At 39.8% G+C, this 222,807-nt stretch overlaps 1 protein-coding gene across 1 annotated transcript; it reads right to left on the bottom strand.

Annotated features, from left to right (window-relative positions):
- Positions 1–18,918: 18,918 nt before the first annotated feature.
- On the bottom strand, positions 18,919–169,986 carry COL5A2 (collagen type V alpha 2 chain; the record flags this gene model as incomplete). Its single annotated transcript, XM_082261749.1, has 54 exons — positions 18,919–20,097; positions 24,157–24,396; positions 27,581–27,771; positions 28,803–29,091; positions 29,198–29,305; positions 31,236–31,289; positions 33,951–34,058; positions 34,142–34,195; positions 34,843–34,950; positions 35,983–36,036; positions 37,517–37,624; positions 40,152–40,259; positions 41,470–41,631; positions 42,153–42,206; positions 43,591–43,644; positions 44,073–44,180; positions 45,194–45,247; positions 46,621–46,674; positions 46,757–46,810; positions 48,616–48,669; positions 48,759–48,866; positions 49,302–49,400; positions 49,496–49,540; positions 51,858–51,911; positions 52,067–52,120; positions 52,208–52,261; positions 53,371–53,424; positions 53,517–53,615; positions 54,206–54,259; positions 56,891–56,989; positions 58,794–58,847; positions 59,962–60,069; positions 60,210–60,263; positions 66,046–66,144; positions 66,238–66,282; positions 66,496–66,594; positions 71,261–71,314; positions 71,858–71,902; positions 72,227–72,280; positions 75,227–75,271; positions 77,834–77,887; positions 78,761–78,814; positions 80,738–80,791; positions 84,569–84,622; positions 85,892–85,945; positions 87,262–87,306; positions 89,181–89,261; positions 90,815–90,913; positions 114,677–114,730; positions 115,535–115,567; positions 119,804–119,836; positions 120,687–120,700; positions 124,613–124,828; positions 169,860–169,986. The coding sequence occupies 54 exons, from the start codon at positions 169,984–169,986 to the stop codon at positions 19,951–19,953; spliced, it is 4,512 nt and encodes a 1,503-aa protein (XP_082117875.1). The 3' UTR covers positions 18,919–19,950.
- Positions 169,987–222,807: the final 52,821 nt, after the last annotated feature.

Below are 222,807 nucleotides of genomic sequence, written 5' to 3'. Positions count from 1 at the left end.
AGTCTATTACATCTCTGCTGTACTAGAATCAAGATTAATGCAAATAAACAGCTGTTATGTATTCAGCTCAGCACTCTATAATATATTTGTTGCTTTCCACAACATGGCAAGCTTACATTTCTAATATATAAAATATAAAAAGTGAAGCTGCGCTATAAGTGACCAAATGTATATGAATAATTATATAAAAAATATATAATCAACTGATATATAAATGTGCACATATGAATGTGAAAAATATAAACACACAGTAACAAAGGGTAATAAAGTCCCAAAAGCAATTAGTGCAGCAGGTGTGTATATGAAATATAAAGTCCTCCACCACAGCAATAAAAAAAAATTTTTTTCTCCTCCACAGTACGTCTGTGAATAAGGCATGCCTGTAAGCTTGCCAGATAGTGGTAATCAATAAGCCAACCAAATCAGTCCCTGATGGATCCAGATGGAGGTGAATATGAACAACAAGGGATCATCAATATGATGGATGCCCACCGTATAACAGACTCATAGCACATAAGCCATAAGCAGCATCCGTCTAGAGGTCACCATATAAAAAATATAGAAGACGCCATAGTGTAGTATGTTAAAACTCAAAAATGTATTAATAAGAAAAGGAACTCACATTTAGTAGACCAGTAAGCACTAAAATCAATACAGCTGGCCGGCTACACTGTCGCCCGTCCTTCCGGGTTTGCATGGTGACTTTAGCACGGCAGTCCCTATGCTTTTCCTCACTGCTGACGTCTTCCTGGGGGTACGGGGTACATTTCTGCCTTTGCACAGTTATCCAAGCACTGGATGCTCTAACAAAGCTTTGTATTATTTTAGTAACATCAATAAGTGCTGAACTAGTAACATCAGCACAGCTATGTAAACAGATACAGTAGATGGATCCCCACCCATTTGCCAAGTTGAGTATGATGGTCTAGAGAGATTTGCTTCCTAAGATCGCCAAGCAGCTTAGGTGCTTAGATGGGCTAAAAAAATAAAAATCCCACCCACTAAAAACTTACAGAACCTTCAGAAATGTTAATTGTGCCTAAACAGTTCCTTAAAAAATGTACCTTTCGTCTTCTGATCCCCCTCAAAAAACACTGCAATTTCTTGTATGTGAGTGTGCCTATGCACTCTTTTGCCTCCAGTCTCAAAGCTGTGCATCTGCAGTGTGAGACTGAAGGCACTGTTGTCCTTGACTGATTTTCTCAGGATATTTGAAGTGAGAATGGATGATGTCACTATTGTGCAGCTCATTGCTCTCCTTGGTGGAGGCTTTGGCATAAGGAAGCAAAGCCCTGCCTCTATCAAGCCCTACTTCTTTGGCCTCTTCCACACACAGACACAGTGCAGACCATGACAGGTTAGTAATGGGGGAAGGATCAGCTGCATGGAAAACACAAGCAGTGTCCTTTGCCCTCTGCCTGCGTCTACATGTTTCAGTTCAATCAAAAACATATGGGATATATATCAATATTTTTTTTTTATTTTGTGATTGAAGACACATCAATTTGAAATAAATAAATCTAAAATAGTTGGATTCATATCTGGCTTAGTGGTATAAAGGAAGAATGTGTATGAATGTGTATGAATATACCCACTATCCTTAAATGAGAAATATTTTGGATGGTGAAACATGTACCCTTCTATGTAAAAGAGCTGACACATCTAGGTTTCGTACACCACAAAAAGGTATTAAAAAGGTATTAGAAAGAGCTTTTCTTGGGTTTGCCGACATTGATTTGACCATTTACAAACAGTAGATTTGCTGTATATAGTTTTGAAACAGTAAATAACATTTTTTTTATATAATATTCGTTAACATACAATTTACATGATATACACAGTACTAGACTGTAACATTGCACTTAAAAATGTCACATGTCACATATGTGTACCATGACAATAACTAGCCTTACAAAATTAAAAACATCTCAATGAGACAAATACTGTGGAAATAAAAAAAAATAATAATAATAATGATATAGCCCATAAAGATTTAAAATATAAATAAAATAGTCACTGCAGACAAACCTAGGGTTAAAGGGTTTAACTAGGGCTGCTAATGCTAACCAGGAAATATGAGATTTATATAACCAGTAAAATGTTATCTTTGCATACGCATTCTGGGACAGTAGGACTCTTTGCAAAAGTGGTGGTTTAGTCATAAACATATATTTAGTAAGAAAGCACTGAAAGTAATGCTATAGTAAAATAATCATTAAAATATGGTTAAAATAATACTGTAAAAGTTTACAAAATACCACTACGATTGAAATTGTAGCCCTCTTTTTTGGAGGGGTTATGAAAAGTGATCCTCCCCAAGCAGGATATCTTGCTATACCTTGAGGTAAATAATAGAACCAGAACCTTTGGTTAGTGAAAGAGTGGGTCTGATAATAAAGTTGGCAGTGCCTCCACCCAGGACAGGAGGATTCCCTTCCTGTGAATTCAACTAGTTTTTTAATCAAAGTATGTGGCAGCGGAGGAACTACTGCAACCTGCAAAATGCAATACCCATAAGTATATAGATACACCAGTATGGAAAGCATACATGCTTTTTATGAGAAGATAATTAATAATACAACACAGACTGGGAAAAGAACCAGTATGTCTCCTTTTGTTTAATTATCAGTTTTAAATCTGATTGCATAACATAATTATAATTGAGTATATTCAAAAAGAATAACGCATGTATATACCCTTGTTGATTATAAAAACATATAAAGAAGTTTACCATCATTTAAAATAAATCATTACCCATGGACATGCATTCCAACATGTATGTATCAGAAGGCGCACTGCCCAAAGCCCCCCACCAGGAGGATTTCCCAGGACCCCTTATCTCTGGCCTTAAAACAGCGTCTAGAAGGGTCAGAAGAGGCTGTAGAGGAGGCCGAAAAAAAGGTAATATACGAGAGTCGCCCTTCTCCGGATCCACCATAAGAATCTTCAACCTCTCATCCACCTCCCTTACCCCATCAGAAATAATTTTATTGCAGAAAGGCCTGAACTTCACCCCCTCCACGCCACCCAATATTTTTTAATTGTTTAAGGATCTGAACAGGTTTATCCGTTCGCTCTCTCAATTATCACATACCACCATAAAAAGAACAACAACGCAGGAAAATCTGTTCTCCGGTTAGCCAACATCATTGATACTTCCTCTGCTCCTTCCGAACCCTTAGATCATGGGTCTTTAAACTATGGCCCTCCAGTTGTTCTTTTCAATAAGTTTTTATTAAAGATTTTCAACATACAATAACATATTTCGTTAGCATTACAAAGAACAAAATAATACAACATGAGAAAATATAGCTCATATCACAACTTGTACATACATTACACAGAGCACCTCAGAGTTCTAGCTAATTCCTTAGGGAACCCCAAGTGCATGCCAAGCGATACAGCCGGGGTGCCCCTGAGGGCCCAGGTGAGATACCCAAGGAGCTCGGCACCCCTTCGGGAGCATACTGTGCCCAAGCCCCCCGGGCTCCCACCCCCCCCCCCCCAGCCAAATCTACATTAAGCGTCTGTGGGTCCCTAGTGCCCCAATCTCATACCTTATATCTCTTCCTCCCGGCTAACCATAAGCATGGGATAGAACGGGCCCCTGAAGACTCTGCTGTGATAGGATACATAACAAGAATGGAGTAGATAACACTCAAAAGTTGAAAACCAGTAGACTATCAACTGGACAGTCCAAACAAACAAAACCTCCTGTATGCAGTAAACAATCAGCAATACCAATTTACAAGCAAGTGAACAGTAATCGTGCTCAATCAGGGTATTTATCTAGCCACCCTCTCCATTGCTGCTGGAATGTTTGGAAATTATTTCCCGAGCTAAAAAAAAAATTTTCATACGAGTGAATTGTTTTCACTCGGGTGATGACTTCATAGACCGTGGGGATTTTGGTAGACCTCCATGCCGCCGCTACATTAATTCTAGCCGCCGTTAGAATATGTGAGAGAATGCACCTATGTTCTTTCGGGACAGACTGTATGCCTAAATTCAGTAGGGCCAATGACGGCGTCATAGGCAGTTTTAGCCCAGTAACCGCTGCCACCAAGGAGTAGATGGCCACCCAGTAGCTCCGTAGTTTCCTACATCCCCAAAATATATGGAGTACAGTGCCCCTCGCTCCACATTCCCTCCAGCAAGCATCTGAAGAGTCCTCATACATATGGACCAGTCTGGGTGGAGTAAGGTAGCTCCTATACAATAGTTTAAGAGCCCCCTCCCAGTGGTTAGTGCAGTGCGTATATTTAAAATAGGATTGTACAGCTGCCTGCCAATCCCCAATAGAATATTCTGCATCAAGGTCCCTTTCCCATGTTACCATACACTTCAGTTTGGACTGGGCCTTAGGTTGCATCAATACTCTATAGAACCAAGATAACCCGCCTGCTCTAGGTTTCCCCGAAGTGAGGTACTCCCACACCTCCTGAGGCACCTGTACTCGCAATTCCGGGAACTTCAGGTGATAATGTCGTAGTTGTGCCAGAAAAAAAAACCATAGGGGGTGGAGGAGGACAGGACCTGGGTATAGGTAAGGGAGCGTTGGGCACCAGGGTTGGGACACCTCAGCGAGGGAATGAGAAATTCGTAGGAGGCCAGTGTGAGGTCTTTAGGCAAAGTAGGGATTCCAGACACCTGTCGCAGAGCCCCCCAACCATGAACTGTAGCCTGAATGGCCGGAACTCCAGGAAGATGTAGACTCCGCCCAGTTTGAGCCGCTATTAGTAGGGAGGGAAGGTCTCTATTGGCTACCAGGGCCCTCTCAATGATAACCCACAACTTATCGGAGTGGGGGTTGCACCACTCCTTAGCCTGATCCAGGAGAGCCGCTGCCTGGTAACTTCTAAGATCCGGCAGTCCCACACTCCCCCAGCTCCTAGGCCCACGAAGGGTAGAGTAGGAGATCTTGGGTACTTTCCCGTTCGGCCCTCCAGTTGTTCAAGAACCACAATTCCCATCATGCCTAGTCATGTCTGCTAATGTTAGAGTTTTACAATGCCTCATGGGATGTGTAGTTCCACAACAACTGGAGGGCCGTAGTTTGAGGATCCCTGCCCTAGATCCTTACATTCTGGAAACCCTGCAGAAATTGTGAACAGAGAGCGCTTCTGATGACCTCCCGGATCTCACTTATCTGGATATTGCTGAATCTAGGCCTATGGTCAACACAAATCTAAAATCTCCTTCTAGATTCAACCATTATCATGACAAAGGTCCATATGTAGAGACATTCTACTCAGTTATAAATGATGAACTCAAAGCAATCTGTGTACAGGACTTCTCCCACCACAACTTATCTGCACTAGGATGAACGGCCTTATCTCAACTCCAGTCCAACTCCAACATTCAAAGAACTAATAGAGTTGGGATTCCGTTAAGGGATACTTACCCCTTATGAGAAATCTTTCTTATATCGGGAATTTTTCTCTACACCCTATTTTTACTTCTTGCCCAAAATCCACAAGGATCCAACTATTGGAATCGATCTGTTTTTTACTCAATAAAGTGTACAACACTATTGGTTGACTGGCACCTCTCTCCCCTCCCCTTCTTATGTATTCTAATACATGTCTTTGGTGAGAAAAAATCCCAATAGGTGTGCATTAATTTGTTTGTGTGAAAATCATAGCATCTACAAACTATGGTATAAATACCAGAATTTTTATTAATTTATTTTTTTAATACTTCTAATTAGAGATCGACCAGTTATTGGCAATGCCGATGCATCGAGGGTCGATATGGACTTTCCGATATATCGGAATCGGATTTTTATTTACCGATATTGCTGATATTTCAGGGAAAGAGGCATCACCCCGGTACCGGTGTCCATAGCCAACGGTCAGCTGTCTTGTAATGACAACTGATGCTGTCATTCCAAGGAGCGGGAGGGGACGCCCCCCCCCCTCCCGCCGCCTTCCGTGGCTCGCCCGGGTCTCCCATCCCACCGGGAGACCTGGGAATCCTACCTTCACCGCCCCCGTCTGACCCGGGTCTCCATTTCTTTGAATTTGGCGCCTCCGCGTACCCAGAAGTGATGTCATACATGACATGAAAGAAAAAACTTACAGCATTCAAAACAGCCAAACTTGGCGTTTTGAATGCTTAAGTGCAGAGGAGGGGTTTGGGGTCTTTTAGACCCCCATATCCCTCCACCACAGTACCTGTAGATATTAAAAAAAAAAAAAAATTTAATGTCCGAAAATATCGGCAGATATCGGCCGATACCGATACCCGATTACCAAAATATCAGTATCGGTATCGGTGGTAAAAAAACGATATCGGTCGATCACTACTCCTAATAGCAGTGATCAGCAACTTATAATGGGACTTTGATATTGCGGTGGGCAGTCTTGCACTTACTGACACATAGTGGGGACTGACTAACTGCCACTGACATTACCAGTCAATAATACAGTGAACAGTGTTAACACTATACAGTGTCACTGTACTAATGACACTGGCTGGGAAGGGGTTAACATCTCGGACAATCAAGGGGTTAAATGGGTGCCTAATAATGTGTAATGCGTGCTGATTTTTACTAAAGATATCTGTTTCTGCTCCCTGCTTTGCAAAGAGAAGAAACAGAGAGATCATTGCCTCTGTACATAGCCGTGTGTTTATTGTCAACACAGGGCTCTGTACTGTGATTAGATACAGCCAATCAGCAAGTCAAGGCCTGCTGACAAACTGCTGATGTGTACATTTACTGCAGGTGTCAGCGGGATGGGGGGGGGGGGTGCATACGTGCATCCTAAACCTAAACCACCCCCGCAGCAAAAATATTGTCAATAAAGTGATAGAAGCAAAAGCAATGAAAATTAAAGAAATAATTACAAAATATGAAAGATGTTTTATATTCTTAAAAAAATAAATAAATACATTTCACGCATGTTGGGGTTACATGTGCATCCTTAGATGCTTTTCTCAGTTGTAAAAAAGTATCTTTCAATAAAATGTAGCACCCTCCTAGGTAGGTGCTAGGAAAAGTATATATGTGGCCCTGTCTGCTTATAGGGGGGGGGGGCTGATCATTTAGTTAGGCTGTCATGTGCTTCAGGTGTGGTCTGTTTAATCTGGGGAGTCTCCCCACTGTATCCAATGAGGGCTCTTGTTGGACAGTGGAGGAAAGCTGGCCAATAGCACACCAGGGCCTATAGCTGTCTCAGTGGGCGGAGGTTGCTGCAAAGCACCCTGGGATCAGATATAAGTCTCAGGGGAGCATTTGACAGCTGGTCTTTGGCGGGAAGCAGAGTCGCAGGAGTAGGCTGACGGCTGTCTCTCCTCCTGTCAGAGCAAGCGGGCGGTTGGACTATAGGACAGGAGGCTGAGCTGGGCTACAGGAAGGATCCAGAGTGCTGTGGACCGAGTGGAGCTGCTGGGCAGAAGTTTCTTGGAAAAACAGTGTCGTGAGTACTCAAAACTGCCCAGGGATCTGCCTGAGAGAGGGGACCACTCCAGAACGTCAAAGGGATCCGGGAGCCAGCTAGCCAGTAGTGGTGGCTTAGAAAGTGGGTGACAGTATCTAAGCCCTGAAGATTAGAGAGAGAAAGGGGGTGCCGGTGCGGGCCCTGAAGTGTTCAGCAGTGCAGCAGTGTATTCAAGTGGCTACCTCAGCAGGAGTGCTTAGGGGAGCTAGAAGAGGACTTCTTTAGTCAGAAAGCAGTCCCAAGTCAATTCAGCGTTAACAGGCATCTGGCCAGCGTTAACCAGCATCAAGTCAACGTTGATAGGCATTCAGCCAGCGTCAAATCAGCGCCAAACAGCGATATTCAAGTGTCTCCACCAAATGTGCCTAGTTTAGTTCCAGGAGTATCCCACTCATCCCTTCTTCCATCCAAGTTACCAAATAAATACAAAAATCCCAAAGAGACTGGACTGGTCATTGTCTCAGTGCTCACACTTGGAGAACATGCTTAAATGTGCTGTTGTTGCTAGCGGTAATCCAGGGGGACCCATATCCAGCAAAACGGCTGTGAATTGTGCTACATTTGGGGGCTCATCCTTGATTTCACCCTGGGTTACTGGGTCAGCTGCTAATGACAACGGCCAAAAGAATCTCCATTTTTGTGTCTGGGACTTTATTCCAAAACTCAAGCCAAGTGTGAGGTCAGCTCTGCAGGAGACAGGGAGAGTGGGATGAAGATTGATGTGCACACGGAAGGTTGCCCGTGGCAATGGAAATGTTCCAGTCAATACTGCAAAATGGTGGGAACCTTGCACTTCAGTTATGAGATGTACCCAGGAAGTGATGTCATAGCCCTCCGACCCAGGGACCCACGCTGCTACACCGCCGCTGAAGGATCTACAAGTCCCCTGCCTCGCAACAGGAGATCGCCGCTCATCCCCCACAGCGCCAGCTCCACAAGGGATCCCGAATGACACCCTGGACGAACAGTGCCCAGATGCCCCATACTTATTGAGATGCCTGTTTTTTACGCTCGCTTGTGAGTAATATTCTTTTAAATTGCTATTAAATTGACTTTATTGCTACACTTAGATCGGCGCTTGGTCTTCTCTCTCTCTTTTGTCTTGGATCCATACAGGGTTACTTCACCCTACAAAGCCTGCAGCCATCAAAGTGTTAGCAATTCCTCTGGACTCTGCCATCTGCTTTTTGCCCATATCCAGATTATCGCAGCAGCTCTTGCCGTCCGATTGCGCCAATCTCCCCCCTTTTTCCAGTTATGAGATGTACTCTGCTATCAAGTATTGGAGAGCAGGGAAGAGATCTATGTCAGTGAATAAAAGTGAATTAACATAAAAAGGTTCAGGTGGGGACGAAGAAAATAGCGGCCAGGGGCACACAGAGCAGGGTGCCAGGGGCCAAGTGTGTGTGCAGGCTATATGGACTGATGTCGGGGCATATGACAGTGGGACATTTGTTCTATACAGTATTTGCAGTGATACTGTGAAGATTGCAGTCGGCCATGCCCGGAGGGGCAGTGGGACTATCTTCGGAGACACTATGGTGGGCCTTATTTGTACATGTGTTGGGGAGAGGACTGTTGACCGTGCATGTGACAGCGGGACAATTCTCTTGCCTGGCAAAGAGGGAAAGCTGGCTCTGGGGGAGGGAGGCGCAGGTGGGACCCTGCTACAAGTAAGAAGAGTGGATGCATGTCTGGTGAGGGAAATGATCCGCTTTGCAGTAACTTCCTTGCAGGCTAGAGAGAGAGAGCACGGCATGGGAAAGGTTACTGCACCGCGCGGGAAAGCGCGATCCAGAAAGCTCTGCCCAGCAGGAGGAGCCACCGGCAAACAAGGAGTATGGGTGGAGACATTAGTCGCGCCCAGCCAATCAGGAGTGACTAGGGGAGTCCATACAACACCCCCCCCCCCCTTCGGGTGTGGCTGAGAGGAAGACACGTGCGAGGAGAAGCACCATGGAGTTGTTTGGAGAGGAGAAGTGTGCAACATGTGCGCAACCATGATTGCTTCACCCGCTGGCGGAGAACCTGCTGGGCAGATCCAGGAGCAGACCGGGAAGCCGAGCCAAACCTTCATATTAAACACAAGCATACGGATGGTGCCCAAGGGAGGACTGGCACTGTGCATGGGAGGAGGCCTGGAGGACCTTGGCATGGTATGTCCTCAGTGTGCGAGAATCACGATTAAAGTGCAAGCGTGGAGTCAGTGCGGGCATTGCGGCTATCTGCTGCTGCGGGTGGAGAAGAGGGAAGGCAGATGTGTGTGGCTTGGGAATCGAGGCTCACATCCATGAAAAACACAAGGTCCTTTTTCTTGCCAGCCCCCCACCACCCAAACAAAACTAGCAGTAAAAAAATCTTCAAAAATAAAAGATTTAACAAAAACAAAGATAAAAGTACTCACCTTACTCCCAGGCCTCCAGGAAGCACAGGTGACATCATCTGCCTTAGGGCTGCCTCCTGAAATAGCTGACCACTGGAAATCATGTGAGCATGCATCCATGTCCATTGCACCAGAGCATTTTTGCAGGATTTTGAGTGGCATGAGGCCACAATGAAGAGTGGGTATGCCACTCGCACCTACAGAAAGCATTGACTGGGATAAGTTGTTTTTATAGTATTTCTTTGTAAATCTTCATTAAAAAGGTTTTATTTACTGCTTACTTGTTTGGGTGGTGGGGGCTGACAGGGAAGCAGATCTTCCATTTGCTTGATAGGTTTGCTTTCATCCTTAACAAGTAAGATGTTTCTAAACAATCTGTTCCTTTTTGTAAATCATTCATCCATACATTGTTTACCTTTAACCACTTGAGCTCCAGAAAATGTACCCCCCTTCATGAGCAGGCCACTTTTTGCGATACAACACTGTGATAATTTAAATGATAACTGTGCGATCATGCAACGCTGTACCTAAATAAAATTTGTAATTGTTTTCCCACAAATAGAGCTTTCTTTTGGTGATATTTGATCATTTTTTATTTTTTGCGCTATAAACATGAAAAGACCGACAATTTTGAAAAAAAAAACCTATATTTTTTACTTTCTAAATATCTATAAAACACATCCAATAAAAGAAAAAATTAATTTGCAGGAACACAGAATCCATCCTTTCACTCCCTGTCAGAACAGCTATCTGTCTTGTTTACTCTGTTTTGTGTTCTCTGTCAAGGAGCAGCAGGTGCCGGAGGACATCAAGTGTTCGGATGCCACATTGTTTGATGGAAATGAAAATGATCAAGCTACAGAGGGTGGAATTCAAAGACACCCCAAAAATCAAAGTGAAAAAATGCAGCAGGCTAATCAATTTTGCTGAAATTTATTGCAGCAACTCAAAATGGTACTCTCCTAATGAGACGACGGATGGTGTCCTGGGGTATTTCCTCCCAGATCTGGACCAGGGCATAACTGAGCTTCTGAACAGTCTGAGGTGCAACCTGGCAGCGTGGGATGGACCGAAACATAATGTCCCAGAGGTGTTCTATTGGATTTAGGACAGGCGAGCGTGGGGGCCATTCAATGGTATCAATTCCTTCATCCTCTAGGAACTGGCTGCATATTCTCGCCACACAAGGCCAGTCATTGTTGTGTACCAGGAGGAACCCAGAACCCACTGCACCAGTGTAGGGTCTGACAATGGGTCCAAGAAGTTCATCCCGAGGTCTGCCTGTATAGGTCTGTGTGTCCCTCCATGGGTATGCCTCCCCAGACCATCACTGACCCACCACCAGATCGGTTATGCTGAACGATGTTACAGGCAGCATAACGTTTTCCATGCCTTCTCCAGACCCTTTCACGTTGGTCACATGTGCTCAGGGTGAACCTGCTCTTATCTATGAAAAGCACAGGACACCACTGGTGGAACTGACAATTCTGATGTTCAATGGCAAATGCCAATCGAGCTCCATTGTGCTGAGCAGTGAGCACAGGGCCCACTGGAGGACGTCAAGCCCTCAGGCCACCCTCATGAAGTCTGTTTCTGCAACAGTGGCCTGTGGAGGTCATTTTGTAGGGCTCTGGCAGTGCTCATCCTGTTACACAAAGGAGCAGATACCGGTCCTGCTGATGGGTTAAGGACCTTCTACAGTCCTGTCCTTCTAACTTCCTGTCTCCTGGATTCTCCTCTATGCTCTTGACCCTAACCAAATGCAAAACTAATAAAAAAATATTTAGAAAAGATGAGTAGGGAAAATAATCCCAGTGGCCTCCACCTGTAAAAACATTTCTGTTTTAAAGGTCGTCTCCTTGTTGCCCATCTAATGCATCTGTTCTTTATTTCATTAATACCGAAGTAGCTGAAACGGATTAACAGCCCCCTCTGCTACCTAACTGACCAGATCAATATCCCAGGAGTTTAATTGACTTGATGCTATACTATGATTAAAAAGTGTTCCTTTAATTTTTTTGAGCAGTGTATATACTGTATATATATATATATATATATATATATATATATATATATATATATATATGTGTGATTAGTCACACATCTTCCACCCTGTAGAAGTAAAAATGCTATAGGGTGGTCAACAAGTGATTAAACTTTAGGTCTGCTTTAAAATAATTTAAAAGAAAAGTGTGGGATCCAAAAATAAAACAAACATACATACTCACCTAGATGGCTGCATTGATCCGAGCTGCAGCTTTCCCCAGCTAGCTCTACACTGAAAACAGAGCAATCACAGACTGCTGGTCACTCAGTTCTCAGGTCCGGTCTCTGGAGCACGGGGCTGTGGAGGGGATAGGTGTGGTTGGCACAGTCTTTTAGTGTACTGAGAGGCTGAGCCAGTTGTGCTGTCAATAATCTAGACAGATCCTAACGTTATTTTTGTGATCCCTGCAGAGCCTGGACGGGTTCTGTACTTTAGCCACTGTCAGCTGAATCTGGGTTGCAGAAATGCAAAACTAGGTGCACTCCTGTGACCCAAAGGAGAAGTATGGCCAGAAAGATCTCTGGCCATATCTATTCCTTAATGTATTGCTGAGAACCAATCCAGGGTTTGGGGATGACCCCTTCCTGTTCCAACATGACTGAGCAACAGTGCACAAAGCAAGGTCCATAAAGACATGGATGAGCGAGTTTGGGGTGAAGGAACTTGACTGATCTCAACCTGATAGAACACCTTTGGGATGAATTAGAGTGGAGACTGTGAGCCAGGCCTTCTCATCCAACATGCCTGACCTCACAAATGCGCCTCTGGAAGAATGGTCAACCACTCCCATAGACACACTCTTAAACCTTGTGGACAGCCTTCTCAGAAGAGTTGAGGCTGTTATAGCTGCAAAGGGTGGGCCAACTCAATATTGAACCCTACCGACTAAGACTGGGATGTCATTAACGTTTATGTGCGTGTAAAGGCAGGTGTCCCAATACTTAATAATATAGTGATATAGTGTATGTGTATATATATATATATATATATATATTGTAGGTATCTCAGAGTCTGCAGCTAACACTAGGCTAGATTCAGTAAATATCATTAAAGCTGAATTCTGGGCAACACAGAAAATTTTTTTATTTATGGCAGGGATACCAGTAAAAAGCACTTTTTACTTTTATACCTAACTCTAATTATAACCTAACCTTTTCTCCTCTTCGGCCGGTGCTCAACTCTTCTCCCTGACACTCTTGGTTGTGGGTGGTCCCGTTATAATGGAGGGCTACTTGCTCTCCATTGTGCTTGATGCCTTCACATGCCTGAAACTTGGAGTCCGCATGACATTTAAAAACGAGGGCCTTTGCCAATTAAATTCTAAAGTCTTAAAGCAAACATGTGCAGAGTAAAGCAGCAGGTTAATTGTGTTAGCCTATTTCCCATCTGGACATACTTTCTATTTCTTTTGCTTATCTGCCACTCTGTTCAATTGTCAGAAGCAAAGAAAAAAAGTCCTGTGTAAGCTCTGAGTTACTCCCTTTGGATCCCCTTAGAGAAGTAGCAGTGGGTGCCAGTCTTTTAGTGTGAAGGGAGCCAGTGGGAGTAAAGTATTAAGTAATTAAAAGTAATTTTCACCGGTATCCTAGGCAAAATGAGCATTTAGACCTTGCAGTGTGGGGGAAGGGAGGTTTTTATTTTTGATTTTTTTTTTTTACTAGAAAACAGCTTTAAAGGAAAATTATCAAGGCGAGGCTGATAGGCACTGATAGGCGGTAATAATAGGCAGCACTAATGGACACTGATAGGCCCCACTGATAGACGGCACAGATGAGGAGACAGTGATTGGGTACACTGATGGTCACTGATATACAGTACTGATGGACAGCACTTATGAGCACTGATAGGCAGCTCTAATGGGCACTAATTGGCAATTATGGGGCTGCACTGATATCGGTTTACATGTCCCCTATCAGGATTGCTGGTTACCAACTCTCCAACACTGCAACAGCGTGTGAGGAAAGGAGAGTCGATACCCGGCAACTCTGTTTTAGGACACGTGATGAGGAGACAGTGATTGGGGACACTGATGGTCACTGATATACAGTACTGATGGACAGCACTTATGAGCACTGATAGGCAGCTCTGATGGGCACTAATTGGCACTGATGGGGCTGCACTGATATCAGTTTACATGTCCCCTATCAGGATTGCTGGTTACCAACTCTCCAACGCTGCAACAGCGTGTGAGGAAAGGAGAGTCGATACCCGGCAACTCTGTTTTTGGACACGTGATAAAGGGCTGCTGTGATAGGTCCTTTACCCCGATCTGTGATCGGCTGAGTCAGTATCGGACAAGAATCAGAGTGTGCCGGATGGGCACCCCATGGACGCCTTCCCATAACAATAGAGCTGTGCTGTAGCTATCTTTCAGCTATAGCGCGGTAAGGAGGGAGTTATGGCTGTTTTCCGGTAAAACATAAAAAAATACCCTTGCAGTGAGGCTTCTCCAGCACTGCAAAGTCTAAATGTTCATTTATGCCTAGGGTACCAGTGAAAATTATTTTTATTTACCTAATCCTTCACTCCCTCAGGCTCCTTACACACTATAAGATCACCTTCCACAGCCTCTTCTTTAAGGCACTCCAATGGGAACAACTCAGAGCTTACACTGGGCTTTTTTTTTCTTTGCTCCTGACAATTGAACAGAATTTCCTAACCCTACTTATGGTGTGACCTGCTCCCCTCCCCTCTGTCCTCTCCTGTGGCAAACCCAACCACCGCTAGGAAGGGGGTGACTGCTTTATAACTGCAGCTTGGCTCATCTCTGAGCACTCTCCCTAGACAAGCAATGTCAAGAAGAATGCAGGGTCTAAAACATCCTCCCTTCCTTTGCATTCTCCTTGCTGATGCTTGTCTCAGGAAAGTGCCCAGAGCCAAGGCAAGTTGGCTAGGGTTAGGAAGCACCTAGCAATATGGGGCAGAGTACTACATGAACTTTGTCCCATTAGAACAGTAGTTCTTTACAGTTCAATTCCGAGTTAGTCTTTTGTTTTTACTAATGCCCTTCTGAATGTTTGAACACATGTGTAGCTGCATTGACTGTGTTTTTTTTAAAGAGTAAAATCCCTGGATCAACCTTTTGTCCAGATTATCCCTACACGATAAATCTAAACTCACATGAGGGGGAGCTCTTGTTTAACACCCAAAATACTTTGGCTGTCAATGCTCAATAGATTGTTTTATGACAATATGACAAATACAATTTTTTTTGTCTGTTTTTGGACTGATTCCCACAGCTTGCCACTCTCTTCCTTTGACTCTTTATATATCCTATTGTCACCTTAAAGAGTAACTCCACTTTTGTTGAGAAAAAAAAAAACCCTATAGGTGATCAATCTGCATTGTAGGGATTTTACCAAACTTTGTTGCAGATTCCACCTGTTCTTATTCTGAAGAAAAAGCTGTTTGTTTGTTTGTCTGTGTCCATGTGCACAGTGAATGTGAATGAGAGTGATTTAATAATTATCAGTCAGCTGCTGCAATTGAATGGCTCCAATAAGGAAAGTGGCAGGGTCTCAATCCCTTAAGATGTGATTTTCCTTTGGGTTTATCTCACCAAAAAAGAACATTTTTGTTTCATGACATGCCTAAAATTGTACTTGTATCTTAGTGCAGACTTCTGGGAAAATCAGTGAGCCAATCACACAAGCAGGAAATTACATTTCTGGGAGGCGTTCTGTACACCACCTGTATACAGACCGCCTCCGGGCCAGATGATTAAAATGGTCAGTTTTTATTTATTAATGCAAAACCTTTATCCCAAAAGGAAAAAAAACTGTTTGCTGTAACTGCTTATAAAGTATGTGATGGAGTTTGGCTACAATTTGTTAGTGTATTTACATCTGCTAATACATTTAACACCACCATCCCCCAAATTGACAATGCTGCTGTCTGCTGCGCCTCAGTCCTCATTCCTCCAGAGTTGTGTCCCACTAATACAGAAGGTCAGATCACCGGTTGCAAAGTATATTCCCATGGGAAAAAGCCAAAGAAAAGAAAACGGATGCAGCCACCATATCTAATGATTGGTAAGCTGCAACATTATACAGTGTTGGTTTTGGGTTTAATACCGCTTCAATGTATTAGGAATGATAATTATAATGAGTTATTATTTAGGAAAATAATAACACACACAGCTTTTCCTTCTTTTTCTTTTACAGAGATTGTCCAGATCATACTAAAAACTTTAAAATGTATACAGTGAGTCCAGAAAGTATTCACAGTGCTTCACTTTTTCCACATTTTGTTATGTTACAGCTTTATTACAAAATGGATTCAATTCATTATTTTCCTCAAAATTCTAAAAACAATACCCCATAATGTAAAGTGTGATAGTGCTGCGCTACCTTTTTAAAGTGCAAGAAAAATATTGAGTGCGATAAGTAGATAAGATACATTGGCCTCTGTCTCGGTGTGTGTGTATCTTTTCCTGGTTCCGTCACTTCCGGGTACACTCCAACCTTCCCTGGGCCCTCTTATGTGTAAGTCACCTTGTGTCTATTAGGGGCACAGGGTGACTGAGAACCCCAATCGGGTCTGTCCTAACCAGATTCCCAGTATAACCAAACCAGACTCACCAGACCAGCATTTTGTTTTACCCCTGTTATCCTGGGTTCTATATTTGTGGTTTGTGTTGAAGAATTTGTAGGAGTGTCTCATAGACCATTGCTAGATAGCTTGAGGTGGGGTGGGGGTTGTTAAGTGTTTATTCTTAAGTGGTTGCATCCAATTGTTCTATTGCTTCTGTCTGCCTTGGAAGCAAACTAATATAGGATGTATATGCTTATGTGGATTAGCTTAAGGGTTAATGAAATCACTGTCAGCTATTTGTTGCTAGAGGGGAGGGGGGAGGGGGGTCTGAGTGCCCAGTTACTGAATGAATTATTTGTTGATAAGTTTGAATGTACCTGTGTGTCATGTTACTAAATTGTCCCCTGAGTGTATATCTCTTTGTACCTTTGTTTCAAAAAACCATTGCTGTTTTTGCGCCACCCTTGACTATGTCTTGACAAGTGAATGTGTGAGCTAAGGAATCCTGGATCGTGCTAGTACCAGGCAAGGAAAACTTATACAGCGGACATACTCCTCTTAAGTACGGGGTCCATCACATATACATTATATCCTCCTACCTTAAAGCTAATGATACTAATGAGCTGCATGCTGATGTCATCACATCCTTGAGTTCCCAAAAGTGCAGTTGCTGTGTTTGTTTTTGGCCAGCAAGGATTTTACTATATAGCACTATGATGACTTATTTGATGTAAGTGTGATTTTAACTATTAATGAATCTAATAGAAAGGTTTTACAGCATGGGAGCATTTCTTTTTATGTCCTTGTGGTAATCCTTATGGGATCATGATGGGATGATGCTGGGTTGAGAGTTACCATCTAACCATCTGCTGTATGGGGAGAACCCCTGGAACAGTTCTTTGATGACCTGAAGCTGGGTTTCCCAGTTTCTAAGCCTTACTTACCTTTCTTCAACTACTAGAGGGTCATATATAGTTGATAAGCTCATATTTTTTCCATAAGGTGGTGGTTTCATGACTAGACACTTTCCTATATTGGTGATAGATGTTTACCACTCAGACGCTTGAAGAGGATTTTTCCTTGCACATGGACTACTTACTGTACATTTAACTGTTTATTCACTGGACAGTATTACATTTTTGCACTATATGTCACTTTGTATATGCTAATTCATGTAGCTTGACTCCCTGTGCTGTAATATCCTTCTACCTGTTGCAATCCTTAAGAAGAAGAGTTCATTAGAAGCATCTAAGCTGATGTTTACACCTAATACAATTATAACATTACCACATTGCTTATTTGGTCCCAGAAAATATCACAGAATCAGCACTCTTTGCATGTCTAAGCCAATAAATGTGACACTTCGTTATCACTGTAGTTTAATAACTGTGGAATTTGTATAAAAATCCTTTTAGCGATTCCACACCCACCAAAGATAGGAGCAAGTTTTTAATGAATAGATTTTAAATGATACATGGTTAGCTTTTAGTTGTTTTGACTGCAAAGTTTTTTTTTTTTAACCTGTAATTCAACTAAAAGTATTGCTGTCTCTGTCCTGTGAAAACTATACAGAAGCATAAAGTACATTTAAGTGAAAAAAAAAAAAAAAACAATGCTTAACACAGTTAGAGCAAAGCTAATATTTATATATATGTACACAGCATGTACTTAATAAAGAGTATGAAAAGCACACTAAACTTTATAAAATAATGTCCTTTACGGGCAGCTGTCATTTTTTATTTATTCAGGATTGTACAAAAGGAATTTTTAGCACCATCAGACATATTTGTGGACTTTTCCCATTCTCTTTACAACAACAGCATAGCACCTTTTCATATGTAACAAGAAACAAATGTATTTTAAATGCATCCCAGCATCACGAGATGAGGTAGCTTATGCTATGAAACGTTTGATCCTATTGTACCTGACATCTTGCTGTGGGTAAAAATAGAAAATATGATTCATTAACTGTACATAACAGTTTGTTTGCATTATGAAAATATCCCCTCGGTATTTAAATTTATGTTTTTGAGTGATATGGTATGTGTACTTAAAAAAAAGACATGAAAATAAAAAAATCTTGCCTTTAAAACTTGTAAATAAATATTTCTATTTTTTTTTTCATTCTGCACCACATTGAATATCATATGCTTATATATAATTATGTAAAGTGAAAGTCATGGCATTATTTTTTCATCAATGCTTTGCCCCTAATAATACCTTACCTTTTATGTTATTGTTCTACAGTCAGCACTTATGCTATATTAGGCACTAAATCTGGGGAATAGTTCCTATGAGCTGAAGTGGAGACAAGCAAGTAAATTGCAACAATTTTGTCACTAACAGTGCCACCAAGGCTCAGAGGCAGATACACTGGGCAATGGAACACGTCAGTGACATCAACATCTTTCCCTCCACCAATAATGGGTTATTGATGGCATAGTTTCCCCCAGTTCCATGCCTATTATCAGGTTGAATCTCTGCAGTGATCCCTATAGGGCTGCATCTTTTAAAAAAAAGGGAGAAGACCAGCAGAAATATGTGACCTGATTTTAGAGGAACATTTATTGGTACTTCTACAATTTCATTTTAAAAGGGAAGATTTATTAATGGACATAGCAATGGGTTTCTCTATTGAATTTTATTCTGGTGCCTTGACTTTCACTTCAATGTCCTTGCATTACAGATAAACTATAATACAAAAAGAGATATCAAAAATCCATCAAGCTTTGTAACTAATTTTTACAGTATTTTGTACAACAATTTGGATTGAATGGTACATTTAATACTAATCTGTCCATACTTAAAATGTGTAAAGTGATCAATTGCTGAAAATAGATATAACCTTGTAGGTTTATGAAATCTTTCACAACCAGAAATGACAATAATAAATATTGACATCTAGTTTAAGTGCACATACTACCACTATCCAGAAGCGTGCGCAAAACCAACCGTTTCATCAAAATATGAACACTGTGAATAGTACAGATAAGAAGGATGCCTTGGGGAAGAAGATACACAGACAATGTAAATTTGGCAAATTGGGAAAGGACCCCAATACTGACATATGGCTTTTACCAAATATGTCAGCGTGTTAGCTTATTTATCACTAATTGCACAAAAATAAAAATATAAAGCTTGATGAACTGGATCAAATGTAAAACAATGGTGCCTTAAAACACATTTATAGACATGGACAAGTAAAATCTGGAAATGTACCTTCACATGTCAAGATATTGGGCATGCATTGATGTAAACATTAGAACATTGGCTATACATTTCCCAATTAGATGCTGGATAACTCCTAAATAAGAAAGATTTAACCGCAAATGAAAACTATAAAGAAACATTGGTCCTTTTACAGTATTTCTGCTCTTGAATTAAAAAAAATGTAAAATAAATACTTGGTGGTAGGCCAGGCAATTAACAAAATGGCAATTCATGGAAACCTGTATGTACAGTGCTGGTGTGTTGCCAGCTATTATTTTCAAGAGTCTCAGGATAACATTAGTCACGTAAAGTTTTTAGATTGTTCTGTTGGTGATTTACAAAAAGCAAACTGGCCCAATGTCTACTCCAAATTCTTGATCTGCGCTGCCAATGTCCACAGGGGCAATATCGATAATGGGTAGGCGTTTCACATTTTGTGTTCTGTATTCGAAGACAGTCTTGCCTACATTTCCATTGCGTTTCTACAATGTAAAAAAAAAGAACAAAATGAAATTTTATTGTTTAATAGATAATCCAAAACAAGTTTTATGAATGCTAAAAATTACATGTATTTTCTTGTCACTGTATTGTGAAATCTAATCTCCCACTTCAAGGTAGTCATAAATAAAAAGATTTTAACATTAAGACCGAACTTGAGACCCCTAAACATACAATGAAAATACATGTAACTTAACATGTTTAGCCAACTGTTTAGCAGACTCCACTGCAGATAAACAATAAAGATGAATCAGGATCCACTCCACCCCATCTGTGATTGGACAGCAGCAGACTTATGAATTAATGAAGTCATTGCTGGTTTCCCAACCAGTAAGCATGTTCCCTATAAGCAACAAAGGGATACATTTAGTAAAACTGTTGCACTCAGAATCTGGTGCAGCTGTGCATGTTAGCTAATCAGCTTCTAACTTCAGCTTTATTCCAATTAAGTTTTTGGCAATAAAACCTGGAAGCTGTTTGGTTTGAGATACACCAGATTTTTTACTTCCCAGTTTTATTAACCGCTTGCCGACCACCGCAAGTAAACTTACTGCGGCGGTCAGCCCCTGCCAGGCAGAGTGACGTTAATTAACGTCACTAGCCTGGGAGGGTCTGGGGAGCGAGCGCGCGGTCACGGACCCCCCCGCGCGTGTGACCGGCGGACCCGATGTCCGCCGCTCACTCGGCGATCGTCGGGGGAGAGGGAGAAAGTCAGGCAGCTAGTGTAAACAAGCTGCCTGTCATTCTCCTCGGTGTTAAAACACTGATCAGACAGATCTACTATGTAGATCTGTTGATCAGTGTCCTTTCACCTCAAGCCACAGCCAATCACAGTAGAAAGCACGCCCCTAGGGACACACACAGCCCCTCCCTCCCAAATAAAGTTAACCCCTTCACTACCAGTGTATTTTTACAGTAACAGTGCATATATATAGCACTGATTACTGTAGAAATGTCACTGGTAACCCCAAAAGTGTCAAAAATTTCAGTCAAGGGTCCGATCTGTCAGCCGCAATGTCACAGTACCGCAAAAAAAATCGCAGATCGCCGCCATTATGCGTTAAAAAAAAAAAACAACAAAAATGACAAAAATCTTTCCCTTTGTTACTAAACGCGATAACTTTTGCGCAAACCAATAAAAATACGCTTTTTGCGATTTTTTTTACCAAACATAGGTAGGATAAAACAAATTGGCCGAAAATGTTAAAAAATTTTGATTTTTACATTTTTTTTGGGGGAATTTCATATAAAAAAATGTGAAAAATATTGTTATTTTTGCAAAATTTACTCTCTTTTTTTGTTTATAGCGCAAAAAGTAAAAATCGCACAGGTGATCAAATACCACCAAAAGAAAGCTCTGTTTGTGGGGAAAAAAAGGACGTCAAATTCGTTTAGGTACAGCATTGCACGACCGCGCAATTGTCCGTTAAAGTCACGCAGTGCCGAATCGCAAAATACCCCCTGGTCGTTTAGCAGGAAAATCCTCCGGGGCTTAAGTGGTTAAATAAACCCCACAGTCTTAATTGTTTGACCTTCCTTCTTCCAGTCAGAGTTTAGTTTAGGAAATTATAGGATCCTGAGACCAAAACAGCTTTGGCAGATTATGCTAATCCAATGTAAAAAATATATTTAATAATTTTAAATATTATATAACTGGATTAAACCATTTTTCTTTTTTTTTTTTTTTGTATAAGCCTGGAGTTCAGTTTTTTTTTTAAGAGTGGAGTAGTGTTCTACCAGGTGTTTGTTGGCAAATGTGTCCCTACTAAGAGATTCACCCTCTCTGTTTGTTCTGGTGACCATTTCCAGTCAGGGAAAATCTAAAATGTTTACGTCAAGGGCAAAGCTTCCCCTAGAAACACTGTCTAAATAGAAATAACTGCCTAAAAGAGGTACTGTATTACCATATTTTGAGGAACTATCCTCTAACTTCCTCTTGTGTCCTAAGAGAGGAAATTAAGGAAACCTCTTCCAGTGGAACAAAGAGAGCAAAAATAAGTCAAAGACACTGCAAAGAATTTGATTAACTAAATTATACATTTTTGTTGTACTGATCTACCAAGGTAATAGTTTATATCTTATTTGGTCTTCACATATCCAGTAGGATTCAGAAGAACTTAAAACAACAGAAATGTCCCCAGAACCTATTGAGTATTTATAAAGAACACAGGCTAAAATGAGAATGCTGTCTATGTGAATTATCTGCTCATGACAGGAGAAAAGCAGCATTAAAAAAGTTCCTAAAGCAATTGTTTAGGTGCGTTTAGATGTGTTCATTTGCATCAATCATTTGGGGGTTTATTCATTTCATAGGCCAGAATACACTAAACGTGCCTAGCGTGTAGGTATGTTTAGATGGGATAGACACGTTGGATGTTTTTTCTGCCAAAATGTTCCTCTCATATACTTGATTTTGGTGCATTCAGATTCTGCACCTAAACATCCCTGCCTCTAAACTCCTCTAAAACCCTATGTGTTTATGGGCAAGGGCAGAAAAAAAAAGTCAAACGTCTCTAAAATGGGTGTTTCAGAGGTTTCAGAGGTCAGTGTGCATGGGGCCATGGGGCCTATTGTTAAAAGTCATGAAGTTCCAAATGTCAACCCCATCATTTATTCAAGAAATATTTAATGTAACAGCATTGTCACCACAGAAAAGCATGCCACATGCTGGCAAACACATGGACTGCCTGTGGAAGGGTGAACTTACACTAACAATAATTCATTTATCTGAATGTATTATAGAATCACAAGGGAACTAAGTTGATTGGTCCTAGTATTCTAGATCACATGGATGGCATTTTAAAAGCAAGGTAATACAGATGGCCAGGTTTATTAGGATGCCACCACTTAGTCTTTTATGCATTTAATACAACAAAATGCTCAGTAAAAATTTGTTAGCAACCATGCATAAATCATATTTTATTGTATTAACTCCTCTAAACTGCTGAAAGCTAATTTGAATTTGCATTTTCAATGTACATGATTCTTATTTTTTCCATCCTAATAATGTTGCCTCTTACTTGTAAAGATTTTACTTGTAAAAATATAGGAAGTCCATAAATCTATATATCTTACTACATATAAAATCATCAAGGGTCAACTCACCCAAAACTGATATTTGGTAGAAAATGTGAAATGACAGCATTGCAATTTTTAGTTATATTTCCATTGTTCAGACTGCTGTACTTAAGATTCCCAAGGTAGCACAACCACTGCAGCCAGCGAATGGGCTCTATTCTTGCTTTCTCTTTAATATATTTTATAACATAGGGAACAGGGAGAGGATTTGTAAGTACTCCAGGGTGGGCTGACACACCCAAATCATCTACTGCAGTCCTTCAGAAGTGTAAAAAGTCATACACTGATGTATCACTTTTGGATAGGCAGTCACAATACTGACAATCAAAGGGTACATCAGCAATTTACCCCACTAATGCAACACTGAATTTGTTTTTAAACTGAAGTTTGGGATAAAATGTAGTGATTGCATATTTCATGCAGGTTCATCTACTGTGAAAGGATGCAAGGAATATAAAACTGATAGCAGACAAAAATAAAAAGGTTGTTTAAGATCTCATGCACACTGGACGTCAAAAACGCCAGTTTTAATGGTGTTTGACTTTTTTTTTTTTTTTTTTTTACCTCTAAACGCCCCTCTATGTTAGTCTGTGTGTCCTTGCACACATAGGCGTTTAAAGGCATTTAGAAGCTTTTAGAGGCAGAAGAAAAAACAGAGCCAATGTGTTCAGGAGTGGCATGTTTTTCAGTTAAAAAATGCATAATTCGCCTAAACATATGTAAACGCATCTAAATGCGCTTAAGTGCTAGGCATGTTTAGCATTTGGGAGTTCATTCATTCCAATGTCCAGAATAAATTAATATTCTGGCCAAAGGAATGAACTCCCAAGCGCTTGATGTGCCTAAATGCACCTAAACGCATTTTCTAAATTTGTCTCTAAGCACATTTTTAATGCTGCGTTTTCTTCCCCTGGAACATAGGTATCCAGGTGAGGAAATTGTTTTAATTAAAATGTTGTACTTACCGAACAAGTGTCTTCCAAAACTGTGTATCTGAAACGGCTGTTCCCCTCTGCTCTAATATCAAGATCATTTGCGCCTTTAAGAATAACAGCTTTCTTTAAATTCTGATTTTTCTCATCTAAATATCCAATTGTATTTTTACAATAATAGGTAATATTTTGTGAAGCCTCTTTTGACAGAAGACGCAAAAAGGTCATTTGCGTGACAGCAGTATTTGGTGAATCGCTTTCTCCATAGACGAACTGCAACGAAAAAAAAAAAATAAATGACCCTTAAATTTGAAGAAAACACACCTTTTTTTGGGAAGAAAATGGTAAGTAGTAAGACATTGTATTTTTTAATTGAGGGTATTTTGTAAAGGTAATAGTAAGTCCCTCTTTCTATGCCAACTAAACCCAAACCTCCTGCTCCACTATATTAGCGGACAATGCCAGGCAAAAATCTATTCTCAGAATCTCAATGATATTTTCCATAGTACTTTAGATTTAAAGCTTTCAAAAAACAAAAGTAATAGTACTCACTCATCTAATATGTTACTATTGACTGAACTCCAATTAAATTGCTAAATGCATAAGTGAAATACAGATAAGTATGTTGCTGTACCTACCAAAGGATTTCGAACTCTAACTATTCATTTCTGAGATTTACATAGTTATGCCATACAGCACAGCCCTGTCTGACTGAGCAGATGACCTGATTTTTTACTACTGCAGCTCAGTAATGCTTAGGTCTTATCAGGACTCTGACCCTTTTGTGGCCAGGACAAGAATATGGTACCCAGTTGAGGAAGCAGCACAGGCAGAGTCCAGAAAAGGTTTTAACAGTTGTTGCATAATAAGATTGTAGGGTTTAAAGGGTAACAAGAATGATGGCAGTTTACAGTCACTAACACTAGTTTTGAAAAAGATGTGATAAAGTTTTGGTTACAGGTATATGAACACTTGCGGTAACATGTGCAGTCACACTTCAGCAATTAGCCCAGTAACTCTTGCTATAACAAGCTCAGTATCCCTCTTAGATTGTAAGATCTAACTAGCAGGGCCCTCTGATTCCTACTGTATTAAAGTGCATCGTATTTGTACTGTCCACCCTCAAGTTGTAAAGCATGGTGTAAACTTTCGGCGCTATATAAATCCGATATAATAATAATAATAACCCTTGCTGTAACAGGCTCAGTAACCTTTGCTGTAACAGGCTCAGAAACCCTTGCTGTAACAGGCTCAGTAACCCTTGCTGTAACAAGCTCAGTAACCCTTGCTGTAACAGGCTCAGTAACCCTTGCTGTAACAGGCTCGGTAACCCTTGCTGTAAAGGCTCAGTAACCCTTGCTGTAACAGGCTCAGAAACCCTTGCTGTAACAGGCTCAGTAATCCTTGCTGTAACAGGCTCAGTAACCCTTGCTGTAGCAGCCTCAGTAACCCTTGCTGTAACAGGCTCAGTAACCCTTGCTGTAACAGGCTCAGTAACCCTTGCTGTATAAGGCTCAGAAACCCTTGCTGTAACAGGCTCAGTAATCCTTGCTGTAACAGGCTCGGTAACCCTTGCTGTAGCAGCCTCAGTAATCCTTGCTGTAACAGGCTCAGAAACCCTTGCGGTAACAGGCTCAGTAACCCTTGCTGTAACAAGCTCAGTAACCCTTGCTGTAACAGCCTCAGTAACCCTTGCTGTAACAGCCTCAGTAACCCTTGCTGTAACAGGCTCAGTAACCCTTGCCGTAACAGGCTCAGTAACCCTTGCTGTAAAAGGCTCAGTAACCTTTGCTGTAACCGGCTCAGAAACCCTTGCTGTAACAGGCTCATTAACCCTTGCTGTAACAGGCTTAGTAACCCTTGCTGTAACAGCCTCAGTAACCCTTGCTACTGTAACAGGCTCAGAAACCCTTGCTGTAACAGGTTCAGTAACCCTTGCTGTAACAAGCTCAGTAACCCTTGCTGTAATAGCCTCAGTAACCTTTGCTGTAAAAGGCTCAGTAACCCTTGCTGTAACAGGCTCAGAAACCCTTGCTGTATCAGGCTGAGTAACCCTTGCTGTAACAGGCTTAGTAACCCTTGCTATAACAGCCTCAGTAACCCTTGCTGTAACAGGCTCAGAAACCCTTGCTGTAACAGGCTCAGTAACCCTTGCTGTAACAGGCTTAGAAACCCTTGCTGTAACAGGCTCAGTAAGCCTTGCTGTAACAAGCTCAGTAACCCTTGCTGAAAAAGGCTCAGTAACCCTTGCTTTAACAGGCTCAGAAACCCTTGCTGTAACAGGCTCAATAACCCTTGCTGTAACAGGCTCAGTAACCCTTGCTGTAACAAGCTCAGTAACCCTTGCTGTAACAGGCTTAGTGTAACCCTTGTTGTAATCAGTATGATTGCCACTCCACACAGGCACAGTGCAGTTTCCAGCTGGGAATGCACAGACATGGGGAGGCAATGTTACTAGGCCGGGTGGTACTGGGATGTCGCAGGCCTACAACACAGATATGCATCGGTATCTCTTTAGCACAGTAAGCACAACACAGGCAAGGCCTACATAACCACAGTGGCATCCGTTGGAGGGGCAGAGTGCAGACACAGGTAGTAGCACTGACAAGTTGTGAAGATGCTGTTAGAGACAAGATGTAATATGAAGCAAGCCACAGTATCCCCTGCTCTGATCCTCCCCACAAAGGAACCTCTCCCTAGGCTAAATCAGTGTCTCTGACCAGCAGGGTTCCTCTCCCTACTCTATCGACTTGCAAATGCTCACCAAAGGCAGAGGGGGACTGCTATTTATGAGCACTTTTCCAATCAGATTGGCTGCAGAAGGTCACTGAAGGTGGCAGCATGCAATCTTGCAGCTGTTTCCCCTACGATACCTATGGAGGCTGCAGGGGTACATCATTCCCCCTAGGACTCCACTCCATCCCCAAAGTGCCAAGGCACCACCTGCTTGGTGGAGTAGGTACTATACCTGCCAACATTACAACTGTACAGTGAAAGGGGAAGCAGCAAACTGGTGAGCCTATCTCTCTGGCACTCTGCTTTTTTTCTTGTATCAGCATGCTCCTTCTAGTGCAGAGAAGCTAATTAACCTTTTGTGCTGGTTATCCTTCCCCAATCAGAGATCTGTTGCACAGGGACTGCCAGGGGCTAAAACAAAGTCAAAATCAGGCACTTAAATTGCTTGATTTAAAAAATATATATATTTAAGGGCATATTATTAAATGCAGACCTGCAATAAGTGGTATCTTTTATATCTGCGTGGCCACAGTGCAGCAATTTTAACAATTGTATACACATTAAAACTAAACATAATGCAGTATTTTCAAATATTTTAGAGGTCATAGATATAGGTAATACAGATTATGTTAGGATTACTTCAGGTTTCTAATTTTTAAAAGCTATGTATTACTAGAATTATTATTATTGTAACATAATAAAATATCGCTTTACAACTTACCTGTGCTCCCCTATTCATGTCCACCCCATACCATATGGGTTTGAAATTATCTCCACCTTTACCAGTCCACCAGGTCTTAATAGGTATTTTGGCAGGATTTGCTGATATACAAGTTTCCCCTGTTTCCATATTACAATAAACTTTGATGGCATCTTCAGAGCAGCCTTGGTTTGGATCTATCCAGTACTCTCCTGGGAGCAAACACATTTAAATATTTAAATATAACAAATACAGTTAATAAAATTGTGAAATTTCAAGATAGATACATATTTATAGATACATATTTATAGATACATATTTATATTGATAAATAATAAAGAATACCTCAATATACCATTTCACGCTATAAACAAATAATAATAATAAATAAAATAATCAATAAAACCCCCCAAAATGTGTGAAAGTGACACAAGTGCTGTATGTATTTAACAAAAGTGAACATCAAATACACAAAATACAGTGCTAAAAACAAATAGTTAATAAATAAATCAGTGCTGACATAATCCACTATTCAAATGAAAGTGCATATCAAAATGACAAAATAATTCATTGTGAAAAAATGAATTAAAAAATTCAACATACCGTATTTTCCGGCGTATAAGACGACTGGGCGTATAAGACGATCCCCCTAATTTTCATCTACCGGTAATACTTATAATTAGGTTACCTTGGAGATATTATGCTCGGCGTATAAGACGACCCCCCATTTTTGGGGGATTTTTTTGAGGTTCAAAAGTAGTCTTATACGCCAGAAAATACAGTATGTCCAAAGCAATAAAAAGTCCAATGGAGTGTTGTCCAAACGTTTTTACTAAAACTGGAGAGTGCAAAATTTGGTGCAGTTGTGCATGGTAGCGTCTAACTTCAGCTTGTTCAATTAAGTTTTAACAAAAAAAAAAAACCTGGAAGCTGATTGGTTTCTATGCAGAGCAGCACCAGATATTGCACTCTCTAGTTTTAGTAAATAAACCCCACAGATCTGTGAAACTTTTAGTCAACACTCCATTGGACTTTGTATTAATTGGGATTTTTGTTGAATGTTTTAATTCATTTCTTTCACAGTGGATTCTTTTGTCATTGTGATGTGAACATTCATTTGAATAGTTATGCACTGACAAATGTTAGCACTAATATATTTAATACCTATTTGCTTTTAGCACTGTATTTTGTGTATTTGATATTCAATATGTAAAGAATTATGTACAATTCATCTTTTACTCACCGCTTTTCTTTGAAGCATGACATTGTTTCAGATCATCACATGTGCGTGCTGGATTCTTCTTAGAGCCATCAGGTCTACGCATTGTCTCTATTTGGCTGCTTAGTGATTTTAGAGTTGCTTGAACACCTGGATCATTCTTTTTACCATCCCCTGCTGCTTCATCCTCTGTGAATTCTGGAAGAGGATCTGGTACAGTATCATCATAGCCTCCTAATAGATCATCTATGGCAGCTGTTAGAAGGCCTGGGGGCCCAGGGGGACCTGGTGGACCAGCATCTCCAGGGGGGCCCTAGATAAAAAAGGATTTACTTGTGAAAATTTCATCACAACCAACAGCTGTGTTACTGTTATGTACAGTTAAAGCACATGCATAATAATTATGTAATGACAATTACCTCTGGCCCAGCTTCACCAACAGTCCCTCTTGGTCCTGGTGGTCCAATCGGTCCACTTGATCCTTGATTACCTTCTTTGCCTGGAGGCCCAGTTGGACCCGGTGGACCCTATATAAGTTAAAAAGCACAAAAAATGATAATGACTGACAAAATGTCCAAAGCTCCTCTGAAGTCTTCCTCATAGATGGACAATACGGGTGTTGACTTCTATAGCCTGTCTCCATTCTCCATAAAAGACCGAACAAATATTAGCTGCACTCCAAATTGAGTTCCTCTTGCTCACCAGGATAGGGGAATTCTATGCTTGTGGACAAGCCAGGAGTGGTGAAACTGTCAAGGAAGGTTGGTTTTCGGGTGAAAGCATGTTGTATGCAGTCATTTTTCTGATAATCAAGAGGAACTAAATTTGGAGAGTGGCTGGCATTTTTTAATATTTTTGACTCTCAAAACATATTATCACATTTATACTGAGCATATATTGGGTAACTCTAATATTATGTTACAGTTTGGTAAAACAAAACAATCCTTAAACTCTTTTGTATTTGTATAGGGCAATTGAAGTATAGTCCAACTGCTTTCAGATTCAGGTGCACATGGGAGGTTATTTAAAAGCAAGGTGTTTGAATGTAATATGCTGAGCAGCCCAGTTTTAACCATTTGCCTACTGGCCCTTTACCTTTACCCCCCTTCCTGACCAGGCCAATTTTCAGCTTTCAGTGCTGTCGCACTTTAAATGACAATTGCGCAGTCATGTAACACTGTACCCATATGAAATGTGTATAGTTTTTTCACACAAATAGAGCTTTCTTTTAGTGGTATTTAATCACCACTAGATTGCTAAACAAACTAAAAAAGACTGAAAATTTTAAAGAAAAAAGTTTTCTTAGTTTCTGTTATAAAATTTTGCAAATAAGTAATTTTTCTTCTTCACTGATGTGCACTGATGAGGCTGCACTGATAAGCTGCACTGATGGACACTGATATGCTACACTGATGGTATTGATGAGGCTACACTGACTGGCGGCACTGATGGGCACTGATGTGCACTGATAGGTAGCACTAATAGGCAGGACTGATGGGTACTGCTAGGTGGCACTGATTGACACTGATAGGTGGCACTGATAGGTAAGACTAATAGGCACTGATAGGTTGTACTGATGGGCACTGATGGGCGGCACTCATGGGTACTGTTAGGTGGTACTGATGGTCACTGATAGGCTGCTCTGATTGACACTGACAGACTACACTGTTTGGCACTGATAGGCTGCACTGATGGGGCTGTACTGATTTTCAGGATTTTGATGATCAGTGCCCTAATTATCAGTGTGAATGATGTCCTGACAGCCTTTCTGGTTAACGGCTCTTCTTTCCTCCAACAGACACAGTGTGGGAGGAAAGGAATGCTGCTAACTGGCAAGTCTGTTTACATGTGATTAGCTGTGATTGGACACATGATAAAAAGCCACTGTGACTGGACCTTTACCCCGATCATCTGTAAACAGCTGTGTCCGAAGGAGGGAGGACATCTATTGAGGACCTCCCAGAACTGGACAACCGCACTGTAGCCATCATTCGACTATAGCGTGGTTAAAAATATTACACACACATTAAAAGCCTGTTGTCTATTGTCATGGAACCAGAAAACAACAGTGGTATGCATAGAGCACCTAAGACACTCTAAAAAAATATGCTGTACTAACAAATTTCGATATTTGGCCTATTCAGTTTTTCTTCTTGCAATAGGAAAAAATATTGCCTCTCCAAGCACGTGACATTGGAGGTGTTGGAAAATAAATGGGCCCTAGCAGCATTCACATTGTAAAGCAACATAAGTCAGTCTACTGCTGACATAAGATGCTGTATATCTTCAAGGGTCAAAAAATTGGCTTGTAATATTTGCCTTATTTTTCTAGCACACACATTATAACCTGGGTATGTTCTTTTCCCCATTGTTTTATTATACAAAATATGAACCATGTGAATTTGAAGTGGATAATACTTACTAATGAGGCAACAGTGTAAACATTTTAAGACTTACTCTGGGGCCAAAAGGTCCAGGAAGACCAGTAGCACCTTGTTCTCCAATTGGACCCTAAAACAGTAAATACATAAGGTGAAACAGTAAAGGATGTGCCACACTGAAAAAAACAATTGCATACATTAAAATATTTTAAGATTGATTAATGCAGATTGATTAATGTACATCATAAATAGTTACATATATATAGGCTAATTTACAAAAATACAGAACCATGTACAATGTGCATTTGTTTTAATATGAATAATATTAAGATAAATAGAAAATTCAGATTAAACATATTTATACATTAAATTGAATATATACTAAAATGTCCATCTCAATCTACTTTGCAGCCCTGCCAGGATGGATTGATAAAGAGTAATAGGAATAAATTATGCAATTTAGGGAGGCAGTGCTCCTGCGCTCCTTATGGACCGGCCACCACTGAGTCTGAATTTAGTTTTTTTGAGGCAAAGGCGTGAATTTTAGCATTTCTGTCTTATGTTGGCATCGAAGACTAGGTTTATTTTAATAAATATATATAATATTGTATATGTTTAAATAGGAAAAAAATATAACAGCAATTCTGTGAGGCATTTGCGACACATTTGTGTGTTTGTGAGTGTGTAGTTGGAAGCCTTCCACCAAATTCATGAAACCTGTGCAACATCTTCATTGTTTACCGACTTGTGCGACAAATTTATGTTGTGCTCATTTGCTAATTTTTTACTGGCTCTTGCTATTGTTGCAACAAATTCATAAGGAAATACTGCATTATCAGTGAAAAGGAAAATGGAGGTTAAAATTACCTCTTCTATTTTGCAACTAATTGTCTTACATTCAAGTATTGTGTAAAAGGCAAAATTTGGAGGCAAACATCTTCTAAGATGCTTCTGCAACAAATTTATTTTCACCTTACCGACACAAACATGAATCTGTCACAAACTGTACCATTTGTCCCTCTATTACAAGATATTTTTCTAATAAGTCTTTATGAATTTCTCACACACTTTTTTTAAATAAAGTCAAGTCAACGTTTATATACTGAATAATAATTGCCTTTTTTTTATCTACCAAGACTGTGTACACCCTCTTTTCTGTGCACCAGTGTTGTGCTGCTGAAGATCCAAGGTAGAACTTGCTCTGCATACAAGGTACAATAAACTACTGTATATGGGAAGCATGAGCCATGTACACTGAGATCTGTAAAAGGCAACCTCTATGGCGGCCGGCGGTCTGCGTCTTGCCCGAGTCACTGTTCCATTCAGACCGGCTGCGGTCCTGCCATTTAGGAGCATGCTCACTATCTTCACTGCTGTCATCCTCATCAAGTTCCGCATGGACAGTGGGAGGCATGAGACTGATATTGGAGGCAGTACAGCTCTGTATGGAGGAATGGACTTCAAGTTAACTAGCAGGGGATTGGATGCTAGCAACCAATCACAAGCTGGCTACCAGGAAAAGTTGTGCAGATCCCGCCCTCCTTCCAGAGCTCTCCTGCTTCCGATGTCAGCCTCATGCCTCTGGCCATCCATGCGGAGTTGTTCTGCTGCCAATGTCCACTCTAGACTAATGTGCCTTCTGCCTTGTGTAGGTAGGACATTAAATAGAACTGTTACTGCTGTGATTGATGTGGAGTAAGCCAAGGGTGCTGTGAAGGGGGTCGAGGACAGGAATCTAAAGATGGGGGGAAGCTGAGGACAGGAATGTAAAGGGGGAGGGGGTGAGGACATGTATGTAAAGGGGTAGTGGGGGTGAGGACAGGAATGTAAAGTCGGGCTGAGGACAGGAATGTAAAGGGGTAAGGGGGGCTGAGGACAGGAATGTAAAGGGGTAGTGGGGGCAAGGACAGGAATTTAAAGGTGTAGTGGGGGCAAGGACAGGAATGTAAAGGGGTAGTGGGGGTAAGGGCAGGAACATAAAGGGGTAGTGGGGGTGAGGACAGGAATAAAATGGGGGGCAAGGAGGACAGGAATGTAAAGGGGGGCTGAAGACAGGAATGTAAAGAGGTGGGGGGAGGTGAGGACAGGAATGTAAAGGGGTAGTGGGGGCGAGGACAGGAATGTAAAGGGGTTGGGGTGTGATGACAGGAATGTGATGGGTGGCTGAAGACAGGAATGTGAATGGGCTGAGGACAGGAATGTGAAGAAGGCCTAGGACAGGGATGTGAAGGAGGAAGGGAGGTGATAAAAAGGGGGCTAAGGACAGGAATGGGAAGGGGGGCGGAGGTCAGTAATGTGAAGGGGGGTTGTAATGTGCAAGGGGGACTGAGAACACTGTGGCAATGACAGGATTGTGATGTGAAGGATTGGAGGCTAGGTTTATACCATTGCTACCTGTGTTCTGCATGCAGGCAGCCCATTCATTTGTCTGACATGCAGAAACATGCAAAAAGTAGTCCCTGACCCTTTTAAATTGTGCTGCACCAAGCTGGTTTGGCGCTTATGAAAAGGTGCAGCGTTTGCCAATGCTTCAAGTTGCCATTAAGAATCAAACATCCAATTCAGACCCCTGCTGAAAGAAAAATTTAGTGACTGGACCTCCAAGTGTGCGCAAACACTTTCCCACCCATTGCGACTGCAGATTAAGCTGATGTTTGGCTGGTATGGTAATTTGCATTGGAAAACGATTTAACAAAGTATATGTATAGTTGCAATAAACACAAGATACAATATGAGTGAAAGTAATACCAAGTTGCGGTTATGGATTAGAATCTTACAGGACAAAACTTACAGGTGGACCTGGAAGACCTTGCAAACCAGTAAAACCTCTGTGTCCCTTTTGCCCTCTTTCTCCACGTTCACCATTGTCTCCTTTGTCTCCGCGTGGTCCTTGGGGCCCCTATATGGAGAAAAAGAAACTAGTATTGAAAGGCACATATTAATATAACTTTCACTTAATATTACATTAAAAAATAAACATACCTGAAAGCCTCGTTTTCCAGCTCTACCTGGAGGACCCATGGGACCACGGGATCCCTAGCAAAGAGAAAGAAAAGAAATAAATATTTTGAATATACAGTAAACAGAATCATTTTAACCATCCTAAGTTATGTAAAATGTAATTATGTAAAATGTAAATGGCATTTTAGCTAGATATTTCAAATATTTAATGAAAATCTAATATTAAAAAGAATAATGAACAAAGAAAAGAAAGAACAAACAGTTTTTAACAGCTTTATTTGTTGTTTCTTTTATTTTTCTCCCTATATTTGATAGTGCACATAATTTGATTAAAATTACTTACTATAGCCCCCATATGTATTGCTCACACAGTTTATAATGTTAGTTTTGTTTAGGCCTTTATAATGCAGTTTGTCAATGTTACCAGTCCAAACAGACCTACATGTATCCTTACCACAAATATAGGGGATAAGTTACTGCTACCTCAACTGCCCTTAAGATTACATTATTAATGTTGGTTTTCTGTTGCTGTTTTCCTCTTTATATTTGACTTCTCAAAATGCACTTAGTCCATGTTTATACATGTGACGATACTTCCTAATGATTGTATGCAGAGTAACTTTATCTCTATGTCTTATGTATATGTCTATATGTCTCTTATGTCATTGTAAAACCTGTTTCTTGAAAACTCAATAAACATTTTGAACAAGAAAATGACTTACTGTTTCACCTCTTGGTCCAGCTTCTCCTGGTGAACCTACTGGTCCTGGTGTTCCTGGGGAACCTTGAGATCCAGCTAGGCCCTCAGGTCCAGGATCGCCACGATCGCCCTGCAAGAATACAAACATATTTAATCAGCTCAACCTGCAGTGAGATTCTTATTACATATTTGATTGCAAATGACAAAATTAAAAAAAAAAAATCAATAATAAGCCTTGAATTGCTAATGCCAAACTATAGTCCATTTTTTAAAGTTATGTCTAGAGCAGGGTAAAGTTAATGTTTCTTTTAGGTTTTTTTTTCTGTTTGTTTCTTACTGGGAAGATTTTTCCTCATTCCCTGTCTCTTTGACACCCTTACAAGAAATCGGTAAGAAGGTCATAACTGGGATAGGAAGATGCAGATAGCAATAAACTACACTGGGGCTTATTTACTAAGGTAATAGAGCATGTTCAATTTGTAAAATTGATGTTAATGTAGCTTATTAAATAGAACAAAGCTGTATTCGCTGTAATCATCCAATCATGCAAAAATCCTGTTTTTATTATCCCCATATACACTTAGCTAAGTAAAGATATGTTTTTAAAAGTGAACAACAGCTCTTATTCTTTTAGTTCTCATTGTCAGAAGTTCTAATCCTTCTTCATTCTACTAATAATGAGTTGTTGTTTTTGTTTATGTCCCCATTGGGGAGATTTCCCATCATTTATTTTCAAGTCCCTAACCTGCTTCATCCAAAATAAAATAGAACGTTGGTACTGAAGTTGGGCTTTAATACAATCAATATTATACATGGATTGTTAGCAAATCTTACAAAAATGTTGACACCGAACATGCCGAAGATTACACACATCTGCTGGACATTCATTCCATCAAGTCAAATAGTGTTCTTTTCTGTCCATAGAGCAGACAAAACTTCTAGGGACATCGTCTTCTGGGGTAATAAACATGTTTAGCTGTTTGTTCATACAAACTACAAAATATATTCTAATCTTCTATCTATTTCTGTTCATAAAGCCCTGAAACTATATGCATTAAAAATGTAATTTTGGACTTGTGTTTATGTGACAGATGACATTTGGTAAAATATAATTTCCATTTGCAACAATTTTCACATGAAAACAGATATAATTCCTACATACACGTTTTCCAAGAGCTCCATCACGTCCAGGGGCACCATCGTTACCAGGAGGACCCTGAAAAATACATATGTTTTTAGCATACTGACAACAAGCTGCCGTGTTTACTAAATTACCTTTAGTAATATAGGTTTGTAAAACATAATCATTTCTATTTAGTATATGCGTTCAGAAATAGATGCCTATAAAACTCAAGAGGGAAGAGGCTTGATAGGGTAAGTCTTTTAAAGGTATTAATAACACACTGATGATAATGAGAGGGGATTGCATGTAAAGTAAAATGTTGTTTTTCTCAGCTACTCACATTTAAAAGGAACATTTTTAATTCAGGACAGATAAACATTTAGACTAACAAAAAAGTATTAGACATTGATAAAATCTGAGTGTTTTAGTAGTTATTTCAATAATATAAGTCTTTAATTTATTAAAATGACATTTAACCACTTTAAGACCGGAAGGATTTTCCCCCTTAATGACCAGGCCATATTTTGCGATTCAGCACTGTCTTATTTATTTTAACGGACAATTGCGCGGTCGTACGACGCTGTACCCAAATAAAATTGATGCTCTTTTTTTCCCACAAATAGAGCTTTCTTTTGGTGGTATTTGATCACCTGTGCGATTTTTATTTTTTGCGCTATAAACAAAAAAATAGCGACAATTCTGAAAAAAACTATATTTTTCACATTCTGCTATATGACATACTCAAAAAAATGTTTTTTTTTAACATTTTTGGCCAATTTGTTTTCTGCTACATATTTTTGGTAAACAAAATCGCAATAAGCATATTTTGTTTGGTTTGCGCAAAAGTTATTGTGTCTACTAATTACTGGAAATATGTATGTAATTTTTATTGTTTTGGTTTTTTTTAATTGTAATGGCAGCTATCTGCGATTTTTTTGCGGGACAATGACATTGCGGTGGACAGATCGGACCTCTAACTGACATTTTTTACACTTTTGGGGGGTACCAGTGACATTACTACAGTAATCAGTGCTAAACATATGCACTGTTACTGTAATAATGCCATTGGCAGGGAAGGGGTTAACCCTGTGGGTGATCAAGGGGTTAAATGTGAGCCTAGGGGAGTGATTCCAACTGTGGGGGGGCGTGGTTTCTGAACTGACCATAGAGACATGTGATCCTATATAGAATGATCACATGGGCTCTATGATCATTTCAAGAAGAAGAACGATCAGCTGTGTTTACAACAGCCGACCTTCTCTCTCAGGGAGCGATCGCGGGTGTCAGGTGGCAATCGGAGCCACCTGACACATGAATCGGCTTCTCCGCTGCCGAGTGGGGGCAGGAGCGCGCCGCCGGTGGTGCGTGCTCGCACCTAGCTTCCTGTGCATGACCGACATAGGTCTACGTCAGTTTGCGCAGGAGAGCCACCCTGAAAGTAAAAAGGCGGCGGGTGGTCGGGAAGTGGTTAATATATATGGTAAATGGATGCATAGTAATAGGGGCTCTGAGATAACATTTTTAAAAATAAACGCTTCTAATACAAAAAAAATAAATAAACACAATACAATACCTCTGCACCTGGCTCTCCAACGGGACCATTAGCACCTGGAAGACCAATGGGACCAGATGGGCCTTTCTCTCCAGAAGAACCAGTGGGACCAAGTTTTCCAGGGGATCCCTATAAAGGCAAACATTAAAAATAGTACTATTATGTATTAAACATGAATCTGGATATAGAAACATGAACATCTAATTTTATCTTACAGTTTTAGAATTCTAGCCTAAAGTTCTTTCACAAAGTTATTCTGAATACAGTAAAACCTTTGATTGCAAGCATAATTCGTTCCGGAAACATGCTTGTAATCCAAAGCACTCTTATATCAAAGCTAATTTCACCATAACAAATAATGGAAACTGAGATGATACGCTCTGCAACCATTTTTTCATAAGTCCTTCCGTTTATAGTCCATATAAAAAGATTATAGCAATGTGATAGGCTGTGTAACCATAAAATGAGATTTTACAATAACTTTAAGATGGGTTTAAGGGTGCTTCTGACTACATGACCTTAGAATAATGGTCCATGTCAGTTTATGTCATACAAAAAGCATGTTTTATTAAGTACATACCTGTCAACACAAAACACAGAAGGACTCCTTTAAATATGCATATACACTATATTAACAAAAGTATTGGAATGCCTGCCTTTACACGCACATGAACTTTAATGGCATCCCAGTCTTAGTCCGTAGGGTTCAATATTGAGTTGGCCCACCCTTTGCAGCTATAACATCTTCAACTCTTCTGGGAAAGCTGTCCACAAGGTTTAGGAGTGTGTCTATGGGAATGTTTGACCATTGAAGCACATTTGTGAGGTCAGGCACTGGTGTTGGAGAGAAGGCCTGGCTTGCAGTCTGCACTCTAATTCATACCTAAGGTGTTCTATCAAGTTAAGGTCAGGACTCTGTGCAGGCCAGTTAAGTTCCTCCACCCTAAACTCGCTCATCCATGTATTTATGGACCTTGTTTTGTGCACTGGTCAAAATAATTTGGTGGAGGGAGGATTATGGTGTGGGGTTGTTTTTCATGGGTTGGCCTTGGCCCCTTAGTTCCAGTGAAGAGAACTCTTAGGCTTCAACCTACCAAGACATTTTGAACAATTTCATGCTCCCAAACTTGTGGGAAGTTTGGGGATGGTCCCTTTCTGTTCCAACATGACTGCGCACCAGTGCACATAGCAGGGTCCAGAAAGACATGGATAAGCGAGTTTGGGGTGGTGGAACTTGACTGGCCTGCACAGAGTCCTGACCTCAACACGATAGAATACCGTTGGGAAAAATTAGAGCAAAGACTGCAAGCCAGGCCTTTTCTCCAATATCAGTGCCAGAGCTCACAAAGATACTTCTGGAAGAATGGTCAAACATTCCAATTGACACACTCCCAAACCTTGTGGACAGCCTTCTCAGAAGAGTTGAAGCTGTTCTAGCTGCAAAGGGTGGGCCAACTCAATTTTGAACCCTAAGTACTAAGACTGGAATGACAATAAATTTTGTGTTCGTGTAAAGGCAGGCGTCTCAATACTTTTGGTAACATAGTGTACATTTATTAGGTATTGGTAATAGTTATAGAGTGTTAGAGTTTGGTGGGTACCTTAAATAATTTAGAATGGGTACAAATTTCAAAGACACTGAAAAACAATGCCCAATTGTTTCTCAAGACAATAGAGCTCCTTGTTCAGAAAAAGTCTCATTCTACTAACAACAATCTGCACAATACCAGCATACATGAATAACCACACAAGCAAGTGGGCAGAACTCGAGTGCAGATATTAGTGTCCTATTAGATAGAAAGTGATTACATTTAATTTTCCTTACTAAAAGGTAAAATACCACTTTAATATTTGATAAAGTTAAATTCAAGAATGTTTAAAAATATATAATATAAAGCATTAACCCCCCCCTCCCGAATAAATAAATAAATAAATAAATAAATAAATAAAATAAATTACTGCTTACCAAGCATTAGATGAGAAGGTCATATTAGTTTTCTTTCTTTCAAGTTTTTGTCCCTTATTTTTATCTGACAACCCTGTGAATAGCACACTTCCTATCCTAACAGCACTCATTCACTGTACTGTGTCTATGGGAGAAGCCATGTTTGTCACCCATGTTGGACTTCAAACATGTCTTCCTCTCTTCATCTCTATTACATGGGCGATTAGTAGTTTACAGAAGAAAGATAACATTGTACCTTCAATTGTGCTCACAGGAAGTGACAAGAACAAGTGACAAGGGCAGAGAATGTACTGTATTTATTCTTAAAAATGAAAATGAATACAGCCACCACATTTAAAAACTGGTAAGCTGCAATGTATAACATTTTTTTCTTGGATTTAGATATCCAAGATATTTAGATATCTTTTAATAATTGCTCTTTTTTTAGTACAATAGTTAATGAACATACACGTTTTCAACTGATAAGGTTTAGAATTCTGAAGAACTGTATTGTAGACCTTCATTTATTTGAGGTCAGTTGTGTTTAATATTGTGTTTAATATAATAAACTCATTTGCTTATTCTGATCAGTTAATATATGGTGTTTTCAGAAAAATCACACACCATCTCCTATAGTGGAATTAGTTATGCCCTCATATACATTGCATATCTACTTTAAAGGGCAGTAACAACTACTACTAAAATACTTACAGCTGGACCTGGAAGTCCTGGCATTCCTCTTTCTCCTCTTTGCCCAGGCATGCCAACTATACCCCTTTGACCTGTTGTTCCAGCTGGACCTGGTGGACCATCAGGACCCTAAATTTTAAGAAAAAAATGAAAAGGTAAAATTTGTATACTTTGTTCTATGTATAGTGCAAACACTGAAAATATAGTCTTGGCAAGAATATTGATAATATACAAACATGTACAATAGGTGCTTTTATCTTTTAAACAATTGTAAAAAAGTTAAACTTTTTTTTTTAATAGCTTTTTTAATAGCCCCTGTAGAGTTGTTCAAAGGTCTAAAAAAAGATCATGATTTATCATTTTTTGCCAAGTAGTCTAAAGCTGTAATGGTCCAACTGTTATTTATTTTATTTTTATTTATTTCAGGTACTTATATAGCGTTGTCAATTTACGCAGCGCTTTACATATACATTGTACATTCACATCAGTCCCTGCCCTCGAGGAGCTTACAATCTAAGGTCCCTAACTCACATACATACACAGTAGGGCCAATTTTTTTTATACAGGATCCAATTAACCTACCAGCATGTCTTTGGAATGTGGGCGGAAACCGTGGGAGTAACCGGAGGAAACCCACGCAGGCACAGGGAGAACATGCAAACTCCAGGCAGGTAGTGTCGTGGTTGGGATTCGAACCAGCGACCCTAACTGTTCCATAATTATAACTATAGCTGTTTTATTCTGTGAAATATATTTGTTGATTGTTGCTATTTTAATAAAATTTTAGGAAAATCAAGCCTACCATATATGGCCATTTCTGATTCTATGTAACTAATATATTTGTAGGCCAAAAGGAAATAGAGAAAAAAAAAAACATTGGACAAGGCAAGCACAGTTACATTTAAATGACTGAATAAAGCATTAAAAAAACAAAAAAAAACTAAATTAATTTCTGTTCTCGGCTGGAATCCGAATACAAAAAAAAGGGAACAAATAAAAACACTTTTAAGTGAGAACAAATTAGTGAGAGTAGTGCTTCCCAAATTAATTAGAAAATAGCTAGTTTAAGATTGATGTGTGTCTTGTTAGCATCACATGAAACATACCTAGACCAGTGAACAAGACGGGTAATATGACATCACATACACAATTTTACACGATTAGGAATAATCATGAACTGATGCACCTTTTTTCATTCTCTTGATAAATAATTTACATTTTTAACATATACATAACTTCAGTACAATGTAGCTAATGGTTCTCATTCAAATCATTTGGCACATCAACATGGCATAAAAAATAGTTCAAATCATTCTTGAAAAACTATAACAAATCTTACTGGCTGTCCATCATCTCCAGGGTCTCCTTTATCACCGGGGCTTCCAGAGGGGCCAGCAGCTCCTCTGTCTCCAATTCTACCATGTGAGCCAGGCTCACCACGAATACCTGGTGGACCTTCTTTGCCTGAATCACCAATAGGACCAGGAGGTCCCACAGCTCCCTGTTAAGAAAAAACAAAAGCCCGTTTGACTAATATAAACAGAAATAAATTAAAAATGTATACCTCTATGGAGCTAAAATTTCCTAGATTTTATTTACACTATCTTAGAAATATGGTTGTCTACACTATGCTAGGACACATGATATCACATTATCTTTTGGTCACTAAGTCTTGTTCTATATAAGCAGGGATGCCATGGGTTTGTTTAAGCCCACATTGTGTGTTGTATTTATGGCAACATTAGTGGCGTACCATATGTGGAGGGCATGTACATATGGCATCCTCTTAACTATTTTGTCTCCTCTCTGCTTTACTATACCTTCCTTGCACAAAACTATTCTTGAAAGCAGACATCCTACTGGTTGTCATAAAAAATGCTTATATCAATTAAAAAAAAAATTATATATATATATATAAACATATGCTTGGGTGCCACTGAGTTAAAAACAAACCAAAACTATTTAAGAACATTATGTCTCATTACAGCTGAGAAGTGCAGTATATGTTCTTGATTTACTTACAGCAGACCCAGGAGGTCCAACTCTGCCAGCTGAACCAGGAAATCCTGTTGCTCCCTTAAAACAAAAAGGAAATACTCAGTAAATATGCAGTTGAGTTTGAAGAACACAAGTTATGAATATTATTTTGTAAAAAAAGCATGGAAAAAAAGAAACCGCAAATTATTTTTAAAAAAAGACAGTAAAATCCAATACTTGAGGCTTTCCCAATTAAGGCATCATATTCTGTTGCATAAGGCTCCATGTACACGGGACGTTGTAAATGGCCGTTTAGGAGCAGTTTTTTAGAAGCCCCTGAACCCATCTACATTTTATCTTATCTGTCCATGTACACAGGGTCGTTTACAGTCATTTGAGGGCAGTTGAGTTCAGGGACGTTTTTTGGAACGCAATTATTTGCGTTCGAACGTGTGTTTCCCAGCGTTTGAAACGCGGCTGAACATAACCAAACGTGACCGAACGTGATGAACATACGTTCAGCCACATTATACGTTTTTTCTGCCTCCATTCAAAATCAATGGTTCCCTATGGGAGCCTATTGATTTGAATGGAAGTCGCACCGCAAGTCGGATCAGGATGATCCGACTTGCGGCGCGACTTGCGCTGTGAGAATCTTAAGGGGGAACTCCATGCCAAAAATGGAAAAAAACGGCGTGGGGGTCCCCCTAAGTTTCCAAACCAGGCACTTCGGGTCCGGCATGGAATTTGAGGGTAGCCCCATGCCGAAAAAACGGCGTGGGGTCCCCCCCAAAATCCATACCAGACCCTTATCCGAGTATAGTACATGGAGCCTAAATGTTTCATAAAATAAAAGGTATATGAATGGCCTCTGTCTTTCCCATACTTCTTTTAGTGTATCTAGTCTTTTAAATTGTTTAACCAATACCACAGCTGTTGTAGTATAACATGAGACAATGGAGATGGTTTCTTAAAAGTATAGAACATGCTCACTTTGCAAGGGAATTTTCACTTTGAAAGGAATCATCATTGAGCTTAGTGAATGTGGTAAATATTCACTTTTGAAAAGATACAAATGTTCAGGGATAATATAAAAAAAAAAAAAAAAACAGATTGCTGCTTGCGTGTTATTGGATTAGTGAGGTCAGCAAAGCTTCACCTTATTGATTGGGCATAAGAGAAAACTTCCTGGCAAAGTGAAAATTCCCTTTGCAAAGCAACATATTCTTCTCTTTTAGTAAGTCAACCCCAATTATTGATTTCTTTCATTAAAAAAGAAAAAAAAAAAAAACCTTTTCAGCTTTTAGTTTTCTTGGTAATTTACTTTTAAATGGTAATAATACTGGCAACATAAAGTTATTACAATTTTAATTTAACCTCTTTGTTTTGCTATCCACAAATCATAAATCATGTATCGTGTGCACTCTTATCATCTAAAGAAGTAAATAAGGCTGTTTCAAGCTTAAAAATAAACTCTACGTACCGGGGGTCCTTGGGTTCCTCTACCACCCTTAAGTCCAGGCACACCATGAGGTCCCTGAAGAAAAGATGCTGCATTATAATACTGTTTATTTTAAATTATAGCTTTAAAGCTGAAACAATAATATAGGCGATTCTGTTTTATGCCTGATCTGTAAGTTAAAAAAAAAAATCAATAATAATATAATGTATTATGAAAGATATTTATTTCATATTCAGGATTGTATTTTTTTTTTTTATAAAGTTTAATCTTGAGCCTGTCAGAAAACCCTATTGCATTCCAACATGATGTATACAATCCTCATACATTAAATACTTTATCACTGTTTTATCACCTATATTCAAACTTCGATTTATGCAGATACAATATGCTTTTAACTGCTCTTCTCTAAAAAAATACATTACAGGTCAGGTTGGAAAATTAAAAAAACATGGTGGCTATTAGGTTGCTCTTTTATTGCACTTCTTGACATTCTTGTTACTTACAGGTGGACCAGGAGATCCAGAAAGACCTTGAGGACCAGGAGATCCAGCATCCCCTTTTTGACCAGACTCTCCAGGTTCTCCTTTCACTCCAGGTTGTCCATCAGGTCCCTAAGACAAAGATGCGCAGATTGTGTATCACAATATTGGTTAATTGGCAGTAGCACAAAAATATAAAGAACTTACTCTATAAATATCTAATGAGTATTCTCAAAATATAACAGCATAAAGAATACCAGTGCATATGGTAAACTAAACTTATCCCATTAAAGCGGTAGTATACCGATTTTTGTGACTTTTACCTACAGGTAAGCCTATAATAAGGCTTACCTGTAGGTACAATTATTATCTCCCAAACCTCCACAGTTTATGAGATATTTGCACTGCATGCAGCCACTGACGCTAGCGGCGCATGCGCTCTGAAGGTCCGGTGGATCTTCAGAGTTCCTTGCCGGGAAGTTGCCGGAAAGTTAATCCCCCGCGCGCATGCGAGGGAGTGACGTCATCGCGGCTCCGGCCACTCACATTGCCGGAGCCGCCGAACCCAGAAGAGACGCCGAGGGGATCATGTCCGCTCCCACAGCAGTGTCCGGGGGTCCGTGTCGGGGCTTCGTTTTAAGGTAAGTATTTCATAAGGAGCTAGTATGCGATGCATACTAGCTCATTATGCCTTTGTCTTGCAGGGTTTTTTTTTTTTTTTGAGTATACAACTGCATTAAGAGGGTGTTTTCAGAGCTTTAGCTTACATTCTTTCTGACTAAACAACAAGGAGAGAAATTGTTCTATAATTGTCTTTCATCAAAGTATACACATGTTCCTACTGTTTGAAAGTATACTGTGAGTGGTTGTTGTTATTCAGTTAAATGAAAAATGTAAAAGGTGTGAAATGTCAACATTTATGATGTGTATTGAAAAACAAATCTCTCTTGCTCATTAAGCATTTTATAATCTCATAAGTATATTAGGCTTTACAAGCAAATGCTTGTTACCTATTATTACAAAGAATATACATAACTTTAGGTTGCAGTCTTCACTTTTTTATTATACAATGGTGTCGAGGTAATGCTTTTTTGTACTGAACGTGAGAACAATTATATGATGCACTTCAGTTCTATGACACATACCGGTGGGCCAGCAAAACCAACAGGACCAGTGGGACCATTTTCTCCTCGAGAGCCCTGACACATAGAAAAACAAAAACACGTAAATAAAAGCACAAGAAAAAAGGATAATTTTTTTTTATCTTGAGGTGTTTGCAGCTGTGTTATTGCACTTTCTGTTTTACTTTCTTTATTTGCGCTAACATCTAAATATTAAGGACAAGCTTTCAGGATCTAGCTCCTTCTTCCAGTGTCCAAGCAATACTTTTATAAGATACAATCAATATCTTATAAAACCAACTACCCACTTAGAATGGGGTTTTTCACTGTCAGGGCAATACGGATGTGGAACTCTCTTCCACAATTGGTGGTGTCAGAGGGGAGCATTGATATTTTATTTATATATATTTATTTTATTATATATATTTTATTTTATAAAAGACTTTTGGACATGCATCTTAATGAACACAACATACAGGAATATAGGAAATGATTATCGACACTGACACACGTACACCTACACAGGTTGAACTGGAGGGACTATTGTCTTTTTTCAACCTTACCTACTATGTAACTATGATAAATTAAAAAATAAAAAATCTGCTCTGTTTACTGTTTGTCTTATGCTCTCCAGTGATCTGACCTCTGGTCTTTCCACTGACACCCAACTGCACTATGGGCATGTAGACAAAGCCGTAATGCCACTCTACAATAAGGAGATTCCTAAAGAATGAGAACCTGAAAAAAGTGTTGCAATAAACAATAGCGGTATAGGAACCAGCCAATAATAATGTTTCTGAATTAAAAAACACAGTAACCACTACTTAAAATTAGCATTGCAAGCATATTCAGTCAGACTAAGAGCTTTTATTCATTAACCTTTGACCCCATGACAGAAAAAAAACATTGAAGAATAGCTAAAGATCAAAGGTCCCTGAAGATTGCCTTCAAACTTTTTAAAAATACATTTTTGATTTGGGAAGTTTGTTGATGTATCTCTAATTTATGCATTTTAAACTCAGTGTTTACTTTGATTTTTACTTTTACATATTTACATTCTTTCCTACACCACTTCCTTGTGCATGTAGAAAAACCCTGTGCAAGTCAGCACCAGCCTGGTGTTTTAAGATGGGAGCCCCATTTTTTGAAACACTTATCTAGTACTGGCAGATGGGCTAACATAATAGTTCTGGTATAACAAAACTGCAAACTTTGGAGAGAACTAAATTCTGCTACAATAACATAAATAAAATGAAGTGATAAAAAAAAAAAAAACACTGTCATTAAATACCCACAGATCAAGCAAGAGATATGACTCTCTATTTCATATAAGTTAACTTTATTTAGGTAAATAGTCCAAACTTGTGGATCCATTTTCTAGCCTCTAGACCTAGAATATTCTTATAACTACAAAAACTAGGTTGAGCTGCATTTATAAAAAATGTACTCACAGGAGTTCCGCGTGACCCAACTGGACCCATCACACCTCTTGGACCAGGCTCACCCTAGGAAAAAAATTCCTTTTAGTCATAGTGTTTTATACATTAGAGTTTCCTTAAGTTACCCCATTACATACTATTAAGTTACCTTTTCACCTGATGGGCCTGCAGAACCAGATGGTCCAAGTGGACCAGGAAGACCCTAAGAGAAAAAGAAAAAATAAATTAAATTTTTTACATATTTTAAATAGAGAGATACCCTCCTATGCATAAAAAGCTGATAATGAATATTTGCTAAAAATGTTTTTGATACTACCTCTTAAAACGAAAGAGCAGCCAGATATATTTTAGCTGAAAGGTCAGCAGTATTTAAATTGAATTATGCCTAGATTATCAATTGTATTGCAAAAAAATAAAAAATAAAGTATGAACAATATGAAGAATAATTATATTTTTATATGCCTTCAATTTTTAAATAACAGAAGTTGCATTTAAATGGATGTCTCTGACTCCCTGAGCTATGATATACCCTACCCAAATTACCATGCTTCCTGGTGTTATCTCAAAACTCTGCACTTCTGGATGAATCAATCTGCTCAAAACGTGAACTTGTGAACAAGTGCTTTACACCAGCAGATTTCCACTTTGAGAGAGCTCATTTTGCAAGGGAACCAGCCCACTTTTTTCATTTGGGAACCAATCGCAATGTTTTTTTATTATGTCTGACATAGGCCATGACATCATGGGTGTATCATATTATTTTTGCATGTTTGCTTTTATATGGACTTCTGTTAATTTCCTAAAAGAACTTATGATAACTTCAAATAAGGGCAATTATGTAATAATGATGTCCTAATGGCATGTGCCATGTCAGTCACATATACTGTATACACAACATTCTTGTTCTCTTACCAAAATTTAGTCAGGGACAAAGGGGGGCCTTGCTCCAAGATTTAAAACAAAAATATGTAGTTATTTAGTAAGGAATAGAAGGACTCTACCAGTTAACTTATATCTGGCAGACTGGTGAATCATTTACCCCGTAACACGTTATAGGGCCTTTAAAGTTATTTTCTTTTAACAGATAATACGCAGGAAAACTATGAACCAGTTTTAAGTATACAGTAATCCCCCGCTCCATCGCGGTTCAGTTTTTGCGGTCCCGGTAATTCGCGTTTTTTTTTTGTAATGTTATTTTACTATATAAATCATTAAAAATTAAATATTTTTGTGTTTTCCATAGCTCTTGCTATGTCTCTTAGTATCTTTTATGTGTTTAAATGAGTTTCTATTGTTTTAAAAGTGTGTTTAAAGACCTTAAAATGCTTCTACACGTACAGTGACAGTAAAATAAACATGCCTACAATGCATTTTAATAGGGTTTCTCTATTTCGCGGAATTTCACTTTTCGCGGCTGGGTCCGGAACGTAACCCCCGCAATGGAGGGGGGTTTACTGTATCATCTATCATGCTTCCCAACCATGGTTTCAGGGGAGTGTGGAAATAAAGGAGCTGACAGTTCTCATGTATTAATAAATGTGCAAGCTCTGGGGCTCTCAATCTAATCTATGCTTCACTTCACAAGTCACTCACCTGTAACAAGTATGTAGCCATTGGAAGTTGTAAATCCTAACTTTTGGGTCTATTGCATTTATTTTTAGTGGGTCATATGCTAATACAGTGTATAGCTTGATCAATGATATGGAAACCATGTATTTAGAATTTTAAAATATTAATATATTAATATTGGCTCATTTGTCACAGTGGGATACAACTATCTATGTTACCTCACAACCACTGAAGAAAGTTCCTCAAAATAAATGTTTTAATCTGAATGGTTTCCAGGGACAATATAGACAGATATTATTTCAAATGTCTTCACTTTGCAGGTACTATTCACATGATTATTATAATCCCATAGTCTGATTTATAAGGTTACATCTCCTAGTACAAATAGTTTTAATGATCAAGATTTGTCCAGTGAGATGCCCAAGAAAGTATACTTACTCTTGCTCCATCATTGCCAGCCGTACCTTCAGAACCTTTTTCTCCAATACCTCCCTGAAAGAAATATATATATAAATATAATATAATTATTGGCTCTATCCTAAGAAAAAAAATAGAAAATGATGACACAAAAGAATACTTACTCTGTCACCTTTTGGGCCTGGTGTTCCAGCTATCCCTCTTTCTCCAGGCATACCTTGCAGACCAGGTGGTCCAACATCTCCGAGTGTTCCAGTTGGACCTGGACTTCCCTAGAATCACACATTTAATATTTGTTAATAGTAATTATGCTTTAGTACAATACCATTTAAATTAGCAAACAAAATCTGATAAATATTAATGTAAAGTAAAAAAGCATTAGTAAAAAAAAATATATGTTGAGCATTTAGGAAGTAGTGATAGTTCTATGAAATAGTGCATACAAATCTAAATTTGAATACATAAAAATGTTTAATTATATTGACTGTTTCTGAAACAACACAATATTGCCAGTAAATGAATGTTTAACACTGTTGTTGAAATGAGCCCAATTAAGGTTTATACACAAGATATTTAACAACAGGGACAAACATATAAAATGTGGTCATTTAAATAATATTTTGAACAGGTACAAGGTTTCATATATTCAGTTTTATCCTTTCCTTCATGTTCTCAAATACAGTATGTCCCTAAAAAATAAAACTTACTTTTGGTCCATCAGGTCCATGACCTCCAGCCATACCCTTTTCACCTGGAAGTCCTGAAGCGCCTGGTTCTCCTCTTTCACCAGGATTACCACGCTCTCCCTACATGAAATAATTTAATACATTTGTCACTGAATAATAAACCTATTATGCAAATGTTATAATATGTATAATAGCAATTTATAGGCAGCACTTACTCTTGGACCAAGGGGTCCTGCAGCTCCAGAATCTCCAGGAACTCCCTAAATCAAGAACAAAATTTACAATTAAAATATCAATGGCATCTCCATTTTCTACTATCTAACTTTGAATCTTAAGCTAACGTATGGACATTTTATTTTTTATTCAATTTCTCTGTGGTAATATAGACATTTTATCAACCTACGTGTTTCCGAATTAATAAAGTTTATAAATAAAAAATAAAGTTTTTAGGGTTCTGCGTACTGCTACTTAACTAATTCTTTTATTACACAAATTTCTATTTACGGTTCCTTTTAACCTACATAATCATTTTAACTTCATAAAACGTTTTTGTGAAACAGATCTAGTTAAATGTTACAAGAATACCCATGTAAGCCCCTCATGAGCATTTTGTATAACGCTTATCTCATAATTTTCTTGTTTTCTTTCTGACATTTTTTTATGTTTAGCTGATATTATAAAAGTTGCGTTGCAGTAGACTGCCCATCCTCAAGATGGCTCCCAATAAGGCTCATAATCCTTAAACATTTGACAGTCTCCAGTAGAGACTAATGAATAAAGAAAGAAAATAGGTGCCATGGGGTGACTTAGACCTTACTTAATGTAGGCAGTCTCTGGTTCAACCGAAGGTCTATAAGAATTCATATAAGTCCAAAAAAAATGGCACTATGTTCCATAATTCTATGAAGGGTCTCATGGAGGGATCCAATCACCAGAGCAAGCTTCTCGTGGGAGAAGAAGCAAGTTCTATGTAAACAGGCAGAATAGAAAAGAAAATGACTAGCCAGCGACAGCTCCTTGTCAGACTTCATTACCACTTTCACCCTTGTCAATTGCAGTCTGACCCGGAGTTGTCAGCTAGTCAGGAGTCAGTTTTCATCATTAAAATCTACGATTTGGAGCCCTTCTATAGGTCACTTTAGGTTTGCTTGTCCCTGGAGACTTCCGCCTGGCCTGTTCCACACAGCAGCGGACCCTGCTGATCCCCCTGAGGGACATTAAGCACTGACATCCCGGGTTTCGGTCACATGACGAGCCTGTTTTTATTTCACTCAATGTAAGTTGCCCCTTGTCTCTTAATTATTATTACATTATTTTTTATTGTCTACACTTAGAGGCAGTAGAGACTATAAACTGATACCAATGAAATATATAAGGAAAGTGCGCTGATCAAAAGTATGGTGAGCTGCTACCTTAGAGTGATAAATAATGACTCCTATCTCAGTGGATGCCCAATCGGGGGAAACGCGTCAGAGAGGAGGTGCCGCATCATCACTAACACATCGATACGACGGTCCGCACTGCAGGCGGCCGCCGTTACCTGCTTCACTTCCGAGGGAGACAAATAAGCGTGGATTATCTACCTCATTGCAAGTGCATTTCTCTTGCCTTGAATAAATGTTTTAATGATAATGCACCATGGCCGTCCCCTCTTTTCTGTTCTTATATTACTGAGGAAAAGACATCTGAGATCTTAACAGCGATCTACCTCACAGTGATTGCGTGCAGGACAGGATCACAGGATTGTTCCAGGCTTTAATCTATGTCCCTTCTGGTAAGAGTCTAGTCACTCTATTTAGGGAGTAGTGTCATCTTGATTCACTTGGAACTCTCCTGGGCTGCATGATCTCTGGAGCAGGGTTATCGTTTTATGCCCTTTCACTTTAACCCTTTGGTATGGAGTTAAGCCGGTGGTGGGACGCTGAACCTTCAATCACGGGACTTGCACCTTTTCCATATATTGTTTTTTCACCGAAGAGTTCTGGATTTGTCTGTTTCATTTGTTCACTTTTAATTGGACTGTTCGATAACACTTGCTTGGATGGACACTATTGTTTGATACACATGGGTGTTTCCTCTGTTCAATTGCATTGATTTGCATTTGTCTTGTTATTGTGTTATTCATACTTTGAGAATTTTTTGTCAGAGTCATTTCACGGATCACTTCATATATGTTTGGTTGTATTTAATTAAATTTTTTGGTTTAGCGCACCTGATTTATATCTTTTCATCATATAAACTGATACCAAGCCAACAAGATACAATTGGTAATTTGGTCTCAAATACTTCCATTTTGGAGTTTTTATATATGTATCTTGTGTACCTGAGCTGGTTTGTAATAAACTCATCTTGACAATAAATACTCCGAAAGCCACTGCTAGAAACAAAAGGCACTTTCACCATACTTCTGCAGGAACACCCATAGGCTGTCACAAGGAGTTTTTATCTATGATGTGTAATGTTCTCATGGTTGGATTTCCTTGCAAGGCCCTCAGTTAGATGCAATGCAATTTTAGGCTTTCTACTAATCATTTTATTTCACATACATAAACTACAAGCACACAATAACTGTATTACCTCATCACCTGGCTTCCCAGTCTCTCCAGGGGGACCTGGTGGACCTGGTAATCCCTACAGAAAAAAATTACATTTTAATGCTTAAACAAGTAGCTAAAGCTCATTTATTTACACATATACACTTATACATTCAGATTTTTTAAGGTTACAAAAATTCTAATTTGTATACAAATACCAACTAATAACAGTAATGCACACAACAAAAATACCTGGAATCCTGTAGGACCTGGTGGACCTTGTTCTCCTCTCTCTCCTGCAGGTCCCTTAATATAAATAAGGACAATTAGTCTAAAAAATATAGTCAGAATACATTGAGTAATAAAACAGTATTCATGTGGTTCACTACTTACAGGTGGACCAGCAGGACCAGAAGGGCCAACTTCACCATCTTTTCCAGGAGCTCCCTATGGAAAATAAAGGCATGCTGGAAATAGGAGCTTCAACTTATAAATAATTTTTGTTTTATACCAGTATTTTTATGCCACTTTGTTACTATGAGCTTACTGGGGGAGATTTACTAAAAGTGAAGCGTGCAAAATCTGGTGCAGCTCTGCATTTAAAGTGACTTAGAAAAAAAAAAAAAACAGAACCAAAACTATGACACCCCCTCAAGAAAATAAAATTTAGATACTCAGCCCCCCCGCTTGCACTAACAACATTTTCTGAATTGTGCACTTCCTCGAGTGTTAATGGGTGCTGTTGTTCTTTCCACACCTATATTACTACAGGACACAATAGTGATATGGTGGCCAGTGGATCAAACCACAAAGCACAGGAGTACCAGAAATGTCTGGAGGAGTGAATTTCCAAAGATTATTCAGCCAGTGATGACTTTCACTCAAGTATAGATAAGTGGCTGTATAAGAAATGTGTGTAAAAAAATATTTTTTGCAAGGGAAGCTTTAGTTTAGATTTTTGGGATTTTGTTAAAAGTCCCTTTAAGGCTTGTTTTACCTGTATTCAATATAAGATGTGATTCTTAGTTCTTAACATTGGAAGATTTGTCTTCATTTAGAACAGCAAGTGATGGGAATTTCCACTGGTCATAGAGAGCTTCTAAAATAGAAGCCTCTCTCTAATGTAATGCAGGTCTAAAACCCACCTTTAAGACTATGTTACATGCTACATCCATATTTAGGGTGTGACGTGTAACATAGTACCAAGCAGACCCCCATCCCCAAATTGATCCCCTGCAGCAGCGGTCAAGTTTACAACTGGCATGGCTGTGTCAGGCTCCACAGGCACATTTGCATCATTCATTCACAGAGGTCTGTGAATGGATAAAATATCTGATGGAAGAGTTTACAGGACCCTGGCATTGCACCTGTGACCCGCTGATCATGACTACTGTGCTTTGCAGGCTCATTTACAAAAAAATAATAAATGTTTATTTTTCCTGAAAACATGTGCATTTATTAAAAGGTGAACTTAGTCTTTAAGAAGACTTTAAAAATGAATAAATCAATGCTTTAAGTAACAAGCAATCATAAATCAAATAAAATGTAAACCACACCCTTTGTCCAGAAACTCCTGCACTGCCTTGTTCACCGGGCTTTCCAGGATCTCCCTTTAAAAAAACAATTTTGATTTTAATTAGTTTACCGAAAGAACGAATTTAATACTGTTTGTGTATTTCAGTAAATAGCTTTGAGTTCATACACTGTTGCCTTTTGGACCCGCAGGCCCCATGGTACCAGTTTCACCACGAATTCCAATTGGACCAGGAGGACCTGGACGGCCATCTTCTCCAGGAGCTCCCTACAAAAAGCCAACAAATATCTAAATTTAAGCAACAAAATAAAATTGCCATCCCAATCTTTACATATTTATATGTAGGACTGTATACACATTTCTACTCAACAAAGATAAAATTAAAAAGAAATAAAGGTAAATATGAACCTGGAAACCTGTACTAGAAAGAGTAGTAACTATTTTAAGCGATTCCATTACTTGAGGCTCTATGTTTTTAGGAAATCTAATGAGATAGCCAGCAGAGAGGCAGCATGAATTACGTTTTTTAAGTTTTGAGTATATTGGATTATAAAAATAAATATAATTTGTATTGCTATTACAATGCTAATGTTAAAAAATGAAAGGGTATGCTGAGACTACAGATCTTCCTTAATCAAATTTCTTAAAAACACTTAACACTCTTAATCAGTGTTCCTCATTATTCTAGCTATTCTCAACACAGTGAATTTTTACAAAATGTCAAATGTTCTTACTATCATTATTCATGCAAAGTGTGCATTATCTAAATTTGGTTTTATAAATTGCAATAGTTAATACATTGTTTGTTTTCTTTTGCAGGATTTCTTTATTTTATAACCAATTGAAGACTTACTTACCCCTGGACCTGATTTTCCCTCTGGACCTTGGACTCCTGGATTTCCAGTCAAACCCTGGAAATTATGGAAGATATAGTTATATACTAGCAATGTGGTTTTACAACCATACTTTAATTTCACATCTCTATTTGGAAATATACTGAACAAAAGGACAGCAGAACACAGAGTTTTTCATTATAAACATATTGCGAATCACTTCACTATGCAAGGTAGGGTTGAAAAAAAAAAGTAATGATCTGGTCAGATGTACTTGGTTAAACTAGTACCAGAGTAACAAAAAAAGATCACCTAGATGCAATTTGAAAAGTAACTCTCAGAACCATTTCTTAATGATATAGTCAACTTTAGAAATAAATGATGGTATATATTGGTGTGCTCAGTACAGGAACATATATATGTTCTCATAATCCCATTTTAGATGTAATCAGGTAAATCTAAAATATTGCAAATCAGTACTTCATATTTCCCTGCTGCCACCCAGCAAGCAAGCATTTTAGTTTTATTGAAAAGTCTAAAATGGTTTGAAAACTGTCATGAGTACACCCTGAAGTAAATGTTTATTTGTTAAATAAACATTTTATGCAAATAATTAAAAATATTATCAAAGATCACTTTATAAATCTTTAAGGGCTCTTTCACACGGTCCGCCTCCGTAGGCGGATCCGTGCTGCTCAGCGAGGATCGATCCGCGATCCCCGCTGTGCCGGCGGATGACAGCCGGCGGATGACAGCTTGCAGTGCGGAGAGGGAGGTGTCACAGCCCCCGTTGCTCTCTATGGGGAATCGGATGAGAGTGGACCGCCTGTCCGCTCTCATCCGATCCCATCCGATCCGATCCCCAGGACGGATGGAAGATAGGGTTTCCATCCGTCCGGATTTCACGGACAGGATCGGATGCGGATGGCAGTGGGTGTCAGCGGACATGTCACCGCTGACATCCGCTGCTCCATAGGGCTGAATGGGTCATCCGATCAGATCCGCCTAAAAAACTGACAGGCGGATCTGATCGGACCGCCCGTGTGAAAGAGCCCTAAATCTTCAAAAAACAAAAGACCATTATAGTTTTTCTTCAAACAGTGAACAATATGGTGAATGGGCATACCCTCAAACAATAAAAACTATCAAACTAGAACAATTTAAATCCTACACCAATTGACCTTACTATTAAGTTGTCAAGTTCTAGGGTTCTTAGGATGTTGTCTATGTTTATTTTGTATAAGTAAACGGTAAGGCTGTCTATAGATGTGACATTTGTCCATACTTTAATGCATCACCATCCCAGTAATGCACTCTTCTCTCAGGCTCAGCTGACAGGTGCTAGGGGTTCACATGCTGTGAAATACTTATTCTTTTTACTCCTTAGAAAAGGGAATGAATGCATTCCACACTCACAGTGTTTTCAACCAATTAAATGTTCCTCATCACAGCCAGCCCTGCAGAGCCTAATCCTCACATGGCCATCTGATATAATGATTGAATAAGGTGCATCCCTTTCAAAAATCTCACTATGTATAGTTACCCTAAGGAAAGGAATGCAGTACATTGCTATGTTTTTTCTGAATGTCTTCTATAGTGTGTATATTGAGTACAGGCAGGGCTGGGATAGGGGGGTGTCAGAAGAGGTGGCTGCCCCTGGTGCAGTGAACTCATGAGGGGAAGGGAGGCACGGCATGGTGAGGTCCTGCTGCTACAGTGACAGAGACTCACTACAGGAGTAGTGACTGGAAGAGAGGAAGAGAGCCGTGAGGAGGAGTGGACTGTGCTCTCTGCCCCCCCAGCTCCTCTCTCCTGTCACAGCAGTGCTCCTTGATACAGGACGTTATGCAGGAACACTGACAGATTGGGACTGTGCATGGTTTGATTATTGTCCCCTATCTCCTCCCTACACTGCTCCTCTCCCAGCAGCATGGGGGATTTGTGGGGGGGGGGGGGGGTTTGCTATGGGAATAGAGAGTTTATGCTAGGAGGGGGATTTAGGGTTGGAGGGATTTTACCTGGGAGATTTGTGCTAGGAGAGTAAATATTTTTTTTTTAGGGGGTGAGCATTTGTGCTAGGAGGTGGGATAGAAGACATTTATGATAGGAGAAGAAATTTGGGGGTGGGGGGATTCGTGCTAGGAAGATGGGATGGGTGGAAGATTTGTGCTATAAAGGGTAAATTGGAGGGTGGGATTTGTGCTAGGAGGGTGGATTTGGGGGAGACGCATGCTAAGAGGGGGGCATTTGGGGGGTTTGTGCAAGGGGGGGATTTGGGGAGGAATTGTGCTTGGAGGGATGACTTGTGCTGGAAGGGGAAATAAGGGGGGGGGGGGATTTGTGCTAGGAGGAGTGATTTTTTTGGGTGGGAAGGATTTGTGCTCCGAGAGGGAGATTTGAGCTGCAAAGGAGGATTGGGGGGGATAAGAATTGGTGCTTAGAAGGGGGATGTGTACTGGAATAAGGGAAAAGTTTTGCATTTTTGTTAAGGAAGAATTCTGGCTCGCAAAGGGAATTTTTGCCTAGAGTGTTGAACGTGCAGATTAGTGCTTTTTTTTTTGGGGGGGGGAAGGTAGGGATTTTTTGCTGAGACAAGATTCTCACATATTGTGGGGGAAGGGGAACAAGTTATCATCTTCACCCTGGGCACTAGTGACATTGTCCTGGCACTGAGTATAGGTGGAAAGACTTTTATTGTTTGAAACTTACTCTGGCACCAGGAAGTCCTGGCTCTCCAAGACGACCAGGATCTCCAGTAGCCCCTTTAGGTCCTGAGACTCCTGCAACTCCGCGTTCACCTTGAGCTCCCTGAATAAGGAATCAATTAAAATTAAAAACGTCATAACAAATTGCAACTGAACTAGAGTTTAATATTAAACATAGTACACATAATATCATTTATTTTCCCTATTTTAAAAACAATATTAAAAATGCATTTATGCTAATGCAAATTAGCTTTAAAATTATATTTTAAAATAAATAGCATAAATATTCTAATTCATAGGTGCAGTACCTGTATTGTATTCTGATTGCCTGCCACAGATTACAGCAGTTATGAGTCATAAGATTAATAGCTCTTTGCTGCATAAGTCCAATAGTGGCAGCGCTTAATGCTTTAAATGTTTGGATCTTTCATATACTAAAATGTATTTGATTATTAAAAAATACAATGCTGGTTATGAGCAGCAATAGAACAATCAACCCTGTTGGACCTAATGTATATGTAGAAGGCAATAGGAGAAGCAGGTACATGCAAAGATGAGTGGGAGCACAGAAGCACTCATAACTCCCAGGTGGGCAGAAACAAATTTGGTTATTTATTGCTGTTGAAGTAATAAAGTCAAATAAAAGGTTTTTAAAGGTAAGTGAGAGATCTGGGGTCTTTGTGACCAAAGATCTCTCAATAAAGAGGACCTGTCATGCCTATTTCTATTACAAGGGATGTTTACATTCCTTGTAATAGGAATAAAAGTTAATAAAATAAAGAAAGAAATAAATGAATTAAGAGACAGTGTAAATACAAAAAGTAAAATAAATAAGAAAAAAAATGTAAAAATGAAAGCGACCCTTCACTCTATGCTCGCGCACAGAAGCGAACGTATGCATAAGCCGCACCCACATATGTAAATATGTTTGCACCACACATGTGAGGTATTGCAGCGATCATTAGAGCAAGAGCAATAATTCTTTTTTTGTAAATTTGTTTATTGAAACAGAAAAGGCATATGACAAGTCACAAGAAAAATACAGTGAGCAGTATCGAGGTAAAACAGTATACAGCTCTAAGTCCACCTATCTAGCATGAAATAACAGGATAACAACGTATTGGAACGTGAAGATGGATACAACACGACAACCTAGTATAATTACATCAACTCCTGAGAACATAGCACAGAGAGATATATGGTACCAAGTGTATACCAAGGAGCTTAATGACCATGTTGGGGCAATCCCCCGTCACCACCGGCATCTAACATATGGCCGCCAACAGGTGCGTGGGGGGCCGCGCCTCGACGGCAAGAGCAATAATTCTAGCACTAGACCTCCTCTGTAACTCTAAACAGGTAATCTGTAAAGAATTTGAAATCATCGCCTATGGAGATTTTTAAGTACCGTAGTTTGTCACCATTCCTCGAGCATGCGCAATTTTAGAGCATGACATGTTAGGGTATCTATTTACTTGGCATAATGTCATCTTTCACATTATACAAAAAAAAAGGGCTGACTTTACGTTATTTTATTCAAAAAAGTGTATTTTTTCCAAATAAATTGCGTTTTAAAGACTGCTTTGCAAGTACAGTGTGACGTAAAATATTGCAATGATCACCATTTTATTCTCTAGGATCTCTGCTAAAAAAAAAAAAAAAAAAAATATATATATATATATATATATATGGATATATATCTATATATATATAATGTTTGGGGGTTCTAAGTAATTTTCCAGCTAACTTAAACAAAAAAGTTCCAGAAAAGGCCTAACGTGGTTAATGTAACATTACTGTTATCAAATGGTAAAATATAAGAAGGAAGGCCCATGGAAGCCAAATGTTTGTGTTATTTTTTCTAAGACAGGTAAATTGAAAGTATAATAAAACCAATTCTTGTTTACCTTAGGTCCAGGTAAACCATCTGATCCCGGGAAACCTCGATTACCTGGTGTACCCTGTTGGGATTATCAGAAGGGTAAATGATTTATGAAAATACAACAAAAGTAATTTAAAAAGGCAGCATTTTTTCCTTAAGGTCCTAATAAATGATACAACAAACTTGCATGGCCCCTTTCACTTCATGTAAAGTTGATAAACTCAAATAAAACTCTAGTATTGGAAACATGTTAGGCAGGTTCGACAAAAAGCAAAAAATACACCTATACCTCTTTTAGGAAGATTTCGCTTTACTTTTTATCCTGGTAAAACCTTTTTACACCCTTGACACACAAGATTTTACGGGGATTGGAAAATCAGGGAAAATTTTCAAAATATAGACCCTTTGAGAAGGATAAAAAATGGGACTCTCTCCACTTTACTAAACAAAAGTGTTTTTATTGCTGCTCATATTGGAGAGATTTACATCTACTTCTTGTTTTCATGTTGGAGTACAGATGGTTAGGAGAAATCTCTCTAATAGGGTCACAGAAATAAAAACATGACAGAGGTTGTAGCCCTTCCCTACTGTATGAAAAAAAAAAAAAGACAAAAACAATTTGCAGAAGTTTAGTTAAAAACTTTTTAGTTCAGGTACGTCCGCAGTTGATTAAAGTGATTGTGTTTTCACTTGCAAAGATACAGGTCAAAAAGGTAATAGGGCAGAGATACGGTAATTAAAGTATCTGTTTTGTCCATTGCAGCCTATAGAATTCCAGCTGCTCTGGCCATTAACAAAAACTGGATGAATCCATATGGTTAAGAAATGTATAGATCTGTCTGCCCTAGATACAGAAAAACATTTCAAAAATTTACAAACATGGCCCTTTTAAACATTACTAGATTAAAGAGCGATTTCAGTTCCAAACCAAATATTTATTTTACTGAGTAACAGAAAACACTTTCAAAAGCATACAACAAATTTCATGTATTTTTGACATGTAAAACCCTAGCTGTGTCAGGAACACTAAACTGCATACTTTCAAGTCAAGCATTTGTTTAGGTCCATAATATGGCTAAAATGGATGGATACGGATATATAATAATATGTAATAAATTCAAAATACTTAACAATTTTAATGACTTTATTATTTCAAAGAATATCGTATTTAAATGTATTATTGCTTTTCATACCCTTTCTCCAACTGGGCCTGGTGGCCCAATTGATCCTGGGTCTCCACGGGGACCTCTTTTACCTTCTTCGCCTTGTGGCCCAATTGAGCCTTGTAGACCATGGGGACCCTGAATAAGTAGACGAGAGCATTACTAAACTATAACACTGAGATTAAATTTATTTTTATTTTTTTTATAACTGTTACACAAATTCCCACATACACCCTAAAACATGAAAACAATAAAATGTAATAAATACATTTACTTACAGGTTCACCTTTGGGACCAGCTTCTCCTTTAAAACCAGGTACACCGGGATCACCCTTAAAAAAAACAAAAAAAACAAAATGTGTTTTTTTTGTGGCAATTATTTGCTGTGTGAGAAAGAGAAGCTACAATGAAAAACTCCAGAGGAAAAAAAAATGAGAACCTGGAAAAAGTCCATAGAACATCATGACCCAAAGGACCACACATAAAAGCAGATGGAAGTTAGAGCTACAGTGGTCCTTATGTAAGTTTATAAGGAAGTCTGTTTAGCCTATTCATGTAAAATAATCCCAAGACACTTGAGAACATCTAGATCTTACATTTTCTCTTTTATAACTAACATTGTGTACTTTTTAGTGCTTCTGAATCCTGCATGTCTTTGATAGCCTTATAATGCCATTGACAAAAATAAGAACATTCTGTTTGTTGCTTTAAAAGTAGGTTGAGGTGAGTAAACCTTGTCTGTGGGGGGTTTAGAATTCCTCTTCCATTTTCCCATTTTAAGCATGGTACACACACACACAGTTTTTTCCATTCAACCAGTAGGTTGAACAAAAAAAAAACTGACAGTACCCCCACATCCACATAAGCAATGTACCTTGTCAGTATACACAGATAAGCACTGCAGCCATTGCCTGCAAGCACTAATTAAATGCAGAGGTAAACACATTGACCAAAAGGAACCCTCCAACTTTTGGTCCTTGTGTACTAGTAATGGGCCTAACACCCCCCTGTTCGGTTCGCACCAGAACATCTCGCACAGGGGAAAAGTTCTAGCGAACATGTGAACTCAAAGTCCTAATTTTTAAGCCTTATATTCAAGTTATTGCCAAAAAAGTGTATAGGGGCCCAGTTACTGCCCTGGGGGACATGTATCAATGCAAAAAATAAATGATAAAACAATAGTTTTTACAGGAGCAGTGATTTTTAATGATGCCTAAAGTGAAACAATAAAAATGAAAAATTCCTTTAAATATCGTGCCTGGGGGGGTCCTCTTAATGCTCCTGTAATGTGGCACATCTATACAATGTATGGAGCCTGCTGTAGCAATACTGAAATTTCGAAAGGAAAAAATGTATTTTAAACTTGCTCACAGCTGTAATGTATTGCCGGCTTCCGGCAATACTGATAAAGAAAATGAAAAAAACAGGGACCCCCCCAGTCCAAACCAGGCCCTTCGGGTCTGGTAAAGATCTTAAGGGGTACCACATGCCAAAATTGAAAACATAATGGCGTGCGGTCCCCCCAAAATCCATACCAGACCTTTATCCAAGCATGCAGCCTGGCAGGTCAGGAAAGGGGGGGGATGAGCGAGCGCCCCCCCTCCTGAACCATACCAGGCCACATGCCCTCAACATGGGGGGGTGAGTGCTTTGGGGCAGGGGGGTTCCTGACAACCCTGGGCTGTGGTTGTGTGGGTCTGCGGGTGGGGGGCTTATCAGAATCTGGAAGCTCCCTTTAACAACGGGGCCCCCAGATCCCGGCCCCCTCCTATATGAATGGGTATCGGGTACTCTCAAAAAAAGTGTAAAAAAGTAAAAACCACAAAACACATTTTTTGATAAGTCCTTTATTAAAAAGAAAAAAAAAATAGTATCCCTCGATGTAAATCCACCGTCAGCTGCGACGTCCGCCAGACCCGAAAAATAGAAAAACATTTAAAAACCCTTCACCTCTACCCGCCGTCTTGCCCGATCTTCAGCTTTGATAGCTCTTTAATAGGCAAGGGTCAGGGCCACCCAGGTGCGTCACTCAGTGGCACCACCCCCTTCTGACACCACATGATTACACATGACATCAGAAGGGGGCGGTGCCATTGGGTGACGTAACCCGGTGGCCCCTCCCCTTATCTATAAAAGAACTGTCAAATCTTAGGATCAGGCAGACAGTGGGTAGCCTCAGTAGAGGTGAAGCATTGTTTAATTGTTTTCTATTTTTTGGGTCGTGATTGACGATGGCTTTACATAGAGGGAAACTATTTTTTTTCTTTTTAATAAAGGATTTGTCAAAAACGGTTTCCTGTGGCTTTTACATTTTTACACTTTTTTGGTGAATGAGTAGGGGTATGATGTACCGGATACCCATTCACATGGGGGGGCAGAGATCTGGGGGCTTCCAGATTCTGAAGAGGCCCTTGTCCCCATCTTCATGGGGACAAGGTGCTTAGGGGGGCCCTATGTTGAGGGCAAGTGGCCTGGTATCGTTCAGAAGGGGTGGCTCACTCGTCCCCCCTCTTTTTGCTGGCCTGCCAGGATGCATGCTTGCATAAGGGTCTGGTATTGATTTTGGGGGGGACACCACACCATTTATTCTTACATTTTGGCATGGAGTTCCCCTTAAAATCTGTATCAGATGAAAAGGGCCCGGTATGGATTTTGGGGATGACCCCACTCCTTTTTTTTTTCTTAAATTTTGGCTTGGAGTTCCTCTTAAAATCATTACCAGACCCGAAAATTCTGTCATAGGGTTCCCCTTAACCACTTAAATACAGGGCACTTTCACCCCCTTCCTGCCCAGACTAATTTTCAGCTTTCAGTGCTCATTGGCATCTATGGGAAATATTGGTCAACTTGACATGGCACTGCTCCGAAACCATAAGTGACAGGGACACTTGGGGAACACCAAGAGGGGAGTCAGGGGACCCAGGGCTACAACATATCCATACATTTTAAAAGTGGAGTATGCCTGTACACTACACTGACTGCACTAAACTTACTGAACTCACTATCCACTAACTACTTGCCTAATCTCTATTGTCACACACTATGCACGGCTGCCGTGTAAGCATCAGCATTATATAGTGTGGGGCGTGGACTTAGCCCTTGAGCCATGATTAGGTAAAGGCACCCTACCCTTGGCCAATCATGGCTCTGACAGGACATTGTGTTGTGATTGGCCAAAGCATACAGGTCAGGTGCATGCTTTGGCCAATCATTAGCAATCAATGCATTGCAATAGCGGCGGGTGAACTTCCTGCCGAGCGCCCTATTTGTTTGCGTGTTCAGTGAACACACAAACAGCTGATGTTCGAGTTGAACTTATATTACTATCCTTTTCAGACAAGGAAGCTGTGATCTTAGACTCTGTTTGACCTACAACTGCCATGGTGTTGTAAATGGGATCATTTATGACACCAACCAATTGATGGTTTGACAGTTTAGTTGAGAGCACAAACAAAAGACAGTTAGAATTCCAGGCATGCTTTACAGAGGGGCTCCAGGCTCCGTCAAAATTTTTTTTAAAGTCAGCAGCTACAAATACTGTAGCTACTGACTTTTAAAATGAGGACACTTACCTGTCCACGAATCCAGCTGTGTCGAGTCGATCGGAGCTGATTTTTTCAATTGGCTCACGGGCGCTGCTGCTGCTGCCACCATTTAGTGTAAGAGAAAACGGCAGTCGGTTCAATACTGCACATGTGAGAAGCGTGCTTCTCTTTGTGAATGACCCAACAGTAGGGGAAGGAGGAGGGGTGCTGAACCCCTGGATGACTTCACTGTGATGAAGTCACGCAGAAGTGGGAGCGAGTACCTGTCAAAACCAAATACCCGCTTCCCCCGAAAGGTGCCAAATGTGGAAGCGGAGGGAGGAGGAGGCAAATAGGTGGAGCTTCTACTTTTGGGGGGAGCTTCGCTTTAAATACAACTGTTTTTTTAAACCATTAAATTGATGGGTTTATTTCCGCTTTAAAGAGAAAATATGACAAGCACAGCATTCTCTACTCTGACTGGGCAATACCTATTTTGCCTAAGGAGCAAACAAAGTTTCCTTGATAGATGCTTTATTAAGTAATTATCCTATATATTCTTTAAGATGATACAGACAACTTTTTTTATTTTTACTTGTTTTAAATCATTTAGAATAACTTTCTATGTTCTATGATAAGTAATTTATATTTTGCTTTTATTTTCTTTTTAATGTATTGTTCAATACATAAGTGGCTAATTAAATATATTCCTGTATGTTTATGTTTAAATCAAAAATAGATTTTGGTTTAAACTACTGTTGTTAAAACATATTCCATACAATCTCTAATAAGCCTGATGAAGAAGTTTTTGCATGTTGTCATTTGGCAAAAAATACAAAAGACTGCATGTATCACCAAAGAAAAATCTTGGTTTATTTCAATACAGGTGTTGTACATCCAGACCAGGGTGGTGTGCTCTTTTCTTCCAATCAGCTTAGCTTAAACCTATGGATCTCCAATTTTATGCTGGTGTGAGAAACACTTTCTAAGCCTTGTGGATTTTGATTTGCACATGCTTATGTTTTTCCTATTGCCAGTGGCTAGTAAAGACATTCTCACTATAAATAGAAATGGTAGTTGGTAGAACTCGGGTGAAGAAAAGTCAGAGAAAGTCAAGCCAAAGTCAAGAGTCAAAGTAAATTATATAGGGGCAGCTTTTTTTAAACAATAACATAATAAGCATCTTGTGATTTTCTGCTGTTAGTCAGGACATGTACTTTTCACAGTTTAAATCCCATGTTGGGGGGTAGAAAAAATATCTTTGCAGCAGGGCCCCTCACACTGCATGAGTTAAATGCTCATTAAGGAAGAGGCTGTATTATTCACCTTACCAGGCTCTAGTAGGCTCCGTAACTCTCTTCTCTGATATTCTGGGCTATGAGCAGTCCCTCAGTTCTATCACATTCAATCAATGACTATTAGTCCTGCAATCTGTGTTGAGAAGGCAAATGTGTGACCACAGCTATGAATGTATTAGGGAGAAGGCTGCAGGGGACTTGTCACACTGATGGAGGGAGCCTGCTGGAGTGAGGTAAACGGTGTGCATTATTCCGTATTAATCTCACCAAGTGGTTCTAAATGCAGAAGGTTTTTCTTTTTACCTTAAAAAATTTTCTGCATTAAGGTATAAAAACGTTCTGTGATCAGCCCCCCCCCCCAAATACTTACCTGAGCCCAATCTCGACCCAGCACTGTGCATGAGAAAAGTAGTGCTCCTCTCTCTCTTCCCTCACTAAACATGGAGGCAGTGGCGGGATCGATTAACTCCTGCTGCTGTCAATCAAATCCTGTGAGTAGGGAGCGGGGGCGGGGTAGAGCCGCACTGTGTGTGTCAATGACTACACATAGCAGGGCTCAGGAGCGAGTGTCCCCCATTGCAATTGCATTGATTGCTATGGGGGCATTTGGAGGGGCTGGGGACCCCAGAAAAGCAGGTTCAGGGCTGCTCTGTGCAAAACCATTGCACAGAGTATGTAAGTAGGACATGTGTAGTCTGCGGGTGGGCGTACTGCAAGAGCATTTATTTTGTGTGCCCAGAGTTGGGTTTTAAATCTGGAGGACAGCACATTGGTTTAGTTGTTAGTACTTCTGCCTTCCAGCACTATGGTTCTTATTTGGAATCCTAACAAAAACACTATCTGCATTGAGTTTGCAAATTCTTCCTTGGGTGGGTTTACTCCCACACTCCCTTGTTTGGGTGGGCTTCCTCCCACACTCCAAAGACATGCTGGTAGGTTATTTAGCTCCTGCTAAAAAACATGGCCTTAGTATGTGTATATATGAATGTGATGTAGACTGCAACATCTTTGAGGGCAGGGACTGATGTGAATGTACAATATGTAAAATGTAACAATGGTGCCATATAAATACCTGTAATAAATAAATATGCATATATACCTCCTAGACTGTTAGTGGAATTGCTTGTAATAAACAGATTTTCTTGCCTGAATTAAAGTTACTTTGAAATATGTGACCTGCCAATTCATTGCCACCCTGAACCACATCACACAAACTACTTTCTGTATTGTATGCATGTTTTGCAAACTTCTATGAAAACTTCATTATATCATCATTTGTTTAATATATTTACCGCTGAGCCACGAATACCAGGTGCTCCAGTACTTCCTTGAGGTCCTGGAGATCCAGGTGGTCCTATAAGGCCAGGAGGACCTGCAACACCAGGAACACCCTAGAACCAGAAACATTCAAATTTTATAAGACAACATTCTAATCAACAATTCACTTTCAAAAATAATTTAAATATTGTAGACAAATTACTTACACTAGGTCCTTTAGCACCACCAGTGCCATCTGTTCCAGGGATACCCTGTAAACATATGCTTTAGTTAAAATTCTACCTGCAGTAAGATTTTTTGCCTGTTTAAGTAAAACAATCTTATTCAGTATTAAGTATGCAAACTTTATTCAACAAAAGGAGATTTTTTTTTAATGTTAAGATAACATTAAATGCAAGATATGGCAACTTAATATGCAAGGTTCCCTTTTAATACAAATTGTTACATACTTAAAACAGACTTACAGGAAGACCTGATGAACCAGCTGGTCCTTGTATTCCGGTCTCCCCTCTTGATCCTTGGGGTCCTTCAGGGCCTCGTGCCCCTGTTGGTCCAGCTTCACCCTTGAATCAAAATTTAAAAAAACATTAATACATGAAAATGTTGTATTTAGTCATACAAACAGAAGGATGTAGGTCATATTTAGTTATCCCGCATAACTGCTATAGCATAAAAGGGGAGATAAGACAATAAAATCAGGGGTTGTTAGTACAATATCTATCTGGCTGAATATCTGTTAAATTTCTGTGACTTCATTTAGGCTTTAATGTATAAATGCAACTTGGGATAGATTCATCTATATGGCTATTAGGTGTCTTCAGTTAAGCTTTCTATAGTGTATAATGGCAGATGTTCACATCTACAATTGGTAAAGCACATTAGGAGCCCTTCACATCTCATGTTTTTCCCCTTTAAGTTCTTGCAAAGTCTACATCCCATGCTGCTTTTTAGAAATGTGGTTTATATGTTTGACTGGTCCTACTGTTTTGTTCTTGCTCTTTTAGTTCTGTAACCCTTTTCTGGAGTTTGTATGTGCTCCCAAAACATCATGCCTTCTTGCCTCTTTTCTGAATCCATATATCCTATGTGTCTAACTTCATGTGCCTGTCCTGTCCTACAGCCACTAGAGTATATCTGCTATGTTCTGTTCCCTACCTCAGGACTATCAAGCTTTACTATGGAATTTGCTTTGTGTAAAATGCCTTTTTTAGCCTGGTGCTTTAACTTGCTCAGTAGAGGCATGGCTTCATCATTTTATGAGTCTTTTAAACACATCTGAGTAGGGTTGAGCACACACTACCTGGAAAGTGTGCTGCTATAGGACCAAGTGTACACTAAACCTGTAGATCTTGAAGTTTTTTGACTAAAGTAAGCTTGCATTTTCTTGCACGACGGGGGTGTCCCCCTCATCCACCCCATATTTGGCTTGACTCTACTTTTTTTCTTTTCCCTCTCTCTTTCCCCTACCTCACTCCTAAGACTGTTCCTTTTCCACACCTACCAATACATTAACATCCAAGAGATGTTGATATAGCAACTTACAGTTCTAAATTTCTAATGTGATGCAGGTTTAACTATAACTATTTGTTTAAACACAATTGTGTATATCACTGCAAATTACAAGACATAATATATCATTTTTGTAAGAGATGTTGATTTGACAACTTACAGTTCTTTTTTTTAATGTGATGCAGGTTTACCTATGAGTACTTGTTTAATCACAATTGTGTTTATTTCACTGCTAGTCACAAGACGCAATAAGATTGATTTACTAAAGGCAAATAGTTACATAGTTATATAGTAATAGTAGGTAAGGTTGAATAAAGGCAATAGTCCATCCACTTCAACCTGTGTAGGTGTATGTGTGTCAGTATCGATAATCTTCTTCAATATCCCTGTATGTTGTGTTCTTTAAGATGCACGTCCAAGAGACTTTTAAAAATATCGATACTCCCCGCTGACACCAAAGATTGAGGAAGAGAGTTCCACATCTTTATCGCTCTGACAGTGAAAAAGCTTAACGTTAAACAACTTCTCCTCCAATCTAATTGTGTGGCCCCATGTCCTCTCACACTCCCTGGGACTGGATTGCTTTTTTCCTACGGCGGGATCACCATTGAGGTATTTGTCAATTGCTCTCATGTCCCCTCTTAAGCATCTGTTCTCCAGCGAGATATTGACTGTGCACTTTGCAAGTGCAGTTGCACTCTGCCTGGGCAGTTGCTCCAGCGCTTAGTAAATAAGAGGAAACTCTGCTGACTTCTATCATCCAATCATGTGCAAGCAAAAATGCTGTTTTGTTTTTTCCTTGTATGTGATTGGGTATTTTTAGTAAAGTGAAGCTTTACCTCACTTACTAAGTTCTGAAGCAACTGCACTTGCAGAGTGCAACTGCACTTGCAAAGTGCACAGTCTATTTGTCTTTAGTAATTCAACCCCAATATCCATTGTTAAATGTTTAATCCTGATGCAAACCTTTATATAAAAAAATAAAATAAAATGTGTGCTAGGGAAGACCTTGTGTAACAATCATGGACCTCTGTAGGCAACTATGGTACAGATCCTTTCTGAACAGCAAATGCATCTCAGAGCACTAAAAGCATGAGAAATGACTTAACTTCATAATACCCTGTGTCTTTTGCATAATACTAACTGTTTTTATAAAAGCAGAGGCGGCCGATCCATCGAACAAGCACTAAATAAAATATTTGTTAGTTTTCTACTGCAAAGATCCTAAGTGAAATGTCCGGTCTATGAGCATTTCCAGAAACATCTTCCTTTAAAAAAATCATGAGTTATCCTTAGGGCATTTCACATTATTTCTATTCGATCTGCCAAATGTTTTCCATTCTAGACGTTTTAAAGGCTTTTGGGAATTTTCTATGGCCAAAGATGCATGGGAAACTAACAGATTACATGCTCTTTAAAGTAATGAAAACTTGTATTGTTTAAAACAGTCTGTGGTTCATTATCTTGTGGCATATAAATAACAAGACACTGCCAACTGTAACATTTTTAGATGCAGCTGTCTCAATGCTGATTAGTATGCAGCACCTGTGGACCTCAAATACGGTAATTAATGTTGTGAGGTCAGCTTTTGCCACGTTTGTGTCTCAAACCCATGGAGCATCAAATAATAAAAATGACAGGCTGTTATGTAATGTATGCTCATACACAAGAGAACTTCAAGATAATTTATATACTATTATAAGTGAAATATATTCTATAAACAAACAGGAAAATTATAAAGTGTGCAATATTACATTATATTTTTATACTCTGAAAAAGTTTTTTAATAGGCTAACTGTTTTTTATTTGTTCCGTATTTTTAATTAAAATTCAAGATCAGTTAATACTTTATGCGCATTTCAGTTATATACCAAATTATATAAAATAGAGTCACTGAAGTTGCAGGCCTCTCACTATATTATAAGCCTGAATATTGAAAAATTCCATAGGTGTTTTCCTTACCTAGCACTGCAATAAAAAACACCAAGCTAAAGCAGGCCAAAGATGGTGTGATTTTCTTTTCTGCAACCATGGGACACAGTCAGTGTTGATGGGGGAACCCCTCCCACTGAGCTATTGTGTTTTCCCAGCGGGGGGCATGGGGAGCGGTCCTTGCCGGGAGAACACACAGTGATTTTTGCTAGTGGCTATAGCCGCTGGCAATAATCGCATTAAAAATACGACATGCTGGTTGTACCCAAGTTGATTGATCAATCAACTTGGGTACAATCAGCCTGCCCATACATGATTTGAATCGCGGCCGGTCCCTGTAGAACTGGCCAAGATTTGAACTGTCTATGCCTGGCTTCAGCTTATCAGGCTACAACCATTTCTATCATATTTGTACTGCATACATAAAACAAAAACACCTTCAATGAATGTAATGCTGTCCATACACTATACCAAATATCGGCCAAAATTTGATCATTTGGACAGTTCTTTCGTTTTTCGGGCAGTTAATGGGCACAAATCGGTAATCGGCTGTGACTTTTTGAGCCGAAAAAATGAAGTACAAGTTTCTGCCAAATGAACAATGAATTGAAAGGTTAATGTGTTTCTCATCCAAACTATTTGCACTAGGTATATGGGAAAAATGAACAAAAAACTAATTAATTTAAGTCCATTGAACGATTTATCGATCATTACATGATGGCACGATCATCTGCTCTCATGGCCAGGTGTTCGTTTTTCGAAAACGAGTTTGAACGATTTTTCATATAGTGTATGACCAGCATAAGAAATCAATAACTAAACTGTTGATGCTATCCGGGAGAATTGAGCTTGTGACCAAGTCTGTATCCTTTTTTTACATAAGTCTGTGTTGCATAATTTTGATTTTTCTCTCTGTCTGAGAGACAGCAAGGTATGTTCGTGGAAAGAGTTAGAAATATCTGACATGCACATTTGGTTGACTCAGTAATTGTGGTTTCTAGAATCCCAGATCACTGATCATACAAGAATGTTAAGAGGCTAGGTGGCTTTGTACAGTACTGTCCTATGGAAGCTTTGAGCAGGTAGACCATATCCTCTTTATTCCTTTGTTTGGTTTAAAATGGACCTGTACTTTTGAAGCATTTTGTAAACTAATAGAAACTCTTTATTATTGCTACAATAATGTAGAAGAACACACACCAAGCCATTTAACTACTAGAAGTCAGTCTAAAGAATATTTTTCCTTCACTTGATTTACGAAGCATCAAGGAAAGGAAAACACACTTCCTGGAAAGGCTCTAAGGACCACAAAATAAGTGAGAAAGTGACAGTTGTCAGTGTATTCATTTTCCCTACATCTCCTTTGCCAAAATGTGCCAGCACCTAGTTTGTTGCAGCAATCTGGTTTTTATTTATTTTGCACTTGAAGCAATGATCAATGTCTAAATTTTTGGGCTTACTCTAAGCAGGTCTGATACATTTTTTTTTGTTTTTGTTTTTTTTACTAGAGAAATAAAAAAAAAGAGAAGATGAGGAAACACACAGAAATAGCTTCCAAAACACCTGTTTCTGAAGTATGGTCCTAGTTGATTGTAGTACTAAAGTAGATTAGAAATGACTAATTAAGCAGTATATCTGCAAAGAATGTATTTCCTTGGGTAACTGACTGATATGATTTGACTAGCTAGAGCAAAGGTGAAGAGGTGTAAGTATGACAATGTTTGCACTTTTTTATTTTATTATTAAGATATATTACCACTATGTAAATAAAACATAAAACATTATTACCTTCATACCGGGATTGCCAGGAAATCCTGAAGCTCCATTTAAACCTATGGGGCCCTGATGGATAAAACAGAAAAAATGCATTTGTTTTCTGAGATTTGATACCTATTGTTCACAAGGACATTTATATATACATTTCAGAAAGACTGTCAGAGTATTAAAATATTTTTTTTACCACTGAGACACATTTAGCAGCTAAAATTCAGATCAGTACACCAGTTCACGAATGTGACTTGACAGATTATGACGTACAGTATTTTCAAAAAGTACCTTGATAACATCTTATCAAAAATTATTACTTGTGAATGTGATATTCACCAAACATTTACTGCAGGTCTACCTTCCTGGTGCAAATGTTTGAAATACAGTGATTGATTCTATTACAGTGTTTGGTTAATGTAAAATTTACATTTGTATAAATATGCTCCTTGGTGTTATATACCATTCAGGTTATACGCATTTCCTTTAAAAAAAACTACAAAAGTGTCTGGTCCGGATTCAATTGCAAACAAATATGATAATTAAATAATCAAATGTAGTTTATTGAAGATGATACACATAACAAAAATATTGAAAATGCTAAATAAAATTGAAACTTACTATAGCTCCAGCTGCTCCCGGAAGCCCATTAGCACCTCTTGCACCCTGAAATGCAATACAGAGATTTAAAAAAAGCATAATTTTTCTACAGTAAAATAATGTTTAGTTTTTTTCTGACACATCTATATGTAATGAATTTACATATAGAGGTTTATATTTTTGTCTACACTGTGATCTCATTACTGCATCTTATGGATTTATTGCCACTATACAAGGATTTTAAATATTTGCCTATATTTTTCAAAAATTTAGACTTAAATTAAATATATTTTACCATGTTCAGTAATACAGTATCTACATTGTGTAACATGACTAAGGATTATTTACCAGTAAGTGGGGATTTAAAGTATGGGCAAAAATTCAACTTACAGGTACACCTTGAGATCCCATACGTCCTCTCTCACCAGGCATTCCTCTTGGTCCCTTTATGCATGAAAAGAAAATGTTTTTCTTATTTTTTGTATAATATAAAAGAAAAAAAAAAAAACAAAGCTTATGGAAAATTAAAAACATCAAGAATAGTTCAAGGGTACCTAAGAAAATATTGCTAGTCGTGGCTCCAAATTAAATCTATCAAGCTTATTATCTTTTAGACTTAAACCAGAAGGTCTTCCTAGAAGTGAATATTAAAGAGATGATGACCAGCGCTACGGATTGTAATATATGAAGAGAGTGTGAATAGAAGGTGTGAGCTGCCACCAATCAACCCTTAAAAAAACAAAAAGGAGAAGCGCTCTAAGTGTAGACAGTTTAATAATACATAAGAAGCAATGTGTGTAGTAACTCACAAGACATAAGTCTACAGACATAACTGTCTACACTTAGAGCGCTTCTCCTTTTTGTTTTTTTGCTCTAACAGAATCTCCTCTTGGTCTGTGGAAGAGCGGCTCAGTGTTTATGGACTACTCCTTTCTGACTACACGTCGATCCCATACTATACAGTAAATTTATTCCATCAGCTTTATTTAGTGTTTTGCTTTTGTCCCTTTTCCTCCCCCTCCCCCCCCCTCCCCCTTCTCCTTGCTTTTTTAATTGACTCATCATACCCATCCCCTGTGTTGGAGGTTTTTAGCGCTCTGGTTTCACATATGTTACCAATCAACCCTTGAGTGCAAGGGTGAAAGTGAAAAATTATTAAGTGTGACGATTGGTATTGGCGCTACCTTAAGGTGATATAAAAGATACAATGCCACGAACTGGCGTGAGTGGAAATAATATAAGAAATTAAATACCCACAAATGTCAAAGTGTCACCAAATATTGTGAGTGGAAACTCCTTAGGAAATTAATACATGAACAATGTGTTTATTCAAAATTATAAAAGGTTCAAATCAACAACCAATATAGTGATATGTGAAATAACAAGATGCATATATAATAATGTGACAAGCGTGAAATAAAGACTTCCTAGAAGTGCTTTGAATAAGTTATAACTATTTTTAAAATATATTTTAGTAGGAGGGTATAGGAGGGTATATGATAAGGTGACATTACATAAGCATTACTGGTAGACACTTGTCCCTGAATGGGGACCTTTGTGACTGGCTAACCAAGTATACATTTATTGAGCTGCAGATTAAAAAAAATGGAATCAACTTTTGAGATTCACATGCTAAAGATTATATTATTTTTTTTTAGATATACTTTAATAGATTGGCTATTTAGTGGGGGGGGGGGGGCAATTTAAAAATGGTGTTAATATAAAATCGACAATCTGTAGTACTTTACATACAACAACATGCAGACTATCTGATAGGATGCAGTCCCTGTTCAGCTAACAATTTTCTTTCCTCCTTTGCTTCTTCATTTGACTTTTGTTGAGTTGGGTGGTGCCAACAGGGACACCAATGGCTCAAATTTCAGCTGAGCATCTTAGTAAACCATCAGATTTTTGGTAACAGAGAGGAGCATAACTATACTTAACTCTTTGAAATTGCAAAATATATTTTATGGCAATGCAAAAGGTAAACAAAAAAGCAGGCATATGTTGGTCACATACTGTATTTACCTCCTGAGTCAATAGTTGGCTGCTATTACATGCATGGCATTGTGAGTTTTTCTGAAGGTAAATTTCTACCAACTTTGAACATCCAGATCTGCAAGTTCTGTGGGTTTGGATAGGACTGTTTCTAGACTGAAATTTTGCTTGCCAGAGACAGTTAGCAGCACTGAAATCTATGCTTTGACCATTCTAGGATATTCAGGATCTTTTTTTAGTCCACTTCAGTGTTGTTTTGCCTGTATGATTTAGGCCAATGTCATGCCAAAGGTGAGATCCTCAGGGGAAGCGAAATCTCAGTTTAGATCTCTTGCACACTGAAATCAATTTTGTTCTATAACTGGCCTGAATTTGGTTTCATCTATATTGTCCTCAATCATGAATGGCTTCCCATTTGATGCCATTAAAAAGCATCCTCACAACATGATGTTACCACTGCCAAGTTTCAACTTGCAGTGCTAGCTTTCTGACATTCATAACATTTGGTGCAAAGGCCAAAAAAACAAAAAACTGCCTTGGCCTCATTTGACAAGATTATCCTACATGTTTCCTGCTTGTGTTTTTGCAAATTCCAAATTTGACTTGATTTAGGTATTACCAGCAATGCTTTTCTTCTTTCCAGTCTTCACATTGATGATTTCTCCCTTCTCAGCTGGCGATCTCTGCAGCTTCTTCAGAATTACCATTTACCTCTTGTTTACTGCTCTATCTGATGGCCTCTTTACCTAGTAGGTATTGTTCTCTAGGAGTTCTCATTGTGCCATATTATTTTTAGCTAATGGATTTGATGGTGCACTCAGGATGTTAAAAGAGTGGGATTTTATTTCTTAATAAATTATCACTGGGTGGTGCTTCTCTAGAACTTTTGTTTGTTAGCTTTTGTCAAAATGTTAATTTCTAGATATGTTAGCTAACTTTGGGGCTTTCCAGGTACAGATGGTTTTGAAATGATCACGTGATACTTTAGTTCCTTACAGGTGGATTCCATTTAGCCAATTATGTAAATTCTGAAAGCATTTAGATAAACTATATTTTTTTGTGGGTTTTACAGCAAACAGGTAAATGGTTATTTATTTTAGACTCCTCAGTTTTAACATTTGCAAATCATTAGAAAAAGTTTTTTTTCACGTTTTGTGTAAACTACTGATATAAAATCCCAACTAAAGCCATTTTTAATACAAGCTGTGTAACTGAAAACCTGGAAAAGTCCTGGAGATGAGAATGTTTCTGCTATGTGCTGCAGAATAAAGGTCAGTCTTGAAAACTAACCATAACTATAATATTACTGCTGATTAGTACTTGGGTGCAGCTTTAATAAAAAATAAAATAAATGTTTAAGTTCATTGGAATTCATACTGGGTGCTGACTTACCTGGGGACCGTTGGTACCCATTGGACCAGTAGGACCAGATTCTCCCTACAAAGAGATTGTTTAAATAACATAAATATACTACTACTAATAATAATAATAATAATAATAATTTAGGTTCCAGCCTAAACAATAATTTACATTTTGATTAAATACTAAATAAACGAAAAAAAAATATGACATTCAGGCCTGTAATGTTTCAAAATGTTGAAACAGATAGTGTACAAAGATATGATGGTACTGAACTATGGTAAACAGTTAAAAAGAGTGCAAATAGCAAAAAAACATTCAAATGTATGTCAAGGCAAAAATAAAATTATGCAGAACATGCATATTTTCAAATAGTTTATCCATTTAAAGACTCTGTAACTACAGAAAAATACTTGTTCTTTTGTCGGAAATGCACTCAGCTCCTAAGTCCTTTGTGGACTGACATCACACAGCGTTTTTGTAGACTGAGAGGTATCAGCCCTCCCAGTGTCCTTTGCCAATTGAGTCACCCTGCCACTCTGATCTGCACAATGTAAAGGGTAATTTTTCTGATGTAGATAATAGGAATTAGGTAGGCTGAAAAGGCTCTTTTCGTTGACACAGGAAGTGTTCAGAGGACATAGGGCAGCTCTGAATTTCTGACAAGTTCAAAAATGTTTTTGCACTTATGAAACAACTTTGGAAAAATTCTCCTAACAGTATATTTAACAAACCAAAAGGAAGCAATTAAGAGTAGTTTATTGTTAGGGTTTACATACACTTTAAGTACAGTGGGAATAAAACACTAAGTGAACCCCTTATTTAAAAGCAATTACATCGTAACAGTATATTCGTTATTGCTTTCTAATTTGTGTAAAGCAAATGAAAGGTGCAGAAATATTACTGTGTTATATGTTGAGGTGAAAAAACTTGTCCTCCTATTGTATCTTGCTCTTCAAAGCTCATCAAACATCTCTAGGCTAATCTGTTAAAGCAGTCCTTCCTGATCATCTGACATGAGTAATCTGCCTCCTCCTAAGGATTGCCATACATGGATCAGTTTTTTCAATCAGCCAGCAGAAAAACTGAGTGGATTCCCTCACATCCACACAAGAGAGGTGGTTAAAGGTATCCTCCACATTGTGTTATTGCATTTTGACAGTAGGGATCTTGCCATCAAGCTGTTTTGAGAGAAGTTTTGGAATGACTTCTCAGGATCAGCCATAGATAGATTGAAATTCATCCAATCCCTACCGAACCAGCCAAATTTTGATCCAACTATGGCCACATTAACTCTAGTTATTTTGTGTCATATGAGTATGTGTCTTAGGCCTCAAGAAGGAAAGAGGAAGCTTTATAAGGCACAAAATACACTCCAGCAAAGAAAACATGGGGTATATATGCACCACTCAGTAGACCATTGTAATTAAATTTAACTAAATTAGGATATGGTTTTTAAAAGTTGCTTTCCTATGTAGCCATAATGCAAACTGTATCCATACCCATACATTTTTTTAGTTTTGGATAGAATGGTGAAAGGTTAGAACCCCTTTCAGGTTCTACTGCTGTACAGAGCTCTATTAGAGAGGTTTCCCTTCACTTCCCTTCTCGGAACAATCCTTTACTAGACAGGAAGGAAAAAAAATCTGAGCCAGTGAAACAGACAACAATACATAGCTGACAGGGTTTCTAGCATTCCCCTACCTAACTTGAAAAAGGCATTTTTACTTCTGTCTATGTTTCTGTTAGAAAGATTTCCCCTTTCTTCCTGTCAATCTTTTTAGTAGACAGGAACTGAAAGAATCTCTTCCAAAGGAGGCTTTGACTGCAGGAAAACCTGACAGGCGTTTTAGTCCTTCTCTAATCTAACCAAAAAAAAATAAGTTTTGGGTATAGATACCCTGTGATTGGAGAGCAGGAGAGAAGTACTATTTGTTCATTTGGCTATATTCACATGCACATTAAAGTTAGAAACAAAATTAATTTCTAAAAAAAACTTTAGTAAAAAGACAAAAAATCAGCACTTAAATTGGAACTTTACCCATTGCAACTCGATAAAAAAATAGTTTTCTTTAGCAAGGAACATACATTCCACAATATTAATTATTCTACCAAAATGAGTGTCTGCTGTAAATTGCCTCCAGCATTTCTGCTGTTTCTTCTTGCTGGAGGCAAGAACTAGAACTGCTTGAAATAGATAGACTTGTGTCTTTTTTCTAACTAACTATAAGGCTGCAATTTTGTTGAAGCTCAGATCCTCTGAGCTGCAGTAAATCTTTAATCTGTCAGCAGATCAGCTTCTAGGGGCTCTGATTTTAGGCACAATGCCAAAAAATAGAGAGCAACTGAGCATGTGCAGAGGAGGGTGATACAGTGTATTACTGGATTTTAAACATTATAGGCACTTATTTTTTAATGTTTTACATAGCTAGACTTGCAAAAGGGGCCAGCCTGAAGTAAACTAGCAGGACTTAATTTTCTGAAGAAAGTTCCACTTTAATGTACATTTAATTAAAATTTAATTTAATTTAACATGTTTGGTGCAATTGTAGGTTTCTGTTAAAAAAAAAAATAATAATAGTAATACTAATAATTTGGTCTATGACAATCATTGCTTGCCCTTAAAAATTACAAAATTACCTTTGATCCAGCTGCTCCAATTTCACCTTTTGGACCGTCCAGACCTTTATGACCCTTAAAGTAGAGAATACATTATAACTTATGATTGATAACTACCATTAAGACTATAAATACATAAAGTGAATATATATATATATATATACCGTATACACAGTATATTGCTACTCTATTTGATATTGCATGAGTCGTTCATAATAATACATATATGTAATAAGCATTTTTTATGCTTAGTATACAGGACCATACAAAATAGTAATAAAAAGCAAAGGTTTTCCAAAGTTGATAAAGAAAACACTTACTCATCACTTTAGGACTTACACAAATGGTCATTGTAATGCTATACCTAAAATAATTAAATGGCAATGCAGGTGTTTTCTACCATCGTTTCCATATGGCAAGCATGGAATTTGAGTAAATCCCTATACTTAAGAATTCAGGATTCCATTTATGGTAAGGTTCTGGGTTAACAGGATGACGTTCTGGGTTAACAGGATGACGTAAAAGTTAGAGATCAAGTTAGCTGTTAAGTTTTAAAATCAGTTTAAGGAAAAAGTGTTAAGTGTTATGGAGAGGTTATGTGCTATGGGTCAATTTTTAGGTATCATTTTATGCTTAAAGCTTCAGATTGGTGCAGTTATTTTAGAACCAGATTAGGATTATAGATCAGGATGATTTCAGAGCCAAATACCCCTTGCAAAATCATGCCTGTAGTCTAGAGTTCCCTCTAACCTAAAAAATGATGTACCAATAATATGAGCAAACAAATACAAATAATATATCATAGATAATACAGCATGGATTCTTATCAAAAATTCTAAATTTTAAATAAAAAGATGTAATCCTTCAAATGTACCCATAGCCCTAAAAGCACCTATTTTTTATAAGAAATATATTTTGCACATATATATATCATCAGCATTTTCTTACTCTGTGTCCTTTTAGTCCAGGATGCCCAGGAGCACCAGGAAATCCTCTTGCCCCCTTAAAAAAAATGCAAATTAATTTGGGACAGTTAACATACAGAAATTACTTGTTTGTTTTATTAGCAATTAGCATTACTAAATACACAATTATCTAAAAGCATCAAGAAATGTGTCAGATATCAAATTATATTTAAAGGTGGCATAGTGAAAGTGATACAGTATGTTCCAATATACAGTTGATTTCCTGTCTAACAATCTAAGTTCTGTAAAGTCAATTTGAAGACCTTTATATTTCAAAATATTTATTTTTTAGAATAGGTATTAATACTTACAAATTGGTAAATATTTGAAAAAATAACGAGAAACATACACTTTAGCTAAGCTAAAGACAGATGGGGGAAATTTAGACACCCTTTGGAATTTCAGTTGGGGTGCATCAGGGAGCAAGAATCTGTTTATGTCTGCACTGAAGTTGGAGTGTCAACGCAGGACACTCCTTCCTCAGTGCACTCTTATCCACTCTCCCTGCCCAGCCACTATGTCCTTTACACTGACAGGCGCATTGCCAAGAAGTTTTTTACTAGCTGTAATTTAGTCCAATAGCAGTTTTCAAATCCACCCACTGCCATGCGCTGTCTCTCAGCTCCCCATCAGGCTCCACCTACCCAGTAACAATTTATTTCCCAAATATGGGCAACGCCATACAGTAATAATGTCATCTGTATTCCTGTTTACATTTAGCTTTCGGCTTGGGAATTTCCCACTAAACAGCTAAATGGAGCTGGAGATACAGCTGAGTGCTGGAAGCTGTCACATACATGACAGCTTCCCAGCACATTTAGAGCCCACTTTGAGTACTGTCGTACCTCTGTACATCAGCTCAGAGGTGGTCTTATTTACCACCAGTTTCCTAATTTGAGAACTGGTGATAAAAATTTATGAAGTTGTCACTGCCTTAGCAGCAAGTTCTTTATTTGGCAGTAGTAAGAACTACCTGAATTAGCCTCACGTGTCGATAATGTTATTAATGCTGGCACAAATGCTTGCCTGAATTAGTTACAGGTAGTTCTTAAAAGAAATACCTTCAGAAATTTGTCATTAGGGCTTTTTTGAATTGCCTTGAGAGCATCCACTTAATTTACCTTAATTTGAGCTCTATGTAATAAGCTGAAACAAGAATTCAGAGAGCTTCTTACATGGTGGTGATTGTGCTGTGAAATTTTCCCCTCTCTCTCTCTGATTGAGGTACTACTGTTATGACTTAAAGCCACATTTGGCACTTTTTGGGGGGAGCGGGTACCTGGTTTGACAGCTGTCCTACTTTTGGTCACATGCCCCGTGGCGATCTGAGCTGAAAGTTCAGTCCCTCATCTTCCCCTACAGCCTTCTGGGACACCTCACAGGTCCCAGAAGACTATGGGATCATTCACAATGCACAGCGCGATTTGCGCATGAGCCGTAGGATACCAGCTGTGACCGTCTGTCGGTTTCCCTTACTTACTATGTTGGTGAATGCACTTGAAGCCGATTGAAGAATCGGCTCGGGTGAGGACATCACTAGATCGCTGGACAGGTAAGTGTCCTTATATTCAATGTCAGCAGTTACAGTATTTTTAGCTGCTGACTCGAAATTTTTTGGGGGGATACTGGAGCTCTGGTGGTTTTAAGATGTTTTATTTCAATACATCACGTTTTCTAAAGGTTGGTGAGAGAAAATGCCTGCAGTGTGTGTATTTAACTATCTCAATCCTGTTTTTTCAAAGAGTTTAACAAAAAGGTCTCATATTACCAACAAAAGGGTTTGGTAGAGTCAGAAGATTAAAACACTCAAACTCTATTGACATTTGCTTAGTTTATGATAAACCCCTTGGTGCATTGTACAGGAAAATAATCACAAAAAATGAAAAGAAAGACCCAATTGAACTGTTGATGCAAAATAAAAAAGTATATATTTGTTGTATTAAGTATAAAAGTTACTTACAGTAGATCCTGGGAATCCTGTTTCACCTGTCTGTCCGGCCCTACCCGCCTCTCCCTAGAAAAAAAATAAAATAATAATATATTTAACCCCAACTTTTTTTTATAATAATATATTAAAGTGTTAAAAAAAAGATTAAAATGAGTATATCCCAAGCAATATTTCTGAACTCATATTTAAAATCGTGCTAACGATGATACATGAGATAATAGAAGTCAGGCTTATGGTAGAGTAGAACATTTTTAAACATTTTACTGACCCTGGGTACGTAAAAACGTACCTCCAAATAGCGATGGGCTAGGGCGCATTCAGATGGAGCTCGCCAGGAAGCCGGCACTGCACACCGCCAATCTTAGGCAGCGTGTGTATATGCAGCTGCCAGTCGGGAAATGCCCCACTGCCTATGATTGGCGGTGTGCAGTGACGACTTTCTGGCGGGCTCGATCTGAACATGCCTGAGCCCATTGCTACCTCCAAACTTCAATCACTGGCTGTTGACTTGAGAACACAACACTGACATTGCTAAGCACTACACCCAAGATGCAAACCCCTCAAACTGTTCCATCTTCCCATGGGAAAGTTGTATTCCCCACTCTGTTGGGTTATGATACTTTATTTATTTTTATAGCCAAAACAGCATTACATATAAAAGTAACGTGAAAGTACACACATAGGAACAAACAAAATGTTATTCTGAAGCATTATAAAAGCTAGCATCAGTAACCCAAAGCATTCCATTGATTTTTTGTTCTGAAAATAAAATAGGACAAAGAAAAATAAAGTAAAGTCTCAAAGGGGCTATTCTGCATTAAGCAAACATCATCTTTGGTCAAAAACCCGCCCCTGGAACATTTTAAGCTTTACAATGATGCTAGCAGTTTGTTTCTCACCAGATAAGCTATTTTCAGATGTTTTATATGTTCCCAATCTTTTTTCACTTTAAATGATAAAGTTTTTGAAATGCTTAATCCAAGTTACAGTATTCTGTTACACATCTTAGATTGGGAGTAAATTGGTTTGAGAGCGTTTTGCAAGACAAGCTAATTTTTTTATAAACTTTGATTTGATAAACAAGCGATGTCTTGATATACAAGTAGCATCATATCACAATAAAAGTCACAGTATAAAAGAGAAGAGAGGTGCCTCTAAGTGTAGCAATATGGTTACATTTAATGAAGATACAACATTCAGCAACTCACATGGTTGATGATTAAAAGAGGCACAACTAAGTATGCAGGCATTGGGGGGAAAAGTTGTCCACATAGAGCATCCTCCGCACAGCCATCAACACCATCCCTTCCACGCTGCACTCCACGAGCGCTTCAAGCCTCACCTTTAAATTGTTCTAATGCAGGGTAGTCTTACCAAGCATGACTACAGACTGGCGGTGATGAGAGCCCACGGGGAGGAGGATAGTCTATGTGGACAGCTTTACCCTGGATGCCTGCATACTTAGATGTGCCTCTCTTCATCATCAACCATGTGAGTTCCTTAATGTTAAACATTCATTAAATGTAACCATATTGCTACACTTAGAGGCGCTTCTCTTCTCTTTTATTCTCTGTAGCTCCTGCTGAATTTTGCTTCTAATCCCCTTGTGGAGGTTGCCATTTGTGGATGGACATTTTATGGTTACACAACCTGTCACATTGCAGTAATATTTTTTTTTGGACTATATAAACTGAAGAACTTATAAATAATTAGTCGTGGAACGAATCATCTGAGTTTCCATTTTTTCCTATGGGGAAATTCGCTTTGATGTAAGAGTGCTTTGGATTACAAGCATGTTCCCGGAATGAATTATGCTCGCAATCCAAGGTTTTACTGTATATGCATAATATATTCTATTCTGTCATATGTTTATATTATGCTTAAAGAGAACCTGTCGAGTCTGAAACAATATCACAGTGCTGTACAGCAGATATTTAATTTATACTGATTTTGATTGGTACTAGTAAGTATCCATGCCTCATTTCCTTATTATGCCACTGGATAAATAGAGCTTGGTGCAATCTGAGGGGTTCAACTACTAATGCGGATAGGTGCTAGATATATAAACACAAAAATAATGCAGGTAAATAGGAACTATCCAATAGTCTTACATGGCTGAATCACTTATCTCAAGCCTTATTTGAAATTTAAGTTGCAGAACTGAAAATGGTTGAGTATATAGCCACCCTAGGTCAACTTAAAACTATACGAAAATAAGACAAATGTTTTAAATAATATATCAAAATTAGAGAAGATCAGTAACAAACCCACTAAAGGTCAGCCAAAAATGTATATTTTCCATTGATATGTTGAGATTGGGGATTACAGTTGCTTCTACAAATTCTGATACTTCAATCAGGCCAGTATTGTGATATACTGTAAAATGAATTCACTGCAATAAACATCCAGTTTTGTTTGTAGCAGTAGCGATTGTAGATTCACTATCCAGCGGATTGTAGTATCAGCTTAGGTTGTGAAGAACCAACATTTTTTTCCATTCTAATACATTTTGAGATAAGATTTCAGAGCTCGGAAAAAGTCAGAACTTTTCCTTCACCTCTTGTTTCTTTGTAGTGTTTGCATAGAAATAACTCCTAAACTGTGCATCACTGTTGCACCTGTACACATTCCTGTTGTACCTGTGCATCTAGTCTGTGTTTGTAAACTGAAGAATAAGGATGCACATGCACACTGGTAATCAGTATGCTTTTCCTGAGACTAACTACTGTACAACAATGTATTAAAGCGGAGTTCCACCCTAGAAATTTTTTTTTAGATAAAAATACTCCCGAGAGCAACGATAGCCTCTGAACTGTCCCCTGTTTCACTTACCTTTTAGAAGAAATACTTACCTTGAAAATGTCTTGTCTAGCGCTGCCATCTCAGGTGTGGGCAGCTGAACCTGGAGCATCCTCTTCGGTGTCCTCTTCAGTGACATCAGAGTCCCAGAATGCCCTGCTCATCACTTCAGGTGCAGGCACGTCATCCCTGCACAGCTTCTGGGCATGCCCAGAAGCTGTTCAGCATAGAATGACGCGCCTTCACCGGAAGTGACGAGCAGCGCCGGGGCAGGCGCATCGACTCCTGGGATCGATGACGCTCATCTCCCAGGAGTCAATGCAAGGAGGAAGTGAGGGCGTGGGCCGTGGCCGCAGAGGGAGGAAGAGGAAGGAAGGTAAGTATATTTTCATTAAAAAGAAGGTAAGTGAAACAAAAAAAAATTTAATTATCCAATTCTTTTTCAGGTAAATTAAAGCAAGCGGACGGAGAAAAAAAAAATTTTCAGGGTGGAACTCCGCTTTAACTTTGTAACACAGGTGGAGTACACAATATCACAGTTTTTTTTTTTTTTTTTTACCTAAATACTCCTAATATGATTTATCTATTCAGTTGCATGTAGAGAATGTTAGCTGCAGGAGTATGCAATGGCCACTATTACAGCAGTAATCATTGAGTAATGTGCATAATACAAATACAAATTAAGTGAATGCTGGCACAGCACCGCTTTTGTATATGTGCATACTGGCCATGTGGATATGTTCCAGAATGTGCCCCTATGCATTTGTATTTTCTTTGGATTGTGTTGAGTTTGCCCTGCATCTCTTATTGATTACTTTGGGAATAATTTATCTTTCGTTGACATAGATGCAGAAAACTGTGCTAAAATTACTGGTATGGGTACACTGTTGATCGATTGTCAACGTGAGTGCAGTACATGCTACTGCAACGAAACATCAGAACAGAACATGCATCATTATAAGAAGCTGTACTGTATAACCAATATCCTTTTAAAAACATGTTATGAAGGTACTATTAGTATAAGTATCTATTAAGGAAACTTACATCTTCACCTGGTTTTCCCGGAGGACCTTCAGGGCCACGTGGACCTGGTGAGCCCTAAATATAATAAAAAAAAATATTATTATTATTATACATTTTTTAAAGCTTCCTGTGGTCGTTTTAGAAAGAAAGGAACATACCCATATAATAGATGCTGGGAATACTGTAATTACATTTTGAAACCTTTTATATATCTAAACAATTGCTTCAACTGGTAATCTACTTAAAGTTAAGTTCAACAGACAACAATATACAGTATATATAAGCTGGATTGGCAAACAGTTAAATAAATAGTTGAGATATGGAACCACTTTTTTGACATAGATCTTATGTGCATGAGATTTACCTTAAAAGACCTGTCAGAGAGCACAATTTTGATGACCTGACTTTTCACTAGTGCAAAACAATTTGGTCACTTCCCTTCCTCCAGCCTGTCATTGAACATTGGGGGCAGCAATAGCCAACTGATTAGCCCAACCTTGCTAAATTAAGCCCTCTCCAACTTTGTCAGCACACAGCACATCTGATTGGCTCCTAGATCTGCCACTCCCTCTCTCAGCCCTGTACAGAGATTTGCAAGAGGCTGACACCAAATCAAATTCTGGTACTAGCTGCATGTAGAATACATTAAATTAATCTTGAAAGCATATTAATTGTTAAATGCGTATTTAAAATTCATATATTTATTTATCTTGCAAGGGTTCCATTTATTTTGATATGCAGTTTTCATTTTGTTTCTGTTATTTTTTCATCATATGCTCAGTCTGAATTTTACAGGCTTGATATTTATCTAAAAATGTTTGGTTGAAACAGTAATTGTTGTGCTGACAGACACAAGGATTAAGCACATATACTGTAGTTTCAATTAAAGCACACTTACAGCCAAGCAGACCACTACAAATGTCTGTTTGCTGATCTCCGTGAGATTTTAGTAGTTTATATAATATTCACCCTTCTTTCTTTTAGAAATGTATTTTAGCCATGCAAAAAAATATAGCAACTGTTTAATAGAACATATGTTTCATTAAAATGATTGTATCTTTCAGAAATTAATTGCACAACAAGTGATGTAATCAATAAGAGTTTCCCCAGCTGTCTTGAACCTCAAACTATTCCTAACTTAACCTTTTCCTAATCAGACTTCTTACATAGCCTAACCCCTAAAATATGCCCTTAACCTTCATAATAATGGTTAGCATTTAAATTAATTCTGTTATGGCAGAAATATGGGGGGAGGGGTCCATTTTTGATCTCTTGAAATTTCTAGTGGCCTGGAAAGTCAAGGAAAAGTCAGAACTTTAGAATGTGTAGAATGCAAGTACTTACCATACCACCTGGTTCACCTAATTCACCAGGAGGGCCAGGAGGACCCATTCCACCCTAGAAAATAGGTTAATGCAAATAGTGTGTTAAATCATTCATTAAGAGAGTTCAACAGTACTAAATCACTTCTTCAGTCAGACTTTGCATAATTCAAAATGCACAGGCACTTACTATCTAATACTTGAGAAACAAACCTATCATGGAAATGTGTATGGGTGCAGAGAGGTGGCAGGAGCAGGTAACTGGATGCGGCATATTTGGTTTGAAGTATATTTTGTTACCTGCTAGTTCGATTGATCCCTTAGAAAGCAGTGTGGCAACTGACTGATATACAGGCGGTCCCCTGGTTATGAACAAGATAGTGTCTGTAGACTTTTTTCTTAAGTCAAATTTGTTTGTAAGTCGAAACAGGTACATTTGTTAAGTGTAGTTCCAGCCAAAAGAATAATCTTTAAGTTTTTTTTGGATAGCATAGGGAAGGCTTAACACCCCTGTACTATTTCTTTTGCTATCTGTACCCATGTTCAGAAGATTTTACCTCACTTTTTGTCCACATGACAACCGTATTTTGAAAATTTTGGGTTGTTGTGGAAACAAGGATTGGTGATAAAGCTTTTTCCCATGAGAACTCTTACAGGAGTGGATTTCCCTTCTTAGGAGTAGATTTCTCCTCACTTCCTATTGTTTCCCTCCGTAGGACCTGTAACCTGGATGTTTGTAACCCGGGACCGCCTGTACATGTCTTGTGACTTTGTGTGCATTTGAGGTTTGAAAGTGCTTTGAATCTGTGTTAACAGAATTTAGGATAAAAGTATAAAATGAACGGTATGTCAAGCCATTTTGTCTCCATTAGAGAAATTCCCCCTCACTTCTTGCCCTGCTAACAAGGTTTTACCAGACAGTAAATTCCCAGCAACATGGACAAAAAAGTATTTGTCTCCATCTCTCACTTCCTGTATGGTAAAAACCATTGACAGCAGCACAGAAAGTGACGTAAAATCGCTCAATACTCCACAGTGTTCTAACCTTTCCTACTTTATCTAAAACTTAAAAAGTTTGGCTTGGCATACACTTTAAACAATAGACAACATTTTATATTTACAGTCATTTTTTTTTTCTTTTGCAAAACTGAGTATCTCATAATTAAGAGTTAGAACGTAGTAATGTCAAAATCAGCTACGCTAATTTACAAATACATGCACTGATATCTAGGAAGGCAAAACACGAATGTGCTATTAAATTTTGGTATTGTATACTATGGGATAGTTTGCATAGATTGATCTTTTTTTTTTCAGTGCACTATATTTCTTTATTAATGCTAAGATTTAAAAATAACAAATGCAACATTTAATTCTTATCCTCTTATTTCTTACCGGGTTGCCAGGTGCACCCTGTGGGCCTCTTGGTCCAGGTTGTCCCTGTAAAACAAGTAAAATGTTCATAAATGTTTTCTAAAAACAGAATGCCAGAGAAATGTTGCACCCCAACCTGACCCATCCCAGTTATGACATAATTTACAAGAAAACAGAATATGATACAGAATGATCTGCCTATGAAATATGCACATGCATCTCTCGCCCACTAAAAATAGTAATTATTTGACCAGATTATTACTGTGACTTCCCTTTGGTAATAGTATTATTTTGGTAACATTTTTAACATGAGATTTTTACTTTAAATGTCTTAGAAAGTTCCTATTTACTTCTCGTTGTGTTGAAAAAGAGGACAATTCTAGACACATGCATGTTCATTTTATATAGTAAGATTTTCAACCTTAGAAAAATGTTACCAAACAAATGGAAAGTGGTTTTGAGCAGATTTGGATATTTCTGTAGGCTTTAAAGGAAAATATATTGTTAAATGAAAATCTAGATAGAAACGAATATATAAATTTAAAGATTCATTTTAATTTTATTCTAAAATAAAAAATAATGACTGAAATCTGTATAAGATCAAGGCTACCAGTGGCTAGGCACTGAACTCTCCAATACAGAGCAGAAGAAAGGAAGATAAAGCAGAGAGCCATTACTTGTCTCTGGGTGGTAAAACTCCCTTCATTGAGAGTACAGGATGTGATAAAACATTTGCCTTATGCACTCCAGTCATAGCTATTTCTAGGGGCTCCTGGAGCCTGAAGAGGATCACCAGTAGTTCTACTTTGCAATCCAAATATGATAAAAAGTTATTACTAAATATATGTGTGTTTCCTTTGCCACCACTTTATAGCTATGCTATAAATTAATAAATAAATAAAATCAAATGAAATAAAAGCTGCTGCTAACACCTAATATGTGTTCCCACACCAAAATTAATAAATAATGTAAAAGATTTTGCGCTGCTAAACTACTTGACCACGATGTAATGAATAGAGCGTGTAGAGGCAGACGCGGACCAGTACTAACGTAAAAGGGAGTGAGTCGTGATACCCAGCGATTTTATCGAAGCTGTATGAAAGTTTTTTTGAAATTTATGGTCACATAAGCAGTCCGGATTCCTAAAGGGACCATATCCCAAATATATTGGTGGCATTGTGCATGAAAGCAGGATAGTCCCTAGTGGACAGGAAGCTCTAAAGCAGGGATCCTCAAATTATGGCCTTCCAGCTGTTGTGGAACTATACATCCCATGAGGCATTGTAAGACTCTAACGTTCACAGACATGACTAGGCATGATGGGAATTGTAGTTCCTGAAAAGCTGGAGGGCCACAGTTTGAAGACCCTTGCTCGAAAGTGTCCATAATTCTGAAATAACTTGTTGAATGATATTATACAGTTGCAATTTCTATTGATTAGAGGTGAGAGTTCTGAGTGCACTGTGGTGACACAAGTGGTTTTATGAGAACATTTTTATCCAATATGGTGTGGGACGTTTATCAGCTTGGAAGAAGTAACACTGTCTATTATTGGATGTTTGTGAAGATACAGTTTACTTCATGTTCTTTTATATTCAGCAATTTGTGTTCACATATTGTATATTGTTGATTTACACTGCATTTGCATAGTACACTTGCCTTAATGATACACCTCTATTTGCAGGTACTGGTAGAGCGCCACCAATTTGCACAATATATGTTTCATACATTTGGAAACACGGGTATTGGGATTCATTTTTTGGTATTTTTATTATCAGTTTAGCAGGGCAACACCTTTTACATTATTTATGATAAAATGGTATTTCCAGTACACATTGCTAAGTGCCAGCCATCCACCTCTTCTCTTTTTGGCATATAAGGGAAGACAACAAAGTCACCTGGTTAAATATGTTTGTGAATATTGATTGGGCTAATCTTACCAATGAACCCGGCATTAGTCCTATCTGGGAACCAAGTCCAGATTTTTCATCAAAGCCTCCTTGCATCTGGGACTGAAGTGGCTGTTAAAAAAGACAATATTTATTCATTATTAAAACATTTATTTAAAAAAATACATAAATAATAATGCTATGAATAATACCCAAAAACAGTATTATGTAAAAATTGGTTAACATGTTATATCAACCTCTAGTTCTTGAACCTATTCCGAATATTATAAACAGTGTGGTATATGGAAAATTAGTATAAGCAGTAGATTGAAGCTTGAATAGTAGTCAGTCCACCAATATCCACAACACAATCTATTCTAATAGCAAAGGTGAATACTAGAGGGCTACTTACTTATATAAATCACTGCTTAGTAAATAGTTCTTAAGGTAATAAAAAATAAAAGAAAATTATCTCTTTTCATGTTTTTAATCAGGTTGGAAAACATACTGATTACCAGCCATCATTGTAAAAAAAAAAAAAAAAAACAGAACTATATATATATATATTCGAATTAGAGTAAGAAGGAATCAATATCACTAAAAATACATTCTGCTAACTCTATCTATGGTGACATCACTAATTCTCTATTTTGTATCTATAGTGGAGCTGTATTGTAACTGTAGCCTGTTCTTATAATTTGCATTCAAACACTCCTCTTGCAATATCCTTTACTTAAGGCAGGGATAAATTGCAGTTCACTGAGGATTGCTGGGAATGCTGATAACATTGTTTGGATATCAGTTCAATGCACAGGAATTTGCATACACACTGTACTTGCAGAGATTGTAGTTAGCCAGAGAAAAAATGAATGTGGTCACCACATATAAAGAATGGTGAGTTGAAATATATCATAATTTGGTTCTTCAGTTTACATATTCTTTATTTATGATATTAAGCATGTTAAAGTGATTGTGAATGTAAATACTTACCTGCTCTGTGCAATGGAATTGGAGCTTCTGCTTTCCCATCCACGGAGTGCCCCCATAGGAAGCCACTTCCTATAGGGGAACTTGTGCAGGCTTGCTCCTGAGCCTCACTGTCTGCTTCTTTCGACACAGACATCAGGGTTCAGCCCCACCCTCCGCTCCCTCTCCCAAAAGCTCTTGCAAAAGCCTGAGAGACCAGGAAGTTAAAGGAGAGAAGAGCTGCAGAAGTGCACAGTGCTGGAAAGAATGAGGGCTCAGGTAAGTATAGGGGGGGGGGGTTACTACAACCTAAACTTTTTTCCCCTTAATGCAAGGAAGCCATTAGGATAAAAAATGTTTAAGCTGTATAACCACTTTAATTCATTTTTTATTACAAATGCTATAAATTATATTAGTCTCCACATCTGTATGCTGTCCAGTAAAAATGACAATGAAATGACTTGGAAATAACCCTGCAAGGAACACTGAAATTGTGCGGTGCTGCAGGATCTCCAGACCACTGGTCACTTTTTCTGGATGACTTGGTTTGCATTTAAATATGGAGAACTCAACTCCCAGCATCAGACATCAACTTCCTGAAAATGTTTTACATATTTCTTTCCTCTTGTATTACTTTATCAATTAATAGATACAGTATATTCTCTTTTTATGAACAACAAAAATGGCAAACATGGTGTCAATGTTTAATGTTCACCTACATGAGTCCCTGGAATGGAGGGGTGTCCAGGAGGTCCAGGGTCACCAGGCTGTCCAGGGATACCAGGTTCTCCATCAATTCCTGCAGGACCCCGAGCACCCTTTGGGAAACAAAATGCAACATTTTAATATACGAGTCAGATAGGATTCCATAAATATTCTATTACCTGAAATAGCTATCCCCCCATTTACAACCAGACTTTTCATATTTTGACACATTTTTACTAAATCTAGTTAGACTCCCACAATGAATACTTTTTTACTGGAGATATAATGAGTATACCAAGCATATGTATTGTATAAGAACCACTGTAGTGAAATCTCCTTAATGGGACACAAAACATATGAAACTGGGGTGTAAAAAATGGCAGACTGATGAGTCAAAAGTTGCAATATTTGGCTGTAGCAGGAGGCAGTTTGTTCACTGAAGTGCTGGAGTGGTACAATAATGAGTATCTGTAGGCAAAAATGAAGCCTGGTGGAGGTTCCTTGCAAGCTTGGGGCTGCATTTCTGCAAATGGTTTTGGAGATTTGGTCAGAATCAGTGGTGTCCTTAAAGCTGAGAAATACAGGCAGAAACGTATCCATCATGCCATGCCATCAGGGAGGCGTGTGATTGGCCCCACGTTTTATTTGCAGCAGGACAACAACCCCAAATATACAACCAATGTCATTAAGAGCTATCTTCAGTATAAAGAAGAACAAGGCGTCTTGGAAGTGATGGTTTGGCTCCCACAGAGCCCTGATCTCAACATCAAGTCTGTCTAGGTTTACATGAAGAGACAGAAGGATTTGCAGCAACCTACATCCACAGAAGATCTGTGGTTAGTTCTCCAAGATGTTTGTAACAACTAACTTACCGTCCGAGTTCCTACAAAAACTGTGTGTAAGTGTACCTAGAAGAATTGATGCTGTTTTGAAGACAAAGGGTGGTCATACTAAATTTTGATTTGATTTGCATTTCTCCTCTGTTCATTTACTTTCCAATTTGATAACTGATAAAAAAATCCCAATTCACACAGGAAGATAGTTTGCTAGCCTCTTATGTCCGCATGGACTGGATGGCTCATAAACTACCCCTGACTGTTTCCGTTCTCCAATATATTTAGGGATGTGGCTGTGGGTGGCTGTCATTTAGGCTCCATGTACACGGGACGCTGGAAATGGCTGTTTAGGAGCAGTTGGGCGTTTTTTTCAGAAGCCCCTGAACCCATCTACATTTTATCTTATCTGTCCATGTACACATGGTCGTTTACAGTCATTTGCAGGCAGTTGCGTTCAGGGACTGTTTTTAGAACGCAATTATTTGCGTTCGAACGTGTGTTTCCCGGCGTTTCAAACGCACAAACGCGTCCGAACGCGTCTGAACGCGTCTGAACGCATCCGAATGCGTCTGAACGCGATGACCTGCGTTTAGCATTCGCGTTTTTCCATTTTAAAGGGGAATAAATTTTTTGACCTCTAGGAACGGTTCTAAACACAAACGCCCGCAAACGCCGCTAAACGCCCGCTAAACGTGGGTACAAACGCGACCGAACGGACGTTTCAAACGTCCTAAAAATTCCAGCATTCAAAGGGACTTTTAACACCGTCCCGTGTACATGGAGCCTTAGAGCCAACATTTCTATTTATTATTCTACTTGATAAAAAATAAAAAATAAACAATTAGCACTTCTATTTCTGAAAACATTCTTAATTTACAGCATTTTTCAGATTCAGATTCAGAATACTTTATTTATCCCATAGATAGCAACTTAACTTATAACTTTGTACAGTAGTGTATATTTCTCCAGGTCCACACCTTTTACACTTATCGCTGCCTCTTTAAAGATCTGTTATCAATTGTTGGGGCTTTTAGTTCCACCTTTAATACTATTATCCCACAAAACCTGATAGATACACTGACACTACTTGGAATAAGCTCGATTTTGTGCAGATGAAAACTGGACTATTCCACAAATAACCATCCAGTCTGGTAGGAGTTCACAATATTTCATCCTTTTCCATACATGCTGTTGACCTTCAATTGCTCAGCTATGTAGCTGAGCCTTCATATTGTGAAGATAGTCATGCATCAATTTAGAGGCAGGACGCAGAAAATCAGGAAGTCTGATGTAAGTTCACAATCTCCCCATTAACATAAAGAAGACAATGGAAATTATTGTGGACTTTAGAAAGACCAGCACTACTCCTCGTTTTCTCTACACCAGGGGTAAAGCTATTGAGATGGTCCTTTGCTTCAAATCATTGAGCAGCATAGATTTCATCACATTTGCTTTATGGGGAAAATGATCTCATTTTATAGGTGTGTGGTGGAGAGCTTCCTTCTTGCATTACTGTTTGGTATGGTAATGGCACTGCTGTGGATAAACAGGCACTGCAGCAGAATGTAAAGTCTTCCCAGAGGATAATTTAGAGAAATCTGTCCATCATCAATAATATTTACAACAGCTGGTGTAGAAACATGACCCTTAATATTATGGGGGACTATTCCCATCCTGCTTATTTATTGCTGTCCTCATTGCTTCAGGTCGAAGGTTACACAGCATCAGGGCTAGAGCAACCAGGCTGACAAACAGATTTTTTTCTGATGCTGTGAGATTGACAAATTCTGCATCATCCTGAGTTATTGCTTCTATATATTAGTATTAATTTCTGGACATTGCAAAACTGAGATTGATAATACTGTAGTTTATGATTCTTAATAATTGGAATATTTTACGTAATTTATGTTTATGTTTCCATACCAATTTATTTTTCTTTATATGTTAACCTTGATTTTATTATTTTTTACTTACTTCATTCCTTTCATGTCATGTGGTGCCTAAAGATGGTTTTAAAGGCAGAATGTTTTATATCTTAATTCTTCATCCATGAACGTGCGCAATTTTAAAGCATGACATGTTAGGTATCTATTTACTCGGCGTAACATTATCTTTCACAATTATACAAAAAAATTGGGCTATCTTTACTGTTTGTTTTTTTTTTTTTTAATTCATTAAAGTGTATCTTTCCCTAAAAAATTGCGTTTGACTGCTGCGCAAATATAGTGTGACATAAAGTATTGTAAGGATCACCATTTTATTCTCTAGGGTCTCTGCTAAAAATATATATATAAATAATGTTTGGAGGTTCTAAGTCATTTCCTAGCAAAAAATACTAAGTTAAACTTGTAAACAAAAAGTTACAGAAAAGGCCTGGTTGGCAAGTGGTTAAATATGTCACTACCTGCTAAGAGGTCAAATGTCGTGACTCCATTAGATATCTAAATTGGGAACTACTGTAATTATTAATTTATTAACTACATTTTTTCCCTGTACTTAATGATGATGTTCCTTTCATTATGCCAGCAAAAACAAAAAATGTTTAAGGTTTTAAAGCTCCAAACAATTGTCTAATAAATATATTGTTGTATTTTTATAGTATATAATAATAAAAAAAGGGTAGACTCTGAACCAAAATAACAGGAACAGGGACTAACTTGTACAAAGCATAGAAAGTATTATACATGTAGCAACTGTAAACAGTAGCCTTTACAGTCCAGAGGTATGGACATCTATTAAGTACTAGAGTCTTTTTCCTCAATGAAGCTCATTACATTATTGACCTAAGTAGGCCCCCTCGCGTATTGACCTAACATGGCCATGTGGCTATATTAGATTAATGTGTCACAAGAATTCCCGCCATTTCTCATAGGTCAGCTGTGGAACAGGAAATTCCCTGCCCACAGCTTGTAGGTGGGGTGTAGCGTGGTGCCGAAACAATATATTACACAGTCAGGTAAACTTGTATTGAAGCAATGCAGCAAGAGTTAACAACAATCCCAGTGGATAACTACCCAACCAGGTGCACCCACGGTTACAGCAACGTGAAAAGAGCGGGCTCCAGCCAGAATGACAGTGTCTCTAGAATGGGGTAGAATGTGACCTGGCTGTCTCATGCCCAATCAGGAAGATCTCCAGGAGAGATGCGACCCAACACTTTCCCTCCTCATCAGGAACCTTTTCCTATAGCTAGTACTGTCCCTAACAGACAAGGTACTTTTCCCTGCACTACCCAAAAATGCACCAATCCCATGAGCCAGTGCCTTAAATAAGCTCTGCTTGACCCAAGATGGCTACCAAAGTCTTATGGGGCAACAGCATCCCACCTAGTACACAGGAAACCATAAAGGAATCAGGTTCCTCCTGGCTTCCTCTTTAGCTGCAAAGCCACTGTGGTTAAGAGCCACCCACAGTGGAGGAAACAAACTGCACCTGCCTAAAGGCTTATTGGCCCAGAAATGATGGGTGATTTCTGGGCTTGAACTGAAACCCATTCAGAACTAACACCAGCTCATTCCTAATAGTGACCTCTACAGGCCAAATGTATGAACACCACAATTTCCATGCATCTAATTTATTTTCAATAATTATACATTCCCATCTTATGCACATTCTATTATATTTATATGAATTCTTCACAACTGCTGTGATCCATATAGACAGACAGCAGACTGGCTCATTTTAAATTCTGTATGAAATAATTACCAAAACACTAAGAAGTTTTAAAACACCATACTGACAGTGCAAAAAAAGTTAAATAATTTCTGGTACTTGAAAATAAAACATAATTTGCTAATTGCAATAGCAGTATCATTATGTGTAACTTTGCACTTATACAAAAGGCGTATTTTGGATCTACAGTATATAAAAAAATAATCAAGAATGAAGTTCCAAATGTTGCAAGTTGTTTTGTTTAGTTTGCCTGTAATAAACTGATTGTAAAACATTACTCTGACAATGACTCTTATGATAATCCACAATAAATAAAGAGAAACAGATTTCAGTCCTAGCATCAAAGTGTCTTCAAACTATTTCTGTCAAATGTTCTTTCAAGGGCTCATAAACTTTGAGTAGTTCTGTGAAGCTGCACTGACATCCAGTGTTGACTGGAAGCAAATGCAAACAGCTAAAACCTGCTGTAGTCATTTATTCTATAGCTGTGCCTGTAGGTTATTTTCTAAAGCTTTGAGCATCATTTACCAGATTTATACACAGATCAAGCCTTTATAGCTCTCACTAGCAGGAACACCAGTATCTATCTATCTATCTATCTATCTATCTATCTATCTATCTATCTATCTATCTATCTATCTATCTATCTATCTATCTATCTATCTATCTATCTATCTATCTATCTATCTATCTATCTATCTATCTATCTATCTATCTATCTATCTATCTATCTATCTATCTATCTATCTATCTATCTATCTATCTATCTATCTATCTATCTATCTATCTATCTATCTATCTATCTATCTATCTATCTATCTATCTATTTTCTCTCAACTTATTTGTTCTGCTGGATTCATACAGGCATTACAACCCCCTCCTATAAATGGGTGGCCCCTACCCAACTCTGGCCCATATGCCACCACTTTCCATCCATGCCAATTCTGTCATTTCTCTCACACATGTAAATATCAACATCATATATTTTTTGAAAGCAGAGATCCTGGAGAATAAAATGGTGGTTGTTGCAAATTTTTATCTCCCACGATATTTGCACAACCATTTTTAACGCATTTTAGTGCACACAAACACAACATAAAAGCCAATTTTTGGTAAACTCTAAATAATCATGTTACGCCGAGTAAAAAGATATCACACTTAAAAATTGCCTACATCCGTGGAACTACAGTACTTATAAATCTTCATTGGCAATGATTTAAAAGTCTTTACAAATTAGGTTTAGAGATACACAGAAGGTCGGGTGCTATAATTATTGCTCTGCCATTCATAGCGATACGTCACATGTGTGGTTCAATCAATGTTTACATATATGTGCAGGACTTACGTATGCGTTTGCATTTCTGTGTGAACATGGTTGGATGGGGGCACTTTACATTTTTTTAAATGTTAATATTTATTATACTTGAAACTTTTTTTACACTGTCCCTTCATTTGTTTTATCAACTTTATTACTATCACAAGGGATAAAAAAAACCCTTGTGATAACAATAAGTGTGACAGGTCCTTTTAATGGAGATATTTGGGGTCTCTAAGCCCCCTGATCTTTCCTCTGCCCTTAAAAGCATCTGATCAAACCGAGATCGGTTTAAGCAGATGTTTTACAAGCCCGTAATGACTTGTAAACATCAAACCATAACTGTAAGTGACAAAATCCTTATTGCTTACGGTTTCTTACAACAACTCCTCTCTAAGAGCACACAGACACCAAGCAGAGGCAGTACTGGACTCCCTGATTGCTCAGGAGAGCCCAGTAAAGGCAATGGGTAGCAGTGGAAATGGGCTCCTTCAGCACCCTGTAGAAGGGAACAAGTGATTGAGCACCTATAAAGCTGTTCAGATCACTTCTGCAAGAAAGTCCATCACCGGCTAAAAATGTTGATACCAGGTTGATGCCTGCAGGAACAGACATCATCCGGTGTAACCACTTCAACCCAGGGACATTTAGGTACATTCTAAGGGGTTGAAGTAGTTTTAACCATGCCTTGTGACTGCACACATGTGTACTGAGCCTTCAAGCTATGGCATTGCCTCTAGAGGTGCTTTTCAGGGGTCAAAACCATTTGCCAAGTGCCTTCAGCATTCATTGAAATGGATGAATAGCTCAAACAAAGAGTTCTGGCGCTACTCAAAAAGGTAGTTTCCTGAAAATATCATGCAAACATGTAAAACACAAATATCCATAAAAACACTGTTCGCCCAATCCTAAGTATTGGCTAGCTTGTAGATGTGATGAGGAGAAATTAAAGGATGGCGTTCAGGTGTGTTAATAGCTAAAAATTTCCCCAAAGGAGACATAGATAAATGATCCAATAAAAGTTTATTCCATGAATCCAAAGATAAAAAGCAATGTGTTAAATGAGTGATTCCTCCTACCAGTCCATGAAGTCTCTGTATATCACTGCTGCCTCAGCACGACTCCCTGATGTGAATCCCAGGGAAAGGAGAAAGCTGGCAGATGGAGATGGCATAGAGAAGCGGGTCCCAGCGGAGATAGGGGCTCACACGGTCCGGTGTGCAGCCGCTTCCTGGACCGGAGCCCACGCTGTGCTACGCTGATGCCCGCTGTGAGCGCCGAGGGATCGCACACTGATGACGTCACCGCTATCAGCGCTGTCAGCCGAGTGTGTGTCCGCGGCCGGCGGGGGAATCACCTGAAGGACGGGGAGCTTGGAGGAAGATGCTCGCTCGCTTCTACAGAGCCTCCCGATTGCCACAACGACATGTTTCGCTACATTGGTAGCTTTGTCAAGTTGTGGCAGGAGGCAATCGGGGGCTCTAAGAAGCCAAATGGTGGGTGGGGTAGGCAAATTAGCCAATGAGAAAAAGCCCCACTATATGTTAATGAAACTACAAAGTGCTGATAGAAAAATGAAACAAAAGAAGAAAAATATATGTAATAATTATAATAATAAATGTGAAAAAAATATGAAAAAAATATAAAAAAATATATAAAAAAATATATAAAAACAAAAATTATATATATATAAAAAAAAAAAAAAAAAATTTTTGGAAAATGATGAATAAAAAGTTTTAAATCTTATAAATATTAGTGTTGGACATGTTGGAAACACAGAATGCTTCATGGAGGTAGGAGCTTGTTAATACAAACATTGTCATATGTATAAATAAATAATCCGCTCAACATACCAAATTGTATACCCATATGATGATATATACATACATAGCCCTTCTACCGTCGTTGACAGACCATAAGTTGACACACCCATAATAAATGGGTGTATACCCTAACATAAAATACGGTAAGACCCAGGTGGTCATGGAGAGTTTTTTATGTTAGGGTATACACCCATTTATTTATTATTTTATTTCTAGGTCATATTGATAGCCACATATTTCTCTATGATGTCCCTTATGGTCTGTCAACGACGGTAGAAGGGCTATGTATGTATATATCATCATATGGGTATACAATTTGGTATGTTGAGTGGATTATTTATTTATACATATGACAATGTTTGTATTAACAAGCTCCTACCTCCATGAAGCATTCTGTGTTTCCAACATGTCCAACACTAATATTTATAAGATTTAAAACTTTTTATTCATCATTTTCCAAAAATTTTTTTTTTTTTTTTTTTTTTTTTATATATATAATTTTTGTTTTTATATATTTTTTTATATATTTTTTTATATTTTTTTCATATTTTTTCACATTTATTATTATAATTATTACATATATTTTTCTTCTTTTGTTTCATTTTTCTATCAGCACTTTGTAGTTTCATTAACATATAGTGGGGCTTTTTCTCATTGGCTAATTAGCCTACCCCACCCACCATTTGGCTTCTTAGAGCCCCCGATTGCCTCCTGCCACAACTTGACAAAGCTACCAATGTAGCGAAACATGTCGTTGTGGCAATCGGGAGGCTCTGTAGAAGCGAGCGAGCATCTTCCTCCAAGCTCCCCGTCCTTCAGGTGATTCCCCCGCCGGCCGCGGACACACACTCGGCTGACAGTGCTGATAGCGGTGACGTCATCAGTGTGCGATCCCTCGGCGCTCACAGCGGGCATCAGCGTAGCACAGCGTGGGCTCCGGTCCAGGAAGCGGCCGCACACCGGACCGTGTGAGCCCCTATCTCCGCTGGGACCCGCTTCTCTATGCCATCTCCATCTCCCAGCTTTCTCCTTTCCCTGGGATTCACATCAGGGAGTCGTGCTGAGGCAGCAGTGATATACAGAGACTTCATGGACTGGTAGGAGGAATCACTCATTTAACACATTGCTTTTTATCTTTGGATTCATGGAATAAACTTTTATTGGATCATTTATCTATGTCTCCTTTGGGGTAATTATCAGCTATTAACACACCTGAGCGCCATCCTTTAATTTCTCCTCATTGAAATGGATGAAGTCTATTGACAGAGAGAATATATTCAGGCAAGGTTTGTGGGCCTAGGCAAAGTTTTTCCAAAAATGTAAAAAAATCTTCTCAAATGTTCTGTTGACTTTTAACTGAAAGAGGTGCTAAATATAGGGGTGTAGCCATGGAATGCTTTAAGCTCACCACACACATTACTATTGGGTCACACAATCTTTTTTAGATCTAGCAACAAGTATGTAGTGCAAGGGCCTGTTTGAATAGAAACAAACGAATTGGATAGATTAGTTAGGTCTTCATATTACATAGTTTTGGTACATTTTAGGCTGATTGTACAAAGGTTGTATAATCATATTGAAACATATCTTCTGACCAATGAAAGAGAAGTATGGCCAAAGCTTTTTTGGTCATACTTTTCTTCTGGGTCACAGAAGTGCACTTACTTTTGTTCTAAACTAACCTGATACTTGTACCGTAAATATGAAAACCAAAAAGCAGAACATGTATTGGCCTTTAATGATTGCCAGTTATATTCTCAAACAGAAAAGACGAGTACTCATGAAGGTATAGAAAAACAACATTTTACTGAACATCATATTGATGTTGGTGCAACAATTTCCCCGTTTTGCTCTGCATATGGAAAATTACTGTATATCTATTTCTACATAACCAAGTTGTGAATATTAATGGGCCATCGTAACAGTTTTCTCTGTACAGCCATATACCCATACATGAATGTTGTATCTAGTTGTTTTGGATATATCTTTAAAATGCTTTTTAATTATATTTTATTCATGTTACCACAATAAATGTTGTTTTTTATACCTTCATGAGTACTCTCCTTTCCTATTTGGGATTATAACTGTCAACCATTAAAGTCCTATACATTTTCTGCTTTTTGGTTTTCATACTCTTTTAGATGTGGTGCCACATACTATGAGCTATGTCTCTATACTGTTCACTGCTGTATTGTAAATATGGTTTATAGTGTAATTTGTAAATATCATGTAACCCACCGTACTTATACTGTACACTGTATTGTACTATTGTACTGTATTATACTGTACACTGTATTGTAAATACTGTTTAGTGTGTAATTTGAATATATTATGTAAACCTATAAATAATTGTTTTTTTTTCAGATTGAAATACTTCTTTTGGCCAAGAATCCTTACATCTAGCTGTGTATATCTAAATACTTATAGTGATTGGAGGGTATCTACATATACACTTAACTACTTGACCACCAACTGCCGCACATATACTGTGGCAGGTCGACTCTATTGCGCAAACGATGCACCTGACGTACCAGTGGGGGCGCACGCTGTGCTGATTGGCCAGAGGGGGAACCAATCAGCTTGTCCGGTGGACGCGATGTCCGCCTGCCACCTGCGATCGCTCCCCAGAGAAACAGAATGGCAGTCTGCCTATGTAAACAAGGCAGACCGGCGTTCTGTCACATATGAACACAGTGATCTAGTGTTCCTGCTATTCAGGAACACAGATCTCTATGTTCAACTAGTGAGTCCATCCCCCACACAGTTAGCAATCATTCCCTAGGGCAGTGATGACCAACGTTGGCTCCCCAGATGTTTTGGAACTACATTTCCCCATGATGCTCATGCACTCTGCAGTGTAGTTGAGCATCATGGGAAATGTAGTTCCAAAACATCTGGAGTGCCAAGGTTCGCCATCACTGCCCTAGGGACCAACTTAACCATTTGATTGCCCCTGGCGTTAGCCCCTTCCCTGCCAGTGTCATTATTACAGTAACAGTGCATATTTTTAGCACTGATTACTGTAGTAATGTCATTGGTCCCCCCAAAAGTGTCAAAAGTGTCAGTTAGGGGTCTGATCTGTCTGCCGCAATGTCGCAGTCCTGCTAAAAATCGCTCATCGCCGCCATTACTAGTAAAAAATAAAAAAATCTTGATTGATATGGCCGAATGTTGATATATCTGCATTGTTGCATTTACTTGTATTGACGTGTCAATTTTTGAATAAATAAAATAAAAAATAAATAAATAAAAATGTCATAAATCTATCCCTTAGTTTGTAGGCGCGATAACTTTTGCAAACTAATCATCGTATACTTATTGTTTTTTTTTTTTTTTTTTTTTACCAAAAATATGTGACAGTATACATATTGGCCTAAAATGATGAAAACATTTGATTTTTTTATTTTTTTTATTGCGTTTTATAGTGGAAAGTAAAAAATATTGGTTTTCTTTTTTTTTTTTTTTTCTGAATTGTTGCACATTTTTTGTTTATAGCGCAAAAAATAATGATCAAATACCACCAAAAGAAAACTTTATTTGTGGAGAAAAGGACATAAAGTTTATTTAGGTACAGCGTTGCACGAGTGCGCAATTGCGCAAGTAACACAATGCCGTATCGCAAAAAATGGCCTGGTCATTAAAGGGGGTAAAACATTCCTGTCCAGAAGTGGTTAACCTAGCTAATATTTACTATAGGCAAAACTACTATAGGCAAAAAAGCCGTTTTATATTTTCTAAGCAAAACCAGCTGTACAATATGTGGATTGATGCAACACTATTACTTGCTATCCCCTCTCATTAGGCAAGTGGGATTGAACTCACATTGATGAAATGGTAATCAGGAATATGTTGTAAGGTTTCCATCTCCATTAATACATCTTGACTATGGAATATGTACATTTGTAGAAATAATCTAAGCCACAAAGCATGATCTGATTGATCTACTTGCTCTGAAATCTATTATGACCATTGTTTTAATGAATGAAAGTGATATTAAATCCAAAACCAAATGTAACATATTGCAGCCTACCAATCATTAGATGTGGTGGCTGCATTAGTTTTCTTTTTTTAGGCTTTTTTCCCTCTGTTTTGACCTAGTGATCTGACCAGTAACACACCTCCTGTATTAGAGTGCCTCAACTCTGGATGAAGGAGCACAGGGGGCATAGCAGACAGCAGCATTGTCAGTCGGGGGAAGTATTACTATAATAAATGTTTGCTTTACCGCTTTAAATGTATATGACAATACATTATTGAATTTAAGAATAATCTGTGTGTTGCCAAATATATACTGTATTTCCCTTCTCATCCATTGCGGGATGCAGGGAATCTTAGATTGCTGAATAATACTGCCACCTACAGGATAAATGGAAAGCAACAAAAGAAACATTAGCCAGTGCAGGATAACCTCACCCCAACCAGCATGTCTTTTTTTGCTAGTGTCCTCAGGAAAGTGGATGAGTCTTCTTTAACTTTGCTCTTTTTTGTTGATATGGAAGATTTCTCTACTATAAACAGCTGCTGGTAGATTCATGCCACATATAATAACGTGTCATCAAGGGCAAAACAAATTTTTTTTTTACGTTTTGGACAGAGTGTAGAAAGAATAGAACTCTTTTCAGGTTTTTATTGCTATCTCTGCCCCCGAGGTTCACGCTTTCTATTTGTCCTGTTTACAAATATCATTAAAAGCCCTCTTTATTTCCTAGCAGTTGGTACCTACTTTTTCCTGACTGCTACTGACACAGCTCTAATTCAGGAAGGAGCTTAGGGGCAGAGAAGCATGTGTGGAGGTGCCTGTGTTTCCTCCTGCTACAGATCAGTCAATTGGTCATGTAACTGTGGTCATGTTGTATAGGTAGGACAGGCCATATGTAGTACTTAGGCTCACTTGCCTTCTGTGTAGAGGGTTCTTTTTTGGACCACCTCGAAAACATAGCTCCCTAACATCCTTTTTCCCCCTTCCCTGCCGATTCTGATACAGATTTGCTGAATTTTACTTGTTCAGTTGAGATACTTCCTGCATTTTGGATTGATTTCAGTCTGTAGCTATTACTACCAAAAAGGGGAAGATGTTGTTTGTCCTTATTACAGCTGTTCACTCTATTTTTGAGTTACTGTAAATGATGGCTTCTTCTCCGAGTTCAAACACTGGCTGTTCTACACTGCAGAGATTTCTCCACTACTGTGATTGATCCTTTGGATATAGTACAGATAAATGTATTGCTTTAGCTTTGAAATGTGGTTAAACTTCACCACTGTCACGGGGTAACGTGGCAGAGCCTGACGTAAGAGGAGTGGCTTACCGGGTAACTGGCGTGGCACAGGTTCACCAGAGGCGCTGAGTCTAAGTGTTAGCCGGTTTTCACCAGGGCCCCAGAGGGTGGGGATGGACTTGGCTGCTTGCTAACACCAGGTCGCGGTCCCCCGGATTCCCTGGTGGAGCCAGGAGCAGGTCCAGGACCAATAGCCAGTAGCGGATAAACAGATCAGGATCAGGCAGGAGAATAGTCAGGACAAACCAAGGTCAGGGCGGGCAGCAGGTAATCAGAATTCAAAGACAAGCCGGGTCAGGTAAACAGGAACAGCAGAATATAAACAGGCACAGGATACAGGAGAGCTGATGATAACACAGCAATTACCTGGAGTGACTGCTGTGTTTAAATAGGCCGTTTTGGCGCCAATTTAGTAGCGTTGAACTATTGTAAGGTAGCCTCAAACTACTGCAAGGTAGCCTCGAGCTATCGTAAGGTAGCCTCGAGCTATCGTAAGGTAGCCTCGAGCTATTGTAAGGTAGCCTCTAGCTATTCAAGGCGCCTCTTCGTACGCGCATGCGCATAGGCATTCGCCGGTTAGTGGTGCCAGTGCGACTGCACAGGGTATTGATTCCCTGACAACCACATTCACTAAACTCTGGGCAAATTTTCTACTAAATGTAACTCCCTTTCAAAGAGAACAGCATATTTGCCTTCAGTAAATTAAACCCAATCACTCTTTAAATTGATTCTAGATATTTTTTCTTTATCTGAAATGCTACTGTTGGCAAATGCGAAAAGCCTATGGTTCAGACTGCACATTCATCTCAATCTCAGACCTCAGATCTCAATTTGAGCCCTCTCGAGTCTTCTGTTCCTGGATGTCTATTCCTCTGTTCCTTTGGCAAGTTTCTAGAATCTTTGTTTCTAACCTATTCACAATGACCATACCCTAAAAAGGGATCTGCCAAATCTTGGATTCCAAAATATGGACTCCAGTTTTACTGCAATCTCATGCCTCCTTTGAGGGATAACCATTCAACCTCCTGTTGTGGCTCTGTCAAGTAGCATTGCTTTGACTGTCCAGCTAATACAGCAGTTTGGATGGATCTAAAATCTTCAGAAACCATCACTTGAACTGACTTATTATTTGGAGTAACTTGGTCTAGTCCTGAACTAAGCTTAGGCCAAAGTATATTTCACATAAAGGAATTTCAGACTTTTTGACATTGGTTTTAATCTCTACATTTCAGGATCTGTCCAATTTTACCATTTTGCAAAGGAGTCTTTAGTCACTGAAGGCCTCTTCAGTTTAACATTTTGTTGCCATGGAACCAGTAAAATCTCTGGATAGGTTTTCCCTTGCCTGGTGCCTCAGAAATCTGTCTCTGGAATTGGGGAATTCTCTCTTTCTATTCCTTGAGATGAATCCTCTCTTATATTTGGGTCTAGTTTACCTTTTGGCTTTCAGCATTTTAAGTTTCTGGCCTTTTTGTTGGCCTTTCCCTCCCTGACATAGGCCTTTATATAGGGAGTCTTCAATGTAGCTTCCTCGGTTTGTTCCTCCATGACTGCATGAAATATGAATCTAGATTCTCTTTACCCTTCAAAGACTGCCATTTGAACCCATTATAGAGATGTATTTAATGCACATCCCTGCACAGTTGCCAATGGCTTGGCTCACAGAAGTACACCCCGCCTGCTTTGGTGCTGTTTGAACATTATGTTTTTCATATGCAGGCAGCTAGATATCTGCAGAGTGGATTTCTACTGTAGTTTTGTTTTTTATAGAGCACCCTTTATTTCCTGTCCAGCTACATAAGGATAACAGGTACATTGGTAGTTTTTTAGGTTTTGTTTTATTAATGAAGGCAGAAAAGAAGGATTCCCCTAAGGGTTTGGGACTTTAAAGTCACTATAGATATGCAAAAACATTTGTAAGTAAAATTGTACATTTTATAAACCACTTAACGGCCGCCCACCGCAGATTTACTGTGGCAGGCAGCCGCTCCTGGGCAAACCAACATAGTTCTACGTCGCTCGCTCAGGAGACTCAGCCAGTGCGTGTGACAGGCAACTCCGATGGCCGCCGGCCACTCGCAATCTCCCGCAGCTGAGAGAGAAGGACAGACGGCTGATGTAAACACAGCTGTCTGTCATTCTCCCTGAAGTGATCACAGAGGCTATGTGATACTGCTATATAGGATCGCATGTCTCTGTGATGACTTCCCAAGCCACGCCCCCTGACAGTTAGAATCACGCCCCTAGGGACACAGTTAACCCCTTGATCACCCATACTGTTAACCCCTTCCCTGCCAGTGTCATTTTTACAGTAACAGTGCATATTTTTAGCACTGATTACTGTAGTAATTTCACTGGTACCCCCAAAAATGTAAAAAATGTCAGTTAGGGGTCCGATCTGTCTGCCGCAATGTCGCAGTCCTGCAAAAAATGTAAGATCGACTCCATTACTTGTAAAAAAAAAAAAAAAAACAATAAAAATTACATAAATCTTTCCCGTAGATAGTAAACGCAATAACTTTTGCGCAAACCATATGCTTATTGCTATGGCGACCCTGCACTAAAGGGGATCTATTCCATAGATCCCTCTTTAGAGCAGGGTCCTCATAGATCCCCCTTTAGAGCTCAGTTACCCTGGATCCCCTTTAAGGCAGGCCCAGGCTCCCCATAGATCTCCTTTAGAGCAGGGTCCCCATAGATCCCCCTTTAGAGAAGGGTCCCCATAGATCCCCCTTTAGAGCAGGGTCCCCATAGATCCCCCTTTAGAAAAGGGTCCCTGTAGTAATCGTGATGCATCGTGATGCATCGCGGAATCAAATCGTATCGAATTGCGACCCTAATAATCGTAATCGCATCGAATCGTGAGGTAAGTGAAGATGCGCAGCACTAATACCAAGTATATTTTTCTTTAGTAAAGTCACGCAGTGCCGAATTGCAAAATAGGGCCTGGTCATTGAGCAGCCAAATCCTCCGGGGCTAAAGTGGTTAATACATGATAAAACAATACCCAAGGGTATTGTAACGCTATAACATTTTGCAACTCTTCTGTGTATTGATGTAATATGATCTATTGTTTGCTATTGCATTTGAGTGTTTTTTGCTATTTCTCTTTTATCATGTATTAATAAAATGTACAATTTTACTTACAAATGTTTTTGCATATCTATAGTGCCTTTAAAGTCCCAAACCCTTAGGGGAATCCTCCTTTTCAATCAATCAGAGTAATAATCTGCTGGGATTACCCATTCTTTTAATGAAGGCAAAATAATGTAAATAGGTATTTTTTGTTTGTTTTTAAAGGAAGCAAGTACTTTTTTATTTAGGTGATTGGTCCCACTTCCTTTTTTCTCACCTAGGTAAGAATGATGTGGCCCTAAGCACCCGTAGCCTCCTGGGATATCATGTCACACATCCCAGGAGACTGCAGTACAAACTCCCCGCAGTCTGTTGGCTTCAGGCATGCATAGCGGCACTTCAGCAAGGGAGGTGATCAGGAATTGACAGCTGGCTCCTAAATCCAAAACGGCAGAATGGGAAAAAAGCTGCAAAGTCTTTGGCTGTGTGGAAGACAGCTCTGGACTTTATGGACTGGTAAGTATGTGTTTTTCTAAGAGTCAGCAGCTACAGTACTTGCAGCTGATAACTTTTATTTTTTAATTGCCAGATTAAGTTTTTTTAAGTATTAGCCAGTGTATTGTAATCTGTAATTCTACAGATGTCCTAGGGCACTTCCTAGCAATAGCCAGAACAGTCAAACCCTGTTATTGGAAAACAACATCTATACCTCCTCTTGTGGAATGGGCAACTGAACTTGATTCTATTAGAGACCTGGAACATCTGCTGTTGCAGGAAAACAGCAGGGAAGAACAGTTCAGTATAACTTGGACCTCTTAGTGTATGTTCCACTACTCATCTACATTTCAGGATTGGATCAAGGAAGACATTCTTCAAACCTCCAATCAACCATGATGAAGTTACTCTGACCTTCCTCTCTCTTCCTACCCCCAGTCAATCTTTTCTTTATTGCATGACTTTTCCTCTTTTCCCTTTGCTACTAGCCACACTTCTTATCAGCTCACGAATCCTCTCTTTACTAGTAGACATACCCACCAATTGCATTGTGTCACTTGTCACTATGTTACCCCGAGAAGGTAGCATTTAACTAATTTAGTTGGGTTGTTGCCTTCCCTGCCCCATCTAGGTGATCCAAGACAGTAATGCTTCTTAGATGTATATAACTTACCATTTTAGATTACTTGAACCTTACAACTTTATACCCTCTCTCTTCTTTGTATGTGTACAAAAAAAAAACTTAATGAACTAAGATTAAAAGAAAGTACAGGCATTTTTTTCTTTTCTCGACACAAGGTTATCTATTTGAGAAATGATGGCCTAATTTTTACGTAGACCTGCTGTAAGCCATATACTATGATAAAAATGGTGAGGGGAAAAGGAATGGAACATCTTCTCTGTTGGGATATTTCCTTGTTAAGAATGGCCCAGGTAAAATAGATAGCAAGCCTTGTGTTTTTTTGTAAGTATGCTTCCTGTCTGCAGCAACAGCTCTGGAGGAGCATAAGATGCTGTTCTGGCTGCCCACAAGACAGACATCTAGAAGAGCAGCTTGTGGACCATAAAGGTTAAACCTGGCTTTTAACAGCGCCTTAGTTGCCAGAACTAAACGTGGTCCTTTCACTGTCAGGCCCTGCGCTCCACTTTTGACCTCAGGTGGCATGACCATTTTTGTAATTTTTACCCTAAAGCTTTCAGAGTTTATAAAAAAAACCCCCAAACCATAGATTTTGTGACAGCACAAGATCTGTAGAATAAAAACATGGCACTACTAATCTTGTAGGTTCCTTGATAGCAAATGTTCATCAAAACAACATTTTACATAAAAATACATGAAAAAAATACATAAAATACACTAAAATCATAAAACACGCAAACACAACATAACGTACAAATTTCCTACTATTAAAAGATAAAACTTAATCTTGGTGAATAAGTAACATACATTTTTGAATTTTAAATTGTGCTTCATTGCGAAACCATGAATATCAAAGAAACGCAAAACTGTAAATAAACAAAAATCTGGAGATTGACTTCATGCCTATGCATCAGTGATGAATAGAAAGAGGGTGCACTGCACTGGCCTAGTGCATTATCCTCAATGTAAAAAGCTTTATTGTATTTAAAAAAAAAAGGTACTCACAAACATACACTATACAAAGGCATATCACACCAGAGTGGCTGTAATGCCCAGTTTTTTTGAACTGTATTGTTTATCACTTTACTTGATTATTTTCACCACCTCTCACAATGTTGGTTACACCACAATAGTTATTCTATACACCCTTGTTTGCACTACCAACACCTCTGTACGCCTGTGCTTGAACCATAGCCTGTAACTGTGTTTATATTATTCACACCTGAATAAAATACATTCTATTTGACTTATCCAATACCCTGTGGCTTCATTTATCCATCCCCAAAAGGCTCTCTTTTTGTCTTCTGGTCCCTTCCAGTATAGCTTTTTTCTGCATACGTTTTAGAGCCAGGGGTAGGACCGGCAAACTTGCGTTATTCCCCGGGACATTGCACCCAACTATTTAAGTTAGACCTAAACCCCCCCCCCCCCTTTTTCTTGTAATGCCCAAGGTATCACATCATAAATGAAACGTCCACAGTGACTGGCTGACGTGTTTAGAGTAGGGCTAGACCGATATGGTTTTTTCAGGGCCGATACCGATATTTTGGTCACAATGTATTGGTATCAGCCAATATGGGCCTTTATTGTGTACATTAAAGTTTTGAAAAATAAAGACAATTGTTGACACAAATCTGGTACTGAACATGTTAATTTTTGTTTAATGTTTAATGGCTGGCTTGCTGGCACCCTGTGGTGGGTTCTTAAGAAAAAGCATCGGTACTCTTAAAAAAATGGAATCGGTGCATCCCTAGTTATAAGGTTTACTTTTTTGAAGATGAATGTGAAATATTTTTATCAGTCAAGCATTACATGCACATGTACAAATTTGCCCATGCACCATAAAATCCCAGAGCTTTTAAGCAGCTATAGCGTCCTTGCACCAAGATATGCTGAGAATTTGTGCTGTATGGGTCAAACCATGCATGTGCATGAACCCTTATACCTTCTGTTTACTATGTACATCCCTGCAAATTAAAAGAAAAAATAGTGGCATATTTATAACTTTTACTCCCAGTGAATAAACTTAAAAAAAAAAAAAAAAAAAAAACAGTAACAGTCCCAAGGCCTCTCAATCACTTTCTCCCAGCGCTCAAAGGATGACAATAAAAGAACCAATGGGACAGAATGAGTGAATTAGAACAAACTCTCAAATTGGTAAAATGTTTATATGAAATTTCCATGCACTGTCAACAGCTACTATAATTCACATCTGATCATAAAACAAGATTTACGCCTCAAATCATCATAGCCAATTCATGAGCATTAGCAGCGCTTATAAGATGTAATCCTCCTCCTGTGCCTTTAGGTAAAAATCCAACACTATGTGAATGTTCAAGTTATTGCACCCCTATAGTTTGAGAATAATTGGATCCGAAAATCATCCACCAATCCCGTCACCACACCATGTGAGACCTCTTCCTTTGACACTCAAACTCATCAGCTTCTGACGACGTCAGTTCTATGACGAAACAAGCAGTCAAGCAGTCACATACGTCGCTACGTTTTTGCACTTCAGCCCAGATCACATGCCGTATTTAGGCTCTTCCGGTGCACCGCCACTCCATTGTGCAGTGGGGGAAGCCAACCGGGAGTCTGATCCTTTCAATACAGTGAGCTTATTTTACTGGACTCTTTTAATTGGTTTGTGTAATTGTTATTTGCCCTATTGGGGCTAACTTGAATAAAACTGCCAAAACCAATACTACACCATGAGGAGATTGTTCTTTTTTCACAATTAATGTTCCTGAGATTGGGGGCGTGGCCTACGCATGCTGCTGTGAGGACGTTCACCTTCGTAACTCCTCCGCGATGCCCGCTTTTAATTACTGCCAGCTAATAACTACCCTCACCAAACCTTGCACCCAGCAACACTGATCCGGGCTCACGGAATGGCATTTTATAAGATGGAGGACCAGGAGAACAGGAATAGGCGCAACAACATCAGGATACGTGGCCTGCCTGAAGCGGCCAAGGCCCCTGACCTTCTCCCCACGGTATGTGGCATCTTCAACAGACTGTTGGAACTCCCTATAGATAACCCCATGCGGATTGACAGGGTTCATAGGGCCCTCCGCCCGCGTACCCTCCAAGTCGATACCCCCCAGGATGTCATCTGCAGGGTCCATCACTACCCTGAAAAAGAGCTCATCATGCTCAGGGCGAGGGAAGCCGCGACTCTAGAATTTGACGGGGTTCACCTATCCCTCTTTCCGGACCTGACCCGGGAGACCCTTGAGCACCGCCTTGAAGCCCCTCACTGAGAAGCTACAAGCTAACTCCATCCCCTATCAATGGGGCTTCCCCTCCTGCCTCATTGCCTCCAGGGATGGCCGCTCCGCCACTTTGAGGTTCCCTGAAGACCTGGAGAAGTTCTGCCTTGATCTTAACATCACACCACCGGAACTTCCCAGCTGGCAGAGGATGCATTACCCCCACTGTCTGCCCCATGGATGCTCCATGGCAAAGGTTGTCCAAGAAACAGAAGTGACCTGCCACTTATAAGCAGCTGCACAAGTCCCCTTGAGGCCTTGATGTCTCCCAAGTGAAGTTATCTCCACCCCTGCTGGTTTACAGATCACCCCCTTGTGCCGCCTCCCGCGACTTAGGGGGCTAACCTTCCCTCCTTCTGGGGAGCCCTGTGCAGTTTGTTTTGTTACCTCGGTTTTTTATAATTCTTATGTTATGCTGGTTATTTTTATTATATGGTTTATTTTCTCATGCTGGGTCTCGCGGGGGGGGGGGCTCCGTGCCTTACATGCCTAGGTTTGGTTCGGTTCCCCCTCCTGGCGACCATCCCCTCCCTGTCTTTAGGAGGTGTTCGGCTCCCCCCTGATTCTCTGTCCCCCCGGGTAGCTGGTCTCCTGGGTGGACCACCTGGGGGGGGGCTGGTATTACGGTTGGATTGACATCGCACAAATACACCGCCTATGCGGATGATATACTATTTTATGTCCAACAGCGCCTCATCTCCCTCCCCAATCTTCTCTCTGAATTTCGTCAATACGGCAACATATCCAACTTCAAAATTAATCTATCGAAATCTGAAAATTTTGAATATCACTATTCCTCCCCCTCTGGCTTCCTCCCTGCGACCGTCCTTCCCCTTCGCATGGCAACCTCACTCCCTTTAAATACCTAGGCATCCATCTCACCGCTAATATTGATGATATGTCTCGGGTTAACTATATCCCTCTACTTAACTCAGATCGGACTGCCACAAGTGGCATCACCTTGCTACCTCCTGGCTAGGCATTGTGAACGTGGTCAAAATTAATGTGCTGCCCAGGATACTCTTCTTGTTCCAAATGCTTCCATTCAATGTACCTAGTAACTTTGTGAAGTTGTTGTCTTCCCTGGTGAGGCAATACGTTTGGCGCCACTCACACCCTCGAGTGGCTTTTTCCCTACTCTCGCGGGTCAAGCCCCGGGGGGGGTTGGTGGTGCCCGACTTTGGGAGATACCTGGCTGCTGCCACCCTTTCGCGGATTGCCAACTGGCAACTCTTCTCCCATGAGAAACTTTGGGTCCAACTGGAACATGATCTGGCAGCTGAGCCTCTGTTCACACAGATCTGGATCCCCCCGAGGGCCAGAGCCTTCGCTGTTTCTCTTTCCCCCCCTTTACCAGTTCAGTCTTCCGCGTTTGGGATGCACTCCACAAATCTCACAACCTCCCTTATAACTGTTACTTTATGCCGATACTGGGCCATCAGTACTTTTTGCCAGGGCTGCAAGATCCTTCCTTCCAACGCTGGTCCCCTCATTCCGCAAACACCCTCCTTCATCACATCACCTCCACAGATGGGATATTGCCTGCAACTACTTTGATCCAGTCCTCGCCCCTGTCTTTTATGGACTATTGGAAATATTACCAACTGAAACAGTTTGTTAGAGCTCTTCCACAACCGCTGTGTTCCCTACACTCTCTGAATCCAATCGCACAGCTCCTGGCTCACACAAAACCCTGCAAAGGGTTACTATCACTGTTCTACAAAGCCTTGGACATGCTCGTCCCCCATTCTACCCCTACCTTTTTAAAACGGTGGGAGCTGGACCTACAAAGCCCTCTTACCGACTTGCAGGAAAAGACCATCCTTTCATTGTCTCATACCTCCGCCATATCCTCCAGGACTGCAGAAGCCAACTACAAGCTGTTGACCAGATAGCACTATTCACCTGCTAAACTCCACATTATGTTACCTTCGATACCTGACCTGTGCTGGAGGAGATGCGGTTTGAGAGCAACGCATGCACATATCTGGTGGACTTGCCCTGATCATTCGCCCCTACTGGGCCACTATACTATCTCTCATCGAAGTCATTCAGGGCTCACCGGTCGCAAATGACCCATGGACTGTCCTTTTCCACGACACGAGGGTGTCATCTGCCCGCTACCGCAAATCCGTTACTCCCCATTTGCTCAAGGCAGCTAAAGCTCTCATTCCTAAGTACTGGAAACAAACCATGGCTCCCCCCATACACCAATGGCTAAGATCTGTTGATCGCATCTACCACCTAGAGGACATGACTTTGGACTTTAAGGGTTTGAAAAAGCAGCAGTTCTAGATATTATTCACAATTTTTAATTATTGTTTTGGTGGGAGTGTAATTTATATTCACATATTACCAGGACCATCGCCAGTTCGCATTATTTCCTGGGAACCCCCGCGATCAATGATCAGTGACGTATTGTGAGATCAAAGCAGGCTGGCTGATTGGTACATGATTGTGAACACTGCTTATTTGTTTGTGCTTTGTATAAGTGCATTTTATCTAAGGGAGGACGGTTTTTCAATACATTTTAAAAGCGAATAAACTTAAATCACTATTATTTAAAACATACACCAAAAAGACAATGCTTCTATGTTTATACCAAATAGAAATAAACCACATATATATATATATATTCTACTGGAGAGCTAAGAATATGTTTTGACCTGAAGAGTTTCGTTTGCCCCAAACAACTGTTTGGGGCATTTATATTTTTACCTACATATACAATCTATCTATCTATCTATCTATCTATCTATCTATCTATCTATCTATCTATCTATCTATCTATCTATCTATCTATCTATCTATCTATCTATCTATCTATCTATCTATAGTATATATATATATATATATATATATATATATATATATATATATATATATATATATATATATATATATATATTTTTTTTTTTTTTTTTTTTTTTTTTATATATATATATATATATCTTGATCAAGACTCTTCCTTGACTGATCGGAAAATCTAACAATCAAGACACATAAAGATTGTGCACTGTGCAATGGGAACACTTGGTCACCTAGCAGTCAGTAAAGAGGTCAGTGAATGCAGTTTTTAGAAATTATCAAGGTATTAAATTATGGGTACTTTTTGAGACAGAACTTGTGCCACTTGGATCACTTGTAAAGCTTTTACTGCATATTTACCAAACACGTCTGATTCATGGTTAACCCATGTAAGCCATAAAACCAGCTGCTCTAACACCCCTTTCTGCTTTCAGTAAGATTGCAAAAAGGAGGAATGATTAAGCAATCCTTTAAATGAGTCTCACACTGCTGTGCCTGCCCTAGGACATGTTTGGAAGAAGTATAAACCTGGGGGAATGCTTATTGATCAAGAAAGTCTCTGGAAATGAGGTATGCATGGTCATTCCTAAACTAAACATGCAATATGGCAAAAGTCTAAATATATATGTATATATAAATATATTTATGTATTATGTCAGCTTACAGGCTTTCCCTTTGGGCCTCTGTCTCCTCTAAATCCTTGTGATCCTGGAGGTCCCTGTGAAATAAAAACAGCATTGCATTGAAATATACTTTTTTACAGAAAGAAATAACATGAATTAAAACACAAATTAAAATATTCTAAAGGAATATTGTTTACAACAAACATATTATTCATCATAGCTGGCATTATGATAGTATGATATATATGTTTATAGAGTGTTTCCCCTAATAGTATATGTTTTATGAAATTTGTTGCACATCTGTTGGAACTGCCATAAGGCTCAACATATTATTCTGGCAAGAAACTTACTGCCTTCAGATCTTGTTGGAACACCTTAGCTGCCCAATGAGGCAACATGTGCTAGGTCTGGGTGGAGCTGAGAATGTCTATTTTTAATTAAATATCAATAGCCTCCAGGTTATATCATGCAAGTGAAGATCAGATGTGCTTTACTGGCAGACATTCAGAACAAACTTATTAACATGCTCCACGTGTAGCATTTTACATCTGCAGTTTATGGCAGAGATGAGTAAGTTTAAACAGATTTTGGTCCCTTGACTTGAGCAGGGAACATCTAGTTTCCTTTGATCACTGGTTATCTGTTCCCAATTACCTATTCTGTCTATTTACAAATCACTATACTCATAGACTTTCTTGCATTATTTGTCCTCATTTTTCGATATTAGTGGTAATATTTTAAGCTAGTCAGGCTTGATTTAAATTTTTAGATCTTTCTTTTGTACTATTTTGGTTTATAAACTCTTATATTAGGACTCCTGATCTGGATATGACTATATGTGTCTCCAACAGAAAAGTAGGCTAAAAAATATTCACTTTCTTTTAAGTTCAAACACTTACAGCAGGCCCTGGCCGTCCACGAATTCCAGATACCTAGGATGAAAGCAACAACATATTAACTTTGTTATATTTTATATTTTTTTTTTTTTTTGTTAAGCATGCAGCAAAATCACCAATTTCAAAATTCTAGGCTATACAGTGATAACCAATCAAAGAGGTGTAAGAGAGGAGACGAGTGGAGAAGAGAGGGGACGTGGGGAGTGGTGGAGAGGAAAATTAAGTGGTGAAGAAAGGAGCAGAGGGTAGTAGAGGAACGTGGAAACAAAAGAAAAAGAGGGTGAATAAGAGAGGGGAGGAGAGGAGAGGAGAGGCAAGGGTAGAAGAAAAAAGTCAAAGAGAAGAAAGAAAGGGGTGAAGAAGGAAGAGGAAGAGTGGGTAGAAGAGGGAAATGAAAGAGAGAGAGAGAGAGAGAGAGAGAAGAAAAGGGTGAAAAAGGGAGGGGAGGAGACAGTAGAAGAGAAAAGTGGAAGGGAGGGAAGAAAAAGGGTAAAAGGAAAGGGAAGGAGAGGATAAAAGAGGAAAGTGGAAGAGAAGAAAAGGAGGGATATAAAAAGGGGAGAGGGTAGAAAAGGGGGGTGGAAGAGAGAGAAAACGGGGGGAAGAAGTAAAGGAGGGGTTGAGAGAGAAGAAGAAGAGCGAAACAGAGAATAGAAGGGGTGAATAAGGGGAGGGTGGAGATGGAAGAAAAGAGGAATAGAGGAGGGGTAAGAATAGGGGTGAAGAAGGGAGGGGAGGGGAAGATAGTGGGAAGAGCAGGAGAGGTAAGAAGAGGAGTTAAAATGAAGAGTGGGGGTGGTAGAATTGGGAAGTGTGAGAATAGGAGGAAAGGGGTAAAGAGGGATGGTGGGAGAAGATAGTATAGGAAAGTGGAGGAGAGGGAACAATGGGGTGAAGAAGGCAGGGGAGGAGAGCGTAGAATAGGCAGAATGGAAGACAGAGAAGAAGGGTAAAGAAGAAGATGGAAGGGGAGGAGAGTGAGGCTGGGTTCCCACTTATGCAAATTGGATGCGGGTTTCCCTGCATTCAATTAGCATGTCAGGAGCTTGTAACTGCCTCTCAATGGACCTGGTTAACACAGCTCTGGGATGGCTGCTGAGCAAATTGCACAGGAGTCCTGTGTGTCTTCTGGTCCTTTTCAGGTCTGAATTCAGACAAAAATTCAGACCAAAATTGGACCAGAAACGGTGAACAGGGACACATCGGACCCCTGCTGTGAGCCACTCTGCACAGTGTGAACCCAGCCTTAGGAAGAACAGATGTAGAAGTTCTTACTTATAAAAATATCCAAAACCCAAAATACAGTAAGAAATTAGCTGAAAGAAAAACATCTCCCATAGACAGTAATCACTAACCAAAGGTTTACTCTGTGGCATTTCAAAATGAATGTTTTCTTTTAAAAACGTATAAAGCATTTTTGCATGTATTATACATGGAGTAGGAGTTTCTTCTGCATTTACATTGCCTTGAAATGCAAATGTTTTGCTTGACTTTCCAAAAAGACGCAGGACAAAAATGCAAAGATGTAAATAGTACTATTTCTAATAATGGCAGAGATCTCATTATGCATTTAATAAACCCCAAAATTCACAGGGTTATGCAAAACCACAGTGCATTGTAGTGGTATTAAATTTGACCACAATATACTATTACAGTTTTGGGCAATACATCTGCACTGCAGCACACCACAATGCACCTATCATGGGTTATACAGTGGTGCCTTCAAAAATAGTCATGTTAGATTTTAAGGTGTATCCATGCTTCGACAGCCATTTATAATGAATAAGCTGCCTTAATGTAAAGCATTACATAACACGTGTTAGTGGCGTGTGTGTTGACGCACCACAACAGGGCAGAAAAATGCAAATGGACCCATAGTGAATAAAGTAAAACTCTATTCTCTCAAATTATCCAATCACGTTTAAAATCAGTTCCATTTTTTTAAAATGTTAACATGTTTTTTAAACATAATGGGGGCATGCTTAATACCTTTAGAAAATCAACCCTACTGTGTATGAGAAATGGAGTTCAGTCAAGTGAAGTCTATGCTCTGTGACTACAAAGGGAAGTCTCTGAAATATAGCTAAAAACAGCAGGTGGAAATGAAGTCCTCTTAATCCCTTTAGGGAAAGAGAGTCTTGACTGATCAGGGCATTGCCAAGAGCTTTGATTAAGCAGGAGGCTATATGGGAAAAGAAGATTGGACGGAGGCTTGGGTATGGGGTGGTGCGTGAGCTTAGTTAAGAATACCTTTCCCAGGGAATTCTGGGTCTTTTGAAGAAACGTGGATGAAGAGCTGCCCAGCCCAGCCCCCCTTTTTTCAATTGGTCTGTCACAGCTTTAGTGGCGGTTTTTGACCTTGCCAGCAGTTAAAGTTCCAAAAATGGGTTATGCCCTTGTTTGTAAATTGGGGGTAGGCTGTCTGTCCGACACTTATGGTAAGGACAGCCCCCCCTTCTCCTTTATTGGAATTCAATTTGTTAATGACTAAGAGTGCTCACAGTACTACTGTGACTGGCACTGGTCTAAACATTTACTTGTTTTGGAATTGGAAACCAAATAACAGCCGTGGCCTTTCCAACTAAGGCCCCTTTCACACTTGTGCAACTTGTCATGCAACTTTGGACATCAGAGTTGCACAACATGTCATTTGCCATGTTTTCCAATGATACCCATTCATATATGCGCAACTTAATCGTTGTGTGTTTTGTATATGGGGAGGGGGCAAGGGGGTTTGTTGTTATGTTAACATTGTTTCTGGGCCTATGTGCCTCAGCAGTCAAGGGTATTGTTTGACTAATGAGGCAATATACATGTAATTAGGTAGGCAGTGGTAGAGATCAGATAGAAACATTTCAGGAGTGTTTCTATGATGCATGACTGCTATTGGAAACTATGTTATATCACTCCCTAAACAAATGCACAACACTGGGAATCAGTGGTTCTATTTACTTTGAATCTGGCTTGGCAAATACATTTGCTTGGCTGTGACACAGAAGACATCCATCTGCAGCCAACCATATGCTGTCCACTCCAGTACAAATTCTTCCCACTTTTATTTCATGCTAAATGTTTCTAAGACAAACAAAAACTGCTGCAAAAAATATATATAATCCGAGAGGGCAATAAATTAACCCCCAAAATATATATCAGTTTTACCAGCATTACTGTAAATACAGTAGATGCATCTAGGTTAAAGTTTAAACCAAAACATTGTTCTTGTAGATTTTAGATTAAAGTGGTAAATTATTAAAACTTTTTGTCTGCATCTCTTTGAGGTTTTTTTCCCTTCACTTCCAACAGGAAGTTGAGGGAGATCACTCTTAGGCTTGGTTCACACTGGGGCGACTTGTCAGGAGACTTAGTTGCCTGACAGGTCGAGCTCCATTCAGTGCAAAGGAACTGTTCTAATCGGAGCGACTCAAGTTGCTCTGACTTAGAAAACAGTTCCTGCAGTACTTGGGGGCGACTTTGGAGCAGCTTGCATTGACTTCTTTTAAAGAAGTCGTTTGCAAGCCGTGCTGAAGTCGCGCTGTAGGGGGCGTCTTCAGAGTCGGGCGACTTTGAAGCCGCCCCAGTGTGAAACCGAGCCTAATGTAAGGGCAAACCTCTCCTAGACACCTGTCACTAAACAAGTGTCTCCATTGGAAAATATTCCCTCTATTCCTATTCAAGTAACAACCTTAGGATTTTCTCTAAAGTCCAAGTGATAATGGTCTCCAGGACCATTAGGGCATATTTACACTACAATCCCCATGTTCAGCGTGTGTTTCTTCTAGAACATTTACATGGGTTTGCAAAGTGTATTTTCAAATTTTTTTTATTTAAATTTTTTATTTTTTCTAAGTTGTGTTTACATGTATTTGCATGCATTCACGTGATTTTACTATATGCGCATTCACGTGCATTTGTGGTGCGTTTATGTGCATTTATATGCGTTTGCAGTGCCTTCCGATATGGAAAAATGAAGCACGCTGTACTTTTTTAAAAAGCACATGAAAGCACTGCAATGGTGAAAACTAGGCCCTTTGAAATATATGCATTTTTCATACATATGCATTTCTACTGCTTAAAAAATGCACCCACCACCACCTGATGGAAACAGGCTATTAGAGAGAAGGTGAATCTCCCCAGTTGGGACAAAGATGTTTTATATACACTTTATTGTGTCTATAAGACTTTACATAATTGACAACGTGGAAGTAGGAAATACACTGCTATGATACTTGCTACTATATGACTGTTAAATATTAGTGAATGGGAAAAACTTACAGCAGGCACATCTCCAGGCTCTCCTTTTTGACCCTATACAAATAGAAATGCAGAGAAAAATCATTAATACACAATATAAGTCACAAATACAAAAGACAATGTATCTAAGTGGTGCTATAAATATAAAGTCAAACAAGAATTCTGATTAATCTCTAGAATTATACTAAATGCAGGTTTGTGGATTTTGAGAATGAGTAAATCAGGCTTAAAGGGCCGCCATCTAAAAGACTACTACAAGTTTATTTTTACAAAAAAACGTTATTAAGGTTTTTAATTGCTGACACCCATGTTTTTAATCACTGCAGAATTTACCGGATGCCAACATTATACAGTATATATATATATATATATATATACTGTATATATATATATATATTTAAGGATTTAATTAAAGTGGAAGTAAAGTCTACTGTGTGATTTTTACCTACAGGTAAGCCTATAAAAAAGGCTTACCTGCAGGTAAAATTAATATCTTCTAAACCTAAATCGTTTAGAAGATATTGACACTGGATGCAGCCAGTGCCGAACCTTCAGAGCTCCGAAACGAAGCCGGGGGCTCCTGGACTCATTGCGGCTCCAGCCATTCATACAGCCAGAGCTCACGAACCGGGAAGGAAGACTAGTGCAAGATTGATGTGATGCATGTTAGCAAATTATGCTATTGCCTTACAGGCCTTATCTGCCGTGGTTTATAACTGCAAAGGAGTAGAGCCTGTTCACTTAGCGAAGTGATTGTTAGGTCATCTAGAGGTAAGTGTGCAATATTGTGCATGCATGCTCTTCATGCTTGCACATTATGATAATAGCTGGCCAGCTTCTGACCAATTGAATTCTTCTTCAAGTTTTGAACATGCTGTTTTGGCATTTTTTAGCTGTCACTCACCTTTAATCCTCTACCTAAAAGTAAAAAGGAAATGGACATTGTTAGACACTTATGAAGGCAATGAAAACACATTGCAGTCAGATCCAATTCTTAAAAAAATAACTTCAAATGATATACATGTACTGTATTCATTGAAATGCAGTTAGTTATTCAATTATACCTTACCCTTACAGTCATGTCACAAATCTCTTTATGCAATCAGTCTATGTATTGTGTAAACAAGAAAATGGATGGTTACCCAGATTTCAGCATAGGAGCAGCAACCAATAACTCATATTACTTATCTTTTTAAACTCTACAGTATATATACTGTTTAAAGTGATTTGTAAAGGCTTATTTATAAAAAATAAAAGATAACAAAAAAGGTTTATACTTACTGTACCTGCTCTGTGCAAAGGAATTACAGAGAGCAGCCCGGAACCTCCTCTTCTTGCATCCCCTCCTGGCACTCCTAGCACCTCCTTTTCTCAGTGTGCAACCATGGGAAGCTACTTCCTTTAATGGCACACCTGCAGGCTCCATCCCAAGCGGCACTGACTGTGTCTATAGACACACACTGTATGGTACGGCACCGCCCCCTACTCCGTCGTCACAGGGTTTGACTGACAGCAATGGGAACCAATGTCTCCCGCTGCCTCAGTTTCGCCCGCGAGACAAGAAAGGGAGAGGAGAGCCACAAGCACATCGCTGGATCGAGTGAGGACTAAGTATTGGATCCAGTAAGTATTGGGGAGGGGGGAAGGGGGTGGGGGGGCGATAGTTTTACCTAAACGTTTTTTGCCTTAATACACGGAATGGTTTAGGGCAAAAAATGTTTAGTCTCTAGAACCACTTTATAATTTCTATACATTATAATATTATTATTTGCTAAAATTTAAAAGTAAACTTTTATGAGTCCAAAAAATGGAGGCTGTCATTGCTGAACTCCCCTTCTGTTTCCTGGATGTCATGCTGATCCTCTGGCCTCAAGACTTACCTGAAAAAAGTATTCAAGATAATGACTTTTGCTTTTTCTCTGACTTCATTGTTTGAATACATGGTTTGGGTCAGTTACCTAGTGTAGTGCTCCCCAACCTTTTTATCCCTGCGGACTGGTAAACGTTTGATAATTTTTCCGTGGCCCACTTGTTTTTATTTAATAATTTTAATTTAATTGTATTTAAAGCGTGTATTTAAAGATGCCAGTGTGCCCCCTTTCAATGCAGAGATGCCAGCGTGCCCCCTTTCAATGTAGAGATGCCAGCGTGCCCCCTTTCAATGCAGAGATGCCAGCGTGCCCCCCCCCCCGCGAGACCAGTGTACTTACCTCAGGCAGCGGCGGCTTCTCCTCAGTCCCCTGGCGTCTCCTCAAGTCCTCAGTCCTCCCGCCTCCTCCTCGGCCAATGGCATGGGGTTTGCCTTTCGGCCAATCAGGAAGCGGGAGGACCCGCTTCCTGATTGGCCAGGAGGAGGATCCGTGTGACAATAGGGAATTTTCATTCATTATTGTCACACAATGGGTGGGCTCGGGGGGTCACTGCCGAGACAGTAAAATAATTTAAAGTTCCTTGGGCGGCCCGGTACCATTTGATCCACGGACCGGTTGGCTCGGGGGTTGGGGAACACTGACCTAGGGTACTAAAGCCAGTCAGTCGAGTGCCCCTATCTAATTTCGTATTATTTGCTTCATGCCTCCTACCTTGACCTTTCATATTGCCTGCTGTCCTTTCTGTTTCCCTGCTAGCAGCTACTTACCTGTAACATGTTTCATTACTGTTGCATAAACCTTCTTTCAAACCTCCTCTCTCTTCCATATGACTTGCTTCCTATCACTCTCTTCCATGTTCCGTGAATCCTCCTCTCTCCTCCCTACTTTTCATTCCCTACAGCTCTATAGTTATTACATCACACATGATAAACTGGAAGGGGATGAGCTTGAAATGGTAGAACAGGAATATTTCAGATCTGAAAATGGGGTTTTTAGGTAAAGATCATCTTCATACTACACTGATGTTCTTATCTTTCCAGCGATGTGATGTTATCATAAAGGAATTACTAAATGATAAAAGAAATAGCCGCAACAACCAGAGAATATGAAACATGGAATACAGCAGTAAATCTCAGGGGTCATACTGGAGGCACACATGAAGCAAAAATAATCAAAAGGAAAAACACTGCCAAAGAGCAGTATGTAGGAAGATGGAAGTTGGAAACAGAGAGTAGGAAATAGGGAAGATGTTTGGAGGAAAATAAAACTAGTGAACATTATATGAGACAGGGAAGAAACTATTTTGCTATAGTGAGGTAGATGGAATGATGGAATGAAAATTTAGTGATGGACTATAAAATGTTTTGCAGAAGTTAAGATCAAGTGGTGCTTCAGAAGGAAAGGTTGAACTAAGTAGTTTAAAAGGAACACAGATGCAGTATAAGATATTTCAAAGTTCTGTAACCCTTCTAAACTGCCTCCTGCTAAGTATCTACTTTAGACTCAAGAACATTTTTCCTCTTGCTGAGGACTGTTAGCAGTGTGAACATTTTTAGCTATTTCTAGCCACTGATGCAGCTTTTGGGGATTTTGGTAAATCACAGCCATTGCATGGCTGTCCTGCTATATGCTGGATGCCTGATGTAAGCCTCTGTTCAGGAATGTGCAATAGTCCACACATGACAACAGTCGGCTCCCCCACTAGGTATTAGGCACTACTCTAAAGCATGTCTCTAGGCCCATATCATAAGGTTCTCCATTTATTGCCAGAAAGGCTGAAGAACTTCATGCCTAATACACCCAACTGTGTGCATACTTTAAGTGTGATTTAATTAAAAGAACTACAGAGCTCCAAACGTGTTTGCTAGCACCTGGCTAGTCAAGTCATATGATCTGCGACCACTCTGCATAGCTTTGTTTAATCCAAGCATCAACTACCCTTTCAGTAAAATAATACTTTCTAAGATTCGTTTTGAACTTTCTTCTCGTTAATTTGAGGTCATGTCCCCGTGTTCTTGATTTTGGATTTTTTTTATTGAATAAACTGCCCTCCTGAACCTTATTTGCCCCCTTGATGTATTTAAAGGTTTCAATCATGTCTTCCCTTTCCCTTCTTTTCTCCAGACTGTACATATAAAGTTCCTGAAGTCACTCTCAATATGTTTTATCCCCCAAACCTTTCACCGTTTTTGTTACATGTCTCTGGACTTATTTTATTTTTGTGTAAGTGAGGTCTACAGAACAGGACACAGTATTCTAAATGAGGTCTCACTAAAGATCTATATAGGGGAATCAGTCATACTTCGTTATGACTAGTAATGCACATATTCATCATTTCCCTAGAGCAGGGGTGTCAAACTCAATTTAATCGTGGGCCGCATCAGCATCATGATTGCCCTCAAAAGGGCCGGTTGTATCTGTAAGACTAGATGTCCAGAGCATCCCCTACCCTTACATCAGACATCAAGAGCCTCTCCACCATCAGAAATTGAGTCCCCCACCCTCCCTTACATCACAGTGCAGCCCCCTTATCTGGTGCTGCTACTGGGAAGAAGCAGTAGATGTTGCTGGAAAGCAAAAAGTACAGGGTCTGGAGGAGGACCAGAAGAGGGCTGGAGCTGCAGGAGAGATGCAAGGGCCACATGAAATGGCCTGGAGGGCCGGATTCGGCCCGCGGGCCTTATGTTTGACACATGTGCCCTAGAGAATACTAGATAGGGTATGGTCATTATATCATAAATGCCAAAACGATTTGAGGTGTAGATATAAATGTAAGAAGAATTGTCAAGCCGCTAGGAACAATATACAGCCTTTTATACAGTTTTGATCTCAATCCTTCAGCACTGACATAGAAATGCTAACCATGATATCACTATGCTGAAAAACTCAACAAGGCACCATCCAGTCTTACATAAGTAAAAAAAAAAAAAAAAAAAAAAAAAACAAAGATATTTCTTACTGGGATTATTGGGACGACCTCCAGATCGGCAAACAGGGCAACATTCTCCAGGTGGAATCTCAGGATTGTCACAATCTACAATTTCAGGGCACTGGATGTCATCACACAAAATGGCACCACTATCACAGACACATATTTGACAAGGAGATGGCTTCCAAACATCTTGATTCATGTAAATCTTTTCCCCTTGCTTACAGGCCAAACCTTCTGTTTCCCCTGTAAAAAAAAAAAAAAAATAACAAAAATTGGTATGGCATTCATTTGACATATATTGATATTGAACTTCATGCATAAGCATGTGCATAATATAAATATATTAAAATAAATACAAATATACATATATATATATATATATATATATATATATATATATATATATATATATACACGCACACAGTTTCTCACAAAAGTGAGTACACCCCTCACATTTTTGTAAATATTTTATTCTATCTTTTCATGTGACAACACTGAAGAAATGACACTTTGCTACAATGTAAAGTAGTGAGTACACAGCTTGTATAACAGTGGTAAATTTGCTGCCCCCTCAAAATATGTCAACACACAGCCATTATTGTCTAAAACCGCTGGCAACAAAAGTGAGTACTCCCCTAGGTAAAAATGTCCAAATTGGGCCCAATTAGCCATTTTCCCTCCCCGGTGTCATGTGACTTGTTAGTGTTACAAGGACTCAGGTGTGAATGGGGAGCAGGTGTGGTAAATTTGGTGCTATTGCTCTCACTGTCTCATACTGGTCACTGGAAGTTCAACATGGCACCTCATAGCAAAGAACTCTCTAAGGATCTGAAAAGAAGAATTGTTGCTCTACATAAAGATGGCCTAGGCCAGTGATGGCGAACTTTGGCACCCCAGATGTTTTGGAACTACATTTCCCATGATGCCCAACTAAAATGCAGAGTGCGTGAGCATCATGGGAAATGTAGTTCCAAAACATCTGGGGTGCCAAGGTTCGCCATCACTGGTATAAGAAGAATACATGAAAATGTCACGTGGGAGCAAGTCTGTAATTTTAGTATGAATAAGAGCAACCTAAAACAGCATTACAGGTGTATCAGGACATCAAAAGAAAGAGTTCTAAGTGTCTATCAAGAGGTCAAAGCAAAGCTCTGAATGACCTTTGCTTGGTAGAGGGTGGTAAAGTATAAAAAAAAAACGATTCCTATACTTCACAAATGTCTATGTTTCCTCCCCTAAATGTTTTGGCCCAGTCCAACATCAGTTTGTCCAAGAAAGGGGTTAGGGAATGTGGTTCTTGATGAATCCATTTTTGAATAATATTAGAGATATTATAATCAAATAATTTAAATACAATGAAAGTACCTGAATTTGTCTTACACCAGTCAACTGTAATCCCTTTTAAGCAGCACAGTAGACTGAGAAAGGGAGGGGCATAACTGGCAGTCAATCAGGCATGCTATATGCAAATATGCTGACAGGCAACATGCTAATTTTAGGTCATAGCAAAAAAAGCAGAGGAATGATCCCATTTCTGAACTGCATCATTGTGCAATCAACAAAACTGAGGTTTTGACCCAGTGCTCTTGAACAAGCTATGTTATTGCTGCAACAGAGGTCAAGACTCTGACTGTACTGTCTGGCAGTGGTGCCTGAACAAAAATGTACTGTATTTACTGTAACTTCTTTCTTGGAGCAGCTTTAACTGGTCATTAGTAACACAAAGACAAAACACCTCTGTAAAAGATTGACTAAGACAGTAATAAATAGCTATGGCCACATTTATTATATTTTAACTGTTTTGTAACGACTCATCCAAATCTTTGTATGACATTGTATTACTTACTGTATGTACAAAATCAGAAATCGTTTTTTTTTTTGTTTTTTTTTTTGATAAATTAACCAAATTAGAAGATTTTCCTGTAAATAGTTATAATAGTCAGCTACTTATATTGTTCTTTATAATAATATTCCCAAAAAATATGAACAATTTAGCTTAAAACCTATAGTGCACAGAGGTGACATTTTTGTACTTAAAGTGGAAGTTCCCCCTAGAAATACCCTAGGTGAAAATATCATGGGGGCACTGAGCAGCAGCAAGTTGCATGGTGTCACTGGCAAATGGCCAGAAGTTTCCAGTCCTGATTGCTAAATGATTGGAGCACTGACAAAAGTCAAAAATAGTAATATGCATCTCTTAATGTACATGTGCTATATTTCTCTTTACCCGCTGAGCAAAGGCACATATAAAGCCTCACGGAAATGTGTGTTCTGTGGGGCCACATATGTGCACACATGTGTTTGTGCTGTCACTGAAAGTTCCAGTTCTCGTTCTACTATGTGACCAGGAGCCAGGAAGACCAACTGATCAATCACTGTGAAACCTGCCCCTGTATTCTCTTCTCTTGGATGGAAAAAAAGATACATATTTTAATTCACCCCCCCCCCCCCCCCGTTCAAAACTAAAGAAAAAAAAAGTTTTGCCTTCAGTTGTACTTTTATGTTTAAAGAATGATTCTAGGAGGCACTTTAACTTTTCTCATACCATTCCCTTCCAAAAACAAGTGAGTTCAGAGGTTACTATGAGGTAACTATGCTTAGAATTTTGGTTTCTGAAATTATATTATGCAACAGAGGTTCCAGTGGGGCATCTGCAAACAGACTGCTTTATGGTTTTGTATATGTAGGCATTTGATTGCTTTATTTCCACATACAACTCAGAACTCAGAAACATCTCAATTGCATCTCCAATTCTGGATAGTTATTATGCCCATAGATTCTAACCCATAAGCCACATCAAAAGTACATAACAATTATGTTCCAGTGATTTAGTATAAAACATGTAATTATTTAGCAAACTAGACTGCTAGACATGCTCAAGCACACAGCTGGGGCAATTGGCATTCTGTGATGGAGCATGACCACCTATCCCTGATATAGCTGAATCCGTTCTACATTCTGTACCTTCACTGGAGCACAGTTTGATTGCAAAGACTGGCTTTCACAGGAAGCAACGTAGGCATATAAGGTTTTGTGGGTCAGAGTCTCCCACCTAGCCCTAAACTACATACATCACTTCCATTTTATTTTATTGAGTTGGAAGTATGGCCAGGCAGATTACTTTTCTGATCTCCTGGCTCTGTTGCACCTTAGCTCTCCAGTGTCACTGCGCCTCTGTAGCACCTCCCCTTCTGTCACCTATGTACCTATATCCAGTGCTTTAAGTGGGCCGGTATGCACTGGTACTCAGTACCGCCACTTCCAAATATGGCTCTTGAGCATACCGCCACCTCTCCTTGCGCCTTAGCGTACCATTTTGGACATCTGCGCCCTCAATTGCCCTCCCCCAAGAATATTTCCCACTCCAGAGCCAGACCAGTCACCACCAGTGAGTCCCCCTGCTCCGGAGTCCCAGCCAAGGCCAGGGGGGGGGGGGTTGCTCTGTGGGGACCCTGATGTGGGGTGGGGGCGAAAAAATTTATAGGCTATAATAGAGTACTGGCACCTCTTTTGGGCCACTTAAAGCACTGCCTATATCTCTAGCAGGTTAGGACTAATTTATACATCTGTATTGTGATTCCCCAAATATGCAGCACCACCACTTTAAATATAAATTGTGAATAAAGTGAACCAATCAACTTAACACAAAAGATGAACATACAAGCAAATAAAGTGAAACAAGGGAAAGATTTAAATAGTTGTCGATGTGTAACCAAAAAGTCCAAAGGGCTTCCTTAGAGTAAAAGGTGATCCAAAACAGTCCACTCCTAAATCCTTAATCAGAAGACTCCTGTGTGAACACTAGCCACCACCACAAGCACTAAGAACTCTTACCTAAAAATCATAAGAGGTCATATCTCACATAAAGGTAAGCTTCCTGGCAAGGGAACAGGACACCACTAGCTCATCATCAAATAAAGATGCATCCTCAAACCATCAGCATACCATATTAACATGTAAAAAAGAGCATTCCACATAGTGCAGGTAAACATTTTCACATTTATTAATAAAATCTAATACTAAAAACTCATAAAGGTAAGTAAACAAGCTGGCAAACAAACAAATCCACCCTCTCAGCATCCCGCTATCTCACATAGAATGGATGCAAGCGCACTTGCAGTCTGTTTATATTTAGTAAATCCATCCCATTGCTTAATTGAATAAGGAGTTTGATGTAAGGAAGTGACATAATTGGCATGTGACCTCTTTGCTTTTGGTACAGAGTTTTCCGGAGCGTGGATGAGCTCCATTGGCCAGCACCCAGTGCACCTGTGGCTAAGGAGAAGTCTGGAGTTTAGAGCAGTGGGGCAGTTTTGAATTGCACAAGTCTCATATGGGTTGAATTGGTGCAATTTCTTTCTTTTTAAAATTGTATTCACTTTTATCCCGACTGTTTCAACAGTTAAGCTAGCCATACACCCAAAGAAATAGAATAGATTTCTCTATCAATGATAAATAGTAGGAACAAAGCAATTTCCCCTGCTGGCTATTGTGTTCAGTAAACAGTGAAATCCACTGCATCTGAAAAACTGGACAGTCACTGCATTTAATTGGAAGCAGTCACTGTGCAGCTGACAAATTTCCACTGAACTCCTTCGACAAAGATTTATTGAAGAAAGTGACTTTTGATCCGTTGGTTGGTGCCACGGCTCAAATTTCTGATTCAGCGGGAATTAGCAGTAATTTGAGTAGTTTATGGACAGCTTTTCCTAAACACCATAAAAAAAAATTTAAATTATTAAAAGTTGTAATCATCAACTAATCTGGAACTTCGGATTCAAATTTCAGTAAATTTAAATGGGGGTAAATGTACAAGTCTTCACTTTTGTTTTGATGAGGGGGTCTCCAAACTTTCAAAACACAGGGTCAATTTACTATCCTTCAGACTTTAGGGGGGTCAGATTGTGGCCAGTGGGATAGAAAATGTCCCGGCAAACAGGTTTAGTGGTCAGTGGGAGTGAAAAAAATTACATTGTGCCTATGGACAGTAGGAGGAGGAAAAGTGCCCTATCGTTGGTATCAGTGGGAGGAATGTGCCCCATCCTTGGTGTCAATGGAAGTAATAGTACCCTAAGGGCCAGATAAAGGCTATCAAAGGGCCGTATCCAGTGCATGGGATGCAGTTTTGGGAGCACTGCTTTAGATAATGAAAATGAGTACACCACATCAATTTTATGTGCCATTTGATCAAGAATGTCACCTTTATTTGAAAGCACTATTTGAGTCACGATCTAAAGGTTTCCTGTTCAAATATGTTGAAGAAGTCCACAGTCTTCATGTGTTTATACATGACAGAACATAGAGTGCCGCATACCTTTGTAATACATGCCATGTTTCATACCATTTCAACATTCACATTTCCTCATACCTGAGTATCACATGGAATGCCTTATACCCCTCTGTTAGACACAAAAGGGGTATTTACTAAAACTGGAGCATTCAGAATCTGGTGCAGCTGTGCATAGTAGCCAATCAGCTTCTAAAGTCAGTGTGTTCAATTAAGTTTTGACAATAAAACCTGGAAGCTTATTGGTTTCTATAAATACTACTGTAATGTGGGATGACTGAGTATAGTAAGGAAAACCACTAGCAGATAGGGGGGGAGCCAATGACCCTAAAACATGCACATCCGAAATATACCATTATTAGCTACAGATTACTTTATAAAGTCTAAAGACTACATATCCCTGTGTAACTCACATAGACTAAGTAAATCTAAATAAAAATTAAGTCTCAAATAAAGTATTAAGGCTGCAAATTGGTCTTAGAAGCCTACATTTCTCCTAAAGACAGTTATATTTAACATGATCCAATGTGTGTAAGCCAAAAAGTATATGTTAACTATCCCATGTTACTCACAGAAATTATAAAATTATCATTTTTCTACTTAAATTCAAACTTCATATTCACAAGTAATAACACCACCATTCTGATTTGCTGTTTTTTTCTATTCACATAATAGGAATATATAGCTAGCAACAGATGCATGACCATTGGAGCCATGAATCATATGCAGTACAATATAAAACTAAGATTCTTAAATAACAATCTTCCAAATTGCTCCAAATGGTACAAAATAGTGGCCAGCCCAAAGGCTCTGCTGGTACAGTAGCCTCTGCCATTGTCTATGCTCCTGAGGACTGAAAGCCCTACAGACTGCTGGTAAAGCGGCCCTTCTGATGTAATCTGCGGGGCTCCACTGTCTGTTTGATAGTGATCCTTCATCATTGGTCAGAGGGGAAGTTTATTCTCAGCAATGTTCCTCTGCACCCTCAGTCATTGACATGCTCAAGAGTAAAATCTAATCCGCAGAGGGATTTTTTTGCCCAAGAATAGATTAAATGCTTATTCAGTTTATTTTACAGGAGTGAGCAGGAAAACGTTAGCTCATATATCTGTAACGTGATTTTAAAAGCATTATAAATAAATAATACACAAATATATACAATTTTTAATATTTGCCATTAAGAAGCATTTATATAAAGAAGAATTTTTTTCTTCCTGGGAAAATAAAGCTTGACATAGGAATAGTTTGCTTATAGGAACATCTGGTCCCAAGAGTAAACTTTTTCAATAAATTCTAACCACACTCTTGTGAAAAAAAACATATTTCACGGTTGAAGAATCCACTCTGGAGAGCATTCCATGTTGTTCCCCGTGCATGTGCATGACTTATTGTATTAGATTTTGTTTAACAAAAGCAGGCCTTTTTTTCCAGATGTCTGGCATATGAATTTTATCCTCCTAAATGTTTTTTTCCAACCACAGAGCTATTAGAATGGATATGTATGTCCAACATGAAGTTGCAAAGGGGGCATCTTTGTTCTATTTAATACATCATCAGTTGTCCGTGGTGTGATCTACATTTTCTCTGCCAGGTTTTATTAGTAATATTAAAGACAAGGTTTTTTTTTTTTTTAAATAACAAACATGTCGTAATTACTTGCACTGTGCATTGGTTTTGCACCGAGCAGCCCCGATCCTACTCTTTGTGAGTCTCCCGCTGGCACTCCTGGCCCTTCCATCCCACCAAGTGTCCCCAAAGATGTGGGAGCACTCGAGCAGGCTCCTTCCTGAGCCACTGCTTTGCGTGTCTGTTTAGACACAGAGCCGCATCTCAGCCCTGCCCCCTCTCTCTTCTCATTAGCTCACTAGCTGTGACTGACAGCAGCGGGGGCCAATGGTGCACGCTGCTGTCTCAGCCAATGAGGAAGCAGAGGCCCCGGAGAGCCAAGGCTCATGTGCACATCACTGGATCGCGATAAAGCTCAGGTAGGTATTGGGGGCTGGGGGGGCTGCTGCACAGAGAAGGTAAAAAACCTGGAGCCTTTAAAACTACTTTATTAATGCTATAAGATACTTTTAGTGGAGGAATCCAAGCTGATACGATAATATAGAAAAGGCCCCTAGGGAGTCCCAAACCATTGCACACCTCTGAAGAGGTGTAAGAAATGTAAGGCACATGTACATACTTTATGGCAGAGATGAAAAAAGTATGAGCTGCTCATTATACAGTAATAGGTGTGGGAAAGGCAAGATGACAACAGCTTATTGATTATTTACATAGTGTAATATTCCAATACTTTGTGAAAATTGTAGATGGATTGAGGCAGGCATTGTTAAATTCTCAATAGATGATACATAGAATGCTGAAAAGGTGATTTTTCTTTTTACAGTATTGCAATATTTAGTAAAGGGTCCAGCTGTGTCACATTGCAAGGTCTAATGTCTCTATTGCTTTCACCTAAGCACCTCTACAACTCTAAGACTACAATATGCAAAAAACAATCATCATACGAGCATGTTTTGGGCTGAAAAAGGATTGTGTGGCACTCAACAAAACACAGCGAGAACATACAAATTCCATGCAGATAGGACCCTGACTAACTGTGTCAGAGACAGGCCCTGTAAAGCTAACTACATTAACCACTTAAGCCCCAAAAGGCCACTTTTTGCGATACGGCACTGCGTTACTTTAACTGACAATTGCACTGACGCGCGACGCTGTACCCAAATGTCCCCAACAAATAGAGCTTTCTTTTGGTGGTATTTGATCATCTCTGCAGTTTTTATTTTTTGAGCTATAAAAAAAAAAAAATTAAAAAAAACAATATTTTTTACTTTATGCTATAAAACATTCCCAATAAAAAAAAAAATTAAAAATCTAATTTATTCATTAATTTAGGCCAATATATATTCTGCTACATATTTTTGGTAAAAGAAAATCCCAATAAGTGTATATTGATCGGTTTGCGCAAACGTTATAGCGTCTACAAACTATGGGATATTTTTATGGAATTGTTATTTATTTTATTTTTTTACTAGTAATGGCGGCTATGAGAGATTTTTGGCTGGACTGCAACATTGCGGCTGACAAATCGGACACTAACTGACACTTTTTGGGGGACCAGAGACACTAACACAGTGATCAGTGCTAAAAAAAAAAATGCACTTTCACTGTATTAATGACACTGTTAGGGAAGGGGTTAACATCAGGGCCGATCAAAGGGATAAGTGTGCTCTTAGGGAGTGGGTTCTAACTGTGTGGGGGATGGCCTAACTGGAGGAATACAGAAATCCGTATTTCTGCTTTGAAGAAACACAAGATCTCCATCTTCCTTTCTGACAGAATGGCGGTCTGCCTTGTTTACATAGGCAGACCGCCGTTCTGCCTCAACTGTGAACGCTCAGCGGGTGCCGGTGGACATTGCATCTGCTGATTTACTCCTGCTGTGTCCAATTACAGATAGAGTGGGTTGCCGGCGGTGCGCTCACGTGCCCCAGACCCTGTGCACAAAATCGCGTACGGGTATGTGATTTCACGCAGGAGGGCTGTCCTGCTGCAGTATATCTGTGCGGGATAGTCCATAAGTGGTTAAAAAAACAGGACTTATGTTTGCCAGTTATACATACCCTTAGGGACTAAATGCCCCTTTCCAAGCATACCGTTTAAAAATGTTGGCTTACAAAATGGATGGCTTGTTGGGTGCGTATGGTTCTCTTTAACATTACAAAGAATTAAAGCAATGCAACTTCCCAAAGGAAATGGTTAAATGACCGTGTTTCATTTGGTTACCCATGATGTGAACTTTTCACTTGACTATTTGACTTAATTCACACCACATGTTTTGTCAGGATCCTTTAAAATGGCCCTCCCATTTCTGTGACCTCAGCTTGGAAAATCAAATACATCACTTTTTACAATTTAACTGTCTGTGTGCAGGCTGCTATGCACTACAGGCCTTCATATTCCAGCAGGCCTTCATATTCCACCAGGCCTTTATATTCCAGCAGGCCTTTATATTCCAGCAGATAATACATGAGGTAACAATACAATGAGGTGGATTTACTAAAGACAAATATACTGTGCATTACAAGTTGTTCTTGATCTGAGGGGAAGCTCCAGGATGAGGGGAAGCTCTACTGATTTCTATAATCCAATCACGTGCAAGCATAAATGCTGTTTTTATTTTCCTTGCATGTCCCCCCCAGATCTACAGCGACTGCACTCCCACGTGCACTTGTAGTACACAGTGGATTTGCCTTTAGTAAATCAACCCCATTGTATATAGTCAATTCATAGAAATATGTTTATTTATAGAGAAAATATACAATGTAGGATTGTCTGTTTCCCTTAAGTCCCTGCAATATATAGGGGGCTACCTTCATACCTCTGTGTTTTTCCATGAACATATAGGGGTGCACCTGTCAGTATAGCATTTATTTCTTTGGTTTTGATCTTTTTGGGCATACCTGCCACTAGTTATGCCCAGGGTTTTTTTTCCACAGGAACGTGGGGGAACTCAGTTCCGGCACCTCCCCACACTGAATCTATGTAATGGCAAGGGGTGCTGAGTGTGTTGAAGGGTCCAATGAGGCTGCCTGCTGGGAATTCTATTGTCACTGGGGAATCTATTGTTTGCCTGATGGGTCTATTGTTGCTAGTGAGGGATTTATTGTTGCTGGGGGGGTCAATTGTTTCTGGGAGGGATCTACTATTGAGGGTATTTTGTTGCGCAGGGTCTATTGTTGTTGGGGGGGGGTCTACTGTTCCTAGCTGCAGGGAATTTAATTTACTAACTTTCTTGTTATCAGTAGCAAATTATACAAACTACTTAGCCCAACAAAATGATACTTAGTTCTATATTCTCCAATGGGAGTGGTACTGGGAGGGGAGGGGAGGAGGTGTAACGGGAAAGTGTTTGGAGGTGGGTATAAGACACAAGGGGGGACTCAGAAGGAGGGAGTACCAGCACCTATAATTTGTGAAAAAAATCCCTGTTATGCCTATTTTAATTTCCTTGGCACATTATGGCAGAATGCAATCGGTAAATGCCCCACCCTCAACTTCATAGGACAATTATTTTTCTGTCCTTGCCATGGACACGTTATCTGATTAGATTGGAATTTTTATTTTTTGTCTTTACCTGGCATTTTCCCTTGGTTGGCCAGCCATGTTAATCTCTCCTAATCTGAAATTTCTAGTGTGTTTTGGGGCCCTCAGTCTGGGTTCTGTTGTCGTTTGTCACCTCTGTCAGACGACTTCCTTCTTCTTTTCCTAATGCAATGCCCTTTTTCAAGATGGTGGCAGTTGCCGCATGATTTTCCAGTGCTTGCACATGGAAGGGGTGTTGTTGGGGGTGGTGGACATCCATGGTGATGAAATGTAAAACAAGCTTTCCTGTAGCCTTATGGCCTTTCTTGGTGTTGCTAGGTAGTAATCTGTTCAGCAGTTTCCCTTTCCAGTTGCTCACTCCGTATCCCCAGCTATACTATATTATACTGGATAAGTGGTAATTACACTAATACTGCTAATGGGGTTTCTCGCTCTGATGATACACTATATTGTCAAAAGTATTGGGACACCTGCCTTTACACGCACATGAACTTTATTGGCATCTCATTCTTAGTCTATAGGGTTCAATATTGAGTTGGCCCATCCTTTGCAGCTATCAACTCTTCTGGGAAGGCTGTCCAAAAAGTTTAGGAGTGTGTCTATGGGAATGTTTGAACATTCTTCCAGAAGCACATTTGTAAGGGCCGGCACTGATGTTGGACGAGAAGGCCTGGTTCACAGTCTCCACTCCAATTCATCCCAAAGGTGTTTTATCAGGTTGAGGTCAGAACTCAGGCCAGTCAAGTTCCTCCACCCTAAACTCGCTCATTCATGTCTTTATGGACCTTGCTTTGTGCACTGGGGTGCAATCATGTTAAAACAGGATAGGAGCTACAGGGAAGCCAATCAGGGGGTTTGCTCGCTCCCCCAGAGAGGTTGAATGGCAGTCTGCCGATGTAAACAAGGCAGACCGCCATTCTTTCAGGGATAAACTCAGTGATCTTGTGTTCCTGCAAAGCAGGAACACAGATCTCTCTGTTCATCCAGCGAGTCCATCCCCCACACAGTTAGAAAGAATCCCCTAGAGACAGACTTAACCGTTTGATCTCCCCTGGTGTTAACCCCTTTCCTGCCAGTGTCATTAGTACAGTAACAATGCATATTTTTAGCACCGATTACTGTATTAATGTCACTGGTTCCCAAAAAAAAGTGTCAAAAGTGTCAGTTCGGTGTCCGATTTGTCCGCTGCAATGTCGCAATCCCGCTAAAAATTGTTGATTGCTGCCATTACTAGTAAAAAAAAAAAAAAATCAAATAAAAATCAAATAAAAATATCCCATTGTTTGTAGTCGCAATAACTTTTGCGCAAACCAATCAATATACGCTTATCGGGATTTTTATTTACCAAAAATATGTAGCAGAATACATATTGGCCTAAATTGATAAAGAAATTAGATTTTTTTAATTTTTTTTATTGGGTGTGTTTTAAAGCGGAAAGTAAAAAATATTGTTTTTTTTTTTTTTTTTTTTTCAAAATTGTTGGTCTTTTTTTTGTTTCTAGCCCAAAAAATAAAAACCGCAGAGGTGATCAAATACCACCAAAAGAAAGCTTTATTTGTGGGGGGAAAAATGTATGTGTGTACAGCATCGCACGACCGCACATTTGGCGAGTAAAGTTAAGCAGTGCCGTATCACAGCAAATGACCTGGTCATTAAGAGGGTAAAACCTTCTGGTCCAAAAGTGGTTAAAGTTCATGTGTGTGTAAAGGCAGGCGTCCCAATACTTTTGACAATATAGTGTGCCATCTACTCCTCTCCTCATCCCTCTCCATTGTAATGACAAACATTGGTGCCACAAAAGACACTGCCACTCCTGACAGATAAGGGCATGGTAAGTAAAAGAAATAAACATGGTCCTTGTTTTGGCAGGGCATACAGTATATTTAAAAAGAAAAAAATGATATGATTTTGCAGTCCTCCTCACAAAGATCCTGTACAAGTTTGTGAACCAGATCATCGATTTTCTTCACTAAGGGGTCACCACTCATAGACACAGCCAGTTTGTCTCCCACCATCAGAGCAGCCACTCCTACTCAGATAAGAAGACCTGCTGATTCTATGGCCATAGAGCAATCCAAGGAAAATTGGCCTGTGAGATGTGTCTAGCAAAGGCTACCCACAAGCAGGCTGTAACTACTGGTGTAGTTCCCATCACAATGAATTGCTGTGAAGGGGGACATGTCAGACTAAAACTGATCATTGAAGAGCAGGCTGAGTTCTCAGCACAGCCCAAAAACTCACCACGCTGTGCTCTCATACCTAATATGATCAGTTTTTGATAGGAATGCAGAAGGACTGGCAGGAGCACCAGGTATTTAACACAAATGAATCAACACAAAGGGAATAGGATACTTGATGTATGTAAGTACCTGGTACAGCAGGCACATATCAGGAATATGAAACGTTGGGTTTACATATTCTTTAAGCTAAATGAAAAATTAGTTATAGGCTATATATATATATATTCTGGTAACTCATCCATATTTAATACCCACGGAGATTTTTTTTTTTTTTTTTAACCTCGCGGACTGATACCAGAAAAAGGCATTGAGACAACATTTAATAAAAAACATTATTTTATTACAAACAGTTAAAAAATATATCATACAATCATACAAAGAAGTGCTTATATGGATAGTATAGGTCAGAAATGTACATAGTTACATAGTTAGTGAGGTTGGAAAAAGACACAAGTCCATCTGGCTCAACCAATAAAAAACAAAAAACAGTATTGAAAACCCAACCATACAATCCCATATACACAATCCTATACCTGTAGTTGATCCAGAGGAAGGCAAAAAACACCCCAGCAAAGCGTGATCCACTTTGCTACAGCAGGGGAAAAAATTCCTTCCTGATCCCCCGAGAGACAATCGGATATTCCCCGGATCAACTTTACCTATAAATATTAGTACCCATTTATATTATTTACACCTAGGAAAGAATCCAGGCATTTTTTTAAAGCAATCTAGTGAGCTGGCCAGAACCACCTCTGGAGGGAGTCTATTCCACATTTTCACAGCTCTTACTGTGAAGAAACCTTTCCGTATTTGGAGAGGAAATCTGTTTTCCTCTAGACCTAAAGAGACCTTGTCCTCTGTGTTAACCTTAAACTGAATAACTCAACACCAAGTTCACTATATGGACCGCTTATGTATTTATACATGTTGATCATATCCCCCCTTAATCTCTTTTTCTCAAGAGAGAATACATTCAGTTCCTCTAATCTTTTCTCATAGCTGAGCTCCTCCATGCCTATTATCAGTTTGGTTGCTCTTCTCTGCACTTTCTCCAGTTCCCCGATATCCTTTTTAAGAACTGGCACCCAAAACTGAACTGCATATTCCAGATAAGGTGTTACTAATGATTTGTACAGGGGGAAAATGATCTCTCTCTCTCTCTGGAGTCCATGCCTCTGTTAATACAAGAAAGGACTTTGCTTGCTTTGGAAACCACAGCTTGGCATTGCATGCTATTATTAAGCTTAGGATCTACCAGAACACCCAGATCCTTCTCCGCTATGGATTCCCCCAGTTCTACTCCACCTAGTATGTATGATGCATGCATATTCTTAGCCCCCAAGTGCATAACTTTACATTTATCAACATTAAACCTTATTTGTCACATAGTTGCCCAATGAAACAGTGCATTGAGGTCAGCTTGGAAGTTGGAGACATCCTGTAAAGATGTTATTCCACTGCAAAGCTTGGGGTACACCACTGATAACCTTAGACCATTCAGAGTAAGAATCATTAACCACAACTCTCCGAATTCTATCTTTTAGCCAATTTTCTATCCAATTACAAACCGATCTTTCCAAGCCAGTAGACTTTACCTTACACATTAGCCGTGTGTGGGGAACTGTGTCAAATGCTTTTGCAAAATCCAAGTATACTACGTCCACAGCCACCCCTCTGTCCAAGGTTTTACTTACCTCCTCATAAAAAGAAATCAGGTTTGTTTGACAACTTCTGTCTCTCATGAATCCATGCTGTCTGTTGCTTAAAATATTTTTTTCCACCAAGAACTCATCTATGTGGTCTTTTATTAAACTCTCCAATATCTTCCCGACTATTGAAGTTAAACTAACAGGTCTATAGTTTCTTGGCAAAGACTTTGATCCCTTTTTAAATATGGGCACCACATTGGCCCTACGCCAATCCAGTGGTACTATTCTAGTCCTTAACGAGTACCTAAAAATTAGAAACAAAGGCTTAGAAATTACAGCGCTCAATTCTTTTAGGATGTGTGAGTGGATGCCATCTGGCCCAGGCGCTGTATCCACCCTTATTCTGTATAAATATTTCTGGACCATATCACTTTTGAGCCATTTTGGATCATTTGGGGCTGTGTCAATACCATCCTCATTATGGTCATGAGCTCCCCCATGCTCCTTTGTATACACAGAGCTGAAGAAAGTATTTATTAAATTTGCCTTCTCTTTGTCCCCAGTCACCCACTTCTGATTATTTTGTAAAGGGCCTACATGCTGTAAGATATCTTCCATATTTTCTTGCTAATGTTACAAGAGGCTGACGCGTTTCACAATTATTGCTTCCTCAGGACCTCCAACTTTTTTGATTTGCAAAGAGAGCATTATTATGCTCCAATCTAAATATCAATATAGCTGAAGGTTGATGAGGAATATTCTTTAAGCATGTACAGTGCAGTAGGTGCTATGTATCCTGTAGGAAATAATGACAGGTTCCCTTTAGCTTCTGATACTAAATCTACGTTTTTGTGAATTTTAAATCAATCTAGACATCATGAGAGAGGGGGGAGAGAGAGAGAGAGGAGAGAGGGGAGAAAAAGAGAGTGTATGTTTTTATTGATTTAATACAGGTATTTACAATATTACAAAGCGCTTTACATATTGTACATTTTTACATATTCTACATTCAGATCAGATCCTGTCCTCAAGCAGTGTACAATCTAAGACCCTATCTCGCATACAATTTAAAAAAAAAAAATGTCCGGTGCTTAAAGTACTGAGAAATGAAAATGCATTCATCCTCTTTATTGCATGAACTGAATAAGCTGTTTTCTGCATACATCTACGATGTCCTGTACATTTAAATAGGGGGGGGGGCTGATTTGTCACAGGAGAAGCCAATCAGTAGGTGCCGGCCAATGGATGCCCATAGGCACCTGTTGATCTTCCAGCAGAGACAAAGGACAGAGCTCTGTATATGTAAACAATGCAGAGCACCAGCCTGTCAACAGGAATGTGATAGATTTTCTTTCTATGGAGGGAAAGAAAATCCATCACATACCTTAGTAAAAGACCTAGACATAGTACACATAAAGACTGGTTAGGCACACATTCACCCCTTTGATCGATCTAGATGTTTAACCCCTTACCAGCCAGTGTCATTAATACAGTGACAGTGCATATTTTTAGCACTGATCACTGTATTAGTGTCACTGGTTCCCACAATATGTCAGTTAGTGTCAGACTGTCCGCTGCAATATCGCAGTCCTGCTATTAGTCCCCGAATGCTGCCATTACTAGTAAAAAAAAAAAAAAAAAATTCCAGTATATATAACATCATTTGTAGAAGCTATACCTTTTGCACAATCAATATACACTAATTGGGATTTTTTTTTTTAACCAAAGATTTGCAGGAGAATACATATTGGCCTAAATTTATGAAGAAACTTGATTTTTTAAAATATTTTATTGGACATGTTTTATAGCAGTAAGTATAAAATATCATTTTTTTTTTTTTCCAAAATAACGGTCTTATTTCGTTTAGTGCGCAAAAAATACAAAAATAAAAACAGTGGTGATAAAATACCACCAAAATAAAGCTCTATTTCATTTATGTGCAGCGTTGCATGACTGCGCAATTGTCAGTTAAAATAACGCAATGCCATATCGCAAAAAATGGTCTGGTCATGGAGGGGATAAATCTTCCAGGAATCAAGTGGTTAAACTAATAAGCAGATATTGTTATTATTACTATTATCATTATTATTATAATTACTACTGGTATCATTATTGTAGTTTGTGTAGGTTATGTAATGCATATAAGGAGGTAAGTGATTGACTGAGTGAGCATTACAGATCACATTGTTTATTAATAACAAAATATTCTTTAATTCATATCACTGCTATACATATTGTTGCAATTAAATAAGCTTTGGTCTATTTTTCTTTTGCCAAAAATAGGTATAAATAATTATTTTTAGGAGATATAAAGTGAAGACTTAGTTATATAATAATTTCTAGATTGTAAGCTCTAGCGAGCAGGGCCCTCTAATTCCTCCTGTATTGAATTGTATTGTAACTGTATTGTCTTCCCTCATATTGTAAAGCGCTACACAAACTGTTGATGCTATATAAATCTTGTATTATAATAATAATAATAATTTTTGGGAGAAATAAAGTAAAGACTTAGTTGTATATTTTATAGGATGTTTAAAAGATATCCACAAGGTGGCAGCATACAGCTACTTCTATCATATTTGTCTTCATAATACAGTCATATATGGATAAAAGCCAGTCTCAACAATATGATCCAATATGATCCAAGTCTTTTGACTTTGCTCCAATACATTCACATAAAAGTTAGGCTTCATAGAAGAATTTTCCTCCACATGTGACCAATCAATGTTCTAGAAGGGAGGGGGAGGTTGAGAAATGCTGACCCTGTAACTTGAATTTCTTAACCATTAACCGTTGCATGAAAAAAAATATAGTAGTCTAACTTGACTTTTTCTGCATCTTTGGTAGCTTTTTCACATTTTCTTCAAAGCGATTGCTCTGAAAAAATTATGTTCAGAATCAACTGTCATGAAGTATCTTACTGACCCCTGCCCATCGACAGAAAGAGGAGCAATTATACTCTAGCGTATAAGTCCTGGCGGTTTTCTGTGCCCACCTGTGGCTCCCCGAATGTAGATAATAGCCAGGATTTTTACACTACAGCTTATTTGTGCTTGTTACCACCATTATGGATGAGCACTTAGGCGTGTTTTAGGACAAACCACTATACCTGTCTGCCTGCAGCTGCCCAAGCAACAACTTTAACAAAATAATAATAATAATAAAAATGATTTCCGCACTTTGTAGACAGAACACTTTTATATAACAACTTGTGCCAATGTTTTAACCACTTCCATACCGTGCCTATTCTGACACTCCTCTGCTACATGTAAAAATCATCATTTTTTTGATTAAAAAAAAATACTCAGAACCCCCAAATATTATATATATATTTTTTAGCAGAGACCCTAGGTAATAAAATGGTGGTCGTTACAACTTTTTATGTCACACGGTATTTGCGCAGCAACTTTTCAAACGTGTTTCATGAATTAAAAAAGAAAAAAAAAAAACACGCTAAAGTTAGTCCAATTTTTTTGTATAATTGCGCACATTCGTGGAATTGCGCCAATCTTAAAAATCTCCATAGGGGATGCTTTAAACTTTTTACCAGTTTAGATTTACAGAGGAGGTCTTGTTGTAGAATTGTTGCTCTCACTCGTTTGCGGCGATACCTCACATGTGTTTGAGCGCTTTTTACATATGTGGGCACAATGTACGTATGCATTTACTTATGAATGCGAGCATGCGGGGACAGGGGCACTTTAATTTTTTTTTTTACACGTTCCTTTTAAAAAAAATTTTTTTGATCACTTTCCCTGTAAATTTTATTTTTTATTATTTGATCACTTTTATTCCTATTACAAGGAATAGAAACATACCTTGTAATAAGTATAGGGCATGACAGGTCCTCTTTATAAGACCCCACATCTCTCCTCTAAGCCGGAAAGACTGAGATTAAAAAAAAAAAAAAAACGATCTTGGCCTTTCCAGCCGAGTACACGACCGTGTTTACATCTGCCAGGCCGAATGTGACATCATAATGTCTTGCCCGGGCCTCCGAAGGTCATAGAGACTGCAGGGGACTATATGTAAACTCCCGCTGGCGGCGGATTCCCTCTCTGACTCGCCGAACGCATGGGCGAGGCAGTAGAGGAACCAGAGGGCGGCGGGAGGGAACGTCCTCTCCCGCCGCCTGTAAAAATAATCAAGCGGCTGAGCCGCTATGATTGTTTTTACGGTGCAGGAAATCGCCGGCAGAAAAGAATGATATCTGAATGATGCCTGCAGCTGCGGGTATCATTCAGATATCTCCACTCAAAGTCCAGGACATCATATGACGGCCTTGAGCGGGATGTGGTTAAACTGCCCACTCATGTTACAATCTGATAGTAGAATCTCGTTTAGATCTACCAACAACGATGTAATGGCCTTCCTGAATAAATAATAATAATTGAATAATATGAACATATCATTTAGTTATGTCATCATACTACATAGTTCTTGGCAAAAAATGGTTTGTATATCGATTGCCAGCTTTAAATATAATTTAGCCCATTTCATCCAGTCCAGCCCCAGTATACATTTTAAAGCAGAGTTCCAGTCGCCCAATTCAATCTTTTTCTAAATGCTCTGCCGTAATTGTTACTACTTCTACTGTAACATTTGGATAATGTCAGTAATGTGGTCCTTCTTATTTTTTTAAATCATGAAAAGCTAACCTGATGTGGAAAGCAGGCAGGGTCCATCGCTGATGTGGGCCCACTTGTCTTCATTTCCAGGATTCCATGCAGCTGACTACCCAGCATGGCCCTACCGGTCTCGCTCTTACACAGTAATGCTACTGCGCAGCGATGTTTCTTCCTGACAGTTTGCCATAGCAATGGCGGCGGCCGTTGTTGTGGCAACCTGTCCATCAGAGGACATCCCAAGAAGGTCATTAAAAATGGCAGCTAACTCTTCCCATTCGCGTCATTTCCAGTCTGGAAATCATGCGAGATTTCAGTATTAGGCCCCTTTCACAGGGCTTTCCGATCAGGTCTGCCTGTCAGTTTTTCAGGCAGACCTGATCGGATGCTCCATGCACCTCTATGGAGCGGCGGATGTCAGAGGTGACATGTCCACTGACACCGACTGCTATCTGATCTGATCCTGTCCATGAAATCCAGATGGATGGTAACCCTATTTTAAGGTGACCAGATTTTTAAAATGAAATCCGGGGACATATTTTTTTTTTTTTTATTGCCCAATGGCTCAGGACTGCATAATACACAGAGTGCTGGGCACAGGACTACATAATATACAGAGTGCTGGGCTCAGGACTGGATAATACACAGAGCGCTGGGCACAGGACTACATAATACACAGAGTGCTGGGCTCAGGACTGGATAATACACAGAGCGCTGGGCACAGGACTGCATAATACACAGAGAGCTGGGCACAAGACTACATAATACACAGAGCGCTGGGCACAGGACTGCATAATACATGGAGCGCTGAGAACAGGACTGCATAATACATGGAGCGCTGGGAACAGGACTGCATAATACACAGAGAGTTGGGCACAAGACTACATAATACACAGAGTGCTGGGCACAGGACTTCATAATACACAGAGTGCTGGGCACAGAACTACATAATACACAGAGTGCTGGGCACAGGACTGCATAATACACAGAGAGCCGGGCACAAGACTACATAATACACAGAGCGCTGGGCACAGGACTGCATAATACACAGAGTGCTTGGCACAGAACAACATAATACACAGAGCGCTGGGCACAAGACTGCATAATACACGGAGTGCTGAGAACAGAACTGCATAATACATGGAGCGCTGGGATCAGGACTGCATAATACACAGAGAGTTGGGCACAAGACTACATAATACACAGAGCGCTGGGCACAAGACTACATAATACACAGAGCGCTGGGCACAGGACTTCATAATACACAGAGCACTGGGCACAGGACTGCATAATACACAGAGTGCTGGGCACAGAACTACATAATACACGGAGCACTGGGAACAGGACTGCATAATACACAGAGAGTTGGGCACAGGACTGCATAATACACAGAGAGATGGGCACAGGACTACATATATACAGAAGATTGTTAGGCATAGAGTGCAGGGTTCAGAGGTTTGCTATGCACAGAGGACACTTCTACCCCACATCCACTTCTAGCTCACCTCTGCACCCTTCTCTCACAGATTATCTCTGCAGCCACCTCTTAGCCCTTCCCCCACAACAGCTAAACTCTCCAGCTCTCCATCCGTCTACTCATCTCCCATTCTCAGCCCTCCACACAGTCAATTTTTGGCTCTGCCTCTCCTCTACTGAACAGCAGCAGGAGGGGCAGTCAGAATGTCCAGCAGGAGGCGCCTGCATCTGAGCCACCATGCTATTTCTTAGCCAGCATGGGATGCCCTGTCTACAATAATCCGGCCTTGAATCCGGGGACAAAACAAGGGACAGACTTGGACCGGGGACAGTGTCCTCAATCCGGGGACTGTCTGGTCACCCTACCCTATTTTCCATCTGTCAGGAGGATGGGATCGGCTGGGATTGGATGAAAACGGACAGGCGGTCCATTATCATCCGATCTCCCATAGAGGAGAGCGGGGATCTGACAGGTCTGTCTCTGCAAAGTAAGCGAAGACGGACCTGTCATCCGCCTGCTCAGCAGGGATCCTTGGATCGATCCCCACTGAGCAAAATGGAGTCCGCTGGGCGGAATACCCATGCAAAAGAACCCTTAGGTGATTCCTATAGACTCCTGGGATAGATGACGCTAATACCCCAGGAGTCCATGAGAATCACCTTGTGACGCAGTCGCATAGGCAGCCACTGGCAGAAAATAAATGTAAAACAGGTATATAGAAAAAAAAAAAATTGCCATTTCCAATAGCAATGCAGTTGAGCTTGGGAATGATTGGACATTAAAAAAAAATGTGTGGAACTCCGCTTTAACAAGATTGATAAGTGCTTGGGAAATGCAAACACTGCACTGAACGCAAACGGATTTGCTTGCTTGAACTTTTGCTCTAAAGTTTTAGGCTGCTAAAATGGTTGCGGATAATAAACATGACATGAGACAGATGTTTAATGCATACAGCAAAAGAATTACATGCATTTGGGGGAAAAAATCCCAATGAATACTGCCAGAGGCACATTTCCAAAGGTACAGCTTTCAAACCTGGAAAAATCCTTGCCAGTGAAAAATGTACGGTAACACCCCACTAAATGCAGATCGGGGTGATAGTGAATGGATGTGGTCATGCATGACTTAAGAGCAAATGTAAAATACAGAGACAACTACAAATGTCAGCCTCTATTTTGCAAAAATGGGCAAAAGCAATGAACTCCATCAGCAAAAAAGGCGGATAAATGTGAAATCAGAGCAATCTGCTTGTGTAGGTTCATTCATGTTTGAGTGAAAAGAACTCAGTAAGAGTACTTAATTGTAGTAAGCTTTGTGTACATTGGACTGCTGATAAGACTTGGAATTTGGCAAACTTCCAGAGTGAAATATCTAACCCCAGGCCTATTTGGGATCATCCAGAAGTCACTATCTAAGCACAGCACAAAACAGCAACGGAACATCAATCTTTCAGCGTAATGAACTGGCTTTCTTTTTTTTTATATTTTACACATCACCAAAACACATGTGCCACTAAATCAAAAGCATAAAAACACAATGCTCATGTATTATAGACTTTTGTTTTATGGCAGAAATACAAATTTGTACTGCATTTGCAAATGAGTAATTGCTGATAATGGCAAAAAAAAAAGCCATTGACATAAAGGAACACCTGCATAAGACAGCTTTGTGCACAGAAGTGTAATAAATATGCTAGAACTGAACAGACGTTTACTAAATGTCTATACTTGAAGCGGTAGTAAACTTGAAGGGGGAAAAAAAAAACTCTCTCTGCAAGGTAAGGGCATAATGTGCTAGTATGCACTGCAAGGTAAGGGCATAATGTGCTAGTATGCACTGCAAGGTAAGGGCTTAATGTGTTAGTATGCACTGCAAGATAAGGGCATTATGTGTTAGTATGCACTGCAAGGTAAGGGCATAATGTGTTAGTATGCACTGCAAGGTAAGGGCATAATGTGCTAGTATGCACTGCAAGGTAAGGGCATTATGTGTTAGTATGCACTGCAAGGTAAGGGTATAATGTGTTAGTATGCACTGCAAGGTAAGGGTATAATGTGTTAGTATGCACTGCAAGGTAAGGGCATAATGTGCTAGTATGCACTGCAAGGTAAGGGCATTATGTGTTAGTATGCACTGCAAGGTAAGGGCATAATGTGTTAGTATGCACTGCAAGGTAAGGGCATTATGTGTTAGTATGCACTGCAAGGTAAGGGTATAATGTGTTAGTATGCACTGCAAGGTAAGGGTATAATGTGTTAGTATGCACTGCAAGGTAAGGGTATAATGTGTTAGTATGCACTGCAAGGTAAGGGCATAATGTGCTAGTATGCACTGCAAGGTAAGGGCATTATGTGTTAGTATGCACTGCAAGGTAAGGGCATAATGTGTTAGTATGCACTGCAAGGTAAGGGTATAATGTGTTAGTATGCACTGCAAGGTAAGGGTATAATGTGTTAGTATGCACTGCAAGGTAAGGGTATAATGTGTTAGTATGCACTGCAAGGTAAGGGCATGATGTGTTAGTATGCACTGCAAGGCAAGGGTATAATATGTTAGTATGCACTGCAAGGTAAGGGCATAATGTGTTAGTATGCACTGCAAGGTAAGGGCATAATGTGTTAGTATGCACTGCAAGGTAAGGGCATAATGTGTTAGTATGCACTGCAAGGTAAGGGCATAATGTGTTAGTATGCACTGCAAGGTAAGGGCATAATGTGCTAGTATGCACTGCAAGGTAAGGGCATACTGTGTTAGTATGCACTGCAATATAAGGGCATAATGTGCTAGTATGCACCGCGAGGTAAGGGCATGATGTGTTAGTATGCACTGCAAGGTAAGGGCATAATGTGCTAGTATGCACTGCAAGGTAAGGGCATAATGTGCTAGTATGCACTGCAAAGTAAGGGCATAATGTGCTAGTATGCTTAGCATACTAGCACATTATGAAAGGCTTTACTTAAAGTGATTGTAAAGTTTTGTTTTTAAAAAAATAATAATAACAAACATGTTCTATTTACCTCCTCTGTGCAGTTGGTTTTTCACAGAGCAGCCCGGATCCTCCTCTTCTGAGGTCCCTCATTGCTGCTCCTGGCCCCTACCTCCTATTGAGTGCCCCCACAGCAAGCAGGTTGCTATGGGGGCACCCGAGCCATGCTGCAGCTCTGTGTCTGCGTGGACACACGAAGCTGCCGTTTGGCCCCACACTCCCTCTCTCTCCTGATCGCTAACTGATTTTGATAGCGCAGTGTCTGTGTCTTAGCCAATCAGAAGGGAGAGTCCCAGGTGGCCGAGGGACTCATGGAAATCACTGGATAGAGATGGGGCTCAGGTAAGTATTAGGGAAAAGGAGAAAACATAAAGAGCGCCTCTAAGTGTAGTATTTATTAGCACTTTGGAGGGATAAAATCGTAGCAAACTCACAAGTGTGATGACAAAAAAGGGTTTAATATGGTATCTCAGATGGGGAGGGGGATGCTGATATCATCTGCTGGCTCCAGGGATATCCATGAAGACGGGGGCTGGCTCCTTGATGGCGCTTCCGGTTGTAAGTGGAGAGCGGCGTGAAGCACATCAGCAGTAAATGACGTTCCCCCGTCTCCGAGATGTATGACACAACACGTTTCTGAGCATGCGCCAAGCACATACGGAGCAGGCGTGCTCCTTTTTCAAGTGTCTAAGTAAGTATTAGGGGGTGCTGGGAAGGGGGGCTACTACACACAGAAGGCTTTTTATCTTAATACATAGAATGCATTAAGATAAAAAACCTTCTGCCTTTACAACTCCTTCAAAATGAAGCCTTCCATCTTTACCCAGTCTTTCTTCTGCTGTGGCTGCTTGAACGGCCGAGCCATGATGACGTCACTCCCACACATGCTCGCAAGAGTCTCAGTCCTGGCCCACAGCTCTTAAGGAATGGCACGGGTATGCTGCTCACTAGAACATCTCTCAAACAGTGCATGTTTAGGATGTAGGGGAAACCCTAAAACTCATGGGTTTCAGTAACATTTTGACTGCCAGATTGAAAAATAGATGTATTTATTATACAAGCATGTATGTAAAAATACACACTTGGAGAGCAATACAGTATATAGTGTTAGTTTCAAAACAATTGCTCTAACTGGCTGAGGACTTAAAATATAATTTGTATGTTTTACAAAGGGTGGGAACTAGCTAGCTAAAGTTTTCATGAAAAATAGAGGGTTTACTACCACTTTAATGATACTCTGTCACTTTAAGACGGCTAAAGCTGCTGACTGGTAAGTCAATATATATTTCCACTGCTTTACTCTGATTTGGCCACATTTGGGTATGTCCTCCAGTTCTGGTCCCCAGTTCTCAGGAAGGATGGGCTGGGACTGGAGAAAGTCCAGAGAACAGCAACAAAGCTGATAAGGGGACTGGAGGACCTCAGTTGTGAGGAATGACTGCAAACATTAAACTCATTCTCCCTAGGGAAGAGGCCCTTAAGAGAGTATTTGATAATGATATACAAGTATCTCATTGGTGATTCTAGCATAGGGAAAAAACTATTCAGTCTCAAGTCGCTTAAGAAGACACGTGGAAACTCAATTAAGTTGGATGAAAAGCAGTTTAAGCTTACATTGAGTAGGGGGGTCTTTACTACCAGAACAATAAGGATGTGGAACTCTCTTCCACAATTGGTGGTGTCAGCGGAGAGTGTTGATCATTTAACAAAAAAAATTAGATGTGCATCTTAGCAAAAGCGATATACAGGGATTTAGGAAATGGTAGGAGCATACTGTAAATAAATACACAAACATACACCCACAAAGGTAGAGCTGGATGGACTAGTATCTTTATTTAACCTTACCAACTATGTAACTATGTAAAATTTGCAGTAAGTTTTAAGCATTCCTAAAAATGAGTCCCTTTAGAGTGGAACTCGAAGTAAACAGATAAATACACAATAAAAATGCACACACAATACTATTTCATTGAAGAATGAAAGCTATAAGCTGATTGGTTGCTATGCACAGTTGTTCAAGATTCAGACTAATGCAGTCTAAAGCTGGGCATACACCAAGCTTTTTTTTGTTCAGCCCAGTGAGCTGAAGGAAAAAAAAATGTACAGATCGCCATACTAACACATCCGATGTTAGTGCAGAGATCTCCTCCGCTGAGCTACAGTGTTCTGACAAGGGGACTGCTCCCCTGCCCACCCAGGACACTTTGGGGTTGATTTACTAAAACTGGAGAGTGCAAAATATGGTGCAGCTCTGAATAGAAACCAATCAGCTTCCATTTTTTTTTCAAAGCTTAATTAAACAAGCTGAAGTTAGAAACTGTTTGGCCACCATACACAGCTGCACCAGACTTTGCATTCTTTAGTTTTAGTAAATTAACTTAACTGATCAGTGTTTGCAGACATCAGCTGCAAGCACTGATCGGATGCTGTTTTTTCAGTATGCTTGTTTGACGGAAACCGGTCATGAGGCCAGCCTCTGTCCGACAGGGAGCTGTACACAAGGGCCGCAAGTTGGCCTGTTCCTGCCCAATCGACCATTTTTGGACCCAGCCAGTAAATTCCCCTCTATGTGCTCTAATGAGGAATGTCTGCATCTAATTAGGTGTGTGCTAGACCAGCTATAGTGTGGTTGGAGGCTGGTACTTTTGTTAGGCATGTGTTGGACTGGCTATAGGGGAGTTTGGAGGCCAGTATTTTTCTTTTTAGGTGTGTGTTGGATCAGACAAAAGAAGAGGTTGGAGGCTGGTACTTGTTTTTAGGCATTTGTTGGACCAGCTATAGGGTGGTTGGAGGCTGGTACTTTTATTAGGCGTGTGTTGGGCTGGCTATAGAGGAGGTTGGAGGCAATTGATTTTTTATGTTAGGTTTGTGTTGGACCAGCTATAGGGGGAGGGTGGAGGCTTGTACTTTTTTTTTAGGCATGTGTTAACTCTTAAAAGTGTCTCATCAAAAATTAAGTTCCTATATAAAATTTTTTGATTTCAGCTACACCTACAGGTTGCCATAATGTACTGAATTTCTTGGCAGTTTTAGAAAAATGACAGTGGCTTTGAGTTGAAATAGAAAGGTAACTTTTACTAATGATATGATATAGTTATTTTCTTTAGCAAAGGAGGAATCCCACTTTGATGGATTTTTGTATTTTTAATGTTGCCTTTTAACCCACCTTAAAAGACTATTTTTGCTGAATGGTATTTTTTTCATATATATTATTGCATTTGTAAATGCACCCCATTGCAGTGCCTAGCTACCCATGTCTTTTATGACAAAAGCTTGCAAATTGGCCTTGAAAAAGGCAGAAAAAATAAGATTTGGCTTCCATAGACTTCATTGGGGTTTTTTGGTGCTATGTCCAGGTTTAGCGGATTTTCTTTTCTGGATTCACCGTACCTCCTGAAAATTGAACTCTTCCTCATTCGCTCATTTCCCTACTCTCTGGATTGGCGGTGTAGCAATAGTAATACCAGTCATTAACAGGTTAACAAGCATACAGAAATAAATAAAGGGAAATACTTGTCAAAGGACATACTTTATAAACAGCCCATAAAATAAAGGAAAAGTGACAGATGCCTGAACAGGTTATAACTAGAAAATGATATGTGCACAGAGGCGAGATATGTACAGCAAATGAACAAAAAAAAAATGAGAAAATTACCTGTTCTCAGTCCAGGTAGCCATTGAAAGAAAACCTAACTATAGACTATGTGTTTCCAACATATAAATTAAAAAAAAGGAGACTCTGAAATGCTCATTTGCAAATTGATGTGAAATCACATGTTATACATATTTATTTAGGACCACACCTAACAGAGGTAACCTGACTTATGACACTGAGACATCTACTATTCACCTAAATGTTAGAAGCAGATTAAGTCCACTTCTGAACTGATAGACTGGTCTCTGCAACATTTTCTCCCCCACACTCCAGCAGTCTAAGAACCTGAAATCATCAAGACCAATGGAGTGTCCATAGCTGCACTGGATGGGATGACTTTGAATGGGATGATCTCTGGATGGGATGATCCACTTTCAGTGCATAAGGTAATGTTGTTTTCCAGGGGAGCCGAGGATGAAGTAAGTAGAAATGCTTCTCCTCTCCCCTAGACAAAACAAGCACCCCTTGTAGTGTGGGTGTAGCCCCACTGCAAAAGATACATTAAAAGTTTCCTAGAGTTGGGCTTTACATTTTCCTAGCTGGCTAACAGGATTGAGTGCTAGGGAATTCTTGTATTGCTAATTTTCTTGTTAATTACCCCACCTACTCACACCTTATCTTTTCAAAGGCCTTTGACACCGTTCCCCACAAACGCTTACTGTACAAACTAAGGAAGGTAGGTATGGACCATAGGGTGAGTACCTGGATAGAGAACTGGCTCCAGGGGAGAGTCCAGAGGGTGGTGATTAATGGGGAGTACTCGGATTGGGTGGGTGTGGAAAGTGGGGTCCCCCAAGGTTCTGTCCTGGGGCCAATCCTGTTTAATCAATTCATAAATGATCTAGAGGAGGGGATGTCGAGTCCAATCTCAGTATTTGTGGATGATACTAAATTAAGCATGCCAATATCTTCTATGCAGGATGTGTAAACCTTACAAGCGGATCTGAACAAAATAATGGGGTGGGCAACTACATGGCAGATGAGGTTTAATGTTGAAAAATGTAAAGTAATGCACTTGGGCGTCAGAAACACGAAAGCGAGCTACTCACTGGGGGGGAAACCTCTCATGAGTCTAGGATGGAAAAGGACCTGGGGGTACTGGTAGACAACAGGCTTGGCAGTGGCATGCAATGCCAAGCCGCTGCAAGCAAAGCCAACAGAATATTAGCATGTATAAAAAAGGGGATTCACTCCAGAAATAAAGAGATTATTCTCCCACTCTACAAGACTCTGGTCCGGCCACATCTGCAAAATGCTGTCCAGTTATGGGCACCGGTCCTCAGGAAGGATGTGCTGGAACTGAAGAGAGTCCAGAGAAGGGCAACAAAAATAATTAGGGGAATGGAGGACATCAGCTATGAGGAAAGACTACAAGCACTGAACTTATTCTCTCTGGAGAAGAGACGATTGAGGGGGGATATGATATCAATGTACAAATACTGTACTGGTGACCATAGCATAGGGAAAAAACTTTTCAGAGAAAGGGAATACAATAAGACACGTGGCCACTCACTAAAATTAGAGGAAAAACGGTTTAACCTTAAAATACGTAAGGGGTTCTTCACTGTCAGAGCAGTGAGGATGTGAAATTTTCTTCCACAAGCAGTCGTATCAGCAGGGAGCATCAATAGTTTCAAAAATCTATTAGATGGGCACCTTAAAGACCACAACATACAGGGGTATACAATGTACGGTTAACAGCAAACACAAACACATCATAGGTTGAACTGGATGGACTGATGTCTTTTTTCAACCTCACAAACTATGTAACTATGTAACCTTTCCTCTGCTATTTATACATTAATTCCAGCAGCTGTTACTTTCTAACTTTATTGTATTTGGTGTAAACACACACATTGGGGGACTTCAGCTGTCTTATGTGAGTCTGCTCTTCATCTGTGTCAAAGAGATGGGGCTAATGTTCTTAGTGTATTCACTGCTATCTCTCATATATATATATATAAATACACTATATTACAAAAAGTATTGGGGAGCCTGCCTTTGCCACATGAACTTTAATGAACTTTAATGGCTCTAATCCCAGTCTCAGTCCATAAGGTTCAATATTGAGTTGCCCATATAGGGAAATACACCATACTAGGTGCAGAAACATGCTTTATGTTCCCCCTAATATTTAGAGGTTGTTTTAGGCATGCCAGCACCTATCCTCGGAGTAGGTAGCAGTGACCAAGAGTCAGGTTTTGACCGGTGACTCCCGCACCTTGAATACTGTACGCAGTGTGGGTGTGGGGTGGGACCGCAGCTTGTGGATGCCATTTTTCCATCTGGCTGTTTTGTCCTGTAGGGCCCCCAAGGTCCTAATTTGCATTCTATTTAGCGTGCATATTTAATTTCACAGTGTTTTGCGATTTTTAAACTTTTTGTCTGTATTCACTACCATCAATAAAATTGAGTTTACACTTTAGCCCAGTTTGTGCCTTATTTTTGCAACCTTTTCTGAGGGGTCTTCTTGGCACCCTCCCCCCCTTTTTCTTCAATATTGAGTTGGCCCACCTTTTGCAGCTATAACAGCTTCAACTCTTTTGGGAAGGCCATCCACAAGGTTTAGGAGTGTGTGTATGGGAATGTTTGACCGTTCTTCCAGAAGCGCATATGTGAGGTCAGGCACTAATGTTGGAAAAAAGGCCTAGCTTGCAGTCTGCACTTTAATTCATCCCAAAGGTGTTCAGAGGTCAGGGCTCTGTGCAGGCCTTGTTTGTACACTGGTGCACAGTCATGTTAGAACAGGAAGGAGCCATCCCTAAACTGTTCCCACAAAGTTGGAGCATGAAATTGTCCAAAATGTCTTGGTATACTGACACCTTAAGAGTTCCCTTCACTGGAACTAAGGGGCCAAACCCAACCCCTGAAAAAGAACCCCACAATATCACTGGACATAGCTGGTAAGTATAGCCTCTTTTTGATTTATTTTTTTTTAATAGCCTTTAATATCACTTTAAATAGACGAAATTGAGAATTTTAGTGTAAGTTGTTTACAATTTTGAATTTTACATTTTTGCATATTTGTTATGCTTTGATTGATATATATTAATATTTTATTTATTTTGGCAGGGGGTTGTAAGGCAATATGTCACCCCTCACTACCTGGTTTAACCCTGAAAATGCTGACCCACTTGAATGTGTCATGTTTTATACTGACCCACTCAAATGGGATGCAATTGGTGGCATTACTGCTTGCTAAAAGTGACAGGGGGTTATTTTTTTGCTGTGGCCATGGCATGTGTACAATTCTGAGAGGCTGCATTTCCCTATAAAGAATAATGGCTGGGGGGCATCAACCGCCTGCTTTTCTGCCCTCTTGCTGCATGTCTGAATGAGCCCTTCATGTGTTTTTTTAAGAAAAAAATTTCCACAGGTTTTCAGAAAATATATATTTTTACAAAAATTCATATCTGTATATGAATGAGAATAATCTCCAAGTTGGTTTAGCAAAGGTTAGGTCTTGCCTGGCAGTTAAAGAGTTAGTGAACTACAGTGATTGGTGTTTTTCTGCCTGGAGTTTTAATGCAAGTCACTTTTCCTAAACTCAACTGGAATGTATCTGCTTAACTGTATAGCTATATGAGCCCCTCCCATATTTCCTGGCCAAGCTCCAGGATTTTCATTTCGCCTAGTTTCCAGCCAAACTGGGTGACTTTGAAAAGCTGTTGGATATTTTCCTTTTGCCAGTTTGCCAAAAAAGGTTTGCCATAATGTGCATATCCAGCAAAAACTTTCTCTTTAGTTTTTCCAATAGCATGGTGACCAGTTAGAATCTCATTCAGGTTTTACTGTTACCAGCAAAGAAAATTTAGGAGTATTCATACAAATTTGCAGAGCCGTTCATGCTGTGAAACTGCATGTGCATTCATTCTATGCAAATAGGGCAAAATGGAATGTTAGTAAGCTATTTGCTCTCCAGGTTGAATGTTACTTATTCAAACAGAATATAGTGAATCGGGACATTACTGCATTATGGACACTAGATAGAGTTAAGATCATAGAAATAAAACCTATTTTTATGATCTACAGCTCCACGTATTACCCATTATGTGGTATTTTCCTGAACCTCTCTTTAATATGAATGAATAACAACCAACCTGGAGAGAAACAATTGATTTTACCCCCATACACATGGATCAAATTAACATGCAGTATTAAAGGAAGAATAGCTTTGCAATATTTTTAATAAATACACCCCTTATTGCCATGACAACAACCATTGCACCAGACAGGAATTAAACGAAAATCCGCAACAGGACATAGACAGAAAAAAAAGGCTCTAGTCTTCCACTACATTGTCAGCAATGAAAGTTTCATAGAAGCATTTACTCTTTCTAAGTCTATCAAATAGATACTCCTGCATCAGTGGTCAGTAGGACTAATAAGTGCCCTGGTTCTAGCGAACACAGGGAGTATCAAATGCCTCTGCAATAGTGGTCAGAGAATTAATAAATGCACTAGGGTCGGTGATCGGGAGAGTAATAAATGTTTTAGCATCAGCAGGCCCTAGAAAAAATAAATGCCCTGGTGTTAGTGGGAGTGATAAATGCCCCAGCACCAGGGAGTAATAAATACTGAGGCATCACTGGAAGTAATAAATGCCCTTGTGTCAGTGATGATTAGGAGGAATAGTGCCCCATCACTGGTGTCAGAGGGAGTGGGAGGAATGGTGCCCCATCACTGGTGTCAGAGAAAGTGGGAGGAATGGTGCCCCATCACTGGTGTCAGAGGAAGTGGGAGGAATGGTGCCCCATCATTGATGTCAGAGGGAGTGGGAGGAATGGTGCCCCATCACGGGTGTCAGAGGAAGTGGGAGGAATGGTGCCTCATTATTGGTGTCAGAGGGAGTGGGAGGAATGGTGCCCCATCATTGATGTCAGAGGGAGTGGGAAAATGGTGCCCCATCATGGGTGTCAGAGGAAGTGGGAGGAATGGTGCCTCATCATCGGTGTCAGAGGGAGTGGGGCAAATATAGTACCCCTACGTTGGTGTTCAGTGGTCATTGGGAAGAATATAATGGTCCAGAAATGGTGTTCAGTATTCACTTACCTCTTTGCAGGCTCCATATTCTATGCCACTCCTTCTGGTAAAGTCCCAATCTAGAATATATTACTCAACCGTGATACTGCCCATGATAGACTGCTGTGTGGTGGACCACTCTGCATTCCAGAAACCAGCACCCACCTCCACTCTGCAATCAGAAGACCCCATTCTCCAGCTTGATATGCGAAAACCTCCCATGCAGTGCCTTATTGCAGGGGCCAGCGTACAGCAGTCAGCTGGTCGTAATTGGCCCAAGGGCTTTAGACTGGGGGTCCACTGGCCTATAATCTTCAAATTCCCGGGCGGCCTGGCCACTGATAAATCTCTTTTCAACAATACTTTAAATTAGATCTGTTTAGTGATCTGATTTGAATTCTAATATGATAAATTAGGATTGTCTAAATATAGCATATATTCACATGTAGACTGTTAAGTTATAAGATGGCACAATGACATTAGTCTATGCATATTATATACTTAGTTATCTGCAAGCCCATTTAACCAAGCAACTTGCTCCATTTCATAGTCCTATTTTCCATGACCAAGCAGACAGCAGAACAATTAAATAATAGTTAATATGGAAACAGTTTGCAGTATTTACTCAGCTGTAAAGAATTAGGTAACTGCTATTCCTGTTATCCTCCTTGGTTATTTCTTTTCCGTACCAGGAACATAAAACTTTATTCACTAATTCTGGGTGATGTGCATCACTGAATAATCACTCAAAGGAATAAAGTTGATGCAACGTGTTAAAGTACCATGTAGAATAAAATACAGGATCATTAGCTGAGACGTACTTTGCCAGGACCACCTAGTAAGAAAAAATACATGCATATATCATAGCTGACTGCTGTGTTCCTCCAACACTGTTGCCTGGAAATGAAAATCTAACAGAATAAAAAGTACGCCTTCGTTTGTATTTTCATAGCTTCAAAAAAGGGTGAATCCACACGTTAATTTGGAGCCATATTTACCAAAATGCAGCTGAGAGCCAGTGCCTAGAGCAGCAGAGTGGTATGTGGAGAGCACTAAATTACAACAATGCTACTTTTTCTTTATTTTTCTGTAGTTTGTCCACCACGGCCGGACACATGGGTAAAACCAGTGACACTGAAAAAGAAGGCCTACCTGGAGCTGCTAGGAGAGGTGACAAAGCACATTACCTCGTATCTTTTAGCCATTCTTTCTTTCTCTGCACGCTTCTAGCCGCTTGGATAAAAGTGTGATATATATATATATATATATATATATATATATATATACTGTATATATATATATATATATATATATGGACGCCTGTCTTCACAGGCCGATGAACTTTAATGGAATCCCAGTCTTAGCCTATGGGGGTTCAATATTGAGTTGACCCACCCTTTGCAGCTATAACAGCCTCAACTCTTCTGGGAAGGCTGTCCACAAGGTTTAGGAGTGTGTCTATGGGAATGTTTAACCATTCTTCCTGAAGCGCATTTGTTAGGTTAAGCCCTGGTGTTGGACAAGAAGGCCTTGCTCGCAGTCTCCCCTCAAATTCATCCCAAAGGTGTTCTATCGGGTTGAGGTCTGTGCATGCCAGTCAAGTTCTTCCACCCCAAAACTCGCTCATCCATGTCTTTATGGACCTTGCTTTGAGCACTGGTGGGCAGTCATGTTGGAACAGGAAGGGGCCTTCCCCAAACTGTTCCCACAAAGTTGAGACTAAGAAATTGTCCAAAATGTTGTGGTATGCTGGCACCTTAAGAGTTCCCTTCACTGGAACTAAGGGGCCAAACCCAACCCCTGAAAAAGTACCCCACAATATCACTGGACATAGCTGGTAAGTATAACCTCTTTTTGATTTATTTATTTTTTTTTAATAGCCTTTAATATCACTTTAAATAGATGAAATGGAGAATTTTAGTGTAAGTTGTTTACAATTTAGAATTTTATATTTTTGCATATTTGTTATGCTTTGATTGATATATATTAATATTTTATTTATTTTGGCAGGGGGTTGTAAGGCAATATGTCACCCCTCACTACCTGGTTTAACCCTGAAAATGCTGACCCACTTGAATGCGTCATGTTTTATACTGACCCACTCAAATGGGATGCAATTGGTGGCATTACTGCTTGCTAAAAGTGACAGGGGGTTATTTTTGCTTTGAGCACTGGTGGGCAGTCATGTTGGAACAGGAAGGGGCCTTCCCCAAACTGTTCCCACAAAGTTGAGACTAAGAAATTGTCCAAAATGTTGTGGTATGCTGGCACCTTAAGAGTTCCCTTCACTGGAACTTAGGGGCCAAGCCCAAACCCTATAAAAAATAAAAAAAAACCCACACCATAACCCCCCTCCACCAAACGATTTGGACCAGTGCAAAGGTCCATAAAGACATGGATGAGAGAGTTTGGGGTGGCGCACTTCCAGTTCAGGTTTTATGCCTGTATTCTTTTCATACTATGTGAGTGGAATACCTTGTTTTTATTATGCCTAAATAAACAGGATTAAGCTATATACTCTTCCCTTTCTTTACCATTCATACCACATATGAGTAAATCTTCATCTGCAAATAAGAAGCCAAATTGGAGGACTGTGACTGTGAAGCCCATCATATTGAGACGACTTATAAAGCACAAAAGACTTCTGTCATGGGAGTCTGTGGCAGCTGGTAAGTGAGTACTGGGCACACAGGATGGGAGCATGGATTGCACCAACTTTTGTTCAAATCACTTGGCACTACAGCACTTTAAGTCATGATGGAATCTTAATATTTACTAAGAAGATCACTTATAATGATGGACTTTTTTGGACATTTAATTTATTGAAGATATTAGTTTATCGATAGGTTTATGAGATTGATTTATGTGTATTGATAACAGTATTTAATCAGAATATTTACACATATGCACATTATTTAAAGGCACTACACCTTTTAAAAGAGCAGCAACCTCACCAACAAAACTTTATTTAGTTTAATTATTGACTTATTTTCAGTTTGTTATTTATCTACCTGTATAGCACACATCCATTAGCGTAGGTGAATATATAATATATATATATATATATATATATATATATATATTATATATATATACATATATCTAAAGACTTTTCCGATGATGCTTTCTTTATCCAGCTGCTATGCAGTATACTGTCCCCAAGCTTGAATTCTGGTGCTTATGGTCTGAGACCACTTTTTGGCCTAGTTTTGGTGACCCATGTGACAACCCTGGATTCCCTCACTTTGGAGGGATTTTCTCTCATTTTCTGTTTTGAATATGGAACATAAAGGGAAGAAAGGAAATCTCCCCTATGATAGGCAAAAAAAAACTAACAGAGGTTATAACCCTCCCTTAATCTCTTACTGAAAAAAAGAAGGTTTTGCCTTTAGTTCTACTTTCATTTGGTAAAGGATATCCCTGCTCTGCAGTCATTACAGTAAAATAAGATGTATATGCCTGCATGATTTTCTAAACTCCTAATTGCTCATGACATTTACTCGTACACTGTGAGTTCATGTCCCATAGGCCTTCATTACATCATATACATTAGCTATCTCTAAAAGCATAATACATTTTAGGAAGAAGCTAACATCTGTAACATTTTGTTGGTCAATGGAGATAATCTGCCCAATGACACCATCCCTGACATCCCTGACTAAAGTCCACTGTCGACTGACTTCACTAAGCTGGGCCAGGCTTTTAAAAGATTCTGACTTTACAGTTGGGATCCAACCAGATGCCTGGACCAGCAGCTGGCTCAGCCCCCCCAGTGAGCCACTGGGAGACTAAGTCAATCCCCTCCACAGCCCAGCGCTCCAGTGAGCACTGGAGGGGCAGAACAGAGAGCCAGTGACTGACAGTTGCTGGCTCACTGAACCCTGAGAACCGAGCAATCAGTGGTCTTTGATTGCTCAGTTCTCAGTCTTGGAAGCATCGGGGGACAGATGCAGTATTGGACCAATGCTGCATTCACCTAGGTGAGTGTATATATGTATTTGTTTCTCCCTTGCAAATGTTTTAATATTCCTTGCAAATTGCAATGGTATTTTAGCCAAATTCTTTAGTCTTTAGTAAATCAACCCAAGATGGATGGCATTTTAAAGTATTAAAGTGATATTACCATATTATTGCAGGGTGTACAGTATATATTTATATGCTAATAGGACTCTTTAATTTTGGCATGCATGCCCTTTAATGCAAAGACAATAAATAAAAAATGTTTTACATGGCACAACCAAAATAACATGCCAGTAAAAAATGTAAAATCTGAAATATTTTTCATATGCTTTGTATTCGCAGACACTGCTTTCATGACTTTGTGATCTATTTTCTGCTTTTCTCAGTAGAAAAAAAAATAAATAAAAAATAATAAAATATTAAATTATTTAGAGTTAGATTAGATTAAACTGCTGTGTGGAAGCCACTATGATGTTTTTATTCAAAGTACCGGCACACAACATTATTGGGATTTGAATACCTTTAAATCACAGCAGATAAAAGTTAAATGCAGTTTAACAGTGAAATGCCTCAGGGTGGGTAAATAGGCTGTAATGAGTTGTATGGCATTACACACCGAAGCAATTATGACCTATTACATTTTACAGTTTTGGATGCATAAAATTGTCATGTAGGTTTTAGCCTTAAGCTATTATGTTAGAAGAAAGCTGTATATTCCCACTAAATTCTTGTAGAATGGACAAGCTAAGCAAAATTATATGGTACGACCACCACATAAATCGAAATGGTAACTGGAGAAGACTTTCATTAAAATGGACATAGTATCTAAGCAAGAAAAAAAAAAAATGTAAATTATTGCAATGCGAGCTGTTTAAGAAAGCCAATACACCTGAAATGTGTGGGCTTGTCCAAAATGACAGATTATGACATTTTTTATAGCATATAATAAAGTGAAAGCAAACATCTGTCTTATTTATGGTTCATTTGTATGAAATTTTAGGGATTTTTAACTTTCATTGGGTATTTTGACATAGATTTTAAAATTGGGCCCCCAAAGATAAAAAAAATAAGCTGCAACATACAGTATAAGTAATCAATACACAGTAAACCTTTTGGTTAAATTGTCCTAATTCTTTATAGTATGTTGCTATGCAAAGCAACTTCACATTGCTTAAATCATATTAAAAAAACAAACACTAGTGTCAGATATAAACAGGATTGTGCCCTACCTGATGTTTGGTGCATCTATAAAATCAAAAGAGAAATATTATAGTGAAGATTGAAAAAAAAATTTTTTTTTTTTTGTATTCAGGCTAATATGAAATATTTCAAATATTTCACATGAATATTTTATATCCACAGTATGTATGGAACCAGCAGATGAAGCTCCTGGCTAAAATCTATACATACCAATAAACAGTAAGAGCAATGGCGTATCCTATCACTCACTTGTCATCCCAATACTTTATACTAGATTTAAATCAGAATGAATAAAATGAAACATGTGTTGATCCAAATAACCCACTAATGAAATTAGGTAGAAAGTACAGTTTTTTATGTACAAAAATAAATAAAAAAAACTTTACAAGTAGCTGGTTTTATTATATGTGGCCCTCTCCTATTGTATCCAGCTAATTAATACAACAATGTTTTCCATTTGCTGCATTACTAATGCATTCTCTTTTCCATTTACCAATTAACCACCATTATTGACTGCTGGGGTATTCTCATTTGATAGTGAGTGAACTGGTGGCAGGGGTGTACCTCCTAAGTTGAAGGCATTGAGCTTTTTAGCTACAGAGTGTATGAGAGGGTAATTCTGCCACCCAGAAGGAGGCTTTTTATTAGGGTAACAAACGTAATAGCAGAGACTTTGCAATGCCTTGAAATACTTGATTTTGAAACTTTAGGCCTCATGCACGCTGGACGTTATAAATAAGCCAGTAGCTTTGGCTGTAGAATGAGTTTTTTAGCGTTTTTGCAGTAGCATCTTTCAGCTGTTAATTATTTTAGCTTTTCTTAATAAAATGATACTCCCACAAAAGCTTATGGCTCAAAAAGGCAGATAAATGCTGAATAGCCATGTTTTTTTAGCGTTTTTTGCGTTTTTAAGCTTTTTTCGGCTTTTATCAGAGTTAGAGCATTTTTAAAGATGAAAAACTCCTCTCAAAACCCACTAGTTCTGGGTCTTATTTCCAGCCGGAAAACGCCCCTGCCAAAAACTGCTGATAACAGCCTATGTGTGCATGGACACATAGGATAACATGCTGGGGAGTTTACTGGCTGCAGAAAAAAAAACATCTGACGCCAAAAACAGCAGCTGTAAAAACGTCCAGTGTGCATGAGGCCTTATCCTCAGGGAGCCATCTAGTCTTCAAGCAGAGATAACATTCTCTGAATTTCCTACACACCAATTAACAAATTGCAGGGGAACTGTAAAGTGCATAGCTCTATACTTACTTCAAATGTTAAGAATACTTTCTGTCACCCTAAAGCAGAGCCAATAGTCTCTCACTCTGGTGGGTATCACCTGCTTTTTTTCTTGCAGGGGTCTCTTGTCTTTACAATCTGTAGGTCAATCCCTGTTTCCCATTGTTTTATTATAGCTCACTTTTTTTGGGACACTTTTACTCCTTTTATTCTTTTTCCCTTGCATGTCTTGTTTGCTTCACATTATCTTTTTACTTTTCCTTTGCAAAAACACTTTTTCCAGCTGTAATTTATTTTTGCTTATCTTTTTACTTGCGCTTCACTCCTCTATGTCTCTAATCCAGTTCTGCCTTGTAAAGTAAACTATGTTTTTGAGCTTAACTTTGTAAGCTTGAACGAGCAGGGTATTGTATTGTAAAGGTAATGTCTGCCTTCATTTTGTAAAGCACTGCACAAACTGTTGGCACGATATAAATCCTCTATATTAAGAATAATAATAATAATAACAGTCCCAAAATGCAAAGGCTAAAATTGCTGTCTGCGGCTGTCAAAAGCGTTGCTTACTCTGCACAGCTAGTCAGGGAGCTGTTGTTAACCTTTGTTCAGGAGCATATCACACACTGAGCCTGACAACAGACAGTTCCCAGTTGGAATCTGGCATGTGTGTTTCATGCAAGGCTCTGTGCCAGTTGTGCCTTTAAAAGGAATCCCAATAAGTTGATGTACCAAGTAGTAGAGTGCATGTGCTGCTATGCTGGTACTTGATGATCGAAGGTCCTAAATAATGGAGCCATAGAGCTGAAAATTACTCCAATCTGTATAGTTACCTGCTCTGTAGCCAACTCACACAAACCTGCTTTCAGACTGTCACGTTGCAGATAAAACATGAACCCCCACTTTAAAACATAAATACAGTTTAAAATGAGTTTCCATTTTTAACTTCCTTTACCTTAATGAGATTTGCTTCTTTAGCAATCCATGTATTTAAGATACAGTAAAACAAACCTGTTATTTAAAATTGAACGTTCGTTAAAGTGCATCTCTAGCTAAAACCCTTGTTTAAGTTTTAAATAGAGTGGGGAAGGGTTTGACTCTATGTCAAGTTTTTATTGCAGCCTGTGTCTCTATTAGGAAGATTCACCCCTCTATTTATACTGGTGATCATTGTCATTTAAAAAGAAAGGGAGGGAAAATCCAAGATTTTAGAGTTATCTTCTGATCTAGAGGTCCTTGCTGAGCCGGCCAAGATTTGATCCATGTATGGGCAGTAACCATTGTGTTCTTCTGGTTGGGTAAGCTCCCCATCCTCGCCCACCGGCAGAATACAATATTGCTGAGGGAGGCATTTCCCCATCAACATGGACTGCATTGATGGGGGAGTAGAGTGATTTTCTTTCCTTCCACTCGTGGTAGGAAGGAAAATCGAATCATCTATGGGCTGCTTACGAGTGGAATTCTCTTATTTGGGATTTTTTTCTAACCTATCGTTGAGCTCCTGGGACATGACATGAACAGAATTTTCCCCAGTGGTTCACAGACAGCAACAAATAAACTGCCAGTGGTTTTATTCTTTACCGACTCTACGAAAACTAAAAGAGGCCCTATATACACTTTAAAGTAGCAGACAAAGCAAGACAATTCACTATTTTGTCCACTACATCTGTTGCTTGGCCCATATGCCAAAGCTGGAGGAATATTAAAAAGTAGGTAGTTAAGCCTTGTACACACTAATAGTTATTTTTCATTCAACCCACTGAAAAAAAAACCTGACAGCTCCGGTTAGATCTGCTGTACTAACGATCTGACGTTAGTACAGTGATCTCCCCCATTGAACTGCTGTTGTGTTCTGACAGGGGGGACAGTTCCCATGCCAGAACACTCCAGGCAGCGCTCTCAGTCATTGGCTGAGAGCTCTGATCGTAAGCCATTCATCTGCTGGTTTTCCAGTATGCTCTTCCGACAGAAGCTGACTTCTGTCGAACCGGCTGACATACACACAGGTCGAATGTCGGCCAGTTTTTATTGAACCAGCCGATATCTCCCGACATTTAGCCCATGTATATGGGGCTTTAGTGTGCATAATATACAACTGGCACCCTATCCTTTAAGCAGATATAAATCTAATCACAACAATCTCACACAATTTCCGACAGTAACAAAGGCAGAACATACCTGCTCATTGAGTGTCGGCATAGCTGCTTGTAGCCTTCAGTGAAAGTACATGTGACAGGGTGACAGTGGAAGAAAGCAGCTAGGAAACAGGGACAGAGCACTGTCACCCCATAACAGGAAGCTCCTAAATAAGGACCTTCATTGCAGGATTACCAGGTATCATTTTAATAAAAGTCACAAATTTAAAAATAGTGAAAATCACTTTTGAAATTACTTTAATATGTAAAAAATCATATGAGAGATGAGATATGAGATGAGATATGAGATGAGTATATGTCGGTGATGTAATCAAACTAATCTTTCTAAAACCAAGATTGTGCTGTAATCATGTATTTTATTCTTTACATCATTTAATGGTTCAGTGGATTTTGGTGGTATAAGTTCTAGACTATTGTAACATGGGAAAGACTAGGACTGAAAAATGTGTGCTGTATAAGAATGAGAAGTGAGTTAATCAGAGCTAAGAAGGGTTAGAACTTGGGATGCCAAGATTAATGTTGCCGGAAGAATATTAATAATAATCTTGGCATATAACAAACTAACAGATGGGCCCATTGGATTCTTTATTAGGTCATTTGAGCAACTGTGGAACACTTAATGCAGATGTGGGATTGCTAAAGCCTGGTACACACTACAAGTGACAGCTCCGGTCGGAGCCTCTGTACTAACCATGTGAAGTTAGTACGGCAATCTCCCCCGCTGAGCTGTGGTGTTCTGACAGGGGGGACAATCCCCCCGCCAGAACATTCCGATCAGCACTCTCTGCCATTGGCTGAAAGCGCTGATCAGGAGTTAGTCGGCTGCTGGTTTTCCAGCATGCTTGCCTGGCAGAAGCTGGCCAAACGGATGGCTTCAGTCGGACATAGCGAGATACACACAGGCCAAATGCCGGTGCCGGTGTCTACAGAGCCTAAGTGTAAGTAGAAGCCACATTATTTACATTTAGCAAGTGCAGGTATTTTTGAGGTGGGATCCTTGCCCTTTAGTCAGCTCCATGGCCACCAGGCTTCAACCACTAATAGTCCCAGCCCAACACATATTGCTTGTTTATTTAAACGTAGGACAGTTAACCACTTCATGGCCAGTTTTGCATTAGCAATATACTGTGTACATAGGCCTGCACCTAATCCCCCCATGTGCATTAGCATTATCCAGGGGCAGCACCAGGTGGGTGGTTGGGGGTGCCATTGGTCAGCGCAAATGCCCCCATTTTATTAAAGGCTAGGTTAAACTGTAGGAACGTGTTACACCCGTATTTAGGGTATAATGTAATATTCTACCAATCAACTGTCTTCCACCACCAGAGCCTTCTCCCTGTAACAGCACATGGCGTTCCTGTGTGTTTGAGCTTTGGGGTGCACACCCTAATGCAATAGGCTTTGCACATCTATGACTGTGTACATAATACATTGTGTTTTAAAGAACACAATCCAAACACATTATGGCTTTTTTACTAGTTTACAGCTGGGGCAACCAAGATAGCAGGTTGGTGACCCACCATAGTAGAAGCAGCCCATCAAGTACCCCTTGACATGTGTCACACAGCAATTTACCATTTTACAAATGTCTGGCAATTATCAATAAACTGTGCAGTATCCAAAAGAAATCACTCAGAACCAATCATATACTGGCCATGATTTCAGCACTGACTTCAAATCCCTTCTCTGCAACTAATATTGTTCTGGGAGTTGAAAACACTTTCCATCAGAAGTAACTAAGACAGATGTGCTTTGTGACCATTTACCTTTAAGGAAAAATATATTGTATATTCTAAGAATGCTAAAAGCATTCATATCAAGCAACACTGACACATGTCATCTTGTTCTGTACAAATTTGCAAGGATCTCCAGGTTTATTAAATATTTTGTGGCTAAACAGACCTTGTCAAACAGTGACTTTTTAATCTCATCAAAATGAGTATAGTTTCATAACATTCCTTTCCAGCATATTTTAATATCTAGAAAACCTTCCAGCAAGGTATCATGTTCAGGCACCACAAACCTTTATAGTATTTAAGCAGTATGCAGTAATGATTTTTTTTATACCATTAGGGAAACATACAGACATTAGCTGTTGTTAGCCCCTGCATTCATTCGGGATTTATCATTAATGAATTAAGGTAGTCACAATTGGATCAATTTGGCTGTGACACTATGTGCAGCAACCCCTAGCGATTAACAACCACACTAAAATCTGATCTGGTTTCCATTTGCCTTTGGCGTATTATCAGATGGTTGCTGTCTGTCCCTGTTCGCAGAGGGCAATCCTTGTTTTGAGGGGGTCTGCATTATTCACATAAAAATGTGCGTGGTCATGGTATCAAGAACCTCATCATCTAAGGCAATGAGGTGCGGGGTTGTATTGGAAGGAGCCATGCACTCTGTGGGTTACTTATTCCTGGCCTCTGCACTCTTTGCATTAGGCGCCCATGAACCTTTTACCTGTGTGTTATGCACTCTTGGCCCAGAGAAGAGTATGCTCAGATTTTATTTAACCATACCCTTCCTTCTACTGTTAGCTCATTTTGGAACACAGACCATTCCTTGTGACATGCACAACTCTCCTCAGAGTGCCCAAGTGTGCCCCAGGTCTTTTTCAAAACTATCAATGTCTCATATCATTGGAGGCTTTAGGAGCAGGGACTTACAATGTCCAGTTGGCAGACCTGGCATGCGTCATTAAGGAAGATTTATCAAAACTAGTGCACACAGAATCTGGTGCAGCTGTGCATAGTAACCAATTTACTTCTAACTTTAGCTTGTTCAATTAGGCTTTGACAATACAACCTAGAAGTTGATTGGTTACTAATTATAACTGATTCTGTGTGCACCAGTTTTAGTAAATCTCCCCATTGGGAGCAGCCATCCCAAACCAAGAAAAAGCTGCTGGCACCCCATGACTAAGGAGGACAGAGGAGGTACCCAGCTTGCAGCTGAGTAGCAGAACACAGCAGGACAATGCTGGATTCGCGTAGGTGATATATTAATTTGGGGACAGCCCAGGCTAACAGGTAAGGGGGTTAGAAAAAAAAGTGGGATGTGAAGATACTATTTATATAGTTACATAGTTACATAGTTTGCGAGGTCGAAAAAAGACATCAGTCCATCCAGTTCAACCTATGATGTGTGTGCGTGTTTGCTGTTAACTATACATTGTATACCCCTGTATGTTGTGGTCTTTAAGGTGTCCATCTAATAGTTTTTTGAAACTATCAATGCTCCCTGCTGATACCATTGCTTGTGGCAGATAATTCCACATCCTTACCGCTCTGACAGTGAAGAACCTCTTACGTATTTTAAGGTTAAACTGTTTTTCCTCAAGTTTTAGTGAGTGGCCACGTGTCTTATTGTATTCCCTTTCTCTGAAAAGTTTGTTCCTTATGCTAGGGTCACCAGTGCAGTATTTGTACATTGATATCATGTCCCCCCTCAATCGTCTCTTCTCCAGAAAGAATGAGTTCAGTGCTTGTAGTCTTTCCTCATAGCTGATGTCCTCCATTCCCCCAATTATTTTTGTTGCCCTTCTCTGGACTCTCTCCAGTTCTAGCACATCCTTCCTGAGGACCGGTGCCCAGAACTGGACTGCATACTCCAGATGTGGCCGGACCAGAGTCTTGTAGAGTGGGAGAATAATCTCTTTATTTCTGGAGTGAATCCCTTTTTTATACATGCCAGTATTCTATTGGCTTTGCTTGCAGCGGGTTGGCAATGCATGCCACTGCCAAGCCTGTTGTCTACTAGTACCCCCAGGTCCTTTTCCATCCTAGACTCACCCAGAGGTCCCCCCCCCCCCCAGTGAGTAGCTTGCTTTTGTGTTTCTGACGTTCTGATGCCCAAGTGCATTACTTTACATTTTTCAACATTAATCCTCATCTGCCATGTAGTTGCCCACCCCATTATTTTGTTCAGATCCGCTTGTAAGCTTTCCACATCCTGCATAGACGATATTGGCATGCTTAGTTTAGCATCATCCGCAAATACTGAGATTGTACTAGATATCCCCTCCTCTAGATCATTTATGAATGAATTAAACAGGATTGAAAGAAAGATGGATATATGGAAAGAACACTTTGATAAGGAAACTGTCATCATCAGCTTGTTTTCAGGTACATTCAGCCTGCATTTAAGATTAGTTAGGGTTGTTTTTGAGATCATTCAGAGTTCTCTCACAGATGCATTCGTCCAGCAGTTGACCTCCTTCTGATCTGCATTTGACCTCTTTTTCTAAGTTGCATTAACCTGCTTCAAGCTGCTTTTGTATTCCCTTAGCCTTGCATGAGGGGGAAGCAGTGTTAAAGTTGAATGCAAGTCAAAACCTAACTAAGCTTAAATCTACTCCCACGCCTATTCTATCTACCCTATAAAAAAAAAAAAGAAAGATGCCTATACTTATCTATTCTAAAGTCACTCTGGTCTAGTCACATGATCAGGTCCCAGCTCTGGCTTCAGTATAGAGGCGGTACAGCCATCAAAGGAGGCACCATAGTAAGCCTATGGGTGATGTCATCACACAGGCTCCCGCAGCTGTCATCGGAAATCTCTCCTCTACACTGAAGCTGGAGAGAGATCATATGACTGGACCAGAGAACTTCAAAATAGGTAAGTATAGGCATCTTTCCTTTTACAGGGTAGATAGAATAGGCTTAGTTAGGGTTTGACTTGCCTTCCACTTTAACATGTGCTCCATGGCTCTGTTGCTTCTTGGTGTTTACATTCTGGAACATCTCAGTGGTCTCTGAAATAACACTTATGTGCCAGCACCAGCTATTAAGAATAATGTGCTTTTCCATCTTAAGCTAAGAGCATGCGCCTGGGATGAATATTGAAGGGAAGAAGCCAGTATCTGGAGCATCTGTGCATACAAACCAATCAGTGTCTATCTTTCATTTTCATAAGGTTAAAGTGACATTAAACTCACTGAAAAATTATATTCAGGTATATATCCTTAACTCAAAAAATGTACCTTCTATTATCTTCCAAATATCCAAATGCTTTTTTTTTTTTTTTTTTGCTTCTTTGCTCTGACTTTCTGTTAGAGGGTGGCAATGTTCATTCTCTGTGGTCCATTGTATGTAGGAACAAGACAAGGGAGTTGATGTACTAAAACTGGAGAGTGCAAAATATGCTGTAGTTCTGCATAGAAACCAATCAGCTTCCAGTTTTTTTTTTTCCAAGCCTAATTGAACAAGCTGAAGCTAGAAGATGATTGGCTACCATGTAAAGCTGCACCAGATTTTGCACTCTCCAGTTTTAGTAAAACAGCCCCTAGGGTCTATTGATTGACTATGGACTATAGCATTTGTAGCATGCATAGTGCAGTGCACAAGACTGCAACTGAAGAGCATGGTTCATTCCAAACAAATTGAAGAGTGGGGAAAAATATAGGATTAGGAGCTAAAGGAGAGCTTTACAAGCAGGAAGAAAAAACATAGTAAGAAAATATTTAATAAAAAAATAGATTACAGGGCCAATAAGTAGTGGACATGTATGAATTATTTTTAGAGAATAGGGATATGAACTGAACAAGCTGAAGGTAGAAACCAATTGGTTGTCATGCATGGCTGTTCCAGATACTATCTTGTCTAGTTTTGATAAATTCTGCCTATTATTCTCTATAACCAGGGCTGGGAAATGCACAATATTTTGGTGGCCACTGAAGCACCAATAGATAAAAGGCTTATAGTGAGGGATTTGAATGTATCTTCATCTGAATTGTGTTCTTATAAAGATTGTCATCTTTTCCCAAAACACACTTACCTAGTGTATACTTGTATGATGGTACTAAAGTGAGGTCATTGTTTTGCCAATGGTGAAAGGTAAGGTGGGTATATCCCACAAAAAAATCAGCACAATTTTAGATGTCGACTGTTGACATTCACAAATCTCAACTTGTTCAGAATGTATAAAAAGACTATTGTTTTGTAATAGAACAATCTGTGTCCTAGGAGAGAATTCCATTTATGAGAAGTGGGAAACAGCACAATAGTGGCAATGTATTTACCAGATTGTAAAACTACAATCAAAGGACCCCTTTGAATGTTTCATCCTTTACAAGTTCCCTAGAGATGGGCTGTACTGTTGTACTTTTATGCAGAAACATTTAATTTATAGGTATAAAGGAGAATGAGAAATTAAACTTAGTGAAACATAAAGTAAGCACTTAAAAAAACAGAAAATGCATTCATTTCTAGTGCAGGAAAGAGAATATTAGTACCAATGTATTTAAAATTTGAAGAGTCATTGCAGATCTTCAGCATCTAATAGCCGTACACACGATCCCAAAATCGTACGAAAGATACTGCTATCAAAATGATAGTACGATAATTGGATAGTTAGTACACAGCTTTCGAGAGCCGATCGCAAGCACGAAAATGTTGGTCGTATGATAACACTATATACGATAATCGTATGATCAGTATGTTTTATCGTACAAAAAAAATTGAGAGCAGTAGACAGCGCACAAGCGGAACCAAAAGAACGGCCCAGAAGAAAACCCAGGGATAGAAAAAAAATAGGTATAAATCACAAAATGTCATTCCATTGGAGGAAAGCTATTATGTTTTGTGCTCTTTGAAAGCCAGTACAATTTTTGTACAATACAAGGTTTATAGATGGAAATTTTAGCAAGAAATTAATAAAAAAATGCAATATAAAATTATAATTTGTACAATTAATATGTATCATAATTGCACTTCCCTACTCTCCCATCTAAACAGCAACGCTGCAGACTGATTTTGTAACCCAATGTCTTTGCCATTATTTCTTTGGAACACACTACAACCTGGCTACACATACAGGAAGCTATTGTAGCATCGTACGAGAAAATTCGTATTGTTAATAACCTCTCCCATTTGTGATTTATTTAGAGAGTGTACTAGCAACCATGAAAAAACGGACTATTAGTGGTACGATTTTCAGATCGTGTGTTCGGGCCATAAAGTAGTTTCCTAATAACTTGATGTCTGCATATTTCCTGGTCTGAGCAGGTTATTAATGAAATGTGTTCTCTTTAAGTCTGCTGCAGAAAACCTTTCTAAGGCTTGATTCACACCTATGCGTGTGGCTGCAGGTCCGGGAATCTCAGCGAATTCTGCACCAGCAACCAATTGCAGTGAAAACGCGTTGCTGTGAGAAAATGTTCAGGGCTGCCAATTATTCTGAATGGCACCGCACGCAAGTAAGATTGCAGTGCGTGTAGGAAATGACCATGGGATTTTCCTGCGGGCCGCGTTCTGAAAAAGGTGCATGCCCCTTTTTTTGTGGGAATTGCAAGTGCGGCAGCCCTTGCTGACATAAATGGGCTGTTGTGCTTGCGCAAATGCGGCCCGCAGAAACGCACATATGTGAACCTAGGGTAAAGTATTGATAAACACAATACATAGCATTTACAAATATCTGGAAAAGTTAGAGTACCGTAACTGAATTTAAAGTAAGAGTTTAAGGAAACAAAGGAACTTTATTGAAGAAGTATGGAAGCTGCCACTCTTCTGTCGAAAATACTGTTTGTCTATCTGCTATGTTGTTCCAGTTCCTTCAGTATGTTCCAAGTTACTGACTTGGAACAAGTATGCAGATTAGGAGCTGTGATTTCATGGTTACTTATGATTCACATGTCTGTTCCAGGACAGATGGGAAGATTTACTAAAACTGGTGCACTAAGAGTCATGGTAGCCAATCATCTTCTAACTTCTGCTTGTTCAATTAGGCTTTGGCAATAAAACCTGGAAGCTGATTTCTGGTTTCTATGCAGACCTGCACCAGATTTTGCACTCTCCTGTTTGTTTCAGAAAGTACTAAAACCAGAGACAACCAGGAAACTAGAAGTTAACATTTGCAGCCCACATATTTAGATATTCTTTCAAAGTTTCACTTTTTTACAAGATAGGAGTCCTTTCAGGAATAGGGAAATGCTAAGAACAGTTTGATGATTATTTCAGTCCTTTGAATATAAGTCATAAAGTGCAGTTTTAGTGCATTTTTCAGCCAGGCATCGGGGTTGCTTTGGGGTTGCTGCAGGTATGGCACTTAGATTAATCTTTTTTTTTATTTTATTTTTTAGGCTGCTCAGTTTATTTTCAAGCTACTGGATCCCCTTGTCTGTATAGTTGTTTTTATGCAAAAGGTGAACCTAGCCTTGCTCCCCCAATTTTTTGCTTGTTTAAAAGGTGAACCTAGCCTTTAGGTTGTTGGTCCCAGCAGATTTTATCAGCTGAATCATCCTAAATTTAAATGAGTCAAAAGCTTCATACTCTCTCCAAAATTAGGCATAACTGGAAATCGTCTTACCATTTCTATTGGTCTCAGCAAATAATATCAGCTGACCCATTTGAGGTCATATGGGCAAATCTCTAAACTCTCACCCAAGATAAGCCCATATTGGGAGGTGTCTGCCTTTTTTCTCTCTTGCCTGGTTCATAAGTATTTGTATTCAAATGACCCAAGATTACATATTTCGGCATGAAATGATAACCTTAGACATCACCTGATAACGTGTAAGCAGACCTTTGGCATCCAAGGCCTATGGCAACATTTAGATTGGAAGCTCATTTGGCAGGCCCTTCTCCTCTTGTGTAATATTTTTATACATGCATTTTTGGAATTAGTTATACCTGGTATTTTAATATTTGATGCACAGCATGTGTGGCATGTTGGTATTTTGTTTAAAAATAAAAACAATAGCATAGACTGGGCATGAGAGACCTTTTAAATCTTGAAAAAGTAGATACAATATATCTGCAATTTTAAAAAATAAAAGTTTTTTTTATATTTCTTTTGAAGGGTTGCAAGCATAACAAGACAAATGCTTCAGTGATTCAGAGCCTGGAACATAAAGGCTGGTGCAGTGTTTCTCAATCTTTTTTCAGTCAAGGCACCCTTTAAAAATAATGGACAGTCTTGAGGTACCCCATTCTAAAATGTAAAAACTATTCTAATAGTTTTACATAATGCAGCAATATCCACAAGTCCAAGTAGGGCACCCAATATTGGAGGTGATTTATCCTTCCAAAGCTAATACTGTACACTTTTGCAAACTGGTACTGGCTAGTATTCCAATGTTTCTTCTCCCTCAGTTTTTCTCCATCACTCAGCTAATGTGACCCCAACAGTCAGGGGACAGTAAAACAAGGATGCTATACAGGCAATTGACATTCTCCTCATCAACTGATGACACCATTGGTTGTTAGGATGCCTTATATACAATTTTTAGGCTATTTTTAGGCATTTTGCCAAGGCACCCCTGAAGAAACCTCAGGGCACCCCGGGGTGCCCGGGCACCCTGGTTGAAAAAGGCTGGGCTGGTGTATAATTTAGTATGGAATACATATTTGATTTTTTATATTTAAGCTGTAATTTATTATTTAAAGCGGAGTTCCGGGCACAAAATCTGTATTTTTTTTTTTTTGTGCCCCTCCGCTAGCTACACATAACCTGAAAAGGAATTGGATAGTTATTTTTTTTTTTTTTGTATACTCACCTTGTAATCGAAGATCGTAAATACTCACCTCAGGGTACTTCCTCCTCCAGCGCCGAGGCTCACCCCGTCACTTCCTGCCTCGCGATGATTCCTGGGAGCTGAACGTCATCGCTCCCAGGAATCAATGCGACGGCACCGGCCCCGCACGTCACTTCCGGGCGACGCCGCAGTGACGAGAGGGGCCGGTGCGGCGCATTCTGGGAGAAGAAGACGCGGAAGAAGACACCGAAGAGGACCGCGCCGGCTTCAGCTGCCCACAAGAGAGATGGAAACGCTGTGGAAGAAATTTAGTAAGTATTTCTTCTAAAAGGTAAGTGCGAACCGGGACAGATCAGAGGCTAGCCATTGTGGAATGTGCTAGCCCTGACTGTCCCGGGGGTATGTTCATTAAAAAATGAGATCTGTGCCCGGAACTCCGCTTTAATATAAGTTAATGATAGCTGGGCCTTTTTTTTTTTTTTACTGCATACAAAAATAAAAAAAATGAGAAATTACAAATACCAAGTTTATCTATGTATCTATTCTATACATTCCATTAGTGCAGTGGTTCTCAAATCCGGTCCTCGGGACCCACTAACAGGCCAGATTTTAAGTATTACCTTGGGGGATGCAGACTAGAATACTGCAATCACTGAGAAGCAAATGAGATCACCTGTGATGTAATTTAGTTATCTTGCAAACCTGGCCTGTTGGTGGGTCCCGAGGACCGGATTTGAGAACCACTGCATTAGTGTTTACACTAATTAGACAACACCTAATCCAGTAAAATGGATACAGACTAGTTAATACCCTGTTCTGGAATCACTATGAATAGGCCCCTTGGTTTTACAGCAGTGGGCTATTATAAATCAACTTGGAACAAGATTATTTTGTTTTGTCCCTTCTCAGGAAGGCACTAATTGGTATATATACTTACCAACCACAAACACAGTCCCTTGGGAAAGGGAAATTACCTCAATGGGCTAATTAGTCTTACAAAGTTGTTTAAGAAGTTACAAGTAAAAGTAATCCAGAAAACAAAAGTGATGAGTTTATGCTACCAGATTTTACATGTCTTTATGGAGATTTAAGGGGATTTACAGATTAAATATCTGTTTAGCACTGTTCCATGTTTTAGCACAGAGGGGTCTTCCCATTCCAGCATTTTCTAGGGTTCCCACATTGAGAAGTCCCAAGTAGATAAGACAAACTTTCTACTAGCACTTTCCAGGACCAATTTTTTTGCAGGAGCATTGTGTGGGTAGCCACATGTATGACACCACATCTATTCATCACATGTGAATTTGATATACTTTGCATCTTTTTTCACAAGTGGGAAAAGATCGGGTCATAGATAAACCCTTGTAAGAAAGAGCTTGTTTTTGCATGCATTGCTTATAATATTTATATGAATAATATTACGGAAATAGTAAAATAAAAATGTTTCACCATTATTTTGGGCATGGTGGTGTTTTTCTAGAATAATGTTTTATGGGAAATTTCTTCCCTCCCAGTGACAAAGCTACCACTTTCCCCCTAAAGCATTTTACCAAAATGAACCAAGAAAAGCCCCCAACATGCCCTGATGGCTGCACAATGAATTTTCACAAATGTGTTTTTATTACAATACATTGTGATGCTCCCAGGAAAAAATATGTTTGTTTAAAATGTTAAAGTTGGTGTAAACTCGATTCATGAATTTTGGCCTGGGCACATATGTCCGTAGTGTTTACTTATCTCTCTCCAAAGCACAAAGTCCCATGATTTTATACTGCTTAATTCTTAAGTTATCAGCATGATAACTTCTGACAAGTTCTCCAACACAGGAGATAAAAGCAGCTGGAAATGTGTGTTAAATTAGCAGAGAGCTGGTCCATTCACAGCACAGCTCTGCAAGTATCTTCGTTCTTCTGCCTATGTGGGGATGGGGGGGGGGGGGGTAGGTGCCTTTCTTCCAATCAGCTGTCACACAGTGTATGCCAGGACTCCATTCCCACAGCTAAACAGGGATACTGGGATACTGAGATCCCTCATATATACATACTTACATTAGTCCAAGCTGAACCAATGTAACCGCATTAAATTGCCATACCTAAAAAACGTTCTGTACACAGTGTGCAAACAGCATTATATCAAGATCTGTGACTGTGTAGACCATTCCTATTGGCTCAATGCTAGGATAGGATCCTTCACTGGCCATCAGGGGATGTTCAATAGGCAGGAACAATTGCTTTGGCACTGTCAGGAAATGCCAGATTTCTAGGGGCCAATGGATTCAGCAGTGAGTTAGTTAGTTAGATGCAGTTATGTGCAGGTACATCTAGGTGCCTGTACTTAAAGTGGCTGTAAAGGCAGAAGACTTTTTATCTTAATGCAATCTTTGCATTAAGAAAAAAAGTCTTCTGTGTGCAACAGGCCCCCCAGCCCCCAATACTTACCTGAGCCCCCTCTCGATCCAGTGATGTCCACAAATGCCTCGGCCGCCCGGGACTCTCCCTCCTGATTGGCTGAGACACAGTGGCTCCCGCTGCTGCCAATCACACTCAGTTAGCCAATGAGGAGAGAGAGGTGGCGGGGAATGGACCCAGCTCCATGTCTGAATGGACACAGGAAGCTGCAGCTAAAATTGGGTTCCCCCATAGTAAGCTGCTGTGTTGGCACTTATCAGGAGGGAGGGGCCAGGAGTTCCAGCCAGGTACCCCGAGGAGAGGATGATCGGGGCAGCTCTGTGTAAAACCATTACACAGAGCAGGTAAGTATAACATGTTTGTTATTTTATTAGAAAAAAGAACAAGACTTTACAATCACTAAATTACTAAACTCAGGACCCTGCATTCACTATATCTGATCTCCCACACTACACAGAACACGGAAATGCAATTATTTTAGTTAATATAAACTGCTAAATACCTTTTCTCATCAGCAGTATATAGAAGTCTTGTGACTTCCATCAGTGTCTGGTTAAAGCTTGTAGAAGGGGGATTTTATTCTACTCTGACTGTCCTGTGAGGCTACAAGACCCCTGACCCTCTGTCTAGACAGTGCTGATTGGCCCTGTGCTGATCATATGCACCCTCCCAAGAAAAAAAAAATACACACCAATCTGAGCATGTGCAGAGTGACTCTAAAGGTTCTGTCTCATCAGGAGATGGATTTGGGACAGTGAAAGAAGAGGAGGATCAGAGAAGACTGGATCAAACAGCCTTTTTACACAATGAAAAGGATTAACCCCTTAGGTTCCAAAGTGAGTATAACAAGCATGCTTTACTGCGTATACAGACTGATTCTACTGTTGTGGGTTTAGGAACACTTTAGTACCTTATTTTTTTTTAATGACTTGTTAAAAAGGTAAGTTGCATGGAAAATGTGAAATGCCTAATGGAATATAATGATTTCGATCAAAAACAAGTTCTCCGTGGAAGAACGTTTATTTTATGACTATCCGATGAATATTAGCTACATAGCTGTGTAAGTAGTTTGCAGAAGACTGCCATTGTAAATCATGATGATATTCGTGTTGCAACAAGAAGCCCAGAGCACAGCTCTAGAAGGAGACATTTCTCCTTGGAAGTGGGGGAGGCTGAATAGCTTTGTTTCCACTGGAAATTGAAAAGAATAAAGTTGATGACTGCAGACCATAGCTATTCATTTGGTAAAATGATGTGCCTGTGGGAAATGAAAACAGACAGGCAAGCAAAAATGTTTGTAAGTGATGCCAAGAATAAAGACCCCAGAATATATTTTCATAACTCCAATTCCTTGCCTAAGGGAAAAAAAAACTTTTTTTTATAGGAAACTGCAGACGTACGCTGCACATTATTAGAAAGGTAGTTTGTATATCTATCTATCTATCTATCTATCTATCTATCTATCTATCTATCTATCTATCTATCTATCTATCTATCTATCTATCTATCTATCTATCTATCTATCTATCTATCTATCTATCTATCTATCTATCTATCTATCTATCTATCTATCTATCTATCTATCTATCTATCTATCTATCTATCTATCTATCTATCTATCTATCTATCTATCTATCTATCTATCTATCTATCTATCTATCTATCTATCTATCTATCTATCTTATCACCTTTTTTCTTCTCCATTTCTTTCCTTCCCTGTTCTTTTTCTATGTCTCTTTGTCCTTTACAGAATTTTATTTTATCTGTTCCTGTTTTGCTTGCACCATAATACAGAATTAATTTCTATCTGCTTACTATAGCCATGTCTGCTGAGTACAACAGCAGTGTTTTCTCAGCTCCAGTCAGCAGAGAATACATACAAGTACTTATAAGGTTGCACAGACAATTGCTAGGATACACAGAGGAATGGTCAATCACATGTGTTTCAAAGCAGTAACAGCAGGCAGCGTATCTTTCCCCCTGGTATTGGTTCCACATGTAGAACGATAGAAGACATATGTAGATGCCATTTAGTATCCATTGGCCCCAGCCACCTCTCCTACAAAACATATTCTCTTTTTTACCAGTTACCAGGTATTTAGAATATTACTTTTTGAGAATTCTTTAGACCCTGTAATTTTAAAGCCGGGAAGTTCTCATGAATGGGGCCTAAAGGCACCATTAAAGGATGAAGTGTGCAGGACTCCAAATTAAAGTGATTGTAAAGTCTCGTGTTTGAAAAAAAAAAAAATAACAAACATGTTATACTTACCTGCTCTGTGCAGTGGTTTTGTACAGGGCAGCGCTGATCCTCCTCTTCTCCGGTCCCTGGCTGGAGCTTCTGGCCTCTCCCCCCTGTTGAGTGCCCCCACAGTAAGCAGCTTGCTGTGGGGGCACCCAAGCCGAGCTGCAGCTCTCTCTATCCATTCAGACACGGAGCTGCCATTCGTCCTGTCCCCTCTCTCTCCTGATTGGCCAACTGACTTTGATTGATAGCTTCAGGAGCCAATGGCGCCCTTGCTGTGTCTCAGCCAATCAGGAGGGAGAACCACGGATGGCCGAGGGACTCGTGGACATCGCTGGATAGAGATGGGGCTCAGGTAAGTGTTAGGGGGTGCTGGGACGGCTGCTACACACAAAAGGCATTTTATCTTAATGCATAGAATGCATTAAGATGAAAACCTTCTGACATTACAACTCTTTTAATCTTCTTTAGGAGGGACAGCTGATCCTTCAGACTCAAAACCATGTGTCACCTTTTTCTCCACTACAGTCCTTCTTTTAGTTCTATAGTGTTAACCTCAGGCAAGCCATAAACAGTTTAAATTTCTTTCCTGCAATCACGGGTTGCAGAAAATAAATTTGCATGATTCCCCCATTAACACAGACAGTGCTGACAAGGGAATCCCTCCTGCCAAGCAATTGTCTGCTCCCGGCGGGGTCAGGGAGGGCGGGGGCAGCTGTCCCTGTCGGGAGAAGACAGTGATTATTGCTAGCGGCTATAACAGCCGCTAACGATAATCAAAAGGAAATCCGGCAGGCTGGCTGTATCCAAGTTGATCGCTTGATCAGTTTAACAGTTTAATCAGTTCCTGTTGAACTGGCCGAGATTCAAACCGTGTATGGCCGGCCTTAATTTCCAACACTAGAATAACAAAAATTAGTATTGTTGCCTTCAACGACCGGTTAAAACTTTTTTTTTTTTATTGTATACTTAGCGTAAGTTACAATTCTTGCAGCAGTCAGTAGGGTCATGCTCGTAAGGATGGCTCCAAGGATTCTCTCTTACACACATAAGAGTGAGTGGTTGTAGGTACTGGGGTTGATTTACTAAAGGAAAATAGGCTGTTTAGTTTGCAAAGGAAGTTGCACTTTGCAAATGAATTTGCCCCCAGGCTTAGTGAATTAGGTGAAGCTCTGCTGACTTCCATCATCCAATCACGTACAAGCAAATTTCTTTAAATTTTCCCTGCACATGATTGTATTCTCTTTGCGAAGTGAATTTTCACCACATTCACTAAGCTCTGGGGTGATCTCCCTTGTAAAGTGAACAGTCTATTTGCCTTTGGTAAGTCGAACCCACTGAGTCAATATGCTGTCTCGGGCAGCGATGGAGTACTGTTTCTACACCCTGTTTATAAGATGTCTGGGTGTTCTTCCAATGGTAGAAAGGGTAGTAGGTGGATATTTCCAGTAACAAAGTCTTTCATCTCCATGCTCTGAAAGTGAAGTGTATACTATCAAAAGGAACAAAAATCGTAGGTAAGCACATGTTTTGAAAATGTATTATTTATTTCAAAGCAGAATTTTGTGAACATTTTTGATATTGTATTAAATATAGTTTTCTTTGTTTAGGCACTAGAGAGAGCTCCCAGTAGCTCAGTGCAATTACTATATCTCTCTCTCTTAAGATAAGATATAATACATTCGGGGAGTGAATATTTTTTTAATGACCAGTCAACTCCTAAAGCGGTTCTAAAGTCAGAAGTTTAATTTTTTTTTTTACTTTAATGCATTCTCTGTACTTTTATAAGCTCCCTCTCCCTCCCTAGCCCCCAGATACTTACCTGAGCCCAATCTTAATCCAGCACTGTGCCTGAGAGCAGCGGTGCTGCTCCCTCTTTCTCAGTCCTCAATGGACAGTGTAAAAGCATTGCAAGCCATTGGCTCAAGCTCCTGTCAATCAAATCCAGTGACGAAGGAGCAAAGGGTGGGGCTGAGTATGCATAAATACATACAGGGCATGGCTTGGGATCAAGCCTGCACGTGTTCCACTATAGGAAGTGGCTTCCTATGGTGGCATACAGAGAAGAGGAGGAGCAGAGAGTGATAGCAGGTGACCTCAGAAGAGGAGGACTAGGGCTGCTCTGTGCAAAATCATTGCATAGAGCAGGTAAGTGTGACATGTTTTTTATTAAAAAAAACAAAAACTTTATAATCACTTTAACATCACATTAAGAAAAGGAGCAATAAACAAATCATTGTGCAGTGTATTGCATTACACAAAGAAACAAAGTTTGTAACACAACAGCACACTGGTAAAACTATTTACTTTATCTAATCTACTTATCTAGAAGCACATTGTAAAGGATATGCATTTCCTTTAATAATTGCCATATGCCTATATTTTACTATTTTGTATAAAAAATAAAAAAAATAGCACTGTACTTAACAGTTATCTTGTGACAAACATTAAGAATGGTTCCCCTACTGAGTTTTTAGCTCTTTTCCAAGTATAGAAAAGAAGATATATGATATGACTGAAAATCTACAAAATTCCTAAAAGGAACAAATGATTAAGAATATGACTACGTTATAGTGCAAATTCAGCATGTAGGTGGACATGTGGTTAAAAGCAAATGTATACCAGATGTATCCTGCTGCTTTCCTGGATTAGGCATACATGAAGGGGAAATTAAAGTGTTTTGCTTTTTTTTAACTGCACTTGAAAGTACCTTTAAAAGGGTTTTCCAGTTTTTGTAAGAAGAGTACGCAACATTTAGACTTCATGTGGGTGCCTAATGGTGGCCATGTGAATTGTATTAAAATGATCTGTGACACAAGCAACTGTCCTATAGCATGTTCCCAATAGATCTTTGCTTTGTATATAATTTTTTTTAAAACAGCCCACTGGGTCTGCGTTGCCAGTTATTTTCACTTTTTTTCAGTACGGAGGACTGTAATGGGAACCACCACAATGCCAATGTTGTGAATTGAACTGTATTAGAATGTCACTCATGTCATTTCAGAAAAGTTCTGTGAAAAAAAAAAAAATTAAACAGTGCGATGCACCACACTTCACATGATTGAATATTTATTTTGAATATTCACAAAATTTATTGAGTGAAGTTTCTGAACTCATTCAGCCACCGGCTTCCCTCTTTCTGACACTGCATGTCCTGTAATGACCTAGGAAATGTTGGGAGGAACCACTGAGAAAAAGCAGGGAACTATGAATTGTATTTACTATCCTCTTTGCATTAAGAGCTTTGGCTCACTTTCAGATTAGCAACATATTTGTTTTAATTCTTCTAGGCCTGGCCAGTTTTAGTTCTGATATTTGTGTGACTGACTGGTGTGTCTGCTAATATACTGTATATTAGACTGCATAATACAGTACTTGTAGGCTGCTCTGTGCCAAGCAGTTCTGTTTTTTTAGCTAAGGCTTCAGAATGGTATTTCACAAGGGCTAACAAAGTCAAAATCAGAGCAAATATTACTAGATTATCTGGTTAACAAACTAGTCAAAGTATTATCAGGCATAAAACATTGGTATTGTGTGTGTTTATACAGCAGGGCTGCTTTTTACATCCATCCAGGTCAGATTCTTATTAATGGCTGTCTCTGCCACCACACGCCAACACTGAAGTCCTAAATGACATTTAATTATCTGTAGTAAGGATGGCTATAGATGAGCCATTCATACCCTAATTTGAAGGCCAACTGCAAAGCTAGGTAAGGTTGAGTGTTAACCTGGGGAATGATAAGAAACATATACTACCATTATAAATAATCATTATCACAGAAGTTCATTAGAAAATCTAATAAAGCCCTTCTATTGTCTTGTTAAGAAGAGTGAAGGAAGTACACCAAGCTGGTTCCATCAACCACGTTATAGGTATTTAGCTGGTTCCATCAACCAAGTTATAGGTACTAAGCTGGTTCCATCAACCAAGGTATAGGTACTAAGCTGGTTCCATCAACCACGTTATAGGTATTTAGCTGGTTCCATCAACCAAGTTATAAGTACTAAGCTGGTTCCATCAACCCAGGTATAGGTACTAAGCTGGTTCCATCAACCAAGGTATAGGTACTAAGCTGGTTCCATCAACCAAGGTATAGGTACTAAGCTGGTTCCATCAACCAAGGTATAGGTACTAAGCTGGTTCCATCAACCAAGTTATAGGTACTAAGCTGGTTCCATCAACCAAGTTATAGGTACTAAGCTGGTTCCATCAACCAAGGTATAGGTACTTCTTATCCTCAGTATTACCATGAACAGGAAGCCTCTCCATTCATCGTCTATTGCCACCCTAATTCGCTCACATAGCAGCACTTAGACAGGTGTGAACTTGTCATAGGTAGAAATCACTGCGATCTGTAAACATCATTATTTTATATTATAGTAAATCTTTACTAATTAGACACTAGTTAAATTGTGTTTACTGGTTATTTTAAAATTTTTTTTTGCATAATCACATGGGCTGAAAAAAATACCACTGCCAACTGAGATCATCTTTTTAAAGTATTGTAGAAGTGCCAGTGAGCAGAGCAGTTTTCCTTAACTCTCTGAGACTGATAACCTTTCTGATGTCTAACTGATAGATTCCACACACAACAAACACTGGATACTAGTAGGCCACAATTCATACCAAAGTTGACAGGATTCACAAGACATTCCATTCTAATACTAACAATGACAACTGTATTTCATGCATAATATGACAGAAGATTTTAAGTAGTTCAGATAAAACTATAAGTTTATAAACTATATAAAACAATAAGTATTACTTTAAAGTGGTATTAAAAGCAGATTAAAAAAAACAAAAACAAACATGTCATACTTACCTGCTCTGTGCAGTGGTTTTGCATAGAGCAACCTTGATGCTCCTCTTCTCGGGTCCCCCGCCAGCGCTCCTGGCCACTCCCTCCTACTGAGTGCCCTCATAGCAAGCAGTTTGCTATGGAGGCACCCAAGCAGGCTCACTCCTGAGCCACTGCTATGTGTGTCCATTCATTCAGTGCAGCTTGCCCCCGCCATTGCTCTCTCCTCCTTGGCTCACTGGTTGTTATTGACAGTAGCTGGAGCCAATGGTTCATGCTGCTGTCTCAGATAATGAGGAGAAGAGTAAGCCAGGAGAAACTCTGCTCTCGTGCACATTACTGGACTGAGATGGGGCTCAGCTAAGTATTTGAGGGGGCTGGGGGGGGTGCTGCACATAGAATGTTTTGTACCTTCATTTATAGAATGCATGAAGGTAAAAAAAGAAACATCAACCTTTAGAGACGTTTTAAAATAAAACCCATCTGTGGTCTCCTGCTCTAATTCGATCACTGCGCCCCCCTATTTAAAAAAAATAATAACGAATACATAGAAGTAAAACAAAAAAAGATCATATTATAAAAAATGAATATATTGAAAAAGTAAAACACTTGCAAAACTTGGGGAGGTGTGCGGACCAGTGAGATTTGTGGCTTTAAAGCTGGTCATACATTAGTAGATTTTCATTTGAATGAAACTTCTTAGCACATTTGATAATTTGACAAAAGTTATTCAAAAGTACTTTAAAATTCCATTTGTGTTTAACATTCAATTTTGGAACAAATGGACTTTACTGAATGAAAACTCCATAAACTGCTAGAAATTTGTTCATTTGAGAACAATTTTCTCTGCAGAGAAAATCGAATGCCAATTTGAGTCCACTAATGAGTAGAAATTCAAATGTTTGCTTAATTTTCTCCCTGCATGTTTGTGTCACACAATTTTTTCACTGGAAAATGCTAATATACAATGTTTTATTTAATACACCATGAAGGGTAGTCTTGATATATACCCCCAATCTATATTATCTGGTAAGATTAATAAAATTACAACACAACTGTAATTTTAATAATATATACAGTATGTGCTTAGTTTATGGGTGATAGGTGGCTGATACGCATTACACTATAGTCTAATTTCCTTCTCTTTTTTGGTTTTTGCTTAGTCCTGATTATAAGGACGTGGACATCCACAACTTAAAGGGGTTGTAAAGTCAGAAGGTTTTTTTTATCTTAATCCATTCTATGGATTAAGATAAAAAAACTTTTTGTGTGCAGCAGCCCCCCCCCATGCTTACCTGAGCCCCCTCTTGAACCAGAGATGTCCATGACTGTCTCAGCCATTCGGTGCTCCCCTCCTCATTGGCTAACACACAGCAGCAGCGCCACTGGCCCCAGCTGCTGTCAATCAAAGTCAGTTAGCCAATGAGGAGAGAGAGAGGGAGGGACCAAACCGCAGCACCGTGTCTGAATGGATACACGGAGCTGTGCTCCGGCTCAGGTGCCCCCATAGCAAGCTGTTTGCTGTGGGGGCACTCAAAGGGAAGGAGGGGCCAGGAAAGCCAAAGAGGGACCCGAGAAGAGGAGGGAGGATCCAGGATGCTCTGTGCAAAACCAACTGCACAGAGCAGATAAGTATAACATGTTTGTTATTTTTATTGAAAAAAATACGAGACTACAATCACTTTAATTGAAAAAGTTGGTAGCCCTAGTCAAAGGGTGATCCATCCCATTTGTTTGAATAACTTCTTAAGGAATCGAAAGAACCTAAAACAAAACATTTTGCACAAACTTCTACTAGTATATAGCCAGGTTTAGATTCTGTGCTGTCATCCTCCAGATGTAATACATTAACCATTAATCCTGAGGTGGAATGTTTTCTGACACAAGCAGCCATGAGTCATCTACTCAGCCCAGTCTGAGCCTTTCCTCGTAATAGAATCAGAGGCCATGTTTGATATATTGTTTGCTACCTAGGTACCCAATTCCTCAGGAATCCACAAACTTTGTCTGCGCTGTTTGCTTAATGCCAACAATTTAAATTCTAGGAACATATGTTACTAATATCTAAGCATGCATTCAGATATTAGATACATGAAATACTAACAAATTCTTAGAAATAATAGGGTTGATTTACTAGAGTTGTTTCCTTTGAAAGCGGAAATTTTTACTTTGCAATTAAATTTTATCTTAGCTAAGTGAATGTGATAAAATATACCCTTTACTATACCCAACTATGTGCAAGGAAAAAAAAAATTTTGATTGCACATGTTTTTCATGATGGAAGTCAGCAGAGCTCCACCTTATTCTCTAAGTTAGGTGAAAATTTCCTTGCAAGGTGAAGTCTACTTGCCTTTAATAAATATACCCTGATATTTACATGAGCTCGAATTTCATAAACTGACACCATGAATAGACCTAAAGTGGAACTTTTTCCTAATTTTGGATAGAAAGGGATAGCGTAAGGTCCCATCCATGCATGCATTTGTGGTCTTGTTAAATGTCTGTGGAACGTCACACAAAATTCTTGATGAGATCTCAACTTTTAAAATCAAAGACTGTTCACATCTGTCAATACAATGGAATGTTTGAACCAACTAATTTTTTGAACCTCTGCAAGGTTTTGATTGTTGTCTGTATCTTTGCTTTCTGTCTAAGCGACACCTATTGCTATTAGAGGAAGTGAGAGAAAATCTCCCAAATAGGGATAAAGCAGTAAAAACCTGGGACATGTTCTGACCTTCCTCTACCCCAGTGATGGCAAACCTTGGCACCCCAGATGTTTTGGAACTACATTTCCCATGATGCTCAACTACAGTGCCGAGTGTATGAGCATTATGGGAAATGTAGTTCCAAAACATCTGGGGTGACAAGGTTTGCCATCACTGCTCTACCCTATCAAAAATAAGTTGGGCTAGAATGCCGCAATAACACAATTTAATCCTATTAAAGACCACTTATGAATACCATCTATCATACTATCTTTATATATATATATATATATATATATATATATATATATATATATATATATATATATATATATATATATGTACAGTTTTGCAGTTGACCTTGGTAACTTTAAATTGTATCTGTACCCAAGAACAAAAATGTAATGTATCTCATCTTATCAGCACTTATTTGTGGTGGCTTTATTGCTATTTTTTTTTTTTTTTAGGCTTTTCTATGCTTGTTTTCTTTTGGAGATTCTGCCAATAACACACTTCCTGCTCAAGAGTGACAACGCTCACTCAATGTACTGCATCTATCGAGACACAGTGCTGTCATCCTAGGACAGAACTACAGAACATCTCTCCTTCTCTTCTCCATAGCATCAATGCTAAGTGATGAGGATTGCAGCACAGCAAAGATAGAGAACTTTTGAAGTTATCAGTTCACTGGCTTGATGAGCAGGTATTTTATGTCCTCATTGAACAGATTATTATATTATTATTATACAGGATTTATATAGCGCCAACAGTTTGTGTAGCGCTTTACAATATGAGGGAAGACAATACAGTTGCAATACAATTCAATACAGGAGGAACTAGAGGACCCTCCTCGTTAGAGCTTACAATCTAGAACAGATGGCATATTTCAATGGAACAACAATTTCAATGGCATGTTTAGGAGACCAAAATGGAGAAGATAAGAAAAGTAAATGTTTAAGGTTCACAAACACTTCAAAGGATTCCATAAAAGAAGCCTTTCATTTGGTATATCATCTGTAAATCATAGCAATATGTGTTCCCTCAACTGAAATCAGATCTGGACAAGATAGATTCTGAATGGTTACTAGGAGGTAGTGTACTTACAGAATAAGGCTGTAAGCGCCGGTTCACACTACCGCAACGCTACTTTAGGTGGCGACCTCCGAGGTCGCGGTGCGAGCAGCGCGCCGCGACCTAGGAGCGGCCGCCACGGACTTCATAACATTGAAGTCTATGGCGGTCGCCTCCTGGTCGCCCCAAAGAAGCTCCGGACCCTTTTTCTAGGTCGGAGCGACTTGTGTCGCTCCTATTAGAACGGGTCCGTAGCTTCCCTATGGGAGGCGACCTGCGGCGACCTGTGAGGCGACCAGGTCGCCTCACAGGTCGCCCTAGTGTGAACCGGCACTAAATGTTCATTCAGTTTGTTTTTATTTTTTTATTCTGAGTTTTATATCAATAATTGTAACAAGATTAAACTTACTTTTCATAGTGCTTGAGTAGAACTGTGGCCCTGTTTCACTCAATCTGCCTTTCTGTTAACTACAGAGGGTGGTGCTCAGAACAAAGATAACACTGATCTGTATACTTGCGGGCATATATATTGGAACAAGAAGAAAGCATACCAGCAGGCATAACGAATTGACACTATATATATATATATATATATATATATATATATATATATATACTGTATATAGTAAAACCTAAGACTCATGTCTCCTCACCAGCCACCAAAAATTTGTAAAGGCAGCTATATACCTCTCATGTTGGAAAAGAGTGGTTTTCATTGCCTTCCCATATAGCTGGCACAGTGTCCCATTCTGCTGCATTCTAAGTACTACCTTGCTGGCAGCACATATACCACTTCTAGCCAGAGAATTAAGCCCCTTTAGGCTGCATTCACACAACTTATCTTGCATTTGTGTGGGTTGATGTGTGCTAAATGCACTTGAGTTGACGTTGTTTGGCATTCTTTTTGTAATGCATTGCATTGCATTAATGTGCATTTTTTTAATGTGTTTCATAGATCTGGAATTTTTTGTCCACACCAGGGGCCAAAAATTAACCTTTTTTTTTCTCTTAATGTGTGGTGCAGCACACTGTGATGCATTGCACTGTGTTTAATGAAGCAAGATTCAAAGACAATAGTTTTTGGCTTGTTATTGCATTGGCCTGCATTGTGCAATGCAGCCTAATATAGCCCAATGCACGTGGAGTAAATGGGACCTTAAGACGTCTAGATGCACTGCCATACTCTGTGTAGCCAGAACCAGTGTGATCTATGCTTTACAAAGGCTTGCTGGAAACTTAAGTCTAATTGACACTTGTGATCAGCTGCACCTGTCACAAACTGTTTTTGTCCAGAGGTTATCATCCACAGGAAAACGCAACATGCCTGATTACATCTAAACAGTTGGTGTTCGCAACACCCCAATAAGTCTCCTGCAGGAATTTGCAGTCTGACCCTATTCCCAAGTATAATTAAAGTGATACTAAAGTTTCAATATACTTACCTGCTCTGTGCATTTGGTTTTGCACAGAGCTGCCCAGATCCTCCTCTTCTCGGGTCCCTCTTCGGCTCTCCTTGCCGCTCCCTCCTGTTGAGTGCCCCCACACCAAGTAGCTTGCTATGGGGGGACCTGAGCCAAGCCACAGCTCCATTTTTCCATTCAGACATGGAGCCCAGGCTAGACCCTGCCCCCTCTCCCTCCTCATTGGCTCACTGAGTTTGATTGACAGCAGCTGTAGCCAATGGGGCTTCGCTGCTGTCTCAGCCATAGAGCAGGAGAGTCCCGGGCAGCTGAGCCTCTCCTGCAACATGGCTGGATAGAGATGGGATTAGGTAAGTATTAGTGGGGCTGAGGGAGGCTGCTAAACACAGAAGGCTTTTTATCTTAATGCATAGAATGCATTAGGATAAAAAACCTTCTGACTTTACAATCACTTTAAGGCCTTAGAAGGATACATTGCACAGACTGCGGGCAGGTTGAATGCTGTATGTTCTGAATTGTCAGAATCAGAGGTATGTGATTAACTTTTATCTATGATAAAAGTTAAATTTAAACATTTAACCTAAATTACTTGTATTCCCAAATATTTCTAACATTCTAAAGCAACATATACGAAACGATTCCTCTACTGGTCCTGAAACTAAGGGTACAGGGTAAAATAAATGAGCAGATGCAAACTCATATTTCAGACAAAATAGAAATAACAAAGGTTGAAACAGTTACATCATTAACGTGATATATTTCAAGTCTTCTTTTATTGCTTGACTTTTGGGTTTACATTTGAGAAATGCACACCATTTACAGTGATGTTACCCCTCAACCCCTTAATTACCGATACAGCGACTAAAAAAATAAATAAATAAATAAGTAAAAAGATAATTAAAAACATACAAAATATAAATGACTTGCATAGGTATAGTTCTAGTTCAAAAGCTTGCCAATATCAACTAGTACCTACAGAAAGTATTGTCCATTACGGAGGCTAAAAGTCTTCTTTTAAAAGAAAATCTATACCAAGTACCTATACCAAGTATCCACCTGCTACTCAACTGATAAGTTAATGTATAATATATATATATATATACACACACACATACATACATCTCACAAAAGTGAGTACACCCCTCACATTTTGGGCCCAAATTCGGCCCAAAGTGTCAATATTTTGTGTGGCTACCATTATTTCCCAGCACTGCCTTAACCCTCTTGGGCATGGAGTTCACCAGATGACATCATGGCTGGTGGATGTTAGAGACCTTGTGCTCCTCCATCTTCCAATTGAGGATGCCCCACAAAAAAAAAAAACAAGACTTTAGTATCACTTTATCGCTAAGCAAGTAAAACACAACAATAGCATTAATGGACTACTTTACTTGACCAAAGATTTTTGATAATCTAGTCTTGTTTTTCAGGTACCTCTGCCAGACAGCATAGCAAAGTTCTTTAAAGACAGCAGTTATGTTAAAGCATAACTAAAGTCAAAACTTTTTTCTTTTATTTTGGATAGAGTAGAGAAAGACTAAAACTAGTTAAATTCGTAAACCTCAGACATGAATTGTGAACAGAGCATGTGCCTCTATAGTGTGTAATTGTCTCAATTTAGGGTTTATTTGCTAAAGGCAAATAAACTGTACACTTTGCAAAGCGCAGTTGCACTCTGGAAGAGCAGTTGCTCTAGAGCTTAGTAAATGAACAGAAGCTCTCCTGACCTCCATCATCAGATTATGTTGAAGCAAAAATTCAATTCTCTTTTATTTTCCTTGCACGTTATTGGGTATTCTTTGCAAAGTGAAGCTTTACCTCATTTACTAAGCTCTGGAGCAACTGCACCTGCAGAGTGCAACTGCATTTTGCAAAATACACATTCTATTTGCCTTTAGTAAATCAATCCCTATGTGTTATTTCTGTCTGCTGCTTTGTTCCTCTGCTATCAGCATCAATCACTTTTAACAAGTTTTCCTAACACAGAGAAAAATGATGACAGGGGAGGGAGCTACAGTAGATTGACAGCCTCAGCTCTGTTCCTGTGTGCTGTGTGAAGTGGGGGTGTGTACCTTCCCTCCAATCAGCTTTCAGAACTGTTCTCACTGATGTAACTTCAGCTCTCTGACCCTTTTTTCTGAACCTTTAGACAAGCTCTAAAATTCAGCCCTTTTAACAGATGTAGAGAAGAAAGGACCACAGATAAACAGGTACAACTTATGCAGGAAGATGTGCTTCATCTCTGTGTATCACCTGAGGATAGTCACTTAACTGGGTATATGTATGGGTTTACAATCACTTTAAAGGTACATTTTTTCCACCTGTGTCACATTGGGGAAATTTGCTTTCACTTGCTTTGACAAAACAGGAAGTGAGCGTAAAACTACTCAAACATTTAAACAGTTGTTAGTGGAGCAAGTGGTAGGTATGATTTGAAAGTGCAGAGGCGATATATTCAGAAGCGTGCTAACTGCACCAGAACAGAATATATCATCACAGCAGTGAGATAGCTTATTTTATGCCATCTTATTCCATCTAGCAGCACCCAGTAGCAGATAGTAGCATTCTTCATGTTTTGGAGCGGTTATAAAGATCAAATTAAAATGGTTAGCATAGCCAAAACAAGTACAACATTTAATTCAATTAGACCAACGGGCATAGCTTCCATCTGTCCCTGATTTCGAGAGACTGGCCCTGATTTGGAACAAAGTCCCTCTGTTCCTCTTTCCTCCTCATTCGTCCCTCATTTTGGTCTGATCTGTATAGTTGTATATAAAATGCACTTTTTATCTTTCAAAAAGTGTTTCCCGGTGCTAAACCGTTCATCTAATTTCTAAATTTCTGCATTTGTAAATTTCAAAAGCCAATATAAAGGAATAGTAGTGGTTAAAAAAAAGCACAAGTGGGTTTAACTAATCATTTTTTTGTATTATTCTCCTTTGAGGGGATGTGAATGGGGGTGTGTCCTAATGCCTACATACTTTTTCTAATAGGTGTTCTTCATTCCCATCTCAAAAAGTTGGAGGTATGCAACTGTGGAAATTTGGCTTTATCAAAGCCACAGTACAACAATTTGTCCTGTATCTGGATGCGCCCAAGTCATGTTGCTGTAAAAGGAAAAACGAATTGTAAAATGCTGAATGACAAGTTTATGACTCTGGACTACAATTGCCTATTCTTACACCAATGACATTTATGACAATGTCATAAATGCTTTCAGCAGTCTCAGTTACAAACCAGTTGCCAGTCAAAGGCCTAATCCTTTCAATTTAGGAGACTCCAGAGTATGAGCAATAACAAAAACCCAATTAATATGCTGTCATATTGCGCAGTATAATTGAATATTATATTAAGTTCATCTAAAGGTTTCCTTTATCTTTAGTCAGTTAAGCAAATAACCTCTGCTATTTCAATCTTCCAGATTACATTTAAAAAAAAAAACAACAATATAGCTTATTTCAGCCACTTACGGCCTCCTTTAAAGCTGCCTTGTACATACACATTACTAGAGACTGCAGAGCTAGGTAAGGAGACTTGCTTTACACTTCTATATCATTTCATTATGATGCTGTTGAAACCTCAGTTACCATGAACACTGGTAGAAGTATGCTTTTTTAGAGGCTGTTGCTCCTACCAGTCTGAACAGGCAAGTGCTGTTAATCTCCAATGCACAGGGCAGAGTTAAACTAGTCATTGATGGGTAGAATTTTAAACAAACATTCTTGGGAAAAGAAAATTCTAAGAACGTTTTCTAATCATTAGTGGGTCAAATCAACAGGAGCAGGATGACATTTTTTTCTCAATTGAACAAATTTCTTACAGTGTATGCGGTTTTCATTTGGTAAAGTCAATTTATTCCAAAATCAAATGTTAAAAGTAAACAAAATCTTTCAAACAATAAATGATTGTTCTGAGAATTTTAGTATGAGTCTTCCTATGACTTTTCCTAAGAATGTTTATTAGGTATGGTTATAGTGCTGATAGGGGAGCCTGGACATGGAGAATCATTAGTAACAATTGTAAAGGAAGCGACCACAATGTTTATCCTGACAATTCGCTGTAGCGGGCAAAGTGGCAGGAAAGGCGACAACGCTGCCGTCATTTTGTCAAGCACATCAGGATGGCACATATTCAAAAATTGCAAAGTGAGGATTATTGTGTGCTATACAACATATTTGTGAGAGCGAGGAGGCAGTAGTGTTTGTCAATGATATTGTCCTTCTATTCCACAAAATGGAGATGTCATTCTGTTATCATACAGATGGTGCCACAGCAATATAAAGGCTACAGTGAATATGAAATACAAAATGGTAGATAGATATGAATAAATAAATAGTTTGTTGGTTTCTTGGTTTGTTTACCAGGTAATGCTTTATAGGAACAAGATTCGTCTTATTTAATTTTTGGTTTAAGCCAAAGGGTCAAAAAAAATGACAGCTTCTAATATCTTATTGGTAAGATCTGGGCTCTTTGATTCTTGGGTCTGCACACTTGCCTTGTATATAATGAGCAGATACAGCTTTCTCTGTTGGATTTTTCAGTTAAGAGAATGTAAGGGGCATTGCAACACAGAAAGGTAAGCCTAAACACCCAAAACTACCAGGGGGACACAAACAGAGCTGGAAGCTAAGAGAAGGAGATCTTAATCTTATAGTACCCAAGGGACTGACTAAGTCCCTCAGGTCCCATTTGCAACTAAAATATTACTGTTAAGTGTAATTTCTCAGCAATAACATATTCCTGAAAAACGTTTACAAATGATCACGAGACAGTAATCAAGAAATAAATTCCATGCACATGCCTATTCAAGGAGTGACCAAAGTGGACAATCTGGAAAACTGAACCTCTTTAAAAGTTTTAAGAACATACAAACTGTTTTGTAAAATGAAACATATTTCACTATTACTGTACACCAGTGTTTAAAAGGCTTAAAGTCCCTAGACCAAGTAAATCTTGGATTTGTTTATTTTATTTATATAATGCTGACAATTTCTACAGTGTTTTACAAAGAACAGCCAGTCTTTGCCTGCTAAGAAGCTTACAATCTAATGTATTATTAATATTCATACTGACACAGGCACCCTCTGTGGAGGAAAATCTGTGCACACAGAGGAATCCCAACACAATATAAGGAGTACATAAAAACTCCATTGTGACATTTGAACCCAGGACCTCACTGCTGGTGGGAAAGAATACTAGCAAATTATACATGGATATGACTGACGAACCACCAAGTACCGATGTCTAATATGAGAAATCGATTTATTAGCATGGTATGGTGACTGCATGAAGCATTTCCTTGTTATACTCTAATAATGAGCTTGACCACTGTAAAAAGTACATGACAAATCAAGTGTTCCCCATGCCACGTCTCATGTCCTTACTCAAGCAACTACAGCATCTTTCAAAGTAAGTACTTTTTTTTACTTGTGTATAATACAGAGTTTCCTGTTTTAGCTACACATCTTTTCTTGTGGTAAGGCCAGAAATAAGAATACAACCATCTGGAACAGGCATGCAACTGCAAGCAAATGGTTCACAGCCTATGTCATTAGTGACTATGGCATAATTATAGTAATGCCGTATTGCTTTGGATACATGCAGCTAAATGCTATAAAAGGACATCTGATTTCAATAATTGAGACCATATGACATTTAAAATTAGAATGCATGATCCTCGCCAATAGAAAGGCAAAAGAAGAAGGGTAGGTTAGGCTTTTTTTTGTTTTCCTCCTGTTCGGACCCTTTTCAAAGCATCAGGCAATTCTCGCAACCCTATCAATATTTCATAAAATAAGAGTATTATTCTAATGGGTATCCCTGTGGGAAAGATGTGATGAAGTCTGAAACATATCTTTGCAAGCACTTATAAACTTAAAAAAAAATAACATGGTCTAACCAAGATTACATCGGTAAAATGTTTACAACAACATTGAAGCCATGGGCTACCACACTCAATTTCTGCTACCTCTTACAGTAACTCTACTCCTTGTATAATCATCATTTCTTGTTTTATCTTGCTTAAAATGTACCACAAAAGGTAAACATAATACTCCACCCCAAAAGATCAACCGCATTTGGGAACAGAATCCTCTCACCGCTAACAGACATATCTTGAAACCCCCAGTTACAGAGTTTCTGTCACTATCTGGAAATGTTTTTTATAAAGGTTTCCCCAAAAAGATAGTGTCTCCTATGTAGAGTGCTGTCTATGATCCTCACCCTCTTAAAAAGCTAAGGCTGCCTTAACAGTCTTCATCATTCGACACGCTTCTTTGTCTATATCCACTGCTGGGCTCAGTGGTTCCATCTACCTTACGTCTGTTTTGTGTCCTGTGACATAGAGGCTAGTGGATGGAACCACAGAATATAGCAAGGGAGCAGGCATCTAACACCTGAAAGTGTGTTGGATGCTGAAAATCTTGCAAAGGAGCAAAGAATTAAGTGAAGGCCAGCAAGAGAGTTTAGTACTAAACAGCTCTATTTCCATGTAACTCTTTTTTATTTTTTAAATGTTATATAGTACCGTAGCAAGATCACTTAGAGAAAATAAGCTGTAAGGTATCCTCACAAAGGAAGAAAATTATAGTTCAGTAAAAACAGTTGAGGGGATGTTTGAATTCTAAGATGGCTTGAGGTGATTGTAGCCATATTAGTGCATTAGCGACAAAAACAATTGAGCTCTGTTTGTGATACTTTTTACTAACATACATTTTTTCAGGACTGCTTTGACCTTAAAGAAAGGGAAATACCCCAAAAGCTTGTCCTGAAAAATTGTATGTTAGTGCAAATAAAATAAAATAAAAAAACCCCGGACAGTTCTCAAGGGTATTTGTATATCCAGCTGCACATGTAAACACTATTATATCAGTAGCTTTGATTCATTAAAGTGTTGGTAAAGGCAAACCTTTTTTTATTTGAGTTTTGGATGTAACAGGCAATGGTTAGACCCTCTACTAAGTTATTATTGCTGTCTGTGTCCCTAGTGGGTAGATTTAGACAGAAAGTGAGGGTAAATCCCACCTGTTAATGTCTTTCCAAAATGAAAATCCCCATGACTGTGGGGGGGGGGGGGGGGCGTGGGTTTCGTACTTTCTGGTGAGACTTCAGGACAGAAAGTGAAGGGAAATCTCATTAGTAGGACATAAAGAGTAGAAAATAGAGTAAAAGGGATTTTAATCCTTCCTCACTCTGTCCGAATCTGAACAAAACAGGTTTGGCTATACAAACACTTTAAAGGAATATGCCTTTTACTAAACTTTCATTTAGCGCAGATTAGCTTTAACAAGGGGGATTACCGAAAGTTTAAGGAATAGCTGTCCTTTAATGACTTTTTGCAATACCTCAATACCTTTTTTGAAGGAACTTCAATATGGATGACCAGAGCAAGAGAAGACATTGGAAAAGGTATAATAATAATTAACTGAAGATACAAATAGGCAAACTATTCTAAGGTCTTCTCTAAAAAAAAGGCTACACATTTACATTTCAATAATTGATGTTGTTCAAAGACACCCCAATACATTGACCAAGTCTTCTAATCTTCAAGAAATGTCCAGTATGTTCGGTGACTGTTTATCTGATATTTGTGCTTTATTCTTTTAACACAGACAAAGACATTTAAAGACATTTAATAGATTTCATAATACTAACTGGATATGTCTCAACCTGATTTCTTACAATTAGAATGGCAATTTCTGTTATGGAGTCCTAAAGGAATCTGTGTTTAAAGCTGCCAACTCTGTATGCTGTGCAAAAAGAATTGAACTATATCCTGTCTAGACATTTAAAAAAAATCTGTAGTTTTTCCCTTCATTCTAGGGATCTAGAAATGTATTATAAAATGATTTAATGTAAAATATCTCTAACACTATTTTGTATTTTTTCTGTTCACAGATACATATTTTTATGTGTTTAGCACAACAGCTTATCCACAGAATTATTACAATCCTGGTAATCGGAGTGAATATGGAAGGTAGAAAGGACAGCTTTTAAAATGTGAGCTCACAAATGGTAATGGAGTAGCTATTTAGGGTACCAATTTAGTGGCAGTCTTAAGAATTTACAACGGCAATTTATAGCTGAATGGAACCAGTAAACATTTTTTCAGCAATGTTTCATTGACTTTTATTAAGCCAAGACTCTCTGGTTACATCCTTATGGGCAATTTTTTGGAGCAGGTGCTTAAATGAGAACATGCTTACTATTTTTTTATGGTTACATTTCAGGTGCATATAGGCACAGTACCTGTGGTACCCTGCTTTTTTGGTAATGAGATATTTGCCTGTGGTGCAAGTTATGAATTAAGAACTACTTTAGTTAATGAACAGTCAGTGTTATATATGGAACATTGTAATTCTCTCAAAGGAAATATTTTATTTTAGTGTACCATAATCCATTGTAGACAGATTCAACAATGGTTTACGGTGCTTGTAGATGGGATAGCCTGATTCTGCCTTGTGCGTTCTCCCTGTCTGATAACTACAGAATGAGATCATCAGAAATGGAGGCCACAGCAGTCCACAGAAAATAAGAACGCTTACAGCCATAAGAATTCAGCAAGAAATAATAAATGCCAGAATGGAAGTTAAAGTAAGACAGAAGGTAGACTTGGTTCCAGAAGTAAATTTAAATTAAACTTTGTAATTTTTAAGTGGAGAAGACATAGAATGGAAATAATAAAATAGCCCCTAAAAAGAAAAACTCTTCTTACTGTTCTACTAGAAGAAACTAGAAATCCGGTCTCTTAAAAATATAAAGTTAAGTTTACTAACATGTAGTTCCAGATTGCAAATTGATATGCAAGGTCACTTTCACTGACCTTTTCACTGACTTGGCATGGTTGGTGGGCTTGCATTTTTCTGTTTGGTTTTCTCTTTTTTTTTTCCTATGGCTTAGAGTTTCTGTGTCTTCTTACCATTCAACTACACATTTTGTGAATCAGTACTGCTTGGATCTTGAAGAAGGGGACATACCCTGAAAGCTTGTCCTTAAAAATGTTATGTTAGTGCAAATAAAAAAAGTATCACGGACAGTACTCAATTGTCTCTGTCGCAAGTGAACTAATACGGCTACAATGACCTCAAGCTTCTATGACTCACAAAGCTATGCTAAGGACAAGATAGGTCAAAGGTTATTGATCAGGCTAAGACAGGTCCACTGGTCCTACAAGTATTGTGGGGGTTAAGCTCAGGGCTAACTGTTCTGACTTGTAAAAGTAAAACATAGCTATGTAGTTAGATAAGTAAAACATTGCTAGATAGTAGTGAAGAACTCCTACTTTAGTCTCTGCCTTACCAGCAACTGGATTAAACAGACAATGGTAATGATCCTTTTGTAAAGTCATGAACATTATACATCACATTATTTTTCATTGCAAGGATATAGTAATGTCCTTTTTTTATGTTTTGCGTGTGTAAATAAGTTTAGAATAATACTTTAATGGCCAGTACAACATTGAATTACTAAACATCCGCACGTTTTTTTTTCAGCCTCAAGAATGTTCAGGCTCATGCAAAATAAAGTCAACGTTGGGTGGCCTCCTGTGTAATGCGATCCCCATTATGTTACTCAAGGGTTCTAAGATTCTATTCCCTGCAATTCTGCCATAACAGTGACACAATGCACTTACCTTGGCTCTTCTCAATTCCTCTCAATCTGGTATTATCAAGAATAATAAGGGAATTTAAATGCTGATGATTGTTTTACATTACATAATGCACTTAAAGCACAGAAAAAACACACATTACCAGTCCCTGCGCAGATCCTGGAGATTGATTCTCAAGCTGGGGAATCTTGTAATATGGCCAGTGGTGAAACACATGAATGAAGCGTGGAAGCTCTCCTAACCCTCCATGGGATATGAGGCAAAGAAGCTGTACAAAAAATAAAGGAACAGAGCGCACACCGCCCTAGTGTAACACAATTTATTTGAAGTTAATAGAAGCCATAAGGGCGTGGCTTGGACCCGATCTGATATGGCCGCCTGACTCTGAGCTCCTGCACTGAGGGGTCTGATTTTGCCTTCTCTGAGCCCTTTCCCTGCGCCTACCACAGCCTGAGACATGGGGAGCAAAGTGAGGAGCTCTTCTGCCACCCGAGTGGGCACTTCGAGAGAAGTGGAGACTCAGCTCAGCCGCAATATACCGGACATCTTCCGGACACAGCGGCCTTCTCCGTCCCCCTCATCCTCTCAATCCGCCCGCTCGCGCTCCCGCTCACCAAACAGGCAATCTGCAGAGCTGGGTGCCTCCTTGCCTATGTCCGCCCAGGATCCTCCGAGAGCTCCGACGGCCCCACCGACCCTCTCAATGGCGGACTTACAATTTGTTGCCGCGGATATTAAGGCTGCCATGGCGGCGGCTATAGCAGAGCTCCGCAGTGACTTCCAGGCCATGACAGTAAGAGTGGAGGAGGTAGAACAGGTCACTGCCCGCCATGACGCCTCCCTGGGTCATGTACATCAAGTTACTGAATCGCATGCCATACTCCTGAGGGACCTTAACAGACACGTCGAGGACCTGGACAATCGGGGTCGCCGGAGGAATCTGAGGGTGAGGGGAGTACCCGAAAGCATTGAGCATCAAAATTTACCTCAGACCATCACCTCCATATGCAATGATCTGCTTGGGAGGCCCCCCGAAGCGCCCGTGGTATTTGAGCGCATCCACAGAGCCCTGAGACCCCGTGGAAGAGAGAATGATCCGCCGAGAGACGTGGTGTGCTGCCTGGCCAACTTTCAGCTCAAGGAAGATGTTTTACGGAATGCCAGAATGCGGCAGCACCTCACGTTTCAAGGCGCGGACATTAAACTGTACCAAGACCTCTCTGCCATAACATTGCAGAGAAGGAGAGAACTACGCCCTCTACTAGAAGAACTTAGATCCAGGGCGATCGTTTACCGCTGGAAGTTCCCCTTCGGATTGTCGGCCTCGTCACAAGGCCGATCGGCTTTGCTGAGAGTACCAGAAGACCTCGAGCACTTCTGTGCCACCCTGGGCATCCCACCGGTTAGTGTCCCCGACTGGTACAGTGAGTTCCGCGTTTCCCCGATGCACCGGGCGATCTCCATGGATGGTATCCAGATGGCTGACAACTTCGTTTTGGGCCGCCGCCGCTCCCACCCGCCTTCTTCACCACCGGGCAATAGCAGGGATGCTCCTCGCAACGGAAGCCCGACGGCCTCGCCCGTCCACCGAAGAGCGCGGCACGCTCCGTAGCTGACTGCGCTCATCACCTTCATCTAGTAGCACAGAGACCTTCTTTTTTTTCTTTTTTGGAATCTGCTCGTCGGCTGGTCATGCCTTTTTATTTTTTTTTTTTTTCTCTCCTCCTGCTGTCCTGTCATGAAGTCTCCCTTGCCTCCGTGATGTGTCCACGATCCCGGACTCCTCCGCACCACCGAGCTGCCTGATGCCTCAGCACTGATGCCTGCTGTAAACGATCCCGCGGGTCCTATTGACAATGCATCCTGCATCCAGTAACCGTGAGCTGCCTTTCCCTCACATACGGTACCTCCGAGCAGCCTGATCCTCCCACCCTCGTCACTGGAAAAGCCGGCAGCTATGCCTCTTCGCCCCCTCTACTCTGGACTCGAGTTCCTCATGATCGTTACCGGTATGTGCCTTGGTTCCCCCTCTCATTGTGCCTCGATTCTCCCCCCCCTCCCTCTTGCCTTCCCCATTGTCACTTGCTACCACTCCTTGCTGCCCGAGACTGTCCGCCGATGGACCACTTCGGCCCTAGCTCTGGCCAGCACCTTGAGATACTGTTCCCGGCCCCCCCCCCCGACCCAGTGCGATACCCTCATGGTTATCCCCATGCTCATATGGACACGGACTACATTTGTTCTCTTGGGGTACTGCTCACTACTATGCTTGGGGGAATATAAGGTCTGCGGCACTGTATTTGTAGAGCATTTTATTATTGTTCCCTTTCGCTCCCTTCCCCCCTCCCCCCTCTCTCCCTCTTCCCCCCCTCTTGCCCCCCCTCTTCCCCCGTCCTCCCCCTCTCCTCTTCCCCTCCCCTCCCCTTTCCCCTTACCCTCCCACATTCTCTCCTCCTCCAATTACTCCGCCCCTCCTCCTCCCCTCCTACCTTTCCCGGACTCCTCTGTGATTTTTTTTTTTTTATTTTATTTTACTGGTATTGCCCTTCTCCTGGACATTTTGCCCTTTGGATGAATGATGCCCTGCTTGCTGGTAGGGAGCGGAGCCTTAGCGCTGATTTTGGGCTCCCCTTCCCCCTAGTTGACCAGGTCATTGTCACACTGCTGCCCGCGGGATATTCCTGCTCTACCTTGCCCTCCCCCCGGGCTGTTGCTCACGCTCCTGGGGGAGATGGGATGCTTCACGGGTGCCAGTGCCCCTGGTGACGATACTCATTGCTGTGGCAGTGGGCGCCCGCTCCCGCCGGCGGCCTGCACCCCTGGATGTGTATTCCTCGGCAACCCTCCAGCTGGTTTACATCCTTACGGGTGTGCGGGGGTGCTGGCCGCCGGTGGGCTCACGGCGTCCTGAATGGTGATGGCGGTGAATACAGCTTTGCCAGGCAGCACCACACCGGGACTTGAGCTGTGTGTTGTTTGACAGCTGCTGGAAGTTATTACTGTATTACTGATGTATTAATGCACTGTTGTTCCCCTGTTGCATTGGTTCCAACATGTTTCCTTTTTTTCGATTGTTTCTCTGTGCTGTGTTGATTGGTTATGCTCTCTGGTTCACGTCTACCTCCACTGTTAAGAAATGCTCTTCATGGGATGCATCCCACCGAAATGCTCTTCCTCTCTACTGCTCCTCCTTCCTACTCTCTCTGCCTCTCGCCCGACTACAACACTGACCGTCCGCACCCTACCTGACCCTCGGATGTCTTGCTACCGCGCGCACCCCTCGCTTCGGACTTGCCCACTACCCTCCAGACTGCTACTGCCTAACCAATGGACCCCCGACACTTTGCCACGGTCACCCTCGCCCACACTCCTTGATACTCCTCGTATATCTCTCTGGCTCTCTCACTCGCTCTATGTCCCTGACTCTTCCTCAACTCTCCAATGCAGATCATTCTTGCTCCGGATCTCCCCCTCTCCCTGTTGCGCTGGGCTCATTCAGAAGCTACTATTGACCCCTGCAGGTCCCTGGAGGTCTGGCCACCGTGTTGGTTGTCTCCTTCTACGCCCGCCAACGGTCGACGTTCCTTAACGGTCGTCCGACTTTCTCCGACTTCCAGACCCCCCCACCCCCTCTGAGTTCCTCAGCTGGTCTGTTGGCCCTCACGGTAAAGTAGTTCCCCTACCAATCTCCTCCCCTTCCTCTCCCCTTGCTGGTTCCCTCCCCCCCTCCTTTTTTTTTCTTCTCTCTTTGCATCCTCCCCTTTGAGTGCGCTGAAAATGCCCGCATCCGCTCCCCAGCCGAGTGACCTCCGTCTTAAGGTTGTATCCTTGAACGCCCGCGGCTTGAACACGCCCCAAAAACGCTCAAAACTGCTCATGCACATGCACAGGCTCAGAGCGGATGTGGTGTTCCTGCAAGAGACGCACTTCCGCTTGGACGCCCTCCCAAAATGCACAAACAAGCACTTCACCCAAGCGTTTCACGCTGCGTCGGACTCCTCTAAATCTAAGGGTGTCTCTGTTCTCATCGCGAAATCTACCCCTATCTCCATTTCTGACTCTGTAGCGGATGCCCAGGGACGTTACTTGTTGCTTCGGGGTACACTCAAACATATTCAGCTCACCCTTGCGAATGTATACAGCCCTAATAAGTCTCAGGTCTCATTCTTTAGGTCGGTGATAAGTGAATTGACGCCCTTCCAGCAGGGCACCTTGATCCTCGGGGGAGACTTCAATGTCCCCCTGGAGCCGCTGCTTGACACCTCCTCGGGTTCCTCCTGCTTGCCATACAAGGCTTTAAAACAGATTAAGCTGTCTCTCCGGGACCTTCAGCTTCACGACTCCTGGCGGACGCTTCATCCTCGAGACAAGGACTACACTTATTTTTCCCCGCTCCACGCTAAATATTCAAGGATTGACTACCTCTTCTTGTCTCAACCGGCTCTCACGTCCCTTACGGGGGCCTCTATTGAACCGTCAATACTCTCGGATCATCACCCCATCTCTCTCACCTTGTCCTTCCCCTTAACTTTACCCAGAGACCGGGTGTGGTCCCTTAACTCCTCCTTGTTGACGGACAAAGCAAGGTCAGCCGCTGTCCGCGACACTTTAAAGGATTACTTCTCTATTAACGCGACTCTAGATACGTCGGCCCTCACTCAATGGGAAGCACACAAGTGTGTGGTCCGGGGAAAATTTATAGCGCTCTCGGCGGCTCTAAGAAAACAAAGAGAGGCCCTTATCTCTGAGCTGCTTTCGCGCATTCGCACTTTGGAAATTGCTCATAAACGGTCCCTTGCCCAAGACACCTTAACTGCTCTCACCTCCGCTCGTGAACAACTCACAGAGGAGCTTGATAGACAGACCAGGCGTGGTTTCCTCCTTTCGCAGAAGCTTTTCTATGAACATGCCAATAAGAGCGGCCGTCTCCTTGCTACGGCTCTTCGTCAGAAGAAGGCGAAGACCATAGTCCACTCTCTCCGTTCGTCTTCTGGTTCTCTGGTATCCAACAACCGGGACATTGCTGCGGAATTCGAGGCTTTCTACAGTAATCTGTATAATCTGGACCCTTCACGTCCCCACCCCTCCTCTAGCCCCTCCACGTCTCAGGCCATTTCCGACTTCCTCGCGACTAACTTGCCCCAAAAGGCTTCCTCCGATTTTCGTTCTGCGCTGGACCTCCCCATCTCCAAACTTGAATGGGACTTGGCTCTTAAGCAGATGCAGCCTAACAAGAGCCCTGGCCCTGATGGCCTGCCTGTTTCCTATTACAAGTCCTTCCCTGACATCCTGGCTTCTCCATTTTTGTCGGCCTTTAATTCTGTCTCGACGGACAATCCCTTGTCTTCGCGGATGCTTGAGGCCCACATTGTTGTTATCCCTAAAGAAGGGAAGGATCCGTCCTCCCCTGCTAGCTACAGGCCGATTTCGCTCATCAATGTGGACGTCAAGCTGTTCGCGAAGATCCTGGCTAATAGACTTCTCCCTCTCCTCCCCAAAGGTATCCACAAGGACCAAGTTGGTTTTGTCCCGGGCCGCGAGGCCCGAGACAACACCATCAAAGCCATTAACCTGCACCATGTCCTCTCCACCACTAATCAGAAGGGGTTCCTGCTCTCCCTGGATGCGGAGAAGGCATTCGACAGGGTCTCATGGGAATTTATGGCGGCTACGCTTTCCGCCTGGGGACTGGGCCCTCGGTTTCTTGGATATATTATGGCCATGTACGCTAAACCGCAGGCGAGGGTCCGTGTTAATGACACCCTGTCGAGTGCCTTTCACGTCTCCAATGGGACCAGACAAGGGTGCCCTTTATCACCCCTGCTCTTCATCATGACCCTGGAACCCCTTCTTCATAAGATTAGGCAAAATGACACGGTCCACGGAATTCACTTTGCTGACGAAACATACAAGATCGCCGCCTATGCGGACGATCTACTGTTGTTTCTCTCAGACCCTGTCACGACTCTTCCTGCACTCCTCAAAGTATTCGAGGAATATTCCTCCATTTCCAACTTCCGGATTAACTTCTCCAAGTCCTTTGCTTTGAACGTTTCCTTGCCCCAGCCGGAAGTGGAGCGCTGTCGGGCGAACTTCCGATTCGCATGGAAATCGGATTCGATCACATATCTGGGTATTGAGATCCCGTCTAACCTCCAAAACTTATTTGAACGCAACTTCCCCCCGCTCCTCGCACGAATCTCGAAAGACCTCCGGTCCTGGTCCAAACTTCAGCTGTCCTGGTTCGGCAGGGCAGCAGTTTTAAAGATGAACGCCCTGCCCCGCCTTCTCTATGTCCTCCAGACGGTTCCTGTCCTGATTCCTCGGTCCTTTTTCAAGAATCACCGCCGCATCTGCACTGCCTTTCTGTGGGGAGACAAACCACCCCGCATTTCCTACAAGATCCTTACATTGCCTAAAACCAGAGGAGGTATTGGACTTCCTGACCTACATAATTATTATGCAGCTTGCCACCTTACCAGAATAGTTGACTGGAACATACATACGCCCCAAAAAGACTGGGTTTCTCTAGAGAAGGGTTTTACTTCCCTGGATCTACGCTCATCACCATGGCTCCAAGACTCTCACATCCCCGCTTCTCTTAAACACCACCCCCTTATCGGTCCCTCTCTCAAAGTTTTTCGGTCGGTAAGTGCGTCTCACTCTATTTCTGCAATTCCGGGTCCGATGTCCCCTGTTCGGTTGAATCCTGACTTCCCCCCTGGCATGCACCGTACCTACCTATCCTCGCATTGGGCTCAGGATCAACTGCGGGTTCACCACCTCTGGGGCACCGATGCTCCCCTCTCGATAGCCTCCATCTCGGAAAAGTCCGGCTTGCCCCCCTTACCCCCTTGGCCATATTTGCTCCTTAAGCAATATCTTCAGTCTGTCTTCCGGACGTGCCCCTCCTTATCGTCCACGACCCCGTTTGACTCCCTGTGCCAACAGGAGGGTCCGGTTCGCGGGCTTCTTTCTACCATCCACTCTCTTTTACTTGACGACCCTGAACGAAAGAAACTCAAGCGTTGTAAGGATTGGGAAGCGGAGTTGGCGGTTGATTTCACCCCAGAAGACTGGGAACTGATCTACACCAACAATCACAAATGTTCTCTTAATGTCACTTCTCAGGAAAGTGGTTACAAGCTGGTCAGCCGCTGGTACTACACCCCTTCAAGGCTACACAAGCTTTTCCCCTCCACCTCACAGATCTGTTGGAGGTGCCACGTTGAACCTGGCACGCTCCTGCACATCTTCTGGTCTTGCCCTCGCCTCACCCCCTTTTGGACGGAAGTTCATAGGATTATAAAGCAGGTCACCACGTCAGATGTCGCCTTCACCCCGGCCCAATACCTTTTGCACCACTCCCCTACTTCCAGTAGGACCTATTCTAAATCTCTAACAATACTTATGGTGAATGCCGCCAGACAATGCATTCCGGCACTCTGGAAGACAGCGCAGGTGCCCACCGTTAAGCAGTGGTTCCAACGCCTCTCTAGGGTGGCGGAGATGGAGGAGCTCATTTCTGTCGCGAGGGATACTCCTTCCAAGCATCACAAAAAATGGGCGTGTTGGACCCACTATACGTCCACACCGGAATACTCTCAACTCTGTCAGTAAAGTCTGTATATATTTCTATTAGCCACTTCACCGGATACTCCGTTCTCTGGGCTCATCTCTCTATCCACCTTCCCTACTCCCCCCCCCTTTTTTTTTTTTTTTTTCTCTCTTCCTTCCCCCCTCCCCACCTTTACTCCCCTCCACCTCCCCCTCCCCTTCCCTACATCCTCATCCACCTCCTTTTGTCCTGGGAGCCTAGTTGTTACTGGGCAGGCCCGGTCAACTGGCCCCCCCTCCTTTATGCAATTTAGTGACTCATTTGCCGACTCCCCTTTCGGACGACTCCCCTGTCTCCCGTCCCTGGGTACTGTTCACCCAGGGTATGGGCCTCACTGCGGCCCTGTCTGACTTGAATGCTCCGATCCCCTGATGGCTCGTTTCCTCTTTCTTGCCCCTTCCTCTTACCTCTTCATTTACCACCTACTCCTTCACGCTGCAGGTCTATACTTAACTATGTGTAAGCCCCACAGGGGGTTGTTGTCCTATGCTCCCTTGATTACCAATATTGCTCGTTATAAGCCATTCTGTATTTTTACATATGTCAACTTGTGCTGAATGTATGTTTGTACTTTTACATCTTTATAACTCAATAAAATATTTGGGAAAAAAAAAAAAAAAAAAAAAAAGGTAAAAAAAATAAAAAAAAAAAAAAAAAAAAAAAAAAAAAAATAGAAGCCATAAAAACAGGTACTCACAAACAGATAGGAAGTCATGTATGGAAATAAATATTCCCCGATAATGTTTGCAGGGCGCTCTCCTCCTTGCCTCGGCGGCTCAGCTGTTCGTCCTACACTGGTAAGTGAGTATCGTACGACTAAGCCAACCGCCTCGGATGACTCAAGGAGACTCGATGTGGTGCGCCTGCGCACGGTCCAGCCGCCGCCACACACTCTCCAAGGGGCCTCTTCACTGCACCTCACCCGCACACTTCCTGTATCAGACCGAAGACCGGCGGCTGGACCGTGCGCAGGCACACCACATCGAGTCTCCTTGAGTCATCCGAGGCGGTTGGCTTAGCCGTACGATACTCACTTACCAGTGTAGGATGAACAGCTGAGCCGCCGAGGCTAGGAGGAGAGAGCCCTGCAAACATTATCGGGGGATATTTATTTCCATGCATGACTTTCTATCTGTTTGTGAGGACCTGTTTTTATGGCTGGACCGTGCGCAGGCACACCACATCGAGTCTCCTTGAGTCATCCGAGGCGGTTGGCTTAGCCGTACGATACTAACTTACCAGTGTAGGACGAACAGCTGAGCCGCCGAGGCAAGGAGGAGAGCGCCCTGCAAACATTATCGGGGGATATTTATTTCCATGCATGACTTTCTATCTGTTTGTGAGTACCTGTTTTTATGGCTTCTATTAACTTCAAATAAATGGTGTTACACTAGGGCGGTGTGCGCTCTGTTCCTTTATTTTTTGTATATAATGCACTTAAATCTGTCTAATTCCTTGTCCCATTCTCGGTGACATTCTTTGACTGCTACAAAGTAAACGTGTGCAAACCTAGCACAGCTCCAGTTTTACATAACGTATAGCATGACATTTCAGTCCAGTACAAAGATATGGCCTGGGGCGATTGCTGAGGGATGCATTAAATAATAAGCAGATGGCTAACATGCAGTTGTGTTCCTAGAAGTGAATAAATTACATTTGTGCAGTTCAAAGAGATTATTTAACATGAAAGTCAGAAACATTACATTAATGACTTTGTCTCTTCTATCTTATCTTTTATACAGATAAAAGATGTCCATTGGCTGTGTATCCTTATGTTACAATTGGAATTTGTTGCAGTTTTAAACTTTTAAAAGATGTTACATATTGTTTAAGGCTCGGTTCACACTATGGCGACACGACTCCTTACTACTTCGGGGGCGACTTGTGCATTACCATGCACCACGACTTCGGAGCAACTTGCATGGACTTCACATAATGGAAGTCTATGCAAGTCGCTCCGAGGTCGCCCCTAAGTAGCACAGGACCATTTTTCTAAGTCGGAGCGTCGCTCTTATTAGAACGGGCCCTGTAGCGGTCAATGGAACGTGAGGGAGCGCGACTTGTCAGGCTGACAAGTCGCGCAAGTGTGGACCGGCTCTTAATGTACACTGCCTCAATAAAGAGTTTATATCCTTAAATGACAGTTTTTAAATAAGGTAAGCCATAGCAATCAATCCAAAGTCAGACTGGTATGATATTTTGGTTGTTTCATGTTGCTTCACTCAAGTATATATAATTTGAAGAACAAAAATGTATATAAGATAACAGAGATCATCCTAAAATTCCCTGAGGATTCACTTATAATCTTTTCTTTACAGTGGAAGGAATAGCTGCATTCTATTCCTTATACCAGGTAATTATTGCTTTGAATGTATTAAAATATCCTATTTCACAGATTACAGTGATTAAACAATTTAGCTAATTAAAAGCATATAGCTGCAAAAACTGCCACAGGCAGTGTGTATGATCCAATATGTATTTAACCCTCATCACCCTAAATAGCCATTGGACTGACCTGTAATCAATGGGTGACTTACACCCTGTTGCAATTGAATTTGGATGGGTTTGCCCAATGGCAATAAGCTTCAGCTCATGTTAACCACTTGCCGACCGCCGCACGACTATCTACGGCGGCGGTCAGCCCCTCACAGGCAAAGTGATGTAGGTCTACGTCGCTCGCCTGTGAGGGTTTAGGGAGCGAGCGCGCGCCGCCGGAGGCGCGCTCCCGCTCCCGCGTGGTCACGGACCCCCCCGCGCGTGTGACCGGCGGACCCGATCGCCGCCGGCCACTCTGCGATCGGCGGGGGAGAGGGAGAAAGTCAGGCAGCTTGTGTAAACAAGCTGCCTGTCATTCTCCTCTCTGTATGAGAGCTGATCACATGGATCTACTATGTAGATCCATTGATCACTCTGCATACAGTTGAAACCACAGCCAATCACAGTTAGAATCACGCCCCTAGGGACACACACAGCCCCTCCCTCTCAAATAAAGTTAACCCCTTCACTACCAGTGTATTTTTACAGTAACAGTGCATATATATAGCACTGATTACTGTAGAAATGTCACTGGTAACCCCAAAAGTGTCAAAAATGTCAGTCAAGGGTCCGATCTTTCCGCCGCAATGTCGCAGTACCGCAAAAAAAATCGCAGATCGCCGCCATTACGCGTTAAAAAAAAAAACAACAAAAATGACAAAAATCTTTCCCTTTGTTAGTAAACGCAATAACTTTTGCGCAAACCAATCAAAATACGCTTTTTGCGATTTTTTTTACCAAACATAGGTAGCATAAAACAAATTGGCCGAAAATATTAAAAAATTTTGATTTTTACATTTTTTTTGGGGGGAATTTCATATAAAAAAAAGGGAAAAATATTGCTATTTTTGCAAAATTTACGCTCTTTTTTTGTTTATAGCGCGTGATCAAAAAATCGCACAGGTGATCAAATACCGCCAAAAGAAAGCTCTGTTTGTGGGAAAAAAAGGACGCCAAATTCGTTTAGGTACAGCGTCGCACGACCGCGCAATTGTCCGTTAAAGTCACGCAGTGCCGAATCGCAAAATACCCTCTGGTCGTTTAGCAGCCAAATCCTCCGGGGCTTAAGTGGTTAAGGAAAAGCACATGGTATATATCAATGCACACATATAGTAGTTTATAAGAATCTTACTAACAAGGCATTTTAATTGTTTGCATTAAGAGAATGGTCATTTGATCAGTAAAGTAACCCTAATGTTACTATGCCGACCACCTGAGACTGGTGAATCATTATGGGTACCCCTAGTTATTTTTCATGTGCTGACTTACAAACTGAAATCATATGGTAATACTTTCCATCTGATGTTAAAGCTGAACTGACCACAAACTTGCTGGTGACATATAGTATGGAAAACCAATACCTGCTGAGTTTCCCTAATGTCTGCCACACATGTTCTGTTTCAAGAGAAAAAAATCTCAGGAATCAATTATAACCTCACTGGAGTGGAATTTTATGGTGGGATAATGGCTTCCTGCTGCTGTTAGGTGAATATAAATTACCCAAAATGTTGAAATAAGTCTGCAGGAAACAAAAGGTAAGACACAGCAGGCCATCTTACAGGCCAATGGTTTACATTTCATGGGCTATAAAGTATTTGGAATTCTGGCTGATTTAGGCATTTGACATCTTATTTTAAAATGAAAATGTAATAATAATGTATATTTAATGTCAAAATATTTTTTAATTTTGGGTGGCTAGAACTCCTGTTTTATAGGTATGTGTGTTCTGACATTGGGCACACTTTACATACAGTATCTCACAAAAGTGAGTACACCCCCTCACATTTTTGTAAATATTTTATTATATCTTTTCATTTGACAACATTGAAGAAATTACACTTTGCTACAATGTAAAGTAGTGAGTGTACAGCTTGTATAACAGTGTAAATTTGCTGTCCCCTCAAAATAACTCAACACACAGCCATTAATGTCTAAACCGCTGGCAACAAAAGCACACCCCTAAGTGATATATGTCCAAATTGGTACCAATTAGCCATTTCACTCCCCGATGTCATGTGACCCGTTAGTGTTACAAGGTCTCAGGTGTGAATGGGAGGCAGGTGTGTTTAATTTGGTGTTATCACTCTCACGCTCTCATACTGGTCACTGGAACTTCAACATGGCACCTCATGGCAAATAACTCTCTGAGGATCTGAAAAAAAAGAATTGTTGCTCTACATAAAGATGGTCTAGGCTATAAGAAGATTACCAAGACCCCTGAAGCTGAGCTGCAGCATGGTGGCCAAGACCATACAGCAGTTTAACAGGACAGGTTCCACTCAGAACAGGCCTCGCCATGGTCAACCAAAAGAGGTGATATATAACAAGATGAAGGTATATAACAAGATTAGGATAAAACACACACACAGACATACACTATATTGGCAAAAGTATTGGGATGCCCGCCTTTGCATACACTTAAACTTTAATGGCATCCCAGTCTTAGTCCGTAGGATTCAATATTGAGTTGGTCCACCCTTTGCAGCTATGACAGCTTCAACTCTTCTGGGAAGGCTGTCCACAAGGTTTAGGAGTGTGTCTATGGGAATGTTTGAACATTCTTCCTGAACAGCATTTGTGAGGTCAGGCACTGATGTTGGACGAGAAGGCCTGGCACGCATTCTCCACTGTAATTCATCCCAAAGGTGTGCTGTTGGGTTGAGGTCAGGGCTCTGTGCAGGCCAGTCAAGTTCCTCCTCCCCAAACTCGCTTATCCATGTCTTTATGAACCTTGCTTTGTGCACTGGTGCATAGCCGTGTTGAAACAGAAAAGAGCCATTCCCAAACTGTTCCCACAAAGTTAGAAGCATGAAATTGTCCAAAATGTCTTGGTATGCTGACGCCTTAAGAGTTCCCTTCACTGGGACTAAGGGGCCAAAAAAAAAAGCCACACCATAATGGTCAAACATTCCCATAGACACACTCCTAAACCTTGTGGACAGCCTTCCCAGAAGAGTTGAAGCTGTTATAGATGCAAAGGGTGGGCCAACTCAATATTGAATCCTACGGACTAAGACTGGGATACCAAAGTTTTGACAATATAGTGTGTGTATATTATATCTAATTAGCAAGATAAAATGGCACTAAACAAATTGCAAGCAAGAGTATTCAAAAACATGGGCAGAGGGATGGTTAAAAGACTTGAAACTTAATATTTAAAAATAAAAGTGGTATATTAGTGAGTGAGAAACGTTAAAACACACAACTATTTTGTATAAGTCAGCTGATACAACTGCAGTAGTGGTTGGAAGTACATGCACCATCTGACCAGCATGAGTGGTCAAGAGGAAGCAAGTGTTCAATCTGCTCAAACATTCCTGTTCATCTGCACAGAGAATGGAGGGGGTGAGCTGAGCTGGCAGAAGCTACATATGGATTCTATTTATCTATAAGGGTGAAAATAATGATCAGGACAAGTTTTCTAACATAACATACCAATTGGTCCCCAGAGAGCTGTCAGTTGGTAGAGAAGAAGGCACTTCATAGCCATTTAAATATTGTCCTATCAAGGTTGCCTCACATCTATGTTTACCTTGATTTTAGGATTTACGTTGTAATTAAACTGACTAATGGGTTCCACAGCAAGCTACAACATTTTAAATAGCTAATGTTGTGCATATATATAAATTTATATATATATATATATAAATATATATATATATATATTATATATATATATTTTTTTCGTAGGAGCAGTTTTACATGCAAAAAAAAGACTTGTTTTTCGGTCATTCCTGTTCTGAGATTAACGCAGCTCTGCCCCACAGGACAGTTCTGCCTGGCAGTTTAGGGGAACTGATCTTTCTCTGCTGCAGTTTTTCTTTCACTTACAGGTCTCCTCTCCCTCCCCCATCCTGTGATTGCACAGTGACAGGAAAAACAGCACTTTAACTAGCTCATCTCTCTGTCACTCTACTCTCTTCTCCTATCAGCATGCTCCTAGCACTGTAACACACCTGTTTGACTTTTTGTGCCGCTTTTGCCTCACCCTCTCTGAGCTTTGCTGTACAGGGCTGCAAGGGGCTAATACCAAGTCACAGTGCACTGCTTTTGCATGTAAAAAAAAAAAATACATTTAGGATGTATTATTGAAGAAAGAATTGAATTAATTTGTGTTTTTATATTTGCCTAGAGTTCCACTTTAAAGAAAACCTTAGCATGAACTAGTCAAAAATGGGTATTTATTTGAATCGGAATCTACACTCTCAAGTTAATAGTGTAGGCTTACATCACAGGGATAGGTAATTCACTTGTATTTCTCCATCAAATGTTAGCTAAGCATTGTTTTTAAAGCCCCATGGGGCCAACCAGTCTCCTGCCCAAGAGTGAGATTGATAACAGTGAACACTGGGGCCTGCTGCAGTAGGATTAAACTGGCAATTTAAGCATTTCAATGTTTTTATGTAATCAATGCAACCTCTTTGGCTTTGTGAGTGTCTGTAATTTTGTCAGCATTGAGATTAACCAGAATACATGGCGGTCTTAGAGCCAAACACTTCTGCTCTGACCTGGAGAGAAGGCAAGTAAATAATCAAGAATCATCTAATTACTGAGAGGTAATATTGCCGTATTATAATAATTCAGGAGTGGAGATTCATATAATTATAGATGAATAAATTATAACTGTAGGCAAAACTTTTTTTTTTAAGTTTTGGATAGCGTAAGGAGGGGTTATAGCTCTTATCAGTTTTTTTAATGTCATCTGTGTACCATTGGGGAGATTTACCGTCCCCCTTCTGTCCCATATCCAAAACAGGGAATGAGAGGAAATGCCTGCAAATTAAGGGAATCCCTTGGGGCCCCCAGGACTAGTATCCCCATTGGAAGTTATTAAAGGTACTTATATAGCGCCATCAATTTACACAGTGCTTTACATATATATTGTACATTCACAGTAGTCTCTGTCCTTATGGAGCTTACAATCTCAGGTCCCTAACTCACATACTAGGGCCAATTTCAACAGGAGCCAACTAACCTCAAATGAACATTAAATAGTGGACGATCTGCTGAATCCAGATCTAAGTGCTCATGTAAAATCACAAGTGATAAGCAGTAAAGAAAAAAATGATATGTGAATCGTTACTACTCATATAAATAATAAACAACAATATGCAGTATAGAGATGTGCAAATAACAGTATGAGGTGATGTTGAAGTAAACAATTCAAAAAAGCGCAGCAGTGCCAAGTTAAAAGTGCATAAATAGTCCACAAAATCACTCTTAAAAAAATTTCAGTCCAATGTAATAATTAAAGTGCAGGGTGCCAAAAAAAATATAGTGATATCTTCCAGTGCAATCTAAAGTTGAGGTTACACTTTCAAACACAGCAAGGTGAATGTGTCCCAGTGAGCTCACAATCCAACACCGATTGCAGTGGCCGCTCACCTCCACAACACTCAAAAAGAGCGTTAGGTATAAATCTCCAAGCTCCTCTCAATCTTCCAACATATGTATATTATCCTCCCGCTGTTATGGATTAGGTGGTTTAAAATCGGTCCACGCAGGTAACACTTAATCCCTGTGTCTAGTGAAAGAAGAAGATCAAAAAGTGCAGACAGTCTCCAAATGCAACCGCCGATGCGGTGAGATCAGAAGCTTCCGGTCTCGGCCGAAGACCGGAAGTGACGTCAATACGGCATGTCACTTCATTCATTTCAATGGCCCCTGTTCACATCTGAGTGTTTTGACGCTGTGAGCAAAACGCCCAGCGCTCAAAAAAGTACATGAGCTTATTTTTGGGCAGATTACAGGCGTTTTCCATTGGTCTCTATTCAATCTAAAAACGCCTGCACAAAAAACACCTGTAAATCGCGGTAAAAATCGCTGTAAAATCGCGGTAAAATCGCTGTAAAAAACGTGCGAAAACGCTATGCTCAGGTGTGAATGTAGCCTTAGCTAGTACAGTCTGAACCATGTACTGTGCACATACAGGAAAGGGGGGTTGGACAGGAACTACATTAGCGAATGAAGGTAGTTAACCCTTGTTGGCTGACATGATGCTCTCTATCAGTTGCCCATCCAAGCCCAGGCACATACATTGGGCTGTATGTGTACAGTTACGATAAAAGGCTCTGGGCAAGCTGGCAACATCTTAAGTATGAATCCCTGTTAGGTTTAGTGTTGCATAAGCTGGTGTGGAGGGCATTTGTGAGGTATTGTCTAGGTACCCTTATTATTTAAGATTTATGAGTTGGCACAACTACTGACAGTGGGCAATGTGTGCAAGACATGTATTGGCTATAGTCAGTTTATTAAAACAAAACTGCTGGAGATTGAGGAGACCCATAAGAACTCATACCAGCCTGCTAATACTTAAGGCCACCTTCTGAGCCTGTCAATCTTCCAATAAACATAATTACTTTGGACCTATTCAATGTCATGGAACCATCTGATGCCTGACTGCAGGTAAAATCTGCTATTTTTCATCTTCTAAAGGGTCGAGTAAAAAGAAAACAATACAATCTGTTTTTCAGAAAGTTTTCATTCAACAGCTGCAAAAACAAGACACACAGGAGAACAGTTATAAGGCAAATCATGGATCATCACTTTACCATTGCTGACAGGTTATTCTTATTGCATCTGCAATGTCTATCACTGGCACACATGCAAAATAAATTTCCTCCTTGGAAATATTTACAGAATTACACAAAGTTCTCAGAAGAAAGAATCCATCCTGAGACATGTGGTTTTCAGTGGAAGAGAAAACAAAATCCTAAGAATTGTACCACACTTAAGACTGTCACTAAAATACAGGAAGTAAGCCGTAGGTATTAAACCGAGCATCACTTCCAGAAAGTTTGTTTTAAGCACACAAAATTTAGAAAATCAGTTTTAACTTTTAATGCATTTTATTATAATAAACAGCTGTACATCTGCAGCTGAGTTTAATTTAAAAAAGACAACTCCCGTCTCGAAGTATAAAATTCTTGTTCCATTGCTTGTTGGCCAACAATGCTCATTTATATTTATTGTTTGGTAATCATTTTCCAATGGCTCTTTCAATTTAAAAAAAAAACAAGTATTAGCTTCAGCTACAATAACTGAGATTATTTTACTTATTCTTAATCTAACTAATTGTCTTCCAGTCTGGTCACCTGCACACAATTAGGCATTAGCTTGATGGGCTGGAATTCTCATGAATTGTTTTTCTTTCTAGATAATTTACATTTATTTAAAAAGATCAATTACACCTTGTTCTTACCCAAATGTATCACTCCTTTGTGGCAGTTACAAGAGAAATAGAAACCTAATATCATTCCTTCTAACTGTCTGAGATGAGAAAAGACTCACTTTAACAAACAGTATGTAAACAAAGTACACATGTCTACAGCACCCCAGAAACATGAGCTATGAATATACAAAACCCACTAAAGGTCCTTTCACACGGGCTTTCCGCCCGGCGAACTCCGTTGATCCCTGCTGAGCAGGCGGATGACAGGTACATCTCTGCTCTCTGTGCTGAGACAGACCTGCCAGATCCCCGCTCTGCTCTATAGGAGATCAGATGAAAAGGGACAGCCTGTCCATTTTCATCCGATCCTATCCGATCCTCCAGACGGATGGAAAATATCCATCCGTCTGGATTTCATGGACAGGGTCGAATCAGATAGCAGCAAATGTCAATGGACATGTCTCCGCTAACATCCGCTGCTCCATAGGGCTGCATGGAGCATCCGATCAGGTCCGCCTGAAAAAAACTGACAGGCGGACCTGATCGGAAAGCCCGTGTGAAAGGAGCCTAATGCTCTTTTTTTACCACCACTGATGCTCTTTTTTCTGCGACCAGAAGCCTGTACAAATCTATGACAGGCGCCACAACTGTTCACATGTTTTGAGGTGTTACATGCAATTATAGATAGATGAGTGGCCTTGAGCACAAACTGTCCTTAATCGCATGTAACTGCTCAGATATGGAGTTTCATGTGTACAGTGGTAATGCTTGTCAGCCTGTCATTGATTGGTACAAGCTTCGTGGCCGTAGATGATCACAATCACTTGTTATGCCCACCGTAGAGAAGCGTAATCGTTGCCAGTGTACAGGCCTTTTCAGTTGTGTAATCGAGACCTAAGGCCCCTTTAACACGGGGCGGATCCGTTTGGACAGACTCCGCTTGCTCTGCAGGGATCGCTCTGTTACTCTCTGCTGAGCAGGCAGATGACAGAGCTATCTTTATTCACTGTGCAGAGACGGACCTGTCAGATACCCACTCTCCTCTATGGGGAGATCGGATGAAAATGGACAGTCTGTCTGTTTTCATCCAATCCCATCTGATCTGACCTGCTGGGCGGATGGCAAACGTATTGCCATCCATCTGTTTTCAGCGGATCTTGTCAGATCTGATGCCAGACAGGTGTCAGCTATCATCTGCTTTCCCATAGATGTCAATAGATGGCCTGATCGGGTCTGCCTGAAAAACAAACAGATGGACCTGATCGGTCCAATCATGGGAAAGAAGCCTAAGAGTATATTCTTCTTATTCTGAAAATGTCAAATATATGGAAAATTTTGATTTTCCTATAGAGAGATAGGGGGAACACATTATGATCTAATGTTTTTGAGACATTTTAAAAATAAAAGTTGACCGACATTTGATTGCTGTAACTTTAGAAAAATTGGAAAATGGAGACTATTTTTAGATGTCGGAAGTAATCAGAGATTCCCTGAACAGGAGAATGTTTTTGAATTGACACCTCTGTGACCTAAAACTGCATGTTGCGTCAAAGTATAGTTTAATATTATTCTTATTTCACAGTGATCATAGATCATTACACAAACTATGCTACAAAATCTAGAAGCATGTAAAAAAAATACTGCTTTCTGAAACCAGTAAGCAAGTACCGCTAAAGCTGATATTTAAATACCTGTCCAATCAGAGGTCTTCTTGAAGCGTTAAGGATTTGTAACTTCACATATTAATTTAGAATTTAAAATACAAAACAAATTGTTAGTATTAGGTTGTAGAGCATAATTAAAATTAAATTATGTAGAGGACAAGCAAAATGATAACCAAAGATTAGCATTTATTCATATATGTGGGATAATATCCAGAAACTGATTTGAAAAGAAAGCTGCCACCACACAAAGAAGCTCTGTCCTGCTAAGGATATGAAACTATCCATCCAAGTAGTATTTTCATTTTAAAAGCCATTGGAAAACTTCTTTGTTGGTCGCCTGTACAATTCCATTAAGCTATTACTTTCCATGTTCTTTACTCTTAGCTAGTTCAAACTCTGTTGACTTCTACTGTTTTAGTTCCAACTGTTGTTTGCCCAGTATACTCTGCATGTAACATGAGAATATTCCAAAACAAGCTGCTTTCAATACATCTGGAAATTGTCTGCCATGGTATTGTGCAACTGGAAAAGCATTTACATTTAAAAAAAAAGGTGATACATGGAAGTATTATATATACACTATTACAACTCACTAGTATTCCTTTATTATAGCATACACTCTAGAACGAAATGTGCAGAGCTAGAGAATAGAGTCACATAATTCACCTTGAAAATGACTTTGAATTCATTTTGAATTAAATCATTAGTTTAAGAAAGACCTTCGAAAGAGTAAATTATTTTGTCAAATTGTGTTTTCTGGTCTTACACTACATTGAGGAAATTTTATCTTACTTCCTGTATGGAGAACAAGAAATGAGGGAGCACTTGGGCAAGAAAATACAGGTAGCAATAAGAACCTGAGAGAGAGTCTAACCTTTTTTTAAAAAAAAAAAAAGTATTTTAGTTTAGTCTACCGTCCCCAATGGTGAGAATTTCCATCACTTCCTGTCCAAACAGGGAAAACATGGAAACCTCACTCTGTTCAAAATGCAAAAAAAAAAAAGTTTGGGCTAGAATTGGGCTTTAATAGAATATGATAACAAAGGCTATAACAGTCATATACTTAACATTGAGCAGATAACATATTATATGATGAGTTTTTAGGTAAACCACACAAAGATAGCAATTTGACATAAAGTACATGAAGACGGGGATCCCTATGGACTACCATTTGATTTTTCTTCTTCTATAAATTGGAAAATAAAGGAGGGTGATCTTTTTTTTTTCTGTTTAAAATGGCGTCATGTGCTTTATTCGTGTTTCGGAAAGACATTAAACAGGAAGGTTCCAAAAGTTCCTTGACCCAGTTCACCAAGTGTCTTGTAGTGTCTCTTCCCCACTCCACATACTGGAACATGCTAGAAGAAACCAATAGTTGTGGACACAGTGGAGTTGATTTACTAAAGCGCTGTTCTCATTGTAAGGGGATTATCCCTTGGTTTAGTGAATAAGGTAAAGTTCTGCCGACTTCAATCTTCCAATCATGTACAAGCAAAAATGTTGCTTTTTTTTTCCCTGGCATATGATTGGGAATTTTTTGCAAAGTGAATTTTACTAAGCTAAGTGTAAATTCCTTTGCAAAGTACAACTTCCCCTGCAAACTGAACAGCTTTTCTGCCTTTAGGAAACCAAAACCCAATGACTTTAATGCCTGGTGTACTCAAGTGGGGGAAGAGAGAAAACTATATTTCTATTTTTGGAACAAAGAAAAATGTCCCTCCCTCTTAGGGTCCTTTCACACGAGCTTTCCGCCCGGCGGACTCTGTTTTGCTTAGCGGGGATCGATCCACCGATCCCTGCTGAGCAGGCGGATGACAGCTCTGTCTCTTCTTACTTTGCAGAGACAGAGCTGTCAGATCCCCACTCTCCTCTATGGGAAATCAGATGAAAACCGACTGCCTGTCCGTTTTCATCCGATCTTCCAGACTAATGGAAAATAGGGTTTCCATCCGTCTGGATTTCACGGACCACATCTGATCAGAGAGCAGCGGGTGTCAGTGGACATGTCACCGCTGACATCTGCTGCTACATAGAGGTACATGGAGCAATCGATCAGGTCCGCCTGAGAAACTGACAGGCGGACCTCATTAAAAAGCCCATGTGAAAGAGGCCTTAAACTGTAAGCTCTAACAAGCAGGGCCCTGTGATTCCTACTGTATTAAAGTGTATTGTATTTGTACTGTTTACCCTCAAGTTGTAAAGTGCTGTGTAAACTGTCGGCACTATATAAATCCTTTATAATAATAAAAAAAAAAAGATACAGATGCATTTTAATTTTGAAAATTTAGAGTTATTGCTATAACAATGGCAATAAACCCCTCATGAAATCACACCACGCTATCATAACTTTGCATCACACCACCAGTTTAAAAATGTTAATAATCACCATTTCAGGCAAAAAAAAGAACAAACGTTTGAAAAAAAAAAAGTACACAACCAGACTCTCTCTATTGTTTAGCACAGTGTAGTAGCACCATTCAGCAATGTTTAGCATGAAGATATGATAAGGTTTTTATACTTCTACAAACAATTCCTAAGGGTGGTGTTGTACAGGAGCATTTCCTGATAGTGGTTTTATTTTTGAGATTCTATCAAACCAGAGGAGTGCTTCCTCACTGAGATGATGCAGGGTTTATCAATTCATTTAGGAATTTTTAGGAGGAGAAAAAAATCTAGTGGGAAAAGCTTTCATTTTCACATAACATCAACCCTAAATGGAAAAAATCCTTTACTTCAATTAAATTAAAGCCATGTAACTACAATGGGGTAAATATATTAAACAGGCAATGTTAACCAAGCAAGGTAATATCTCAGTTAGCTTAGTGAATAATGTAAAGCTGTGGTCAATCATTTGCAGGCGAAATTAATAAAGTGTATTTTTTTTGCACACGATTTTTATGTATTAAACATATCCTCACTGTAATATCTGAAGAAAAAAAAAACTGAACTCCAGGCATGCTTTCTACTGTCTGTGTAGCTACATTGAATCAGCTTGGACCAATGTAAGTACACATATTCCATATCAGGCTTATCCTTGTGGAAGCAGAGAATCACTGTAGTAGTCGTGGCTGCTACAGTGATTCTTGCTGTCTTCCAGATCCTGGAAGTTCTGTATCAAGGAGAAGATACAAAAATGACCTTAAAAGAGAATTATGGGTTTTTAAAAAAACAATCATACTCACCTAGGTGGATGTAGCATTGATCTGATACTGCATCTTACCTCCACTGCCTCTAGGACAGAGAACTGAGCAGTCAAAACCTGCTGATCGCTCAGTTCTTAGTCTTCAGTGAGCAGAGAGGGATGACTGTCAGTCACCGCTCTGTGCCCTGCCCCTCCAGTGCTATCTGGAATGTTGGGCTGTGCAAGGGGCGGGAGCGGCTGGCTCAGGCTCTCAGAGGGTCGCTGAGAGGCTGAGCCAGCTGACAGTCAGCTATCTGGGTGAATCCGGCTGAGTAACGTTAGCTGACAACAGACTTAATGATGTGATCTACAGGATAAGTAGAGTCAAAAGAGCTTTGGCAAAACTTCTCCTTTAAGCTCTTTGTGCTGGCGCCTCCTAGGCCTTTAAGAGGTTTCAGATGCCGGGAGGCGGGACAAGGTTTATGATCATGTGATCGCCCTGATTGGCTGTCACGGCAATCACATGATCAAAAACTCCCTGACCACAAGAAGCGATCAGGGGTTTTCCATTAGCAGCCGGCAACTGTGGCGGGAGCGCACAGGGCGTGCGCTCTCAGCACAGCTGTGTCTGCTAATTGGTATGCAAATATGTGGCCGCTCGCTGCCAAAGCCCACCCATCGAGAGGTTTGCATACTGTTAGAGCATAGGGGTTAAATAAATGCAATAGGATTGAGTTAAAGCTGAACTCCAGATATGTTTAGTATTGTATAGACACAATATTCCGTACCTGAATGACCCATCTGAAAGTGGAGAATCACAGTAGCACTGTCCTCTAAATCCTGTGCCAAGCAGCTGCTCCTCTGCATAGTAATTACTGGGGGTCATTCACTTGGAACAGGTGCCATTCAGAGAACACCTTGCATTTTCTGATTGAATGCAAAGTGTTCCTGATTGAAGTCATGATCTCCACCTCATCCAATCAGAGAACACTTTGCATTTTTGTATCTTCCCCCTGATGCAAAACTAAACTGAGTGCTGCACTTTGGCTTAGAAAGTAAGACAAACGAGCATAGCAACAAAACAAATAATCCAAGTTTTCTTGTTTAATTAAATATACATGTCTGCTATGAGCGCTGTTAAAACAACAATATCCTTTTTTATGATGATTTAACTGCCATCTAAAACCTAATTGTGCCTTTTACTGTAATGAGCAAAACAACATAGTTCTAATGTTTATGTGACTTCTGAACTGCAGCAGTACCCAGTTTATTTTCATTGCCTTTCAACCTGAAATGCAAACACTTCCAACAGACAGAACACCAATTACGGTCTTTAAGTGTGAAGTGCTTATACAGTAAATTACATTTGTCTTTTACTGCGTTAGTCGTCAATGAAAGAGCAAAAAGTTTTGAGTGTAAGTCATACGTTTTTTTTTTTTTTATTATTTAAAATTCTGAAGATGCAAAATTTCAAAACATAGTAGAAAAATAAAAGCTAATGTGTTTGGAAAACTTGCATCTTGAACATTTTGAGTAACCTCAAAAACTCCAAAACGTACTACTGTAGTAAACACTTACACTTCTCCTTGATCCAGCATGGACATCTACTTCATTAATATATGCATTCAACTATTTTGCTGTTTCCTGAATTTAGGCATGAACAGAATAATTTCAGTAATTTGTGACCTTTGTCTTGGTAAATGAAACATTTTGCTGCCAATATTTTGCCAAAGCAGAAGTCTCAATTTTTTTCATTGGGCTGCTATGGTCAAATTTGCTTGCATGACGG

Source organism: Pelophylax lessonae (genome assembly GCF_965119305.1).
Source record: "Pelophylax lessonae genome assembly, chromosome: 6".
In the NCBI taxonomy this organism is placed as follows: domain Eukaryota; kingdom Metazoa; phylum Chordata; class Amphibia; order Anura; family Ranidae; genus Pelophylax; species Pelophylax lessonae.
The sequence above is the reverse complement of the archived record's forward strand: the minus strand, read 5'-3'. Positions and strand labels throughout refer to the sequence as shown.